This window comes from Dryobates pubescens, chromosome 33 (genome assembly GCF_014839835.1).
Source record: "Dryobates pubescens isolate bDryPub1 chromosome 33, bDryPub1.pri, whole genome shotgun sequence".
Lineage (NCBI taxonomy): Eukaryota > Metazoa > Chordata > Aves > Piciformes > Picidae > Dryobates > Dryobates pubescens.
The window spans coordinates 5096509-5368635 of NC_071644.1; the positions used below are offsets into that span (position 1 = coordinate 5096509).

Below are 272127 nucleotides of genomic sequence, written 5' to 3' on the forward strand. Positions count from 1 at the left end.
CGTGGGCAGTTAGGGGTCTGTCACACTGGAGGACTGGGGTTAATCTCTCATCCGGTTCCATCTCATCCCAACCCCCCTAGTGCTTCCCCTCTATTGAGGGTGAGGCATTTTTGTGGTGCTTCAGTATCCCCATCTCAGGAGGTTGTGAGCTGACCCTCTGTCCCACAATGCAGCACAGGGAGCACCTGCTCACAGAAGAGCATCCCAGCCACTAAAGCAGCCTTGAAAACACTCCTTGTGCTCTGACCCAAGCAGTCCTGCAATGACAGGTATGTCCTCAGGCCCCAAGCCCTTGCACCCAGCCTCTCACTGGTCAGGGGCAAGTCTGCTCTTCTGCACAGATTGATAAAGATCTCTGGTGACTTCTGGGGAAGGGTGAAGGCACCACTGAAGAGGGAGGCAAAGGCAGGCAAACACTCAGGACCCCAATGTGTCCTGCTCCGACTGGAGGGGGAGGGGATGACAACACTGTTGTGCAGCACCTGTGTAGCTGCTGGCCCAGTCATGGCTTTTGCAGCTACAAAACACAAGACTGCTGCAATCTGTGCAGCACAGAGAACTTAAAGGTGGGGAGATGCCAGCTGAGACCAGGATGTAGTCCAGCCAAGAATAAAAGCACTTCTGGGTCCATGCTGATAAACTTTGACAAAGTAGGGCTAACAGCTTGGGCACTGCACAAGCAAATGCAACTACACTGTGTTGAGACCTGCCACCTCCAGAAGCTTGGCCTTTCCCTGCTTACAAGCTCTTCCCTGCTCTCCCTGCGGCTGTCTGGGAACACACACTACAGGACACTGTCCCAGACTCAGCAGGTGAGCCACCCAAACCCTGGCCTGACTCAAGAAGGACTCTGGGCTCCAGAAGGACTAGCCATAAGAATTCATTCTGATAGTAGTTGTTCCAGTGCCAGTCTGTAAGTGTACCAACCTAGCAAAAGGTTCCTTGTGTCTCAACTTTGTCCCTTTCTTCTTTTTTCTTTTAACCAAAAAACACCTAATCATTTTTCTCTAACACCATGCAGGCATCCCCTCCCCCCCTCCATCAGCACTTCAGCTCCAAGGGATCCGTGTTGTTTGTTTTCTCCCTGAGCAGATAAAGGCCTGGAGAAGTTTAGGTTGTTTTTTTTCCTTTTTTTTTTTTTTTTAATTATTTCCCTAAGGAACTGGTGCAGATCAGGTCTGATTTATAAACAAGCAGCTCAGCTGTGTAAATGTGGGGACAGAATGTTCAGATGATGTTTCAAAAGGAAAGGCAAACAAAAAAAAAAAGGCAAGTTGTACAGTATTCTCCTGTAAAGGTTGTTCCTATATATAGAACAAAAGAGAAGCCACCAATGCCAGGGGGACAAGGGGATCACCTGCCTTCTGGACAGCCCTTAGATATGGTTAATTGTGTGCAATTTTGGTTTTTCTCTTCCCCCACCCCCTTTTTTTTTTCTGATTTCTTTCTTTCAGTGTAGTGTTTGTTTGTTTGTAGGCGGTGGCAGGGGCGGGGGGGGAGGGGGAGCCTTATTGCTACAGTTTGAGGCTGACTTCACACTCCCAGCACTGACCGGAGCTGCACGATTCCGAACTCTAACTTGAATTTTGTAGAGATGAAACAAATGAAAAGAAAACAAATGAAATACTGTTATTAGTTTGTAGTTAATTTAATTCTTTGGAGTTCTTTTCCTCTATCAGCTATTTGTGTGGCTTTTATTTTTATAGGAGTTTGTTTGTTTTTGTTTTGTTTGGTATATCCCCTGCCCTCAACCCTGTGTTTTCTAGCAGAACCCAATTCTTGACTGTAATGAAGCTCATGTTCCTAGGGCAGAGTGACAGGATGAGGCCCTGGGATTTCTAGAAGTGGGATGGGGCAAAATGATTTTTACTGTTAAGAGCATTTGCTGCAGGTTCTGTACTTGTACATTTTTTTTTCCCTTATTCAGCTACTTAGATAGGATGGTGATGGGCTCCAAGAGGAATCCTTGGATGTAACACAAGCCACATCTTGCAGAACAGATGTGTTTATTTTGTACCACTGAAATCAACATGATGTGTATTGGTGACTTGTGTGGGAGCAGGACCGAGCCTACTGCTTCTAGCAAGCACCTGCCTGTGAGGTTGTTCATGCTGAGGGCAAGTGGGGTCTGGTTCCAGGGGCCAGGCCCCTGGTTTCCCTTTAACAGAGGCAGGCCTATTCCCTGCTGTTAGGAGCTGGGAACCTGCACCATGATACAGGGATTTTCCCTTTCCCTTTCCATATCTCCCCAACTCCAGTGGCTGAATCACTGCACAACAGTGGGAGAAAGCAGAACTGCAGGGAGAAAAGGAGTACAAAGATCTACCAGTAGCCAAGGCCTGCCTGCTGGGATTGGTGCTGGTGTAAGCCACCATCCCCGGCAGGTGCAGCCACTGCAACTGCAGCAGGATCTGTGCTGGCACAGGGCCCTGTGTCACACATCCTTCATGGCTGAGTGTGCCAGAAGGGCCTGTGTTTACCTATGCACACCATTTTCTCCCCCTAGGCACCCTATTTCTCCCTAACATCTCAGCCTTTCTCCCAAACTTCTATCACCTCTTCTCCAGGAGATGGCACAGGGAAGGAGAGCTCTTTCCCAAGAGGCTACTGCTAACTGCAACATCTGAGCAGGGCCTGACCCCCAGTGAAGGTCAGAGCCCCTCACAAGACAGGGCCACAGTGCAGGCTGGCCCCACCCTACAGCACCTCATACTCAGCCTTCTCCAGGCCCTGCTCCTGTCGGTGTCTGTATTTGCAACAACAGCAAGTCACAAACCCATCTCTTGATTCTGTCATGTTAAGGCTTTAAGTCAGCAGAACCCATAAGGAGAAGCTGTCTACCTGGGCAGGCATTTCAGCCCAGGCTTTAGTGCTTTTCTGACCGAGGCCTCAGCAGCACAAAGAGGTGGTTTGCACTTCCAGCTCTCATATCACTAGGACTGTTCACACAATGCTGTTGAAATACATGCTTCAAAGAATGACCAGAGAAGGAGAGGGAGATTCAGCTGTGGGAGGAGAGGGAGAGAGGAAATGGAACTGATGGAACTGTTCTGTCCGAAACAAGATAAAGCCCAAACAAAACAAAGCTGGAGCTGGACCCTCCTGATTCTGCTACCATTCATTGCTGAAGAGCAAAACAAAAATAACAGAACACCCCCACAACACAAACCCCAAGGAAATGACATAAAACCTATTGACTAGATTGGTCATGCTAGCCACAAACTCAAACTGGATTAAAGTCTGCGTGGAAGGAATTTTGTAAAGAAAAGGAAAAACAAAAAAAAGTTAAAAAAATTTCCAATGTAGCAAAAAAAAAAGAAAAAAAAAACAACAAAAAAAAAAGAAAAAACCCCACAAAAAAACCCCAACTTTAAAAAAACTTTTAAAAAAGACAAAGAGGGAGGATTCTAGCCTTTTGTAATCTCCATATTGCACACTAGGACTATAAGCCATTGCTAGCTCATTTTGAATTTTAAATGTGTAATTTTTTTTGGTTTGTTTTGTTGTTGGTTTTTGGTTTTTTTTGGTTTTCCTTTTTTTTCTTTTTTTTTTTTTTTGGTTCTCTTTTTCTTTCCGTGGGGGAGGGAGGGAGGGAGGGGGAAGGGGCAAAAACTAAATGCTTGAACCACCAATGCTCTTTTTAATGTTTTATAAATATGTATGTGTATATATATAAATATTAAAATAATATGTATGCACATATATATGTGTGTGTGTATATATCTATATGTATATACATATATATAGATATATAGATATATATATAGGTTTTGAGACAAAAAAAAAGAAAAAAAAATGCAGAAAGTGAAAAAAAAAAAAAAAGAAGAAAAAAAAAAAAAGGAAAAGAAAAGAAAAAAAAGAACCCAACACCCTAACCAGGATGGTGTGCTCTGATTTACTTGAATCTGGTCTCTTCAGCACCTGCGTTATTAAGAACTGAATATTTTTCCACTTGAATTTAGTGCTATTAGAAATTTAATATATGTGTTTTATTTATTTGATTTTTTTTTTTTTTGCATGACTGATGCAAGGTTTGACATTTTCACTCAATAAAAACTGGAAAAAAAAAACAACAAAAAACCACCGAAGTTTGAAGTGATCAAGTTGTCTTCTTAATCGAGGAGGAGGTGGGGGTTGCTCTCTTTTAAGAGCTGAAAAGTCATGGGGCGGTTTGGGTCTTCTAGAGCACTGTGGTCCCAGTAATCATAGACTAGAATAGAATAGGAATAGACCAGGAATAGGAATAAAACAGACTAGACCAAGAATAGGAATAGACTAGGCCAAGAATAGACTAGACTAGACCAAGAATAGAATCACCAAAGTTGGAAGAGACCCCAAGTGTCCTGAATGAACCTCAAGATCATCAAGTCCAACCCATCACCACAGACCTCATGACTAAACCATGGCACTAATGCACCTGCTCAGACAACCACTGGTTTTACACTAGTACTAAGGTGGTAAATGCAGTAGGAACAGAGTTCTGCAGATGGAATGTTCTTCACCATGAGAGTGGTGAAGCCCTGGAATGGGTTGTCCAGGGAGGTGGTTGAGGCCCTGTTCCTGGAGGTGTTCCAAGACTAGGCTGGATGAGGCTCTGGCCAGCCTGATCTAGTGTGGGGTGTCTCCCCAGGGGGGGTTGGAACTAGATGATCCCCTCCAACCCTGACTGATACTACAAGCCTTTTAAGCAGCTCTGTAGCTTGATTTGAGGTGGTCATCAGAGCCCCTGACAGAAGTGGTGCTTAAAGCTCCACTAAACTGAGATCTAAAGCTCTGACTGCTCCCATTTTGCTTTTTACCTTCCCACCCTGCCCTGTGAACTCAGGCTGGTGCAGTGGGACTCGTAGTGGAACTGTCCTTGCTATGATAACCAAAGCCCATTAAGTCAACAATGTTTGACTCGCCCTAACACGAGGTGAGGAGCATGAGGGAAACAGCATGCAGAGAAGCGGAGGCTAATAAATCTATCCATCTCCATTACAATGCAATGTTGAAGCCAGACACTTTGACAGAACTCAGCAAGGACAGAGCTGTGTGCCACACATGAAAGGTGTGAAAGCAAGCATTCCTTACCTGGACACCACACAGCTTCTTCCTGCTGCAGAACCTTGTGTGTACCATGGGTGTGCAAAACACAGCAGCTGTCATCTGGGATGAGGAATCCTTTGGGGCAAGAGGGTGTCCTGCCAGCCTTGGTGTGACCCAACACTGCCTTGGTGCAACAGTTCCTGCAGTCCTGAGTGCTGCCTGGAAAGGAAAAGTAGATTAGAGAATGCCACTGCACACAGAAAAGAGCCTGTCCCCACCATTCTCTAGCCAAAACTCAGCCCAGGTCTGGGCACTTCCACACAAGCTTCCCTGCTCTGAAAGAGGCAGATGGAAACAGGCAGTAGATGCCATTTTACGAGGAAGTAAGCACCAAACTAAAACCTCCAAACAAACCACAAAGTGTGCTCACATCACTTCATGTGCTCTAAAGCAATTGCCCTCATGGTATCTGCCAGGTACCAACATGTCCCCCACTACTCAACCCTCAGTGGAGGGCCATCGTACACATAGGAGCTCACAGTCCTTGCACAAAGCAGAACCTAACTGTGCAAGGGTGCTGCCTTTGTGCTGACCCACACGCACTACACCCCACCCACTGGTGAGGCACAGGGATTGCTCACTGACCAGCACACATCCTCCTGCATTCCTTATGGCCTGACCTTAAGAGCTTGGAAATGCAACTGGTTCTGCCCCAGTGGTAGTTATTGGGTGCTGTGTATCCATCCCCACTCACTGAACTGCTCCTAGACACTAGACTGGGTCTGATGCCTGTCCTGCCAAAGTGCTGTTGGGAATGGGGGAAAGAGAAATGGCAAAGTTCTTGACCCCAAGAAAGCAAAGAAAACACCTCCTGTGTAGCACTTCCACTGCCATCGCAAAGCAGTTAGGCTTTTGCACCTCTCTGCCAGTCACCAGAGAATGCAGGAGCAGCAAAGCAGCCCCTGCCATGCCTGCTGCATTGGCAGCAACTGTCTCCTTACTAGCAGAGAGGATTAGACTCCTCTCTCTTTCAAAGCCCCCCTTGTTCTGCTGCAGCTCCCAGCCACCCTGTTTTCAGATGTCATTATCTGAACACACTTCTGATCTGACCTTGGAGCACAGGGGTTTGTTCTCACTGGAGCTCTGCCCACAGCAGACTGGGGATGGGACAGGGAACATGTACCACACAGCTCACTGCTTGAAAGCTTTTGCTGGAACTTGCCTGTATTCTGTGGAACTCTGCACCCACAAAAGGACAACTCAGTCATAGGAGAAGCTGCAAGTTGAAGAAATCAAAGGCTCACCACTGCATTCACTGCAAGCCCTCACAACTGGTCACACCGCAGCTCTGCAGCAGCCCCTGCAGCTGGTGAGCCATGCAAAGCAGCAGACACCCAGTGAGGCTGCTCGCTCTAAGGTCAGGGCACAAACTGGGTAGTGGCTGCTGCTATTACACTTTGATTACATCAAGTGAACCTTTGTAACAGCATTTTTTGGGAGGGCCACATGCCACCAACACTGCCCTGCCTCTTTCACGGAAGATGCAACACCCACTTTTCAGCACACTACCGAGTCTTCTGCAGCACCCACCAACACAGGCACCCACAGCAGCAGTGTCCCTTGGCATCAGCCCAGACACAAACTCAAACAGAGGAGCCCTGCCTTCCTCTCTCCAAACAATCCACAACTTTAAACCAACTGAGGCCGCACAACTACAATCACTTCAAATCCAAACAAGCAATCTTCAAGGTATTATAGGACACAGAATGGGAGACCAGATGGTTCTGCTGTTTCAAACCATCTTGGGTTTTAGATGTCATTAACCAAACAAGCCTTGTCCAGCCTTAGCACCTGGAGACCCATCCTTGCTGGAGCTGTAAGGACAGAAACAGATACCAGCGTTGGCTGACAACAAAGGCAACAGCCTCAGAGAGATGAAGAGCAATCTCTTCATCCAAGTGTCCTCATAGCCAGCCTAGCAAGGGTCCTTTTAGAGACAACTAGGAAAAGAACATTTTGGGTTACACCTCTCCTTATGCCCCAAACTTACAAGGAACAGTTTCTATACTGTGGCAGGCATTCATTTAATTAGCAGGAATGCTTCTTACAAGCTCTTCCCAGCTCCAAGCTGAGCTCCCCTTCAGCCAAGCATAGAAGTTGTGTCATGTAGGGCAGCCAGTGATTGTCTCTGAGCCCACACCATCAGGTGTGCAGGGTTGGCACACATGCCCAGTGAAATGCTCCTCACAGCTTGCTCAGCTCAGGACAGAACGCAGAAGGAAGGTAGGTCTGAAAGCAGGATATTTACTCTGGTAGCACAAAGCCTCCTACACCCAGACAGAAGGGAATTCAGAGCTCAGCTGCTTTTCCTCTGTACCAGCAAGCACCAGTTACGATGCACAGCACTTACTACCTGCAAGGACCAATGCTCAGGCCTCATGAAGGGAGGAACAACCTGGAGACTTGTTAGGGAAATAGGGCTGTTTCTGGATTAGAGACTCACATTTGGAACTGAGCAAGACTTCAGCACAAGAACAGTGGTCAAGTCCCTGAGTGTGAGCATGGTCGTGACACCCATAGGAGTCCAGTTCCATGGGAATCCATAGGACAGGAAAAGGGAACTCCATGCATGCTGCTGCAGCTCTAGAGAAACCTCCTGTTGAGAAAAGAGGGTCTGGTGGAGGGGCAGAACTTCTCTTAGAAGACTACCAAGAGTTATTCTAACACACTCTTCTCCCTGCAGCAGGACAAAAGGCCTGAAGTAGTAATTTTCACAGACATAAAAAGGAAAAAAAACATTCACACAATGGAGTAAAAACCAGAGGTGATTCTGGTACTGTACACATGTGCTCTGGTATGGGAGCTAAGACAGAAACCAGCCACTGACAGATAGCAACTAGCTAACAGAGAATAAATGCCTTGAGACTTCCTGGACAAACTCTTTTCATTGAGTATATGAACACAGAGCAAGAGAGGAGTATTATGACACCAAAGTGCACAAGTGTTTAAATCTAAGACCTTCATTTGACCTCTAATATGTCCAGTTGTGCACAAGCCCTTTCCAAGTAGTAAGGCTCTGAACCAACATTTCTGCTGCATGGTACACCCAGAATTATTGTGTCACAGCTGATTTTTGCATTTGCACTTCTAGGCTGTCACACACAGGCACAAAACTGCATTAACAGGTCTGAAGGTGCTTTTTGAAAACCATTGGAAGCCCTTCTAAAGAAGGAGCTCTTGGGGACAGGGAAGGAGAGGAGAAATAACCAAACATCTCCTCCTCCCTCTCAATCTGCAGAGAAGACTGAAGCTTTCAAACAAGACAATAAAATCTCACATCATCTTCATGGGGAACATGAACTTTAAAGAGTTCTCTGAAAGTCAGGGAGCAACTTGTACCTCTTCCAACCAAAAAGCATGCAGATTGTTGGGAATGTTTTTGGAGTCTCCCATACGCACATACACACGAACAAATAAATCATTTCTGCCTTTCTCTACAAATCAAGGCAGGACTTAGCTGAATATGACCAAACTTGGAGAGAGGCAGAACATGCCTCTCTCTATCTGTAGACAAGGCTTGCACATGCACAGTGCACAGGTTTGCCCAATACTGCTGTGGGGACAAGGATGCACTCCAGTTTCGGTGAGAGCACGCACTAGCATGTGAAGGAATTGCAGGTGTGAGATTTACCACACCTAGCATATTTTATGGCTAGCTATAAAAAGTTAAGGCTAGGCATGATGCTTTTGAGTTCCAGTGTTGCAGACACTGTTATGTGGAAACCCAACACCCATTACAGTAGGAAGCCTCCGCTTTTTGTGTCTTGTCTGCTGTCCTGAATGAACCTCACCAGTACCTGAAAGCTGACAAGGTTACCTGAAGGTAACTAGCTCAGCCAAAGGGGTGAGAGCCAAGAGGGGAGAAAATCCCTGAGCAGCATTTGTACAGTAGGTGTTCATGGCAGCCCTGGGGCAAGATGAGAGCTCACTGAAGCCCCCAACACGCATCTTCTCTTCCAAGGGCCAAGCATTAGCTCAGATGATAGGAACATGGTCCCTCCAGAGGCAGAGCCCTTCACCCTACCCAGGGGAGGCAGCGCGCTCTCAGCCCTAGTCCTGTTCTTGCCCCTGAAGTGCCCCAGACCCATCTGCCTGAGGAGGGGTGGCCATCAGAGGCAGCTTCCCTCCTTCCTTTTGCTCTTTTTTGGCAGGGAAACTCTTAAACAAACAAATGAAGAAACACTGAGGATTTAAGTAAACAGACCAAGATTTATCTGACAGGCAGACTGAGTCTTGCCCTGCCCCCTTCCCTTCCCACAGGGCAGGGTGCTGCCTTGCGCTCTTGCTGTGAAGCCAGCTACCAACATTTGTCCCAAGCCCCTCCTGTCACCAGCAGCCCCTAGTCCTCCTGCGATCCCAGGCCACAGCCAAGCTCTGCCTAAACACTGATGCTCTACAGCCAAGCCATTTGTTCTGTGGTCAAAGCAAGGTAAGCAGCCCCTCAGAGGGCACAAGGTCCTTCCTCCAGTTACCGGGTACTAACCAGCGAGTCACATCTCAGCCAGAGCCAGTCGTGCCCACAAGGTGGAAGGGAAGCAGCTCTGTGCTGTGGTTGGGGGCAGCACTGCATCCATCTGTGTGACCTGCACTCCCGCACCAGTGCAGAGGCAGTTCTGACGCAGCCCCTCTGCACATCTGGGGATGGTCACCCACTGCCAGGGGCACTCACTGCACTGCTCTGCTTCAGACAAATGAGCAGACTCTGCCTGTGGTCTTTATTGTTGTGCAAAAATGGTAAGAAACAGAGTAATAATCTGATGTTCTAGTTTTGGTCAAAACATGCAGCTGCACCTAGCTCCTCCTGGGGAACAGAAGACCCCATGAAGCAAGAGGGAGCCCCAACCTCCATCTCACACCCAAAACTTGTTGGCTGCTACAGTGGAAGCATTGATGCTAGAGCACAGCAATGCAGAGACACAAAACATACAGGTAAGCAGGCAAAGAAGCGTGCAGAGATGAAATCCGCTGTTGGTTCTCCTAAAGGGCAGGAAGCAAAGACCAGTTCTCTACATGGGAAAGCTGGCACAGTTTAGCAGAGTCCTCTGTGCACACATGTATCAGCTGAAACCACTTAAGAAAAGCAAATCTGTTCAAAGAGATGGAAAAATGTCCACCCACGAATTTGCTCTGGTTTAATTAAATCAGTTAAAGAAATTAATTTTAGAGGTGTTACTCTAGCTTCACACAGATAAAACCTCCGTGGTAGGGATAAAGTTGGGAGCAGTCTGTTTCTGAAGTGTTAGAAATAAAAAGGAAAAAGCATTATACATGAGGAGCTGGGCAGGCACGATGGAAGCCTGAAAACCAGGAGCGATGCTGTACAAAACAGACAAGCCAAGCAAAGTGACTGAGAGACAGAAAGCAGGCTGGCAAAGTGACAGCCACAGCAAGGAAAATAGGCCATAAATAAGCTAGCTGCACTTCTAGATCCTCTGAACCAGCCCTACCTAGCCAATCACCTTCTCACCCAAGAGGCACAGTCCTCAAGGAATGTGAACCTTTTACCTACACCAGAAAAAAAATACAATGTCAGATCCCCCACACACCCCTCTTTGGGCACGTTCTCACAGCCAGCATCATCAAACACCTCTTGTTATTGTGCAAATACAGACACACACAGTCCTGAAGAGTTAAATCCTTCAGGAGATGCAGCAAAGAAGGGTTTGGTGGGAAAACAGGGGTGTCCTTCTAAGATACTCCTTATACTGAAAGTAACCCCTGAGCAGTGCTTGCAAAGCATTGGGGGAGATTTTTAGTCTGAAAGACACTTTACAAAAATAAATTGTAATTGAGTTTAATAATCTTCCCCTTTTCAGAAAGGCCTGACAGATGCTGCCTAGTGCTCACTTCTGCCCCATTTCAAATATTTTTACCTTATTTGGATGAAATATATTATTTTTCTAATGAAAGGAGGTTGGTTTTTTTTTCCCTCCTCTCCAAAGAGCTGGTTTTCTCTTCGTCCAGCTGGTGCCTTTATTAGGTCACTGTTTGCTCCCTTTTGGGGATGGGATTGTTTTTTTCCCCTCAGCTGGGAAAGACCATGCCAGCCCCTCAATCTACAAGTGCACAGTTCAGAGCTTCTACTGCGCAGCAAGTGGTGGAGTTGGGCCCTGCCCTTCATCTTCCCTCTTCCCTGATACCCCAAAATCCACCTTGGGTCCATTTCCATAATTTTATTTCATTTTTTGAGAGTGTACACAGCGGCAAGAGCCAGCCTTTGATCAGTGTAATAGGTGCCTGCAGAGGCTGACTCCTGAGAAAGCAGCATAGTCTAGGGATAAAACCATGCAAGGGAAAATGAAGAAAGCTGGAAACTCTCTCCTGTACCCTTAGGTAAATAATTTCCTATGTTTCACTTCCCAGCATCCCTTTATTTATGTCTTCAATCCCTGGAGGCCAAACCCCACTCTTGCTTTGCACTTGCATTCCACCCAATGGTATGAGAGGTCAAGTCCAGGCTGGAAGACTCAGCTCAAGCTTAACATCAGATTTTGCTGTGGAGGGTCACAACCATGGGCTTAGTATAAAGCACCTCACACAGAAGGAACCTTCCAAAACTTCCTTTTGTCAAAGCCCTTGGAAAACACAGGTGCTCCAAAACCTCCTGGGTGTGGAGGGGCTACTCAAGCATGGAGACCTAACTTTAACCCAACAGGTCTGCAACAAAATCACTACTCTGGCACTGCTCTCTAGCCTTTGTTTTCCCCAAGCATCTCACAGGACAGCCTGTGTTTCAGCAGCAGGCACTGAAAATGAAACCAACGAAGTAAACGCAGACTAGGGGTTCCTGCAACCCCCTCTCTGCCGCAGGCAGCAGCCCAGCATATACCATGTGTCCTTCCACCAGTACACACCAGGCCAGACCACCAACCCTCCTAAACCCCAGGCATCCAGCTGCCCCACTGTTGAAAACAAAATCAAGCGAGTACATAGTTATTAAAAAGCACTTACTTGCCAGCAGAACCTGAGCTGCAGAGAGTAAAGGTGAGATCTAAAATGTCTGCCTCCAGGCAGTGTAGCTGGCTGTAGGGTAAAGGTAAGAGTAAGGGCAGGGCAGCTCCTCACCCCAGCTGCACAGCCCCAGCTATCAGGGTATAGTGCTTGCACCTGGGTCAGGGGCTGCAGCCTGGCCCTGCTCCCATCCCAGAGCACAGCTACAGCGGGGGTTGAGCTCTTCCACCAGCTCTTGGGGGTTGGGAGTTTTGTGCCAGCTGTAGGACCTAGCACCAAACCTCGTTCCCAAAGTTGCCTTTTTCTGCAACTCATCTTTGTCACGCCTCTGCATTTACCAGACAATATTTTCTACCATCACATGTGGAAATTGAGGCACATTCATTAGTAAAATACTTTATAACACACCATACAGCAAAGCGGCAAGATCAGAAGGGATCCTGCAAATCCATCCTCCTCCTTCTGACCCCAAACACTGTTAGGTTACATCCCCAACACAATTAGAATGAAAAAATTAAATCTTCTTATTTCTGACAAAATTGCACATAGGACTTAATTGTCATATCTCGGGCTAAGGAAGGTTGGACAAAGATGGTCAGGAATCACCTCAAACATTTCCCACTTAGCCATATGTTCTGAGTTCCCCACCTACCTCCTGCAGCCTCTGAAATGTGAGCTTTTGTATCCTCAAATTACTGGAAAACACCAGCCTGCCACTGTTTCCTCTAGGAGAGAGCCCAGGCTCACAGGCTTTCACTGAAACACACTCAAATGGCAGTGCTCAGAAGAAGCTCCTTTCACCAGCTTTCTACATACTATCAAGGACCTATAGAAACCATGTTATAAACCCACTGAACCCATCAACAGGGTTGATGTTATTCCTCTTCCTGTGTCAAAACAAAGGCTGATTACACAGTAAAACAGTGGGTAACTGCTGCTGTCTTTCTTGTCCTGCAGAATAAAAGGTTCACTACCTGGTCATCATTCAGCTAATATGGTGCTGTTCTCAGTGCTTCCTGGCCAGTGGGCTTAACATTTCCCAGGACATCTGATCAAAGTAGTTTGTTTCTAGAAAAAATAAATACATAAAAATAATTACAAGTTAGCTGTCAGACTACATGGTCATAAGGGGAAAACATTTGCCCTCCAACGGTTGCTATGCTGGAAAGACAAGGAACATCAGGCAGAGGAATAAAACTCTAGATTCAGGACAATACCTGCCGGTAAGAAGGCCTGCTTTCTTCCAAGCTCTCTGCTGGTGGGTTGGATGTCTTCAACAAAGTACACACAGCCCCCATCAGCAGCCAGAGGCCCACAGTTAGATTATTTTTTTTTTTTTGAGCAACAATGGCTATGATGAAGTTTTCTGGGATTCATCAGGCTGGGAAAAAGGAAAAACTGTGACTTACTGAATTGGCAAAGGTTGTAGGAAGCAAGAATGGAGGGAGAGAAAAGGGCAGTTGAAGGAAACTGCCTTTTTACTCTGCACCAGAAATCTTGCGGTTAATGAGTCAACATGGGGGAAAAGGGGGGCAAACTGGACCTGCAGGGGTGTGCTGTAAACCTCGTAAGTCACTCTGTAAGGCACATACCTCAGCAACATATTTTCCACATTTCACCAACTGCTGTTGTCCAGGCACTTTCTATTTTCAAAACCTTCTATGTATATGAAATGTACACAGGCAGGACAATACTTTTTCATCACATCCCTGCGTTCGGTCGTGTTTTCTTTGCCCAGGGATTCTTGGCTTGGAGAAATGAAAAGTGCCATCTCTGAAGAAAAGCCTTTCCTTTTAAACACTTTCAAATTTGCTCTGTTTTAGCTAAACGTGACGTTCTTTGTGAACGTTAAACAGTGGAGAGAGAGACTGGGAGGGAGAGACACACACACACACACACTCACTCACTCCTGGGGAAGATATTCGTCCATTTAAGGAATGAGAAATCATCACATTCAGCAGCAGGTCTAAATACAGTAATATGAAGGTCCCCTTCGCTCCCCCTGAGCAGGCAAATGTCACTCTGTACCAGACACCCAAATACTCAGGAACCAAGTAAATCCCTCATTTTTACTACGGGAGCCAAATACTTCTGCTGAGCCAAGATGGGACTGCAGTAGCAACAAATTACTTGCTGTATGCCATGTCTGTCAATGGCTCCTCTGCTGACATGGGGAGGTTGGACCAGTCATGGGATACAGCACAGCATTCCCTGCTGCAGATAAGACTGAGAGGCTGCAGGCTATCTCACACACTCCCTTCAGAACCTCCTGCTGCTGGGGGTGGAAGGGAGTGGGATGCTGCATTCTGCACCCTGCAGAGCCTCCTGCTGGGAGGAAACAAACCCAAAAGCTGCATTTTCCTGGGTGCTAAATCCACCCCACCCTCTGTGACAGCGGAAGCAGCCTAGCATTATGGTGGTGTTGGAGCTACTTGTATTGGACGTTACGTTGCACTTACCTTGTTTTCTGCAGTGCCTCCTGCTGACACAAACTCATGTTGGAGCAGCCAGAAAATGAATGGCCTTCAGAAAACATTTCACAAGGACTGAACTTCTGAAATAATCCCTTTCCCCACCCTTTCCCACCCTGCAGGCAGATTTCTCCCCAAAGAAGAGGCAGAGTAATCCAGTGAGAGCCTGGTGTTAAATAGTGGTAACTCATATTTATTACAATTATATACAATCATATTTTATAGTTGAAATCTATACATCATCACACAGACGAGCACACTTGCTTGGTGAGGACAGTGAGACTCAGTTGTTACAAGAATTGCTCTGCTAAGAGGCTCTGATGCAGTGAATAATATAATTGGACACCACCATTTTACCAGCTGAGAACACAATGCTGCAAATGAGAGGTTTCAAAATTCACTGGTTTAACTTGTGTATAGCCCCAACGGGGCAAAAGAAAAGGCTGAACTGGGCAAGAAGGGCCAGCGGTTAACCTCAGAGCTGGAACTGTTCTCTCTCTCTTCTCTAAAGATTGCTTTGCCAAGCAGGTGCATGTTAGTGGGTAGGTCTCAGCTGATCATTTAAGATTAGAGTTTTCTCCTCATTTAGGGAGAAAAACAGGTTAAAAACCATTGCAAAGATTCAGGATTAATCAACTATTTCAGTATTTGATATCACCTCATTCATTCAGGGTAGCTATAAATAAAATGCAAGATATCAAGAACTGATTTGAGCTCTTTGTCTTTGGAAGACAAAGGGCAATAACTGGGATAAATGGAGTCAACTTCTTTGAAAGCCTTCTTTTACTCAGCAATCAGCAACAAAGCCACCTGTTTTCATGGACTTTACTTTGGCCATGAAACCCAGACCTGGTCCCTAGCAAGAGGCCACTTTGATAAGTGTAAGTATGTGGGGTGAAAATAGTGTTCTTTGGACCCCACAGAAATGTAGTGTTTTCAGATGCTAGGTAGTTTCAGGAATTTGAGGCTTGACATAAGGCTTGAAAGAGCCAAAACAAAGATCTGGTGAGGAATTTAGGGTTAAAATGTTCTTTTTTTGGCAACAGAATATCAAGTAATTTGAGAAATAAATCAGAGGGTTCTTTTGGGAAACAGAGAACTGGTTTGGGCCTTATGTGGGGATTAAAGGCTTTTGAAACCAAAGAGCTCAGGGCAGACTGGTTTCTGGAATTGGACAGAAGGACTCTAGGAGATGGTGGTTTTGTACGAGGACGTATTCTGTAGCTGTGGTGCATGGTAAGGCGCTTGGTCTTCCAGCCTAGGCAGTGACCCCAGCTCATGGAGAGAAGGTGGGTCTGGGAGGGGAGAAGCCACTGCAACACTGCAAAGCCCTGTGGTGAAACAGGGCCCACCTTGTTCACTGGTAAATCATGACCCTGCTCAAGGTCAGTCATGGGAGAACACTGGACAGGATAGTGGCACTTCTCTCCACAAAATGGGAGAGGCACCAGGGACAGTGCAGGAGGCTAGGGAAGATGTACAGCAGCAGCAGCAGCAGAAGCCAGGGTGCCTTAGTCAATCTCGTTCTCGTTGCTGGCCCCCTCAGGTCTTCGTAGCTTTTCCACTTGCTCATTAATCTGACCATCCCCTCCTCGCCGGTCCTCAGTCTGGACACCCAGACATTCCTCCTCATCCACATGGCTAACATCATCATCCTCATCGTCCTCTTCCTCCTCTTCATTCCTTTTGGTTTCCCTTTTCTCCTCCTCACCCTGCACCTCCATCCGCACTTGACTCTTGACATCAATCACTGCCTTGTTGCCCTCCTCTGTGTTCAGCAGATGGCAGCTGACCTTCGAGCCCTCAGGGCTGTGGTTCTCCTTGACTGGGGATGAGGTGGTGGACTCGTTGCTGACAGGTGAGATGTCACTGCTGCTGTTATGGTTGGTAACAACAGGGTTGGAGGGTGAGCTTGGCTTCACTGGGATCTGCCATGATGGGATCTTAGGAGCTGAAGGGGAAGGAGGGAACTGCCTCCTTGTAGGGAGAAGAAGAGGGGAAGAAAAGGAGAAAGAAAGGGGCTTTTATTAAAAACACTGAGGGGTTATCATTGCAGAGAATGGTATTTGCACTGGGAAAGTCATGCAAAGCAGGACTGAAACTGCAAGTCTCCTTTGCCACAAATGAACAAAATCAAGGCCACTTCACTTCTTCAGACAGAATCTCAAAGTGCTTTACAAGCACCCAGGAACCAAGCTTGCATACAGGGGACACATCCCAGCAGGGCAGTCTGAAGTACTGAAATGATCTGGTTCGGCAAATTTCACAGATTAAGCTAGCACTCAGGAATGCTGCCAGTGGAAGGACATAGGTGTCCCTTTATCAAACAATCACTAATTAATTGGTAAAGAAAGTTCCCACTGAAGCAAGGAGTCAGGCACATGAGGTCCTTGTGACTGAGCCAAGGAATTTCAGCACCTGGCTCTCACCTCCACTGTGATACACAGCTATTGCATCCTGGCTCAGCACAATCCAGAGCCCATCTCTTAGTCCCAGCAAGCACTTTACATGTTTGGGCCAGGTCCTGGCTGCTGCAGACTGGTTCAGTTTCTCTGACTTGAATGGAGCCATACTAGCTTGCATCAGCTCAGAAAGCTGGCTGCTGTCTCCTTCAGCCCTTTCCAGGTGAGCTTTAATGACTTCATAGTGGCAGGCTAATGTCCAGCCTAATAGGAGAAATCCAAGTACCACACAGGGAAATAGAAGTGCAGTGGGAAGCACTGGTGTCCTCAGAAAGTCATCCATCATGGAGAGCACAGAAAAAAAGCATGTCAGATCTAGTGCTCCCCATGTATCCCTGCTTGTGTATGTGAAGGTGGGAGTGTGAACAGGTATTGAATTCAGGCTCTGAAAAGGATGTTGTGTGGCCAGGAGTCCTCGGGCCCCTCAGGTGAGCTGGCTAGTGCCACAGACAAGACGAGAGTAGAAAAAAAGTTGGCAGCTCTCCTACACTGAGCACTCAAACATAGCAGATTACACTTAGACCTAACTAAGAACAGTAGTTGCTCTCACCTCCCTCTTTCTGCTGCTACCAGCCATTTAAGAACTCTGCTGTTCTAACCTCCATCTCCTGTGAGTGCAATAAGCTTATGTCTGCATTATTCAACTAGTATCATAAATGTAATCAACAAATTAAATCTTGAGACTTTCTTGGCTCCAGTATTGCTGCTGCTTCCTCAGTGCCGAAACATTTGCCTCTTTGTTGAAAAAATAAGGAAACCCCAAAGTTTTCTTTTCTCCAGAAAGCCTTAACTTCTCCATTGCTGAAGAGGTGTCATTAAGTAATGCTCCCTCCCCAGCAATGATGCTAGTAGGACCCACCTTATATTAACTCAAAATGTGTCCTTAATCCTCCAAAGTTTGCTACTGTGACTCCTGGGAGGAACAGGAGGTGCACTGAGAATTTTAAAGGATGATAAAGACAGTAACACTTTTCAGACTTCTGAAAAGCCCACTTGTCGAGATCCAGAACATGTCTAGTCCAGTCTTAGACTCATCTTTGCAGTCCATCTCTTAGAAAACAGATGACTTGAGAAGACTTAGTTACATGTAGAAGGAGTGAAAGGATCAGTAGTAAACTCTTAATTAATGTACTTGGAAACAGAATTTCCTCAGTGACTGAGATCTGGTGACTCTTCTTATGATTGTCTCACAGGTTGGGATTTTTGTTACCTCACTGCAGACACCTACTGCACTGGGAGAGGTCTGTACCTGAGCTAGCTAACTGAAAGGAACAGACTCTGCTGAAGTAAGATTCTTTTCAGACTAGTTATGCCCTAACCATGAACTTGTCAGCTGAACCGCATCCAGAAGTGACTCTCTCTGCAACAGAATACAGGTGTAGATGCAGTCAATACCTCAGACTAGGCGAGAGGCACCCTGACCGTGGTGAAGAGCAGAGAAACCCTCTATTGCAAACAAAAAGGAAGAATCTTGGTAATTACCCAAAGCACTCTGTGATCTAAAGCAAGTCTGAAAAGCACTTTGAGACCTGCAAATGGAAAGTGATAGCGGAGTGCAAAGTGGTGTCAGTAAAATAGCAGTAACAGGACATAAAGCCAGCTCCTGTTGGAAATGCCTGAGAGAATCCCAGAAAGCAGCCCTTTCCCCCACACAACAATCAGCTCACGGGTTCCATCCATACCGGTTCAGGAGAAGCCCTTTTAATGAGTAGATCTCAGATTTCAGTTCATTAATATTCTGTGACTCTAGAATCCAGTTGGTAGAAGTTGTGGCCTAGAACATGGAAGACATAAAGATCAAAGTATGAGCTGAGAGATAGTGCACAGATGTCACCGTTTCCTATGTTCTCCTCCCATCTGGTAATCTCAAGCCCTGGGGATATCAAACAAACTCTATCATTTAAAATCTCTCAGATCTAGCAAAACAACTTCCACAGTAAAGAAGGACCTCAACAGATTCCCATGATCATCAGAAATAATACATGTCTCAAGGTGCTAAAACTAGTCAAACATTTGATTTCTGTTTGGGAGACTAATTAATCTTGCATCCAGCATACCATGCACAACCACTGCTGAAGCATCTTAAGGGAACCATTCCTTTTTTGATTAGGAGGAGACCATCATTTGTGAGAATTCATCATGGGACGTTTTCCACAGCATATCATACAGCAAAGTAAACTAAATCATTTGGCACAGACCTAATGAATGAATTCTAGAGATCAACTAGAACTGGGATCCTGAAAGGCAATGGGAATTGCACTGGCTCAGGTCCTTCACTCTTTCCTGTGACTGCACTCAGCTGAAGTACCAGATTCAAATATTCTATATTCATAGGTTTTTGAAAACAACTTGTTCATTTCTCCTAAATCATGAAATAAAGAGTTGATTATCTGCAATCTGGGGCATTTAGAGGTGGGCTGATAATTCTTGATAACTGCAAGAATTTTCCCTACTAGATCTGAAGAATTAGAGCTGTGCTTGAGTTACCAGATGGTATCTTCAAGCAGCAGCTGGACCAGACACTTCCACTTGGATATTTCAAAGCAATGAAGGCAGTTTGGTGGGGGGAAAATGGTAAGTAACCCATGGAAGCCTGGCACAGCTGCTGTCAGCACTGCATCAGAAGTGATATGGGTTATCATCCAAAAATTAGAGTAAAGTAACAACTGAGGAGAACATGCTGTACTTTTGGCCATCTTTGTTTTAATCCTTTTGGCATTTGACAAATGGGAGGAACCGTTTGAAAAGCAGATCACAGCCTGTGGCTACCCCATCCTATCACTCCAGCATCTCCTGTAGTGATGGGCTGAGTGTGGGACCAAGAAACACTCATGCCTAGCACTTCCCATAGTAATTTCTGCTAAATGCCATTAAGAATGAACCCATTTGTGAGCATCATTCCAGAGATACTCCAAATAAATCCCCTGACAAAGGAAGCCAGGACTGGAATAACACAAAGCTCCTCCTCAGCAGTTCCTACAAGATGCAGCCAGAACTGGTTGTTCCTACTATTTCTTTAAACAGACTTCAGCTCATGCTGAGCAACCCTGAACACCTTCACAGCCAGCACTCCTCACAGTGACTTCTGGGCTGTGAACCCAGTGAGCTGGGAGAGGCTCGGGCTGCAGTAGCTGTGATATACACAGATGCGTTCCCCTGGGATTCACACTCCCAGCCCTCAGACAGCAAGAATCCAGGAGCCACTGTTCTGGCTTTCCAAGACCTTGAAAGCTACAGCAGCACATTAACAAGGGAACGATTTCCACTCACTGGCCTGCAAAGGACTCAAATTTCCAAAACACATATGGTGCCAGATGCCTAGGATTTGGAAATAAAATCTGACATCTGGGGCTTTTTAGGCAGTCTCTTTAAAAAACAGTTGTAGAAAATGCAAGCCTTGAATTTTTATGTACGTTCTTTAATTACTTAAAGTCCCTCTTTTTAATTTTTTACAGCATGCCAGTAGGAGTTTGAAAAGCAGATATAAAAACTTACATTACAGCTGAGAAAACACAGCTTTTATTCTTTGGTTTGTGGGGTTGCCCAAGTTTTTCTTTGTACACATGAGGTTTAGATATCATAACAATGTGTGCTACCATTTCAGTGCAGGGGGTAGAGAAGGGGGAGGAAAAACCTCTTCAAAACTCTAAACCACCATGACTCTTATGCCCTTTTTCCTTCTTAAAGCTCAACATGTGGTCTTAATCTTAACACTTAAGACCTGAAAACAGTTTTCCAATTTCCGGACTGGCTCCAGGCCACTGACAGGCCACAGTTCCCAAGGAAAATTGAAGCAGAGTGTTGTGACCATAAACTGGCTTTCATGGTTGGGTTTACAGCTGTGCCACTGAGGGATTCCTACTGTACAGACTGCACACCACATAGTCAGCTGTGGCCCACCAGTTACACACCATCAAAGGGTTTTAGGAGATTAAAGTACAGGCAAGGGGAGAAGACAACTGTCATGCTCTAGGTAAAAGACGGCAAGCATTGTCTAAGGGACTTCACAGGATAAAGAAAATTCTCTCCCTGTACGGAGAACACTGCAAGATGACTTGGCCCTGAATGACCATACCATCACTGGACCCTGAATAACCACAAGTTTGTGAGTGAAAGAAAGACCTCAGCTTCATGCGACTGCTCCAAAATCCATCCCATCTCACTTGTAACCAACACCTACTGGCTCACAGAATGCTTAGGCCAATGGCTGCAATGTATTTTGGAGAAGAGCAGCACTAATTCTCAGGGCCAGAAAGAAAGTGGTTACTTGTAGTTTCACATGTAACAACACAAACTAGTCAGAACTGAAGGTTTTATTGCCAGGCACATGTCAGGAGTCAGGGGAACGGGCCACTGGGAGTCGCTAACGTGGTTGTGATGGGGCCACCTGTCATGAGATGACCAAAGTTACTGAAACAAGAAACCAAATAGTAAGAATGTTCATACTGGTCTGGATCTGAACAAGGTACTTAAATGCAGTACTTCAAATGTGTGCTTGGGTGAATAGGATTAAGTCACTGTTTTGACAAGGTACAAGAAAAATTTCAACATGTAAAATGATATATTACACTCAAATAAAATCTCTGACAACTTTGCCTCTTTTGGTCAGTGGACTACCGGCACAGTTATTGTGCTGTGCAGTGCAGAAGACGACCCTGAGCTAAGAACAGGTCTAAGGCTTCAGACACAGGATGCATACATAGCTGTGTAGCAAAGCCCCCTCAGAAGTTGGATGTACTTCACTGAGTATTCAGTTAATAACCGGTGCTTTCAACATACCACCTATGGAGAAGTCAGATGCAGAGAAACTGTCTGGGGATATGACAGAGCTGAAAGCAGGACAGTGAACCTAAGAAGATGCTATCCCAGTGCCCACAAAAGAAGCCATGCATGTTCCCAAGAAGATGATGATGTTCTCAAGGTGAAGAGTTGGAAGTAGATACCTTAGAAGCAGCCAGTTCTTGGGTAAGCTCCTGGATTTTCTGTTTTTGCTGGGTTAGCAGGTCCTGGACAGCTGCTAAAGTTGTCTGTAACTGAGTCACTGTAAGGGAAAAATCAGGAGAGTGTTAAACGGAGATACATACACATATACACACTCACACATGTCCTTCCTGCTGTCTAGCTACAAAGATGCCTCTATTGCTACTATATTTAATTTATCTACACCCGCCTGCTCACTTTAATCCATATGATTTATCTGCACTACGGGTAATCTACCTGCACTGCATCTAACCTCCAGTATTTCTAGTTTATCTTTCCATTGTATAGATGTCTATAGCCCACAGTATATCCGTCCAAAACCTCTCCCTTCTAATTATATTGGTTTATGATTTGTACATCTCCCTGAACTTACACAATGTTTGTATCATTTATCTACCTTGGGCCTCACACAGGCAAACACTGGGGCTAGCTCCAGTCCTGGAAGAGGCTGAGCTCAGGATTGACCTTAGGATATCATGAGGAATAAAAGATGCTTTTCTTCTCACCCTCCTCTAAAAAGTGTAATTAGCATCCTCCTACTCCCAAACCGTCAGCTCCTTCAACCTCAACACCTTTCAAAGCTTACAGCTGAAATTCAGACTTTTTTTGCATCCCACCAACTGCATATACTTTTCCCCTTTTGTTTCAAGGAAATACCCTGTATTCCCCTTCTATTCCCCAGCAAACACTGGAGAACTGGACTCCAGCCGTAGGAGAACTTTTTCTGCTTTGGTACTTTACCTAAAGCTTCCAGGCAGTAAACAAGCTGATAAAATAAAATTAAAATCTCTATTGGTGTGACAGGTACCAGCTAATCCAGACCATCATTAGGGCATCAGGTAATGAACAGACACCCTATAGAGTCAATAACAGTGAAGGTGGCTAAGGTCAGGGAGGCACAGTAATTACAGACTCTCCTGACCCTTCCTCGGATTTTCAGATGGAAGCTGGGGGGAAAATACCAAAAAAAAGCCCCTGAAAACATCAGAGAAGCAGAAATTAAAAATGAACTTTACAGCCCTCCGAAAGGCTGTCATTTTATTCCCCTTATTAATATTCTGAGGTTGGGAGCCTTTCCGTAAAAACATAATTAATTGAGGCCGCGCCGACAGTAAACAAGCAATTTCAAATTAAACCGAAATGACGGCGGCTTCATTTGCAAATGTGAACAGATTCTCAGAGCAGATAAATGAAGTCACCACATAAAGTGGAGATGGAGGGAAAGAAAAGGGTGGGAGTCTTGGCAGAATGGAGGATACAGGGAGAAAGGCTTTGAGGGGTGAATTGATGGAGTCATTAATCTTTACCTGTCTGTGTCACACTGCCACTCATCTCAGCAATGTTTGACTCAATCCTCTGAAGTTGTTTCCTATCTTCTTTGCCTCCCATGATGAGAGGAAGTAAGTATTTCTGCATGGAATACAGAAACTTTTTAGGAAATATGGATATGCAAAGTGGTCTTTCTAATATACCTGAAGCATCTACAAAGCCCACCACCCAAACCTCAGCCTTTATCACAGAGCTAGTCATTGTTTATCCACACACCTGGCTGAGAAAAGACATTCCCTCTATAGTAGATATTAGAAGAAGCTGCACCAGAGTAGATACGAGTTCTGTGGTTACATTTTTGGGAGTGCAGAAAACGGTTCCTAATTCCATTTAAGGTTTCCTGGGACAGCTCTCAGTTCCAGAGAAACATCCACCACATACAAAGTACAATTTCAGACCTTAAGCTCTTGGATGTGAACACACTGCTATGTTGCAACATCTGGGCTACATCCACAAGGTAAGAAATGCAGGAGTGGGAAGAAGAGTAGAAGGGCCCAGAAAAGGTCAGAGGAAGCACAAGTCAGGGAATGGAAGCTATTATAAAATCTTATGAACCTTGGCAGGGGAAGGTTCGAAGTCCTAGAGGGAAAAGCAGAGATGCTTCACCATCTTGGAACCAATGCGATCATTTGGACACAAGCAGCATCATTGTCTCAGAGTACAGTGCAATAGTAGACATGGAGATACTACCTTGTAGAGCTGGTGGAATCCAAAGGCAATTCCTGTCATTATGATAGCCAAAGCCCCATAATCTCGCCATCTGGAGCCAGGTGGACCTAAGAGGCAAAATCAAGAAATAATCATGATCAGAACTGCAGGTGACAACATTTTCAGGCACCCTTTTCATTAGACACAAGAGCAGTGAATAATGCCAGTTCTGATTTTTCTTAGTAGGCATAGATATACTGGGCAGGAGGTATTAAGATCCCAGTAGTCCCTCACATCCAGTGTGCAGGCTTCTGGCCCTAGAACATTGAAGCCTCTGTTCAGGCCTCTGGCACCGACACCAGCCTTGGACACAGTGTCAAAGTGACACAGATCACAGCGGCAGTAAAAAAGTTCCATCAAGCTGTTTTGCTCCGCTCTTCCCCTGCAGAAGACACTCTGAACTCTACTGCACTTTCCCCAGATCGCTGTCTGCGGTGTTAGAACCAGCTAAGGTTAACTCATTACCTGAATACCAATTGTTCTGCACTACTATAATTTTTGAAAATGGGGACAGAGCCAGAGACCCAGAAGAGTGCAGAAAAAAAAGAATGGAGGAAGTGTTTTGGAAAGAAGAGAAATCTATCAGGGGTTTATGAACACTGTGTCAGCAATTACCAACCATTTCAGTAAGGACGGATCCAGTGTCTTTCAAGCCTGAATCATGAATAGGGACCAAAGCATGCAAACAGCAGAGAGAAAATAGGCAATTAAATATCTACAGAGGAAAAAGTAGATAAAAAGCTTGAGATATTTAACACATAATTTTGCACTGAAGCTTAGAGACTCCACACAGCAAAGCTCCTTCAAGCAGATTCAGAAGGTACCTGTAGTTTTCCACCAGCTTTATCCTTTCACCTCCCCCGCAGTTCCCTTAACAAATCTTGTACTGCCCCCGGTTTTCTTTAATAATACAGAGGATGCAAAGTGATCTTTCCTAAAGTTCAGTGGCAGGATGTGGGCAGAACTGATGAGGTGGAGGCCGGTGTACAGTCTCCAAACAGACAGATCCAAAGCTACATGTGACCTACAACATCTTGGCAATACATTCTATTCTCCAAAGTTTCAATTCAGGCTTTCAAAGGGAGGCTTGGCTGACTGAAATGGCTGCAATCGTCTCCTTTCTGCTTGGCTCAGCTATTGCTGCTTCTCCTGTTGCTGAATCTCCTGTGAGCAATTCATTGCAAGAGTTACTCCTAATCCCAGCCCTCAGGTTCTACAGACAGGTACTGACTCTTCAATACTGACACTCATAGCTTCTTAATATGTTTTAGGACACAGATCCACAGATTATCCACTGACTAAAAATCTGCACAAATTAAAACAGCTCTGTCAGAGCTGGTGAATAGTGTCACCACCAGTATTTTGGGTTGCTGCAGTTGCAGTTTTGGAGCTTAGGCACATGATCAAATTATCATAACTTTTTAATTTAATGAGTTAACACACGTCAGCTAAGCTGCAGTAACTGGCTGTGTACATGTCAGGATTTAAAATGATCTCTGGCTAATCTTGCTGCAAACCCCAGTCATCCATCCCACCTTCTTCCCCTTACTCTGTTCCCACTGTCATTCCTGGTATCTGAAGTCTCTTGGTTGTCCAGTTCCCTGATCTGAACTTCTGACTAAAAATATCCTTTTACAACAATGGGATGAACTGCCAGGCTGAACTGCCTGCTGTAAAGGGTTAATTAATCTCAGAGGGTCTGTGGGTCCAGGGTAGTCCTTGACCGGTTGTCCTTAACCACCTCTCAGCTGCAGTCGTCTCTGAGAAGAAAGCAGACACACCTGTAGGACCCTGTCCACTTTGCCCCTTCACCTCACTCATCTCTTCCCCCATTCCTGTAATGCTTGAGCTAAGAACATTTTATTGCCCCCTGGTTTTCATTATTAATGAAAAGGGACCAGAATGATCTTTCCTAAAGTTCAGAGAGTCTATAAAGACAAGAAGCTGAAATGCCATTTTACTCGTTTTAGAGATGTGTGAAATAATTCTGTCTTGTGGCAAAAAAAAAAATAGTGAGAGGGGTGGAGAGGAACAGTGAGTGAGTGAGGGACGCAGTAAAGGCTCTGCATTGACCACATCAGCTTTACAGCATTAGGAAGAATGTCACAGCTCTGACTAGAATCCACATTCAACCTTCCTCATTCTCTGCAGTAATCCAAAATGCGGAGTGGAGAGAGGGTTAGAAGCTTCTCAGTTACAACCTCAGTGCTCACCTGACTTCTTTTCATAGCCTCAGTTTCCCCACTTGTAAAACCGGAATAAAATTCAGAGACAGTGAAAAAGCACTAACAGCCCAGTTACTCTTCAGTTACTCACTGGTGCAGTAACAAACCATTCTATGGAAGGGACTCTGAAAAGGCAAATGCAAGGGGGACAGCCATTTTCTCCAGCTGTAGGGCTGTGTTTTCTATAAGTATATTCAACGTTCACAGCAGCAACTGTAAATTGCACTTCCAGCATAAACACTATTTTGAAGATCTCCATTCATCTCAGAATTAACTTTCCTGACATCAATTAATTAGGCCTTGTGCATCCACGTAAGGTCAGCCTCACTTACTATCCACATTTAAAACTGATGAAATCAAGGCTGGAAGCAGTGATTTTCCAAGAGCCAACAGCGAACCCATGGAAATGAGTGGGGGAAGAAAAAAAGTTTGGATTCTAGTTACCAAAGTAAGTCTGGATTCTACAGCCTCCCACGTAATGAAGACACAGAGGTGGAAGAAGAAGATCCAAATGGCAAGAAAAAGAGTCACTGGAGCTGATTTTTGCACAACCAATGGAGACCATAGATACCATAGGGAAGAACAGAGACAATACCTGGGTGCACACCTTGCTCAGAAACTCCCCTGAGTTTGCTTGTAATTATAGAGGTTAGAAAGGTAAAAAAAAACAACAAACAAACAAAAACCCAAACTAAATTAATCATCTAAATATTTAAAGTCAGATTTTTGTCCTCACTGCTGGATTAGTGTATTTCATAATGGCAACAGCAGACAGCCCTGTTTTTTTTACTGGGGGTTCATTTTAGAGCATGTTTAAACTAGTCAGATTGAGTGATGCTTCCAGCAACTAATCGCATGTCAAATAAAAGATATTTTATGTAATAAATTACGGCTACAAGTAATTCAAATGTCATTTATCAGTTTTATTATCAGTCAGGCAAAGTCTTGTTTCTCTATATTAATCAAATTCAAGCTTTTTTTAAGCTTTTTTTTAGGCAGTTTTGACACCTCTTGGCAAAAGTACAAACTGGAGAGAAGGAATTACTCCCCCAGAACAGGAGAAAGAAATAGTGGAGATGGTGATGAGCTAAAATAGAGTATCTAGAAACTTAGCTTAATTCTTGTCTCTTCCTCCCAAAAGTTATTACTGTTTCTCTCAAAGCAAATCCAGGAGGAGTTCCATATAAGAACTACGTTATTCTGAAGGTTACAAATAGGCTTCTTCCTCATTACCTTTTCAAGTATAAGAAAGTACTTACATAGGTAACTGCTATTTCCAATAAACCGTCAGAACGTTCAGTAGTACCTACACAAGCAGTTCATTCTGTACAAAAGGAAATATTTAAGTGGCACAGATTATTTCCTGCAACTTTAAAAGTCCGAACAGACTGAGCTGACAGCAGCAGGAGATGAAGCAAGTTAAATCAAAAGGTGTGCACAGGACTTACTGCTCTGGCTCAAAGAGAGGACATCTGCTGGAGTTGCTGGTAAGATCACCAACCCATTTGCTAATAGTGACTCCACTCCTGACAAATAAACTCTTGAGTTGGTTCTGAAGCCATTCTGAACTTCTGTACTTGTAACCCATATTTTTAATGTGATTTTTAAACATGAAGCAGCAACACCTTGTGGGGAGGGCCACAGAGAAATGAGGGTTTTGTAAGTACCCTCCTCAACTGTTTCTCCTTTTTGCTCTGTGGGGGGTTATTCTTTCTTGCTGGTTTTGTGATTTTGTGCAGAGGTGTTAGAACTACTCCAAAAAAATTTAAAAGAACCAAAAATATCAAACACAAAGTGGTTCACAGTGGTTCAAAGTGGTAGACCTAACCTCCAGCTGCTGCTTCACAAGAAACTCAGATGTCTTCTTTGGGAAAGGCAAATACAGCTCATAATTGTTTTAGAAATAAGCTTCCAATATGAATTGTTCCCATCAACAAGTCCACTTACAGATTTAGCAGTCTACCTATCTCATTAGTCCTTTAGATATGCTTTTGAAGTTCAAGCCTTGAAGCATTCCAACTGTAATGTCATGAATGCTCTGTAAGAAGATAAGCGTAACAGATAGACAGAATAAGCAGTATCTGTACATGACAACCCCTGACAAATCTGTGAAAGATAAATTGACATAGCAAACTATCACAGAAACAACTGTCCTGGAGCAGATTTGGACCAATTCAGAAACACTCATCACACAATTAGCACCCAACTGTTGAAATAACTACAGCAAACAAGACACCTTGAGAGAGCTCTGAGCCACTTTCACAGTCTCATCCATCAGCTCTGGAGAAATTCACATATTCTCTTTGCACTTCTGATACCTGAAGAACTTCTCCCTAAGATCTAGTCTAACCCTGCTCTCCCTCAGATTCAAACCATTCCCCCTTGTCCTGTCTCTAGACACCCTCAGGAAAAGTCCCTCTCCAGCCTTCCTGTAGGATCCCTTTGGGTAGCTAGGCAGCTTAAAGGTCCCCTCAGCATCTTCTCTTCGCCAGGGTGAAAAACCCCAGCTCCCTCAGCCTATCCTCAGAGCAGAGGTGCTCTGGCCTTTGGATCATCTTTGTGGCCCTCCTCTGAACTCATTCCAACAGCTGTGTCCTTCTTATGATGGGGAGACCAGAACTAGACACAGTATTTGAGGCTAGGTCTCACAAGACCAGAATATAGGGAAATAATTTTTCCTGACCTTGAGTTACTACTGGGAACATTTTGATGTTTACATATTTGTTAGGATTCTTACCTAGTAAGGAGGAATTGGGAGCTGGTGCTTTGAGGAAGGTCAAAATAGTAAAAGGAAAAAGAAAAAACACCAAAACCCTGGGAGGGTTAACAATGACGACAGTGTTTTCCAGTTTGAATTGCATGCTCCTTTTCTGCCTTACTCATATTAGTGGAACACTATAAAATAAGGGAAGATTAACTCATCCAATATAGAGTTGTGATAAGAGCTGAATAAGCAATGGATAGCTCTAAGAGTGATCTGTCACTGTTTCTTCAGCAAGAGAGCAGATTTTGCTTTTCTGGCATTTTCTGTGAACTACAGCAGACAGGTATTAGCCCGGGAGGCAGAATTCAGTTCTGAAGTTCACCAGCACACCCAGTACAAGTCATAAATATTCCTGTTTGGAGATCAATTCCATCACAAATACTCTGCCAAACCAGAGTATTCAAAAACCTCACAAAGCAATAGCAAAACTGTGCCACAAACACTGCCCTAAGCGGACTGTTACATCAGTTAGTATCTGACCTGGATAGAGCTGTTTAGCATCAGTATCAAAATCCTATTCCTAATACTTGGCAGGTAAGCAAAGTGATTTTCAAACTGCCAGCCACACGTGAGCTGAACAGCTTCTTTTGATGGATTTTTAATGGTGTATACTTTGGTTTTTATTGTTTGGAGCTTAGACACTTTTTTGCGAGGTTTGTTTTAAAATGCAAATCTGTATGTAAATGTGGAGTCTACACAGATCATGGTGGGACTGGAACAATTCTTTGACAGTGCATTTTGCGCACAAAATCACATCCACACGGTCCACACAGCATTTCAGATTAATCAAGATTGAAGAGAGAAACCTTGTTAAAATTAAGGATCTATAGTAACTGCTTGCTATTAGTTGCAACCTGACAGCACTCCTAAAACTCATTCATACTGTTGTGCCAGACCTTAAACTCACACGTCAGAAATCACAGAGTAGAAGTCCTGCAGACCTCACATTCTAGCTTGCTGTTCATGATGAAAATACTCTCTTACAAGTAACTGTTCAAGGCATTAACTGTCAAGAGTTCAAGGACCATATGGATGATGCTCTTACTCGTATGGTTTAACTTTAGCTAGTCCTGTGAGGAACAAGGAGTTGGACTCCGTAATTCTTATGGGTCCCATCCAACTTGAGATATTCCATTCTATGAACTGATCGCTTCCCTGACCAGGTAACAAAGTCCTCTAACTAAAACACAAAGCTTTGTGTTGATGTCCAACAATTTATTGGACAGAGTCCACTGCTGCAATAACTAAAGCTATAACAGGGCTGCACTTTCACAGTACCTTCTATCCAAGAATCTCTCAGCTCTGTAACGTGTTAATGATCAAAATATTGTAAAACCCTACTGATGAAGGGAAGCATGGCAGACATTACGTTTTAGCAGAGAAGACTGAGTGCTACACTGACTAAATGCTTTTTTCAAGTCCTTATAGTGGGTCAGAATCTAATTTGTATTGACTATACACCTTCAGGGCAAGAGGTGTCATAGGCTGGTATGTATGATGTTTGTTTGCAGATAATGATCATTTGTATCTCATTTTCCCTGTGTAATATGATCTTGTCCCAGGGACTGACAACTACGAAGTGCATTCAAGTAACACTTGCTGTATGACTGAGACAAGATGTAGGGCATTAGTTGAATTGGAATCCAAGATCTGGCACAGAAATCTGTGAAATTACTGCAGAAATCACTACAGAAAGCAACAAGACCAGATGTTTTTTAAAGTGTGACTTACTATGCACCACAGGGTGAGAGAGTTGAGGTGGCACCAGCTGTGCAGGAGGACCAGGGGACTGTGGCTCGTCCGTGCTTGTGCCCGACTGCTGGAAAGCCAGGTCAATTTCTTCATCTGTCAGGCCTGGGGGAGCAGAGGAAATGAAATCAGTTTAGCACCTTTACCCACTTGATGCACGCATAATTAAATTCTCAAGCCAGGCAGAACCCTTTCAAGCTGCAAAGAATTTTGGCACTGACTTTGAGCAGTAATGCCTCCCCAATTTTGGATTCACTGGAATGTCTCCTTCTCTCTTTCTCTGTTGCAATTTAACCTTAAGCGACAGAATATTAGCCTCAACGCTGCTTCCAAATGTGGCTCATTCAATTTCCTTAATTTATCCTTGAGTTTATTGCTGCTTTTGAAGTAGTTTTCTATTGCAATTCTCCATTCTTCCCCCGAAAAAAAGATACCATCAACTGCAAATGTGGCTCATTTTAATCTGTAATGGTGTAAAAAAAAAAAAGAGGGGAAAAAACTAACAATAATGCATGAAAACAGACAGGGAAACAAAAAACTAATTATTGGGTTAGACGACTAATTAGTCTAGATCGTTTCCGAAGACGGGAATAATTTGCTTTATTTTATGACAAATGCAGAAATAAAAAGAAAAAATCAGGACTGACTGTGATTAGTATGAATGGGACACAGAATGTAAGGAGGAAATAAAACTATAACAAAACAGATCAAAACAAGGCCAAGCCCAAACTTTCAGCTTAGCATTGCCCCAGCCTACTGCTGCCTGATTAGATTGCCCTAGGGCAGCCTGGATTTTATTTCTTGCAGAGCTGTGGTAACATTGCACACATGGTACATGTTGGTGCAGTCACTCCTGCCATCAGGAAATGCCAGGATGACCATCTGTAATTTGCCACAACATATGGAAAGGATTTGGCCAACAAGGGAGAAAAGCAAAGCAGCTAAAGGTTTCCCGATGACCAGCATCTGTGAAGAAGAAAACACAGTTGGATTAATTTTTCCAACAGGAGAAAACATCCTCTGGAAAAAAAGAATGTAGTATTCAGATGGCAACCATGATGTGGGGCCTAGACAGCTGTGTTGTTCTCCTGCACAGAAGCAGATGGAAAGCCAGTGTCACTGCTATGAGGAATATGTGAAGTGACTCAGGACCTTTTACTGTACATGCAGTGTATATGCACAAACATTTGGGACATGGTTTAATGGCCATGGCGGTGTTGGGTTGACCGTTGGACTTGATGATCTTAGAGGTCTTTTCCAACTAAAACAATTCTATGATTTAGAAAGTTTGGAAGGGAGAATATAGATTTAAGGAAACAGAATTAGAGGAGACAGACCACTTGATTCTCACACAGCTGTTGCAGGGACTGATCACAGTAATGAAAATGGTATGAATATGACAGCAGTGGGAGAAAAATGGGGGAATACTTTCTCTCCATCACTTTCACTCAAGATCTATGGAGTACTGCTGAGAGACAAAATTCCTGAACTGAATCCTTTAAGACACTTTTTAACATTGCAGGGAGACACAATAGAGAAAATGGTCAGGCTTTTGGGCATACTACCTAAGTTTTTTGAATTTTTTTCAGGATCTTAAATGTCACTGCACGCTGGGGTCTAGACACAACAATCTGTAGCACAAACAATATTGCCAGAAATAAATACACAAGTCTACCTCAGAACTGTTACTTAATATCATAAAGTACTGAAACAGTGCTTCTGGTATTCAAATGGCTTTAAAACTATTGAAGAGATCTTTTCCCTGCTCCTGTGAGTACACGAGACACTGTGAGCTCCTGATATTCTTCTTTGCACAGCGTAGCTACTGATGCCCAGCAAAGTGATGTGACTTCTCTAACATAACAGAATATTGTCAGTGTCAGATATCTGAAGTTCCTGAACTCTGGTCCTGCAAGCTGAGAAAATCCCCTCCCTTTACTTGTATTTGATGCATGCCTCAAAGAGTAAGGAGCCAAACCCACACATAATGGTATGGAACAAGACTTGCAGTGAGAATAATAAAAGGCACATGAACACAACTCAGCCTACAGTTCTAGTCAGAGAAGCAGTATTTATGGTGTCTAAACCATGTCCAAAAGCGATGGCCTGATCAAAAAGAAATTGATTTAACTAGCTCCTAATAATCCAATGTAGAAGGCATAAACAGAAGCTAACATTGCAGATCACTAGCAACTATGGCATTTTTTTCAAGACAGACAACATTAGCTGCTGGCTGCAAACGTGGCTCCCACCGGCACAAAGTATTTTGTTCCATGCAAAGATAGTAGAGCTGATAATAGTTAACACTACAAATGTACGGAAGTCATGGAGGATCCTTACCTCATTTACAAGAAGAGCAGGAAACAATGCCTATTGTTTCCTAACCAAACTGCCCCTTCTATTCTCATCCTGTTTGAGACAAAAAACCCTGAAATCCTCTGAAGATAAAATGCTCTTCTAGGATTATTCTGGTCTTGCCAACTAGGGACACTCAAGTATCACGGTTTCTATTAAAACCCTGCTGCACTGTGCAGAAAAAGCTGATGTGAATGACAGAACAACAGGAAACCTTTCGCATTTGAATTCCTGGTTTGAATCCTGTGCAAATGAAAATTGTCATTGCTTTACTGGACTACTACGCTGTCTGTGAAGTGGTCTTGTTCATAGTACTAGAGTGGCATCATACAAAAGAACATCACAACTGCATCCATTCTTAATTATCAGAGAAGACTGGGAGTGCCATCACCTTGGAACGCCTCCATTTTATTCATCTGAACAAAATGTTTTTAAAGCCCTGTCACCTTGGCACCCAAGCATCAAGGGAATAACGTCCCAGAGCTGATTCCTTAAGTGTATATATGAAGTACATCTGCACAGCAACTAGTCATTAGTGGACTCAGAAATACACCTGTCTTCGTGGCTGTCATTTCTCACACACAGTAACAAAAATGTACAAGATACTCAAGATTGTCCTCAGGCAATTAGAACTCACTCATCAAAGTTCCTTTTGGACAGAACTTTATCAGATTCGCCACTTATCACATGTATGCACACAAACTACTCACCGTCGATATATTAGTTACAAGAAAAGTGGGAATTTCTAAAGCAGATCAAAGTGTCATCTGTACCAGTATGTCACCTTACATTATTTTTCTATTACTGCATTATATAAAAGTATCCATGGTCCGCTCATTGCCCTAATGTAGCACAAAGTTGGTAACCCAAAAATAATACCACTGCGGAGATGGTGCCACAAAAACTGGAGCTTTGTGTCTAACATAACTCTTAAATAGGTATGTCAAGAAAATCTCCTCAGTCTAACAGAAGCATTGCTTTAAATCCACTTTCTCAACACTTTGGAAAACAAATATTTTCTTTTTTCTCAAGTTGCAGCAAGATCAACACCATGCAGAATGCAAAAGGTTAAAAGGAACAATAAAGGAAACTGCCAATTGTAAGTGAATTATATTTGGCTTTGAAAGCTGAGCCACGGCTATATTATAAAAGGCATCTCTTTGCGTTGTTTACCATCACCCTGACTAATGCAGACCTTTTTTTTTTGTTTTAAATAATCTCATGCAAATTAGACACACACTTCCTTCCAGTTGATTGCTATCTGCAAGGAATAATCTAACTGCAGAGGGTACTGAGCAAGGACTGAGCTGAGGAGAAGGATGCAAAGAAACTGCCTTCACAACCCTACAGAATGCAAACCTCTTCCCTTCCCCCAACCATCCATTTCATTCCTCTACAGCACCACAGCCATCGCGAAGAATTAGTCGTAATTTTCACAAAGCTTTAAAATTCCCTTTTCAGGCTTCAGGGTGCTGATTTGACTAGTCAAAAACCCACTATTGTTTTGCACTCAAAGATCCTTGCTGACCCTCTTTTGTGATTGTCACTGCTGCTGCTCAGTTTTCAGGGATCACTCAGCCTTCATAAATTATCGTGAAACACAGAATCTGAGCAAGTCAGAGAATAAAATTGGATTGTTAGGAACATCTCTTGGTGCCTGCACCTCGGATATTGCCTAAAAAGCTCCTTTGCCCAAGAACTTTTAGGATCTGACTGTCTGTTTACGCTTTTTTCTAACATCTACTGCCATTTAGTGTAAGAACCTCATGTACACCAAAATACTCTTCCTCTTATGACCAGTCTGAAGTAGAGCAGTATCTAGGAATGCCATATTTTACAGATGAGGAAGAAGTGAGTTGTACAGATATGACAAATGTTGCAAGGTCAGAACTGAATCTCTGACAGTCAGAAAATAAAGCCCAGGAGATGCAAGTCCCAATCCATTGTTTCACCACAAATTCATTTTCTCTAGTTTCTGGATGAAACACAGTAGCAACAACCGTGGTGCAAAGCCCTTGCATGAGCTTAACTAGGTGAGCCACTAAGTCTTCTCCTTCTGTGACACAGGCTCCAACATTTCAGTGACAACCTTTTTCCTCATTCAATCCACTGAGCATATCTTTTTCTTCATTACATTCCTCCTTGCATTGCCCAATCTAATAATTCATACACAATTTTCACAACCTGAAGGCAACATTAGTTTTAGTAAGAAAATTTCTGCTTAGGAAGAAATAAAGAATTCTGCAATGATAAGGAAAGGTGGTGGTAAGAATTAAGTTCCTTTTGTGGATTTCCAAAGCCAGCTTCATTACCACTCTGACAGACCACCCTGGAGCAATCATCACACATAGCCTTCTGCTGGGACAAAAGACAGGGGAGGGCTGAGGGGCAGGGGTGGTATCCATTGCTGTTTCCCCCACACATACAGACACTTTCTATTAAGAAGAAAACAATATAGAACTGGACGACTCGTTAAGCTACAACAAACTGAATGGCTACCCAAAGTTATTGCATGGTATCATATGATTAAAAGGAAGATCTGCTGCTAGAGACCCTGGAACGACACTACACTCCTGTTCCTGGAAGCCACTGAGTCAACTCTGCTCAGAAAGAACATGGCCACATTTTAAAAGAATCATCATAAAAACCTTCTGGGATCTGATCCAGAGTAATGATTCCACCTGTTCAGTCAGTAACATGCAGTGCTGGGTGATTCCATTATCAAATGTTTCTCCTATATCCTACTCTGAGCTTAGCTGAACACATTTCAAAAAGGTCAAAAAGGCAAAGTCTCCTGATAACTTTTCCAGCACACATCTTGGTTCATGAGGCTCAGCCCAACCCAGCATTGTAACAAAACCTAAGGTCTCAGAATCACCACTCCGTTTTTTTTACCCTTCATTTACATTAAGCTGCTATATTTGAGTGTAAACATCCTGCTGCTGCACTTCCAGCTCAAACTTTGTGTAAAGGAACCCAAACATCACAGATAAAATGACTGGTCTCAACTACCAGGCTGGAAAATGCAGAAATAAAAAGTAATTCAGCAAGTTACTCAAAGGGTTTAGAATTCCTAAGCTTTCTTCCTCTATGAGACTGTTAATTATGCGATTGCAATCTTTAAGAATCATTATATACTTTAACCCATCAGGGTGACGAAGCAGCAATCAGAACCGATAGAGGTGCTCTAATCTCAGTGACAGCACCAAACTAAGGAAGGAAAACCTGACTGACAGTACAATGCCAAGAATTGCAGTGAGCCAACCAGAAAGGAAAAGGTTAAAATAAAAAGTATTTTGGCATAAGACATATAAATAAATAAATAAATAAAGCTGGCAGCAGTTTCTCTTCCTGGCCAAGCTTTTTGGAGTCTATAATAAAATGGAGTGTAATGGAGGAGAGGAGGGCAATGTCAGAGGGTGAGGGTTTGGGAGAGAGGTTGTTAAGTATCTCCCTCTCCTCAGCTGTGTTTACTCCATTTACAGGACCCCGGGTGATTGATAGACAGACAAAAGAAAAGCAAGCAGATAGTGACCCCCCTCTGGGAGCATCAGCAAAGGGGATAACTCCTGACATCATCCAGAGCCCCAAACTCTCCTTAACCACTTGTAATTAAAAAGACAGCAAGATACGCAAACCAGAGAAAAAGTAAAAGAGGATTATTTTTTTTTATTTATTATTAACATTTTGTTGGAACAGGAGAGTGCAATAAGGACTCTCAGAGCCGTTAAAAGTCGTCGGGTGACCTGCAGACCCCTATTTCCCAGAGCCTTGTATAAAATTGAATTTTTTAAACATAAATTACACGTAATGACGACACTGTAAAAACTAACAGTAATGGAAAGCTGTGCTGTATTTCATTAGCCTGTATTATTCCGTGCCACCTGATCCAGCCGGGCCTTGTTTATGAGTTAGTGTGTTAGCAGATGCCGATGGAAGCATTTGCTTCGACCTTGCTCTTCTCATTGGGGCATGAAATTACGACGGCAGCACCTTGATATTACAGCCATAAATACAGTAAACTGCAAATTTAAGCCAACGGCTCCTATTGTCTCTGAACATAAAGCTGATCGGTATTTATTTAAAAGGAGAACGAAAAAAAATATTATATATCACCTTGTTTATGGGTCCAGTTTCCCCCCCTTCCCCTAATCTGCCTTATTCACTTGGTTAAATACTAAACAAACAAACTAAATCCTCCCTATTTTCTACTGATTAAATATTCTTATGAAATAAGTATTGTCCTCAGAAAACTGGATCAAAGTATTTTCACTCTGAATAAGAAAGGGCAAAGTGACTTGCTTAGCATGACTTGGAATTAAAAAAAGAGAAATGAGTACTACAACTTTTCTCCACAGTGTTCTATATATGAGAAGTTCAACACATAAAAGGAAAAAGTTCCCTCTGGCCACTCACTCATGTCTGTGTAACACATATGTGTGTGCACACAAGAAAGAGAAATATGTTTCCTTCTAGTAGTTTATTTAAAAGTATCTCCCTTGCTAATACTATTTCAAAACAAGGAGGAAAGATAGAGGAAAAAAATGCAGTAAGATTAATAGAGAGGAGAAAAAAAATGCATGGGATTCCTTCTCAGAGGCAGCAGGGAGAATGCCTCATTCTCCTCTGGGCATTTTGGGCAAATACCCCTGTCCACTGACAATGTGCCCACTACAATTTATTGGGGGAGGGGGGGAATCAAACACAAAGGCAAAAGGACATTGTAATATCACAAAGCATATCACAGCATAAATCACAGCATTGTAAGTCAGTGCAAAGTGTATTTCATTGGTCGATTCAAGGCAGGGAAAATACAGTTTCACTTGTAGTAAGAGAGGTCAGGTCTTCCTATTCCAATGTAAAGTAGCTCTTTGCTTTCATGAAGTATGTTATCTCTATTCCACATAGACAAAAAGTAAGGGAATACCTTAAGTAAGAGCTCCCAGCGCTAAGCTATGTATTTCAAGGGCCAAAGCACTGAGGGAACGAGGAACAGCATGCAGGACAAAGTGGTCTGGAGTTCTGAAATGCTACAGTACTATTAGATGCAGTGCTAGCACAGCCATAACAGGATTTGGATGCCTCAGTTTTGAATTAATCTACAACAAATCTTCAGGTAGCACACAGCTTAATTCAACAGGCTCAATTTTTGCTTCACAGAAAGTTCAAAGTAGAAAAAAGGCAGAGAGAACAACATGACTAAATCAAACAAGACATGTCCAGAAGCCCTCAGTAACCTGAACTACAGAACCGGAAGTTTTATTTCAAAGTTCAGTTAAGTTCTTACACAAGCATATGCAAAAGCATATAGAGAAACACCAGTCTTGGGTACTTTCTTCCAAAGACCTGTCTATTAGAGAATCACTTTAAGAATACCATGATCAGTAATAAAGACAGAAGAAACAAGTCCTTCCATAACATAAATAAAAATCTCTCCTAAAAATGGAGAGAAATGTTAATTTTTCATATCTGTGGGTTTTATTTTCACATCTCTTGCCTTCAGCTTTTTCTTTCTATTACCATACAAGCAGAAGAGCACCTGATAGAAAGTCACCTGTGAGTGGACATTGGTAAAGTCCACCAGTCCACTGCACTAGTGGTGATGAAGAGACAATGGATGTAACTAAGCTGGATGCCAATGTTGGAACACAAGAACACAGGACATCCAATTCAGCCAGTACATGAAGTGAGAGCACTACTTAGAGAACAAAATCCTCTGCATATTTGAAATGATTTCAAATTAACATCTCCTTTGGGGTCTAAAGACTGTGAAGACTATGCCAGGATGCCAATTCCAAGGTAGTTTATCAGGAACAGAACATAACCAAGGCTCTGACATTTGTTCAAAAGAAGCCCATATAGGGCAGAAAATCCAGATAATGGAAGAGACATTACTGTAGTAACCATAGTACTGTCATAAACTGTAACTACAGCTGACAATCTCCTAGAAATAAGACTTTGCATTTGGAGAAAACAAGTATTAGATACACTAAGTGGCTAGGTTTCCAAGCATACCCAACCTGTGATCTGCAAATGCTTGCTTTTATTCCTGCAGAGAAACAAGTCTCATGGTGATGGTTCTTGATGATCTTTACTTGTATTATAATAGTCCTTAGAGACCCCAAAAGGCATTCACCATGCAGGTACTGTGCCAGGTACTGTGCAGAAATGGAGCAGAAGGCAGTCAGACCCAAAGTGTTCAACTGTTTATGTGGAAGAAAGACAGGTTGGAACAAAAACCACTGCACACAGAAATGAAGTCACTTACCCAGAGCAAACACCATCTCTAAGAAATTTCTCTTCTATTAAATTGGGATCGACAACAAAAAACAGTTTATAAAGGTGAAAGGATATTGATTTCTTCTACAAGTTTATTTCCAAAAGTAGAACAGTTTGGTACACAGCACTTCAAAAACCTAGAAACTAAACTTTATTACCCAAACTTACCACACCTTTTAAAACCAGTAGTGCTTCATTTGTGCTTCAGATCCATTTACTTTATGTGAAACAAAAATATTTTGCTAAGGAGTTTATTGAGCAATAGTAACAAAATGACTGGTCTTTGGCTACTCTCTGTTCTGCGATACTATCTCTAGGAGTTTCTAAGGAGAAAGCCAGAGGTTGTCTTAAACTTGGGACTGGCAACATAGGAGATTTGGGGTTGATTTACTATCAGAACTCCAAATTTGAACTGTATTTTCAACAGCTTGAACCAGCACATCACAAGAATTCCAGCACCGAAGTGCTGGAGGATCTACAGTCAACATCTGTAACTCCAACATCCCCTTTGTTACTGCAGGAAGCAATAAGCAATAAGCCTTTCAGTGGCATGGGCTTGAATATGGTCCATAATAGATCTGACATAGCAGCCTGGCCCTAATGTGGAATAACGGGATAAGAATGACTTAGTTATATATAAAAGAATGGGAAAACCTATCCTGATGTACCACCCTCTGTTCCTTCTATTACGGTGGAATTACTGGTTTCCCCAAACACACTAACAAGAGCATCTGGATAGTTTCTACATTAGACAGTCCCTGCCAGGGAGTAGACTCAGCAGACCAAGATTAACTGCAACTTGCCTCAATGTTATTTATTTCCCCTTTTCATTTCAAAACTTTAAACTTTAGAAAGGAACAAAACAAACCCATTAGTCCAGACTTATCACAAGAAAAATCATATAAAGTGTGTATTAAATGAAGTTTTAGTGTTTGAAGAACAGAGGGAACAGAACACTGACTATGCCAGCGCGTCCTGTGCTCCATCAGGAAGTCACTATAAGGAGCATGAAGAGGAGCAGCTACAGCTGAGTGTTCTGAGAAAAAACGAGAAATATACCGAAGTGTGTATGGAAAAATGTATGGAAATGGAAAGAAACCAACAGTGGGTGAGAAGGCATGAACACAGGAGTCTAACACATTTTCTGACAGGTATTTTCTCAGTCTTACAGTCTTTGCTCCTCCAATCTAGTTTCTATAAAGTAGAATCAATGTTAGACACCTAGGAGTCAGGTCCCATTGCATGAAGCAGATAAGCTCAATTAAGAAAAATACCTCTAAATACTATCTATTTGATTATTATGGTACGAATGTTTCAGGTAAATCTGGTTTGCACTTCCCCAAGTAAGACTGAGACGCTAATACACTATTATAAACTGACATGTCAGCAGGTATTCATTGCAGGTTATAAATTGCCCTCGTTCTTTCTTTTGTTTTAGAGAAATTTTTTTACATGCTATTAAAATATTGTTTGCTGAATGCTACTACAAAGCTAGCCACCTGTAAAATTAAAGGCTGATGCTGCCAATAGCAGTGTTGAAATACCTTCTGTTTAAAAGGCAAACCTACTTTGTAATTTTTAACACAACTGTATAAATATTTCCCCACCCACCCTTCACAATTTTGTTGGTTACAACGCGTCCATTTAGACAACAACCATCTATGTCATCACACAGGATGTTAATCTTGGGTGGAGAAGAAAGAAACAATAGCAAATGAACTTTAAAAAAACCCAAGATTACACATTCAAACAGGGTCCTTCGTGATAAAAGAAGAGCAAAGACAAAAGCCATTAGGGAACAAGTCAACAAAATAGCAGAAGTTACAAAAGATCATTTTTCATCTTTTGGTTTGTTTATTGTTTGGGGTTTTTTTTCTCTCCCCGTGTGCCTTCATCAGCTCTTCAGAGTTCTGGAGAAAATTAAAGGAGTCTGGATTAAATGCCCAAAGGACAACTAATGCTAACAATACTAAAAATAACGAGGTTAAGTTGTGGAAAAACTATGGTGACCACACACAGAGAACTGGAGTGGTAAGGTAGAAAAGAAGTTTCATCATTGCTCCCTCAGGACATGCACAGAACATACTAACTGCTCCTAGTTCTCCAGGGTTCCGATTACCATGCCAAACACACCTCCAGAGTTTCCTTATTAGTATCATAAAAAGCCTCCACACATTTGGGTTCTATTCCCAGCCTTGCTATTGACCTTGTGTAGGTCATTTAGCCTCCATCTGCCTCAATTTCTACATCTGTAAACCAAGAATAATATTATACAATATCCCTTGTAAAAGGTTTGGGACTGACACAGTTATCAAACAGAAACTGACACGCTGGAGAATCCATACACACATTGTATGTGTTTGAGCTAGGTAAGGCATTTGCAACAAATCATTTGTTCGAGTAACAAATTTATCCTTTTCTTGTGCGTGCGCTTGTAAATCATCTTTGGAAACACTTCCAGATTTCTAACTTGCACCAAACTACACAAGCACTCAAATTCATGCTTTGCTTTGGCTGGGTGATACAGCAAACGTCTTTTTTCTGGTCCCCTTTCAGCCAAGTGTTGCACTCAAAAATCCAGTCACTAGGGTTAAATTTCAAACTGGAAATACTGAAATATATTTTTGCTTAACACTGAGTCTCACAAAAGTTAAAATGGGAGTGGCTAAACTGAATTCACACAGAAACCAGAGTGAAGATTAAGAAACATTTATGGGCATGTTCCTGCAACATAACACAAGTCAAATCAGTAGGGTGAAGCAGCTGAAAAGCTTGCTACTAATATCCACTTACACTGTCTGAGGATAGCTCTTGGAGTTTCAGGACTAGGAAATAGCTCCTAAACAAAAGATCACCTCACAAATAAAAAAGGAATGGGAAAAAAAAATGGGAAGATATTCCCTTCTAGGCACTACCTAAGAGTATGTCTCCTTTCTGGGGGGCCAAAATCTGTACCACTATACAGGTGTGCCCAAAGAGCTGTTCTCAGAGTTGAGGTCGATGATGAAGGGCCAAGGATACCCTTTGCAGATCTCTCTCTCCACACAATTTTGTACACTGCAGTCTTGCAGCACTGGAATCATGCCAGGCCCAATTAAGAACACTATTGAAGGGGAAGCAACAGTTTGATGTCCTGTTTAAGGGGCAGATCTCTGGGCAACAGTTTCACAGGGATGACAGCCCCACACTCTTGAGTGTGAACTTACCCTTCACAGCCACCAGAGCAGATGAAGCTCACTAGAAGAAGTTTGATTCTTGTCTTCCCCTACTTCCTCCCTGATTTTATTTTTCTGCTAGTTGTGTCTCAGGTGGCCTTAGCGTAAAAAAAAGTTCTCCTTTTCTGATGCAAGCTCTGGGCCCAGGTGAGGCCCTGACTCTGCAGATAAGCTGCCAAGTGGGCAGGGGCAGTTTGTGTTCCTATTGCCAGCGCACGTGCTGGTAAACAGCAACCTCCAGGGTATTCTCAGTAAACAGCCAGCCAGCCCTAGCTTCTAAGATACACACACACGCAAGTACTTGCTTTACCCGACACTGAACTCACACCTCACAAACAAATTATTTAACTACTCTATCCCCCAAGGAAGACAGTGATCATTTCAAATGCAGCTCCCTGCTCATCTCTCACATACACGCAACGGCCTGATAGGTTAAATGCTGCCATTTAATTACAGTAATGGAACCTGCTATTTTTTGGTTCCCTTGAATCCTCTCTCGCTCTCTTTTTTAAACACATACAGAGTCATCTTTTAAACATGTGTTTTAGATTTCCGAGTTTCACAGCTGCATTCTGCTGGTTACTTGAAGAGCAGAAGCAATGATATTTTCTCTGTACCTCTGAGCACCCAGCCTTTAAAATAGTGCATATAAATGAAGAGAGGCTGGGGGAGATGCCGTAAGAAGGGACACAAGTGAACACTGCACAGGTCAATCTGCCCCTTCATTTACTTAGACAGTTTGCACTGATTTTATTGAATGAAACTAGCTTAACCTCTCCCACCCCCCAAAGCAGCTAGGACCTGAAGAGGATAAACATGAAAATGCTTTGACTAATTTTACTGAAAATGCTATAAACAGCAGTACATCACACTGACAGTATGGCACAGTATGATTATTAATTTATTTTTATACACACACACATACAATCAGGAGTCAGAATTATCACAGACCTCACAGTTCTTAATGCATTTGACTCAGATTCTGCATCTAAAATGTGGCTGGCATTTCCTCAGCTTCCCACTGAAACGTGGAGTTTGCAAACTGTCTAGAGAACATAAAGGTCTAACAAAGAAGAGAAAATAAAATCAAAAGTACATTAAACTCATTTTATAATCTTGCCATTCCACAAAAGGTGTCACAAGCTTAGTCAGTTAATATTTCTAGAATACTTTGGCTATGCAAAGCAGTACAGAAATTTGGGATATATGTCAAATCTTCAGCAAGCTGCAAGCACTTTATTCGTCAAGTGAATTCAGGAAAGGGGCTATATGTGGCCAAAGACTCAATGATTTTACAGTTAGTTATTACTGAAGTAGGACATATACCACAGTATTACATGAGTAGTACAATAATTATTTGTGGATTTTACAGTTCATACTGTGTGGCTATCAGAAAAAAATCCAGAAGCAAAACATAAGCACTCCCAAGTCAAAATAAATTCTTACCTATGCTAAGGCCACAACGCTCCCAGAGAAATACCCATATTACACCTGTCCTCAGCTTTATTTGTCCTCTAAATGTGAAAAGCTTATTTATTTGTTCCGTGGCAGTTGGCTCACAATCAGCCAGCCAGCCATGCAGGGATATTGCCCATCTTCATTCTCTGGGACGGATATCCACTGGTGTCTCTTAAGGATGGAAACTTAAAAGGTGAGGCAAGGCAGAGACAAAGACAAATTTAATTTTATCACCATAAAAAGGGACATTTCCACATGGGCAGCAAGGACATGAATATCATGTGTATGCGGGGGCGGGGGGATTATAAACGCATTTTTGGCGAAATTCAATAAAGCTGATTCCACTGCATAAGGTCAGCAATTTACTTTTAAAAAATGATATGATTGCAACTTTTAATATAACCCATGTATTTGCTGCAAGATGCTGGAGAAGATTGTGTAATGTAACCACCCGACCTCTCCACAGGAGCAGAGATCACCCCATTTACCCTTTATTGTCTTGCTAAAAGCAATGCACATTCGCACGGTGTGACAAAGTCAACAGCTTTTACTTCAGAGAGCCTCAGATTTCATTGAGAATGAATTCTCTGCTCTCTTCCTAGGGGAGCAGAGTCTGACCTGGACTAAGTTCCATGATAAGGAATATGAAAGAATGAACCAAAACTGAAATTTCCCTTTTAGCTAAGGAAAGAATGACTGCACTCCAGATTAAAATTAAGAGGGAACAGAGTGTGGCAGAAAAGCAATAGCAGGATGTCATGTTCTCAGGCACACAAGACATGGTTTATAACAGAGTAAAAATGTTGTCTAAGAGAACCTAGAGAATTACCTCATACAGGAACTTATTTTATCTTTCCTAGCAGGAAAGCATCATTAGGTCTGAGATGGATTTCAGCAGAAGAGCAACACAGATTATCCTAATTACACTCCTTGCTTTAGCCCCAAGAGGGAAGGCTGTCTCTTTAGACTTAGAATACCAGGTTCATTCTCAGATCAGACCAGGAACTGAATTCCTTTACTGGGAAAGGAAAGCCTGGGCTGGATGACCATGAAGAGCAAATTCCTTGTATCACGAAAACATTTTTACACAAACATACATAGATTTCTTCAACTGTCTCAAGGTGAAGCTTGCTTCAAAGGTCAAAGCTGCAGGGCTGGATTAGGATTGCACGCAATCTGCCTGAGCCTTGACATTCTGACATTCTAGAGTTTGCAGCTCTCCCCACCCATGCACAGCTGACGGAAGTAAATTCTCACAACCTCCCTGCAAGTGTGGCTTTTACTGCAGCAAATAACCTGAAAAAGTCACACACTGCAGTACCAAGAACTCCAAAACAAGAATGTTGAAGCAGTTGATAAACACAGCTAACATAAACCTCACTAAAACAATAAGGTAAATGTGGTAATTAGCCCCATTTTACAGATGGGCAAGCTGAGAATAACTTGCCCAAACCCAAGCAAGCAGTCAGATCTCAGATCTCTGATGCCTGCTCGTAGACTGTAACTACAAAAGTGACTTTTTTTTTTTTTTTTTTTCATTCTGCATTTACTTTCATTTGAAAATGTGACAAATTCTTAAATTAATAAGTCAGACTCAGGGTCTGGGTCTTTTTTGCCCATCACTAAGTTTAACAGTTTCAGGACACAGGATATAAGTGATTCTTTTAGCATTGTTTTTTTGGAATAGATTTCAACTTGTTCTGCTGTGATCATATTGTTTTTTCAATGCTAACAGGAATGGAAATATTATTTTGACAGTAAAGAAGGCAGATATGATTCAAAACACATTCAGTGAGCAATAAGAGTTAATTTTACAAAGCCATTTTTAACAGCTCTTTTACATTACATACTTACTATCAGATAGCCAAGTGAAGAGACATCATTAGACCCATGACATTCCAATTATTTGTTAAAATTAAGCTTATAACCAATATTTCATAGTGTGCACAACTTCCTGGGAATCAAATTGGTCTGCTCCAATTTATCAATAATTTTCAAGCTACAAAAACACGGCAAAGGTGAACCCGGACTCCTCACCGAAATCATGAGGAATTTCTGTGACCCAATGGGAACAGATGTAGGAGAGTGTTTTATGCAATACACTCTAAATGAATCACCACTCTTATTCTGTGGAGTATAGCTCTAAATGGTTCATGATCAACATAGGTTGAGCCTGAAGTGAGAAAGGAAGAATGTTACCACTAATGTGACTTGTATCTTCTGTTACAGAACAAATGAATAGGCATTTAGAGGACTGAAAATTTGAGTCAATTTCTCAATGGCTTCTTCACATGATTAAACATCACAGGGGTGTATTTCACTTCACACAAACCAAACAAAAAATCACCGAGATTTTCATGGCTTTCTGCCTCACGTCCAGCAACACAGAGTTCAGAACCAGTACAAACAAGCACAAGATGACAAGCTTGTCTCAGCCATCCAGTAAGAGCAATGACATATACTCCTGCTAGTGAAAAGCACTTCTATGACAGAATTCTTCAGTTCCAAATAAAGCTTATCAACAAACTTCTAGGATCTAATTTTTTCATACAGAAGGTGTTTACTCAAAAGCCCCAGAATCTTCTGGCGAGAAGTCATGATTTTGTAACCATTCAAAATCTGCTTTTCCAAATATTTTCAGTGTAATGCTATGCCTTTCTATCAATCTCTTTTATTATCAGTTCCAGTATCACAGTCTCTTGTCTAATCAACTCAGAGTGATATGACAAGTCTACAATATTTCATTTTATTAAAAAGTATGTGCTTTTAAATGTTAATTCCTATTTAACATAAAACCAAATTTCAAACCCGCAGGATTCAAGCTACTTTCCAGATACCATAGAGCTATAAAACCCAACTGTTATAAAACAATGAAATGTACCCCAAGTACAATGTTCTTCTAAACTAACTCACTTGTAGGTATCTATAGCTTCTTTCAAACATACACAGACTTTTCTTAGTCATCTAGCTATTATAAACTTTAAAAGATCGGAGAAAGAAAGGCTTGCCTGCCTTTGTACACTGCATCTCAAGGCTAGTTATGCCTAAACTAACGTTAGGTAGTTTTGTGCCTTCTCATGAGCCACTAGTGACTGGGACAAAAAATGAAAAGATAAGATTTGACCAGATTTCTCCATGTGGGTAGGGACTAGAGATTATTTTTTTTGCAAACTTCCTTCCAAATCGAGGAATGATAGTGAAAGCTTTCTATCAGCTATAAAGATTTTCTTCCAAACCCCCCAAAATAGCCATTTCTGATTCTCCAGGATGCCCTAAGGTTTATCAGTTTATCACACTTTGTTAGCACTACTGCTGCAGTACTGTTTCTTCTTGCCAAAGAAGCCAAAAAAACTTGTAAAGTCCATGACAAGTTCAGATATCACAAAGAGCAGCAAAATTGATGGGGGAAAGGAGTCAGTGTGATGAATAGGCTGGTACGAAACAGCAAGTGACAGATCTGCAGACAGGAGACTGGCAGGGCAGGGAGACATCTCCTTCCCAGCAGATGGATATAGATTCTCAATCATTTTCAGGAAGGGAAAAAAAAAAAAAGACAACTAATACAAAATACAGAACTGTGGAACTTTCTGGATCATGAACATATCTATTATTCTGGATTGTGAGACTTCAGCAGCTGAAATCTCTGTATGTTGATTATCAGCCAATTCAGAGAGGAACTGTTGTGAGTTTGTTAGCAACGAAAGCATTCATACTCTCACTCTTCATTCTTTGGATCCTTAGTAGATTCCTTAGGAGACAACTGGATTTCCCCGTTTAAGCAAGGTTTTATTGACCCAAAGCTTGGATGGGAGGCACCTGAAGAACAAACTGGTTATATGAACAGGTGTAGGACAGTTTTCTTTAACCTAAGCAAACTATTGTACATTAGCTGTCGTTTGAAGTCATGAACAGAGGCCTAAGTATCTTCAGTAATTAAATACCCCACAGTGCTTTTCAAGAATCCTCGTAAATGTTTTAGTCAGTAATTGCATTCTCTATCCCTAAAGCTCTCTCTGCAAGATCACTTATATAAAAGATCTTAATTTTCTCTCCTAAAACCATGTAGCAGCTGCCATCCTCTACTCAGAGGTCAATGTTTTTTGGTGGAAAGCACAGCGAGACCTAGATAACCCCACAGACACCATCAAACATGGTCCATGCAAATAGCTGCAAAGTTTCAGTGCTTATTGGTACGATGTGCTCTGACATCCTCAGATGGAAAACATTGCAAAGACATAGAATGCGCTGACTTCTGTTTAACCTGTACAGTCATTTCAAGCCTACACAAGCTGTTGCTTTATGCTACTTGAACAACTGTTGCTAACTTCTTGAATAATCAGAAAAGTACATCCTCCCTGGTTCTACCTGGGCTTGTGAACTTTCTTTATGTGTTAAGTTGTTCTAGATGTTTCCTCATACACTAAGTATATTTTTGCAATGTCTTTCTGTTATCAGCAGCTGAATTCCAGGTCTCCCTTGTAGCTTTGCAGGTGCAAGTGATGAGGTCTGTGCTGGCACTGGCACAAAACACATGTTAAACAGCTAGAGAACAAGTTACCTGATCTATAAGTACAAAACAGGACAAGTGCTCACTCACACAATCAGTTGTGTACTGAAGTCTTCACTCCTTTTCTTCACCATCTCTTAAATCCATATCCTGTCAGCAAGTCTGAAGAGAAGGACAAGCCTTCCAGCATTCCTTGAAAAGTCCACACTTAAGGCCTAATCACACATTCTTGTATCAAACATGACTATTTCTAGCAAAGCACCAGGTTTGGAGGAATGGAGCAGTTTGGCCTGAACAGAGATTTTAGCAGGTCAGGCTACTAACTATGGGTTTTGTATGAGCTGTCACTGGACTCTGGCTTGTATTGGTTTTCTTCTGAAGGAAAAGCTTTGTAAAAATTGTTTGAGCTTCAGTAAGACATGTTAAAGAACTAATTACCAAGTGAAGCTGAAGGAGAAAATTAATTTTGGAAACACAAGAGGTTACTTTTCTTTTCCTCCCTTTTCTGGAAGTGGGGGAGGAAAGGCAGTTATTTTCATCTTCATGCTGGGGGCAGGAGTTGGGAGCTGTCCAGTCGATAACCTGGCCATCAGAACAAGGTTTGTAATTAAAAGGTCAGTGACCTGGAAAGCTAGGGCCTCACTCTCAGGGCTTCTCAGTAATGACGGCGCTATTAAATTAAGACTGTTATGAAATCAATGCTAAAAAAGCTTTCATGGTAACGAGATTCCATTCAAGGGCATGCAAACTGCCTCATGAAATGGACTTAAATTATAAAAAGTAATAAAAGAGAGCTAAATTGAAATCTGCTAAGAATTTACTTTCTTTAAAGCCCTCCAGCAGTGGGCTGTGGCCCCTTCTCTCAGGTCCCCACTTGGATTTCTTTGTCAAAGGAGAAAAGACAGGCGTTCAACTTCCAAGAATGTTAACTACAGAAAGAGGAACAGAAGTAAGCCAATTTTCGACAGGAGATTCTGGGGCTAACAGCATTTGTTGCCAGGGAATCAGGTGTCTTTGTGCTCTGATTGGGAAGGGGTGTGTACCATTAGTAATTTATTTGTCTCTTCAGAAATCACCATAGCCTGGCATCTGGGCATTGGCAAAACATTCTGGAACTCTGATGCAATGCAGAAACTGTGCAATACCCATAGGAAATTTTGCCTAGTAACTCACTTCCTACCAGCCAAAGTAACAAAACACGTTAGTACGTACCTAAGAGGACAACACCTCCAACAACCTCCAACTCATCTCACCAAGCAAGACAGCCACTGCTTTTGGAAGCACGTAGCCCATTATGTTACATACAGATAAAGAAGACCAACCCAGGCAGCCGATCTTCTGAAGACTGCCCAACCCTCTGGGTGGATGTTTTCCCAATATAACTCAACAATTACACATTGACTTACCCTAATGCACTTCTGTTCTCCCACCACTATAATTTGAGCTCCTTATGCTTCTGTCTGTTCTCACAATCCCACTCTGGAAAGGGCATTACTGTACTAATTTTACAGAGTAAGAGAACAAGCAACTAAGGAAGAAGTTCTTCATCCAAGATTACGTAACAAGACTGTAACCTAGCAATTTTTCCTTTCCCTGCCCCAAAAGGCTAGCATGCTGAAAAATAGAGCTCCACATTTCCAGTGCACTTCCACCCCTTTTCTCTATCTTGCCAGAACTTGCAGATTCAGAGTACGCAAAACTAACAAGCCACGAGTTACTGGATGGGTAACTGAGCAGTGCAGGACATCTGAGGCACAACAGTAAGATGACAGACACATTTCCACAAGGGTTTAAACCCCACATGCTGTCTAATTACTCCCAAGGCGCCGCTGATTCTGTGGCATGTCATCAGCAAAATCAGCGAGTTGGACAAAAAACAAACAGCATATTTTTTTCTTTTCTTTTCTTTCAGATACTCTGAGGGGAAACAGCTGCTTTTCCCTTCATCTGAAGAAGTTCATGATAAAAAGGAGGAAATGTCATAAATTACATGAAATGCCAGCGTAAGCTTCAAAGAAAATGATAAATGATTCTAATAACTTCATGTTTCTCATTAATGCCTCTGTATTTGGGAGTTTAGAAGTGCTTAAGACAACAGAGAAATCTCATCCTACTTTTGAAAGCCCTTTTACAAATCCAGGACACTCTTACTTTCTCATCTTCAACATTATCATCTCACGTTTTAGAGAGAGCAGTTCAGAAAACCCCTGACCTATAAGTAACCAGGTAAACCTACTTTCAGCCCCTGCAATGACTGTTTCACAAGAAACCAAACCAAATCCAGCTGATGATCCTGCAGAAACTTTCCTTTCTCACTGCACAGAAATGTATTGAACAAAATCCAGTTCCTATAATGAATACTAAATAATATTAAAAGGAAACTACTTTTGCTTGGCCATTTTTTTAGGATGAGATGCTTTTTAAAAAGAAGGAAAAAGCGTCTAATACAAGGAACCATCCCTGCAAGTCTCAGAAATGAAATTTCTTAGGCCAGGACTGTAGGGCCTGAAAGTTCACTCACAATTAACACTTCAAATCCAATCCCTGCTGGAGCTGGGGCAACGGAAGGGCAGTATCCCTGTAGGGGTAGAGCACCTTCTCTTTTCCCTCCACATTCACACACAAGCTGATCTAGCACTATCCTCTCCACTGCAAAAGACAAGTATGAACATAGTGTAAAGCTAGTTATGGATATGAAAATCTTCCTCCAACAAACTTCTGGGGTCCATAAAAAATCTACTGCAGTTTCTGCTTGAAGAAACTTGGATCAAAGTAACTGAAAAAATACAAGTGTACCTCTGCATCATTTCCTACAAAGATAATTTTAATAGAGACTCCTGTAACTGTAATGGTTTCAATACACAAAAAAATGGGTTTGACTGGCAGTGAGGACTTCTCTACCAGACAACCTAACTACCTGCAAAATGGACATAAACATTACTGGTGGGATGGCAATGACTGTGTATCAGAGAACAGGGAAACAGCTCTACCAAACCCTGCAATTCCTCATTTACTCAGGGCTAAACTAGTCACAACACCCACAGTTCAGGAATAATTACCTCCATCTGCTAGAGCATGTAGGTACCATGACAGTATGTACCTTCTGCTCTCAAGCACTGAACAGAGGTCATCTTGTAAGCTCAGTGGTCAGATTCCATATGGATATATTTCCAGTGACTGCTGAGTACAGGCACTACTGGACTCTGCTCCTTCCTATCTCCCACTGTTAAGTTTTCAAACAATTAGCACAAAGGGAAGGAGGGATAATTAACAAACAGGAACAAACAAACAGCTCTACCAAACCATTCCCCCTCTCTTTAGTAATTATTAGCCAAGTAATTCATAAGAAGTATTAGTCGGGCCACAGTTTCTCTGTGCCTCCATCTCCCCATCCTTCCTCTTCTCCCAGTCAGGGATTTATTAAAATTAAACAGATTAGATGGAGCTCCTGATACTAAAAACTGTTCAGCAAAGCCTGTGGTGGGGAAGTGCAGAGCAAACACCAGAGACATTTGTCTCTAAATTGCTCTAAATACCTTCTGCAAATGAAATTCTAACCCAGCTGTGTTGAGAGAAAAAATGAGGAATAACTGGTCATTGTCAGCACAGAAGAAGATCAGGCAGTTATAATATTGCACGATATACTGGGGGCTAAGGATCTCTCAGCAACAATAGATTTTGTATCAGGTTACCCCGGGTAATCAGCACAGCTTTTAGGCTCAGCTTTCCCTTGCTTCATTGCTTCAATGATAGAGTTGAAATCCCCAAGCTTTTATGATTAATTACTCCCCATAGGTCCACATATCTCAAGGAAAAACTCAGGGAGCACAGCAGCCAAGAGGCTCCAAATTTTAATGCCATCCTGATGGCAGGGCAAGCAAGATACCTATGTGACTGGAATGTTCTCTAACTGGCACTAGGACAAGCAGTGAGAGGATCACCCTCAGAACGATGTACCCATTAACTGCTTGTCATGACATCATTGTGAAAACGCAAGACTGCCCTCCCCTTCTAGGTCTTTTGCTATTCAAGATGAACAAAGTGGTGCGTATACTTGAACTCTCCATCTCATGATATCAGGTCTCAGGCTTCTCAATATACAGTTCACAACCCCAAAAAGAATAATATACATTTCACAGACTTCCCTACTTTTTCAAAACTCAAGTTCTCCAGCCATAGAATCTGATGTACCCCAAAGTACTTACGACTTCAGAGTATAAGTGGGTCACTCCCCTCTGAAGTTTGTGAGTTTGCATTTTCAGTATGAAAGTGCTTGAAGTGCTCCCTAGCATAAGTAATTAACACCAACATAAGACTGTCATTATTTACATCTTGTGGTAAGGATCTAAGCAATATGGTCCCAGGAGGGTAGCATAATATGGAGTGAACTTCACCTGAAATACACTGTAAGCTGTGGGCTAAAAACTTCAGGGAGAAAACAAAAGAATAAAAGATAGTTTTGCTATAAGTCAGGAAATAAAATAAATTCTCAGGAGGCAATGGCCAAAGTATGTTCCATCTGTCTAAGACGATATAGGATTTGTCAGGATCTGTTCTATCCCTGCTACAGAAAAGGGCTAAACTCAGCCAGTAGTTTACCATTCAGGCTGAAAGTCAGGCTGACCCCAAGCTTAACCTTAACCTGACCTTGTTTACTTTCACCAACTCCTTTGCCCTTCATTCCTCTCTCTAGCTCTCTTAGGATACATTTGACCTTTTCACCTAGAAGCTGGTCATTCTAAAGCCAATGGTACTAAGGCAGGAACTGACCAACCAATCCACAACTCTAGACTGTCCTCATTGCAGAAAAGACAATAGTTAACTCCAAAACACCCAATGTGTCTTTTGTATTCTGCAGTTCCACATCTGGTACCAATATTGCTCTAATTAGTTTGGAAGAAAAAAGACCAATATTTCTTACAAACTTCACATCCCTTTTTTGAGACAGACTGCTTGCTTTGTCCTTAACATCTCATTTTCCATAGCAATACATTTTGGTTTCACATTAACTCAAGCTCCCTCATTATCACTGAGACCACAAACTTAAGAGTCCATACCTTTCTTCTTCAGAAATGCTCTTCTGGATGCGAGAGGACTTTGGCGGACTCGTGGGTTTTGTAAAAACTTCACTGCTGTCACAATCTGATGTGGGAGGATTGGAGAAATAGAAGAGAGAAAAGATCTAAGTTAGGAATAATCAAATTCCTATTTTACATTATAAATTCTGTACTGCAAAATAAGGCATTGCATCCAACACATGGAGATGGTCTGAAGCTGACACTGATCCAACTTTCAGAAATGGTTTAATGCGCATCAGAGTTTGTGGTTCAACTCTAATCAGACAGCACAGTTACGGTATTTTAACCTGGAAGTTTCCCACTAAATTACTCTTGGAGCACTTCGACCTGCACAAAAAAACCCATTAATATTCTTAGAGGTTTCTGTCATTTATATTGTGATCTTCTTACCTAAGTTGGCTCTTCAGGTCGAGGTCAACCTTGAGAAAACACATTTGATGTGCAAGAGCAGGCTTACCTAGTAAAATTGCTTCCTATCTATCTGACTTAAAGCTGCCTGAAAATTCTAAGAGATTAAGACCTTTTCTGCCATCATTCTAATTGACTGGAAACAATAAATAAACCTCAGCTTGTCATGACTGGAAAAGAAGCAACTTCACATGTTTTGGATTACATAACAAAATATCAAAAAAGCCATTTTTCATTCCATAAATGAGTGAATAGTTAAATTTATGTCTCACACTGGCAGAAATCACAGATTACCTTTGTCTAAAGACTGACTTCTACATCCTTCTTTAAGGTGACAGAGCACTGCAAACAATCCACTTACTCAAAGAGAGGGTAAAGCATGGGATAATACTCAATGGGATAGACAATGGCTCCAGCATTTTACTTTTCCATTTAATGCCAATGAAAGGTATTTAACTTTTTTCTTCATATGGTAGGTCCACTTTTGACACACTCCTGCACTGGTGATTCACTTTGCTTTTATACAGACATCTGATTGTGGCATCGAGGGAACAACGTGCCTGAAGTTAACAGCACTCAGGAGATGGACACAGCCATGCAAAGTAGTGGATAAGATTACTTCCCTCCTATGGAGCTAAAAATAACAATGCATGTGCATGGATGAGGTTCTTCTCCCCAAAGAATGGCATAAACCTTCTCCTAAAATAGTGGTATATGCTAGACTTATGTTAGGCAGGTCCTGAAGAGTTTATCTTAAAATACAGTTTGTGGAATTCAGTTCCAAAAAGGTTTTCAAAACTTTTCACAGCAGAAAAAGAAGGGGGTTAAAAAAAAAAATAGCATCACTACCGAAATCAGTAAGTTTCACTTTGTGTTTGAATCAAACCCTTCGAATATGCATTTCTGGTCAGAGAGCAAAGTTCTGATGGGTTTAATGGCACTTTCAATGTACTCCTCAGTGCATTCCATCAATGTTTTTTTGCTTTTAAATTGCATCTCTTATTTCTTTAAATACATTAATCAGGCTAGTGTAGGCAAAACGGATCCATTGGACAATGCAATAAACATGAATTATCATCTATCCAACACGCATAATGGCTTAAAAATACATAATAGCAGGTGTAGTTTAAATGATTAGTTATTACACCTGTGGTGGGTCTGATTCAATTGGGGAAAATCATCTTTAATAGGTTAAAAGGTTTAGATCACCAGGCTTCCCTTAAAGTGGCTGTAGAGAGGGTATGATGGAGTACGCTGTCATTACTAATTCATTTAAGAAAAACATGGGAGATACAGCAAAGAACAGCATAAACGAGCGAATCCAATTTAAACATCAGGTAAAGCAGAAAACACCTTTTAAAGAAGCATGATAAATGAATTTGGGAGAGATGAAATTGACATATTTATTTTAACGGGAATTTGACAAAGTCCCAGCACACTTCCAAGTTGGGAGGATAAAATGAATGGGGTATTTTTAATTCTTTGCCTTTTCTTATTTTCCTTCATTTCTTTCCTTAAGTTTACATTCAGTAATTTTGAGCCATAAAATACTCGAGCAAAATACCCCACATAAAGTACACTTCAGTTTCATTTATGTGCACTTGATCTGTCTCCAGCTGAAACACAGGTGACAGGCAAATCACAGATTTAAACTCTGCTGATATTGCTACACCAGATGCAGAAATATAAAGCGCCCAAACTAATAACCTTAAGGTAATATGCTGAATAAGAAAGATGCCCAAATGAGCAGACCAACAGATATGTGAACATATCAAAACCACTTTCCTTCTAACAATAATTACTTGTTTGTTTCTTCAGAAACTCCTCAACATTCCCTCCCACATTTAGCGAGCTAGGGACATGCACACACAGCCTGCAGAACTAAAATTCTGCAGGCTCTCAGATTTAATTATCAGGTTTTAAGCATTAAAAAAGCCTGTAAGAAATAAGCAATATTTTTCATTGTGCTATTTCAATCACAACCATGTGAACATTTTATTGATTCTAACCTTTATTAAAACTTATTTTTGCCTGGTAAAAATGTAAACACTTCAGTAGTAAATTTCACTCCAAAGTAAACTTCTATTTTATCTCTTCCCTGCATCACTTCCTCCATTACTCAGAGTGGTTTTAATCTTAAAACAAAATAAAATTACAAGCAACAACAAACTTCATTTAAAAAAAAAAAAAAAAGAACCCTGGTCATGTATTCCTCCTCCCAATAAGCCCATGTTTCTCATGTTTGTGCCTGCATTTACCTCTGAACATTCCTCCTACAGGCTGAGCTGAAACCTCCTCATTTATATAATTCATCTTCTATCCACAAGCAACTTATGAAGCAATTTTGGCCATGTCAAAATGCCAATATTTTCAACAAACACACACAAGAACTTTCCTACCTTCTATGGATCATTTTCTTTGCACAAACAAGGGCAACTGCAGTCCATAATTTAAACAACAGAGAAAGGAGGAGGAAGATGAGAAGACTTTGCAGTCCTGTATATAACCAAAAAAACTCAGGCAGCAAATAGCACTCTGACTCAGCTGGTAACATTGTCCCACGCTATTTCTGTGTCATTTGTGACACTTCTCCAAATTTTTATAGTATTAAGACGCTGCCAAATAACACGCATTGTATCACTACTTGGATTCTTAGATTGACAACACACACTGGCCAGCAAACTAGCTTTATTTGGTGGATCAGATACCTATTTCTCTCTCTGAGAGGCAGTGTATTTGGTGTTTAAAAGCAAGTCTATTCCATACACTTGCTGTTGTACCACCACTTCTGCAGTGATATGATACACAAAGACATATTTCTGATTGGGGGGTGGTGGGTGGAATCCTGCAGCAGGTCTTGTCCTACGGTTTGATTTTCTAATTAGAAGGTGAATGTTACTATTCGTGGATTATATTTGCGTCTGGCCAAATTACATAAATTCAGGCCAAATAATCTGCTTCAATGTCAAAGATATAAAATGAAGACAGGAACTTTATTGCAGATATCCTGGGAGTGCAGCAGGCTGCCGAAATTCTGGACCAGAGCACAGCACTTTGACATTATAGCCAAGGTCCCTCATTTCTAATTTACTTCCTTCTTGTGTTAATGGGGAAGGTAAAGCCAGCCTTATTTTTTACCATGCTCAAAGCTGCAGGCTTTGCAGTGAAGCAATCTAAACTACTTTATCAATTAGTAGTATTAAAAAAATAAAGCATGAAATTAGGAAAAAAAAAATAAAGCATGAAAGTAGCAAATACCCACTTTCTACCATTAAAAAAAATAAACCCTAATCAATTATAAAAAATGTAAAAGAAAATCACCTTCATTGATAAACGTTCCAAAGGATTTGGTAACAGAGTCTTATGCGGAAAACAGCATCAAAAGCCACCAGGAGCACAGCCTGTAAGAGCTCTAATAGATTTCCTAATACTGGGAACCCTCTGTAGGTTAATACTAAACAGCATCTGTTGATAGACTGAGACTTTGAGATGACCTGTGATGTAAAGGTTGGGTCTGAATTATACGTTGCAAGGGATGGTATTTTGTCTTTCTGAGTGGATCTGTATCTGTTTAAATGCAACACTTCTTTTCATTAAGCAGAGGCGGCACAGGCCATGAACTATGCACAGACAGTTTACATTACATGTGCGGAAGCAATCAACACTGGCAATATACATGACGTATGTAAAAGAAGTTAGAATTAATTTTTTTCCAGTGTATTAAAAAATAATAATATGGCAGTATCAACAAACACTCAACCTATTTCAGCCAGAGCAGAAGGCCACAGCTATAGGGCAAATGGAACTGATCAATATATTAGCCTAGAGCAACACCCTCTCAGTGTACGGCTGTATGTTCGCAAGGCTCAGAAGATTAAATTGTCTGTGAAAGGTTTCTGCACTCCTACTCTAAAGGAGATACCCAGAATCCTGTTAACAAGCATCAGGCTAAAGCCAACTTACGTTTTAACAAGGGCTGACTTAAAAGCCTGGCACTGCAGTGAACGAGAAAACCCCTTCAAACGGAAATGCTGCATTTTAGTAAGAAATCAGTGCTCTGCCAGGACTACCTTGACAAATATGGTTATCGGTGGCACACGGAAATAGTTGCAAAGCAGCTGTTAATCAGGGAAACACATCATAGAACGCTGATGCTAGCACTCAGGAAAAAATGCAAGGGGCTAATTATGAAGCCATATATCTCACTAAAGAGGCACTGTTCCTTGAGATTCCAGGCAGAGCTCTCTCAGAGCCAGGGTCCTGGGACACTACATACAGAATGTTCCCCAACACAAGCTGCCTTCTTCCAGGACAAATCTTTTCCTAATTCAGTGTTCTGGGCTACATAATTCCTGTGAAATTCATATTTCATAGAAACTGATTGTTATTTCTAAAGGAATTATCTGCAGCTTGGTCAGGAGAAAGGAAACACTTTAAAGCTACTATGAGTTCATTGACATTTTAATGAAACCATATAAAATTTCAGGAATTATTTCTGTTGTGAGAGAACCAGAAACTGACAACATTTAGCAGATCTCAAAGTCATATTGAGAAACGTTTAAAAATGCAGCACCAACAATTAAAAAAAAAAAAAAAAGGCAAACAAAATAAAACCCAAACAAAAACCCTTATGTAAAATAGAGCAAAGGGGGAAAATACATTTTAGAGCAAGATTCATCCAAACCAGAAAGAGAAAAGAACAAAGGTAAGGAAGAAACAAGGTTGAGGCTGTATCTAAGATGAAAAACCCAGAACTAAAAGAATACAGAGCAGTAACCAAAACCCGGTAAACCCAGAAAAAATTCCAAGCGCCCAGAAACTCAGACCACTGAGAGTTCTGTGAATGAAACCGAAGTCAAACATCAGCACCGCAGAAGCGGAGGGGAGGTGAGCACAGAGATCTTTGCCGCGGTCTGTCCCGCGGTGCTGGCTGATGGAGCAGGGCTCCCGAGGGCTCTCGGTCCACGTTTTGGGGCAGGTGCCTCCTTGCAGCGCTCCCCGCATGGCCCTGGGACTTGAGCCGGGCACCGAGCGCGGCCCCACCGGGCACCGAGCGCGGCCCGCCGGGCGGGAGCTGCCCGAGAGCGCGGAGTCACGGTGCCCCCTAGCGGCGCGCGGCGGCAGCCCCCCGCAGCCCCAGCCGGCGGAGCCCAAATTAAGTGTTTTCACTCAGTGGAAATGAAATGTTTTGCAAGATGAAACAGAAAGAAAATTGAGGTTTTAGGTAATTACTAGTTGGCATTTACATATCACAGGCTGGTTCAACACCTATTCATTTTCCTCTTTTATTTTCAATTTTTTAAAATTGCTCATTAAAATGAACACATGACAGGGACGGGGGGAAAAATTACTCTTCCTCTTTTTCCTGAGGACTACAAAATTCAGATCTACTTTAAATACATTTATCTATAATTATCACATACAAAAAAGCCTTCCTTAATTTACATTAATAGGGTGACCAAAAAAAAAAAAAATTTTGATAAAAGCCACAAAAAAGTCCCAGTGGAGCTGTCTTCATGTCATCTTGTTGTGCCTACCCAGTCCCAGTGCCAGCCTCCACGAAGCCAGGACCTCGCCACTCCCTGTGCGTGAGGGAAGGAGCAGAAACGGAGGAGCTGACAAAGCTCCTGTCTGCACTGCTGTCCTGCTCCCAGCCATCCAAGCACCAGTTCAGCTGCTTTCAGAGGCTTTCCTGCCTTTCAACATACTTTCCCCTCAACTCTCCTACTACTCTCACTACAAAGACATGACTCCATACAGTCCCTGTTCCCAGCTTCTTTGTTCCAGGAGCCACTTCACACTTCCTCCAGCTGTTCATAAAGGTGTGACCTTTCCACCCTCTTTACTCACACAGAACCAGTCTTTCCTCACATAACCTCACCATTTCCAGGGATCCTGATCGGCAGCTTCAGTCAGGCTTTCAGGCTCTCTTAGCTCGGTAGCCTCTCCACTCAGATTCCCATTCTTCAGTCAAATAAATATTTCCTATGCAAAGTCCTTAATTTTCCTGTGTCCTTCAGCTTTCTTTAATTTTAACCTTGTGAAAGCCTTATTTAACCCTACAATGTATTCTAGGATACAATTTGTATAAAAAATGCTATATAAAATAAAGTTTTATTGTATCATATGTTAAGGGCATAAAACATCCCTGATAGAAGTGTACAAGAGCTGACATGGTAGACTAATATATTTTAAGGTCTATTGTGTAAATATGTATTTAGGGAATTCTAAAGCATGGTATTATTGACCCAAGTCTCTCTTAAAACACATTGATATATGGAGTAAAAGCCCTTATGAAAAGTAGCAACTTCGTCTGTGTAGTAGTCACCTTTCAAAGTGAAATATCTCTGCCATCTTCAGTTTTTTTCTGATTCGATTTAAAACATAGCAGACATCTTGACAGAATTCCCCCTTTTAAGAGGAATAATATTCCAGTAATACAGGCATAAAACTAAAAAGAACAAAAAACTTATTCACATGCTTTTAAAAGAAATGTGTAAGAACTATTTTTATACAGAGAGAAAATGAGTTATCTCTGTATTTTTTTCATTTAGAAAGAAATACACCTCCGAATGAGACCTTGTAACATCAAGTTTAACACAAACTGTTACAGGGAAGGGATAAATGCTAGAAAATCAGAGGAAACAGAGGAGAAAACAAACTAAATATATGAAACTGATAATGTGTAATGCAGCTACAATAAATTTTAACCAATGAGTAGCATGAACCTTTTTTTCTGGAGTTCAAATGTGAACTTTCTATTGAAAAGATATAATCTCGCTTTCAGAGGAAAAATAAACTCTAAACCACCCCTTTTTGTACTTCTGCCCAAGCTGAAGTTGCAAGCTTCCTATAATCACCAGTACCACCAAAGAAGGTATTGCAGCAAGATGAACAAGGGGGGGAGGACCATGGGGGGAAATAATGCTTGCAATCCAACTGGCAGCAAATTATTTGAAGTTGTGTTTACATAAAAGCAGCAATAACCTCAGTGCTGAATGTACTGGATCATCGGGGAGAGTACATGGACTCGAAGGTCAGTATCGCAGGCAGGAGGTACCCAGCTCCCAAGCGTGGGTGAAGCCAGAGTGCCATGAGAAGGTTAACAAACTGATTCAACAGAACCCAAGAAAGACACCAATGAGAAGGTGAAAGGTCAAAACCTATTAAAGAGAATCTGATGTTTTAACTTTTCAGGACAGTACCCAATTTATACATCTTGCTTCTCCCATCTCACAGCAGGAAGCTTAGGGATCACCGAGGTTTTCTGCTGTTAAATTAATGCAAGTGTCAAGCTGCTGAACTGAATCACTCCAAAGGAATGTAATGACTCAATGTCCAGGATGCTCCCAGCAGCAGAACTCAGATAATTCTGTGGCTCCACAACTAAAACAAATGCATGATACAGCTTCCAGAGGAGCCCTCCAACTACTTACCTTTTTCATTCCTCTCTCCATACTGCCATTACTAAAGAGTATAAATAAAAGAAGTTTTGACAGAAGTGTCTTTTACCCTATTATCTTCACATGCAAAACGTAAAAAACAATGAAGTTGTAATTTGTTACATTTTCATTCTTTTAACTGCAGGGCAGACAAGGACTGCTAGAGGTTCATTCACATGCTAGGGAGCTACAAGATGATGTAAGGATAGGAAGTCCGTGTCAGATCTAACAATTACGCCCGAGTACTTAAAATCACTATTGAGTGGTAGACTCTAGAAGGCTAAATCAATCAAAGAGATGCACCAGAACAGGATCATTGTTCAGAATTACTCAGACTCTTCTAATTCCACAGTCAAGGGACTGGAAAATACCAGTAATAAAATGGCTTAGATTTAGTTCAAGAGGATCGAAAGTAGAACTCATGTGTGGAAGATACTATAAAGATGTTTTAGACTGAAATGACACAAATGGACAGGAAGTATCAGCAAGCCATATTCCTTGAACCTGCTATTTCAAGAATCCCATTTATTAGAATTCTTAATCCACAGGGAAAGCACATTAGAAAATGAGTGTTTTCTTGCAGCAGTGAAACCCCAAACAACTAGAGATGAAGTCAGGGGACTCTGATGGCATTATGATGTGGAAGATCTGAATTACAGAATGGATCACCAGAATCTAACAAACAAAAGGCTTCATGTTGAAAACATTCAAGAAGCTGGAAATTATGACAGGTGCACAATAAATCATGCAAACCACAGCAGTTGGGAAGTCATAGTAAAAGGACTTTAAACACTAGAAGACCTTCATGTAAACTCAGTGTTTTACTTGGAGCTCTCTGAGACAAGAATCGTCCCTTTACTCTGTATTCGCACAGTGCCTAGCGCTGGTCTGCAACTGTCCTCCTAGACATTTATTACAACACAAATAATAATAAAGCCTGAGCAGACCATGCACTTTGTTCCTGCTGTTAATTGTCCCATTAAGGGAAAAACTAAGTAAGGGGCAAGAAATCTGATTGGCCAGAGCTGCCTAGTCTGTGGGGATTGCAAGTGGAATAATTTTATAGATCTGAAAGCAGCTGCGTCCCTTGTCTTTGTCCAGTTTTCAACAGAAGCTACATGACTGAATTTCTCCTTCATATGTAGGAACTTGCATGAGCAGCCTCAAAAGCAACTGAGCTTCCCTATCAACTCTTAAGATGCTTCCTCCACAACAGGAGTGAAACATTATGGGGGCAAACATGAGGAACACTGCCTCTGTAGCTGTCCATACCATAAATATTCTGCGAACAATGGGTCCACTTTATTTTCCCCTGGGGTCAATTTGGCATTTTCATGGATGTTATATTCACTACTGAAAAACCAAAGCATATAGGAGTCAGAACCAATTCTGGATGGTGCCCAACCAATACAGCACTGCACATAACAAAAGAAAACAACAAAAAGAACAACAAAAAAACCCCCACATGTACTGTTTACCAAACTCCTCTCTCTTGAAACACTTGAGTAAGATCCCACCATCCTAAACCGAGTTAAAATGTCCAAGAAAATTAGTTCTACAGAGAATCATACAAAAGCCAGAGTGCTCCTGCCTAGTTTCTACATAAAAATTTGGGTCCAAATCAGAAAGGCCAGCAAAACCAGAGAAAGTTCAAAATGGCACTTGTACTGTTTTTTTTTATTTTCCTTAAACCTTGGCACAGCCAGCAGATGTCAGGGACTATTATAATTATGCTCTTTAGGCACTGAAAAATTAATAAACAATTACTCACTTCAGGAAAAAAAGAAAGCAGCCATTTCCTTGACAAATGCTGCAGAAAGCATCAACAATCTCTCTAAAATCTGGGTCCCTACCACGCCAAGGGACTAACACCAACGGAGGAATGGCAGTCGCTGCTACAGAGAACTAGCACAGCCAGGAGCTTGAGTCTGAAACCTTGCAGTTTTCTCAAGACTACTCCTCATTCATGAGGGCTATAAGGCATTTTTTCATCTTTGTTAAAGTGGATCCAGTCTCTAATGCTGCTTTGGCCCACATACACAGGCTGTTCAATCAATTTCTATTAAGCTACAAAGTCTAAAACTGGGGTGTTTGAAATGCACTGGTTTTAACCCTGCTAGGGCTTCCACACTGCCTTCCTGGATGGGAATTCAGGGGTATCTCTGCAGTGGTAGGAAGTCAGGCTCAGCTTTCCCCATGAGAATGGTGAAAAGTACACTCTCTTCTGAAATAAATAGGCGAGATAGCAAACGTCTGGGACCATGATAAATTCTTATTGAACTTTATTTGCAGCCTAAATCTTGCCTAAAATCTGCCATTCAATTAGTTCTTCCATAAAACACTGGCGAGTTCTATATTAACTTTCTTGAGAATCCAGAGGGAATTCAGGTGCACTTGCACTGAAAGGCTTCCAATTTTCTTTAAAAAATAAAATAAAGTTAAATAAATCCCACATATCCCTTTTTAAGCAGACCCATGCTACTCAGTCCTCTCCCCACCTTAAATCAATGGTAACCCAATTCAAATGCCTTGCAGCTCTGTCTGAGAACTAGTGGAGAGATCAACGCTTTTTATCTTAAGGATTATGGATCGCCACTTGGCTGACTAACATACCCAGCAGCCCATTAGAAATACCACAAAGGGCATGCTGTTTCTCCTTCCACTCCTCAGAATTGAGAAAGCAGCATATAAAACTTCACCCCTTCATGTTGCAGTTCTTAGCCTGCCTGCCTTGTTTCATACTCTAAACATACCAAGATTTATTAACCTTTACAGTAAAAACAAATAAAATAATGATGAAGTAAAAACACAGTGATGTAAGGGCTGCAGCTAGCACCGTTTATCTGTGGAAATCCAATTAGTGCTCAAGTGGCAGAGATACCTGGAAAAGTGCTCACAATCAAATCAAAAAATGATACAAAAACATTAACCTGATGGCTAAAAACTCCACATTTAAACATTTAAAGTAATAAAGGTGCTTTTATTGAGTATTTTCTATATTTCATTAGGTCCCAAATTGACGAGGAGCCCTAGAGATGCATCTCCTGGCCTTTCAGATCCTTAGACCAAGTGCTTGACTTTGTTGTTGTTGTTGTAAAATGAAAAAAAGGAAGGGTATTTCTTCTTGAATGGCAAACTTCTGTCTGCAGTAGCAACTACAGAAGCAATTGCATATGCAGGAAACACTGCAAAGCCCACAAAGATAATCTTAGTTCTCACACATTCATTCTGTGCTCACCATGACCTGAGCAGTTCTTTGATTTACTTTTGCATGGAAGAGTATCTTGATCTACCTCTACTGTTGTGCTCAACCAGAGGTTCTCCTCACAAAACCATCACATTATGTCCCCTGGCTGGGAAAGTGACTGTATTGATGAGACAGTTGCTAGAAAGACAAGTACCCACTGTACACCTTGACAGTCTCAGAAAAGAAGGTAGGAACTGAATAAATAATGAGATTAGTCAAGCCCCTAGCAGTAGGGCCCTCAAATTACGCCTGCCTACAAGACATACAGAAAAAGTACACAGTACAATGTCTGTGCTCTGTCTTTCTGAACACTGCCACTCTGCTGCTTTTTGTCAGCATTAAATTCACTTAAATTTATTAAAAAAGGAATCAGGAGAGACTCAATGTCAATGAAGAGTAAAAATTTTCTACAGCTTTCTAAGACCACAGAAAAAGGGACAATAATACTTCCTAAGTTTGGGAACATCTGACAGAACCCATTGGTTTGCTCAGAGCAAAATGCTGCACTTGGTTCTACTATCAATTTATACATGCTGCTCTTAAGCTTTACGCAGAGGAGTTGAATATACCCATGCAGAACAGACTACACTAAATGGAAAAGAAAATGCACTTAAATTCCATTCCAAGGTGAATTAACTGAGTTAAAAAGAAGCAAACTTCCTTTAACTATACAGAAAGTGCATTTATATTTCAGAAGGAATTTTCTATTTTGTATTTTGTCCATCTATTTTTACAAGTCCAGCCGCCTTTACTACATTTCTAGGGAGAAGATTTTGTGACAGATCACCGTCAGGATTTTTACCTAATGATAATCCTTCACTCTCTCTCTTTTTCTTTCCTTGTAATATGAATCCACTGTTCAGAAATAAATGTAACGATTTAAATAGTTTGGATTGTACAAAATAGTTATTTTGTGGTCTTCCTGTTTCACTGGGCTGCTACTCACCATCATGTGTTCTGAACTGACTGGCCCTATGCGCCGTATCCTCTTTCTACAAAGAATATTCATGAATTAGTTTTCAGATGCCAAGAGTACAACTTGTCTTCAGGGAGCAATTTCTACGTCTCTTTAACTTTTGTGCCGGGTATGTAGCAAATTACAAAGAGGAATGTGGTACCTAGAATTTGCACTGAAATGTAAAATGTTTAAAATAAAAAATTAAGGACAAAACCCTTCTATCAGAAAGATTCAACACAGCAACATTCAGATTCTCCTCCTCTCCATCCCCTTTAATCAACAGGGATGAGTTCTGGGTAAGAATCAGTGGTGAGAGACCTTCTGCTCCTGTCTGGAGTATAAAGAGTCCTGGTTTATTATTCTGCATTTGCATGTGGCAGCAAATGTGTAAATGCTTTAATAATACAAAAATCCCAACAGAGTGGAGGAGGAGGATATGAAAGAAAGAAATACAAGGACATTTACTTTCTTGAGAGCAAGATAGAAAGGAAAAGAGAGAAAGAAGATGACATGATAAGGGACAAAGCAAGCTTTCTGGGGTATATCTGGAAAAAGCTAGAAGAGAAATCATTAGGAAGTCCATAGTGCATCTCCAGTGCTACAGTGTGGATCAATTCATTTAACGCTGCCCTGTACATTTACAGAAAAGTACTTTTGATACAATAAAGGCTCATAAACACACAGAAATTGGGTTAGACCTGTTTCGAATTCCTGCCAAACAATGGTTCAGAAAAATGAAGCTCTATTTTAATTAGCTCGACTCAAGAGTGATTTGATAACAGCAGATGCTGTCTGGATGCTTTCAGCTTGATGGGCTCCACATACATGAACTTAAGAGTGGCTTTGATGCAATTAGATATCTCTCTCTCCTTTAACATGTGTTAGGCTGAACCAATGGCTTGTGTCTATTTAACATCTTGAATCAGAGGATATTGACCCTCTTCCTCATCCTTCTCCATGTATTGTGGAGCTAAAGTGAAAGTGGCTTATTTGGGGCTTACTCCAACTTACACCAACTTAAGCACAGAAAGGAAAGGGCACCAATACACTGCCCAGCACAGAGTATTAAGGTCTTAACATTAGATCTGTTTCTACCACAGACCATATTTCCTGGCAGGCAATTTTTATAGGCTTGGTTAGTCCCAATCAAAAAAAAAAAACACCCTGCTGCTTCAACTGATGTCAATTTCTGTAAAAGAAGGCAGACTCAGTAAGAATTCCAGACATCCCTTTCAGTTTTATGCTCCCAAAAGATACTCCATATGCACACTGTACCAACAGAGAAGTCTCCCATCTACTGTCCACCGTTTTCTTTTAGAGACAACTTCTTCCATTCCTGGAAATATTTGTGTATTAACATCTTTGCCTTTCCAAAGTGATCTACCTGCCTCACTCTACAGCCATAAAGTACAGGCGTTAGCTAAAGGACACTTGCAACATAGGAACTGCTTTAATGCATCAGGGACAAGGCTAATAGGAGGTCTTGATTTGTTAATTATCTGTCAGTTTGTCACAGCTGGGCTGCAAGGAGTGGGTGAGGGGGAATCTTTCTGCTTGGTTCTTTCTCTAAATGCTGAATTAGGCTGTCAAAACCTTCATCCCACCACAAGAGGCTGTGAAAAGAAAAGCCAGACTATCCTTTTCTTCCCCCTTTTCCCAGTAGGTTATGCTGCTTCAGATGTCCCAGCCTCCCACCATGTCTTCAGAAATGTATATGGCATATATAAAATGACCTTCGCACCATCGCACCATGCCCGGTTTAGTCAAGGGACATTAGCAGACCTGAGCATGATAAATCAGAAAGGAAATCCCTGTGCCAGGGGAGCACGCAGGAGGAATTTATTCTGCAAGGAGTCCTAAAGTTGCTACCTGCTTGAATCAGCAATTTCAAAGCAGAATTTTGGAAGTTAGAAAGCTTGGTCCTGTGAGAGCAGACAGATAGACAGACATGGAGTTATAAAGATGCAGAGTAGTGGCAAGATTCCCTTTCTTCTTACACCTCTGCCCCACGTAATCCTCTAAGAGGGGGAAAAGTTCAGGCTGTGAAATGGGATAAGGCATGGAAGACACAGCCAGAAAAGCAGAAAGCAGGCTGTGATACAGCAGTAGAATTTGTTATAAATGCTTATGCCTCTTAAATCCAGCTGAATGTGGCCGTTAAGCCATGAGAGCCTAGGGAGATCCCCACCCACTCCTCTGTTTTCCCTGCAGGCCACGTCCAGAGCATCCCATCACTCAAGTCCTCTCCTCAACAGGCCCTGGATTATGAAAAATCCCCTGCAGGAGCTTCCCACATGCACCAGACACACCCCTTTCCTACCACCAGCGATGCTTCTCCCTTTCAGGTGTGGGAGGCTCAAAATTTATTCCATGTACATAGGGGTACTGCCTGCTTGAGATGGGAAAATTGAGAGTGTTCAGCTCTAGCTTTGTACAGCTGATCAGAAGCTAAACAGTCACTTAAACTGGGAAGATTTACCATAAGCATTCCTCCAGCCCACTGCAACATGAATGAAAAAGGTGTCTGAAGTTAGCTGCCTATTCTACACTTAGGATAGCCATGGTGCACAGACAGGCAGCACACAAATATTCTCTTATAGATTGACAAAACTGGTGCTGTTCACCTTTTGAGCTGGAATCCCTTAGAATTAGTATTTCATTTAGTGTGATCCACCTACCAGTACAGGGCATATCAGCTAGAAGAGCAGAGTAAGAGCTCCAGTGTCCTCACCTTATTATTTAGAGTTGAGCACTAAAACATTTTTGCACAGGCAGTCCTACCTTCCCCAGATGGGGTCTGCTGAGAAATCCACTGGAGACAACATGACTAGGGGACACAGTCTCAAGCTGTGCCAGGGGAGGTTTAGACTCGAGGTGAGGAAAAAGTTCTTCACTGAGCGAGTCATTCGTCATTGGAGTGGGCTGCCCAGGGAGGTGGTGGAGTCACCATCCCTGGAGGTGTTCAAGGGGAGATTGGACATGGCACTTGGTGCCATGGTCTAGTTGTGGGGTCTGTTGGGACAGGTTGGACTTGATGATCCTTGGGGTCTCTTCCAACCTTGGTTATACTGTGATACTACCTTTCATCAGGTAAACTTGGCAACATTTGCAGAGCTTGTCCCTGGAAAATGAAATTTGCTAAAGCACCACTTCTCAAACTCTGACTCCCTTTTGCATTCATCTGTTGTGGTGGCTCATCCCACATTCCTCAGCTGAGATGGCAGCAAGTTCCTTCAGGAAAATGAGAGTTACTGGAATAAATGCTAACTCTTCAAACTAGGAGGAACAGAACTAAGAGCAATTATACTCAGAAAGCTGTTTACTAGCTAGTGACTTTGAAGGCTTTTGCATCCCTGTGGGGGGTTATAACCTAAGTTTGAGAAACACTGCTTTAAGGAATTTAACTATAAAGAGACATAAGCATTGGTGATGACAATGTGATGACATAGCATGCTCCCCACCCCACACCTACATAAGAGTTTAGAAGCAATTTCCCAGCAGGTCCTGGTGGCCTCAGCCCCTTTGCCTTCAAAAGCTCTGCCCCACAGTGATACAGACTCATGGGTGTTGAGATGATACTTGAGATAAAGACCCGGTAATATTGATAATACCACCAGTGCAGCAGTCAGCATTAATTATTCCAAACAAGTATAAGGCAAGGCCTGTGTCTCCTAAAACATCTCTCAATCTTCTGGTCTTTAATAAAATCACCCTCCCAGCCATAGGGTGTAACTGGAATTGTACATACGCATGTGCATGCAAAAACATAAATGCATAAGGAAAGATTCAGGTCCTCATTAAAAAATGGAATAAATAAGAATTCACCAAGGAATTCTGCCAGTCTGATTTCCAGATCTGGTTTTGCTGCATTCTTGCCCAGAGCCTGCAGAGTTCTGGGTGCCTCCCTATCCTTCTCCAGCTGCACAGTCCTCTTCAAATTCAGACTTCTTGCACCTATAATTACTAGGTACCCTGTGCCAGGCTCCTTTAATTAACCAGCCCAACTCTACTCCCTTTGGGATCAGACTAAGCTCTTTTTTATTAGTTCCATCATTAGTTCCATCAGTATCTAGGCCTAAGCAGGATACCTTATACTACTCTGTGAGTGGGGCTGTAGGGTGCTAATGACCTCCAAAGCACCTGCCTGCAGAAGAGGCAAAAGAAGCAAGGCTATGAACCACAGAGAAATGGCATGCAGGGTTGATACAACACTCTTCAAAATTAACTACATCAGCAAAACCAACACAGCTTAAAATCCTCAGGAGAATGCCTTGCATGAGGGGAGCCTTGGTTTGCCAGTTAGGTGCTGCTACAGTGCTGGAAGTGCTTCAATCCAAAGGGCAGAGAGGCAAGAACAGAATAAACCTCTTACCTGTCATTACACCACCTTGCGTCAACCTTGTGATTTTCAGGGCCCCAAGAAAGAGCCAAGCATTCATGGACAGCACTATTTCCCCAAGACTCACATCCTCCAACTGACACTGTCATACCAACAGTTAGCATGAAAACTCAACTGCAGGCTCATGCAGTGCCCTAGAAGAGGAGGATTCCCATTTCATTGTTTGTACTGAAGACTCCATCTTCCTGTGTCCCAGGAGAACTGGTAGATCAGACTCCAGATACTGTCCAAAAGTAGTTCTCTCTACCCTGCACAGTACTGCAGAACCTCTTGAAGGTAATTTCTTTAGCATTTATTGGTATTTTACCTTTGGCCAAGACCCTTTCATTCTCTGAAGCTGTCACCTAATTTCTAGACAAACTGCAGGGGGGGAGGGGGAAGGTCTAAATGCACCCTAGCCTTTCCTGGACCATGAGATACTCTGTATGTGTGTGTTCATGCATGTGGCAGAGAAAGAATGGGATGTGAAAAGCGAAAGAGCTGGCTAATGTCCTGGGATTTTGTAGGACAGGCGGTCACTCTAGTTGCACAGCTTGACTTCCCCAGAGAGTTTTCTCAAGGAGAAACCAGCCATCGATCTTGGGACACACAACTTCCAGGACCGTTCCTTATCTCAGAACAGCTTCTGCCACGAATTCCTGAATGCGCTTTAATGTTTAAATTATTAAATGCATTAATGTATTTACATTATTCAAGTCTTATGTGCATTTTTCTAAGATAATTTATGTATAAGAGTTTGAATGTCCATGACTGTTAATGTCTACAACCCTTCCTGTTCATTATTGATTCTGGAAGGGGGAAAAAAAAGCCAGTGTTTTAATGCCTTATTTTTAATGTATTAAGAGTCTGAATAAGTGCATTCTCTTTTTTCTTTTGTAATTTCATAATTTAAGTAGTGCATTTATTAAACTGACACAGTATGAATTGTGGTGAAGTCTGGCACAGGTCCATGCTGCCAACGCAGCCCAACCGACCATCACGCTACTCTGCAAATCAACTACAAGCTCAGCTCCTCTTACGCCAGCTTTTACTCCCTACCTGGAATCAGAAGGGACAGAGACTACAAAGAAGTATTTTTAAAATACATTTTCATTGCTATTTACATGGCTTTTCTCTGTCATCTCCATTTTGAGACAGCGGAAGTTTTCTTCTGCTATTGAACTGGTTTAATGCAAACCTGTTTTTCCAATGAGCTCTGACACACATACTACAGTTTAAACATTTCTACAGTAGCTTTCAAGTCCAGTAGCTCCAAAGCTCTTCAAAAATCTAAACTAAATATTTTGTTCTTTCTACACCACGGCTGCGCATATCACAAGCCCCAAAATTTGCCCACAGCTTAATGTTCACATGCAAATCATAGACAGGAATCAGGTCACCTCCACTGCTGAACCACAGCCACTTCTAGAGCAGAATGCAGCTGCTATTCGGCAGTAGATGGCCATCCTGCGTGCCAGCTGGGGACAAAAATGCTGTAACAGGCAACAGAAACTACAAAAAAATGCAGGTAGCATAGGAGAGCTACCTCCGCTCGCTCCACCCACATATCAGTGGTGCTGCATGGACATGAACTTTATATATTAATTGTGTGTAAATGCCCTAGATGTTTATAGCAAAAAATGCTACTTTCAAAGTCCAGTTTTTAGTGCCAGACAAATCCACTGCCAGCTGAGTCTACACAGAGCAACAGTGACACCCGATGGCTTTCAGCTTAACCTTCGGACACACATTCCCTGCCAGGAGAACCCAGGGGTTCTGTTTCCTCTGCTGGGATGGCAGCCCCAGCTCAAATCACCTATCAGAGCAACTCATCAAGAAGCTGAACTGCAGAGAGATAAAACTTGCTGTACGTAGGCACTGTATGTAATTATGAGTGTGTGCATAAGTTTCACAGTACATTCTGCATAATTACAGCCCTGCCTGGCACAGTTGCCAGTGCGAGCATGAACACACACGCACACACATAATGTATGCACAATATTGTGCATATGGACTTGGGAAAAGACGGAGAACAGGGAAAGTTGCTGGCTGTTGTTTTAAGAGCTGACTCTGCCATTTCTAAGGTTAAGTTTGTGTTTTTTTGCTACTCATTACCATTCTTTAACTGTTACAATTTATATCAGCATATAATGTTAAATAATTACAGGGAGCGGAGCTCACTCTAGCGAGGATATAAATGCGCTGTGGGATTCTACAGATTTAAACAAATAACACTCACAGCAGGGGGTGAGCAGATGAATTAGCATTAATATCCTGCCTGGGAGATCCCAGTGCAGTGTTATGGCTTAAATACAGATCTTTTCTGTAACAGTCAATATGACAGCTACTAGCAATACAGCCCAGCACATTCACTAGTCAATATAGCAGCTGCAGCTAAGGAATGCCCTTGTAATAATCCATACAGCAGCCAGTTAAAGTAAATAACTTCCCTTTAACAGTCTATATCGCAGCCAACTGCATTAAAACCTTCCCTTTTAAGGTCTATACAATAGTCAGCTAAATGGAAAAATTGGCATCCTTCTTGGCAGCTTCAGAGGAAAGTCAGGCATCAAATGGGCCAGAGACTGAATTCTCCTTTCATCCGTTGGGGAACGAGGAGGGTCCCTTCCATATCGTGCTGGTGGGGAATCCTGCAATGCTGCTATCACAGCTTGCAGTTCAAGTTTCACAAGAAGATGATGTAAGCTTCCAATGCCATCACTTCACTACTTTCTGAAGCAGTTACAATCAATCTTTAAAAAATAAAGACCAAAACCTCTTTCGTTCCTGATCAGCATAACAACTCAGGTAGACCACAGGTGTCCAGAGCAGCAAGCACTTATATCCAGACTCTTCAGAGTAAAGGCAAGATGCTTTTTCTAGCACTTTTACCATTAGAGAGATGCCCTAGTTCAGTGTAAAAGCAGAACCCAAACTTGAACCCTCTGCTTTAAATCAGTAGCTGTTTTTTTACTGTCTAACAAGAAGCAACAGGCTGAGGTAGGCTATGAGTCTACCTCCCTTGGACTACACCACAGCACTTCATTTTGCAATAGCAATTATGAAAGACCATAATATAAATCATGATAGAAATGGTTACAAAGCCTCCAAATCTGAAAACCAAACTGGAGGAAAATCCACAGCCACAACGAATTCTGTCACAGGGCCACTACAGCGAGTGTTTGTACTTAGGGTCAAATTCTGTCCTCACATACAGATTTTATACTGGTGCACCTCTAGCCTTCTGTGATGAAGTGGCTGTAGATTCACACTGTGAATTAACTGACTTGCAAAACAAACCTGTAGAACTTGGACAAATTAAAGCAATGCTTCCTGAGGCAAATTAGAAAGTAAAGCAAAAAAAAAAAACAAACCTCATAAAGCACTTAATACTGAGCTTACAGTTTACAAACTGTTGCACGAGCATAATAAATCTCTACAGAATGAAATGTGTGGATATTCTCATATTTTCCACACTGCTAAGTGATTTTAGGGAGAAGGAATTCTGCCACTAAAACACTGCATTTGCTAGCTTCTTGAGAAAGATGACAACTTTGTTAGAAATTGGAATGATAAACCAGGAATGGCATCTATTTTTTAAAACTCCACAAATGAAAAACATCTGCCTGCTTCCTTTTTAAGAAACTTGTCCCTTTGGGTATATATTAAAAAACATAAACATAAACCAGGGGCCTACAATCCCACCAGATGTTTAGCACCTGGAGCCTTTTCAGATAATTGATCAAGAAAATAAGTATTTTTTTCAGGTAGCAGGGAAAAAAAATTATCTTTAAAATCCTTCACGTTGCCAATGCTTTAATTTGTTTTATCTCAGTTTCTAAGAAAAGATTGCAGCTACAAACACATTCCAGCTTACAGCCTCCCAAATTAAAAATAAATACACACCACCCCTACTCCAGAAGCCATGGTTTGAAGCTTTGACCATATTTTGCAAAATGACAGTTATTAAAAACAACAAACATGCATCACAGTGAGTCATCTGGTTTCCAACTTCTGAGTCAAAAGGGGCTGATTCCACACAAACTGAAACCTGGCTCTCTGACTACTTGCATGTTTAACGATTTGTATCTCTGCACCACAGCTTCAGAACAGGATGTGGAAGAAAAGAATGAAAAGGAGATGGGAGAAAGGGGAGGGGAGGGGAAGAGAAAAAGCACTTCTTTACTGGTCCCAGTGTCACTGCAAATAAAGACCATGTCAAGATTTAAACCATAATAATGGAAAGGCTATAAAGGTCTCTGCTATAATGTTTCCTCTGATATTCCCTTTCATAAATGCTCTCTTTATGTTGCATGCTTTGCAATAATACATGTAATGTTTGTGAACTAGCCCCGCTGGGGAAACTGCATCATATGAGGCCTCACAGAGCACAACATTAGAAGCTAGATAATTCATTCACTAGTTCCTCAACTTCTGTTAGCTGCACCTATCTTCTTCAAGAGAATGCAACAAACATGAGGAGACAAGTAATCTAAAGCAACCTCCAAATATGTCTGGCTGGAAACAGATCTGTTTGTACCAACACATGGACATGCAGTACAGAGTTACTTCTTCCTCCAATGCAACACCTTTCTGGGTAAGACTAAAAAGCCTCTTCCCAGATCCTACATGTAGAAGCAAGAACCCCAAACTCGTTCACAGCTACGCCAATTGGATCGATAGCATCCTGAGCTTCCTCTTGGCAGAGACAGTGAGAACATCAGTGCCAAGAGTATCTGCACAACACAGCCCTGCCAGCACCAGAGCTGTGTCTCCTGATGGCAAGGCATAAACACACACAGGGCCAGTTACACACTAAGCTGTGTGGAGCTCAGCTCTGCCCTCCCATAAGGAATGACCATCAGCAGCCTGAGGCACTTGCATGCCTGGCAAGAGAAGAGAACACCACCCCTGCAAAAACTAAGAGTCAGACTGGAATCCCATGGGACTCTAGTACTAGACTGCCAAATTGACCTGATACCATTGCTTGAAGCATACTGAGTGCTTGGTAGCTGACCATTACAGTGAGAACTAAATCTGTCTTTCCTGGATTGTGGAAACCTGCTGTTGAGAAAGGATTGTCAAAAATATAATGTTGGGGGTTGGGGGGAGCAAGCTCATCTCAGTCTTGACTGTAATTCTCAATCACTGCACAGAAAGTATTTATATCCTGTTGGCAGCATGTGTAACCAATGCGACTCTTCGTGTCAGAGCTGTCAATTATGGCCTTGACTTATGAGGAAAGATTAAATGAGCTAAATATGTAGAGCTTGGCTTAGAGACGAGGATGGGGGTGGGGGAAAAAGAAATGATGTGATAACTGTCTGCAAACATCTGAAGGGTGCAGATGCTTAAGGAGGAAAGGAATCACTTAGGGTGACACACAAAACAAACAGGAGGAGCAAGCTGAAAGGAAGACACAAGAAATTCTCACTATACAGCAGAGAAACTCCATTCCAGCAAGATGCTGTAGAATGGTATCCCAAGGAACACTATCATTCAGGCCATTTGGACACTTGACAAAACACTCGAAAGTTGACCCGAAGCTCTGATCAAAAGTTCTAACAAATAATTTTAAAAGTGGGGCATACTGGGAGTGTGGCTGATGATAGGAAGCTCTTGCTTCTCTCCAGCTGAAAAATCCTTTTACTAAAATCCTAGGTATATTTTCATTGTCACTCTTTCAGAAAGGCTATTGTCAAAGCAGCAGTGGTGTGTTATGGGATGACAACTTGGAAGACAACATGGTCTGCAAAATTATAACAAGAAGAGCTCTGAAAAAATACATACAAAACCAAACCAAGAACCTACCCCAAACTATTAGGATGTTTGGAAGGATCTGCAATGTAAATGAGAGAGGAATACAAGAAATATGAAAAGCAAGGAATGTCTTTTGTCCACTAAGTTGGTTAGGAACTGCAAATCCAAGAATTACCCCACTTCCTAGTTTGGCAAACCATGGTTCAGAAGATGCTGGCATCGTAAGGATTTGACGCAAGCATTCCTGTTGGGAAAAGTTCTTTCAGGTTCATGAATAAGCCATTCTGCCTTTTGTGCCCCATCTTATGTTTTAGCGTGATGGAGATTCAACAAATCCTTTGCTTTGAAGCACAACAAAAATGCCATAGACATTGCAATCTTTTTCTTAAGGCATTATCTCCCAGGTAAAAGTAGGAGGAAGCCAAGTGAAGAAAGTTATCACATGTAGACAGTTATAGTCTTGTAATAATCACTGTCACTAGACTCTTCAATTACAGTAACAATGACATACAGAGTGTCAGGTTATGGGCAAAAAGAGTCCAGCTGCTCAGTAGTATCGGAGGAATTAAGAGTCTCTAGCGACACCTTCCACATCAGGAATTTAGTAATGTGAAGACAAGAGGCACTCCAAAGAACAAGTAAGAAGTTATTTCAAGAAGCTAGAAAGGCTTCACTCCTGTGAAGTTCTTAAGCTGGTCCCTCCTGTCTGTAAGCAGAAAGAACTATGGGCCATTGCTGCCCTCTACAAGTAGTTCGGCACATAGCATATTTTCCACACATGTAGCTGCAATGATACTATTATCTCACCTTGATCCCATAACCCATCATTACCGAAGTGCAGGCTGTGCAGGCACCTCTTTGCCATCACCTGTTTCAAATTACTAGGTACCCTTTGCAGCAGCTGGGCTGCACAAAACAAAGTGCTCCTGATTGTTCCGAGCAGGCAGAGCTGGGCTGCCAGCCCACACACAGCAGCCAGCTGACAGCAAAGCAGGCCATGAGCTGTAAAATACTGCTGGTAGGGGCAGCATGTTTAGACCTTCAAAACATCACGTGAACATAAACAAAAATATTAAATTCATTTATCTCAAGGGAGAAATATCATATTGCTTAAAATTTCCAAATTGTGTTTTCATCCAGTGTCACAAAGCACTTTAGCTTCCATTTCACCCTTTGGTGAGAGATCTGGGATCTTGGGAAATCATACCTAATGTTAAAAGAGATTCTATTCCAGTTCCTAGTACTTTAGTTTCCTTGTAAGTTTTGTAAGGAGCAACTTAAAGTATTACAATTATTTTAAAACCATCTTAAAAGCCTTCTGACTGCTAATGTGGGTTTGTCTGAAAAGCAAAGAAGAATTGTTTCAGAGCTCTACAGATCAGACTGTAAGATGCTAAGTCACTGCAGTGACAGTACCAGAAAATGACTGCACCTCTCCTAGTTGTTATGCTGCCTCACCCACCAGCTCTGAAGTGTTGTTTAACCTACAAGCTCCTAGGGACAGGCAAAGCCATCATTACCTTCTGAACAGTCTGACAGGATCTTAACCTGCTTTGGTCTGTAACCACTGCAAGTTTCTAGCTTTCGTACATTCATGTAACACTACACCAGAAGATAGATCACAAACTGTTATAGTCCATCCTCTTTTAAAACTGGGTTTTAAAGGAATTCCAAGAAAACTTTCACACTGACCTCAGGCAGGCAATTTACCTTGACATGGCAATGTTCCTTTCACTATGCTCAGTAAATAAATTTGCATGTATGCTTTGCACATACTAATATATTTGTCTGAATCAACCCAGTAAAAAGAACTGGCAGATTAAGTGAGTATATTTTGCATGAACAACAGAAATCAGTGAACATGCAGAAGAGACAAAATCAGCCCAAACCCCAATAATCTCAAACTTATCAGAAGGTCAAACATAAGAGAGGTCTGCTTAGTAAATCACAGGATTCTCTCTGCAGCACACCAAAGGCCGTCACACACCTCTGGCTCCCTGTTGCTGGCCCAATAAAACTGAAATCTGCAGAGAGATTGCCCTCCACAACCTGATGGGCACTGGGAATCCACAGCAATACATTCAGGACCTCCCCACACGAGCTGAAGTGTTATCACACCACTAGGGTTACTGCCTGGACTGGAGGTCACAAAGCTGATAGTCTCTCTTTCCCTCCTGCTGACAGTGGTAAATTATCCTAACTAATGTTTCGCTGGGGGCTATAAGTTGGTTACCTACTGACAGTGGCTGTCTGGAAATCCCCTCTGGATAGATTTACTTTTAAAGAATCATTCAGTGTAGGCCAACACCCCGAACAAACCCTTTGTGGCAGACAGAAAATTTGTACAGTAAACAGGTATAAATCTTGTCTTAAAACAATAAAGAGTGGGAAAACTGAAACACTCCAGTCTCTCACATCATTTCTGGTAACAAAAGTCCTTCTGAAAAAAACCAATTTTTTCTACAAATCTAGACTAGGAGATTCGAACTGTAAAGAAATGAAAGGGCAGTGCATGCTATCCCTGGAGTAAGAACCCATTCCAGAAAACAAAGTATGAGTTTTTCAGTGAAAATACTGGTTTTGTCTTAATTTAAACAACAATTTGAGGCAAAGAAGAATCTCAATATTGTCCCATGTAACTATGTGGGGTTTGATGGGGCAGAAAAAGTGACTATTCTCAATCTATGAGAACCACTTTGGAATCCTAAATGAAATTCTTTTTAACCACAGTCTAATTAAGAAATTTAACAAAACAGATGAGGTTTAAGAGGCAACAAAACAGAGAGGATCAAATAATTCTATTGTCTGTGTAAGGGGTTAGGCATTATCAGAACCCTTAAAAATTTGTAAATCAGTTTAACAAAGGATGGGGAAAAGCCATGAGGGCTCCAGCACATCCCAAAAATCTGATTTCTATAGAGGCAGCAGTAATTCTTTTCACCTTGCACATTTCAATAGCCTTCAAAATGTGAACAAAATGTCCATATTTGAGTGTTAACTGCCATCACTGCAACAAGAAATAGAAACAGCACATGCTAAGAATGAAAGAAGTTAAATAATCCTGCATCCTTTGCTCCTCATACCATGATCCAGGGATTTTGTAACTTAGTGAGAAAACAAGAGAGTGTTTGACATTTACAAGAAGTGTTTATATATTTACAACTAGTACTTCGTCCACCCAGCACCAGCAAAAGAGTATTTTGTGGCAGAAAAAAAACCAAACAAACAAACCCCAAACAATAAACAAGCAGCATGTGGAAAAGCCTCATTTATAAACTCTACTTCCTTAGGTTCTTCCTACAACCCAGGCTCATGCAGAAGCTCTCATATGTGTAACCTTCATAGCTGCCATTTAGACTGCAGCAGACTTGGCAGGAAGAAAAGGCCAACAGCAAATATATTCAAATTCAAATATCTCAAACGCATCACAGAATGGTTAAAAAGCTACAAAACACTGCTAGGGAGAGACAAAACAAACTAAAAAGAAAAGCGTTAAACTTCTTCTCATAGTTGCACTAAAGAGAGAAATTAGACCAACAACTCAAAGATTCAAGAAGAGAAGGGAATTGTCTAATGCTTTAATCTCACAGAAAGGTTCCGTCCTGTGCAGTTATTGCTTTTACACATCCCAGGACTTTGCTTTGAGCAGCTGCAGAAAGACAAACATATTCCAATTCCACAAGTGTTCAGAGGATTATCAGAGGTGGCTGCACATACAAGCAGAAAGGGATGCAGCAGTGTTCACTGATAAGCTGGACTCAAGGAGAAGCTGATCTCGCATTGACGATGACAAACGTGGCTGTAAACAGCAGCAGAGCGAGATGCTGACACTCTGCTAACACAAGGTTACACTTCCCACTCTGGAGCTACATGGCAAATTTTAATGGGCCAAGACCGACAGCTAGGGAAATGAGTGTCCGCTCTCAGCTGCACAAATTACAGTCCTCCCCATCCCCCCAACTCATTCTCCACTGTCAGAACTGTAACACAGTGACCTCTTATTAGGGAATATTTTTCAGTTGGGACAGTTTATTGTAAGGACACTGGATAACTCAAGGGATTAATGGGAAGGAGGTGAAGTCCCCTATCTCCAGTATGGTAGCTCAAAACATCAGAAGTGGGTTGAAGAAAGGGCAATTAAGAGTGTGACATGAGTTTGTAGAGCTCCACTCTGAAGGCTTCAGTAAGGTCATAAACCCCAGCAAAGTATGCTCCGAAACCCCAAAATGCAACACACAATCTGATGTGTCAGACTGCATCTTCCACATGATCCTGCAGAACACTGAAATTCTCTTGCAAACAAGTAGAAATTATTGCTTCTGCTCCTGAAGAAAGCAGCAGACTGGGAGGTACAGAGTGCACAAAAGGCAGTGCTACTGAGCACAGAGCAGAAGGTATTTAGCACCTCGAAGGATACAGCGCCCATTACAATCATAAATAGAATACAAAACCAGTTTGAGTCTATAATGACATCTGTTTTAATTCTATTGTTTTCTCATACTTGTGCATAAAACCACTGACATGTTCAAAACAGGTCTCAGTCCCAGGAAGTCATCAACTAAGTGAAAAAAGTTGAGGGGGTACAGAGCAGAATTTGGTCACGACAGCCTTTTCTCCCTCCTTTGGATTCTCTAGGTCTTCAACTGCTTCACACCAGATTTGAAGCCTGAGCACATGCCCCCCCCTTACAGGGCCATTTGCTGGATTCCTGCCATGGTTTGTTCCGGTGTTTCCACAAACATTTTCAAGCCATGGCACCATGTGCCTACAAGTCTGCCTCATGGGCCAGGGTCTGCTGCGTGCATTAGAAGGCAGCCTGCACGATCCTGGCTACAGAGAAGCCACAGTGCTGTGGTGGAAGTCAGGTCATCTGGCTGACAGAACTGAACTGCTCATTTAAATAAGGCTTCTACAGATAGTCAGCTGGAAGCAATAATGACTCCTAAGCAAACGTGACAAAGTCTTCGAGAATTTAATATTAAAACAACAATTAATAAAAAAATAAGGAGAAAAGCTCCACCTTTCAAAGGCTTCTAATTAGCTCACATGCAAGACTCACCATTGTGGAAGTTTACACTGAAGTTCTTCAAATGTATAAATATTTTTATGTGGTAAGAATATACACCCATACAGAAAGATACACAACTGCTGTGTGCTTCTTCCAAGCTGTTCCTCAGTGGCACACAGTGAGAAATTAATTACATCGAAGGTAATGTTAGAATCTGCCTTGAGAAAGAGAATGAACTGTTGACCAGCAGAGGCTGTGGTGACCTGCTGCCTGCTACAACCTTCCTAAGGCAGGATAAGAGGGGAAGCAACCCCCAAACCCAAACCACCAAACCCATCCAAACTACCGAACCACATGAAGTCAATAACAACTTCAGGTCATCTCGTGTACAGATGTGCAGTTAAGGGATGGCACAGTATTACTAGACTAGAGAGATCTTCACTGCAGAGCTTAACAGAATTCAGGGACAGACATTTCATTAAGTGCATTTTATTGACCCTTCCCGGTTCAAAGTCTTTACCTGAACCCCTGTCCTTTAAAAATCAGCTCCTGATTATTGCAGATAAGAGTTACAAGGTAAAAATACTTTCATGTGACCAGTGCCACACTATTAAGAAAAGTACTTCAATCTTCTCACTGCAAACAACTTGTGTTCACTATGATCACTAAATGAAAGCCAGAGAAGAAACTCAGAGATGTATATGTTTAGGACAACACCATGAGCGAAGATTTTTGGCAAGGTTTTGACTGAGTTATAGAGGGCTGAAGAGGAAAGAAAGAAAGAAAAAGAGGTTGTAAAAAAAAAAATATATTGCAGCTCCGGAGAGTGGTGGCTCACTTCCCAGTCTTTTCTTTTCCATTAAAAAAGAAAACAAAACAGGGTTCCCTTAGTTATCCTCATACACCAAAAATCCCAGAGCTCTTTCCAAAATTATTCTAGAGTGAAAATATTGGATCACACACACTGCCAGCTGCCAGACACGTCTAAGCTCACCCTGAGTACATCCGAGTATAAAAACAGCTTGAATGAGGTCTCTGAGCAGCAGCAGAGCATTTTTTATTAGACAGTAGCACTAGGAATATCAGTTTAAATTATGGTGCACAGGTCTTTCTTCTCTTTACTAAATAAGCAGTGATCAAGACCATACATTGCACACATGTAAGACCAGCGGTCCATACTCAGAGACAACTCAGTGGCTGAGCTGACCCATGTCTAACCCCAGAAAGACAGAGGATAAGGTTACAGGTCAGAATTCTGAGGTCAACAGCAGGGCAACATAAGGCAGCGAACACCTCTTTCACAAAGTACCAGCTCCTTGGAAAAGCAAAACAAGAGATGCAAAATGATGCAGCAAAGTGAACAACTCATATAGGCTATAATATCAGCAAGAAATTGTACGTTGCTTCTTAAATAACTTACCAGCGGCTCTCGAGATGCTGCATTTTCAGTTGCAGGGCTGGAGCCAGCCTGTAAAGCAGAAAGACGAGTGAGGTTACACTGCCACCTCATGGACACAAGCAGAAATACCTGTCTGTTAAGGCCACTACTATGAACAGCGTTCAGGCAGACAAGTACTAGTTCCTAGCACTAGGTCTGTGACAAAAAGGTCAGAATCACAGGGGAAAAAAATAGTTCCAGCAGTTCCCATTTCAAACAATAGAACTAATTAATTCACAGAATCTACAGAGCTTGCTTTAGGGAGTCAGTAGTCAACAGCCAGAGAGACTACTGAGAGATGTCATGAAAGAAATGTTCACCCTACATCAAATTCTGAAATACACGGCACAGTGAACAAACACAGCATGAAACTGGGACTCCCTCTGCTCCCTCAGTTGCAACACTTGTCACACTGCATGGTGCAACAGGGCGTTTTCATCATATATGGAGTGAGGATAGCAACTTGCCGGTCTCAAAGGTTCCTGATGAGCACTTGACATCCCCAAAGAACTCTGCAATACTGTAAGAAAGTAAAGCTGCAGAAGCCCCAAGTACTGCTATTGAAGTGGATGCAAAAGGACCTTGCTCTGATTCCATGGCTCCCTTTCTCCTCTCCAGAAGGACGAATCCTGACATTGAGCTTCTCCCATTTTCATGATCCACTAACACACCCTTTTTTTTTCCACACTATTCTTCTAAAGATTTCCAAACCACTATGACTTAACTAACCTCACAAGATGTTAGCAATGCCAGTGCCATCCTCATTTCCCACACATAATTAAGAGATGTAATTTTAGGGCACATGCTGAACAACCTTATCTTGCACGCAGGGCAAGGGTGGTACACAGGAGGAAACTGAAATTACTTGACTGAATAAAGACAGAAAGCCAAAAACTGGACTAGGCTTAAAATTCAGGACCTTCTACCCTTCAGGCTCACCTGCAGTTTTGCTTGTATTCACCTACACATCCAGAACAGACACAACATTTTAGCATAATCTCATGTTTCCATCCTTGGACTTTTCTTCACAGACAAAAAAAAAGCAGTTTCATCTCAGTTGTAATTTGCATATTTCAGCTCTCCCAAGGGAGACACACCTAAGTTTTGCCATAAAATAGACTTATCTTGGTCAACCATCTAGTTGTTTTTTTATCTTAGGAGAGGTGGCACATACTTATTACGTCAACAGTAAAAAAAAGGCATGAACACTCAGAAGAAAAGGATCCTATTCATTGAACATACAAAACCGTGAAGCTTTCAAGTGACAGCAAAGGTCCTTAGAGTGACTTTTTGTCCTCCAACTTTTACATAATTTACCACACCTCCAAAGTATCTGAAGACATTTTTTTTTAACTCAGCTGTAAACTAGGGGAAAAAAATCTCGATACATGCAAGCATTTACCACAAGAGGGCGCCAGAAACTCAAATGTACCGCCGCTTAGCTGCTTCCAGATATGAGCATCACCACCAGAGCCCAGCAGGATCTCACAGCCAGGCAGTGATTCCCTAGAAAGGCTCTTCATGGGTAGTCATCCTCAGTTTTGCTACTCCAGTCTATATCTGAAAAAATTTCAGCCACTAAGACTTCACTTTACATAACCACTGCAAGTATCAGCTTCAACACCACACGGGAAGTCCACCACTAGGTCTGTCTGTGGCAGAGACAATGCAATGTACTTTTCTATCACTGGCTTCCCATTTCTATGTGCACAGAGTATCTGCTTTCAAATTTATTATAGCTGGATGAAAGAAAAGTAATGAATAGTCTCCAGATTCATTCTCTACTCCAAAAATAGGCAAGCATACAAAAACAAACACAAGAATATGGCTTGTATGATTTGTGGGTAAGTTAACTGCACCTGTTTAGGTTGTGGTTAAACTTATTTGGAGCACATGCTCTGCTCTGTTTCTTCAGTCAAGCCCCAGGACTAACACAGGTATCCTGTCATGGCTAATACACTAAAATACTGGGCATGTGCCTCAAACTACAACTGATGAAAGCACATGGCTGATGCAAAACCATCCAGTAAGCCTACTGTTTGGTAAATTTGCCTTTCACAATCTAGGAGGAGATTTGTGCTGGTTAGTCAAGAGTATGAATTTTCTGTCAGTTACTCCTATTTCAGTTTAGTTCAATGAAGTTCCCTACAAACTCAGCCTCTTCAGTCCAAAATAAAAAGAGGTTCACAGTGACTTAGTCAAGTCTGGATGGATTTGAATGATTGCATAAAAGTGTGTTGGTGGCAGACTTTGCTCTGTTTTCTTCCCTGTTGCTGAAACAGACAGACCTTTCATCTGTTGGCTGCAGGAGGGCCTTCTGCAGCCACCTAAAGGTTTTTACAAAATTCCATTGGTATTGCTTACTGAACCACTGGTGAGATAAGAGAGCTGCCAGGGGGTCACTCAGTTCGAGGCAGGTAGCGTTTGCAATGAGGTACAGGTTACTTTGGCTCATATGCAAGCCAGTGCAACTGACTGGAAGCCTACACTGTATACAACCACGGTAATTCCACGTTTCCCCTCTGGCTCCTCCATTCACTTCAGGTCTCACTTTAGAAATATCTTAGGCTTTTAATATGTTTCTTAAGCATGCACTCAAGCCAGCAAACTTACATTTCTCTTTTACTCTACCCATTGAGTTTTTGTACAACATATATCATTGCTTTGCCCTTTGATGGTTCAAGAACCTTCCTCCCTTGCAACTGCAGAAACATTTTGTCTAACTAGTACTCCACCTCATTTCAAAACTCAGCTGACACAGAAACTGCTTCCCTTCTCCCTGGCTGTGGTTTTGCTTAGTTTGGGGTTTTTAGGGGGGGTTTTGGTTGGTTGGGGTTTTTTTTTGTGTTTTATTGAGTCTCATATGCAGATCCTGAGATGAAAACATGCCTAGTGCAGAGGCCTAGCCTGAACACCTCTTCCTCTCAACCCCACATCTGGCTGCTTGATGCAGCTGTCCCGTGCTAGCTCATGCCGCCATACAAAGCAGGATGCGACGCTACAAAACCCACTCACTGGGGACCCGAAGCTCCATTGGTGCCACGGGACAGAGGGGATAAAAGCACTGCTTAGACGCACCGAGCCGCTGAGCAGAGCGTCCTGGCCCTCCCCATAGACAGGGTCACGGCGGCCGTGACGAGGCACCATGGCTCCATCCGGGCAGCAGCCCCTCGCCGCTACTCCAGCGCCAGACTGCCCAGGGGCAGGCAGGAACCGGGGGGAGCGCAACGCGCACATCTAAGAGCCGCTGTCGCAGGCCTTTGCCGCCCCTTTGGGTGCCGGTGTTGTCGTCGGGGCCGCGACACCGACAGGCCCTGCCGTGAGGCGACCCCTCGCGAGTGACCGTTACGACAGGTGTGGAAGCAGCGCGCGGGGGGCCGTTGGCGGCACGCGGGGGGCGGTTGGCGGCGAGGCCGCGCACGCGGGGCTGGGGGCGCGGGCCAGCGCGCGCGCCCCCCACAGCCGGCCGCGGCGGGAGGAGGCGGCGGCGGCGAGGGGGGGGGGGACACACGGGTACCCGGCGGGGGGGCGGGGAGGAGAGGAGTTGCGGAGCTCTCTCCTCGCCCACTATCCCGCAGAGGTGGTGGCGGACCCCTCGCCCCACCCCGCCCAGCCCGTCCCCTGCCACCCTCTGCCCGAGCTGAGCGGCCAGACTGCCGGCCCCGTCTACCTGGCTGGGCTGCTCCGCTTGCTCCGAGGAGGCCATCTTCCCAGGCCTGGCTAATCCATCCCCGCCCAACCGATGGAACGCCCCCACCGCCGTTCCCGCGCCCCGCGCGGTCCCCTACTGGCTCTCGCTGCAGGCAGAATGAATCGAACGCCGGGGCAGCGATGCGGCCCGTGGTGCGAACCCCTACTGCTATGAGCTTACGGCCTTCTGTCGTGCTGGGCCGGGAACCAGCGGCTAGGCTGGCTTGGGGCAGGGCTGGGGACCCTGCGAGGCTCTGTGGGCTGCCTGCCAGAGAAGTTTTCCCTACATGGAAAAGCCGGTTGGGCCCTTGACAAAACCCACACTGGTGTGTGGGTGTGGCTGGGCCATCGTGCACCACCGCTTATGGGTGTCACTGCTGGTTTACTGTTACGGCTCTAAGAAGGCAGCTATGAGGCACAAACAACGGGGTCAAGTTTGCAGGAGATCCCACGAGGAACGCCCTTCGCTTTGGCAGCCCCAGGGCTTTCCACCCTGATGGAGCTGCTCCAGTACGTGCCAAGACGGACTTACTACCTGCCTGGTTTTGAGTTTACATGATGATTTCACAACCGGCACACTTGTCTTTAGAGGAATGTAGACACACTCGTTATTTTTTCAAGTAATTAAATTGCTGCCAAGGCTAAAATAGAGGTTTTCATAGACTTGTTTTATATAGAGTATTTCTTGAACATCCAGGTTCCGCCGTTCAGCTTAGCTTTGAGAAAAAGCGTTCTCAGCGACGCAACCAAACAACGAACGGCGGCAGGGCTGCACACGCACCAGCCCCGCGAGAAGCAAGTTGAAACTGTACCGAAGTGCACCGTATCGTCGGCGATTCTCATTCCTAACCTTAAGCCACGAGGGCGGGACTTCCAGGACTCCGTGTCCCAGCGCGCCCCGCGGCCCGTCCCGGCGAGCACCGCGACCTGTTCCGGCGGGCTCTCCGCTCGCCTCCGAGCGTCGCGGGCGGACGGGGGGTAGCGATGGCGGCGGCGCGGTTGAAGCCGTGCCTGGTGCGGCGGCGGGACGGGCGGCAGCAGTACGGCCTCGCCGCCTCCTGCTTGCGGGAGCTGCGCGACAAGGGTGAGGGGCGGCCGCCCGGGTGTTGCGGTCTCGGAGCGGGGAAGCCAGTGGTTCCCGCTGGGTTGTGGCTGGTCCCCGGTGGGCTCCCTAATGCCGCCGGTTCCAGCCCGCCTTCTCTTTCCAGATGGTGGCGGGTCTGCCGCGGAACAGACCCAGAGAGGTCTCTGGTGACGCTTTGTAATAGGGGAAGGGAAGGAAGGCGGGAAGCGTGTGGCAGCGGTTTCACTGAAATGCGATACGTCAGGGTTTGCATAAAAAATGTTCATTTACGGGGGGAAATCGCTGAGTATGTGCTAAAAACGAGCTGATGTGCAGAGCTGTGTGGAGACAGGTACTGAATTACTAATGGCTGCTTTTATCTTGTGATGGGTATAGCAAAAGGGCAGTGTGTATGTCACTTCTATTACTTCATTTATTATTTCATCAGGTACTTTCTCTCTTCTGCAGCTTGTGGCATTCTATCTATTGATAAGACTGGGGAGCCCATCACCTTAGTACTGGCAGAAGATGGCACTATTGTGGATGATGAAGATTACTTTTTGTGTTTGCCTCCTAATACCAAATTTGTGGCCCTGGCCAAGAATGAGAAATGGTCCAGCAAAAGCTTAGGTATTCTGTGGATGAGGGGCGGGGTGTTTGGAACACACCTGATGAAATGAGGCTGTCTCAGGTGGGTCAGCAATGACCTCTGAAACTGGTGACTCTTGTGTCAGACAGTGGAACAGCCCAGCTCTCAGAGGCTGCAGATGAAGTGGACTGTGGTGCAGAGAAGTGGAAGCAGCTGGCCAGGCAACTGAAGGATGACCTGTCTAATATCATCTTGATGTCTGAAGAAGACCTCCAGGTACAACGGGGAAACCTCCAATTCCTCTTCTTGTCTCTGCCCATCATCCAGTTATCTCAGGAGATGGCAGAGAACAGAATAACTAAACACGATCCCAAGCTTAGTTCAGCTGCTATTTGTCTGTGGTGCTAGAGCCAAATTCTCCTTGAGGGGAAACAAGTGTCTGAGGAGGATGCACTTCATCACTGGCTGCCCCTCACAGTGTGTCTTTCCAGTTCTGGCAGTGGGAGGGTAAAAAGTCAAGATGTGGCCAAATGGTAGCTGTATAATGTGTCCAGAGGCAAAGCTGAGCAGCAGGCCAGATTTATCTGCTCCAGAGTCTGAAGACCTGCTGTCAGTTTTCTCAGCTGATTGAGTATTTGCCTGCTTACCACTTTGCATGTGTTGAGGCATGGTGATAATTGCCTCTTCTTCTCCTGCAATGTCCCAAGTGAGGGTGCTTCCACACTTCCCTGGATGCCTTTTGGCTTCTGGCAAGGAATACAGGCTGTTGGAGTGCCACTGCAACCTCTCATAATGAGGCTGACTTGCTGCGACAAGAAACCTTGTGAAACATGCTGGGTTTCTTGAAGGTGGAGGCTCTGTCACTCAGGAATTTTCCTGTTTCTACTGTCATCTCCACAGTGGAGCCGGTTACTCAGGCTGTCTATTTAACAGGAGCACTCTCATTGCTTTAAGGTGCTTATTGATGTACCATATTCAGACCTGGCAGAAGAACTTGCCCAAAGTCAAACCAAAATCCAGGTATTGCAGGACACCCTGCAGCAGGTGCTGGACAGACGGGAAGAAGAACGTCAGTCAAGACAGCTTCTGGAACTCTACCTGGAGGCCTTGAAAAATGAAGATAGTATCTTAAGCAAAGTAGCAGGTAGGGAGCACTAGGATGCCAGAGAAAGTTTTTCAGAGATGCCTGAGGTAGTTAAATGGAATAAATAAGACAAAGTGAAGGACTGGAGCGAGTCCCTTGTGTGGCAACTCTTAACGTAGTTGAGGTAATGGCTGGTGTAGTGTAAGAATTCCCTGTGTGACACCAGGAGGCTCTCCACTGCTGCATCACATTTCTTAGAATGCCTCAGAGTAGAATACTGGGAGAAGAGCCTAAACCATGTTGTAATCCTTAACATGATTTCTCCAGTTAGGGGATGCACCAAGATAGAATGGGTATTTTTTTTAATCTCTAAACCATCAGAGTAGTCCAGGCCACTTTTCCTGTCCTGTGTTTTGTCACAGGCCATAACAACTCTGCTAATTTTCAGAATCCGAGACTGTACCAAGGAAGGAAATGGATGAGGTTGACACAGGTGCCAGCCATGCAGGCACTTCTGCCAAGACAGCACTCAGTGACCAGATCCTTGCTGCTCTGAAAGAGAAACCTGCTCCAGAGCTGTGCTTGGACAGTCAAGATCTGGAGGTGAGTGAGAAATGATCTAACCTTATCCTGGCAAACCTCTCCTTCTGGAGAGAAAGAGTATAAGGGAAGCTGCCACTGCTTCTGGAGACTCTAATGTCCGTATCTCAGTCTTTTTCTCCTCCTCAGCAATACTATCCTCTGCTCAGAGCCCCTGTAGTAGCCAGTTGACACAATTCCAAGTACTGTAGTCTCTGAAAAGCCACAAAATAATTTTGGTTTTGGTCTCTTCCAAATTGTAGTCAACCAGGGCTTCATCTGTCTTACCAGCAAAGTAGGGTTTTTTTGTATGGAGATGCATCTAACTATGTTTCTTTTATGCATCCTAAATCAAAATACAAATCTTATTTTTATTTAATAATCTGTAAATAAATGCAAGGCTTGGAAGGGAAAGTCTGCTTGAAGTTTAGCCATTAGAAAGCATGTTCTTTCTAACTATGAATTTGCTGCTCTTGCTTTTCCTTGCTGTAGAAACTGTGTTGTGTTCCTTTGAACACCTGAATATAGCTTCCAGCTCTTAAGTATTGGTAGAATATTGAAAATCCAGTAGCCCACTAGATAGGTGGTGAAGTATGGGAACATCTCCAGTCCCAAATTGCCAGTACTGAGTAGGTGTCTTACTGCTGCTCTTATTGTGGGTAGGGGGGTGAATGGTGGAAGAGCAGTAGAAAAGACACTCAGAATAAATCTGTGTTGATACAGTTGGTCTTGAAAGAAGACACAGAAGCCCTGGCCTTGGCACTCAGGTGGGACAAGCACAAAGCTGAAGCTCTGCAGCAAGCCTGTGATCAGGAACTCTCCAAGCGTCTACAACAAGTGCAGACTTTACATTCCCTAAGGAGCACCTCAAAGGTCAAGAAAACACTACCCTGGGGGGACTGGCCTAGTTCAAAACGCAAAAAATAAGTGCTGCTCACAATCTGGGGGGGGTTGCACTAGAATCAATACACGCAAGGTCCATCCTGGGAGCCACAGTTTGCTGGTCATACTGCGGTCTGGCTAGAGACAGATAAAATCTGGACATTGTCCTGAGGCTTAAACTCTTGTGATGATTCCAGTGATGTGTAACCAAAGGGATTCTGACTTTTTGCAGAGTGCTAGAACAATGGTATTGCTAAACACAGCATGTAAGAGTTCAGCTTTGAATACCTGGGTGGGAGCCAGAAGCTTCCATCTGACAATAGTGGATATGGCTTCTGAAACCCCAGGCAGCTTGCTTACTTTGTCCTCCCACCATTTACTGTGTGAAGGATGGAAATCTTCTGGAAGACCCTTTGGGGCACAGTTAATGAATAGGGCAGAGGGGTTTGCTGGCTTCTGTCTGGCCTTAAGCTCCAGCCTGGGATCTAGAAACTTAAATTCCCATGATAATTTTGCCAGTTAAAGTGAATTCAGAGTCCTTTAACTTCAGGGCTTTTTCTGTGTGGAACTGCTGCCTCTTGAGTGTGGTGTAAGCACTAACTTGTAAAACACTGTAAAGGTGGAAATAGTTGCTGTGCAATGCTGTGAAGCAGAAGACTTGTATTTGTCTTGTCTGGATTATGCTCCTGATCACTAGTGGGGTACCATGGCACTTTTGTATTAGCTGGCTCACCTTCAGATTTGTTGAATTCTATTTTTAATCCCCTAGTATCATTAAAACCCTTTTACTGTACTGTTGGACTAGTTCTGATATTCCCAACAGCTGCTATGATTAAAGAATATGTTGCTAAGTTCAGTATTACCTTAAGGATGGAGGAAAAAGAAATTAAATATGGAAACACTTTGTATTTAACCTGTCCAAAGTATTTCGGTAGAGCTCCTGTTCATACTGGTGACGCTGCAGCTGGCACAATCCGTTCTTTTGGGAGAACAGAGGAGGTACATGGGGAAAAAAAACCTGCCTGTGGAATTAATATACTAAACAGTTTAGTGACTCAGAGCAAGTAAACAGAAATACTCAGGGTAACCTCGGATGAAGCTACCCAAAGGGGATGACAGGATGTGGTGGTGAAGCTTGTAGTCAACATTCTGGACAGTCTGTTTTGCTAGGGCAAGTAATTGCTTCTTACAGCACACACTTCTGTTTTGTAACGTTGTAGGCCATGGCAGGTAAAAAGGTTTCCTACTGTTTTGAATAGTTACTTATTACAAGCTTTTTGTGTTCATGACTTTCTGGTCAGCCTCCAAGACCTGGTCGGGAGCCAAACCGTCCCTGTGGCAGTGGTCAGTGAACGGAGTCCTTTGTTTTGCCTGAAGGCGAAATACCCGTGGTGAGCTGAGTAACCCCCTCACCAAATCGGCCTGAGAGGGACAGGCGAGGCCTAAGCAGAACCGCAGCCTCCGCGGGCTCTTTAAACGCCTCAGGAGCGCAGGGATTTGCTATCCCTGTGCACCGGACAAGGCTGGACAGCAGAGGGCGCAGTGAGCCACCTGGGTGTGCTGCGGAAGTTTGACCTGCTGGAGAGCGGTGTAGGGAAAGGGGCCTGGGGGTCCTGATGGACAGAAAGATGACCATGAGCCAGAAATGTGCTCTTGTGGCCAAGAAGGCCAGTGGCTTCCTGAGGTGTATTAGAACCTGCCTGGATGCGTTTCTGTGCGACTTAACGGTGATCCTGCTGTGGCACGGAGGTTGGACTAAGTGATCCTTCGAGGTCTCTTCCAACACCTCACGTTCTGTGATTATGAGCTCTGTGGGCAAAGGTGTGTCAGGGAATCCCTGTAGATCGTTCTCAGCGAGGACCGCTCTGGTCTGACGGGCGGTGGCGGGGCGTCAGTTCCCAAAGTGCTGCTTGCCTGGCGTGGACCCTTTAAGGGGGCGTGGCCCCGGAAGCATCGGCCCATGGGCGGGGGGCGGGGCTGGACGGAAAAGCCAATGGGTTCCCGCCGCCTCTTCCCGCCCCGCCTACGCTGCTGGGGGCCGGCCGGGCGCGCGTCTTAGGCCGAGTCCCGAGAGTCGCCGCCGCCGCCTGCAGCTGACCTCAGAGCCCCGCAGCTCCTTCAGTGCCGTCGCCATGGCTGAGTGAGTGCCGGTGTCCCTCAGCGAGTGGGAGCCTCGGCATAACCTTTGGGGGTGGCGGGCAGCGCCGACACCGGCCCGTGGTGATGTGAGAGCTGGGGATGCCCCCTGCTCACGGGAAGGGCCCTAATGAGCGTTAGCGGGGAGTGGGGAGGCGCACTGGGGAGAGCCAGCAGCGTGTCCCTTGGGCGACTAGGAGGCGGGAGCCTGCGGCCACGGCCGTCTGCCGAGGCTGGTGGAGGGGAAGCGGGTGATGCTGTGCGGTCCCCGCTTTCCTGGATGTCTGATTCCGCGTTGTGACGGGAGGAAGAAGGAGAATGTATGAGGCCCTCGAGTTGATTTATCACCGTTGGAGGTTGTGCGATGGCTGAGGGACCAACGAGGAGACCTGGCCACTTGGCTCAGAAATTTATTGTCAAAATCCAGGAGTAGTCAGCTTCGGAGTCATGGCTATGAAGCAGGAAATTTGTTCCTGACCCGAGGAACAAAGGTAGACAGGTTGGGTCTTTGCAAGCACCCCCCTCACAAGCTGAATTAGGCAGCCCTGAGCAGAGAATCTTGCTTTCCTCTTTTCCTTTGCTCAGCCGCTGTTCAGATGTGGTGCAGCATCTGTAAATATGGAGCTGTGATGGAGCTAGATGCATCAGTGACAGATCAGAGCCACTCACTTTCCCTCCTTGCCTCCTGGTGCAGTGTTTGGCCTAGTTACTTTTCTTACCATCTACTTGTGTAGTTGGGAGGAAGTCTGTGTGACTTGAAACATGCTGTATGTTGGATCTCCACTCTGTCACCTGGACTGACTGAGCCCCAAAGATGTCTTGCTGTAATGTCCTGCAGAATCAATCCAGACTGTGTGCAGCAGTGTTTGGTTGAAAGGTGTGGGTTAGCCTAGCAGCTGGCTGGGTCAGAACTGCCTGACAGAGGGTATGGTGCTAGTGCAAGTTCACTGCTAATCAAACTTAACCTGTCATTTTTGCTCTTCCACATTCCAGAGCTGATATTGCTTTGATTGGGCTGGCTGTGATGGGGCAAAACCTTATTTTGAATATGAATGACCATGGCTTTGTGGTAAGTGAAGGAAAATATTGTTCAAAAAGGCTGACTCAGTAGCACTTGGGACGGGAGCTGAGCATTTTCAGGGTGTTGGTTTGCTTTCCTTGTTTCCTTCTGATGCTCTAATGAGTGGTGTTTCCTCCTTTTAGTTATAACCTAGGCTGCCTGTTGCCAGAGAGGTGCAGTGCATGCCTGTACTCAGCCAGCCACTTGATGTGTTAGTTATGCACCATTTTTCCCTGAAGTTTGCTTTGGGCTTGGCCATTGAGCACAGGTTCTGAAGGCACTTGTAAAGACATGCTGCACTGTGTCTTTAGGGAAGGTCAAGTGGCAGAGCATGTCATGTTGAACCTTGCTTGTGTAATTTGTAGTTTGAGCTAAAGTAACTGTCCTGTTGGCAGCTTTTATTAACATGCCTTCATGCCCCCCCCTGCCCAGGTTTGTGCTTTTAACAGGACAGTTTCCAAAGTGGATGACTTTCTGGCCAATGAGGCCAAGGGAACCAAAGTGATAGGTGCTCACAGCCTGGAAGAGATGGTCTCTAAGTTAAAGAAGCCCCGTCGCATTATCTTGCTGGTGAAAGCTGGAAGTGCAGTGGATGATTTCATCAATAAATTGGTGAGGCAAACATTCTTTCTACCTGTGACTTGCTGTTTTTGCAGAAGTTTCCTCTGGATGATCTCAATCGTTTGTCATTAATAAGGTTTTGAGTGCATGACGTAAACCAAAACACTGATTTCTTTTTGGCAGGTGCCGTTGTTGGAGACTGGAGACATCATAATTGATGGTGGGAATTCTGAGTACAGAGATACCACAGTAAGTCTCATTTCTACCTTGAGTGGATGAATTAAATACACAAGATTCTTTCCCCTCTGATCATCAGAATAGTCCATCAAGAAGATGACATCTCCCCTCTGCTCAGGGTAGGCTAAGCTGAATTATCTCTGCAAAACTAAACCATGGAGCCTACCAAGAAGCAATTTTTGCAGTAGTTAAGGACTGTTCTCTCAATATAAATTTGAAAAAGTTGCCCAGATTATGAAAGAATATTTTTATTGGCAACTTCTAAAGAGTGAAGGCCTTTAGAAAAAAATCTGTCACAATCTTAAAAGAGTTTTCAGGGAGACTTGACTACCTAAGGACATGTATGGATTCATTATCTCCCAATCCTACACAACCACAGGAAAATAAGACAGAACTGCTGTTTTGGCTGTTTTGGTAGTGAAAACAGTGGAGTAATTGTTTGGTTTGGGAAAAAGGAAAAAAAAGAAAGCCTACTTCAGGCTGTAACTGTAGAAGTTATGTTAGCATATCTGGGATGCTTGCATGAAAATACTACATTCAAATTAGTACTTCTGAGTCTTAGAAGGGGTACTGGTATTAGTCTGTCTGCTTTGGCATCCTGATCTTGGGTAAGTGAGGTGGATATGCCAGTGTGAAAAACAGGTACTAGATGTGAATTGATACTCAAGAGAGCTTGCAGCTCCCCTTAGGGATCTCAGTCTGTTCTGCTGTCCCACTCAGAAGGAATTAGTTTCCTTTATAGTTGTCCGTGCTTGCACCTTCACTCTGCAATGAACCCAGCAACTCTACCTTGGGCCTAATCTGCCTCCCCCACATCTTTGCACACAGCATGCATCACCTGACACTTAATGCCAAGCCTTTTCCAGCCTCAGTGCCACTATTTTCTATGCAGTGCTTATAAAGGCTTTGTTTTCTCAGCACATCTCTTTTGCAAGGATCCATGTCAAAGCAACAGGAAGTTTCCTAACATTCACTTTGGTGTATGAAGAAGGTTTCTCTGAGTCATGTCCAAAGTACAATTGAAAATCTGATTTCGGGGCTGAATTGCTAACCCCTGTTTGTAAGGCTCTGGCATTAAAAGAAATTCAATGCTGCTGCTGTGCTCTTTGTTCCAGAGGCGTTGTAAGGAACTACAGGAAAAGGGCATCTTGTTTGTCGGAAGTGGTGTTAGTGGGGGAGAGGAGGGTGCCAGATACGGTCCCTCACTCATGCCAGGAGGAGCCAAAGAAGCCTGGTAAGCGTGAGTTAGTCTATTCTTTTTCAGAATGCTCTGCAACAATCTTCTATTCACATTGACAGCTGAGAGGGGGAAGGAGGGAGGGTGTGGGTGTGGAGAGAACAAGATATGTTGCCATCTCACTTCCTCAAGGCTCAAGATTTCTCAACCTAGCTGAGGTCCTGAGACAGTGCAGAGTTTCTATGGCAGGCAAAACAAAGGCAGGTTTTTCTTCAGGAAATTTCACTGCCAAAAGTTGTACCTACAGAGATCTGAAGGGAGAAATCTGAAGGAGAGAAAGGGCTTTTGCTTTCATTTTGAACAAATACTATTTCTTGATTATGACTTTTCTTTAGGGTTCATACACAGCTGTTAACCATGGCACAGGAAGCAGCAAACATCCCTGCAAGGACACAGATTACAAATGGAAATTTCAGTTCTTATTTGTACTGAATACAGTACAAATTATTTCAGTAATTATTTGTACTGAATATTTTTTGCAGGTTTCTGCCAGTGCTGTCCTGCTGTTTTGTAGTGCTGTTAGTGTAAGGGACTGTACATCACTGCCCATATTTGACTTTATCCCTAGTTGCCCATTCTGTCTGTAAATGCAAAAAGAAAAAGTGTGTCTGGGCTTTACCTGAGCTTTAGGCTCTTTCAAGTCCCTTTGTGTTAGCATTTCATACCAATATCAGCCTGTTCAGATTTGGTGGCACAAAGCCAGAAACAGTACAGCAGTAATCTGCTGTCTGATCATGTTTTTGCTATACACAGCTCAGTAAAGACAGCTTCTATGTGCCATACTTTACCTGAACTTTGGCCTCCACCCTCTTTCACAGCATTTCTAGCCCATGGGGCACCCCTGCTCCTTTCCCAGTGGTTGCTTTAAGTTGCTGCAAACTTGGCAGTCTGTAAGGCTATCCTGTTGGCAAAGAAATTTACTACACTTGGGGAGTCTGGCAATGGCAAAAGCTCCTAATTACCACAATAATGCAGATAATTATATCCTGACTTGCATTCATGGAGTTTCTTCCCTCCTTCCCTTTCCTCCAGATCATGCTGGATTCTTCTTGTGGCTATAAAACAGAATGACATTTTGTTTCAACTCTGCCACTGATCCTCTCTGAGTGTGAGCTTCTGTCCTAACCTGCCTCTATTTTCCCATTTCTAAAGTTGAGAAGATAACATTTGGGCTCCTTTAGGTACATTAAGCTTGTCTGCACAGTGTTGTGTGACATGTTCTGTCCTCATTTCTAGTTCTGGGAGAAACATCCCTTTTGTTTGTCATTGCTGTGTGGTGGGGCTGTCAGTCTGCAGCATGCCCTCACCCCAGGCTGCCTTTTGGTAGGTTAGAGAAGGATGCATCGTACCAATGGATTTTTATTCTTTATTTGTAGTGTTTGTGTCTTCTGCCAATCTGCTGAGGCATATTATTTCTTCCCACAGGCCCCACATCAAGACCATATTTCAAAGCATTGCTGCTAAAGTGGGATGTGGGGAACCTTGTTGTGACTGGGTAAATATTTATTTGATACTGAGCTTTACATGTGGTTAAATTCATGCTTAGGTAGTTTGGTTGCTGAAGCTCATGCCTGCCTGTCCTTAATAAAACCAGTGGTGTTGGTGGGTTGATTTTTCTGGCTGAATGCTTTCAACTCAAATCTGCCATCTCTGGTAACTTACCTCATAGAATGAGAAGACAAAATTATATGGCTTGGTTGTGTGCTGGGGGTACTAACTGGATCTGTGACCCACAGTGTTTTCAGTTAGCACTGGGCTTCCTTTCTTCCCTCAAGCAGAAGGAAGCCACAGGGAGGTAATTCAACATGGGAAATGGTGACAGCACTGTGGCTGATGGCATTTTTTGACGTTCCCTGACAGGTCGGAGATGAGGGTGCTGGACACTTTGTGAAGATGGTGCACAATGGGATTGAATATGGAGACATGCAGTTGATCTGTGAGGCCTATCACCTGATGAAAGATGTGCTGGGCATGCAGCATGATGAGATGTCAAAGGTGATCTCTAGTTTTATGTCTTGCTTTCTTGAGCCAAGGGCAGTGCCCAATATTCCTGCATTTCCAATGAGGTAGGGAGCATCACTCACATGCACCTGAATGTAGAAGCTGTCCAAACTCTCCCATTCTACAGCTTATTTCTCCCAGGAAACACCTTCTTGGGCAGAGATGTGAACTACCTTGTCTGGAAAAAGTTTCCCAGTTGGGTGCTGTGCAGCTCCCAGTCTAGGGTGTGCTCCTTCCAGTGCAGGGCTCCAGCACAGTGGTGCTGAAATCATTGGTAGATGTGGCAGTGTACCAGTAACTGAGACAGCATGACCCCCTTCTGTGTGTATACACGTATCAGTCAATCAGTATGTGTGTATGTATAGTGCATAGGTAGGAAATCAGGGTGTCTGTAATAATACATAGGTGTGTATACACTTTTTGTCTTCTTGCAGGTGTTTCAGGAATGGAATAAGACTGAGCTGGACTCTTTCCTGATTGAAATCACAGCAAATATTCTCAAGTTCAAAGACACTGATGGCAAGTACCTCCTCCCAAAGATTAAGGACAGTGCAGGACAAAAAGGCACAGGAAAGTGGACAGCCATTTCTGCCCTGGAATATGGAGTCCCTGTCACACTCATAGGTAACTGATTCTTTGATCTGGCTTTCTCTTTCCTACCTGTGTGTGTCACAATGTGGTGATGAGATGCTAATAGATAATCTCAGAAATGAGCCCACACTGGGGCTTGGCTCACCAAAGAGCCTCTTCTAGTTGCAACTGATGCAGTCTTTCTGTCCTTGAGAGCTTGTTTTCACCTTGTTTCTCAATGTGGTTAGTCCTGTTACCATGCCTTTGTCTGGGGTATCCTCACAGTGCTGGTGACAGTGCTGGATTTGGTGAGAGAGGAATGTTAAATGCAGTGCTAGAGGTGTCACCCTGGGCTGATGCACCGTTCCTTTCAGTAATCATCCACCTTATCTGCTACTCCAAGTCCCAACACAGCCTTAAAAAACATTTAAGAAAGAAAATAAAGATGGGGCAGGACACCCTCAAAACCTCACTGCTTGATGACTGCTTGATAAGTACTTATCCTTCTGAAGGCCAGAGAGTTATTTTTCAGATCCCTACCCAAGACTTCTGTTTCTGTTTCCAGCATAACTCAGCTAACCCAGCGTCAGAGTAACTAAGGAGACTGTTCCAGGTTAAGGAGCTCAGACATGGTTTTGAGGGCAGTGGCAGGCTGCTGCCCTGTGGTGGTGGCTGCTGTTTTTCCACCACAACAGCTGATTTTGATGTTTCTTTATACACTCTGGGCTGCTGCTGGTTTGTGTTTTGTGACTAAGAAAGCTGCTGCTCCAAAGCCAAACTAAGATGATGGGAATGTATTTAGTAATTGCTTTGAATTATGTCCCTAATTTATCCCTAATTTACCTACTCATTTAACAGTCTTGTTACCTACCTTACATTAACCTGGCCTCTGAATGGACTGGGGACACAAGGGCTGTAACACACCTGCAGTGTTCTGAGACTGCTCTCTCACCATAGGTCCAGTGTAGACTTTCCCATTGAGTAAATAAGATGACTCAACAGATTCTTTGCTCTCAGATTTACTTTAGTCTTCGTACTTTGTCTAGTCCTTTCTCCTTTGCCTTGGCTGGTCAAGCCCTGTTGTATTAGAAGATAAGAAAAACTATCACTGGAGGAGAGTGCAGTTCTAGCTGCTGGAGACACTGGGCTGCATTCCAATGAGATTTTTACAAAACATGTTTTGTCAATGATTTTAGTGTTCTACTGCAGCTATAGTCTTTCAGTTCTAGGCTTGAAACAGTGTTTCTCTCTTGTGCTGTTAATATTCTCCAAGGGTGGAGGAGACACTGCCCGATTAGTCCTGAGCAGTGCCAGGGAGCATTGTTAGGTAAGGACGAGTTGATAGGGAACTGTGCAATAGCCCTTGTGCAAACGCTCTCAGGGCAGTAGCTGTGCATGTGGTTTTACTGCATGGGCATGACTTGCAGACTTGCAAAAGCAGAGTCATGCTGCTCCTGCCTTTTCCTGGTTTTCCCCTACACCACTTCTCCCCAGGGCAGAAGGAAGTTTGTACAGAAATGGAAAGGAGCCAGTTCTGATTTTGATACACTCTGTTAATCCTGCTGCAGGGAGGATCTACCCTCCTGTGAAAACATTGCTCATTCTTCTGGGGTTTTTTTTTTTGGTTGGGTTGGGGGTTTGATTTTTTTTTCTTTGTTACTATTATTTGCTAACTCGTGACTCACTTAAAAGGTGGAAGAGGAGCAGTGTGAAGACTATGATGAACTCAATTGCCCTTTTTCTATCAGACCCTGAAAAATAAACTTCCCCCCCTGCCATTTAAGCATACTGTCTTCAGTTGCAAATAAGCACCACTTAAACCAGCATAATTAGGAATTAACTGAGTCAGATCAAGAGATTGGCATCCAGGCTTTCTTTTTAGGAGCTTGGCTAACTCCTTATCCCTGCTGAATGGCTTTTGGTAACCTGCTTAGTGATGTTATAAAACTTTCTTTTGGGTTTCTGAATACCAGTGCTAGGGGCTCAGCAGGTTTGTATAACTTATTTCCTCTAACTTGCTGATTGACTCTCGATTCTAACTGCTCCTATTTTACGTGCATGTATTTGAAAGCACACCTAGTTAACGTGAGTTGGCATTTATGCAACAGCTTTTTTTCTTCAGAGCATAACAGAATTATCAGTCATGTCTTCAGCCCTGCCTGTCCCTAGACTGCAGTGCAACACTTTCTGTCTTTTGTAGACAGAAAAACATTTTAAAGTCAATCTTTAAGAGCTGGTGGAGGTTTCTGAAGATAAATTCTCATGCGGATGACTTGTGCCTTTTTCTTTCTTAATCATTTGAAAGCTGGACCAGCCAATATTTGGCCAGTGCTGAGTTGGGTCCCTCGGTGCTGTTTCTGATGTAATTAATGTGTACACCTCTCCTCCCAAGTGACCCTTGCACGTTGGTGGCTCATTGGCACAAGCATCTCAGACCCAACTGTCAGATGAACTTCTAATGATCTGCCCTTTCCTACCATACTTTTAGGTGAAGCTGTGTTTGCACGCTGCCTGTCTTCCCTCAAGGATGAGAGAGTACAGGCCAGTAAGCTGCTGGATGGGCCCAAAATGACTCAGTTCAGTGGGAACAAGAAGGCCTTCCTGGAGGACATCCGCAAGGTGAGTCATTGTGCGTGCCAGAGGGCTGTATGAAAGCTGCCTATCAAGGCAGGTTCTGGATGCTGTAAACTGTGGTGAGGAGCTCCTGGGTTTACACTTCCTGACAACTGGTTCCTGCTTTCAGCTATCATTGTATAGTGGTGTCCACAAAGCACAGTGTGACCAATTCCTTACCTGACCAAAGAGTGATGCTGAAGGAATTCAGGTCTAAGCCACAGTGATCAGTGACAATTAACTGGGGTGCAGAGATCATAATTCATGCACAGGAGCTTCGTTTTTCACCTGTTGATACTCCTGTCTTTGTAATGGGGATAATAGCTCTTGATCTCTCTCTCTTGAGACCAACTAGGATATTTTGCTTCTCAAATAGCTGGAATGTGGCTGCTGTACTTGGTCCTGGTGAGATGTGGACTAAAGAGGGCATGTAGATTGTGAAGTTTGTCCTTCAGCTTTGTGGGACTTCATCTGGAATGTGAATTTATTATTTTAATTTTTTGTTAGGCCCTGTATGCTTCCAAGATCATCTCATATGCTCAAGGCTTCATGCTGCTGAGACAAGCTGCCAAAGAATTTGGCTGGACACTGAATTATGGTGGCATTGCACTGATGTGGAGGGGAGGCTGCATCATCAGAAGGTAATTAAGATGAAGAGGTAATTTAGATGCTGAGGGGAGAGGAGCAGACAATTTGGTTTATGCTGTGCTAGACTGACAAGTCCAGAGATTCTTGGAAAATTCATGGAGCTGATCTGCTGATGAGATACTAAGAGGCACCACAGGTTACCAGATGAAGCCAGTTTTCTGGTAGTGTAGCTGCTCCAGGTTGTCATTGTTTTGTTTGCATCTTTCTCAGAGTTTGGAATCTGAGTTTGGCTGAGTCAGATTTTGGCATTGTAAATTTTGGAGTCTGGGCCTTTGAAAGCTGTGACATTTCATTCCTGGTTGACATGTGTTCTGTCTAGTGTGTTCCTGGGGAAAATCAAAGATGCTTTTGATCGAAACCCTGAGCTCCAGAACTTGCTGTTGGATGATTTCTTTAAGTCAGCCATTGAAGACTGTCAGGTGAGTTTCTAAGGAAGGAAGAGCATAAAAGCAGTAGTTTACAGTCTGGACTTTTTCAGCTTCTTTCCCAGTTGTTGCCTTCACAAGTGTATTTAGACTGAAAAATAAAAAGGTAGAGAACATCCTTGAAACCTATTTATACAGCATCCTTAATCCCAAAGATCTGTAAACAATCCTTAAGCTCTTAGGGACAGTGCATGTGTGTCTGGAGACACATAATGTATGGGTGTAGGAATTCATTGTCTAGCCAAACTACTATTAGAAAATTAAGGTTTCCATTTTACTATTACAGAAGAGCCCTAGGCACAAATCTAGCAGTTCAGAACCACCACAATGTCAGGAAAAAATGTCTAGCCTGTGTGAACACTCCCAACGCTGCCCTGTGTCTTGTGCCTACTGTGCACTGCAGTTTCAGCTGTGCAGAATACACAGCTCTGTGCTATTGCCATTGTTTGCAGCAGCACCAAAATGACAGTGTCCCTGACCTGCCCTTCTTTAGACCTGGGTCTGTCCAAACAGTGGCCTGATTTGGATGAAGCTGACAGGCAGAACTAAAACCAGATGATCTGACCAACAAAGAAGTCATCTGTTATTAATAATTCTTTTAACTGAAGCCATTCCATGCAGGTTACTAATTCAGATGTACAGTTGAGGTGAGGATTATCCACGTGTCTGTTTGAAGTATGGTGCTGACCTCTTACGCCCTTGGGTGGGCTTTGTGCTGTGCTTGATTAGAAGTCTTGAAAGTGCCTCAGTGTTTGCTCCGGATGTTCCCCACCGTGTTCATGCTTTGGGGATGCACTGATTACGTTGCTGTGACAGAACAGCATCCTTGCTCGAGGCTGTGGTTTGATTGCTTGTGAAGTATATGTCTGCACTTACTGTCCTGTTTGTTAACTCTGTCTTCCTTGCCATTATTTTGTTCATGTAAAATCAGGAGTCTCCTGCTGCTTTTGCTCAGGTTTGGTCAGTGGATTTTGTATGAGGTGAAACAGCACATGCTCTTGTACTGCAGTAGTTCACATGTCTGCGCATACCTTTTGAGCAAGCACTGATTTGTTTCTTCTCCTCTGCTCCTTTTCCCCTCTCTCAGGACTCATGGCGACGTGTGATCAGTACTGGAGTACAGATTGGCATCCCTATGCCCTGCTTCACTACAGCACTTTCTTTTTATGATGGGTACAGGCATGAAATATTGCCAGCTAACCTGATTCAGGTAGGTGCCTGAGAGAGTGCAGCAAGGAGATACTTGCTTATGGTGAAGGTGACACAGAGCCCTGGAGCATGCTGCCCAGGAAGGTTGTGGAGTCTCCTTCTCTGGAGACTTTCCAAACCTGCATGGCTGTGTTCCTATGTATCACACAGTATCACCAAGGTTGGAAGAGACCTCAAAGATCATCGAGTCCAACCTGTCACCACAGACATCATGACTAGACCTGCCCTAGGTGATCCTGCTTTGGCAGGGGAGTTGGACTCGATGATCTTTGGAGGTCCTTTCCAACTTGTAACATTCTGTGATTTTTGTGATTCTAGTATTTCCGTAGTTAAGTATCAGTAGATGCAACATCTAGTACCCATCTGGCTGTGACTGACATGTCTGTCCTGTCTGTTCCTGCTCTAGGCTCAGCGTGATTACTTTGGTGCACACACGTACGAACTGCTGTCGAAGCCAGGTGTATTTATCCATACCAACTGGACAGGCCATGGGGGAAGTGTGTCCTCCTCTGCCTACAATGTCTAATTGAAATGGTTCTTCTTGAAGCTAAGACACTCTAGATCTTAGATTTTCCTCCTAAAACATCACTTTTTACTGTACTGTGCTAGAACTTGTGTTTGGACACTTTTGTAATAACTTGTGGGTATATTTCTTACATCAGCACATATATATATATATATCATGTAAGAAAGGTAAATAAATTTACTTATAACTGTATTGAGGTGTTTTCTTCCCACTGCTGCTGTCCAAAACTGGCAAAAATGTCTGTGCAGTATTTATCATTTTATGATGATAATATTTTTATTGTGTTATAGTGCATAAACTCATAGGAAGCAAGATAGAGATGACTGCATTTCAGTAACTGCTGGAGAGTGGCAGACAGCAGTCGCTGCATGAGATTCAAGGGAGGTAAAGGCTTTCTTTTAGTTGCCATTTTTTAGCCCTTCTGCCTCCAGCCATTGTTCCCAGTTTTAAGCTCTGATGTAAACTGTTGGTTTAGCTGTGTGTTTGCATTCTCCTCCCCAAATCCCCTCTTCGCATGGGGGCAATAAAAAGTACCTGCAATAGCACACAAAATTGCCCCTCTTTGAGATCCTCTTAATGCAATCTCGCTGCTGTTCACCTTCAGGACTTCTGAAATCTCATCTGCCTGCCCCACCCTCTTTCTTTTCTCGGAACCTCTCAAGGGTTAAATTTTGTGCTGTGCACTGATTTTGAAATTACTTTTTTTGCTCCATTTCTGTGTAGTTACCAATGTAGTAGTTGCTGGGGGACATTTAGATTGGATATTAGGAAAAACAGGCATTGGAACAGGCTGCCGAGGGGGGCAGTGGAGTCACCATGCCTGAAGGCGTTCACAGCACGTATGGAGAGGGCGCTTCAGGACATGGGTTAGTGGCCGTGGTGCTGGGGGGTTGACGGTTGGTCTTTTTCAACCGTTGTGATTCTACGCCTACACCCGGACTGTGCCCAAGGTAGCTGCCTCACAGGGTACCGCCCAAGGAGGTCTGCAGACCCTCCCCGTGCGGGACCTGTGTTTTCCTCGCCGGTAGAGGAGGATCTTCAAACAGCCCATGTGTGGCAGCAGGCGGCAGCCGCGGGGCCCGGCCGCGGCGCTTTCCTCAGGCCGGGCGGGGCTGGGGCTCCGACATGGCGGCGGCGCAGCCCCGCCCCGTGCGCTGGGCGGGAAACCTCCCTGAGGGCCGGGCCGCGGCGGGGCTCGCCATGGGAGCGGCGGACGACGAGGAGCGGCTCCTGCTCACACAGGTACGGCGGGGTTGGTTCCCTCACCTCATGCCCAGGCCCACAGCCCCGGCCCCGCTCCTACCGTGTCGAGGCTGGCCCTCAGCGCCTCCGGGGGAAAGACCCGTCCGGGACAAGATGGAGCCGGGGCCGGGGGCGTGGGGCTCGGAGCGGTAAAGGCGCGGTGCTGCAAGGGGGGCGTTGCGTTCCTTTAAACTGTTGATGACTTACGAGTGATCGATGTCAGTGTGCAGAGAACTGACCTGGCACTGCCTTGGATCCTTCCAGAGGCTGAAGGCTGCGGTGCACTACACGGTTGGCTGCCTGTGTCAGGATGTGGCAGAAGACAAAGGCATGCAGTTCAGCAAGCAAACCATCGCAGCCATTTCGGAGATCACCTTCAGGCAGTGTGGTACACAAGTTTGCATCTCATCCGATTGCTTAGGAGCAATTGCTTTAAAAAAACAGCACTGGAGCTAGGTGTCAGTAGTGCGTTGTGTCTTGCTTACATCTTTACAAGAAATAGTGATTCCGTTTTTCAGACTTGGAAAAAGCATTTAAATCATGTGGAAATACTGCGTGGGCCACCACTCTGTGGTGCAGTAGAGTGGCGCCTAATAACGAGTTAGTTCCAGTCACTTGTAACTGTGGTGGATGACTTGCAGTTACACCTTGTACCAGCTAGAACTGGTATGTATTTCTTCCTAACCAAAGTTAGCGTTTTTAAATGTGTGTCATCTTTGTGTTTTCTCCAGAGACCTTTGCAAAAGACCTCGAAATGTTTGCAAGGTAGGTACCAGAACACTCAATTGTTACAAAGGCTTCAGGTTGTGGGGTTTTTTAACCAGCTCCAATAAGTAGATAATCTTTGAAATAAATCTTGTAACTCGAGATTTAAAAGAGTTTTATTGGCTGATCAAATAATAACTGTGAAGTTAGGAAATAGATATTCACCTGAGCTTCCTGATCTCGGAAGTTCATTTAGGTGGTACAAGCGATTGCTTAGATTAATGACTGTGTGTCATTACCGAATACATTGATGCACAGCAGCAGTGGATGGTTTGGGAGTGACAGATGCTTAGGAGCATGCCTGTGCTTCATCTGCTTGCTCCCAGGGGGTAAGGGAATATTTTAAGTAGTCAAAATTTAATACAGTGACCTGCTGGCAAGGAAGAGGGAATGGAGCAGAGGCACTTCAAGTATAGTTGCTAAATTCTAACTGTTTTTAAACAGGAGGTGTGGGAATTTACACAAATGAATGTGTAAAGTAAGTTTTTGTATATTATAATTTGGTTCACTGTGTCACTGTAAAGCACCTTTAGTTACAGTGTTCTGAACTGTATGGCCTCTTAAACCAGTGCTGGCAAACCCCTTGAGGGGTCTTTTTCTGCTGTTGTTCAGGCATGCAAAGCGGAGCACAGTCACTACAGAGGACGTGAAGCTTTTGGCTAGACGGAGCAACTCTTTGGTGAGCTTCACTGCATTTTGTCTTGCAACACTCTTGGACCGATTGGTTCATTCCTAAGAACATTTGAATAGTGGCTACAGATGCTGAAGCAACTGTGGTTAAGCAATTTCCCTGGCTTGATGGATGGGCACAAGGCAATGATTTTTAATGGGTTTTTTCTTGTTTTGTTCCACTCTGCCTCACTGTGGGAACACAGATCAGATTGCAGCTCCAGCAGCAATGTTCACGTTGCAACAGGGCTGCTGAGGTTCCAAGTACAAAAGAGCACAAACAGATGCATTACAGCATTGTCAGTCTTGCAAGTAAATGATGTTTCTGATTAGTTTATTGTTCTCAGCTAAAGTATATCACCCAGAAGAGTGACGAGCTTGCAGCAAGTACCATGGAGCAAAAGGAAAAGAAGAAAAAGAAGTCCAGTGCAGGTAAAGGAAGGAGAACTTCTGAGGAACAAGGAGCAGCTGTGCCTGAAAGTGAAGATTCCAACATGGCATGATTCTGGCCATTTTCTCCTACTATCCTAGAGGACCAAAGCTCCCCTGTGGGAGAGGCTTCTTACAGGTTAGCAACAGTAATGGTCCTTAGGTGTTCAGGTGAACATGGTTGGGTGGATTGTTCTGGTATAAAAATGAAAGGTCTGTTAGAATCCAGTAAAGCTTACAGCCAAAATGCCTTCATTGCTTACAAAAGGTCTCTTGTTAAAAAGAAAATACTTTAGAGAGAATGTTCTGCTGTAAACTATTTATTTAATCATAATACCTCAGCATGTGCAACTCCCTCCATGCTGCCACTGAATTTCTTCAATAATTGTTTGACTCTTCCTCCTTGCTTCTATTTTTGCTTGGATATTTCAAGTATTTTGGTTTTAAGAGCCATAGCTGTGACTTTTGACTATTAAAACATGTTTTGTGTCATCTTTCACCAGTGACACTGCTGGTCTGCAATCTCTCATTCCATTTCTGATTTTACTCTAGTAACATGATGGTCAGAAATGTCACCATTGCCCTCTGCTGGGTCACCAAAAGCCAGTCTAAAGACTTAAGGTCTTGGCCAAGTGAAATGAGAAGGCTGCATGGGCAGACTGTCAAGCAAGAACGTGCCTGCCAAGGACAGGCTATAGTACACAGGGAGAGAGGGAAGACTTGAACACTGGTTTTTGCTCAGCCCTTGATTCATGAGACCTCTTTCTTCAAGGCTTTGTTTTTTCTTGAAGGATACAGCCTGGGGCAATTCCCAAAAGCTGAGTTTAGAATCATCAGGTTCTCATTTTAGTAAGGTTCATACCTTAAATACTACCCCAAAATAAAGAAGGTACCAAAGTTTTTGATTGCCCTTGAGAACTTCTGGGGGTAGCCTTGCTCCTTGTTTCAAACCCTTCTCATGAAAGGAGAGTGCACTTCCTAGGCTAATCACTCAGCTAAACATGACACAGTGGAGTAAGAGTAATGCTCTGGACTCCTTATATGTGCTCCCTTCTATTCTTGCTCTTTGAGCTATCAAGCAGTAGTGCATAGGGAAAAAAAGGCCCTTTTTAGGCTGTAACTATCCCATATTGATCAAATAAAATCAAGTGCTGCAGTGCAGAAGAAAACAGAAATGGCACAAATCTCTATCTCTGGCCTATACTAATTTGCACATGATGGCCCTTAAATCCTCCCTTTCCCAAACTGTTCTACTCCCAGGGATGAGATCTCTTTGAGAATTCCTCTACTGATTAATGTAGACAACAAACAGAAACTGTCTTCTGGGCAGACCAGTGCTTAGCTTTTTGTTTAGTTTTTTATGCCACCGTACATTACCTGCTTTCTTGAGGCTCAGGAGCCTTTATTTACTTCAGTGGGCCCCAGGGAGATGGAGCAGCTTTTTCCTGGCACTCAAAGACCACTGCCACCTTCCTACAAGAATGATCAGCATGGTCTCTCTGACTCCATCTCAACATTGGCCTGGGAGTCAGGCAGGGCATTAGTTATCCCTAACACAGGGTTGTGAAGTAGATGTGGAAAACCAGGGGAAGGAAGGGGTTTGCCTCTTGTACAGCTTGAGGAGCAGAACTTCCAGTGCCAAGCTGAGCTTAAAAAAAGCAAAAGCATGGCAGCTTTGAGCAGGACTGAAAAACTGCTTTCTATTGGAGAGAGTGGTGATGACAAGCTGAGGCTTTTGCCTTGCTGGCAGCTATTCTGCTCAATGCTTGTGGTTTCACTTGGCAACCAGTGTAATTAGTTTGGAGTGCAATAGAGCATGCTTCAAAACCTGCTAATGCACAGCCAAAGAGGCTGCTCCACAGGATCACAGAATGTTAGGGCTTGGAAGGGACCTCCAGCCTCAAGTCAAATGCCCCTGCCAGAGCCAGACACAATATTCCAGATGTGGCTTCCCCCAGGGCAGCGCAGAGGGGGAGGAGAGCCTTTCTTGACCTACTAATCACAGTCCTCCTAATCCACCACAGGGTGCCATCAATCTTCTTGGCCCCAGGGGCATACTGCTGGCTCTTGGTCATCCTGTTGTCCACCAGGACCTCTAGGTTCTTTTCCCTTATGCTGCTCTCCAACAGGTCAGGCCCCAGCCTGTACTGGTTTGTGGGTTTGCTCTTTCTCACATGCAAGACCCTGCCCTTGCTGGATTTCATTCCATTTCTCCCCACCCAATTCTCCAGCCTGCCCAGGTCTGGCTGAACAGCAGCAGTGTGCTGCGTCAGCCACTCCTCCCAGTTCCGTGTCATCAGCGAACTTGGTGACAGTGCCCTCTGTCTTCATCCAGGCTGCTGCCGAATATATTGAACAGTTCTGGGCTCATATTCCTCAAGAACAGCCAAGACAAATTTCCTTTCACAAAAGCATAAGCTTGTTAGGGACACATACTGAAACCAAGTAATCAAAGCAGGTACTGAAAACCCAAGGGAAGGAGCAGGCATCCTGTCTGCTAATGCACTGGTTGTACCTTTATTGTTTCACCTCGGTCACTAACAGTTCAGTGGTGCAAGGTTACCATACACAGTTAGATATCTGCATTGCACACCTAAGGCTATACAGCAAATGGATCAGAATTAGTACAAATACATGAACTATATTTACATTTTGTATACTCAAGCTCCAAATATCAGATATATTTACAAAATAAAATAAGAAAATGAAACCTGAAATTAATGTACAGTGTTGCTGACACACTCCTTCGCCGGGATGAAATCAGTTTGCAGAGATTTGTTCAAGAAGGCCACTTATACAGCATATACCTTGTGTACAGAGATTGCACAGGGAAATGGGGACCAAAATGAAAACCCAAAGCATGTGTTTCAGTGCAGGAGCAGGTCTGCTGGCCAAACCAAAGGGCCTTCATCAACTGCACATGAAGAATGAACAAGCAGAGTGGAAAATTAAGACTTGATCCTGGGAAGTGCTGATCGTTCAAGACCCCCTCTGCTTCTAGCCCCCAGGTTCAAGGCAAGCAAGAGGTAGTTCAGTACTGCTCAGGATCAGGCCACTAACTTGGCAACACCAAGAACTGAAGACTTAGGACCTCCACACCCTCAGTTTTCTGAAAACACAGCTGAGGCTGTGAATTTAAAACCTGTTCCAATAACATTGGACACAACCATCTGGTTAGTCTTGGACTGGTTTTGATTTTGAATACTTAGAGCGCATAAATGGCCTTCTGAACAAAGGAGAGTCAATCCTGCTCTTGAAGAGCTGATGTTTCTAAACAAGGAAGCACAAAATTAATACATTCCTGCTACATACAGTACAGTTCAGACCACACGTTGGGCTTACTGACCACAATGGAGAGATGCAATGCGCGCGTTGGAGCCCCTTGTTGAAGTACATTCAGCAAACCGTTCCAGAGCAGCATCAGCTTCCTTCTCCAAGCAGCAGGTTCATAGCTGCATCTTCAACACAAACACCTCCCACAGTCTAAACAAACACAAACTAAGGCTGTGCAGGAGTACCAGACAGATGTGTAATGCAGAGGCAGGGTTAGCTGATTGTATAGTACCAGTGGGTGTTACTCCAAAGCTAATCCTCTTTCTTACCTAATGTGCAATTAATTACAGATGTATAAATATACATTACATGAAATTAAATCCCTGTAAATTAGATAACAAGCAGCAAAAAGTGAAGTCTTTGCTTTGAAATACCTTCTTATCAGTAGTAAGGACTATTAGACACTGACCAACAAACCCAAATCTTCTCTCAGTGGTTTGGAAATAATATTCCCCTTCCCTTTTGCATCCACAATACAGGAATCTTTGAAAAGGTACTTAAAGTGCAGCTCCAAAATACAGTAAAGGAGGTCTGATTTAGTTTCAAAATACCCAGAAAGCTCCAACACCAACAAGTTGGCTTCAGTGAACAAAAAAAGATCATTTTCTCCTTCCGTTTAGCAAGGAACATTAAAACCCCCAAACCATAGCAGTTTCACACCACTCCCTCCAAGAAATGCCTGCAGGTTTGCTCCCAGGGCTGTGCTCAGTGGGCTGGCTGGCCCACAGCAGGATCCCCGGTCTACAGCAGCTGAGTCCCAGGAGCTGGCTGACTCCAGGACTTCACCTCCAGGCAGCAGGTAATCAACAGTGGGGTTTAAATGTCCAGGGAAGGCAGCTTAGCACGTTCTTCCCTTCTTGTTGGACTAGATCAAAAAAGCTTTAAAGTGAATGGAATCCAGTTTGGGAGTTTTGTTTGTTGGACTTTGGGTTTGTTTTTCTTTTCTTTCCTTTTTTTTTTTCCTTTGTTATACTCTTAAGGAAAACTTCAGTTGATTTCAGTCCCCAGTTTTAAGTAGGGAAACTGATGTCCCAAAGTAGGCTTCAATAATTGGTGACAGCCCAAAAATAGTAATGCCCATTTGAGCTCCACACAACAAGAACCTATTTTGTCACAGATTATGAAGCTTTAAGAGATACTGATGCTTAAAAACAGCGTTTTACTCTTCTGATGATCTGTTAGCTACACGGACATCAAGTCACTAGAAGTCTTTAGACTGAAGAGTTACATTTATGCAACACAGCTGTAACATTTGCAGCTCTGTATAAAACAAGCATCTGTCTCTTCCTGCTTTTGAAGGAAGATCCCTTAGCCGTGTCTCTCTGCAGTACATCCTCTTAGCTCATTTTCTGGCTTACCCAAAGCAAAGACTTAGCAAACTACTTCTCTTCTATTTAGAAAAAACAAAACAAACAAAAAACCCCACCCAAAACCAAAATGCTCTCAGTGTGTCCCAAAATACCACCACCTAAGTCGCTCCCCTCCTCAGACTGGTTCCATCCTTCCAAACAGTGGTGATGGCAGCAATAACTTAGTGCCTACAATTAACCTAATTCTTGAGATCGGCTTAAATTAGCCTGAGGAGCTCTCTGCAGCACCAGCACACTGGAAGGGCATTATCATCCATTGCATAACAAAGAAACAACATCACTGTAGTAAGAGACATACAATTAATATAAAACCAGAAGAAAAGAACAAAAACCACATTCCTATTACACTCCTGGGTCCCCAGGATGCTCCCTCACTCTGGCTTCCAGTTCTGAAATAAATCTGAGGACCACAGCAGACAGCACAAGCACATGATGTAGCTTGAGCACTAGCTCAGAACATGTAAAGGTATGTCCTAGCGAGGGTCAGACTCCACCTCCCCACTCCTCTGCCAACCATGCTTTCAGGAGGTCTCCCTATGCATTGCACTTCAGTGAAGAATGAAAACCCCACAAAGCTGATGCCAGTCCCATGTCCACTTCTGGCCACAGAATTCCCAGTGTATGGCATGACCTGTCGATGGGGGAGCTGAATCAAAATGACCTTCTTGAGCTGGAGTGTACCTAGATGTGCCTACTGGAATAGTGGACCAAACCCTTTTACCTCTCCTTTGAGAGGTCAGAACCTCAGGATTAAATTCCTGTACGTTCCCTGGGATCACAGCAAGCCCTAGTAGTGCCCAAGGTTAGTTAAGAATAGCACAGCAGGCTGAAACATAGTAAAGGGAAAAAAAACAAGACCCCATCCTCCACAAAAACCTAACTAAGAAAGGTGAGTTCACTTCTCAGAAAGGAAATTCCTTCTGCTTTTCCTTCTTGGGGCAAGGACCAAAACTTTGGCCCCTGTAGGTCAAGAACTACTACCCAGGTGATGTCCAATCATTACACCCCACTGACCAGGACTAGATCTGTCCTCCAGGAAGGATTAATTCTGAAGTTAAAACTAACTAACTAGGGGGTTCTGGCTGCTGAAAATTGTAGCAGGGAAATTAGAAGACATTCAACAGTTATTCCAAAGGAAGTGAAAGTGTCCTGCAGTTCCCTGGAGGACACTGCAAGTGCCAGGTCTAGGAAGTATATTCTAGCCAGAGGATGCTTTCCCCATGAACAGATGGGATCTGAGGATCACAGATAAGGGATGCACGCACAAATCAGGCCTTCCAGAGCAATGCAGTAGAGCAGCCTGTCCTCAGCTACTAATGACAACTCCAAACCTCTTCCGAGAACTCGAGGTCAGGACTGAAAGCAGAACGAGGAGACGCTGCCCTCTTGCGGTGGTCTCCTGAAAGCGCTCCAGGGAACACCCACCCTGTCCTGTCTCGGCTCAATGCTCTCCATTTGTCAAATACGAAGCTGGGCATCTAAAACTTTAGGGATTATACCTAGGATTTCAGCTACGTGACTTACTTTTCCTCACATCAGCACAAGTTCTGTCTCCTCAGCTCAGTTCAGAGGCAGAGGAGTGAGTGTTAATGTTCTGGGAAAGCCACGCACCGTTCACCTGCAACCCCACAGCAAGAGTCTGAAGGCAGATTGTTCTAGCCAGCCCCTCTTGGTTTGTTCCCTCTCTTTTTCCAGCTCATACCTTAGCCTGTTTGACCCTGGCAAAATCAAAACCTTGCATAAAGTCCAAAATCCAGTCTGCCCAGATAGATTTGTCCAATATTAGCTTTCAGCAGTTCAAATTGGAGGCTGGATCCAGAAAGCCTGAGGAGCTGTTGCAGTTCCTGGCTGGGTAATGCCTACATAGAAGAATTTCTCTTTCCCTGGCACTAGAACTTTGCCCTGAGGGAACCAATGACTACTGCCAAGTCACAAACTGACCGAATAACCTGCAGCAGTCCAGACAGACAACAATGGACAGTGGGACAGACACCAAAAGGTCAGTTGGAATGGGAATACAATTGTTATAAGAAAAAATAAAGATTTTTTTTTTCCTTTTCAGAGTCGTGCATAATCACTTTTTTTTTTTTTTTTAAACTTTTTTTTTGGCCTTTTTTTTTTTTTTGCCTTTTTTTTTTTTTTCCTCTTTTTGTTTGGCCACATGCTACTAGTATGATTCTCAGTACAAGTGAAAAGAAACAAAATTGGGTTAGAATACCCAGAAAATGTGCCGAAGGAGCTGGGAAGGTAGGGGATGTTAAGCCACAGGATTACATACAAGAGAAACTGTCAAGAATCACAAAGAGAAAATGAGAGGTAACACTTTATCTACTAGAAGTGAGTTAGGGAGAAGAGACGAGAACATCACATGGACTCAGTACTTCAGCTGGCCCGTGCGTCTGCGAGCCAGTTTTGACCTGCACAAGAAACAAACAAAAGAGAAATGGTTGAATTCTGCTAAGTTCATTTTCGTTCCCTCCCCAGTTTGTCTTTCCAAAAATCCTTTGCCATCATCCCAGCTTACTCCACGTGTTTAGAAAGCAAAACAAATCAAGGGCTGTCATGGGAAAGACTTCTTGCTTCTGCTGTGCCCCTTTAAAGGAGGACAGGGTCTCTTAAGGACTGCACTGTCATTGGTTTTTCATTACTTTTTTAATTGAAAGGAAGAGCTACTGCAGCATAAGATCTCTCCAGCAAGCAGGGGATGTCTGTGATCTGTTTAAGGGAAAGCTTCTAGAGAAGTTCAAAAGAAGGGGAAGGAAATGAGAATTTCTGCTTTAGCTCACAATCCAGAGACTGGAAAGTCAGCCCAGAGCTGCCTGCACAGAGGCAGTGAGGAGCTTTACACATTTATAAACCAGCAACCCAAGGAAAGCTTCCTGTGGCCTCCAAAGGCAGTACTGCATGAAGCACAGCACACATGTTCAAACTGGATACACCTGCTAAGAATGCCACAAGCCAAAGCAACAGGCACTGAAATACAGGGCTTGGTTGATCCTCTTTCCTGTGGCTGCCCACTTCCCTCCCTCCTCCAGTTCACTCATCTTGTCAAGTTCTTCAGAACAAGACTACATTCTGTCACACTCTGCCTCCTTGCTTCTCTCACCACCTTCCTGCTTTGCAGCTCTGCCTGCCCACGAGCCGACTCTTACCGTATTGTGCCAGCAAGGAGTGGGTTGAAGGCATATAACCAATCATTCATGTCCTTGTCGTTGATGGCCTGCAGCAGGACCCCACGATGCTTTGTGCACACACCGAATGTGTTGGGTGTCTGGAACAGTAAGGACAATTTAAAATACCGAAGTCTACAAGCACAGAAGCTGATGCTTGCTTCTCCTCTAAGTCACATTCCTAAACTCCACAAGACCTGAGGGCTCTCATTTACATTTTGCTGGTCATTTCCAGGATTTTACTAGGGGCATCTCCTACAAAATACATTTTAACTCCTGAGTGTGGACTTCAAGAGCTGCTGAGCTGGACCAGTAAAGTTAATTTGTTTCCTGCAAGATGTTTGTGTATGTTGATTTGGTTTGGTTTTTTAAACAAACAAAACACAACCCCCCACAATACCACCCTAATTAAACTCCAAACCCCAAGCACACAGATTGGTGGTACCAACATATGCCCATAAAAGCAAACACAGTGCTAGCAGCAGTCTCTTGCACAACTGTGGTCAGGGTTTCTGTGGTTTTGGACAGACTGGGAGCTCAGTGGGCAGAATCATCAGATGCCAGACATTCTCCAAGGCACAGAAGTGCTCTCCTCAGAGCAGAGATGACACATGGAGTATGGATGCACCACTACCTGTAATGCTCCGGCTCTATGGGTAAATAAACAACAGCTCTCAGACTGACCTTTACCATTGCCTGCTGATCCTCACTGTATTCCACCTGAGCTGTGGATAAGTTTATGATTCCTCTCTCCACAGGATCTTTGTCACTGTTGTAAATAAAAACATAGGGACGGCGAACCACCACAAAGTGCTTGGCCCAGGAGCTGGAGAGTGGCTCCTTGAAGTGGAGGTATCCTTTCTTTGAGACCACAGAGCTGGAAACAGACAAACCAAACCCACAAGTTAACAGCAATACATTTTGCCCTAAACAAGACACCTAATGAGCATCCCTATTAACTGCAAAACACCGTGTCAGACAGTTGGTCCTGAATACATTCTGCCTGCACTAGGATTATGAAGAAGCCCCTCTAGAGCAAGCTGAAATCTGTCTTCAAGAACTATGCAGAACTGACAGAAAGAAGGACCTACAATTTTCTCTACTTCAGCGAGCTTCAGCCATGTTTTGGCTGCTAACAGACATTATATTTAAGTCACACATATCCTGTTCATTAAGCAGATGCAGGGAATGAGTGCTGCAGAGATGAATTATCAACCCAACCGTCATCAATCTTGCCTCCCAGCATACAGGAATCTCCAGTTCTGCTGTCACCTGTCTAATTTACCTTTCTCAAACAAGACAAAGAAACTACAGATCCCACAAAGTCTTTATGACAGCTCAGGAATCCATGATCACACAACAGAGAACTTACCCTGGTCTGATTTCCTCAATATCAGGAACAAGATTTAGGAATTCATTCTTTCCAGCTCTGGCAAGATAGGAAGATTCCACTGCAGGAATTATCTGGAACTGTTCAACTTCATGGCAGGGACTGGAGGCACGAGAATTTGCTTCTGGTGTCCTTTAAAAAAAAGGCAGAGAAGGAAAACTAAATCACAAAAAAGCCAAATAATTGAGACAATGGAATTTCAGTGCATCCACAGCCTAGGCTGTCTTACAAGTTTCATCCTCCAGTCCAGATTTTTTGTATGCCATCTCTTTGGGATCTCTGTACAATATCAAATAGCATTTCCCTTGAATCTGTGCAGCGGAACTTGTAACAACTGCTAGCAAGTTGTTTTCCCACTAGTTCTCCCTTGTTTCTTTTGCCCAACACTCACAACACAGACATCTGTCTTACTGAGATGTAAAATGGACTCGATGCTAAACTGAGAAGACACAAAAAAAGTGCCTTTCACAGAGTAGTTATTCCTTATTTCATGAGAAGTATCTTCTAGAGCTACAGCTAAGAAAGACAAACACAGATTTCTGGCCAAACTGGTCTGTCCTGTGCTGTTGTTAATAGGTCTTTTTAACAGATCTCTGAAAAACACTTGTGGACTGACACACTGAAGAGACTGGTCACTGGAATGACAAGTGTCTGACTGTTCTTTCAGTACAGAGGGAAAACAACAAACCTTCAAAATAAGGAAACAGGGAAAGGTGATTGTGCAGTGTGATTGGACAAGGTAAGACAAGGGGGTTGTACTGAGACATATTTGAAAACAGGGAAAGGGAAGAAAGGGGAGGGGGGGAAGTCAGAAAACATAGCAAAGAGATTTGTGAAGCCCTGAGAAGCAATGTTTTAATAGTGATACTCTCTACTTACTTCTGATCGATCGAATTGCACCTTGAATCCACCAGGGAAGGGCAGGTAGATGAAGGTGTGAGGGTAGCACTGCTGAAGCTCGACACTGATGGGTCCCGCCCGATGGGAGAAATATCTGACAGCTGCCAGGACAATGCAGGCAAAACGTTAGAGAAGGTTCTGAAGCTGCTGCTCAGCCCTGGCTCAGCATGCAGGGGGTCAGGCAATGCAAAGTTGTTTCTATCAGCCAGTGCCCCGCTCAGTAGTCAAGCTTTTGACATAACCATCACAAACCTATCTGGGGGTGAGAACACAGTGGTACTGCTGTAGACACAGCTCCTTACTATTGTCCTACACTTCTGATTGTTCACACCCTGACATGCCCAACAGAATACTGAACTATCCAGCTTGCAACTTGGTGTCCACTGTGCCTACAGTCCCGAGTTTTTAAAATACCCAGTTCCTGCTTCTACACGGAGAAAAGTGTATGTAAGGAAAAGCAGCAGAGCACTTCCAGTCTGCTGATAAGCTAGAAGCTATCCTACAGTTCAAGTTCACACCACTGCCTCCTGGAATAGTCTTTGGAACCTGCTGCTGTACAGCCAAATTATTCCAACAGACTGAAAATAAGCTAATATGAAAAGTTTTGTCTTATCATAATATCAGCAGGGTATTATAGAATCACAGAACTGTTTCAGCTGAAAAAGACCTCTAAGATCATCAAGTCCAACTGTACTACACAGGTACTACGAGTAGGTACTACTGATGAGTGTGTTGTATTGCATCACATACTCACCTTACAGTCACTGATGCTGTTGTACACCTGGTTAAACTCCCGGTTGAAGGTGTGAGTAAGAAGCTGCAGACACTAAGGTTGGGGGGGAAAAAAAAACAAACACCACAAAGAATTTTACACTGAGGTTTACAAGAAAGTATAAACACAAGAGGAAATTTGCCAAGACACAATTGGCAGCTCATCTGAGAAGAATAACCAAACACTAAACTGCTGCCAAAAATCCCCAAGGGGAATAATCAGTTTCTTGGTTAAACTGGGAGGTTTCCTTCACAGAGCTACTAAGAGAGGGGAATATGGTGCAGCCATAGCACAAACCTAGCCACCAGGACTGGCTGGTGAGACTGGATCCTTCACTACAGAGCAAATCAAAATGAAACTCACACAATACTGGACATTCATGATGCTATCTGAGAAGCTCATCACTGATCTTTAATCATCTTTGGCACCTCAGTTTAGAGCCATGATGCTTTTCTGCTGCCATACCTTGGTGGCCAGCTCTTTCTCCCGATCCACCAGGCTCTCTATATCTGCAGAGTCATAGCCACTGCTCTCACTGGGTGTCACAGCACTCTCAAATGTTGTAGTTGACATCTGTGAGGAAATGCTGGTGGAGGTACTGAGGGTTCCACTGCTCAGACTGGGAGACAATGAGTCACTCAGGGACTTGGGGATGCTGTCACCAAGCTTTTCACGGAGCAGGAGGAAATGTCGGGTCTTTTCCACCTAGTAAGCAAAGAAATCAGTGTCAGATACTCCACAATGTTGCCTGGTTGGTTCCATTTAAGGAATCCGTGTGTGTTCTTTTAAGATCTGTACCAGTAAACGTTTTCCCCAGGGAGAGGAGTTTACAGTGGCACCACAAGTTGACTACACTGAGATTCTGAGCCGAAGGTTCTGCTCTGCAGCCAGCCACATACTCCCTGTCTTCTCTTTTTCTTTTTTTTTTGAGAATTTATTTTGAGGTTTTGAGAATTTATTTGAATCTTGACTTGGAGAACAAACTCTCATTTGGGAATCCATTCAGCTCAGAAGGTCTCACAGTAGGTAGACTAAAGGCAGATTCACAAGTACAGCCATGCTTTTTTCTTTCACTTCCCTCAAAGTCTTTACTCACCTCATGCAGCAGCTCCAGTTTCTCCAGCTCCCACTGATGCTCTAGAATGAGGCTGTCACCCCTGGGCCTCCAGCCTGCCAGGTTCTCTTCTCCTCGCACATATGCCACAGAGGTATCTAGGACTTTCCTCCTCCTCCTCTGCATTCCTGAGTAGTAAAACCCAACATAAGGCATGTAAAAACATAGCCACTAAGAAATTTTTAACCAGTTAGCAGTCTGGGGAAAAACCACCCTTCTGCTGGCTGGCAATACACAAAGCAATCATTTCATTGACAGCAATCACGTCTAAACTAGATCTGATTTAGTCCTGCTTTCTGACTTCATTCAGACATTTACTGTCAACCATGATACAATGCAAACCCCTGTTCAGTCTCATTCAGTGCAAGAACTTCAATTCCTAGGTCTTAAAGGGAAAGTATACTGATACTACATGAACTTCATTCCTTCCAAGTTATCAACCCTGCATCAGCAATATCTTCAAAAGACCAAGAGAAAACTCTGTTGTTGCAAACCTAAGTCTCAGCTGTGTTAGTTCTGAGCCATGTATTATCCCCCCAAATCTCTGACTCAGGTACATGCCCAGTTCCCTGTTATACCTGTGTCAGAAAATGCAGTTTTCAGTGAGTCCTGGGTTCACTGATGGTAAATGCAGGCCCAAGTAAAAACTAAGAGCCTGTATAAGTGTTTTATGGAACAGCAATGTTCCATTACTGCTGTGAAACACAGGAACTGCTTCTCATCCAGACAGAAATGTTTACTCCATTCTGCCTATGAAATTTTCTGCAGTGTTTCATTCACAGCATTTTTGTCACCTGCACATGCAGCCACTGCTCACCTGGACTTCCTGTGTCTGCCATTTTGCATAAACTCAGTTCATAGATGCCAGTTACTCGATTGCTGTTCACAAGAAACCAGAGGGGGAAGAAAACCCAACTATTACTTTCAGAAATAAAGTGCATTAGCTTTAGTTTAGTGGTCCCCAAATTAGAAGCTTAAGTACAGTTGTTAGTTAGAATTACATCTGAATTCTAATCTTGAATCAGAATAGCCAGGATAGACTGCAAGATCCCTAACAAGGTCACTTTCCCCATGTTGCCCCTCACCCCCCATTAGCCTCAGAGAGCAGCTGCTGCAGTAAATTCCAGGCCAGGATCAGGATCATCTATGTGCAAGCTTGAGAAATGGATCTCTCTTCCCAACTGTGGAGTCATAAAGCTGGAAAAAGGGTCAGTAAAGAAAGAAGCCATCAGAATTCCACTGAAATAAATACATGAAACAATGTTTAAACTGGATTGGAGAACTACAACAATGCAGACTTTCAGGGAAGAAACAAAGAAAACTAAGTTACATTCTTCCCCTGCCCTCCAAGAGGACAAGCAGATGCTGCCATAAACCATCAGTACCAAACCCGGTAACTGCACTTACGAATCTGGAGACTTGGAGTAGCCACTGCCGAAGAGATTGCGCAGGGATCGCGGTGGGGAGATCTTGGCATCTCGTGAGTAGAAGACCATACAAACATCCTTTGTTATAACAGCAGGCTGGATGCAGTGGTCAAGCTAAGAAGAAAATAATAGTAAATGAGTGGCTGCAGAGCTATACCAAGTTAGAGAGCTGCCCTCTGTCAGTGGCACAGCTTTTTGAAGTTTGTCCTTGTTTGGGCCTTTGGTAAAGGGCTTTCACATGTGGTTCTGTGAGGGACAACTGCCACATTTCTTGATGCATCTTGTAGGTGAAATCATTTGTACTACACAAAACAACAGTGTCTTGCACACAAAGCCAAGAGCTAGGCCAGTGTTTGCAACACCTGTAGTACTTACATAATAATGCCCACTGATTTCAGTGGATTTTCAGATGCAAAGGTAGATAAATGAGATATAGAAAGGTAAAGAGATCAGCAGTTTCATTTCACATTTGTTGCAGGGCAGTAATATCTCGACTTCATGATCTTCACTGTGAATAAATTATCCCACTCTGTTCTCAGAGAATGAATAAAGGCTTTTACTGGCTTCAGGACTCTGAGTCACTTAGTCCGGTATTTGTTTTGAACACAATAAAATACACTCTCTGCTGCCTCAGTCACACCTGGGTCACAAGCTAAAAGGTCTCTTACCTCCAGGTAAGCAGAAAGGGTCATATAGATCTTCTCTCCATACGGTGTCACTCGATTGAGGAGAAGGGAGTTGTGCAAGGAGCTGTCCCAGACTGCTTCAAACCGATAGAAAGTTCTGGAAGAAAGTACAGTACATGCTCAATAGGAAGAGTTCCTCTGCATCCCTCTCCTGGGTCAGTGTAAAGCATCTCCTCCTGCCATCATCCATTATGACTCTAGGTGGCTTAGATGACAAATACCTGAGGCAAGGACCTTCTTTTCTTTCCCAAGATTACTTACTTTTGCCTCAAATTGTGAAGCCTAAGAAACCACTACCTGTTATAAAAGACTCATCTAAACTAGCAAAGATGGAATACAGAGGAGAACAAAAGCTGTCACAACACCACAGGGAAGTCAGCACTGAAGAACAGTGTTCCTAAACAGAGAGAATTCCTCTCTACTGTTTCAGGTGCAGTTCATCCCAGCTGGACCTCCAAAGTGCAGGGGAAGATTCTGTTTTATAAGCAACAAACTCTTTTTTATAAGCAACACTCATTCTACCCCATATTCTAGGGCTAATATATAGCAAGAGAAGAGAGCCTTCTAATATTTAGTCTTACAAAACCAGTAGCTTCCAGCAGTAAATCAGAATGATAGGCAGGGACATGCCCTATAGACAAGTGGTAAGAGATTTCTTTCTAGGTCCCTACTAGCTTCAAGTAAATACTTGCAGAGCTAACAAACTTTTTCTAAGAAGTTTCTTCAGTTTGGTGCATGGAAAAAGTAGCTGAAGGCTCCCACAGTTGATCTGTTCAAGTAAAAAAGTGAGAGACAGCATCATACACAGGACAGCTACATCATCAGATACTCTAAGAGGGGCTTAGAGAAATGAGCTTTCTCCTTTTCCTTTGGAAAGAAGTCCTAGAGCCTTATTGAGGAATACAGCATGCTTTTCTACACTGGTAACAGAAAAAAGAAGGTATTCATTCTTCATTACCTCCATATAATTTCCCTCCCAAATCCCCTCATTGCTGGAGGTCACTGCCCTATTTTGAATCCAGTGACGTGGTGCTGAAGGCATCTGGCGTTATTGTTTTTTAAAACAAGGTGTGTTTCTAAAGAGCTTCTGTGCTAATGCCCAAGGCCAATCCAGAAAAACAGACATTTAAACCAAAGACAAGTGACAGAAAGCAGGGTGGAGGTAGAACAAAGGAATAATAAAACCCAAAGCAAAGAGAAACATGAAACAGCTTGAGAGCAGACTCACCACAAGCAAAAAGTTCTGATACCAATTACAGACAATACATTGAGAGACCATCAACTGTGCAGTCAAGTAATGCAGCTTGAGAATACTGCCAAATACTGTTTGCACTTGAAGGAGCATATTTAGAACTTCTAAATGTTTTCCTTCTACTAAAAATGCTACAGAGCAACACATTCTAGAATTGGCAACTTTTAAAGCACTGCAGTGTAATAATCCTTACCTGAGTTACACCAGGCAAATAGCACAGGTTGTCCTCTAACCCTTTACAAATCTGGGTTGAGTCCCTATGTTTTAATCTTTTATCATGAGAGTAATTTTTTTAAGCCTCTAGCAAGCTCCAGATCTACTCTTTGGCTATTAAAGCCTGGTTCTCCACAGATGGGAAAAAGGCCATGTAGCTAGCCCCTGACCCAGCTCAGCACCATTTGCCAGAGAACACAGGTGTAAGTCTTCCTCAGCAGAGAATTAAAGGGCATTCAGTTAGTAAATGATTTAACATGAACACCAAGTTGAAGTCAAGCACAGCTTCGAGACAGTTACTCTACTGGGTTTTATAAACGTACGAAGTCCTGCCTCTCCAAAGCAGAACTTGCTAGAATGGTTATAGTGGGAGACAAAAAAGCAGAAGCAAGCAAATGTCTTTTGGCATAGCTAATAGCACAAGGAGGGGAATGGAGCACAGAACAAGCGAAGCATGGAAAACAGGAGAAACAGGCACCAACGAGTAGTTAGAACTGATCTCTACGTGGATTTAGTATTAGTGAAAGGTGGTGAACTGGGAGCACTGAAGACTCAAGGTCTTCTCTTTTTCCAAGAGGCAGAACACAGGTAGCAGAGTGCAAACTGTCTCAGATGGTGCAGCCAGCATGCTGGGCTGTGATCCAGTCTGGAAGGTGAGAGAGGAATCCAGTCTGAGCAGCTACTACACATCTTCTTCTCTGCCAACTGGTATACTAAGAAGTAGCAACCACCACATGGTTAAATTTCAGATGCAAATCCAACCTAACAACAGAGGTTGAATGCCAGTCACAGGGCAGTTACTGCTTTTTGCTCAGTGCAATTCTGAGCTGGAATTTCAAGTAACTTAATCATTGAGTCCTTGACTTGGTACTTTAAACATGGCAAGCACTGCAGAGTCAGGCACAGTGAGAAATTCCAAATTGAGTTCTTTGATGAAGAACAAAGGGAGCAAATAACCAGGGCTACAAACAGGGACTGTATTTTGATGGCATATTTTGAGAATCAGAAAGACTGAAGGAAAGAAGCCACCTGTTATGTGTGAAGGGAGATTTACCCTCACAAGTCTCCCACTGAGCTGTACCTGAATAAACCCCTGACACAAAGGAGGGGAAGGAAGAGGTATACTACATCTGGAAGAGCTAAGAGGCGTGCTAACAGAACTCAGTAAAAGCTAAAAGGGAAGTGACAGCAATACAAATGGGACATAAAGCATTCTGTTTTCAAGAATCTTTATGTACAAAGGAAGCAAACAGAAAATACCTAGGCATATCCTTATCAAGAAAGAGCCTGTAAAGACATAGAAAGAGCTTCAGTTAGTGCAGCCAAAAGCAGACCAGAAAAGCAACAGCTGAGAGGAACAGAACAAGTGGACTTAAAAAAAAATAAAAAAGCAAACACCACACCAACCAGAAAAATCTGCAGACAATGAGCAAACCTAAGACATGTCCCTTACCAGGGCTTCAATCTCACTCCACCACCCTGTCCTGCACTCATGCCACAGCTTAAACCTTGGCATTTTGTTAAGAGATGGTCAACAGCTCCGTTCCACGCTCATCCTTCATCCAAGCAGCCTATCTAATGGAAAACCACTGAGCTATGGAGGAATCTCTTGAAATTGCTAGAGAACAGAAAGCAAAGGGCTTCCCAACTGCAAATCCAATAGCATCAGACTGGAAACTAGCAGCACTCTTCTTACATTCCAGTTATACTGATCCATTAATTCACTTGTCAGTGGGAGGCAGGGAACTGCTGAAGCCCTGTCACTGGTGCATTTACTGACACTAGGTGGCAGGAAGACATTCAGTTGGGAGGAGCAGCGTCCAGAATCCACCTTAATATCGCAGTGGTATTTCAAAGTCCAAGCCTCTAATGGAGAAGGAAGAAGCCATTTCAGTGCCTGCAGGGCACCGCCTCCAGCATTCAGCAGCTGCAGCAGAGATGGGCTCCAAACCAACCCCCTCCCCTCCAGAAATGCTCTTCAGAGTTAAATTTCAGAGATATTCCTGCTTTGCACCAGCTAAACAGAGCCAGGGAGTGGTCAAGTGACTCGGCTGATGTCAGAGCAGGGAGAGGCTGTGCTGGTGATGCAGCATTCTGCTTCACTGCCCTTTGTTGCAGACACTGAAGCAAAACAATGTGGAGTCTGACTGATCTTTACAGCAAAGAACCCTAATGAGCCAGAAGCTCTCAGACAGGGGCCCTGCTGTTGCCCAAATGACTGCAGTTATGTGGAACAGACACCCCCTTATTAGAACCAGAGTCAATTTGTGATACATCTGTATAAATCCACAAATTATGAAGTTTAATTTACAAAGCATGGCTCTTGCTTAAATTGTCAGATGCTTGCTCCAGAAACAATACAGGTATGTACACATCCATAAATATATCCCCTGAGTCTGCTCTTGGACTTCAGTGCTACATTACAGCAACACACCTGGATGTCAGTTTATATGTTCTGGGTCAAATTCTGAGACTCCCTTAAGCTGTTCATTTCTATCTTCCCTTTATGTTGCTTACACATGGAAAGTAATGCATGTGAATTATCAAGAAACCCTCCATGTAGAGGGTGGACTTCAGCTTCAGCAAGGATTTATGGTACTGTCCATTCTTTATCTGTATGCCCTGTGCCTGTGGAACATTCCCAGCTTTCCAAACATCTTGTCAATACCTCAGAGGTCAAAGAAACATTAGGTTTCTGCTAGAGTGCTCACTTTGATCACTTACCTATTGGAGCTGTGAGAGGACTTCAGGTATTTTGCAGAGATAATATTCAAAGACAGAATAGCATCCACAGCAGCTTCATCTACTTCTGCTTTATTTCTTATACGCCCTGAAAAGGGTAGGAGAGGGAATCAGTTAAAACTAAACCTGAAACACAGCAGGAATTTGTTTTCCCCAGTACCAGTTCAGGTTAAGTGATTAATCAGCAGCTGCAAGTGGAAATTGCAAAACTTCAGTTTTCCCTCTGGATCTTTTTCCAAATCCACCTCTCACTGCCAATACTCACAAAGATGATAGAATCCACTACAAGGAGAAATTATTATTTGTACTTTGCCTTCCTCACATAGGAACATGGAAAACAAGAGACTCACCAACGACCAGCTCTCGCACATCTTTCCAGTGCAGCTCACTGCCCTTCTCATGGATAATGGTGACTGTGATTCTGCGCTGGATTCCCTGGTAGAGTTCAAAACCAAAACACTGGTGAAGGACTCACACACACACACACAAACATGGTCTATTTTGCACTTACACTGCAAAAATGAAACAAGTGAGGTAATTTAAATGAGTCTGTAACTGGGAACAGGCCATCTCTCTATTTCATGGCCGGCAAGTTCACTTAAAAGGAACATTATATTCTTCTCAGTTCATGCAGAGGTTTTTTAATCTAAAATACTCCTGAAAGTGATGCCATGTCTAAAGAAGATTTGTATGGTTCCAGGGATGTATTAGAGGTGCCCACAAACCCAAGCAAATACTTGGATAACATGTGCTTATATACTTTTATGTTACATTAAAGTCTACACAGGAAAACAAAACGTGTATACATCAAAAGGTTCCAAGGAAACAGCAGCTACTCATGGAGCTATTCTCCTTTGTCACATGTATGTGTTACAAGTCAAAATACAATAAAACTCTGTCATAGCTAGGAAGAAGGTAAAATTGTAGAATAGAAACAAACACCACATCTGAAAAACTCCCCCAGGTGTTGCCCGCATGAGATTTTATTGCTCCAAATACAGCAGGCAGCCTCCAGGGAGAAGGTGCTTTGTGTGCAACTGTTTCAAAAGAAGCTGAAAAGTGTTTGCTTGTACTGTGGATTTGGCAAGGGAATTACAGAAGCTAGAATTATTCTCATTTGAATGGGAAGTGATGAGAACACCAGTAAAACCAGAACTAAGGCTTGTATTGATGTCTTTAGGCAAATGGCTCAAGTATGACCATTATTCCTTAGCTATAAGACCTGTTTCTTTCATTTTAAGAAAGTGAGGAAATGCAAGTCACAGGTAAGCTCTATGAAAAGGAACTGAATTTGAGAGTAGAGAAAAAAATTATATAAACAGTATTTAACTAGGATTATCTTTAGAATCTAGCTGAAGATAAATTATTATTAAGGACTATTACAGGCATTTAAAATGCACTGAGACACGCTCATTTTGTAGATCTGTCTCATAGTCACATCAGTGAGAAAGAACCAAGGAAAGTTAAGTCCATATCATCCTTCTGTGCCCTTGGTAGAGATTCTGGAGAGTACTGAAGGCACAAATCTGGTCCAAAGGTTCCTGCTTTTTAAAAGGCTTTCCTCTTTGATGAGTGGGAGGCATGCTGATAAGCAAACAGCAATGTACTAGGGGCCAAACATTCTCCTCATAGCCCAGAGCTAACAGACTAAGTACAGACTGAAAGATGACTGACCCTACAGCTATCATTAGACAGCTGTGTGGGAAAGGAGAAGACATGGAAGATGCAAAATCCAGTCATTAGCATTCTTACCCACCCCACAGAGATGAGACTGGCTGTTCTACAGCCTTCATTACTACCTGGTGAAGCAGGAACGTCCCCTGACAGGGCAGGCCTCCAGTGTGGTCCACAATAGCAGGAATATACCTGTGTGAGACAGTCATATCAACAGGCAGGAAAGAAACTAGCTCAGGAACTTCACTGTATTCTACTGCCAACAGCCACCTCTCCATTCACTATCTGAAGAAATAAGTGTTTCCACTGACTTTCAGACTGGACCTTTTATTACACCACAGCTTCAGTGCAATGTAGAAGTATCATAGACTGCACTTCCAGTACTTATGGAAAACTCTATGGAACATAATCCCTAAAAATCTGTCAGGGGAAAACCTTCTCTGTAGCAGAGGTGAGCATAAAATAGGGCCTGCTAGATGACTTCTGGAGCATAAAGTGTCTCTAGTGACCCAAAGAATTCAAAAACTCATGGCCCACATGGAAGTTTTTCCAGCACCTGTTCGGCTGGTGTGCCTGGGCTTTCAAAGCGGACAGATTACTTCAAGTGGGAAAGAATGTCATTCTCTCTCTTCAGCCCTTTTAACGGGACAGCAACACCAGCAGAATTATACTCAATCACTACAAACCAGCCAAACCACCACCCAATAACTGATAAACATCAGCCTGGTCTGAACAGATGACAGGATAAAAGATCAAACTCCCAGAAACCACCCTTCTGAAAACAGAAAAGATGAATACTGGGCTTACTCTCCTGTTGGCTCCAACTCGCTGATCTCAAACCAGACCAGGAGGTCGTATTTGCTCACACTCTGGCCCAAGCTGGGTTTGCTCATAGTATTTAGCTTTGTAGCTGGCACTTGAAGAAATTAAAAAAGAAAGAAGAAAAAAAAGAATGGTTTACAAAGACTGAACAAGTAAAGCTCACCCTGGGGCTGACAGGAACCTGTCCTTTCAGTGTTCCTATGCATTCTGTGTACGTTTGCAGATCACATCTTTTTCTATGCCACTTATTTCTCAAAGTGTTGTCTTTTAAATCTAAGTCACGAGATTGTATTAAAGATTTTACGTAAAAATTAACAAAACCAAAGTAGTTTGTAAAAATATGCAGTCTGTCTGGGTCCACAGAAAACGTTTCCTCAAACGTGCATCAGTTACTTTGCAGTTTATCAGTTTGTGATCTACAGTAGCTTTGTAAATCAGTTTGTGATTTACAATAGCTTTGGTCTGTTCACCTGCAATGTTACTCACCCATAAAGTACATTTCCCTTTCCTCATATAAGAAATAATTAAAACAAGAACTTACAACTTCAGTCTTCACTTCTCCATGTTACCAACTACTAGCCTCCTGTATCAGATTAGGTAAAATAACATGACTGTGAAAAGTCTGAACAAGACTTACTCCAGGGCCACAATCCTGCCAAAGCATGTTTCTGGGCTCCTTATGCTTTGGTATTAGTCATTGCTACTGGCCAGATCCTCTCCAATTCCTTCCACACAAATGCAGGGATAAACCACGTTATGAAAATAATGGGCCAGCTGAAATTCCAGCAATAACCTGATGTTCCTATGCACACACACTCACTTGACATCCTGTAGCTGTCATTACATGACTTCTCTTATCTGTTCACTCATTTCATTTTAGCAAATGGGAACACTCTAAAAGCTTAGCTCCTGTGCACTCTAAGAGGTATTTTTGTAACTCTGGAATTGTTTTTCCATTTTTGCTCCTTTCACATATTAAATTCATTGCTTTCATTAATCCAAATAACTACTCTCCCTTCCAGCCTCTCTAAGCCACATGCTTCCCTTGCTCAAGAGTTCTCCTATCTTCACACCTCTATTTATCCCTCAGCTTCTACCATGATTTAATTTCCCATGCATTTATAGGTGTGCTTGTGTAGTCTCTTTTTAAAGAGCAACAGGTGAATTCTGTTTCTTTTTCTGGGGAAAAGGGCAGCCCCCTCAGAGGGCCAGAATTTACAAGAACTGGTTAAGAGCACAACAATGCCATTGTGCTAGGTCAAGAGCTTCAAGGTCATCATTTACTCTTCTCATTACTCAGGGTAGTCACTGTCTTACACCCATCACACCATGTAGCTGCTCATGAACTCATCACAGCGGGACTCAGTGCTGTTGGTAGCAAGAGCATCAAACACACAGGTCACTCAAGTTTATTGCTGAGCAGAGAAACTCAGAAGCCCCAGAAGAGAAAAAAACCCAGGCGACAGATTTAACTAAACTTGAAAGGTGGTTGTAGAAGTTCTCATGGACTTGCTCTGGCACAATTCATAACCAGTGTGTTGTCCTGTGGGTTTTTTAAGTAAAACAGAATGCAAATGTAAGTGAGGAACATGCACTGTTAGTAGCAAAAAAAAAAAAAGATGAGCAGAAAAGGAAACCTATATAGAGCACAGCAGGATGTTTCCTCTACAGCTGGCTGGGTTTTATAAGCAGCATCTCTCACCCCAGTATCACAAAACTATGTACAGAACACACACCCAAAAAAACCCAGAGGGCCAGAAATAGATCCAGTGACACAGAAAAATCTGTGATGCCTAGCACACTGGAGCTTATAGACTCTATATATGGTTCTCTCTAGATCTAAACTTAAGGAGGTGTTGAAGAGGAGACTGGATGAGGCACTTGGTGCCATGGTTTAGTTGATTAGATGGTGTTGGGTGATAGATCTTTTCCAACCTGGTCTATTCTATTCCTATTCTATTCCTATTCTATTCTATTCCATTCTATTCCTATTCTATTCCTATCCTATCCTTCCATGATCATGACCATGGGAGTTTCTAGTCCCAAGAATACCACATGATAAAGCAGAAAGGAATTTTGAAGCACATTTTGGAGCTACTTCTACATCTACCATAGATCAAGTTTGGCTACTAACCATCTCGTTTAGGAGCCCGCTCACTCTGACAACTGGGAACAGGCAGAAAGAGAAAAGGTGGCAGCTGGTCAGCTCCATCCTGGAAAGCAGCCACAGCAGAGGAGGCAAGCACGTTGGCATGCTCGGACAGTGTGTTCAGCACATGCACGTTTACATAGCCAGACATAAGATACCTAATCAACAAAATTTTTCTTTCATGGTCTGCAAAGGGAATGGAACACACACAAAAAAGAAAAAAGGATGGTAGAAAAATGCAGGTGAGAGAAAGTTGGAGAAGGAAGAAATTAAAAGGTGAAATGGAAAAAAAAACCAAACACCAAAGAGCTCAGCATGCATTAATTATTTCAATTAAGCAAAGAAACCCAAGGATGATTACAACAAGAGCGACTCACTAAACAAGAATGTTAGAGAGCAAAAAGATGAAGCTGTTAATGAATAAGCACATTTCCAGTCAAGCGCTCAGTAAGCACATAAAGAGCCAGGTCTCATGGAACATGGTCAACACCTCAGGAATGAAGTTCTACCCTTTAATGAACCAACAAGCACTTCTGCAAGAGGAGGTTGAAAAGAACACAGCAAAAGGAAGGTAGCCAGCAAAGACAGAACCAGTGCCCTTGGCAACATCCACTCCATCACATTTCTTGGTGCCCTGAACAGCTTCAGAAAACATTACAACCTTCGCTTGCAGTAGGAGACACCTGAAGTACAGAACTAGAGAACTGTTCTCACCTGGCTTTGAGAGCGGCATAGGGGGAGGGAAGAATCTTCGGGAAGGTTGTGGAGGGCTACACAGAAAAGCAAAGAGTTAGCAAAATAGAGGCAGCTAAACATAAGAAATATCCAAATACACACAAGTATGTGTACATACAGACACACAGAATACAGTTCCTCCACCTGTTTTTGTCTCTAGAAATATCCTCACAATCCCATGAAGACAGGCAAATATCACCTGTCAGGAAAACTTGTGGACTCAGCACACTTCTCAGACTAACCAACATCTTTTTTCTAACCTAATTAACCCTTGCTGGCAGTAAAAACAAAACAAAACAAAGCAATTTTACCATTTCCAGCTGCTCCACTCCCAACTCTGCACTGAAAATTTATGTAGGTAACAGGCATTTCCCAAAATAACTTAAGGAAAAGGAACAAACCTCAGCTGGCATTTCTTCCTAAAACTAGCACATGCTTCCTCTGCAGCTGGTGCCTGCAGCAGAAGGGCTAACCAGGCCACACAGTCCAGACAACAGCCTCTTCCCTCAGGCTATGAATATGATGACACTAAAGGTCCTTTCCTTGATCCCAAAACTTCAAATGCTCAGCAGCTTTGGCATAAGGTTGGGAGCTTTTGGTTTTCTCCCTAATTTCTCTCTTCTTTTTTCATCCTACCTTTATGCATCAGGCCACCTGCCCTGAGGGAATGCTGCATCTTGGAGCATTTAAAAGGTTTACCCCAAACGCACCGAGATCACTACTGAAGTTCTGAGTTTAATATTTTACCACAACAGGTGAGGTGGATGCAGCTGTATTGGCAAAAGAGCTTTCCATGTTTGAGATGGCAGAACAATTCCATCACTCACTAATGAGACTACACTGAGTAAATAGGTCGCTGCCAGCAACCTCATCCCAGCCCCAGTCAGGAATCCTGCTGGTGAGGGTGTGGCTACATAATGCAGGAGGATGAGAAAGTACAGAGTGAACTGCAGAGCTATCCTGAGAACCATCACAAACAGCCTTCATGCCAGAGTAGTGAACAATACCTGTTGAGATCCTGCCCTTGCAGGTGGAGAGGATGCTGCTGATAATGTCCAAAGACTTCAAACACAATAGGCTTTGTTTTGATGTAGTCCACAAATGATTCCGTCACTTCCACAGCAATCTGTTAGGCAAAGTGTGGGGAAAAAATGAGACATACAACAAGGAAACCTTTTATGTGTGAATTTTAGGAGTCTATTTTTTGTATGGATTAGCACCACTCCCAGCAAAAGCTACTGTATTCCCTTTTTGGTTTAGGCATTCATTCTACTCTTGATTCTGGAGAAAATGAAAGCCTCAGTAGCAGGCATTTTAAAGTAGGAGAAGAGGGGGCTCCACGTAGCCAAAGGATTACACAGTGCATGAAAATAAATAGAATCAGTTCTACTGAGAGCATGAGCACAGCTATCCATAAATATTTTATTTCCTGAATTCTGGACTGCTGTCAGTGCACATCCAGAAAGGAAACAGGGAAGGCAGGAAGCAGCACTGAAACTGAAGAGTTAAAGCTGCCACACAATCGCTCTGTATTTTGTTCTCCCTTGGGAATTACATCATTCACCTGATTACTCCTCCTACGTCTGGTCTTAAAAATTCCCCTTGCCCCACCCTTCCCACACACCTCTCTAGAGTTTCACAAGGAGGACACAAACAACTCCCAGTGCTAAAACAGGCACTTACATTCTGCACATGGTAAAACCCAAGGGGAGTCCCACGACCATTGTTTTTGAGAGGTTCTGTTGAGAAAGCCTCATCATGACGATGTAGAAAGCTTTCAAGGAAAAAGAATTAAAATAACAAAAATAAGCCACCACAGAACAGTTTAATGAAGGTTGTTGTGCTGTGAAGCCAGTACTGAAAGAAACCAAACAATTTATTGTGCTAGAATTTTAGAGGTTCAGTGAATGCCTCAATCTTTGGGACTACAATTCCTGTACTTATTTTGTGTCTTTATTACTCCCACTTTCATCCCCTTTCTTAAGAAACTAATTCCAAAGCACACTTTCACTTGAGAGCTACTGATTTACTCAAGGGTCATACAGCTTTCATTCCAACTGAGCTTATGTATAATCTAACATAGAATTTTTCACATTGAAAGGCACTATCAAGCAAAAACTTAAGATATTTATAATTAGATATTTAAGAGTCCCCTCTGATTCGTAACTCCTTTCTGCAAAACTTTCTTCCTTAACACCACAGCAACACAAAGCAGGTACTGCATGTAACAGGAACTCCAGTGACTGAGAAGGTCTCTCTTTATCAAGCCATTAACTGCCCAATGTAAATAAGGACAAATTCTTACTTGAACTGGCAGAAAATATCTGCGTATTCAGGAAGGATGCCGCTGGCCTGCAGCACTGTCACACGGAAGGTGAACACACTACCCAGTTTCAAGTGATCCCCAATTTCCTCAGTGAATCCTTCCATAGTCATCTTTCCATCCAAAGTGGCTGACTTCAAGTCTTAGGGAGACACAAACACCACACATGAAATCCTTTTTCTTTCTTCTTTTCTTAAAAGACTCCTTCAGGCAACAGTTTATTCCCATCACACTTGGGGTTTGTTTTGAACCCAAATTATTTGGTGATAAACCAAAGATGCAAGCAGCTGGGAACATTTTTTCTACACAGTTCTTCAAATTACTAAGTCCAGCATCCCTCATACACAACCCCTCAGTTGCACCTCTCCCTACCTATCCTATTCTGGAAGGACACTCAGAACCCCTTCCTATCACTGACTGAAACTATTCCTTTCTTACCTAGATCATTAATTCTGTTGATCTCCTCTGGAGGAGTGGTAACATCAGAGTTCTGTCCTTGACCTTCCACAATTCTTAATTCCTCCAGTGACAGTCCAGAACGAGTCATTGCAACTGAAGAAAAATCACTCTGAAAAATTAAATGAAGTGGCATGTAACAGACTCCTGCAGCTTCTGGTTTTGTAATTCCCTTCTTCCCTGCAATGCTTACTCAATAAAACCTAACTCCATGTTAACGATTCTTACTTACCTTATCAAAATATTCATTGTCAAATGAAATTTTAGCGGTGCCGGACTGTCGGATACCAGATCCATAATCTGGAGCTTCTTCATCAGCTACAAATAGGTAAAGAAAAAAAAAATGAGGAGAAGGAAAGCCCCACCAGAGACACCTAAATGGAAATTCTGATTACAGTAGAAACCAGTCCATAAAGCAGGAAAGGCTTGGTTCCAGTCAGATTAAAACAGGTGCTGGAAAACACCCTAGCAGAAATCTGTCCTTCATGAGCTCCAGCATGGGCAAACAATAAGGCAAGCTATGTTCATCAGGAATATATATAACTTCAGAGAATTCTGGAAGTAAAACAACTTTATACTCATCTTGATTATTTATTTACTTCAGATCATTAAACTTGAGGCAAATGAACATACCATAACACAGCAACCCCATATGGGAATGTGAAGTTCCATTGATTTAAACTGCCACCTAAAATTCTGTAGCCATCAGCTAAGCAGTAACACCAGCAAAGCCTCACAAGCATATGCTGTAAGTCTGAAAGGCAGCTCTGTCCCTACAGTCTGTCCATTGAGCCTCCTCCTCTTTGTTGGGAGAAACAACAATGAGACCTGGTTCAAAGCCAGATAGCTTTTCCACAGTTAATGCATGCTTGCAGGAGAGATCCCAAGATTCAGAAAGTGTTTCAAAGCTTCATTCAGGGACCAAATAGTGCCCTGGCCCTGTTTCAAGAGATGTCCCCAGTTCAATTTCTATCAGCTGTGATGCATTCTATTTATTTGTGTGGATGAAGAGAATATTTATATGGAAATATTTGGTTAATGCTCAGGATACCAAACCAAACCAGAAATGAGACTTTTGTACACATCAAAATAGATTTGATTTCACTTGCTGGTTTAGTCCCTGCTAAAGTGATTCAACATCTTCAGAGTCTGAGATTTCATTATACATTCCTATGGAGAGTGAAACTTCCAGGGCTACCATACCTAAACAACACAGAAATGCTGGCAGTTAGCCACTGCTAGAAAGGACATTGGGAAGTATTTGCTCTGACCAGCAGGGACAGGACACGGCTAAGTACCAGCTCACATAGAATCATACAACTGCTCTGGTTAGAAAAGACCTTTAAGATCACAGAAACATTTTGGTTGGACAAGTCCAGTCCAACTCTGTCAAGTCTGGTGCTAAACCATGTCCCTCAGCACCACATCTCTGTGTCTCATCTCATACTCGAGAAGTATGAAAGACTAGCAGCTGACCAGCAGACTGCAGTTAAGCTATGACACAGGTTTGAACTGTCACTGTGCATGAGTGAAGCAGTTACCATCCCCTTCTCTTCTGAAAGGTTGGTAATTTTTGGTGATTAAACAGCATGGTAAAGCAGCCTCAACACATTTTAGTGAGGCAATGAAATGGAAAATTGCTGCTGACTTCTGTTTATACTATGCCGAAAACAGTCTGCTCAGGAATTTCTTCTTGTTATTCAGTTAGCGAACAGAGGAGCAGATTTCTTTGCACTATTTAAAAGGACAGTTTGAGAAGAGCAAACACTTGGTATGTTTAACTTTTTTGCAAGTCCACAAACCTATCTAACTTGCACTTACCCTTGCCCACTGTTTGTACTGGATTCCAGAAAAGAAATAGTCTTTGCTTTAGTTTTAGCTTTAGACCTACTGACACTAGCTAGCCCTTCCACTGTCTAAGAAGTTGCCAGGTATAACCCTCAGCAGTCACCACCATCATGTAAAAATCTTTGTTTCAAGATTTATTTGTGCTTGGTCCATTTGATTCACACCAATTAAAAAAAAGTCAAAAGCAAGTTAACAACAAAGGACAAGTGCTCTCTGCAACACTAAAATCAGTCAGGTTTGAGGATAAGAGAGAATGGTTTGATTTGTTTGCTTGGTTTTTGAAGCTGTAGCTACTCACAGTGCCTCAGAGTATCTCTCAGAGCATCTCACCTGCTATAGCTTGTACTGCCACTCGCAGAAATCCTCGTACTTCTCCTTTCTCACTAACGACAGCTACTCTGTGGATAAGAGGCACTGGGTACAGCAGATTGCTCAGGTATACAAATGCCCTGGAAGGAAGGAAAGAGAACACAAATAGCATTAGGCAATCATCTGCAAAACCAGACTGCAGCATTTGCTTGGCTAATGGGACATTCAAATCTTCAGTCTACTTTACTCCATCTAGGAGACCTGCGCTGTGGTCATGTATCCATATTGTCCACACACGGCTCTGCAGCAGTGTCAAAGCTAAGTGAAGCCATAAAATGCTCTAGAACAGAGTAGTACTGGAGAGACAGGGCTTGAATTAGCGAGTTACAAAACATATGAAGGAGACAATTTAAGATGATGGCTTTAGAGAAGGTAATTTTAGATGCACTACAGTTGTAAATGGAGCTGTTAGCAAGATGGTAGAAGTCTACTAAGGAGCAACTGATTATGAAGGATTGTTTGAGTTTTCCAACCCATGAGTATTGTTTGAAGTGATAGATTAAAAGGGAATTCATCTGCTCTGTTCACACAGCCTCAAATACTTTACTGAGCATATTAACTCTTCAGCACAGATTGACTGAATGTTTTTTCTCCTCTCTGTGTATTTGACATCACTGTAGACAAAATAATCAGAAATCCCCAATAAACCATAAGTCATCTCTTAGGTTTCTTGGAAGATTCACTGAGTGTATGGGTAGTGGAAGACTGACAGCCTTCCCAGCTAAGTATCTTCAGGAGTGTTATGTTTATGTCTAAAAATACAAACCAAACCACAGAACACAACAGTACTCTTGAGCAATCATTTAGAAATTACAGTTTACAATAGGAAAAGTAGCATTTAGGCCCAGTACTGGAATATTGTATTAAAATTCTATACAAACAGGGTCTATTTTGGAACAGTAAGTTAGCAAGTTTTATTGTACACCTTTTAATTCAAAGTTAAGACTAATGCTACCCAGTTATTTCATATTTTTGCAGTGAACTGTACAAGTTCTTAAAACACCACACTTCAGGGTGATTAGCTTGAGCAAAACTACAAATGTTGAGCTGCCTAACAGGTCAGGTAAAGAGTGGCTCTCAACAAGGGGGAAAAAAGGGAAGGCTTTATTTATTAACTGTTTCAGAGTTCAGGAGAGTATTAAGATGCAGAGAATTTAACTAATAGTTTTACCAGTCATTAAAGTGACTAACAAATTACGTAGGTAATTGTAACGATTTTATGCGTATTAAATGATGTATTATATAATATATATATTAAGCACTGGTCATTTGTTTAATTGGACTCCTTTCTTGCAGTCCTTTTTATTAGTCTTTATTACTAAGTATAATTAATTCCTCAAATTTGTAACTGTCACTGTTTAATATTCATAGGGAAAGTCCTGCTTGATGAGAGGACAGAGAGACAAGAAGATGTTCACTGCCTCTGCCTGGGGACATCAGGTCTAGAATCTGTTCTGTGAACACAACAAGACTGATGCAAACTCAACTCCTTGTGACACAGAGCTAAGGACCACAGCTAGAAAAGGTAAGTGTTCCTCCTTGGGTTCACATGCCCGTTCCCAGAATGAATGAATTATCTTGAAATGACAAGGTAGTCAAACAGGTGTCAGTTGTGAACCAAAAAGACAAAAATAATGCTACTAAAAACCAAGGTGGTGACAAATGCAATACAGAAGAGAATGATTAATATGGCTATACAAATAGAAAAAAAAAAAAATTAAGGAAACCATACAACAACAAAGAGAAAACCAAAACAAACTGCAACAGAACACTTGACTAAGATTAGGATCTAATTCCTTTTCAGTCTGCTCCAAAGTGAGGTAAGCACTGATAAAGCAGGGGAAGGGAGAAGAGACCAAATGTAAAGTAATCAGTTTAATTTTTTTTTCCCTAAGAAAACATTTTCATTTTTAGCTTTGCTATTTCAGGTGGTGCTCATCTAAGAAAGGAGCATCCCACCACACAAGAAAACAGTCCCTCACACTGACAAACTGGAATTGTTTGCTTGGACTGGACCGGGGATGGAGCTCAGGAAGGTATGTAGTTATATGCTCAAGATGAAAAGCACACGCAGTTTGAAAACCACATTTCAAGCCAGGGAGAACGGACATTTTTCCCCAACAGAAAGCAATCTAAATAGCCTTGCATTGAGGTGTATACAGGGAGAGACAGCTTCACTAATCCAGAGAGGCAGTCATTACAGAAGGCTTCCTACTTCAAAGCCAAAGTAGTGGAAAGTGAAAGCATTAACTGCATGGACAAATAAAAATGTATTTTTATTTCCATGGTTGAAGTTCTGAAGCTGCTGCTCAACATATGACAGCCAAAGCACTCAGCTTTACTAGCAAGCAGAATTTTTCACACCTCATTAAAGTGACCATCCCAAAAGGAAAAAAAAAATTATTTCTCATTTTAACTTCCTTCCATCCAGCCACCTAGCTCAGAGATCACTGGAATCGTTTTAACTTAGAGAAAGAAAAGCACACAATGCAAAAAGTGTTCAGCTTCCTCTTTGGTGATGAAAATGCTGGATCTCTTCTGTAGAATGGAGAGCAGAAATTGCACATTTACTGTACAGGGAAAAGAGCTGGTTTATGCAGCAGTACTGCCTTCCAGTGCCATTCCATCTCCTTCATCACAAGGCAAAAAACCAAGTTAAGAGTAGAGGAAATCTTAAAGTTATCCTCTTCCTCTCTTCCCACATCTGGGAGGATTCCCACTCCCCAAACACCCATAGGCCAGTGTCCCCCTACACCTTAGCCCAGCAGACTGAAAGAGGGGGAGCTGTATTAGCAGAAAGATTGGTGAGGTAAAATGGCATACTCACAACAAAACTAGAAATGAAATTTAACAAACACAATTGTTTTGAAAAAATCAAAACAAAACCAACAGAACTCAGAATGATGACAGGTATTTTTGAAGTAAGCACATCAAGATTTATACAAAACAGCCCATAGTCCTCTCCCACCGCCCTTAAAAACATAGCAAATGCTTGATATTTGCACCATGAAATAGACTCAGTCTTAAAGACAGCCCAGCATGCCAGAAGAGATGGCTAAAGGGACCAGCTCTTTATTCCTTTTCTTTAATATAGCACAAACAAATGAGAGTCACAGCACTGAGAGAGGGAAAAATACTGCCATGCCCAAGGAGTTGGATAACTGCAGTCAATTCCTCCTCCTCTTCCTCCTCTCCTTCCTGACCCAGAGTCATTATTGCGGAAGATCCCTCCCAGAAATATTTAGAATTATTTTAGTTTAGTTCTTCCCAATCCAGAACCCATAAACCAGTACACAGAGAGAAGTGCTAAGGAGCTTTGGCATTTGTTCTAAACTAAACTGCTCATCACAGTATCTAGATAGCTGGCCATACACTCTGATACTTGTAAGTCACACTGCTCAAAGGAGAATTCTCGTGCTGGAAGACAATGTGGAATCAAAATAGGTTCTACTCAGTGGTGCTAAACAGCCTAATAGCTTTCTGCTGACAGAATCAGCACAATAGGAGAACAGAACAAGAATAGAAACAGAATTGAATAGAAAACCAAGGACTGGGAAACAGTCATTCAGCTGCCTACTCAGAGATAATACAAAGTTTCACTCCTCAATACAGTTTACTAGCCAGGCAGAGCTCCTTAAGGTGTGCAGCTTCAAAGGCTAAGGCTAGAACTCTGAACTGCTGCAGCTCTATACCTCTGTCTATAGAGACAGAGCCCAGTGTTCTTTTTAAGACATGGAAACGGGAAGCTATTTGTGCAAGTGCCAGGAAGCACGATTGTTTTCATTAGACACTATTTGCTCAGCTTGTGTTGTGCTTCCTGAAGAGTTTGTGAAATGAAGATGAATAGCTCAACTTTTTCCCAAGCACTGAAGGTCCTGCTCTGAAAGAGCAGGCACAACAGGAGAACATGCAGGGTATGCCAGCACTTCTCCAAGAAAGCAGTGCCAGCCATCCCAAACAGCACACGTACGCTTTAACTAGCTGACATCGCTTCCAAGCCAATTAAGATGGCTTTCCCAAATGGACTCTCGTGGATCAGATTAATCTGAGAGGATTGCATTTTATACAACAAATTATCAGACATTGCAGAGAAGGCACAAATGCACAGAGATGAAAGAGCACTCATGCAGTTTCTTGCAACTTCAGTAACTCTAATTGTTTCAAGGACTAGATCAAGAAGTTCTGAGTTTTAATGGTAACTTGTAAATAGGTTCACTGAAGACATAGAATCATGTTAGACACTACAGCAAAACTGAGCTAAAAGCTTAATGAGAGACTGACAAACTCAGTCCCTCATTTTTACAAGTAATGCAGTCAAGTTTCCTGCATCTGTGGGAACTGCAAAAAGATCTCATCTTCCTGACCATGAATTCTTCCTTGCTTAGTCACAGCAAAGGATAACATCAAGATCTGGTCCCTTCTTTCTTTGTTCCTCCCTTCCACCAGCCATGGAGCCTTAGCCCCTCTTGTACAACACACGTGGCAACCACCTCCCTTACTGTTTGAACAAGCAGATTCACTGACAGTGATCAAACAAGAATAAAAGCATAACTGAGGGAGTGTGAATAGAAAATGGGAATGAAGTCACTAAATGGAATCTTTCTGTCACAGGTTTCATCTTTGAGCAAAACTATCTGTGAAGGAACAGTGCAAAGTGCTGCATTTTTTAATGCTGCTTGCTGTCCTTAGGGTCTATACCACAGACTAATGTCTGATAATGCCTTAAAGGTATCTAGATTGGCAAAATAGATACTTTAAAATTGATTAAGCAAACTTGTTTCAGAAACTCAAGAACAGTGTCTGGGGGAAGTGCTGATGAACACCTCCAGCCAGTGAATTCTAATGCTGATGACCTTTCCCTGTGTAATACCTGCTACCTAGAGTCATGCATAATCTGTGAAGCCAAATCATCTCTGAGAATATTGTTTTCCTCATCCAGAAAGGGCCATTCTTCTTTCTCATCATGCCATCTTTTCTCTTCAGAAACAAAGGATGTTAGATGAGTTTTCAAAAAGTGACTGAATTGGAGTTAAAGGCTTTGCACCATACTCTGACGACTCTCTTCTACAGAAGAAAATGAGATTCCACAATACTTGGTGATCTTGCAATGGCTAAAGAGAACACTCCAATAAATAACAAATACTGTACACAAGCAAAACCACATTCATTCTATGTCATGACAGTTATCTAGACACAGAATCAGACTTACTCACACTGTCACTGTCTCCATTACTTAGGCTTTCATGGCCTCTGACATGGGAATTTAAAACCTAACATTAAACTGACACTCATTCTCTGGCAATTCCAATTGAGGTACACAGCTGTTTTGGATGGCTTGACAGATACTCTGTGCAGCACAAGGCAAAGCCATTGCAGTCTACAGCAAGAGCTGGTCCCTTTAGGCCATTCTCACAGTAACCTCACCAACCTTCCCACTAAAATGAACCAAGGGGATCGGTCGTAAAACGGGTCGCGCCCATCATTGAAGAGGTCTGATCCCTCCTCAGTTCCCACGTCGGAGCCAGTATCATCCACAAAGGCCTCATCATCAAAGTCCTCCATCTCATCCTGCTGTTCATCAGCCAGTTCAGTGATGTCGGAGTCAGCCGTGGAGAAAGTGGGGGAGGGCGTGCGATCAGCAAGGCGCTCATTGACGCAGCCATGGAATATGGGGGAGCTAGATATCGGTTAACGGAACACCAGTTAACAGAGTGAGGGGAGAGAGGAACGCTTCATCAATAGCCCTCTGCTGCCAGCAGCACAGAGACCACCTGAACAACAAGCAAAGGCTTCAAACCAGCCGGACTGCAATGAAAGGGAAGGGAACCAAGGCAGGAAAAAGAGCATCCTCCAACTGAGCAGAAGGCAAATGAAAAATGGATATAAACACGGCTGAAGGTGAGAGCACATCCATTTAACAGAGCTACAACTCTTAGCTTCAACATGAAGTACTTTTGAAAATAAAGTTACTGTAAAGGTGCAGCTGACAACAGGAAATATTAAGGAATCCCATCAGATATTAGGTATTTCCACAGGGTATGAGCAAACTAATTGAACCATATACATAAGAAAAGCCCTAGGCCATTTCTCACCTCGGTTTCCCATGTTCTTCATATTCTCAACTCTGCTCCAGTGACTTTAGAAAAACTTAGCTAGCCTTTTTTTTTTAAATAAACTTACTACATGCTAAGGGTTCAGTCAATTCAGATTCTACAAGGTTACACCACAACTGGCAACTTTCCAAAGAGCATTTTTTGCCTTTCATTATATTTTAAGCCTATCAGAATCCCCTGCAGACAACACTAGTGACCACACGGTTTAGAACCACAAAGTCAAAGTTCACCCAGAACTGACAGGAGTTAGCAGGGTCCCAGCAGCTGAGACCATTGTCACATACCTTCCCACAAGCTTGAACCAGTGAAAGCGATCATAGAAGGGGTCACTGCCTGTCATTGTGCTTTCACTCTCATCCTGTGTATTGGATGCCATTTCCCCAGCTCTGTCATACATCTCACGCATCAGATCCAACCTCTGCCTGCAGAGAAGGAAGCATTAAAATAAATAATTAATCGAGACTGCACAATAAAAGCAGAGAACACAAAGTGGGGTACACTGCACCTCTGCCAAATTGCACATAGGAAAGGGAGAACATAGAAGTCTGTACCACTTAACTTAGTACTGTGTCATTCTCTGACACATTAAAGATTCTGGGAAAGATTTTATAGGCTAAGCCCAGTAAGCACGAGGCAAGGTCACTGCAGAAGCTTACATAAATCTTGGATTTCATTCAAACTTCTAAATAGTCCTTCACATCTAACTCTGGCATACTTTTTGCTGCGGTTTTTTTGTTTGGTTGTTTCCATCAGATAATTTTGCTGAGTAATTTAGGCCTCCCACTCCAGAAAAGCTGGCATTTTCATTCCTTGGGTAGAATGAAGTTTGTTTGCCAGTAATATTTACATACTTGAGTTTTTCCAAGGACCAGTAATGTGTTGCTCCATTCTTCAGATCCTGGACTTCCACAGCTACCACGGTCCGGGGGAAAGGCCGATTATCCCGGGTCTTCTCCAGCTCAGTCGGCAAAAGCTCTGGTGGAAGTGGTGAGTAGAGGGTGTCTGTCAGCAAGACAAACTGAAACTGCACCTGAATGGAGAAAGAAAAATTACTTTAGTTCTGAGAAGTCAGGAGGAGACAGAGACCTAACACAAGGCCATGTATGAAGCCAGTTTGACTTTCACCTCTGGGAACAGGTTTTTTTGTGTCACGAGGGGTTTTTTTGTCTCAAAATAGCACAAAACGTATTTTTTCAGCTGAGTGCACAAATCTTGCCTTTATTGTCACAGCTAGCAGAGGTCTGGAAAACTACAGACCTGGCACATCCTGCAGCACCCACTTCTCTGGGAAAGATGAATAATCACACAAAGTTAAAAGCAAAAGGAAAAGCAAGGCCTCTGGGGAGACGGACATGTACATGTGTTTAGGATATGGACAGGAAAAGCATAAGGGAAAGGAAAAAGAGGAGAATGTATCAGCCAGATTTGCATGGGATGTGCATTCAGCCAGAAGTCTGAATCAGACTTGTGATTTTCTGAATCTGAGACTTGTGACTTTCTGAATCCTTTTAAAGCCCAAACTACTAAGCAAGAGACATATAACTTTGATGACTACAAGTAACTCTGAGAGTTTGAATCAGGATTAGGCAATCAAAACTGATGCATCAGAAAAGTCAGAAAGCTAATCTGCATGTCCCTACCTTTTTCTTTAACTCTACACTGATCGCATTGGCTTCCTTCAGATACACTGCATTCCCCCACAGTTGGTCCCTCAGTGAAGTAAACTGGTGAAATTTCCACTTCCTGAAAGCCCACTGTGCAAGTTCATATTCATGTCGTGTCCAGGGCACTAGGAAGAACAAAGGAACAGAGACATAAAACACTCTGGACTCTCTATACCATCACATACAGTATCTAATAGTGCTGCTGACTGTCATCAAGTTTGCAACACCTTTTCAGGGAGAAAACCAAAACCTGCATTTTTATCATTCAAACTTCCTCAGCACTAGCAGTGGTGACACAGTGATCAAGTAATAAGATTTAGAACAGGGGAAACAAAACAAATTCTACATTATGATTTTTTAAGTAAGTTAATAATTAAAGCCAAATGCAAAAACAGTGGAATGAAAGCAAGTATAATGGGAACAATAAACTATCTACTGTCCAAAAGTGCAGTTACACAGACATGTCACAGCATGAATCCTAAGAATTCCTAGCAAGGAGAGAAAAAAAAAGAAACTCCAAATGAAAAAAAGGAAACCGAGGCAATAATATTATTTTGGTTTAAGACATCTGACTTCTGTTAGTGCCAAGATGAGACACATTCCTTCAAACTCAAGATCATCAAAGCAAAGCTTGGAGTTAAAGCTAATCTAGATGGTGCATCAACTGAATTTCAGGATGTGTATCTATCATTTATATAGAAGTTACTCCATGAACAGATATTTTAGGCCTTTATAATGTGAAGATTACAGATCAAGACATTTTGAAGCATTTCATAGCTTTCCAAAGCAAGTTTTCTATCTACCTTAAGAGATACTACAGCAACTGTCCCTTTAGGCTTGGCTATATCCAAACCATTTTTAGCCTCAAAACTCACCTTCTTCTTCCTCCTCCTCCTCCTCTGTTGTTTCAGCTGCCAAGGATCGTGTCTCTACCTGCTTCTGTAAGGCCTGAAGCTTACTCTCATAGTCCTGTGGGGAGAGAGGAGATACCGTGTAGGAGGACAGACAAAAGGAAGAACAGTTCAGAGAGACTAACACCTCAGATGGAATGACAGACACAGAGAACAAATACACAGCGACATCTCCATTAATGCTCAGAGGTCACATACCAACATCTATTGGTTTAGTATAATCTGTCCTTGAAAAGAAAGAAGGCAGAAGCCAATACAATTAAGACAGTAGTGTTGTTTGTTAAGATCATCAGATGAATATGCTCACAGTTATCTGCAAGAGGGAAAGGTTGAGGCTATTTTTTTCTGCTAAAGACTGAAGAACCTGCTTGCTGCTTTCAGGAAGGCAGGAAAGAGGCAGAAACAGAGAAAAGTACAGAAATAAATTTAGAAGGGGAGGATTATTCACCTTTGTTTTCTCAAACAGAACAATTAACAGCACCACTCATTTGGTTTTTGACACCAAAACCTCAGTTCAGATTTTAGAAGACAAAAGACATTTTGTTTTCAATTAGATTTTCTTCTTGGGATGTAAGCATCTCTCACATGTGCATTTAATACAGCAGAAGATGAAAAAAAAAATGCCACTGCCCTGGCAAGTGGGCCGAGAAGTCTGTGCAGAGGTTTCCCCCACAAGCAGCACTTCAACAGTACCTTCTGATGTAAGAACGTTTTCTTCCTGTTCAGCATAAACATGCCTTGAAATAAATGCTACTAATGACTCCTTTATTATTTGCTGATGAAACAAATACAAATTCAAGCTGTTTAGAAGAGACACAGTCACTGTACTCCTGGTCTCAGAGCCTACTTCAGTTTTGTAAGATAATCCTTTGGTTTATTTTACATAAATTAAATTGGCTTCTCAAGCTTCTTGACAGGAGAGTTGTAACAAAAATAACTAAGTGCTACAGAGTTCTTGAGAAGAATTCTTGAAGCCTTCTCTCTTCTACAGTTCCAAATCCTAAAAGTCTTCTCCAATGCACCATTTGCACCGATGCATTCTTAAATCTAAGAACTACAGAAGGGAAGCTTTACACTTTCCCCCAGCCTGTTGAAGCATCCCACTGAACAACTACTTTACTTGGCTTTTGTGCAGCAAGTACAGTACTTGACACTGCCACGAAGTGATTGCATCAAATTTAGCACAAGTTCGGTCAGGAAGACCTCTAGCCAGTATCTGGAAAGGACATAAATTTGAAATACATTCCTTTAAGTTGATCTGTAATATTTCCTGGTAGCTGTGACTCTGGAGAGTGCAAAATTGTAAATACCAAGAATTCGATACCCTTGACCTTCAGGCAGAGAAAACTGAACTATTCCAGGTATCTGGCCTTTGTCTGAGGGCTGTGTTTTAACTTTCTAAATTCCTCTTGATATTTTATTTGGCTAAAACACTTCGTCTTCCTCATTTGGTCTGCTCCATTCACTCTAAGATTGCTGCATACTTAGAGCGCAGCAAACCTTAGCCCAGCAGCAAAGGTACTGCAGACAAGACAAACATAAATCCTTCCTTTTGATATTCCTTCTGAAATCCTTAATGATTCATCAATAAACTATTCAAGACTCCGAGGAGTTTCAGACTTATCTGCAGTCCTCACATATCCAGTGTACTCTTCAAAACTTTTTAACATAAAGGCACTCTCTGATCTCTTTCCCCCCACCCATGCAGGTACTATGACACTTGAAACCAAGATAAAACAGGCCAGATTTGAAGCAACAGAAACAAGCTTCTCTTACTTGCAAGAAAGGGCAAAATAATTTATTTTCCTGTTGTCTGAAGCAGATAACCTGAGGATGTTGAATGGCTACATTGTAGAAATGAAAAGCTCTTCAGGTAGTGTTTAAGTGGAATCTTTGACCAGATTCTTTTGGAGAATCTGAAAAACTGCAGAGGGAATCATCAAAAATCAGGAGCATTCCACTGTGAAAACTCTACTTCCAGCATGAAAACCCCAGGCATGTTAAATTCACAGACAAAGGCCTGCTTCTTGTCTTCTCTCTTTTCAGACCTGTGAGCCAAGCATTTAAATACCTAGCAAAATAAATGCTTAACATAAGCACTTTTTATTGACTCCACACTAATAAACATTACTTTTAAAACTAAGTAAAGGAACTGAAGCTTGTTTTCCCATAATGAAAACCAGAACCAGGATCTTTTCCCTAAGCAGAAAGACAGGACTAAAATTGCCTCCAGGAGCTTCATGCAATGGTAGCATTTAAAAATAATTGGCACTGAGCAACAGATGAAGGATGAATTTCAGGTTGATTCACCCAGAAGGTGCACTGACTGCACTGTGAAAGGGGTTGGTTTGGTTTGCTCTGCTCTTCTGAGATATTGGTCAGCTCTCCGAGTAGGTATTTCCAGCTCCAACTAGTGATAACACACACCTAACTGTCAGTACTCATGGAGAGGTGCCTCAACTGGGAAAGAAAACCCCAACAAATAACAACCCTGCATCTAGAAGCTGCCCTGAAGGTCCATGCCCTAGACTCCCTGGAACCCAATGCATTTGTTGTACAGCTTCAAACTGGCTGATATCATTAGCTCCATGAATGTGAAAGGAATGCAGTGTTTATTTTGCCCAGGGGCATGGAAATATCTAAAGCCACAACAATAACAGATTATGTGAAAACAGGGGAAAAAATAAATAAATCATACACTCAGAATAAGCCAAGCTTTTTAAGACCAGGTTGGCCCAGCTTTTCCAGCAGAACACTGTACCATAACAACCCAGATTCCTTGGGTCTACGTGATGTTGGCAAAGGTTCTGTGGTGTGTGTGTGTGTGTCATTCCCTCCGGTATTTGAGGTATAAGAAAGTCAGATTCTTTTGTCTTCAGTGAGCAAATAAACAGAGAACAGCCAGCTCTGGATTTTCTTCCAGATTGTAGATAAACCAGCACACAATACAGTACAATGGGACTGCACTGAAGAGGAGTAGGGCTTGTATCCCTGCGCTATGAAAAGGTTTTTAAATGTATTTAGGGTTTAATTTTAAATAAGGTATGTGGCAATTGACACATGCCTGCATAGGCTGTTTTTAACACCACAGCAGACAAATCAGGGTGGATGGGCTTAGAAGAATCATATTGGGGAACAATTAAAGAAACATTTTTAATTCTGCCAGAACAATGCCAACCCCAAGACAAAAAACAAAATCAGGACAAGCTTGAAATCAAGTTTCATTTCCATTTCACTGAGACAAGTCTGACACTTAAAAGAGTATTTCATAGTTTATTGAAAGAGCACTTGTTACAATACAAACCAGTTCTGCTCTTCACAAGGCAGATGCTTGCTCTTAAGACAATCCAAAACTTGTTTTTTCTTAAACACTAGACAGATCCAAAAATCCCATTTATTTCAAAGGCAGCTCACTGCTTGCTTTATAGTACAAATGGGTACACAGCATAGATTTCTCATGTGGCAGCTCCTGAAGTCATTCAATGGGAAGTATCCAAGTCAGATTTCAACATATAAAAGATAATGAACAGATTTCAACATATAAAGGATATAGGTCAAACAGTGAGGGAGATATTGAAACGAAGCTGAATGTACTGATAAAAATAGCATCCTCCAATTTGACAGATCCCTAAATTCAGACTGCTTGAGAAAGGATGAAGTCAATCAGAGGAGCGTTAGTGGCATGCATTTTCCCCAACCCACCCCCCAAATCCACAGGTCCTCAGTGAGTCCTAGTGGATATTTAAGAAATCAGTAAGGCACAGGTGGATACAAGGCAGCTGTCAAAGCACACAGCACATCAGCACAGAGCAATGGCAATTAAGCTTACTGAAACAGCTCTCCCCTCACGGATGCCATGTTGCCATTAACCTGAAAGCCTTCTCACACCATCTCCTATGGAAGCAGCTGCATTGCTGCTCATTAGCTCCATTCATACAAAACTGGGAGTGAAAGGTGTGTGCTTTTCTGAATAGTGCAAGGAGATCCACAAGTTCTCACACTGCTTCCCTTATCAGACAAGGCACTGTGCTGTAAATAACATTCAGTTCTTAGAGTTGACAGTTTTATAGGACTTTTTCTTTTTTTTTTTCAAGTTTCATTTCTGTGATATCCTCCTAAAAACCAGAAAAATAAAACTAACAAAAACAAACACAAACTGATTCATCTGAGCATACTGGACTCCATTTTGACACCACCTGTTGTTGTTTGGGGTTTTTTTCTGTCAAATCATACAACAGAATAAGCTGGGTTGCTCTCCTAGTGCTGCTCAAAACCAGTGGGGTGAGACAGACTGATGGCAATCTATTGTTCACCATCATCACAGAATGGCTTAGGTTGGAAGGGACCTTAGAGATCATCTACTCCAACCTCCCCACCACTCAGGCATTTACAGGTATTTCTTCTCCTCATATTTTTAAGCTGAAATAAGTTGGCAACAACTTTTTAGCGTCCAGTGTTAAACTATCAAGTAGCAGGAGTTTTTAGTGTCAGTACATACGGCTGCAAGGACTTCAAAATAACTCCATGCTCCATCACATGGTGGTTTCATCAAGGCAGCCACAACCCTCAGCAAAAATACAGCCCAAAAATAAATGCGGTATGGTCTTCTCAAGACCTATTCCATGCAGACCAACTCTGTTTGGCTCATGTGTTCCTACAAAACTGAGAGGATTTTCCCAGGCATGCACTTTTAATAGTCCTAGCCTTTTTGGGAACATGAAAGAACTCATGACTCTTGACATGCACTAAACCAAAGTGCAACGCACTACAAAAACAAGACTCTAAAATAAAGGCACCAGCAAAATATTACTTGCAGGCCAAAACTCATTTTGCAATTCTGATTTGAGCTCAAAGACAGTCTTGCTCATCTACAAGCCTTCTTTTCTTTAGGAATCGAGATATTTTTGGACATGATTTTATTTCCTTCATTCAAGTAGGCCAAAGCATGAGACAAATGCAAGTTACAAAGCCATATTTGGACACAAAATTAAACCTGTCATTAAAGAAAAGTAGTCCCAAGTGATGGGAACAGCTCATTATTTTAGGAGAGTGAGAGAACTGACTTTTGTGTCTCCTGCAACAGAGGCCCAATAGCCTATCTGTAACATGAGTGCAGGGACTTCAGAGTTGACACCTGATTAAGCCTGGTGTAAATGGTGTGTGCCTGCCATTTAGCAAATGTTGCAACCAGCATCTACACCAAGCACAGTTGGGGGCAAAAATGTAGGGCAGGAAACAAAAATCAAGATGAAATGCAAGCTGGAGGCACTTCCTACTCACCTACAGCTATGCTGAAACATGCAAAAAATAACAATTACCAGTAGGATTTATATTTCATCAAAAAAGAAGCAACCTCAAGTAACACAAGGATATTCGTGCAAAGCAGCACAAATTTAACCACACAGATCCACTGCAAAGTGGACCTCTCGTAGCAAATGTGGTATAGTAGCCAATGTTGTTTAGAAAATTGTGTTCAAGTTAAATTTAAAAGCAAAATAAGTCCTCAAAGCTTCAGATTGGCTTACACTTAAGTCCACAGGTTTTCAGAAGTAAGCACAATTTTGTTGTGCACTTTAAGAAGGACAGAGAGAAGAAAGTGTGCAATTAAAATTGGGACTCTCCAAGAAAACCCCAAGCTCATAAAGCCTATTCCTTAGTTATTCTGTAACTAGTTTAAAACGATCTGAAGCAGGGATTGCAAGCATTTGTTGTATGGCAAATCACCTCCTGCAAGTACAGACCTCTTCAGATCAAAACAGACAGCAAAAATTTTAACTTGTATTTTGAGTGTGGAGAGAAGGAAAACTGATCTCTCTCTCTCTCTCTTCTAAGTGACCTTCTCTTTGATTTAAAGAAGTCTTGAGACAGGGGTTTAGTCCAAGACCAGAGGCACTAACGTGAGGTATCACATTAAGATGAAACAGTTCAATTCTCCTATCTTTGAGGAGAATTCAGCCAATTCAAAGTAGTGATCTAGAAATCTTCATTAGAAAAACTATTTCAAGAACATCTCCCAGACTCACGCCCAAGAAAGCTGAAAACATAAAATAAACAGAATTAGCTTTTCAAGGCTTCTTCCTGCACCGGAGTGTTGAAAACAACAACAAGAAATCCTAGTTCCTTTCCACGACCTCTGTATAATAATTACAAACTATTCTATTTAAAGGTACAGTGGGAATTAGAAAAAACTTATTTCCAAAGCATTGCTTCAGCAATATATATATATTCTGACATAAAATTCCATTCAGGCAGATTTAACTGTCACAGCAATTTCATACCAATAATTAATTATGAACTTAAGCAGAAGAGAAAAGACACCTCCTACTCAGGGAGTAGGACTCTTGTGACCCCAATAGCTCTTCTAAATTTCTCTATTTAAAAAAAAGCCACATTTCTTGTCAGCCAACACCTTTTGGTTTATAGATCATTATTATTACTATCAAGAATTTGAGTTAAAAGTTGAAAATACTGCTCTGAAGAGCCAGATGGTCAGTTTCCTTATTGCTAAGAAAAAGGTCACAAGAAACATTCAATGCTATGAACTAAATTCCTCTTTTGATTGTCTACATAAAACACAGGAGGAAGGTAGCGCTTTGTAAGTTCCAGACAATATTTTCAGCATTAGAAAAATACTCCAAGACACACAAAAAACCTGGTAAATGAAGTTCTTCCCTCCACATCCCTCCTTCCAAAAGTCTTCTAGCCTATGAAAAAAGTTCTTAAAATGTTTCAGAATGTTCTTCCAAACCATGTTGTTAAAACTGCAACAAAAGTCACATGCAAAACTGAGCAGGCTGAAGGGCCAGTACCTTGTGTTTGCATCTCCAATTTCTCAAGTTCTACCTGGCCAAACAAAACCCAAGACATTAGCAAAGCCAATCCTGGCTGTTTCTCAATGAGAGGCCAGAATCGCCCCAGCTTCCCTCCTCCCCCAGACTACTCTTGGCCAACAAATCATACTGTTGTTTCTCTGCCCGATTTGAGGTTAGGTGCTGAGAACTGACGCCTCATCCGTGGGGGCGTAACAAACTGGTTACAGTGGTTAAGCCGGTCAGTCTGTTTGGGGTGGGAGCCGGCTGCAGTGCCTTCTGCTCCATTGCTGTGGTTGCAGTAAGGCTGGCGGTGCTGGTGGATGTGGCGTTTCTGCTGGAAAGTCTGTAGGTCTGGATTCTGCTGCCCGCTGTAGGAGTGCAGGGACTCAGAGGAGCCCGAGGTCTGACGCCGCAAGCTTTTTTGAGAGCCATTATTCAGAGAATTGCTTCTCCAGCGCAGCTGAGGTGATGGTGGCTGCTGCTGGCTGCTGGGCTGTGGCTGTGTGTTTAGCTGCTGCCTGTTAATTTGGATATTATCTTGGTTCCTCTGGGGCCCGTATAGGTTCCACAGCTGCTGAGGGTCTTTAGGAGCAGCTCTACTTTCTTTTTCTTTGTTTTCATCTTTGTTCTTATCATCTTCTTTTGGAATTCTAACCTCAATAACCTCATCCTCTGTGATAATGATATGGGTGCCTGGACTCCATGAGTTCCTATGTTTGGGATTGCTTTTGAAAGGGAAGCGGGGCTTGCGATTTTCAGGCGGAATAAAGCGGTGAGGCATATTCTGCCGCCGAAGTTGTTTTGCTATTTCCTGCTGCTGCAGGTTTTTGAATCGAATCTGTTCCTGCCTCATCCAACGTAGTCGCCCACGTCTGAAAGCTGGGTCACCTGCCATGAGCTGAGAAACACGCTCCTCTTTAGCCAGATCATCATTCTCGCTTCTTTTTAAGTCATCTGTGGGCTTCTTATCCACATCCACCAGACCGGCAGAGTTTGGAGACTTAGCATTAGCTGTGGTTGACTGAGCTTTCTCTGGAGACCCTATCAGAGGCAAAACCTTCTCCATTTTTAGCATCTTATTTCTAAGAACTTTTATCTCTTCATCCTTCATGTTGTTCTGTTTCTTCACTTCTTGCAAAATATCTTCCAGTTTATCTATATGCACCTTGAGGTCATCCACATCAGTTATTCCTTTACCATTGGCCATAACATCTTCGATTTTCTCATCTCCGACTCCTACGGTATCCCAGACATCACGAGCCACAGCTCGCCATGATTCACGCTCATTTGGATCTTTTTTCCCATACATGGCACAAAGCTCTTTCATTTTAACAATGGCCAGAGCCTCGATCTCCTGCCTAGTGTGCCTGAAGTCATTGAGTGCTACCTCATAGCATATCTCCTTCACAGCCTGAATCTTTAGGTCTGAGATGGTAACCCATTTGGAGTCCTTGCTAAGGCGTCGACGTTGGGGTATCTGGTACATTTTAATAGGCTCTCGTTTCTTCCCACTGCTGGGGAGGCCACACTTTTTTACAATGGTTTGGAGCTTGCTGGGGGGCAGCTTCTCTCTCAGGGAAGTGATCAGTCTCCAACTCTCCTCACACGATCTCTTGTCCGAATCATCCCCACTATCAGAGTCTGCATCCTTTGGAAAAACAAAAATCAAGAAGTGGCCCCAAAATAACCAAAATTAAAATTGTAAAGAAAATGGAAAAGCTAAACAAGAAGTAGCAGGCAAAGAAAACTAAATCAAAAATCAGAACAGAACAAGTGATAAGGAAGTCCCTGAAGACTGAGTGTTAGGGCATTAAAACGTATCTTCGAGAGTTATGGACTGTCAAAATTGGAGCTCTTCATTAAATTAACATCATATTTTAAAGTTTTGTCATCTCAAAACAGCAGATAATCTAAATTCTTCCCTCCCAGTCCCTTCCAAAAGCTTTAAATAGATCAACTAACACCAAGCTCCTGATTTAAAAAACAATAAAAATACAATCCAAGTATAAACTGCACTTCAGACATGCTACAAAGACATGCAAATCCCCACCACACACATTTGCCTTGGTGAACTGCTGTTGCTTCTTTCAGCAAATCCTCCCCAGGTAGGTGAACACAACAGCCATCAGAGAAGTTGTCATGAGCAGCCAGAGTAAGTCAGGTTAACACTGGTTAGTAACGTTGCACGTGGTTGCAGGGATGCTCAAGTTTAGAATCCACTTCACTACAATAGCAGCCAGAGAAGTGTTAGACGATAAGAAAAAATGAAACAGAAGCAGCCGAGAGGTTCAATGTTAAAAGGACTGTAAGTGCCACTATGACAGGTGAAGACAGTGGTTCATACTCCAAGACTTGCTACAAGCTAAAAGGATATCCAGAATCAGAGTTTCAGAGGTGGGTTGTGGTTTGTTTGGGGGTTTTTCCCCATTTGTCACTTTGTTGCTTAGTTTAAAGAAAAAAACATTAACAATCTTGTCTGTCCGAAGAACGAGATTCAGCAGAATGTAGCAGTAATGTCTTTTAAATTGCTTTTAAATGAATTCTCTATTTGATATCCTGGATTTGTCCTCTTCTCAAACCCTAGAGCCTGGAGCTTCCACACAATTGCTAAGAGTTATGCATGTTTTGCTTCTTCATTACAAGTTTTCCACCTTCTGCTAATGATTTTTACTGAGCAGTGCTTCAGGTTTCCACACACTAGGAAGGTTTGTTCAGGAATACTGCCACCAGAAGTTACATTGCTTACTGCAACCAGGAATTAAGAGTCAGACTACTTTTCTTTAAAGGATTATTAAGGTAAGACATCTCTTTAACAAACAAAAAGTCCTCTGTATTATCATGATCCAAACATCTTCCATAAAACACAGTGGCCAGTCTCTAAGGAACCTCTATCTAACACCCCTATTCTTCACATTGAGAATTGTCAGACACGAGATCTGGAACACGAACAGCCAGTGGCTCTAAACCCAAGTCACTGACTGAAAACCACAGGTTCCTAGGCTTAAGACTTTGGGTAGAAGACTACGAAGAATGAGGACTACAACATGATTTGGTTTGGGAATGATGAAAGGGACTAAAAGAAATACTGGTTCTACCCTATGGTCAGCAAGCTCCACAACCTAAGATTCACGTTGCTTGAGCTTCTTGTAACCTTATGTACTTTTAATATTTAAAAATAGCACTGGAGAATTAAATTCTCCTAGCTCAGGTCAAAATATAAAAGCAAAACACTGGTCTAGAAACCGAACATAAATTCATTGTGAGTTTAACAAAATCTGTGGCCTAAGGAAACAGCATCTAACAAACTGTACATTGCGGTGGGGAAAAAAGGTGCCCTGCAGGAAGACACTCCACAGTCTATACATCTGAGATTATGTCCAGAAAGGCAAAACATGAACTACTCAAACATGAAATCACAAATTCCACAAGATTATTCCGATAGATTACACAATTACCATGTTACCACTTCTGGGTAAAGCATGTCTTGTGTCTGAAAAGCAGGTAAGAGACACTACATGGTCATTGCCCTGGGTACACTCAGAGGTTAACCAGCCCAACTAGCACAGCTAGACACCAACATTCTAATGTCAAGTGGTCACTGCAAAGGCATCATGACCAGGTAAACCAGGAAGGAAATTTTAGCTCTATTTAACACATTTTCACATACAGTTTGTGAAATGGAGAGTGATCATCTCCATTCCCTAGTAATACTAGCAAGGCTAATATAGATTACTGATAAATTTGGGGGGGCAAGAGCTATTATTCATCTTTTTTTTGGTATGGCACATCTAACAAATATCCAAAGTGTTTGCACTTTCAGCACAAAACCAAACCAGTCTGATAAACAGGATTAGCCAGCTTCTTAAATCCAAAATGACACTCCAATTTAGAGCAAGAAGAATAGTATTTACATTTCAATATCAGTCTTACATAGCAGTAAGTTAGAGAACCTGATATTGCAGCACAGAAAATACTTTTAAGGTACACAAGCTGATGTGCATTCCCAGACTTCCCAACCATTATTCAGCTACTGTTACATGAATGCACTAATCCTGTGCATTCCAGACTCTGCATACAGTGACACAGAAATGATGAGATGTGTCAGGTAATTTTGCTGTCATCTGAAATACTCTTATTAAGCATCACATTAAGCAGAATACTGCTTAACAGACCAATGATCTCTCATCCAAGATGATCTCTTGAAAGAAAGGTGTCCTACAGGAGTTACATTGGCAATGCATGTAGGACAGTGTTCCACCTTTATTCACTAATTGAAATCAGCAAAACCAAAACAAGCTGAAAGAAATCAGCAACTGCTTAGCAGCATTGAACAACACACTATCTAAAGAACCGTCCCTTAACCTCAACTATGTGAGTAAACAGTTTCCCTTCACAACACTTCTATAAACACAGCTCTGTTTGAAGCTGCTCCCCAGACAGACAGTTCTCACATCTTTAATTCATACAATAGCTTAGCTTATGCCTGTCAGCTAAAATTTCAGGGAGGGAATTCCATTACTTGCATCTCCTTTGACACATAGCCAAAGCTTACTCCATACTCCTATTTTTATTTTCACACTGAACTGATTTTTGCCATGCTACATTCAGCTACACAAATGCTAACTGTACAGCTGCAGAGATGAAACATGACATCAGTCACACCTTCACCTCCTTTATGAACTAATCATTGCTTTGGTTCAAAGTCTGCAGCCACTCCTTTCCATCCAAAAAATTAGTCCCTTGTGATAAATTATTAGAGATGTATAATATAAATAATAAAAAGATGTAGCTTCTGCCACAGTATTTTGCTCCATCCTGATTTTGGGAGGAGGAGGAGAGCTTTACAGTTTAAAACCCAGCATGCATTTAATCCACAGTTTTCAGTGGTCTCACGCTAATACTACAAACAAGTAAATCATGATTTTGAAATTTTCATTTCAATTCAGGTACAACTGCATTTGTACACTGGCTAAAGACAACCCAAAGCAGTTGAAGCAGAATCAGACAACTCAGGCTTCTTAAAGAAATCTAGATTTCATTCCTTGCTTGCAAAGCTCACAGAGCACTTGAAAACTGCACGCATTTCTATTTGTAATGCACTTCAGAAGGTATTTATGGTGAGAAGACTGAAATCTTTCTGTACCAGACTTAATTCATCAGAATTCCTATTGAAGAAATAGGTGGAATGGTGGGATTCCCATCGTTCTGGAGGAGCTGACATTCCCTTTGCACACTGCTCCCTTGTCATATCCCACTATCAGCAAGTGTACCATTAAGACCCTTACAAGGAACTCCATGCAGGGGGAAGGAGAAGGGTTAAAACATGCACAATGCAGCAACATTTTCAGACATCATTCAAAAAAATAGACCTAGCATATCAATATTCAAGGAATCTCTTTGCCAGCACAAATTAGTATGTTCTGGTGATCCAAGACAAAAACAAAGGCAAACATCCCAAGAAGTCATTGTTTAGACTACTGAAAAGGAACTTCAAAAAACTGAGCATAGAAATGCTCTTATTTCAGGGTAAGTGGCAAGAAATCCAACCTTTCCCAACAAGAACTGATTAAAGCCTCTTCACTGTCAATTAGAATCTCCAAATTAATATGAAGGAGCTCACTCACACTGATAGTAATTCACTGTAGATACAAAGTATTTGAAAGCAAAGAGAGAACTGCATTGTGCAGACAACCCAAGCAGGTTTCCTAAACTTTCAGATAAGCAAGGACAGGAATTACTGTTTGCCAAAGGTATAGTTAATCTGAAGAAAGGACACATACCAGCCTTTGCTGCTCCAACAAGAGATCAGCTTCCTCCTTCTCTTTCTTATACAAAATCTCCATTTCTTGTAATCTGAAGATGAACAAAAGAGCAGAAGTAGTCAGAAAGGTCATTATTTTCACAGTGCTGTTACTCTACACACACAGCTAACTGAGTAAGTTACAGGAGTAAAAGTCATTCCAGTTACAAGGAAATGTTCTTTGTCTATTATAATACTCTGGAAGTGAAACTTCATAGAGATTGCAGTTCAGTCCTTCACCAAAAGGTATAGAGAGTTAGCAGCAGGTGCTTGTGTGTGATTATTAAAGTAACACTGGAAAACTAAAGCAAAATAAAGAGGAAGCTTTCTGAACTTTCACAATAGGTGGCAGAGATGTCAGAATCTGGGTTTAGGTTTTGCAGACACCATCCAAATAATCTACATCCAACTCCACTTTATTTCAGGTAAAAAATATGAGTTGTTACCTTTTTTCCATCTCCTGCTTCATGTCAATGCCCTGCTTCTCCAGAAGCTCCCTCTGAGCAAATGTCCAGTCAACAGGCTCAGAGGGAGTTTCAGCTGATGGTGTTTTCTCTCTTTCTGCTCGCGCTTGCTCTGGATGGTTGAACCTGAAGACATGATTTTTACCCATGATGATACGATTTCCTACAAACAGGAACAGAAGTTGGCTGTTTCAGGTTAGGATTCCAAACCCATTGAAAAACATCACTGAGTGATTCATCCCATTTATCCCGCTGGGTGACAGCAGAAGAAAAGATTGCCCTATAAGGACTTTCTGTATGTATTCAAGTTCACTAGGAGATGACAAAAAAAAAAGAACAAAAGAAAAGAATGTCTGGTCTGTAGAGAACAAGCCACAGCTGGTAAGAAACAGGAGTCCAGTCAGTACCCTTGGTTCATGAAAAAAACCAAACAAAAAACAACCCAAACCACCACAACAAATTCTTACTTGGTACAAATAATCCGGGGGGGGGGGGTGGGGGGGTGGTTTGCTTTATTTTTGGTGTTTGGTTGTTTTTTTTTCACTGTAGAAAAATGAGGGAGGGATGTGGAAAGGATCATAGCTTGAAAGAGATAAGTTAAACCCCCATGATTTAGGGAAGTCACTCCCTCCTCTAATTCTTCCCCCACACGCCTTTCTGAAGGAATGTAGGGGACTGAGTGGGAAATGTAATGAGAGCAAAGAGGAGCTGTTGTACTCCTGCAGAGGGTCATATTTTAGCTTTGCCAGGAAACTGGGAATTTTCCATCAGCAACTGGCAGTCTGTCTGCTCTGTCTCACTGAGACTGCCAAGGGCAATAGGCTTGGGCAAGAATGCATTTGAATAATCTCAGGGTAAGCAGAAGGACAAGCAGGATGCTGTGTGGCAGGGAATATTTAAGTACACTTGCAGCTAGTGCAGCAATGAACGAAAGAAAACAAACTGCTGCCAAGAGAAGAACAGTACCAACTTCTGTTTAAAAGCTACGCCCCAAGAAGTTAGGACTGATGTCCTTTATCAGCACAAAGTGTCCTGCGCATGATGCAAATGTCAGATATGGACAATTCTAAGATGGGAGAGTCTACAGAAAAAACAAAATCCATTCTAGCATTTCTTACCTGAGCGCAGCTGCACAGGCTGCACAACCCTCTTGCCATTCACGTAAGTTTCTGATCGTTCACAAGGCTCCAAAGTAACAATAACTAGGAAGACAACAACATTGACAATGAGACTTCAGAGAAGTGAGCAAACCCTAGAGACCTCTTATTTTCTGCCTATCTACCTACTCACAGCAAAACAAGACAAGTGAATCACTCCTTGATGCCATGCTGGTTTAAAAAGAAATAAAGCCCTATGAGAAAATCAGTACTGCTAATATCTCCACCTATTGCAATGGAAAATATTAGTGCTTTTCCTGTTTTAATTTTTATGTTTATAATGAACCAAGATCAGAACTTAACTCTTGGGCTGACTGCAGCTTGCAATTTGAAGCTATGACCATTTACATTTTATTTTCTTCCCCCATGACTCAAGAAAAAAAATGTTTGTCTCCTCTGGTACTTTCACCCCCCATGACTCTAGAAAACAGAGTCAAAGATGGTTTTGTTGAGGTAAGAGAAACTTTCAAGTACCAGCATTCTCTGGCCAACTACCAAGAGTGGAGAGAAAGATTCAGCAATACTTTAATAGAAGAAGTAGTTTTTTACCATCACCATTGTTGTTCCTCTCACTTCGGAAGATACAATGCTCCTCTTTGATGTGAGCCCCACTCAGTACAATGTCTTGCCTCCGCTCAGCGTCAGCTTGGCCAACCCTGGGTCCAAAAGAAGGTATTTCAAGAGGAAATCAGACACTTTCTACAATTGTGTGAAGGATAAATACCCGGGAAAAAAGCCTAAACTATTAAGGCCATCCTTAAAGTATAAAGGTTTGAACTAGTGCTAACTCTGTGTTACCATGAATTGGAGGATAACAGCTTGACCAAAGAGAAGCTTTCCTCTCTTTTAAAACATGTCATTTAGAGGGAATTGAAATGTTAAACACCTCTGGATTTAATGCATTTCCCTCTTTTGTGCGCTCCCTCTAGCAAAGGAACAGAGAAAGAGAAATAAAAGTGACAAGAACTTCCAGTGGTGTATTTCAGCTGGCACACAGTGATCATCCCTTCCCATCATCACCACCTGCACTTCAACAAAGAAGCAAAAAAGGCTCAGAAAACTCCTGCTGAATAATTTGATGCCACAAGCAGTTTCATCCAGCTTCCAGACATGTAGGCTGGCTGTATTCCTGGAGCATGCAGATCTAGCCATTCCAAATTCAAATATTTGAGCAATTCTAGATACAGATAACTTAAATTTCAATCTTAATGTTTATGAACTGCTTGGTCTGTTTATTACTCTGCATATTTCTGATGTCAGCTAGCTAGGTTTAAGGATTTAACTGATTTCTTCAGCCCTGAGCTGCTCTATTCATCATTCTGTGCTTAATTCTCTCTGAGCTTGATATTCTTTCCAGTAGGTCCAATGCACATTACAGCACCTGTTTGTGGTATCTTTTCCACTTGTTCCCCAGGAATATACAAACTATGCAACCAAATGAGGCTTAGTGCTTCAAAGAAAACAAAACAAAAAAAAAAAAATCACCACTCTTCCTCCAGATGTCTTGACAACAAGGTTTGGAATACTATCTGGTTTAAATTCCCAATCTGGCAATCAAATTTAATCTCGTACACATGAATGCAGAATACATTAACTGTGCAGAGGCATGGATAGCAGTTTATTTAAATAAAGTGAATACTCATCCATATTCCATCTGCTTTTACCAAGTACTATGGCTTTCAGTCCTCCACCCATCAAAATCTCAAAGGCATTTTTAGTAAGTTTTATTACTTCTGCTTTCCTGTATCTTAGAAAGGATACCAGGCCTTCTACTACCCAGGCGTAGTAATGAACACCTTACAAAGCTGAGTGACCACATGCATGACTTCTAAAGCACAAAATCAGCTTAAAGGAAAATGCATTTCTGTACTTTTTTAAATCACCTACAGCAAATCTCATGCTTCATTTGTACCTGCAAGTTGACTAGCTTAAGGCACAATTGTTATTTAAACTCACACTGTCTCCAAGCAAGGGAATTTAAGCAAGGAAAGAAGCAGCAATCCTCACCTAGTAATACCATCTTTGATGTAGTACAGCAGACATTCAGACATGAGTGGATCTTCATTAAGGTTTACAAGATGAGGAGTCTGAAAGAACAAAAAGAGAAGATGATTAAGAACTGAAGACCTACTTTCAGGCTGCTTCCCACAGCAGTGGAGGACGTATAGAGATCCAGTAGTTGTGTGGCACGTATCCAAACTGTTCCAAACTTCTGCAGTACTGAAGAGCATCACAAAGTAACAGCAGAAACACAGCTCAGTCAGATTGCTTTATCTGAAATATCAATCAATAGAGGGCATAAAGGCTCCAGCTGGAGAAAGAAGACTCCATGTAAAGTCTCTGTAAACTTTGGTAAGGGGAGTCCAGCAGCAGATAATGTTGCTTGAGGAAAATGTTGAAACTGATGTGGCAGCAGCTTTGGCTTTTCTGGGGCAATGTAAGCCAGGTGTTTGTTTGGCAAACAGCAGAAGAAATCTAAAACTACTACCATTTTCTGATACAAACAGCTAAGAAGCTCTTCATCTAAAATTCTTCTAAATTTAAATCCACTACAGTTACTAAACCAACCTTCTTTGGTGAAAAAACCCCATTGGAATCAGCAAACAAGTCACAAGGCCTTGGTGTGTAAATCTAGCCAGTGAGATAGCAGTAGGCACAAACACAAAAGAAAAGGTAAAAATGGTTAAACAGAACAAGAAAGGTGATAAAAGAAATAAAACCACTTGCCCCTTAGTTATCCTCGAAGAGAATAGGTTTAGCAAAAGGAAATAAATTTGGCTAGGATTCCTTGGGAACATTGCTTCCATCAACTTATTCTAGCTGCAAAAAAGTTTACTTGAGGGATACCAACAGCACTCAAGATTACAGAAGCTCAAAAATTACAAGATGTTCACAGTGAAATTTGTCTTTAAGAAGTTTGATTGTCAGTTGCCCAATGGAAGACTTAACTATAAAGCAAAAAAACAATACAAGTTTTTCACCCCTAGAAACAAAGGCCACATAAAACACAGCTGAAGATGTCCCATGTCATCATTGCTATTCACTGCATTCAAATCAACACAAGGAGAGAAAGCAAGTTCCAGACACAGCTGCTTTACACCACTATCACTTGTAGCACTTGGACACTCTGAAAATCATGCCGTACCCTAAGCATACATGTTCTAGCATCTGAGTTCATTTACTGCACTAAATCAAAGTCTGAATGGGCAACAGAGCTTTGTAAGAAGTAAAGCTCAACAACTTGTAATTCACTCATCATGAGATCTAGTATTCATCCACAGACTACTATGGCATCAACTTTCTCCTTACAGCATTCCTCAAGCATGAGCTGAAGGATTATCCCTGCTCCCATCTTTGATGACAGCACAAGCAATTAAATAACCATGATCCATTTCAAGAAATTTCCTGCCATCAAAGGCAAAATTGGTAGATGCAGCAATGACTGCACAATTTGCTACCTTCTAATCTGCAAAGTGGGCAAAATCTGCCTTGCAGAGTTCAGTTTAGAGCTCAGCTGGTAAAAGCACAGCGCTGTCCTGTCAGCATTAATTAGATGTATACTGGTACCTCAGAAGTGTCAAGTCTTTATAAAAAGCCCTTCATATTTGCTATCTACATGTTCTAAATTTTCACAAGAACAGCCACAGTTACTAGGAAGAGAACTAATGAAACTGAAGTGCAAGGACAGCAATGAACAGAAGCACACAGGACTAGGTCAGGGGTTCTACTTTTCCTAATAAATCCTATATGGGTAAAAATTAATCTATCTATTACCAAAGGAACTATGCAGCTCAGATGGCATTTATACACAAACCTGATCAGCTGAAAATGCACCAAAAGAGTCATCAAAAAGAGCTGAGGGCCTTTGAGGGAAAATCTAAAAGATGAGGATCCGTAACAGAAAGAAATATAGAGAACACTCAATGGATTAGAATCTTTATTCCAGAACTTCCTGCTGCAGATACCAAGAGCAAACCAGAGTTCTACCAACTCCAGGCCTAACAAACCTGTACTACTTAAGCAAAGGATTAAATGTTTCAACCAGTTCTCCGTCCTGCATTTCCGTACAATGTCTCTAGACAGCTCCCTTTTTAATCTCAGATCAAGCTTGTTACACACTTGGGCATTCAAGTTCCAGGCTAAAATATCCCTCTGTGCTCCTTGTACACAAATTTTTGATACAAGAAAGTACATTCTTCTCCTTATACTTCAGTAATTCTGCTTGAATTGCATAGACTGCTCTTTTACTAAGTTGATCAGTTTATATTTATAGCACTGATTTATGGCCTTTTCCTGCACAGTTCTGCTATTTCCAAATTTAAGAAAAGAGAACTACTGACATGTGCTGAAAGAAATATTCCCCTGCATCCCTTATGTTGAGTGGTTTATTAGATTACATTGCCTTTCTCTGAGGGGGAAAAAGGATTAACAAACCAAGTCAAGAAAGAGCACCTAAACAAGCCATCAAGCTTTTCTGGGTACCTCAAAGAAGAGGGAGTGTACCTGAAGGTCATAGCTACTACAGAAAACGGCAAAATCAAGGCAGCATTTGAGTTGCTGCAAACACTTCTTTCAGCACAGATTCTTCTACAGAAAGCTACAAAGAAGTTCAACCATTTCTTGATATCAGAAGTCTAAGAACTTCTCATGCTGCTGCTATTTCATCACTGTATTAGGCTCAAATATGCTTCCCTACTTTAACAACCAATGGAAGGTAGCACAGGCAATTATTTCTGCAGCATTGCATACTAGGCTGCAACACGTGCATGAGAAAGTGTCCAACTTCATTATCATGAGCAAAAGAATCCTTAGATGTTGAGTGTCTTGATAGGTTCTAACACTGATTTTAAAAAAAAAAGATATTGCAAAAAGAAATTACTCCTAAGGGTCCAAATCTCACTCATGTTCTTCTGTATCTTGCATGAACACAAGCCCTTGTACGAACAGGAGCTCCCCATCACCCTCTCCCCTCAGGATGACCAAACTTTTGGACACGTGATGCAATAGCTATCAATTTTCCCTACCTTTTTAGGTGAGAAGACTCCAAGTGTTCCTCCATCTTCCCGAATGGCAACCCCCATTTCTGCCAACAAAGCCTCCCTGAGAGAAAAGCAAAATATTTTCCATGGTTTAGGCTTTTTAGAAGTAAAGTCTAATGAAAGCCATGTAATTAAATACATTCAATCTTCAGGCAGCCTATCCACTGACCAGACAGCCAGGACTGTCACCACCTCATAACACAACTGGGCAAGCTTTTAAACCTTAGGCCTGCAGACCAGCAAAAATTTGTATTGCAGAGATTCAACAGCAGTTGAGTGCAGTAATGTATCACTCTAATTGTTACTCCAAGACACAATTCAAACTAAAGCTGGAGCTGTTTCGTAACTTTAGGTAATTCCAGTACTGAAAACTTGATCTTTTCTGCTTAACTTTAGGGCCAGATTTTTTGGACTGTAAGAGAATGATGGAAAGGGAAGAAAGAGACCACAACTCCTGTTGCTTCACAGCAGAAGCCAATGTAACAGCTTTAGATGCTACCTGAATTACAAGGGTAACCACCTGAACCATAGGGAACACAGGAAAAAATTCAGCTCTCTCTCAGCACTGCCCTTACTGTTTATATCTAACATAAAGGTCAACAGATTTATCACTAAGCATCATTCTGCTGTTCCATTGCTTTTGAACAGACTAATACTCTCCATTTTCCACACTTCTCCTTTTTTTAGAGACCATCCACATCTACAGCACTTTTGATTCCTGACCTTTCCATCCTAATGGCTTCAGTTTTCCTCAGCTTCTCTTCCCAGGTTTCATTCAGCTCTGCAATGATTTTCTCAGATTCCTGTGTGAAAATGCCAGAAGTTGTTTTACAATTCTCCTCAAAGTTCTTCACATAATACACAAAGCAAGTGAAATTTGTGCTCAGTTCTAGACCTCAAATTAACTTTGGATATAAAAAGCACTCTTAGCACTATCTAAATTCCACATTGTCTTCCTTAATTTTTAAAAGGCTAAATAGCCTTGAGGGAAAACTGAGAAGAGACAACTTCATATCTAACCACAACTTGAACTGCTTCATTCTTTCTTCCTTTTTTTTTTTTTCCCCTTGGGTTTTTTAATCTGATTTACAGACATCATTCATTAACTGGATGCCAAGGAACTGCAGAGACCACACTGCCATTTCCATGGCAACAGTGTGTTTCCAATAGGAAAGGGATATGCAGTGTGTATTCCAGCCCATTCCAATCCCTGTGGCAGTGTCTTATGGACAAGACATAAGAAGGAAGCAAGGATTCAACACAGCCAGCACTCCCCACTCATCCACCCATGGAGATTGGGGGCTTTCATAAAAATTAAGAAATACTTCACTGTAATGCACTTTTGATGCGGTTCAGCTCTATGCAGAACTGGGACAAGGCAGCTATTGTCTGGATGAAGCATGCTATTCTGTGTGCTTCACATTTTAATCTGTGGGGGCTGGGCAAACGTAACAGTGGCAGGATTATTCTTCCTCCTTTTTTTTCAGTTTTGGGGTAATTTGTTTTTTTGAAAGCTGGGGGCATTTGCTAGTCAGACTTTGTCCATACTAGTGCTGACCAGGCCTCCTGAAGTCTGTACTTGCAATCAAATTTTTTGTAATTGCCACTGCACCCCAGGATCTATAAACAAGACTCAAGATTTCCATTTGTACTTCAGTTGTAGCTCCAGGACACAGTTAAACCTAATTAATCCTAACAGCAAAGGCTGTGCATGAACCCAGTTAAATGCCCACCACAGTTAAAATGCCCTTTTTAAGATGCAGGTGGGTTTCAGACAGCTTCCTCCGAGAACAGCAGCATACTGGATACATTTAGGAAGGGAAGCTCTCCCAGGTTTGCTGCTATTTAGCCTTGGAAAAGACCAAAAGAACAGTGGCCTTTGGCTACAGCACTACCTACCTTCAACCGTTCAATCGCCTCTTCTCCTCCAGGTGTTGACATGATTCTTTCCTGTATACTGGACACAGATGTTATGCCCACCTGACTACTGAGAGAGCAGGAGGATGGAGATGCAGTGAGGGACCCCATGGAGGCTGTGGAAAAATTGCCAGGACGTTGATTCTCGGAGGCTAGCAAGTATCTATGTTTATTGTTCTGAAAATCTTTCAAATCTGGGAGAGAGACACACAGACAGAGGGAAGGCAGAAAGATAGGGAAAAGGAAAACAGGAGGAGGGAAGGAAGAGGAAAAAGGAAAGGAAGGAAAGACCAGTGTAAGAGGAAAGCATTTAAGCAGCAACAAGACAAGTTTTGTAATTTTTAGATGGCAGTTTTATTACTTTTAATATTAGCCTCTGTAATGGTTAACTCATCTCTGACCCTGAGGATTATTAGTAAGGACTGCATCATAAACCATTTCAATCAAAAGAGATTGAAAAAATAAATTCACACACTTGCCAAAACTCAAACCATCCTGTTCCTAACTGAATAGTAAACTGAGCACCATGAAGCTCAGACCAGGATTAGATTCAGTTCTTCATGATATTAGCAAACATTTTGGGTTGAAGTCTAAATGGATGCTACCAAAACATTCCTCCAGACTCCGGTAATCTAAAATGATGATTAAATAAATCTTTATTACAGCAGTGGTTCTGCTGCAGAGCACAAGTACAAAGAGCTCCTCCTTCTTAAACTTCACAGGACAGTCTGTGAATCACCTCTCAGTCTGTGAAGAGGAGAACACAAGTTCACAACAACATCATGCTACTGCTTGACTCTCCTTATCTGAAAAATGAACATCTAAGATACTGGACCAGTAAAACATCTCATAAGGCTCTCCTATTTCAGAAGGTGCTTTAAAGCTTTTTGGTCTTAGTCTAGATGAGGAAGGCCTTAAAAATCCCCAAAATTCAATAAGGTAGCTTTTGTAGCCTGAAAACATGAAAAGGCTGAAAGAGATCTTGAAAGACAGGAAGAGGTGCCTAAAATGATTTAAGAATTAATATCCAAAGGCAATTTATTTTTATCTTCCTTAGCTTCTCAGATATGTCTGTAAACCATATCCTTAGAATAATCACACACCAATAAAAAAATAAATCCTCTAACATGGAAATACCAAAACCCTCAACAGCTTGCTTTTAATAATTTGGATAACTTCAAATCCTATTTAATAATCCAAATCCTTTAATATAAGCATCCTTAGGAAAGAAACAGGTCAAATCAGACCCTGCAAGCTATGAAGGAGGGCTTCACACTCCTCAAAATGAGATGCTCACCCAGACATTGCATAGATTTCCATGTCTTCCTACATTTGCTCTACTCTTAGCCTGAACAATTCTGCTATCGTCGGCCTTATGCCCTAGTTCACTCCACATTCAACCTGCTGTTTCAGCCTCATGAAACTGATGATTGCATCGAGTCAGTTTGAAAACCACCATCTGCAAATCCAGGAAGCAGGGGTGGGAGCTTTAACAGGAGAAAAGCAGGTTAAGGAAAGGGAATGCCATCGGGATGCGGAAAGCAGGCATGACAGGGCAGGGAAGATGAAGTCTGGAAAGGCCAGTAGTCACATGCACTCCTGAGATAAAAGAAGTGGCACTTGCAATAGCTTTCACAGCTGCTGTGTCCAGAGAGAACCAAACCCCTCAGAATCATGCACACTTCTCCTGGAGGCTGTGGCTTTCACACGGATGAATATGCACACGCTGGAAGCAGCATCAGAACGTAAGACAAGGCCAGGATGAGTCTTTACACCACCAGTAGCTTTAATTTTAGGAAATTTCAGACAGATCTCCAGTTACTATTGAGTGAGGGTGACAAAGACTGACTCAAAGAGTTTAAAACGTTTACTAACCCAAAATGTACACACAATACAGTTCTCTTGCAACAGACTACAAGTATTTCCCTTTCACAGGAGGAAACAGTAAAACAAGACAAAAGTGCTACTTGCTGACTGGTTTTAACCCTATTAAGCTAATCACCTGCAACTAAATATTTCAGCTCAAATAAGAGATCTATCAGCATAAGATGTCCAACTTTTTAAAAAATACTATACAAAATAGTCTCTTTTTAAAGAGACCAGACAAAATAAATCTCTATCTCCAGGAAGAACTAGTTACATTTAATCCTGAGTTAATCAACTGGCACATTTAAAGCAAATATTTCTGGGAGGAAAAGAGATGTTAAAAGGCCAGGAAGCCATGTGAGCAGAAGCTGTTTCTACTGAGTAACCTGAGATACATTTGAGTAAAAGATTCTCTGCTTCTGAGCCTGAACAATTCACTGTCATGAAAACAGACTAAAGAATTACCACTCTCCTTTCTATATTCTGCCAGAAAGCAAGCAATGAACATATGTTATGTTTTAAACTTTGCACTTTTTTTTTGACTTTCCACTCAATCTAAGAAATGCTGGCTAAGCTAATTTCCATGAACCGCATTGCATTCCACAGCGAGTGTTCTGTCTGGGATTTCCCTGTGAGAAATGCTGGCATGCAAAGCTCAGTTAAAAGCTGACCCAGAGAAAGCAGGTTAAAAAGAGAACCACACAATACACACATTTGCCTCCACTTCCAGAGTATTCATCTCCCATTGGATCAACTGAAAGGAAGCAGGAGGGAAAATACAAGAAGGATCAAAATCGAAGGTTCGCTAGCATGAAGGAAGGGAAGAGAACACTACTTGATGTTCAAAGAAAAAGACACAGTTCTCAGTAACACATTGTTTTTTCAGTTTTGATTTAGACTGCACCAAGCATGAAAACACATGATTTTCATTTGTCTTCTGGCCCCAGTTTCTTGAAACAAATAGGTAAATAAATGTTACATGTCTTTAAGCAGTCGATGTCTAAGTCAGGACTTCTGCATCACAGGCAAATAAGCCCTGACAAATCAGAAACTGGTGCAACACTGACTTCATTATTTTTAAGTCAAAGAATTTTAATCCACTGGAATACATTCTGTGTTTTTATGGGCATCTCCTTCACTAGGAATTAAATCACTGTTCATATTTTAGAATAATGTAGCAGCTAAAATTTTACTTTGCCTTGTTTGGAATGAGGACTAGGAAAGAACCCAGGCACAAGTGTGTTCTGGTGCTTTAAGAGGTTGCTGGCAAAGCAAATCAGCACAATACTGCTCTGCCAACCTAGCTCAAAATCTCAGCCCAATAGAATTCATTATTTATTCACAAGCAGCTGTTTCCCAGCTATTTTGAGATGACAAATGGTTTGTCATTCAGGACATTGTCTAACAGGAATTGGCCATCATTTTATTTTCTGAGCAAGGATAGCACTGAAGCCAGGTATCAACTAGTAATCTTAGCCCTCTAATAAGGAGGAAAAGATGTTTTCTTTTTCAGTGTGAAATCAAGTTTCTATAGCTCAACTATCCTCCATTTACTGGCAGCCAGATAAAAAGCCTTCCATAACTCACCAGGGTAACTCTCGAACATTTTATTATACAAAATAATTTCTCCACTCTGTCTCCATGTTTTTCCTTGAGAGTTTGAAAGTGGCCTGTCAACTCTCCAAACAGTCCTAGGATGGGTTATTTAAGGACAGAAGAGGCCACCATTTCTAAAACCACATTCAAACATGTTTTTATGTGGAATATTACATTTAACTTCCATGTTTTAAACCCCTTGCTCTCACAGGCTCAGCTCTCCCACCTCTGTAAGAAAGACCAACCTCAAGATGGTATTGTCTGTTTAATCCACTTACTGTCAATAATATCTCCCAGCCCCTGGGCACGCAGGAGATCCTTAAGCCTTGTCACCTCCTCCTTCAGCTCACGCACCAGCTTGGCGTTGGGATCTTCATTGATAACAGCATTGCATTTAATCTGTTTTGCACGATCAGCATATCTGGAACCAGACCCAAAGAAGGAAACCTTACAATGCACATATCAGTGCTTATATACAACATGGGAACACAGCAATACAGAAGACATTCAGCTTGCAGCTGTATGTTGGAGGAGAATCCTGAACTGTACTCAAGCATGTATTTGAATTCATGGTTAATGCAGCATATTGCCACAAAAAAAAGACAAGTCCTATTCTAGATGGATTAACAACACATAAAACAGACAATATGTGCCATTTTTGATTTATTCAGTGCTTTCAAGCCTCAGCTTGACTCGTATGCTCAATTTCAGGGACCACATTGGAAAAGAACATATGAACACAAGGAAATCAGTTTAATTTTCTGTGTTAAGAGTGGGCAATAAATCCCTAGCTCCCTATTCATGCAGTTTTCTAGTTTCAAGGTAATTCAACTCTCGCCAATATAGTCTTCCTCCCCACAGATTCTCAGAGTTGAATAACCTGAAGGGTCAAAGGATAAAATGCGGCCATTAGAGCCAACAGCTACTCATATCAATCTCAGATAAAAAGAAAGTACCTTAAAGTGCTCAAAGTTTCATCATAGTTTATGTCTGCTGGACTCAAAGCAGCAACCATTGCAGTTCTGGAGTTACCACCTGTAATGAACGGGCAAGATTTTAGATGAAATCACAGTGCACAATCTAGGCACTAATTACCTACTAAATAGCAGTATTTTCAATAAATTATAAAATTCAACTATATTCTAGATTAGACACCAAAAATCACAGGAGACTTGTTACTTCAACAAAAGGTGGAACACTGACTTAGTTTGACTACTAAATACATTTAATGTCATACTTGATATAAATTTAAGCGAGTTCAAAGCAGTCAGAAAGTGTGGTGAGAATTTCCTTCTGTACTAGCACAGGAGAATCAGCCATACCTAGATTTTCTCGAAGAAGCCATGTTAGTACAGAATCTCTGTACGGTATAAAGTCTGTCTTCTTCTTTTTTTTAGTCTACAAAGAAAGAACACACTACTGAAAACCAGACAGCAGATGAAAAATTGACATTGAACACACAAAAATCACAGTCTAAGTATTGAAAGAATCATGACAACGTACACATATGCTATCTAAACAGAGGGGTGGCCCATCCTTAAAAATATTCTAAGGTTGGAGATAAATTTTGAATTTTAGTACCTTGACTATAATTTACAGTCAGAGGAATTTCTCAAAGATCTGACATAGAAGATCCCTACTGTTGGATTCCAAATTGAATAAAACCTTACACACAGACAAAAAAGACAACATCCACTACTACTCAGACCATCGTACCTTGTTAGTGCAGTTATCCTAAGTTGAAAGCATTAAAGAGGAAGAAGATAGAAGATGAGCTTAACAGAGTTTATAGGGAATTCTCCTATTATCTTGGATCACATTTTCTTTTCTTGAGAAGCCCAATGAATGAGAACTGCTTTCATTAAAAAGAAACCCATAAATCTAAAAAGCACTCAAACATATTCAACCTGTCCAACTTGTTGAGAACTGAATAAAAGGAACAGCAATAATTTACTTGTTATTCTTTTTATTAATAGTACTTGAGTATAACACTAAAATGCAAAGTAATTTTCTAAGCCTGCAAGTTTATGGTTGGATCAACAAATGCTCACTCAGCTCCACTCAGTATGAAGTCCTGCCACTGCATCAATTGCATGGGTATCTCTTACATTTTTAACAACAGAGCTGCAATTATAACATTATTTTTCAAATTCAAATAAAATTACTGCTCAGCAGAACTAAAAGCTTGCTACATGAACTTGTCTTCTACACAGGCTTCTTTAGGCAGAGATTCTTCACAGCTAAATAAACCAATGGCTCAATCTATCAACAAACAAAGTTACTACCACCCTGCATGACATTCTCAGAATATTATCAACCCTGCTCATCTTCCAAAATACACACAACTAGTTTGGCTGAGAATGCTAGGTCAAGAATCATTTTGCTGTACTGCATGCTTTTATTGTCTCTGTTTTGTAGCTCGGGAAAAGTTGTTGCAGGTAAGTCAATGCTGTACTTACCACTTCGGCCAAAGCTGAAATAACTTTGCCCAGAGTTGTGAGAGACTTGTTTATATTTGCTCCTTCCTGAAAAACAGAATCCAGTGTTATATAGTAATTAAAACTTTTTGACCAATAACCTCCACAGACTGAGTCAAGTGTCACATCTATCATCAGGGAGGGGGAAAAAAAAAAAACCTTTAGTTTTGCAACTCTCTCCCAAATTTATAATAGCAGTGCTTTCTTTACTTATTATTTGTCAAGTGAAGACTTCACATGATGCTTGCACACCTGCTTCCCTTTCTTTCAGAACCCCTGTATCAATCAATACCTTTAATCGGGTTCCTTTGGCACCAGTCGAATCAGCGCGCTCGCTCCCAGCAAGATCCACAAGGCTAATCTTGCTGACCTGAAGAGAGAGCACATTACCCTAAGAGTCAGTTCTTGGTAAGCTAGAGTTAGAACAGAGCTTCAAAAGGATTCCATGGCATAAGAAGAGCTCTACTGTCTAAAAAACAAAACAAAATCACCCTAGTGTGCGTAAAACTACACTCCCAAGTTTCCACAAGCAATTAGCTTGAAGCTGTTATCTGAGCTAACACGTGTCAAAGACTCTTACTTAAACCAGAACATAATCCCAGACACCTCTTTTATTAAGCATCACAGTTCTCTACCTAAAAAGGGAGAATGAGGTCTCACATGAAGAAAGCAGAAGAAGCCAAAAGAAATTGAGTTGTACTGCTGCAGACAACACAAGAATCTCAAAGGAAGAGAAACTTGTGTTTCATCCTGACTCTAGGGAGACCAACAATAAAGCTACAGACAGCATGTCACAATGATAATTTCACAGGGCATTCTCATTTGGGGAGGGGATGTCTTCAATACATCATTTTTTTCAGGTAAGTCCACAGTCATCAGTTCAGAAACATGAACATTACCTGTATTTTAGCTACTTTTGCATGCAAAGCCTCTGTTTTTGAATAATAAAAGCCAGAAAACTGTTCCAGTCTGAAGAGTGCACCCCCTTTTAACATGCAAATTCCAAAAAGTGCCCAAGTCTCACTCATCCCAATTCCAATGCCCAATGAAAAGAACTAACGAAGCAAATATTTTGCACTGACAAGCAAAACCACAGAAAGTTCTGGGAACAAGACTGGGGAAGATTAACTTCTTTTATTTCATATACCCTCCCCACAGTACCCAGTCTTTAAGGCCATATTTTTCCCACATCTATATATTGTCTTCCTGCACATGTTCCCCATTTAGAGTTTAGAATTGCAATCAAAGAAAACTCCGTAACAAATAAAAGGGCCCAGTCAAGGCACACAGCAAATTCATACTCAAAAGACAAGAAGAAAACAAAACAAAAGACACAAAAATCCAATTTAATTCTCATCTTATCGTACTGCCAGCAAGATTAAGTCACTGCAGAGATCTGTGAAAACATCTGTGACACACCTTCTCTGTAGAAAGATCAGTCTCTGTGTCATGTTTCTTCTGAGTAAAGACAATTGTAAACACAGCATGGGAGCGGCTGCTGGTTTCATTCATGTTGGTAGCTGCCACAGTCCTAGAATATGAAGAGATATAGACACGTTTTGAAGACAGTAGCCTCTATGCTGCAGCTACAATGACCTGCAGGGCTGAATGCAGTTCATTGCAGAGGAATGAGATCCAGAGGTCGTACAGTTGATGTTCTGTCCTGTAAGACCAAGCCACACTGAAAAACATTAAGAAACCCTTTGATTCTTCACTCCTGAGTTACTCCCATCTTCATCACAGTTTAAACAGAGCTTCCTCAATCCATGTAATCAATAATCTACATTACACTCAGACACCTAAGAGAATGAGCAGCATTTATGTCAGTCTTCCCCACATATTAAATAGAGCCTACAGCTGACATGAAAATAACTACTGATGAACCAGAAACTAAGCTAGAATGGCAGCTTTAGTCCTGACCACTTGAATGAGTGAAGACTGTTCACATATTTATGTATACCAAGACAGTGATACAGTACACAATGAAGGCAGAACTAAGAGCTGCTATGATTATTTACATACTTCATCTCAAGCTCAGTTACAGGCTTTAAATATCCATACAACAAGGTGCAGCACTATTTCACCACACAAATCAGTTCCAGCCTTTTCATAGGACATAGCAGTGCATATTTCAATAACACTCCTCATGTGAGGTGGGTTTTATTAAAAATGCCAATGCATCAAGGAAGGTATTTTACATCTGTTGCTATGTACCACAGATCCCCATAACTGAAATAAAAACATGAAACATGCTGCCATCACTAACCTGGCTTTGTTCCCAGCATCCATGAGGTCTGCAATGTCCGTGTAAGATGTGACTGCTAGCTTGGACAGATCTTCCACATACGGTCCAAGCAAAGGATGCTCTCGCACCCGCAAGTTCCCTTTGTTCTTCGGGTTCAGCAAGTCTCTGACTCTCTCGCAATAAATCTCCATGTAACTCACCTGAAAACAGGAAGTTGCATGTAAAATTTAGTGTTTCTTAAGGTTTCCTTTGCAACCAGGTCTGCAGCATTTCAGAGTGCCAGTGGTAAAACTTCCCCCAGTCCACTACAGGAAAGCTGGAAGCAGGTGATTCAGTTCATTTAACAGCTTGAGACAATGGCAGAAGACAAGAGTCACCAGTCTCATGTGTTAGATCTCCAACATGAGCTGCAGGCAACACATCCATGTATAGATCCCTCAACCATGTCAAAAAATGCTGGTGTTTCATTAAAAATCATAAACTTGAGCTCACAATCATCTTAACAGCTTTAATATGACACAGCAGCCAAGTTGTCTTTCTAATAAGGCAAAAAAGACAAATGGTAGAAGCAGTCTACTCAAAGGAACTGCTCTTGTGCACCTCCAAAGCAAACTTAAAGAGAGGGAAAAATTCATTTCCTTGTGTGCAGAAGCCAATTTTGATTTTAAGATGTACCCACACCCTGCTGCATTCCTGAGTCATCAGCACAATTACTCAAGCTATGGTCACCTTAAATCTGCACCCTTTGAAATAAATTATAAAGCTAAGAATGTTTTTTAATGCATTCTTTAGCTTCTGTTTCTCAAGATGCTAGGTTTATCCTAGTCCAACAGGTACTTAGCAGCTGCAGCAGTCAAGATTCTAAATATTAAAAGAGACAGAAAGTTATTCTCTTGCATTCTGGGAAGAGATTACAGATGTCAGCAGTTTTAGAAACTTAAGAGATTGAAGATCTCTTTTTGTTTAAGAGCAGTTCAGGGTAAAAAATGAACTCTATACCCCAAAGAGATCAGAATACACCATTTATACATTTCCATCACTATTCCTGTCTAGCTGTCTCCCTCCTGTGCTTGTCAGATGTTTGTTTGTTTATTTCCATTGTAAGAGAGACTCTTTTTTTCTCTCTCACAAACAAAAATCTATACTTGGAGAAATAATCAAACCAAAACCAAGTAGTTAAAATAAATTTCTTTTGTATGCACAGCTTAATTTTCTTTTCTCCAAACCAACCTTAGTACCACCCCAGGTAAGATTGCAGGACTAAGCTTCTCTAGGCAAGTCCCATAGTGAAACAGGGCATCAATTCTGACTGTTAACTGACAAGAAACATGAAGCCTTTACTTCAGCAAATAAAAAATACATTAATCTGTAAATGCATCTTTAGTTTTTTCAGTTCATTTCTTTTGAAATTGCTACATATTAATTTTCTGGTGGAGAAAAAGGAGTCTCAGAAAAGTTTTATTTATATTTGCCTCAACCATGAAAAAGAAAAGACACAATTTTTTTTAATAAGCTTTAAAAACAAAAACATCAGCAACAAAACAGCACCCAAGCTCAGTTTGATGTCAGCATAGAAATATTCTTTGGTCCTTCATCATACTCACCTCTACAGAATATGACATTTCTTCATTGCTGTTGTCATTGATTTTCTCAAACAGTTCTTCACATAGCTAGAAAGAGTAAATCCCAGTAAGAAATTTGTCTTTACTGAGTACTAAAAAGTAACTTCTATGACATGTCACTAAATTGGCTTTAGAGAAGGGCTATATCACCACATACAGCCTCACTGAGAGGATATTTAATCTCAATTCTACATGACTAGCATTCAACCTTACTTTACACAGTATATTATTGTTCTGTACTGTAAAATTAGAAAAAGCCTGTAATAAGTGAAATTGGAAGTAAAGGAACAATTAAAGTCCTTAATCCTCTCCTAGTCTCATAAAAACCAGTCTGTTTAGTGTGCTGAAGTTCTAGGATTGAAATCAATAGGCAGGAATGACTTCACATGAAGGATACTCATCAGTAGCCTACTGCCTCAACAGTGCCTGTCTGCCAGTAACTGAAATGAGAAACCTAAAATTAAGATAATACATGAAGAAGAACTGAAGAGTGGGCAAGCCATGGATATGTATTTGGACATTAAAAAGCAGAGAGGAATAAGAATAGAAAGAAGTTTCTGGAACAGATACAAGTCACTGATTATGAAGAACACAAGCAATTTTGAAAGGATGCATGCGGAAGTATTCAGTCAACACATGGTTAAAGCATCATAAAGTTTCACACTAGGGGCTGCCAGACAGGGAATTTTGCCAACACATAAGAATTTAATGTCAACAATCTATATTACTTGGAACAGGATTGTGCTGTACCTTTTGTCTATGTGACAAGAAGAAGAACAGGTTCAGCAAGGTCTCCCTGAACAGACAGATCATTTTGTACCTTTATGAAAAGGCCTCACAGTGAAATTGGAGGGGAATTATCTTGTGTTAAAACTGTAGCAGATAACAGGAGCATTATTAAATCTACAGCATCATTATATTTTGAGGGGGTTTTAGGAGACTGTTTAATTTGTATGTATTCAAGGTTTTGGAAAAACAAATGGGAATATCAAGACTACAAAAAAAAAAAGTGTAGCAGAAAGCTCCTGACACAGATTTTTCAGCTCATTTCACCTGTTACACTGTTATATTACTGTAATAAACCCAGAATGCTTAGGCAGAACAGCACTGTCCTTCAGCACATCAGCTCTCAACATTATTTTCAGCTAATCACCAGAACATTTGTAACTATTTCAGTACATATGCCCACGCTATTAACAGAGAACAACGCTCTGTGTCCTCTACTCACACCTGTGGCACAGAGCCAATGTCTACTGCAAACCTGCAACAGAATGAGGACTCAAGCTGTTCAGAGTATTTGTTTATTAAAACTGAAATCCAACCTCAGGTTTCTATTTTGGGAATGGAGGAACATGCTGTCTTTCAGCAGACTTGGAGAACTATGGACTGAGGAAGGCCTCCGCTTAGAACAAATGCCACATAAGCAATGGCTATAGAATGCCAAATTCATGACGACAGCATAAATTGTTGCCAGCCAAAATGTCTTGTGAGGGTATCTCAGCTTCTTCAAATTTCATGTCAAATGTCAAAAACAAATTTCAGAGGGGGCAAGTATCACAGAGCTGTGCTAAGTTGCTCTTAATATTTTTTTTTCCCCCTCAATGTTATAATAAACTTTCTTTCTTGCCAAGATCCATTATTCAGCTTCTAAGATTTGGGAAACTTGTTTCTGGCATCTTTGTCAGTAATACCACCTTGTGAATTAATGCTGAACACAAAGTGCTTGAGTGTTGTCCCAGCTAAAGTCAAAGGAGGAGATAATAAATCCAGTGAGTAGGACATCTAGTTTTTTGGGGAAGTGGAGAAATAGGATATAGAATAAAAAAAATAAAAATAAAAGGGTGTCCAGCACAATGAAAGCAACACAACAGATGGAACATTGCTTATAAAGCTCTTTTGCCACAGCAGACTTCTTCCACATCAGAAGCAAGCTGTGGATCTCTGTTAACTGTTACTGCAATTTAAGAAGAGCCTATCAGCAAGCATGTGCCTTGAGCAAGCTATCAAATCGAATGCCCTTTCTGGGTTCTGCTCTACCTGGGGGATGATGCCTGCTTGGCTCTCTTCCTGCTTGCCCATCATCGTGTAGGATTTCCCAGCTCCAGTTTGTCCATAGGCAAAAATGCAAACGTTGTAGCCCTCAAAGGCATGCTGCAACATTTCCTTCCCAATATCATTGTAGACACGGCTCTGAGATGCAAAGCAGGGATCTTCAGGCTGAAAAGACATGAGAACAGCATAAACACAGTCTTAGTCTACCATTCAAATAACTGTTGGGGTTTTTTTCCACTTCTAACTTGTGGGTCAGGAAGAAACTAATGTAGCATGTTTTTACACAGAACTTTTTCCCAAGGCCTTACCAGCTGGAGAATGACAATGACAACCCTTTCAGGATTGCTCTATCAATGTTGAGGAAACAAACTGCACAAAGAAACCAAACAGTTCTGTTCTGTGGACACTGCTGGAAAAGTTTTGTGCAAGATCACCAACAAATAAGATTCAGAGTGTTTGGGAGAAGGGAGGTGAGGGAAGAAAATTAGAAGTAGTGTTCAGAGAGTCAATTTTTCTCTCTTGATCACTGAGTTGAGTTCTTGGTAAAATACACTTGAAAAACTTATCATGATTATCTGTGCAGATGCTGTATGCTGAACAAACAAGAAGAGACTGCACAGATAACAGGACAACATACCACTGAAACTTGATTTTGTGGCTTTCATATTGCAAGTGACTTACTCTTGATCTAGCATTCTCTCTCTTCCTGCAATGTTGCTCCTGAAAGCAGGGAAAATTTTTCTGTGCTAACATTCTAATATTGAGCTCAAAGTTTTATCACACCACTTTTTTTCCTTGATGCTGCTTATCTGCTAAATTTTCAGGAATTATGTTTGGAATGTTCCTCTGATTGATCCTGCAAACCACTTGCACAGCTGCTCTGGAGGACTCAGTAAGAGAGATGCACAAATCCAAGTTTTCCATCATGAAAACAATCTTGTTTGCCACAGATTTGCTCAGAAATATTTTTATTTGCAACATCCAAATTACTAAAGCTAATCTTAGAAAATCCATTACCCCTTCTTTCTATAGCTTTTGAGAAAATAAGGCAGGGGAGGGGCAGATGGCAGAACACCACAGTTCTGCCACAGAACAATTACAGGAAGTCAGCAAGACCTTAGCACCAATTCACAGGAGGGTGGGGCAGAGGCGCTAGATTGCTTTTGCAGCTCTTGGAAACACGTATCACTGCTCACTTTTCCAGATATGACACCAGAACCCAAAGCACATCTCTCCTTGAGCTGCAAGAACTTGAGTAGTTTTCACTTGTCTAAGAGCAAAACTAAATTAACTGTGGCTTACAGGCATCCTTAAAATATTTAGAACAGAACACCTGGAGAATATTTTCAGCAGTCGTTCAAATATTTACAACTTGTCACCACACTGCATGAGATTAGCTTTCTGCTCTGCCCCAAACAGGAAAAGACAACATACAATGACAAGCTTTTAACCTGATGAGTATTAAACAGAGACAAAGCAGAAACATTTGACAGAGATGGCATGATCAGAAAATACAGTTAAAGCAAGCCAGACAACAACAAGCCTGAAAACAAAATCATTCTCTTGTGAAAGAACTTACCGATGTGTGGGACCAATAGGAGTAGTCAAAGCTGAAGGACTTTGGTGCTTCCTTAGGATTCTTTGGGTTAATAATACCTACAAGAAAAAAAAATCCAAATTCTTAGCTAACTTGACATTTAGGAGCATAATTAACGAGCTTGCTGACCCTTAACTTAACCTGTGAATCTGAGTACTTGCAGAGCTGCCGCCCCACACGGGAGTAATGAGACTGAAGCAACGGACTCCTAACACAGTATTGCTGTAGGTCTTATTGGAAATAATTCAAAGAAAAAGATTCCTAGAAGGAATGGTTCTGCTAAATTAAATTCTTCTGTTGGACAGAAAGCCAGAAGCAGATCATGCTGGTCCCTTGGCTTTTAGAATGGGACAGGCTTCTAGGAGTTGAGGAGTATTAGCAAGAAGGAAAATCCGAAACACAAAAAGTTGAGGAATCTCTGGTGATTTCACAGCACCACAAGAAGTCTATTTTGAAATACATGTTACACAGCAGAGGAGCTCATTGCAGAAGGATTTTCTTTAAGAAGCTCAGTATTTTCAGGGCATGGAAGGAGACATGAAAAAACCTGGATCCAGAGACCTCAGGGATTATCTGCACAGTGCACTTCAATGTTCTTTCACTTGCACAAAGCCTACAGGCACATTTTTAATAGGACTGACATTAACTGAACCAAGCAAATCACCACAAAAAGTTATTTCTATACACATCCACTGAATCCCACAGTGACCTCCAACCAAATTGTGTGCTTTTTCTCTAATTTATGATGTCCCTGTGAAGATGTTCACACACACACACAAAAAAAGCCAGAATGAAAAAATGCCTGTGTATAGATCCTATGGTACAGCCTTTGTGAGCCCCATCCAAAATGCTGACCTCCTGTTACCTCTGCAGCACTCACAGTCCTTGACTTAATTTTCTTTCCAAGGTACTCATATATAAGAATCTAAGACATTTCAGGTAAGTGAAGCCATGGAACACTTTACAAATACCAGAATAAATGTGCCTTGCAAACCAATCTGTATTCTGTTCATATTAGTACCTCTGCACACTTTATGCTCCTTTACTTAGCTGCTCTAATTCCCTCAATATTTGACCAAACTTGTGCTTTCTCAACACTTACAGCTCTTTCAGATACCTTCAAGAGCTATTGTTTTTGTTCTAGGTGGTTGGTTGGTTGTTTTTTCCCTTTCTCAGCAACAGCTTCCTATAATATTTGCTTGGTGGAGAGAATAATGCAGAGTGGATTCAGCTGTCATTTTAATGGCATACAGAACTCCTGTAGATTCTGTATTCCAAGGAGGATAATTTACAAGAACAGCTCTTGCTGCAGAAGTGACACTCTATTGCTTTCTTCTTTTCAGCTCTACAGTGTTGGAAATACTAAAATTATTATTTCCAGCAGGTGTTATCAACACCATCTGTGTAAGGACAGACTGTAACAAGGCATACTCTTGAGGGTATCAAAATTCGATAAAGCACCTTAGATTTACATGTTCCCATCTGCACCTAAAGCAGCAATCCGCCTTTGGGAGCAACACACTAATTACAGTAAGTGCAAACAAAATCTACACAGAAGAAGCTATCCAAAGGTGGTGACAGTCTTCCTGAGAATGACTTACACCCTGAGAGCAGTTATCCTAAACAAAAGGGTGCTGATTGTTCATGGGTTTGTACTAGTTTAAGCTATGCTTTGGAGATGGGGGCTTCTCCCTTTATTTCTATGATAAATAAAGATTAACACTTTTTACCATTTCAGACATGAACTTAGCATCCCATGGCACCAAAACCTCTGAAAATGTGGTTACAGAATCCCCATTAAAATTCAATCACTCCTCTACAAGATGTTGTATTCCTGAGCAGGGCTGTTGTCCAAAATTACAGTGGGGGAAAAGATCACTGTCTGGATTGCAAATAGCAACAGTTGCTATTCAATTTCTTGTGGCCAACTCCGTTTCACTTGGATGTACCTTGTGCTGACATTCTTGCCTTACAAACACTGACAGACATGCAAGGCAAATGAATAATATGCCTTGCACCAGTATCAAATGACAAAAATGCTTGTGGCTTTGGATAGCAACATGGGCATCAACACATAACAAACTGGTAACCTAAGCAATCTCATACAGCTTCAGTTTCCCTTTACTAGTTTTGACCAAACAGCAGCACATCTACAGCACACACTATTAAGCCAATTCTAAAAAGTAGAGTGAATAAATACCAGATCCCAGAAGACAACTCCCCTGCCCTAAACTTAAAGAAGTTCCCTGCTGTCAGGGCAGTCCAGGCTGCTACAGTTCAACTGCTTCACATTTCCAATTCAGTTAACATTGAAGGTCTAAAAGGTAAGGAAGAAATGCCTTGTATCCACAAGTTCCTACCCCAAAAGCAGTACAAATAAAACCCCATCTCCACTTTAGATCAATGTAACAACCTATAAGAGTGAACGTTATTTTGGGCTACAAGTGCAACAAAAAGTAATTTAACCATTTAAAGCAGGAAAAAAAGCAGCAATAAATAGAACCCATTTCTATGTACTAGAATCCATTCCTATCTTCTGTGCAGCACAATTCTAAGCAGATAGATGAAAAGATGTATTACTGCCAGCATCACCCCTAACAATACACATTCTCTTGCTGAATCTTAACAGCAAATCACTTCAACTCAAACTCCTGATAGAGTTTTTGTGAGAGCACTAGTTAGGGCCTCCATGGGAAGAGCAAGTACCTTTACTCATACACCACATCTGCAACCTTGTCCTGGAAATGGGGAACTCATAGCCTGGCAAACTGTGAAGCTGATCAAGACAAGCAGAAGCTTAGCTGCATCTTTGCTACCTAACACATGTTTAACCACAACCTAAAAATTCTCATTGGTTACTCAAATGTCTCAGCAGTGCACCTTTACTTTAAGGCACTAATGGAATAATAAGAGAGAGCTTTGCCTCTTAGAATCAACAGTGAAATAATAAGTATTCATCAAGGGGGTTTTGCCATTTTTACATTGCAGCTTATAAACAAAAAGGACATTTCTCTTGGCAAAGCTGCACTTGGTCTCTTCCAGGAAATAAGTTAAATTACCTTCTAAGATTCTGTTGTGTCAGAAACACAAAACAGAACAAGTAGCACAAAATTCAGTATTATGCAAAACCGAGTTTGATCTGAATGTACTTCCCATTGTTTCTTTAAAAAGCTAAAAATCTCTAGGAGAAGTCTACCACTTCCAAAAGGAAAGCAGAGAAGCCAAATGTTTAATCAGAACAACAGCTTTTTTCCCCACAGGGCTCACTGTGCATAAAGGCACACTGACCACGTGTGAACAAGAATATTTCTGGCTATGCAACAGGCTCAGCATCTGCAAAGGCACTATGAGCTTGCCCTTACACCTTCACCCTACTTGCTTTGAGCTTAAATTTGATCCAACACATTTGTGAAATGCGAAGTTCAGGCTCCATGATTTATGCAGGTGGTTCCACTCTGTCCCCTTTTTTTGTTTCAAAGCAATTTTTTTACTGTGTTCTTCAACAAACTGTTCTCAGCTCCTTTACACAAAGTTCCATGTCCAGCTCACTGTTTTGAAAATTTTTCAGGATGCATGTTTTTGCAAAGCCTATCTGGAGAAGCATATCTGGAATGGGAGACCAACGTGCAAGAAAGGCAGCTCTGTCAGAGGTTGGGAATGCAGCTGGCTGGCCAAAACCTTCCACTGCAGCAGGAACGGGTCAGAGAAAACCTCCTGGCTGCCAGGAACTCTGCATGCTGTCCCTCACTGCTGTGATGCAGTCACAGCCTTTTGATTCAGCTTCCAGTCCAAGTCTGAAGTCTATTTATTCCCATTCCTGTTTCTCACATAGTCTACATCCTCCATTTTCAGAATCACTGGTTTAACAGAATTCTCAGTCCAACTACAAATGAATCCAGCAGAGCTGACTGCGAAAATATACGATTACAACCTCAACAGATTTCAATCGGACTTTCTCTTTTTTTGAACACCAAGCACCAATTCGGTAGCTACTAGCATCAGCCAAATCTGATGTGGTCTGAATTGAACCAAGTGATCAGGTAAGCAATAATGTGAGATAAGACACCTAAAAGAAGATGGTGAAGCAGCTAAGAAACCAGGAATTCAAACTGAAAAGTTACTGATCTAACTTGAAGGTGTCTACTGCAGGAAGAATCTTCTTTGGAGGGTCAAGCAAGTCCATGAAATCTAGCTACCTTTAAATGAAGCTAATGGATGTTTCTGAAGAAATGAAAATGAAAATACTTCTTACAGAACAGGTAAGCTTTATCTAAAACTTCATACTTCAAATTGGGAAAGGAAAAAAAAAAAGGAATGGTCATGCAGAAATGAGACTGAGTGGGAAACACTGATATCTTTGTACTACGTTATTCAGCAAGCTGTGTTTTCAGCTCAAGAAGGAAACAGAATTAAGAGGAGTACCTCCAGTGTCACCAATACCCACAAAAATGTTAAAAGCTTGTTTGGTTTTGTTTTTTTTAAAACCATGCAAGGCCACAATGAATGGTATTAGTGCATCATGAAATAGGTCATCACCTATCTCCTCTCACCACAGCAGACTCGGGGCATGGTAGGCAAGCTAATGCTTTAATTACAGAGCCTCAGGAAATGAGAAAGGCAATACGGGCAGACTATCACAGCAGGAACACATTAATGGTCTTTTTATCTTACAGAATAAATTTGTTTATCTGCTATTTCAAAGGTCCAATGTGGCAATTAACTCTTCTGTTTGCAAACTGACACTAATGCTTTGTGCTGCAGCTATAATTAGTTGCCACCAGTATGGCACCGCAGCAACTCTGAAAGTTGGAGTTTGCCTAAGCAGCCACTTTCTGAGAAACTCAATCCCTTTTTCAGGCCCCTTGCTTCACCAAGAGCCAACTTCTTAGGTCATGGGGAATCTTCCAGCTTTCCACAAATTAAGGTTTCTGCATTGAACAGAAGCTGGAAAGGATGTTTTCCAATCTCCCAATACATCGCGTTTTCGGTGAAAAGGTTACACGTGTAACTCAAACACAGAAAGGATGAAACAAGTTGAAGATGCTATGGTCCTACTCCAGGGTCTACAAACTCTTCTGGGGATCAACACAGCAACCACAGATTGGATTAATGCCCATCATTTACCTTTGGAAGGGAAGGTTGACATAAAGTCACGGGAATATTCAAGTTTTAAAAATACACTCCATATTACTTTACTTTAGTTGAATTATGAACTTCCAGACATTGATAATGATGTGCTTCACCTTAAAACGTAACATCTACAGCAGTTTTCTACCTTGGCAAGCAAATAGAATAAGTAGAAGCAACTATATGCCATATATTGATACAAAACTCCAATAAAAGAGCACTGTGACAACAGCTACGCAGCACCACCGTTTCATTTGAAGCAGTTTGCCAGCCCAACCTAGAAACACAGCTTGCATTTCAAAAGCTCATTCCCCTTACAGTGAAATAGCAAAGCCATACAGACTTGTGTGAAGCCACCTGAGGAGCTTCTAAGCAGCTGTAATCCATATATTCTCTGGAGCTCAAATCACGTGAGCAATTCTTTATAGCTGTTTAAATTTGGTGGAGAATTTTTTGATGCCTTTAACTACAAACATAGGAATTTCATCTATCACTGACCAAAAAGTAAAGAAACCAACTTCTTTTTTTTAATTTCTTCACACTGAATCATCTAACATTTTGTATCACTGCATAATACCCATGTACTTTAACTACTAGTCCTTGTCCAGCAGAACTATACAATAAGAGCAGTACCACCCAGTAAAACACAAGCAGAAAACAGGAGTATAATCAGTGAGGGAATTTTAGATATGCTGCATCAACAGCAACCAATCAATCTCCAGAAAACATTTGGATTTTACCATGCCCTTACTTAAACAGGCAACTTCATTTCTTGGCATAAGGCACTTCCACAGTCTATCCTACTTGTTCCTTAATTAACATTTTTTGTACCATCCACCATCTGGTTTATCAGCTAGCACAAAAATAACATACACTTTTCAACCTTTCAGATCTGTAAGATCGAATTCCATGCTAGTTTTTCGTTTTAGCAAAACCTGACAGCAAACTTGGAAATACCCCTTTGCTACTGAAACAGCACCCATGTATTTTGGAATATGTATTATTTTGCATTCCTATTGCCATTTTGGACATTTCGATTCTTTTTGCTTTACAATCCAACCCTGATTAGTTGAAACTGAAATTCAAAAAAAGCACACACCTCAAATAACCACTTTATTTAGCACTTAGCAGCAGAGTGTGAAGCACAACAGAGAGCTGAGGTAAAGCTATAGTCTTCCAGGATGCTTTCAGGTCGAAGCTATATTCTCTGACTTCTCACTCCTTCCTAAACAAACACACAAACACATTCCCACTTCCAGCATTCATTTCTGGACTTACATTTCCATTTGCCATTAAAACTAACCATGTAAACACACAGTGGGAAACCTACTAAGAGGAGCAAAAAATAAAAAGTAATCATCAAAAAAAAAAAAGGCAAGCCAACTTTTGCCAAGATCAACCTCTCATTCCATTCCCATCTGCTCAGCTACATAAATATTTTTGCAAGCACAAAGAATGACCAAAACTACCTCTTAACCACTTAAACCTCCTGTCAGATTATGACACTGAATTTGCAGTCCAAGACTAATTTGTCTTCATCCCAGTCAGCGCTGGTCCTCAGCATACCACAAATTCTGCAGGTTAGAAATTATCTGCAGTTCAGTATCTAGGGATACAAGCAGTTCTTTCTCATAAACTCTTGGAACTGAGACAGAGCACAAAGCACACAAGAGCTAAGAACTCAAATTATTCTCTTATCCCTCGTTGCATTTCAAGTCAAGTCAGTGGATTGAACAGCTCCACCTCTGTTGGCAGTCAGAGTCATATGACAGGGCACTCTGCCATGAGACATGCCACATATTAGTCACTGCAGGGTGCTTCAGTGAAGAACTGGCTAACTGCAGTTTGCCCTTCAGATAAACACCAGCAGACAGAATTAACCTGGGCTAAATCCTGGGATTAGCTGCTATACAGTCTGTGCTGAGGGGAAGGAGGCAGGCTGACAGATTAATATTAAAGAAAAAAATAATAATCCATCAGTTGCCAGTTAGAAATAAACCCCAATAATGGTGAAAGCCAGGTATGGAACTGAAACTGAACTTCCATCCTTTGTGCAATACAGCCTGCTTTGTCCTTTACATCTTCCATCCCCATATTGCTACTGCATCTGTCACTGCTGAAGGCACAAAGCCTCCTTTATTTCTATATATGAAATTAAATTAGGTTTCATCTCACGAAAGAGGTTTCACACCAGCCTCTGTATTTCTCCTTGTGGCAGCTGTAACCTACACAACACACACATTCCTACCAAATGCCAACACATCCTGAGATAACAGCTAGTTAAAAAGGCACTCTCCTGTTTTCACTTCTCATTAATCATTGGTGAAGGAATTGAAAATTTCTGCCTAAAAATATGGTAGTTGTCTAGACAGACCTTTGGAAGGAGGAACATTTGGGGAAACAAACACAAATAATGCATTTCTGTGCCTTCTACAAACCCTCTTTGAAGCAGTATAAGCAGCAGTTTTATGATGTCTGAATCATCAATTTAACCATCATAGAAGATCCGGGCCTTTCAGAATGGACTCCACAAGCCCAAATTAATATTAAGTACAGTCTCTTAAAACACAGGGGTCTGGAAAATATATCTGCACCATCTGTAGAGTGGAATGACAACAATGAGAACATGTTCGTTACCCAGAGCAGGGTGGAGCAGGCATTCTTTCTTTGCTGGAACGTGAAACATGTTCCCAAAGCCACGTTTAACATGGGCTTCTTTCCGAGGCATAGGTTGCCATCAGATCTATGGCTATACTGTTTTTGTAAGGCTGACTTTCAGGATTGTTATTATAAGAGATAAATGAAGGGAAATGGACACTTCCAGCTTGTGAAGCAGTGCTTGCTTTTCAAAGCATTGTTTGCATTTTTCAAATCATTAAAAGGGAAGGAAACCAAGTAGAAGCTAAGAACAGCTCATTTGGAATTCAACCGGATTCTCTCCCCACTGAGGAATTTCGGCCCTGTACTGGGAGAAAGGTTGGATGGGGGAGGGAGTTCGGCTCAATAGCACCAGAGCAAGGCAAATGCTTGCTCACAGAAGCTGCTAGAAAGCCGCTCTCATCCTCAGCTGCTCTTACAGATCCAAGTGCTATAAATACCGTCTCTACAGCTGGTGTTCTTGGAGAACAGCATGCCAGCAGGCTTTGCACCAAGCAGTAGCTAGTCAAACCATACTGTTCTACCTATCTGAAATGCTGAGCCAAAGCCACTCCAAAATTTCCACTGTCAGCTGATCACCAGAAAATGTCCTATTGCAGAGGGTGTGTATCAGGTCTATGTATACAGTTGGCTAAGCACTTGGAATTAAGCTCAATTCTTTCCTAACAATTTCTGCTCCAAAGCAGGTAAAACAGTATCTCCTTTCACCCCCGTTTTTCACTTGATTACATGTCCAAGAGCCTATGGCCTTCTCCAAAGGCCATTTTGACCTTCAGACACATGCCAGCACTGCATTAAAAGGTCATCACATAGCACTGGAATCCTGAAGAAACAGTTCTGCCAATCTTGGTATCTTAAAGGATTCGTGTAGTGAAAATATCCAACTCTTATAGTAGTTCCATTGGACTAGTTTCCCATCGAGCAGTTTCTTTACTTTTACTGGCATATGGAACGACAGTTCATTATTTAAGCATTTGATAGCAGTGCCACTGAGCACTAATTCTGAGGGATTTCATACAATTTGCTCACCCTGGACAGAAAACGTTCTGGGTTCATTTGTAAAATGATGCTTCTCTATTACAGTTCTATACTAGCTCCATAAGTTTTTTAAATGTAGTCTGGGAACATCCTAAGCATCCCACGGTCTAGCTCCAGGCCCATTATTTATACCTCTAACATTTAGAAATCATTAAATGTTCATCTTCTCCCACCTCCCTGAAGTCATCTTCCACAACAGATCTTTTTTTTTTTTTTTTCCCCCCCAACAGTGTGCAAATTAACACTTCTCAACTTGCTTTTTTATGCAATCATGAGAAAGGCTTTAAAAGGAAAACCAAGCACCTAAAGAAATTTCCTTCTCAGAAAAAATATTCAAGGCTTGTAAAAAAAAAAAAACACATGTGAACTGGCAGTACTGTAGGGCACTCAGACAGTGAGACAGGCTTACAGATAAGCAACAGAAATCCTTATTCTGGCAATACATGAAGAGCTCTAATGTTCACAAGTGAGGCCTGCTTGTTGTCTGCATTCAGCATTACCTATTACCATTTTAGGGCTCCTGTTCTTAGAATGACTCAGTACCACTAATAAAACCTAAAGAATTACTCCCCAAATTCCACTTCTGGAAGAACTCTTTAAATAGAATTTCAAAACAAAACAAAAAAGTAGTTATTTAGTGAAAACTACAACAAACTCTCTTGCTTGCCTTTTTTTACCTATGTAGCATATGCTGCATAATTCCCATTACTACCTACTTGTATGCTGTGTGCCAGATTAAATAATGACAGTTTCTCACTAGGACTTTTCTCATCAGTAATTTAGACCAAAGATTATTTCCATTATACAAATTCCTTCGTGAAACTATTCAAAGCATGCTTACAGAATCCTACTGCAGCAAAACCCCCTTCTCCTGAAGGCATACACGCACAACTGGGTTGTTTTTCCCTTCAGTGTGTCTCTTCATTAAGAAAACAGTTAAAAGTTAGACCAGAAAGAAAAAGGTCAGCAAGTCATACTTTCTTTCCCCTCTAGGATTAAGCTTTTTTGAAAGAGGTTTTTCAAATATCAGCAATTTTAGTATATTTCAAGATTCGTTGCTTTAGACACATGACATAAATTAGAAGCCTTTTCAGTGAAGTCCTGCTTTCCCATCCGTTTTTATTTTGCTCCAGAACAAATGCATAAAGCAGGACACATCTTCAAAGAAAAACAAAAAAGAAATTAAACAAAAAATCCAGATAGGAAAGGAACTCAAATGAGATGCTTCTCTAATTAACTTTTTAAAATTTACTTATTCAGGTCTAGACTAGAGGTGTAGAAACCTTTAGAGAGAAAACAAACAGAAAAAAAAACATTTTTTTCCTCAAGCTCCACAAACTCAAGAATGCCTGACGAAGTTTTTCTGATGCCAAGGATGCCTGCTTGAGACCCTAACTGCCATATGTCTACAGCAGCAGCTGCGACTATTGTTACTGGCAGATGGGATCACTTCACTCTACCTATTGCCATGAAACATCTCATACCTTAAGCAGTCCACAAAAGAACCTTACACATTACTGAGCCACAGAGACTGCTGCCAAGATAAAATCCAAACAGGTAATTTTCAGTCCTGAGGATCCAGCTATGTTTTTATCTTTTAAGATGATCTAGACTGTGCAGGTGCATTTCTGCATCACTGTGGTTTATGGCAAACCAGAACATACAATAATCTCAGATGAACCAGTTGGAGAACTTTGTTTCACTCTGTACCTGCCACCCACAAGATGCTAAAACCTATTCTCATTCATCTACTGCACAATTAATGTGTCATTAATTGCAGAAGACATATTTCAAGTAGGTTACTTCCTTATTCCCCTGCTTCATTAGCTTAGTTTTCTACATATTTATTTGGCTCTTAAAAAAACCAAGCTGGCTAGACTCTTAGCTAGGGATGATTATCTAAATGTCTTGTGAACCTCTGCTTCATTTTAATGTGGTATTATTTATTTACACAGACAGAATTATCAAATCACTAGCATGCAAAAACTAACTAAAAAGAAAAAAATCCAGAACACACACAACAGCAGGGAAGTCCTCGGGCACAGAACAGTTTATAGTTTCTCATTTCAATAATGCAAGGCAGCAGCCGCCAACCTTGTTTATATTTGTTATATTTCATAACCCAATACAAGAATGAGGACAGGAACTACTGACACACAAAATGCTCGTCTTTCATCCTACGTACTACACAGCAGAAGTTTTTTCCCCACTCACCACAGAAACAGTAACTAATGAAGGGGACAGGCAATAAGCAATTAATACATTGTGGGCGAGATGCAGTTGTGTAAATCATTCAATAAAAAAGCAACAGAACACCCTGAAAAAGCAGGAGTTAAAGACAAAACATACTCAATCAAGACATGCCAACAACCATCATCTAGTCTTGAATTAATCAGAAACTGCTTGAGTTTGATTTAAGCATAATAAACCACCTACCCAGTACAGAAAACATCAAAGCAGATGCATTTATTTGAAACTGAGAAAATTAAAGTTATCTCAGAAGAAGATAAAAAAAGAGACATTTCAGAAATTTCAATCTGTTTCAGTATTAGGTGAGATTTTATCAATCAACCACCACCACCACAATAAGCAGCTTCAAAGTCTACTGATGCCAAGTTTCACTTGAAAACATTCTGTAATAAGCAGAATATTATACAAATAACACATTAGGCAGGGTCAAGCTAACTGATAGTAAGAACTGCTTAGACAAGGGTCTTTCTAAGGAATTAATCAACAACATTAAGCCTCCCAGCCCCCTAACTTTGCTCTCCCATCCCAGGAACCCCAATATAGCTGACTACCCCATGGGCAATGCTGCATACACAGCTACACTGCGCCTAGCCCCAAGAGAGCATGTTGTGCGTAAGACTTAGGGGTGCAGGTTCCTATCTCCTAGTGACCTCTGTACAATGGACACTATAGATCTGCTGTTCAGAGCATAACTCCAAAAGAAATCAAAGGTCAATTAAATCCACTTGCACAGCAGGTGCTTTTGAAAACAAATCTTGTATTTCTTAGCATCCTAAGTGATAATAATAAAACCCAACAATGGTCTTTTCTTACATTATCCCCACTCAGTTACTGTTTCAGCAGGGTTTTTTAATTAGTAATTACTTTGGGAAAGTGTTCTGCATTTCCAAAATAACTTAGGTAGAAGCTTTCAACCCCTCCTGTCTTTAAAAATTCCTCTATTACCTTTTATCCTCCTCTCCCTACTTCTCCCATTTCCACTGAAGAACTTCTAGCAGTATCATTCCAGTGGATACCACCTGCAATTAGACAAGATCTGAGCAGCACAGGCTGCCTGCCAAGATACCAATCCCTTAATGCAGCCAAGTAAATGTGACTTCAGCTGGACTGCAGAACTTCAATTTTGCAACATATATTTTGAAAGCAGTAAGACTGACAATTCTGTTCTTCTGTTGGAAGGATAAGCAAGTCCAAATTACTCACAGACACTTCTCTTAACAATGTAGGTTGAAGACCTTTGTAACAACTCTCCTTTTCTGAGATTAAAACATATATAGAACTGTATTCAGCTACACTGTCAGTTTTCTAAACATTGAGAAATTAAGAGCTTCTGTGGCTTGTAATTAAAGGCCTTGATTTTCTTTGAGGAAATTACATAAAAGCCAGATAGGATAACAAGTTAATTCTACAGGAGACCTCAAGACCACAACAAAATTATACTTGTTTTGCTTCTAAGGCAAAGTTAAACCAAGTAACAAAATTGGGAATAAGCTTTCTAACCCAGAAGGATGTTTTGTTTTTCTGGCAAGCCCACCGCAAATGACCAGCAATCTCAGAAGCTATGAATAGTCAAATTCACACAAAAAAATGATAAACAAAAGCAGCATGTCAGGCAACAACCTTGGTGGCATTCTGACCTCAAGAATATGCTTATTATGGTTGTCAAAAACCACTTCTTTTCTGATCTATTCAATAAAAAAACATTACAGTGAGTACATGTGTGATACACTTTATTCTCTGTAGCTCTACAGTGTTTTCCTTAAAATAATCCCAGGAAAACTTTGCCTCAGTTTCATGATAACACTATAACATAGTCTCTCCCTAGATCAGCCAATACACTTAGAAAACTCAGAATTGGACAAAGTTTAAACTCAGGACCCACAAAGGATTTGTAGAATAGCTTGGCCAACCAACACATTAAGAATTAAAGTTCAAGGAACAGTCAAAATCCCTTCTTAGCTTTCAGACTTCGCACTGCCTCATCAATCCTCTTCATCGCAATAGTCCATTAGGCTTTAATTCCAAGATAAGAGAACTTTAACTGTCTCAGAGTCTTAAAATAGTCACTACCCAACATACCACCAGCCTCTCAGATTTGCCTCCCATCAACTTGATTGGTCCACAAATGAAAAAAATAACCTTCTCAGAGATATGATAGCTAAGCCTTGATCATTTCACCAGCACATTTGAAGGTGTGAAGCAGGAACTCCAAAGGCTAGAATTACCATTCAAGTACCTTTATTTTGAAACTGCTGCATCAGATATGAGAGTCAAACACATTAATGTTACTTTCTGTAGTCAGCTTTTAGCCAACAAGTTCAGATTTTAACAATGAGTTCAATAATGCAACTGTGAGACTGCAAAGACTGAGGGATCATAAAAAATACAGACTTCTTGGCAGAAATAGTAACAGCACTTATGCCCTCAAGTCTAACATGTAGTCTAAAAGCATATCAGAAGAATTTCAGCTTGAAGTTACATGTGTCAGACAACTTTTTTAGGAAGATTCTTTGGAGAAAAGACAGGTTTTTTTCAGGTTTTTTCCCCAGCAAACAGTGTCTTATTGATAGGAAGTGTTTTGCAATCCTCTTCTGTTCAATGAGTAAAATTACTTCTCTATTGTTTTTTCCTGTATTTCTGTTCTAAGGGGGAATTAGAGAGAAAAAAATAACCCACAGATTGTAAGAATGTGTAACTACTGTGGCTGATGATTCCTCTCCCACAGTCTGTAATGGCCTCTGATGACTTAAACCTGACCATCTGTCATATCACCCATCCTGTATCAGAGCCACAGGACTCAAACAGAAGACTACAGATTACAACATTTCCAGAGCACAAAATATATCAAAAGCTGTAAAGAAATTCCCAATTGGATCAATCAGGAAGTACTTCAGTCCTTTTGAAAGCCAATGCAATTTCTTGAAAACATTAAATACCTTTGTAGTGCAGCTCTGTCATTCAGAAATGGAACGAGTGTCTTTTGTCTACACAGACAAATTGCCAGAGGGTCGATGGTTGCCCTTGTTGTTGCACCACAAAAAAGATGTTTTTACAGAATCATGGAGTTCAACAATCTTAAACATCTGAAATTACCACTGCCATGTCATGGCAGCAGCAAGAAAACCTACTGCAGTGGCACCCAGTGATGCCACTGTAGTTCAGAGTTTGGTGGCATCTCCGTAACAAATACCACCTAACGGAGTCTACGTTTCCTCCATTCTGCATTGGTTTGGTCTTGAAAGTTGGCAGGCAATGTTAGGTATGAGCACCTGTCTCTACATGAGATGACTGCTTAACAATCCCACCCTCACTATTTTAAATGGAAAAATTCGAAATCCAGCCCAAAAAAAGTCTGAAGACAAGAATTTATTACACTGAAAAGTAAGCTCTCTTCTGCATGACACTTCTCCTCCAATGAAACCATACAAATTGAATAGAATTTAAGTGACCACAACCATTAAATTCCATTGCAACAGGCTGAACAACCTTGGCAAAACAAAAAAAAGGGAGGAGCCTCCTTTGTATTAACAAGGCTGAGTAAATACTCAACTAATCAACCAGCAAAGTAACTCAGTACTCTCAGAGTGTTTCCTCCTACAGTTACAGACAAGATGACTCTGCTTGATTACCCAATAATGAAAAGCTACCGTAAGAAAAGCACTTTATAGGTATAGCTATTAGTCCACACATGAGCAACAACACTGAAGCAAATGGTATCAACACTACCTTGGCCATAAGCAGCACATAAAAACCAATCAAGAAATGGTACCTCCATATCTAGTTTCCCATAGAAAAGTCTCCTCCTCCAAATGGAACCTAAGAGTCTTCTCCAAATTAGTAAGCAAACAAGAAGGCTGGGGATGGACTTCATACATAGAATACATAGAATAAACCAGGTTGGAAGAGACCTTCAAGATCATCGCGTCCAACCCATCAACCAATCCAACACCGCCCAAACAACTAACCCACAGCACCAAGCACCCCATCAAGTCCCCTCCTAAAAACCTCCAGTGATGGCGACTCCACCACATCCCCAGGCAATCAGGTAGTGACAGGACTAGGGGGAGTGGAATGAAGCTGGAGGTGGGGAGATTCAGGCTGGAGGTGAGGAGGAAGTTCTTCACTGTGAGAGTGGTGAAGCCCTGGAATGGGCTGTCCAGGGAGGTGGTTGAGGCCCCATCCCTGGAGGTGTTTAAGACCAGGCTGGATGAGGCTCTGGTCAGCCTGATCTAGTGTGAGGTGTCCCTGCCCATGGCAGGGGGGTTGGAACTAGATGATCCTTGTGGTCCCTTCCAACCCTGACTGATTCTATGATTCTAAGATGATTTCATGCAGTCTGCTATTTTGCCATTGTTTGGCTATCTAATCTGGAAAGAATAAAACTTGACATTCTTTTGCCCTCAGCTTCCTCACTCAAATAATGCTCTTGAGCAAAGGCACAGACTACAAAACAAGAACACTAAGAACTAAAGCAGGAGACCTAGGAAGGAGCTACACCATAATTCTCATGTGGTGGTTTGCAACTTATCCCCATATCCATCTGTGAAATCTGTGATATTACCACACATTGAAGTCAACAAAGGGGGTTTCACTTTGGCATTCCAATCTTTCTCATCACAAGCAAACACCATAAACAATTGCAATGAAATCAAAATACCTGCGATTTAAACTTTCTAGTCAAATTCAGAGATAATGACAGCCTCAGAATATCCCCCAAAAAAGGGAATTCTAGATGATACAATGTACACAGCATTCAGTTTAGACCAACAACAAAAAAATAAAAGAGGAATAACCAGGAAGGGAGAGGAGCGATAAAGACTCCCTCAGGAGATCAAAATAAACTTACTGGTAGAGTTGCCTTGCATCTGGATGATACATTTGGATTCTTTGCTGGTTTCTCGGGAATTGAAGGGCCGGACCCGCACAGCCACCTTCACTGAAGCCCCCGACATTCTGCTTGCTTGTGGTGCAGTCAACAAATTGAAAGTTAAAGGGCCAAGAATGCTTCAAGTTATCCTTTTTCTGGGGGTTTTCTAAAGAGAAACATAGAATTTAGTTATTTACTAATGCATTATACTTCGTTATTCACAGCCATTGCATTCAAGACATGGACAAAATTAAGGGGGTTCAAAGCTATTTCATAACCTCAATTTCTGCTCTGCAATTTCCTCCCCCTGTGAAAGCTGTCACTTCAAAGCCAGAACTGGATATACACTTAACAACACCTGCACCATGTCTCTCTAGTCAAAAGTTTCTGTCACCTGAATCAGTTCTTTGAAGTGTGCAAACATATTTGTTTTCATTACTTGGTTTTCTTCCCAGAAAGAAGGGATGCCAATACCAAAATGAAGATCTGGTTGCAGCATGTGTTAGGCTTAACCTAGCAAAGATAATTTTAGCAGTAAAGACACAGCTACTTAAATTTCAGCAAGAGCTAGCTACCACATACTACAGAGCTGGGCTCTCTAGCTGTCAACCCTTGCTGCCACAACACATTCACAATATTAAAACCAACATAGGTGTGATGGGCCGTATCACACCAACTTTCACTACACTCAATGTCAAAGAAAAGGGTGCACCCAACCACCTTCAAGAACATTTTGCAGTCCTGGGAAAGTTGTCTTCCCAAAGGAAATAAAAACTTAGTAACTACTTGCATATCTACTGATTAAAGGGCACACTAAGGAAGAAGACGAATCAACAATTGTAGCCTTTAGGGTAGATATTTACTATCTCCAGCAAACGTTCACCAGTAAAATCATCTTCATTATCAAAATACTTATTCAAATCTTACTGCATCCAAATAATGGAGCACTTCAGTTGGTAGGAAACTACTCCTGATACCCACAATCCAAACTCCAAGGTGCCTCTGAGACAATTGGGCAGTTTAACTTAGTGCCATAGAATGCTATCAGTACTGAAGTTAAGCAGACTTGAAAAGCGGACTTGACAAGTGTCAACGAAAAAGTTATCAAGGGTTTGTAAAAAGCTACCACCCCTGGCTAGGAAAGCCTCTGCAGCACAGACTCTCAGAACCAGGAAGACTATACTGAGAAAACATGATTACATGCTTGATTTATCTTTATATTCTAAATACCTGCTACAGCCACTGCTGTGAAAACAGGATTCAGGGCTAGGTGAACCTTTGGTCTGACTCAATGCAATCATTTTTACTTTGAACCTGAGTTAACATGGACACAGCTCTACTATGCACAACTCATCATGCATGGCCCAGAAATCCTGGTATCATCTTTTCTGGTTATCTATACACCACATACCCCAGGAAATGCTAATTGCAGGGTTGCAATCACAGTGCCAGAAAGGTAGAAGAACTACAAGCAGTTTTAAAGCAAATGGATTTCACCTCTAAAGTAAGTTCCAGAGTTGGTAAAAACACTTATAGATGCTTACTTCAAGTTAGAACACATCTTCACACAGTACAAGAAGTTTTTAATAAAACTGCATTACTTCATTAATGCCATCACATGGGGAAGGCAGAAATTAAATTACTCCACAGGGCAGAAGAAGCAATTGAAAGCATTCCTTATTTTAGCTAGCAGCTGAGGTATCTCATCAGACTAGAAGAAGAGGAATGTCTTTAGGAACAAGGCAACTGAATTTCAATGTCAGTGGTATAGCAAACTGGCTGAACTCAGGAGACAGCCACACAAGCAGCTTCAGCAGAGAATTTTAAGAAGTTTCACTAAAAACCTTAAACAGAGGAAGTAAGTAATGGGGTTGAATTCACATAGCCTTTGAAGTTTAATGGAGATTCTGGGTTATTTTAGAGGTCTGCTTTATTCAGTCTTGCTCAGAGTCTACTTTTGCCTACAACAAAGGATCAAACACAAAGCTTCATTATAAACCCCCTCCCTGAGGATCTGCTGTGTAGAATTTCTGGTCTCCCTTACTTAAAATGACCCTTGCATAAGTACCTGTGCCCTCATATGAAAGATAATTGACAAGACTAATCCTGGTACATCCCAGTAGTATTATTCAACTGACCCTGAATATTGCTGCTAGAAAAGAGCAGTGATGATATATGTGCCATGTTGTTTCTGAAATACAATTAAAAAAAACAAAAAAAAAAATCTATCAAGTGCACAAAAAAAATAAAAAGTGAGCTGGTGGAATTTTCAAAGGGTGTAGCACACCACAGAAACTCCACCTGACAGTGACTTGTGGGCCTCATCTTTCTTTCCCCTCCCATCTATCCATATTAATGTGAAAACCATAATTTTGTCAGCTTCCCTCAAGGACGAATGAACAAAGACTCACAGAGAGGATTTCTCTTTTTCAACCAATGTGTTCTTATAATATTGTTTATGAAATGTAGACAGCTTATTTGCCCCTCCTACAGGAGACCCACTTTTTTCCTGATGTTTCCATAGAATACTCATTAAAGTAATTTCTGACAATACTGCATTAATTTCTGCAGATAACTAGTGTATCTAGCAACCTGGCAAAGAGAAGATGGAGTGAAAGAATCATCTACTTTAGTAACAAAATAACTCCAGTACCTCTGAAAAACATATTCACAGTAGAAAAGCACACCACCAGAGACTCTATGTGCACTAGCTAAATGAGTCTTGTTTGAAATACCAGCTGTGGAAAAAAATAAATCTTACAGAACAGGTCACAGAATCACCTACAACAGCATAAAATTTTATCTTCTAGACTTCTGCAATTACCAGCTTTCCCCAACACTAACTTTTAGGCTCATAGAAAGTTAAATGTGGTGTAATTTTAAACACCATTCATTCTCAGCTCTGCTATTTTTCATATCTGAAGTAACCAAATGCCTACTTGCAGTTGCACAACGATTTCAGAAGTTCCAAACACCTTCTTGTTAAGCAAGACTTAATTTTCATTAATAAGAAATTAACCAAAACACACTTCTGGGAAACACAGGAAAATCCATTTAAGTTGTTGGGGTTTTGAGACTTTTCCCCCTTTATCAGCAGCTGGCTGTAACATTTTATAGAGGTACTATTGCCCTCATCATACAGAATGATAAAACGAAGCACAATGAGACAAAGTTGCTCAGCACCACAACTGTTTTTTCAGGGTTCACATTTCCCAGTTGTATCACTTACTACTACAAAACTCTGTCCACAGAGTGGTAAGTAATAGGAATTGTAACTTGCAACAGAGCAAAACAGAAGGTGTGATACAGTCTGTGGCAAAGATTTAGAAGAACAGCCTTTATAATAAAGACACCTTTTTTTTTTAGTGTTCTTTATAGGCTTATACAACTGCCATCCATGCTAGAATGAATCATTCCCTTAATGTCTTGGAAAAAAAACTCTGCTAGTTGTGTATCTTTTAATGCTCCACCCGTCTGAAGGCAACCAGAAGCCACATAAAGAAGGGAACTGCACACTCAAGTCTTTAATGTGATATACCACTGACTCCAAAACAGGTGCAAATAAGATCTTATTTGAATTGTTTAGTGAGCTCCATCAGTACAGATACAAATCCTTCATATTAATTTTACACCTATTTTCAACTATTATTAAAAGATGTCCACCATCCACCCTCTAAGTCACACGGTGAGGTTCGAATACTTTGTGTCATTTAAAAAATAATCCAAAGTATCTGTCTGGTTTCTGTTATTCCAGACAACAAAGATGGTGATGTTGGACAGTCAGCCTTTATGGTCTCAAAGCACTCAAAACTAGATTTGGACCTCCACACGCATCATTAAAATAAACAAGCTGTTCATTAATGTATGGATCCTTGGATGTACCTGAAAGTTCTGGCACATCAATTTTTATGCCACGATGAAACACAGAAAAGACTGTTTTGTTTTGGTGGTTTTTAATAAAGTTACAATAAAGCAGAATAGGGATTTAGAGTCAAATTATTATTTATATATACAGATAAGACCGCAACAAGTTGACATTGGTTACATAAACAATGGTCAGAACCTTTATCTCTACATTCAAACAAAAAAACCCCACCACACATCACAAATGAAGAAGCACCACTTTTATTACCACAGCCAGCTATTGTGTCATATTTGCACAGGTCCATCTATCGGCAAATGTGCAAACTTTTAAACAGAAAAACTGCTGGCAACTTAATCAGCACAACGGCTCTAAAGAAGGAAAATGGACAGGGAGAGAGATTAGTGTATGGAAAATTAGCAAAACAGCTGTTCAGAGCATCAGGGGTTTGTGAACAAGAGGGCCAGGGTGAATCCAATTTTAGGTCCTGCAGTAAGGATCAGGTAGTGATGACAGTCTGACATACCAGCTGAGCTCAGTCACTACCAACTGCTATCTTTGCACTCAGTGAAGATGCCAGATAAAACAGCAGTGCAGAACTTGGCAGCGCACCCAAAATCTCAGCATATAAACATATGGGTGTTTATCAGCACACCAGTGCACTGGATTGTGCAATAACGAAAAGAACTGAGCTCAGAAGAAGCTGAAAAGGAATAGGAATATACCTTGAAGTTCGGTATGAATGTATTTTACAGAAAGAACAGAAACAAATTCACCTTCTGCTTCCGGCAAATTCCAGTTCCTCAATCTTAGCATAATGCCCATTTTTTGCCAATGACCCCAAAACTACCAGGCCTGTCATCCTGCCTTCTGACGCCTGCCTCCTGACTTAGCTCACCGAGGATTGTCAGATCATCATCCCAATATGGCTGCCTCAGTAATTGTGCTGTACTGAATCCAGGGACGGATCCACTCCCTCCAGGTCCACAAAAAACACCCTGGAAACCACAATCCTTTCTCATTCTTGCATCTTCCAGCTGGTTGCGGGACTGCGCCTCCTCCCTCCTCAACAAGCCATTATTCCCTCCACCTCATCTGAGCTAGAAAGGAGAAAAAGGACGGCGAAACGCGGCGATATTTGCGACCCACAGAGCGGGCGGGATTCAGACGAGGAAAAGGATGGGGAAGCGGCCGCACCGCCATGGCTCGGAGTGCCTGGGGTTAAGGGGAAGGAAGCGTCCCAAGGGACAAGTATATGCATCGGGTAGATGCAGGCGAGGAAAGGCCGAGCAGGGCCCCACGCCCTTATGCCGCTGCCCTGACAGCTCCAAGGCACCCTGTCCTGCCAACACTCCCCGTTCCCCCCGCTCCAGTGCCTAGGCCCCATCCCACCCGCGGCGCCCCCTCCACATTCCCCTCCCCACCGAACAGCTGCGTAAACTAGCACCCCCGCCTCCCCCTCCGCATTACGGCATCCACCCCACCCCCGCTCCGAGCCGTTCCCCTGCTCACCTCCCGCCGCTCCCCTACAAACCGCCGCCGGCAGCTGCGGGTCACCAAAGCCGGCCCTCACCTGGGGAACGGGGGGATCCGCAGGACGCGGGCAGAGCGGGACCGCCGGTGCTGTCAGCAGCTGGGGAAGGCGATGGAGCCGGTGAGACAGCGCAGCGCGGGGCGGAGGAGAGAGAAGAGCCCGGCCATCCCCATCACGCTTCGCCGCCTCCACCAAGGGTGGGAGACACCCCCCTCCCTCGCCGCCAGGAAGCGAGCAGGAAAGAAGCGGGAAGGACGAGGGAGGGAAAAAGGGAGGAGAGGAAAGGGGAGGGAAGAAACAGAAAGGCCGCGCCGGGAAGAAGGAGCGCAGCAACGCGCTCCTCACAGCGCCGCTCCCACACTGACAGGATCGCGGGGCTCCGCACCCGAGCCCGCCTCCGCACGGCAAGGAACGCCCGTCCAGCCAATAGCCGAGCGCCATCGCTCCCTCCTCCCTGCAGCCCACCAACCGCCAGGCGCAAAATGGGTGGTGGGCAAGTCTCTCGCCGTGCCAATCGCAGGCTGACACAGCCACGCACCAATCACAGCTGGGGAATGCCCGTCTGCAATGACAATTGCCTCTTCTCCCTCGGAGTCAATCCCTCCGCCGAGTCCCGGCGCCACGGGGAATTGGTTCTTCTCCATCCCCAGCCAATCAGGGTTCGGGACGGGACATGCGTGACGTACCACCGCTCCGCCGCGCTGTGTGCGTGCGCGCCCCCGTGAGGCGGCAGGGCGAGTGGCGTTCTTTGCGCGCTCGACAGCGACGCGCGTCGTTACCACAAACGTGAACAAAAAGTGGGCGCTTGTGGTTAAAAAAAACAACCTTTTAACGTAGGCGGCTAGTCTGCGCTCCCGAGGCGAGGGGCCCGGGAGCGGGTAGGCGCGGCCGCGTGCCGAAAAACGGCGACTGAAGCAGCCAATCCGCCAACTCCCCGCCAGCCTCAGTGGGCTGCAGGAGGATGTCGAGGCCTAAACATGGCAGGTCAGAGCAAAGGGATTCATTTTCCCTTCCCCCCCCGCTTCAAAACATCATCTGAGCAGCCTCTGATTTTCTTGCGGGTTTTTTTTTTGGTTTTTTTTTTTTTTGCTTGGTTTTATTCTGTTTGGTGGGTTTTTGGTTTTGTGGTTGTGTTTTTGGTTTTTTGGGGGTTTTGAGGTTTTGTTTCTGGATGTCATTCTTACGCCAGTGATTGAATTCAACGAGTGGTGTTGGATTAGCTCTTATCAATACTTTCACACGTTCTCACAGTAGAATGTGTTTATGTGGCAATATCGCTGTAAAGTTCCTCCTTTCCATTGTGGTTTCTACTGCTAGAAACAGGCTTAGATATAAGCTCAGAAGCATTGAAGGAAAAAAAAAAAGCCTAAATACATTATGTATTTTCCATATACACTCTAACAAATTGGATTTAAGATGTTAAGAACAGTTGGGACCGGACCCTTCTATTTTCAGATCAAGTTGTATTTTTGTTCAAGGCCCCTGGCTGTTAACTACATTAATCTTTAGTGTGTGTCTTCTGCTCCCCATCAGTTTCAGGTTTTTGGGGAGGAGTTGTTTTCTGTTTGGTTTCCCCCTTGCCACTCTCATCCTGTGTACATATCATCTGCAGTTACACTTCTGAATGCAATGGCCTGACACCATACAGCTGTAAAGAACTGCTGCCATAGAACCATCAAAGCAAAAATAACTGGCTTTCCTATGTCCTAGAAAATATTATTTGAACTTTGGAAGACCTGTTGATGATTTAGTGGCATTTTTGTATGTGATGTAACTGTGGTAACTCCTATCTAGGAGCATGCAGAATTAGGTCAGCTATAATTTCTTAGGGAAAAAAAACCCACCACCACAACTCACAAAACCTGTTTTGAAATCCTCTGCAACCTCACAGGATACTGGGTGTGGGCTGTAGTCCTCCATGGCAATAGACAATGTGATTAATTTTACTTCAGCAAAGGTGGTGTAGTGTCTCTTTGGAACAGTAGATTCCTGCAACTCTGTTCTGAAGTCTAGGTTTGGAGAGTACTCCCAGAGAATAGCTCCAGTATGTTAATTCAGTCAGTTGCTTCTAAAGTGATCAAAAATCTGCTAGAAAAGTTCAGAGAAAATCTCGTTCCATGCTGAGAAAGAAAATGGTGAAGGGCATATGACACATGCTGTACAGCACCTGGGAGATCACTCACTGCAAAGGGAAACAAGAAATAAATTCCTCTTTAAATATCCAAGTATGGAGTTGAAAGGTGGTCAGCAATTAAGGCAGTCCTTAGCTGGCTAGGTGTGATGCCTTTTTTAATTACGGAACCTGGGCTTTTTATCCCATCTTGGAAAGTCAGGTCGTCTTGGATAATTTAGAATTAACTTCTTTAGATGTACTGAAATGTTCTATTTGTGAATCCTGCTTTAAAAAATAGTGTTATTCCCTCATGGGAAAGAGGGACCATTTTTACTCTTTTGAGGTGTTCTAACCCCTATCAAATGCAAATAACTCTGCAAACCAGCAGAAATACATCCAGTTCCCTGAAAGTGGGTGGGTGTTGAAAACATTCATTTTTAATAAAATAATCATGATGAAGGTATCAAGCACAGGAAAAGTGTTCTTAAGCATTATGTTAGAAAAAATTAGAGCATTTCTTGCCTTTATTAGTACAAATCTAGTCGGTCACTCAATTCAATGATGCTCTACCTAAAACTGGGCTAAAATACAGGCAAGAGGGTGGAGGTTTAAGCTGAGCGAGAAGGGAAACAGCTATATTGCAGTGCAGTGTTCCTGGAGATTGCTGGAATCAAGCTGTTGCTGGCTAAAGTAGCATTGTCATCCTGCTATTAACAGCATTAGACTGTCCTTGGTTCCAGCAGGGAACAGTTGACAGAGATGTAAATTGTGCCATTACATAAGTATAAATTGTGATATAACAGAATCAATTGTAGTGAATTGTATTGCTATAGCGTCAGAACTTGCCCGAGGAGCTTCTCTAGTCACAGAGCTAGAGGGCAAGTACAGACCAGCAACAGAACCTTTTAAGTTCCCATTTTCCAAGAAAAGCACATTTTGCAACTTCTATGTAAGCAAGGCAATCCTGGGATGAGCAGGTCACAGCTGTAGACACATGTAAATGTTGACACATGGAAATGTCAGAAGTAATTTATCAATTGATTTCTGTGCTCCCTAATATTAAGTCTCTGTCTTGTAACAAGGTTACAGTTAGATTGGCAAAGGGAAAATGACATAGGAAAAGCCCCACCAAACTGCAGGTGCTATTTAATGAATTAAACTAAATATTGTTACACAGCTGATAATACTGTGTTAAAAATGAATCTACCACAGAAGTGCAAGTTCATCTTTCCTCTGCAGTACTCACATGCCTGCTGTCCGCTCAAAGGCAGGGCTTTGATTCACTTTTGTACCCAAAAGACAGCAATAGGGAGGCATTTTCAGCTGCTCCTATTAAAATACCTTTCAGTACTCTACTCGTGAGTGTTGAGTTTGGAAGAGTATCTGAATTCACACCTTTGAAACACTTGATGCCAGTCCTCCAGCTAAAATTGGTTTAGCCACTTAACATTAGCTTTTGTGTCTTCTGTACAGTGTGGAAACATTTCCAGATAAGTGTATGCCATAATTAGAAAACAGTTCGGTCACGCACTTCGCTATTTATATTCCTCAGGTCAAAATCTGATACGGTGGCAGAATACGTACAGATTCAGATGCTGAAGGGCAGTGTCTTGATGAATAGAAATATTTACCTTTGTATTTCCTCCTGTCAAGGTTGCATCCCAAAGGTCAGAGCTGGATTATATATGACCTAACCAAAATTCCCCTGAAACCCAGTACCAACTGTCCTGTGGCTATGAATAGGGCCAAGAGTCACCCTTGGGAACATTCCTTACCTTGAAGTATTACTGATATGTGACATTTTTCACATAATTTCCTAAAGTTACCTCCAGATCCTACTCAGTGACAGCAAACCTGAACGAAGCCACCCAGCCATTTGTGTTTTTATACTGTCACTGGCACACTTAAAGGAATTCAGGAAACCTTTTGTGCGAGTGTGTATCATTTATTGTAGTTCAAGAGAGTCAGGAATCGAACAGAAGACACAGCCAAAAACAAAGAAAAACAACCTTTTTTTTTCCAGACAATTTTAAAACACTGTGGTTTCAAATCCTTTTTAAAAAGGAAATTCAAGTATTATATGCAGGGGGCAGTAATACAAAAATGTTTGTGAATCATTTTTTTTTTTTTCTTTTTTTTTTTGTAAAAATGTAATTCTACATTTCCTGCACCCTTTCTGCTTTGGTAAGGCCAAGCCATGGATACAAATTGGTACGCAACATAAAAAAAAAATGACCCCTGCCCCAAACTGCAGCCTCCGGGAATAAAAGGCTCTGCTCTCTGTGGACAAGCTCTAATGGCTCAGAACTGTCAGTTAGCATATATCGTATCTGCAGCATTAAAAGAACGGATTTTACTGTTTTAAAAGTCACTGAAGTCCTGGTATTCCCAAGCATCTCAGTCGCTGGGAGCTGTTGGAACATACTTCTGTCTCAAGGCTTTTCAAAAATACCAGAGCATCTAGATCAGCATAAAGAAAAGGGAGACTGCAAAGAATGGAAATTAAAATCCATGTGGGGAAATCTTGTGTTTTGGAAATGATCCTTATGTCTAACACCAATTAAAACGCAAGTATGTATAATATAAAAATACGATTCCAAGGTTAACACTTTGTTGCAGGCACAGTTATCGCACAGAATATGTTCTTGTGAGGGCAGGGGAATGATCTTGATTTTCACAGGGATTTTTTATTTTTTCTTTTTTCTTTTTTTTTTTTTTTGCAATACAAAAGAAAGGAAAAAAAGCCAGCAGTGCAGGTTTGATAGGTGGAAGAGGAAGGAAGGAGGGAAAGAGGAAAAAGTTACTTTAGCAGCAAAATGTCCAAGGTTCTAACCACAAATCAAATTAACGGATGTTTGCGTGTAAAAAATAAGGTTGAAGGGATGCTGCCCTGATCCATTCATCTTTGCTAAAATAATTCAGCTGTAAAAACTCCAAAATGTGACATGTTGAAGGACAGTTTTGTAACATAAGCAACTTCCTAGCTTGTCCTCCGTGTTATTGACCATCATTATCACTTAAATATATGTACAAGAATTAAGCTGCTTTTCTCCTCGTCCACATGCTTCTGGTCACTGGAGCAAGTCAGTGCCAGTGGGCGTGCTAATCCCATCAACAGCTTGCAAAGAGTATCTGCTCCACTATTACCACAACAGCCCACGCCCTGTTCTTCCCATCGGTGGTGGCGTGCACTGCAAGGGAATTTTTAATGGTCAGCATTCTGCTTGTCTCTCATCCAGGCTTGGATTTGCTCTTTAAGTTCTGGCACTAATAGTGGGGAGAAAAAAAAATAGGAAAAAATAATTACTAATTTAGCAGTTTAATTAGTAATACTACTATAAGAAAGCTCCTCATGACCAACAGCAGTTTCTTTTCTAGAGACTTGAGCAGGAATATCTACTACTTCCTGCTCCATCAACGTATTTTCTGCACAGCTTTGAATAAATGAGTTACTCATTTACCTACTGTAATACCATCCTTTAGCCCAGTAGTTAGAAGACAAGGGTGTGGGGCTTTTTCCCAGAAAAAGGGAAAGCAGAAGGAATGACCTTTCTTGTGCAAGTCACCTCTTAGGCCTCAACACTATCTTCTGGAAATACATAGACCAAAGTGCACACAAATGATTTCCCCCCATCCACAGCTCCATTGCTAGCTGTTAAATGGTTACCTGGTTCCAGCATATTTTCTGTCAGTGTCTGACGATTGAAAGGATCAGTGGAAGAATTCAGCAGATGCCTCAAGATGATTGACCTGTCCATAATAGTTCCAGATGGCAGCCTCACAGGATCAGTCATCAGAGTGTCCATAAGTGGATCTGAGGGCACAAGTGTCTCATTAAACTGAAGACAATAGCTCCAAATTTTATCTGCTCACAAAACCACAGTGTGGAACTGATGTTGTGGGGGCCTCAGTCAGGTATACCGCTGAGGTTCAGACAATGGTTAAAATGAGCAACAGACTTCAGCCTTGGTCTTGCTCTCGCCTTTCTGAGTTGGCACTAAGCATTAGCTATTTTCACCCCACTTTCAGAATTGGGGTTTTATTTAATTGTTTTAGTACATGTAAGCAAAACATAGGACTGGACAGTAGAGCCCCAGGGAAAAGCAAAGAAAGATGGACTCTGAGCTTTCTACATTTACTTAACTATTTAATTGAAACAGAACAGAATGCAAGGCTTCAGAAACAATACATAGTTTCTATTAATATGTATTTACATTTAGAATCCAAGTAACAGAACAAAACCCTCTTCTAACAAGTCAGTACGTAGGAAACTCCACTTGCCTCTGAACTCATCGGGAGCATCACTGTAATCAATTTCTGCACGGGCATTCTTGGCAACGATTTCCTCCACTTTCTCTGCCAGCAGCTTGAATTTCTCTATTGCTATGGTTGACTTGATTCCAGCTTTTCTCATCTTTGAGATAACCTCCTCAAAGAGCTCTTTACTGTAGGACCTCTACAAGCAAAGCATAAACAGGCAACTTTGAGTTTTCCTATACTAACATTCCATCAAAAGTCTAAAGATCTTTCAATGCTTTTTTTAAACTTGAGGAGGGAATCAATGAAACCTCAGCTTTACATCAGACAGAAGAGCAGTCTGCAGGTCACATTTCAGCTAGCACCAAAATGTCAACTGGGGTAGACTTAATGGTATTTCATATCACATCACCACTGTAGAAGTGTTCAGGACCATAAAAATGAAGGCAGTATCAACTAATCAAAATTAATAAGACACTTGGAGAGGCTGACTAATTAATTAGGTTTGTTCCTCACGCAAAACATGTGTCTTGCCACTCCTGTCTGTATTGCTGTTCTCACAAGCCTTAGCTGAGCATATAGCATAAAATAAAGTGTTGGGGTTTGGTTTTATTTAATTTTGTAACCTCTCTGATTATATGGAAGGCAGTACTGGGAAAGAACTGGGAAGAACTGCACAGCAACACCGCACAACATTTGGAGAGGCCAAATGTACATCCCATAGTTTCCAACTGAAGCAAGCATTACTTCCATGTGAAAAAGTAAAAGGCAAGGACTTTGGAAAGCTGCTTATGGTCTAAAGAAGCTCACAATGCCACATTTTGATATAAGACTTCTAATAAAAATGGTTATTTACTCTGCAGTGCAAGGTTGAATTAAATGACAAAGCAAAACAAAGTCTCACAGATTCCTGTTTTCCTTGGGGAGTTTAAAATGTCCAGCACAACTCTACTTCTTTCATCTACACTACATTGCACTGAGCAATACCATTCACTACTCAGGACACACAGTGCCCACCCAAACTCCTTTCCAGTCCAAGAGAACAGAACTGTGGCAGCATGCCCAGGGCTTTAGAAATGTTTTTAGATTTCTTCTAATACATGCCAGGATTTCCAAATGGGAGATGGACCAGAGCACTTTAGGCTGTGCCATGATCAGACAATTTCTTGTTTGTTTTGTGGCTTTTTTCAGCCATTAACCAACTGTGCATTTCCTTGGTGTTCCTTTCCTGTCCCAACAGTTTCCAAGATATTTGTCACTCCCCCACACCTTTTTACGATGGCTACTTTGTTAATTAAGCTTTATTCCAGTTTCCACATCAGCAGGCTTCTCTCTTTTTAATCCTTATGTCACTGATGTGCGTTTTGCTGTGGCTAGCATCAATAAATGAATAATGGATAACATTTTCACTTACATATATACTGAACAGCATAAAAACAACACATGCATGTTCCTGATACACCTGCAAACACGCAAGGTCTGTTTCGGAAGTGGTACTGATGCTGTCTGTAATTACCAGGACGTAAATTACAGAGGACAGATCATGAGTTACTCTGATATCTCTGCTTCACTAGACATGCAAATCCAGCTTTGTATAATGCAAACCAGCTTTCACTAGAATGACAAGTAGCTACTGAGAACATTTTTTTCCTCTAGATTCTGACAAGTTTATTTTGTAAGACTCCGGCAGAGAGATGCAATTCAGTAGTGTGACAACTTCACAGAATCAAAGAGGTGAGCAATAGCTTACCAACCTTGAGAACTACCATCCTGCTCTGAAGGCTACCTCGCTGCCTGCACTGCTCCAAAGGGATCTCATGTGCTGCATTTCATCAGTTTATTACACAGTCATTTAATAAAGTGATATAAAAAGGAATACAAATTTACGAGGAGTTAGTCTAGAGAAAGAACCTTGGACTGTTAATTATTTGAGTCTCTTATTCTCAGCCCCAGCTCTGCCTGTTTCATGGGCTGCTGTTGAGGAAGCAGGGAGTCAACATTCTGCATGCTTCAGTTTTCCCACCTACAAAATCAGGACAAAGTACTTTGGATAACTTACAATGATCCTGTAGCTCATAAGCAACTGGTGCTCAGGAAATGTCCTCTGTGTGTGAAGTGCTATAGGTGTTTGTGTCTCTTGCAGATTTGCAAAACAAATTGCAAATACATGATGGAAACTGAGTGGCAGCAGACAAACGAGATGAAGCTCTTGAGCATTTTGCAAAGTCCTGTTTGTCCACAGTGCTTTTGCCCTTGCCCCTCATCTTTCTGGAGCTCACCTGATCATCAGCAATTGCTTTAGCAAAGCGAGCACAGTCTAGCTGCAGATAAATGTCAGTGAGTTGGTCCAACAGCTTCTTTGGTTCAAACCCATACTTCTCAGGGTTTTCAACTTTCAGGTCACGGCATTTGGGGCCACACAGTTGCTGTAAGTTAAAGTTCAACATGGCAGCCAGTCGCGGTCCAAGTTCCTGTAGGACCAAAGTAAAATACATATCACAGCATGAGAGCAATGATGAAGCAAGATTAGCACTAGATTTGCACACAGCAAGATCAGGAATTACTAACTAATGAAACTATCGTGTAGGCTTGCAGGAAGTGTCTTTGCTCTATGCGTGCTTTCCATTAACAAAAATCGAAAGCAAACAGCTTCTGTCTAGAAGGATCAAACCATCTCTGTGGCTCAGCTAATGCTCGTAACATCAAATAATTGCAACAGCAATTGGAATTCAGTGAGCTGAGGAAGAGGAGGAGAATGCAGACTAAGGGCTACCAAACATCTCCAGGTTATTATCCAGCAACAAGAATGTCAGAGAAGCTTGGAGCCAAGTTAAATCTGAGCAGGACTTACAGGTCGGAGAAAAGGCTTTTGAACCTGCTTGGTTAGGATATGGAACATATCAACAGTTTCTGTTGCCAGGGCAAGATATGAACGAGAGACACGCTCGTCCTGAGCTAGCTGCGACTGACGGGCCTGTTGCTGGTCCTGGAAAACAAACATTCAGGTGTTACACATCCACAGATCTTCTACATCATCACCCATCAATAACAGCCATAATGCTAACATGACCTAGACAGATACAAGAGAAGGCAGCAAATTCATGGGATACATGGTTTAAGGCACAGCTCATTTTACTGCCCAGTACTAAAGTCTGCACCCATTTTCCAGAATTCTGCAACACTAAAGATGAATGCAAATGGCATTACAAGACTCCACAGTTAGCGAGTCTGTTTACACCCTGTAACTGCTTCTCACAGCTGCAGAACTGGGTTATGCTTCCTCTCCATCCAAATACCAATACTTCAAAACCAGCTTGAGATCTGAGAGTCAAATGAGGTTCTCTAATTTATGCACCATCAAAACTAACAAACACTCCCCACTGGAACCATCTGTAGATGATGTGATGTAGTGATGTCACTACAGGTTTTACCTTGCTAGCAGGCACAAACTGGAAGAAAGGCTTCAGAAGAGCAAACCAGAGTATGTATTAACAAACAAGACCTTAGAGCTTCTCAAACTGTTCTGTTTCTTTCCCTTTTTTAAATAATCAATAACCTTTTTTCTTTCCTTTTTTTCTTTTTAATAATCAATAACCTTAAAATAGAAATACCTGACACTGGTGGGTCAACACAATTATTGTTTAATCTGGCTACAGTCCAAGCTAAAGGACTCTAATTGTCAGCATCGAATCTACCCAGGATCAATGCATCAACAAAATAAAAGCTTCTATTCCTTGAAATAAATTCAACTGGCGAGCATCTTCCAGAACCTCCTTCAAGAAGGTTAAAGTCTCAGTTTCTCCACTTAGAATCAAGTGCACAGTAATTTACAACTTCATATGATTTCCACTTTGCACCACTCTTTGCCAGCCACAATATAACTATGCAGAATGATGGATTTTGCAGAATGTCATCCAGAGTGACCACGGCCATACTGGCAGCATAAAAAAAAACCATCAAGAACTGCTTCTCAGCAGCAGCCCTTTGGTGTTGCCACTTGTTAAAAAGGGTTTTTTATAGTCTTGTATTTAAAAAAAAAATAAAAATAATTAAAATAAGTAAAGGGCACTTTGAAAAACAGCTCTGTTCACCCTGGGCAGCAGGTCCCATTGTTCTTTATTCTTCATCTCCTCTTGCACTTCATGGATACGTTTTAGGGACTCCAGACTCTCATCCAGCAAGAAAGTTGTGTCATTTATCAGCATGTTGATGTAGCGAACAAACTGCTTCCCAGAGCTGAAAACATTGAAACACAGTTACCACGGCAGAGCAGGTGGGTGTGCAGAGCAGACTGCAACCCCAGCAACACTCCTTCTGCACTCTACTTTTTCAATAACGATCCCATTCCCCAAGCCAAGTTGACTGTGGTGTGCAGAGCTCAGCTTAGGAACACTCCAGTTTCAAATGGCAAGGGGTTGCCATTTGAAATACAACGGAAAGCAGCATCGCCCATTCCCAGTAGTAATGACCTCCTCAGGACACTGCCTGAACAGCTTGCATGACAGTAAGCAGCATGCCACACGATGTCTTACTCACTTGAACTCTTCCATAAATGTACCATGGTGAGCTATATTCTGCCAGAGGCTTTTGAAAATGGTGCTGATGTGGTAGCGGATTGTAAACTTGTCATAGAATTCACTAGTGGCTCCAGTATGTTCGACATCTGCAAAAGACAGATCCCAGAACTGAAACCAAAACCCTTTCCCACTGGGGCTCACTACATGTCTCTCCTCCTGTCTCCAAAACAACGAGTTCAAGCACTAAGCTTTAAGAGATGAAACTCAGCTCCCAGTCAGAAATCTCTGTCTTAATCCCCATTAATGGGCAGCAGCGCTGCCCATTTTCTAACCCACATCTAACCACACAACTTTCTTCTACTCAGCTCCACTCTGCTCTTTGTTCCACTGTCTAAAATGTCACTGATAAGAAAACTCTGGGAACACTGCAAAAATGGTTGTTACTATGGATGCAAAACTCTTCTGAAGCATCCTAATCTACAGGATTTACAAAACTAACATCCAAAAGTTTTAAAATCCTAGTATTTGCTTACAAAGCAAACAGAAGTCCTCATGTTTGGAATCTAAACACCACAAAAATCAACTGTCACATCAAACTATAACGCTTCAGTTGTCACTGCACAGCAGCTTGTCGGAGGAATACAATTCTCAAGGTTCCACCTAATGCCATTTCCCCTGATTCCTGAGAAACAAAGTTTCATTTTTACAAGACCCAAGATCTACCTGGTTGGGGGGTGGGGGTGGTGTTGCTTGTAAAAGGTTACAACGACTAGCAGAGTCTTTTGCTTTGTAAAATTCATTTCTTACAGGATGCTCAGTGAGCTACAAACAAAGCACTTACCTGTGTAAAACTTCATCAAGGAGGGGACTAACAATTTAGTGGAGAGAGGATGATTCTCAATCATTTCAAAGAACTTCTGTGTCCGAGGCTGAACAGCTGGATTTGTCATGAACATCACCTCCACCAGCTTGGCTACTAAGTAAGGATTGCGGATGTAGTTCTGGTTGCACAACATCACAACAAGGAACATGACTATGTCCTGAGTACAGGGCTCATAAAGCACCTGAGGAGCATATCTGAAAACAGGAAGATAAGGAAAACAAAATTAAACCCCCCAGCCCTGTATTATCTACAAATTTATCACAATACATCAAGTAAATTCAGATGACTGATTTTGACCAGCAAAATTCAGTTATTATATAATGATTTCTGATCTTTCCCTTCAGAAATTGCATTGTTAATGTTCCTAAAGATCTTGTTAGCTATTCACTGCAAGCTGAATTTTAGCATGAAACATGTGGCGCACACTACCACATTTGATGTGAAGTAGCACTGTAACAGCACCTCAGGAAGGCAAAAGAAAACATCTCCTAATCGCAAAACACAGCAAGCCTGAATTTGAAGGCACATTTTCAGGAACTAAGTGACCAGCTTCAGAACCCCAGGACTACATCTGAACACTATTTATACCCACCTAAACTGCTAGAACTATACAAATCCAATTTATAGAGTTTCTGGGATAAAATGCGAGGACTGTCTACTTATTAAGCTCCGACTTCTTAAAATTATTCTAGTGATGATTTAACATCCGATGAGATCAAAAGGCATCACTCCAAACCATAAAGAACAGTTTTGAGGGGAAGGAAAAAAAAAATCAGGTTAGGACTCTGGAACTCACCTAAGTTTTAGATCTGCAGCAATGTCAACCAGTGTCAGAAATTCACAACTGTTGTTAAAACCAGAACATTAACTACAAAATAGCTAGGAAATTACCTTCACACCCTACATGTCTGTGCACACCATCTGTTGCAGGGGTAAATAGTACAACAAACTTCCTTTAGATAGAACTTTACTTACTGTACAATAAAAAATAAAAATTCAGCAACATCTTCCACGTAAAACTCTGGCAATGCTGCAAATACCTTCGGAACTTCAGGAGTTAAAGGCAATTTTATGCTGTGGAATAAGAGAGATAACAAACAGGCCAGTAAAATAGGGTTAAGCAGAAAGTGTCATGAGCTCTCTTAGGGCATTCTCCTGTGGGAACACTTTACAAGAGTTCTGAAACTGACTTCAAAAATCAGCATCAGTACTTCAAGTGTACTAAGCACCCCAAGGTTGCTCCCCTCCATAACCGAACCTTACACTATAAAACACAGATTCCATGCAAGGATATCTGTCACTGACACAAAGTAACAACCATGTAAGAATGCAGACACTAAAAAATTATTAAAATTTGAGAACTGCTAAATTGAGTAAACAACCTAACATGATCTGAAATATCTTTGGTACAATTTACAGAGAATTCTGACACTCACTTGGGATAAGCAGGGTCGAGAATGCGAAGCATCAGCTGAATCACCATGCCATAGAAATTCAAGCATCTCCTGAGAAAGTTTTCATCCAGCAAACCAGCATCTGCACAAGCCTTGCACCTCACCAGTTTCTGCAGAATATGCATACAAAAACTGATACAGGGCAAGATGGTATAAAACCAAGGTCAAGCCCATCCAAGCTAATCAATGTATCTGAATTATGGTAATTATACAATGGCCTCTTCTCAAAATGTGCTCTCATTTGAATAAAACAGGACACATAAGCCCTAACAGATCAAGAAAGACACATAATTCAGAGTTGCAGGAACAGTCAATTTCTACTAGGAAGACCTAAGCAGGATAGACCTTTAATAGACAGGACCCCAGCACACTCATCTTTGCAAGAATTCTACACAAGATAAAGAGACTCGAGAGTTCCATCTCAGGTGTGGACTGTGCACACACCACAACTACCCCTGAGCAAATCACAGTCCCTTGGCTTGTTCTCTCTCTCTCCCATAAAAATCTTATTTTCTTCTTTCTGAAGAACACTGCCCAAGTTAATCTTGCTGTTACCGTGAATTTTAAATTCACCATTAATGCTATATTTGTTATAAATTTGAACTCATCATTTTTCAGAAGCATCAATGGGAAGTTGCATTTAAACATCTAAACACAAAGCAAACATACTGACAAAGGTGTTTAGTTGAGAACAGAATCACTTACAAACCTTAAGTTGTGTCTTGCAACGTTTCAGCATCTCTCGGTGCCTGGTGGCCAGAGGAGAATCCTTCCATTGACTTTCATTGTTTTTCAAATCTTCAACAGTCCTGAAAACCACATGCCAGAACTGGTTATTGTGGCAGAGTGGATATCTATTGCCATCTACACGGTGCTGAACCTACTTAGCTGCTAAATAGCAAGAAAACATTGAGATGAATTATCTTTTAGTAGAATGGGCTTCTCACCCATTTGACCTGCCTTATGTAACCAGTATCCTCTAGCCCACTGGTATATCAATTTCTAGTTCGAGCCACAGTCCATCAACATCAAAAACCCACAAGGGCCAAAAGCAGCAGATGACAAAGTAGTTAAAATGATCAAGATGACCCGCACCCAGCAGGTTTTACCCAAACAGTCATTCTGATTTCCATGAAGTGTATAGAAGTTGCCAGCAGGGTGAGAAGGACGTGCCTGGGATGCATGCTAGGGCTTTCAGATGCATGAGGTAATTAACAGCTTCTAACCTGTTGAGCTCCCTGATGGCCCGCAGTCTCCGTATGTACCGACGGCAGCTTGGCAGGATGGAGAGGTGATGGGCATGCAGGGTTAGGAAGAAACATTCCGTTGGGAATTTCGGCTCAGAAAATGGAGACGGGTCCCTGTCTAGAGAACAAACAAGCAAGCAGCACAGGTGAATAAATAAAAACTCAACTGCCTTATCTAGGGGCAAGACCTTCAACTTTCTTTAAAAGAAATAAGAGCAGACAGCATCAAGGAAAAGCTTTCGAGGAATAGGGGAATGATTTGCTGGAATCAAGTACTTCCATGTACCTCCAGTATCAAAACCAGATGGCACAGCAAATGCCTAACATCTCAGTAAAAGTACTCACAAAGTTCAGCAATCCAGGCTGCAACATCCTCCATTGTTGCTTTCACTCTTGTCTCATCTGTTGGGAGGTCAATACGACACCTGGGATGAAATATGTACATAGGATCAACCGTTTCCAGCTTTATCTTCGTACTTAGTTGCTGTAGTACCCATAAGAAGTTGAGCATAAAGCCATCTGTAGATACCAAACGATCATCTGTCTGTGGGATAAGAAAGTAAATAAAGACATAAGCTTAGAAGTACAAGGGTATTTTCTGCTGCTTTAGCAATATCAAACATAAATGAATTCTGCAAGTTCAAGAACAGGGAAAAAGGATGAAGAATGTGAATCTGTGAGGAGACCTCTATGACAATGGGAAGGCCACTTACTAACACATGATCTGCCTCAATGGCTCAAGTCATTGTCAAGAACTTTAAGCATAAAAAGAAGTAGAAAATGACCTAAGAAATTAAAGGGCTTAAAAGTTTTCTCTCAGGAATGGTTTAGACAGCAAAATAGAAGTTTCCAATAGTAGCTGAGCTTCAAGTTTTATCTCAAGTGTGAAGCTTCTGTTACTTCTTGGCTGTAATTTCACAGAAATATTCCTAGTGAAGGTTCCCAACATCTGCTTTTGCAAAGGAGACTTGAAGGTAACAACAATGCAAACTTCATTTGTTCAGGATTCATGCACAGATTTTATCACAGGAAATGTGTGCGATGATTCATTAAACAATGGCAAAATAACATCCCTGCTGTTTCACTGGAACCACAACAGTTCAGATCTCCATTACTCCTTCTACAGAAACGATACAAAAAAAAGCCTAGCACCTCACCAGCTGGGAGATGAGGTTTTTCATCACAGCCAATTCAATGAAGCCTCCATAGGTAGGGTGGGAAGGAAGCACAAAGCTTCAAACATCTAAAATAGAATCCCTATTAATGAAGTGATGTCAGTCCTAAGAGAGGAAATGACATAAACCGATCAAATAGGGGAAAGCAGAATAATTTCAGAAATGGGAAACACTTAAAAAGATATTAGGAGTGATGATGAGGCTTCTTGCCTGTTACAGCAGGCACACAAAATTCTTTTGTCCTCAAGAGCCACCACAGCATGAGCCATCTAGTGCTATCTGTGCTTTGACTAGGGCCATGAACCGCAGGAAGAACATTCCCCAGTATTTACCTGCATTTGTGCCTTCTTCATGTTGGCATTGACAACAGCTGCCATGTAATTGAGAGCTGCTTCTCGAGTTTCACCATTCAGTAAAATACTGTGTAGAATCTTGAACAGCTCTTGCTGAAATTTCAAGTAAACATTCTGTCAGGCTGCACATCATCTCAGTATTTTCCAGATTTCCCTGTATTTTTAAGTTCTACAAATTCCACCAAAAAAAAATAATCACTCCAACTTCTGTTACGCTCTCACTGTCAATTGCCTCTACATACATTAGTTATAGGAACTATATATGGAGAAGAGTAGTACACACACTACTAGAACAGCATATATGTTTTTCCCTCTTCCTTTAACATGAACTATAACCCATGACTAACTCTTCTGATATTTTCTGAATTGGCTTACAGCCTTACAGAAGTATTTTTAGCACTCTAATTTTTCTTGCCTAATGCCCTTCAGCCATATCCTAGCAGATTTGTTATTTATCACAGAAATTAATTTGTGGGGTTTTTCCAGGTTATATTCTTCATCTATGTCACGATCAAAAAACTCCACAGTATTTTGCCTCCCCTCATCCCCTTCCTCTTTTCCCCCCCACCCCCTTAAATCTGAGCACACTTACCCTTGCTAATTCCAGGTAATGTTGCAAAGACTGGCTAACAACCCTGGTGTTTTCAAGAGTGATGGCAGGCCCTGAGAAGTACTTTTCAACTACTTTGTTCTGCAAGTAGAATGAATATTATCAAACATATTGATGAAAAGGGGAAAAAAACCACAACCAAAAGAACCAAAACAAACTCCAAATAAACCTCTACCATGCTACTATCAACATCCTTCTGTACCACTTACATCATCTTCAGCAAAGACAGAGAGACTGAAGAAGGCTCCAAGGTAAGAAAGTCTTTGCAGCTCTCTTCCTGCCCCTGGGCTTAAAGATTTAGGCAACCACAAAGGCAAAGAGACAACCTAGAGAACAGGAGAAATTGCAAGTGAATCAAAGCTGATGCGTCAGCCATACTGCTTCATCCGCACTGTCACCTTTCAGTGTTTGCCCCATACATTTAATTTCCAACATGCACTCATGCTGATAGCTAAATGGAAATTTCTCCCTGTATTTCAGCAATCTACACAACTCTTGTTTGTTCTTGTTTTTGTCAATTCTCAGGGAAAAGGACTCCTTTTACCAGTTTAAAACGTTGTTTCACATAAGATACTACAGTAGCCTTTGTTCAGAATCCTAGAGGACATTAGCGGTATGGATTGTACTGTATCAACAAAGGAGGTGACGTGGTTCTTGTAACTAGAAAAAGATCAAACTGCATGCACTTACCAAACTGCACATGGGGTGTGTTTTCCCAAACTTGATTTCACAAAGTTCACATAGTGCCTATAAATAAATCCCAAGAAAAATTACTTGTGGGTGCAATTCCTACATAACCTGTCTGCAAATAACAGCCTTAACACAGTATAAAGTGTTGAAAGAGTCAAACCTTTTTCCCTTAATTAGTGGAAAAACTTCCTACTCCTACAATGATGAAGAGGTCCAAAAAGAGCTAGAGCACACCCTGCTCCCATTTTAGCTTTTACATCTGTTCCAAGTTGTCACAAGAAAAGCTAAGGTGCCTCACAGGGTAATAAATTATTGCACTTATTTCAAAATTTAGCTGAGCAAATTGTTTGTTCAGAACATAACAATTCCTTTGCTGGACTCCTGAGTTGCCACACAAAAAGTCAGTAACAATAATAAATAGAGTAATTGTTCTATACATACACCAAGGCCTTTGTCTTTTGAATCAGAGTGGAAAAATGTCAGATGTACACAGAAGACAGAAACAAAGAATCCTATCCAAGATCTCTAACTCACTTTCAGCACAGAAAAAAGAAAGCAGTTATAACAGACAACTCTGCAAACATGGTAGACTTTCACATGCCCTGCTTCTCCTGTCCTGTATGCTTTCATGCTTCACTCACACTATAGCTGGTACCTACTACTGCATCCTTTTGTTGCACAGCGTGCCAGCTACATATGATCAGAATGGAGTATGATTTTCAAGTAGTCCTTACTTGTAGCCAACAGCCAAATCTGCGACAGCTCACATTATAATTGGAGGGGAGTGGAATGACAGAGCAGGAAAACACAGAAACAGCAAAGACAGCTGTTTTTGCCAAAGTACCAGAGCTGCTTATTTGTTTTTATGTGCAGCACCTCAGTCCAGACTTCCTGACGTACAAATTAAACCTGAGATGGAGCAGCCTTTCTCAGCATATACTGAAGATTGTAAAATATGAAGGTATTAGCTGACAATGCTAATTCTTGGCTGACAAGTCAAGAATTCAGCTTGCTGTTTTGTGGCCAAGCATGCTTTTTTGGAAAGTCTTTATTGTTTAGTCAACAAAAGCAGTAAGAGAAACAGACCTACAACTGAAGTATGCACTTAAGTCTAAAAATAAACCCAGCTTTGTAGGCAGGGACTACTATGACATTTTCCTCCAGTACAGAGTCACCAATTCAAATAATTATGGGTTTAATGCAATAGATTTTAGCTTCCCAGAGACAAAAGTGAGCCCAACAAACACTGGTATGGATACTGGGTCTTATTTTCCAGATTTAAGCTAGGAGGAGCTTAGCAAGATTTTATGACCATCCACAACACAATAACCAGCATGTATGAAGAAATCCACACATTTGACTAATCTTACACACAACAAAACACAGTATTTGAACAGCCCACTAAACAAACACTGTACAATAAGCTTAAGATATTCTTGGTCTCATACTCCACTAGATCTCGAATAGTCCTTCTCACATCTCATTCCACATTAAGCTTCCAACAGAGTTTAACAGTAATCTACTAACCACAAGAATCCCCAAAATATCAAAGCATATCTTGTATAGAATCTGTGTAAATTATCAGCAAAGATAAAGAAATTACTTCTACAAATGACCAGTTCTTACCATAAGGGGGTATTTAAAATTGTCACTATCAAGGGAGCACTCTTTGGAAGCTACAGCCAGGCCTTGTAAGATGGGAATAAAGATCTGTGAAGACAGAAGTAGATTACTTTATTCACTAGGAAGCAAATGACACTATTGCTGTAGACAGCATGAAATGCCTGCTCGTTCTGCAAACACTTTAAGTTACACAACACAAAACCAATACTCTTTAAATTTCTACCAGTTAAGGTTGAAAGATTATTCTAAGCTAAAACCCAATTTGCTTGACATAATAGAAGTTATGTATTGACTTGAAGCCTGGGCACAATTTATCCATAAAAGCCTCTTTCCAAGCACTTGCATATATTTCTCCTGATCATAATCTAACTTGTTTCCAAACATTTACTTTGCAAACCAAAAAATGGAGATATGTGCACCTAGATTTGGACCCCAAGCTACCAGATACAAGCTGAAGCTGACAAATGGTGATGCAAGCACACTGCCAAACATCAAGCGCTGTTGCATCAAGTTCTGCGTGGGAAAGCACACACATTTCATACAGGATCACTGTAGTGTGTGTAAACATGGATATTATAGACACAAATGAGAGCACAGGGACTGTAGAGAACAACTTGATTGCCCAAATGAGTAACAATTTATTTGCCTGTACACTTGGGGTAACAATAGAGCTTGAATTTTACATGTCGTGTAAGCAAATTGGGTTTGTGCCGGTAAGTTGTAACTGAGGTAAGAATAAATATAATAAACAGCAGTCAAGATTATTATGAAAGAGGAAGTGACAAGTCAGGAACTTATTAATTAAAAGCAATCATACCAAATTAGTAAGTCTCAATCACACAGCTCTGAGAACTACACCCTCACAAAATAAACTTACAGTAATTTTGCAATAATTACCAGGAGGTCCCACTGAATTTTACATTTAAACTATATTGTGTGGTCTCTATGAAGAGACAAAAAGTATTAAGTCATTTTACAGTAAAGAACTATAAAGAGGTGCTTGGCTGCTTCAGCTGGAGCAATAGCTCTCTTCTCCAGGATAGGTGAGCAGTAATACTTGCCATAACCATTTTTGAACGTACTTGAAACTGCTTCAACCTCTAATGTAAGATGTCCAGACAGATATAAACTATTAAATGGTATTTGCACTACACACAAAAATCAGCTGATGCCATTTTATTGTTTCAGAATGGGAGGGATCATGTGCCATCCCAACAGCTCTGTGTCCTTCTTATGCTGGGACACCACAACTGGACACAGTATTTGAGGTAGGGTCTCTCCAGAGCAGAGTGGCAGAACCCCTTCTCTTGCCCAGCTGGCCACACTCCCCTTGATGCAGCCCAGGACGTGATTTTCCTTCTGGGTTGCATGAGGGCACTGCTGGCTCCGGGTGGGCTTCTCAATCAGCACCCCCAAGTCTTTTTCTTCAGAGCTACTCTTGGCCCACTCTGCACCCAGCCTGGATTTTTGCCTGGGATTGGTCTGACCCATATGTAGGACCGCAACAGTACACAGAGGTTAAAATAAGGCCCTAATAAGAATTAGAACCAGTAAATAATGTGTCAGTCTTTTTCACAAAGTGTTGAGTTGAAAATAAGCAAGTTGGGCTTTGTTCAACAGCTTGCTAGCCCCTGAAGGAACAGACACAGGACTATGAGACACAGAATAAACCCCTGGAAATCCACTTTCCTGAATATTGCAAATAGCAGAATCATGTGATATTATTTTTAACCCATGCCTTACCTGTTTGAACACCTCTTCATCCTGATAAGTTGTTCTCACCAGTTCTTGGATGAAGCCAAATGGGAGATTCCTACACAGCATATATGGTACCAGCAAAGACTGCTGCTGCAATGACCTTTATTTGTATAAAAAAAATAGCCAAAACTACTGATTATTTGCAGTAGTATTTGCAAAAGCGTCAGAGGAATCACATCTAAGGATGTGCCAGAAAGCAGATGATCAACATGTAGACACACCTACTCCTCTCAGCAATAACTAACCTTGTCTTCTCAAGTTACTTGTGGAACTGTTACTCTGAAACAGGATGCTGCTGCCAACATCACACTTTTAGTTTAATGAGGCTGAAAGAAAGTAACAGCTTCCGTGTAGTTACTACTTCTCCCTTCTACTCCTCTCCAAGGAAAAAATGCTTTGTAAGCTCAACTAGTGAAGAAACATTTTCTGATGTTTGTTTCTCCAGACTAAGAATGTAACATTAGACTTTTCTGAATTCATACAGTCATTAACTTTTAGCTGCTCCTTAGGATTTCTGAAAAAGTTTGGGGTTGGGTTTTTTTTCCTTATTACACATAAGAAAGTTATTCTAATGTCAGCATTGGTTCATGTAGAGACAAAACTAATCTCAAAGCACAAAGGGTAATTGGTGCAGCTTTAAAGATTATAGAAGTATTGTTTGGAAACACAAATACAAAATGATGCAGATTTTAGTAGGAGTCACATCTCCTATTTTAAAAACCTTTTTTTACTGTTCCAGCTAAAAGGCTGACAGTGAAATTACTGCTGTTGAAACAACTGCACTTGGAATCTCAGCCGTGACTGAGTGTAGAACATCTACACACAGATTTACATCACCAAATCTGTTGTGGTAAACAAGTACTATGCCACCTTAGCAGTTTTTGCTACACATTTTTGTAAGATTGTTTCTCAGATGCAGCTCTACTGGTTACTGACTTGCACAGGAGTAGTGCCCCAACAATCTGCAAGTAAAACAGTTTATGCATGAGGTAAGGCAAAAAACGGCTTCACTCAGATCTCACATTTAAAATGTTCAAAACCTGGTTGATTTTACCCAAACACAATTAGAGAACTCTTAAACTGCTCTCCACAAAATTATCATTGGGAACAATAGTATCCAAAGGTAAAGCAGTCCTAGAATGGTTTGGATTGGAAGGGACCTTAAAGGTCATCTACTTCCAAACCCACAGCCATGGGCAGACACCGCTTACTACAAGACTACAATGAACTGTTCCTCTGGCACATGAATCTACCCTGCTTCAATGACTTCGTTCTTATCTAATCCTTAGAAGGAAAAACAACAAAATAAAAATGAAATCCCAGAAGAGTCTAACTCTGATGGTTACCACCAGCTGTATTTACCTTGGTTGTGTTAAGGATCCCTGTAGCACCAAAGCAGCATGTGAAATGCACTGTGATCGGATGTTGCTCAGTAACTGGCTAACTGTTGGCTGGCTACACATCTGATAAAGACAACTTTATTTTAATGCAAACTAGAAGTATTCAGAGACAGAACAGACAGGAAACATGATAAATATCTTTACCCATGCTGTATGAATGTACTATGCAAACTAAGATTAGCACTACTCCAGCTAAAATCCTTTCATAATACATATAAAAAGACTTTGTTTGTTTTTTATCTCAGAAGCAAAAGCTTAAAGCAGAACAGAGAATGCTGACAGGGAGCTGGTCTCACAAAAGAATGTTTTACATAGAATATATCTAGATAAAATGCAGTAGATCAAAAGGGGAAGGATAGTTTCTAACAGTGCTTATTTTAGTGATGCAAAATGTATAAACAATTCAAGTATGATGAAATAGTAAGAGCCAAAGATTCTATAAATCTATTCCCACAACAAAGCCACCAAGAAGATACTGCCAATTTCCACCAGCCTCCCCCACTAAACAGTAACAGGACTGTCTCTGACTTCACTCATCTGAAATGTACCTTTGGTGCTTTTCTCTCCTCTATTCCAACTCTGTCAAAACACTCAATGAGGTAGTTCAGCATCTCTGTCTCCTTACAGTTCTCAATGGTGAAGTGGTCACTGCAGGAATCGGAAACACTTGAGCTGCCAGAGCCTCCCATACTTCAAAACACACAAAAAGAAGAAACAAAGCATTAGATATGGCTCTTCACTTGTGTACAATCAAGTAATTCATGAGCTCTTGACTTCCTCTGTCAGTTTTCTGATGACTCCATCCCATCATACACATGGATCAATAATTGAGATAATTTCTGTGATCTGTAAAAAGTTCTCCATTTAACAGCTTTTCCCACTATAGAAGTTCAGCTGTACTGTGACATGAATGAAGAATCAATTACCTTATTAAATGACAAAGTTATCTGAAAGACAGGAATAAAGTACATGATTTCATTGGGAATCACAAACGCTTGTTCTTACAGGGCAACACTGAAAATGAGCAGTCTTTAAGTTCTACCTGACATAAAAAATGCTTGAAAGGTCAGGACACCACAACACTTCCACGTCTTGGATGCAACCTTGGCACAGTCTCTACAAATTATTCAAAATGGCAGAGAATGTGCCCATTCTGTAAACACCAAGCAGCCCAGGGAAGGCAAGGTCCTTCCACTGCAAGGAAGAGACCTTAGCTGATAGATACGGCTACAGACAATCACTTCATATACTCTGAAGAAGGAGAATAAACAAAACAGGAGGCAGCATCAAAGCAATTGCTCCTTTTAAAATTTCCACATTGAAGATCAACTAATTTCAACACAGTTAATTTCAATTCCCTTACAGTTTAAAAAAAAAAAAAAAAAAGCCATTTCATTACTTAGCACAGCCTCAGAGAGGGAAAAAGAAATCAGTGCTATTGTAAATACACAAACTAAACCCACAAAACCAAAACCCAGCTTGAGACAAGAGACAAATGAAATACAAATAGTGAGAACAGATCCCACAACTCTCAATCTCAGACTTATCTCAACAGATTTCTTCTCAACATAACAGCTTGGCAAAGCTAATTAAAAGCAGAATCCTCATTTTACAGAAGGGATTTAGGACAAGATGTGTTCACTTCATGTAAATGGAACTGAAGAAAAAAAAATCCAGCAATTAAATCGTGGATGGGCTGCTGCTATTCCTCAAAGAGAACTGTGTATGGGTCAGGGTAGATTTAAATAAAGACCCATCTTACAAGCCTCAGATCATACACTGGAAAATAAGAGTATTTGTTACCTTAAATGTGCCTTTTAAAAGACATGTTTAAAATTAGACTGTAAAATCATTCACATTTTAATAATTGAGCTGTACACATCCATTGTCCAACTAATAAAGCAGGGAAAGGTTATTACTGCTAAGCATCTGGCAGCCCAGCAGGTTAAGAAACCTAAGCTCCAAAAGCAGCAATCTGTTTTTAGAAAGAAAATTTGTTTTCAGTTATTCAATTAAAACTACTCCATGTAAAATGTAGCCCTATTAAACAAGTATTCAGCAACCATGAAATCACACAGACACATTTTCTTTTCTATGGATTCTTTTTAAAGCTCTTGACTTCTTACATTCAGGTTAAAAATTACCCTTTGAAGAACATCAATTTATATTAAAGACCCTACTGCTTCTATAGTTAGTCATTCTGCTAATGACTTCACTGCAGCAGTAACTGAAATTACTCTAATGCAAAGCTCAGACATCCTTCATGCACATACTGAATCCCCTGGTATTTTCAGAATGCAAGTTGTTGCATAATTGTACAGTCACTGTGTTTATAATTTAACTAACATCTTACTGCTGTCTGCAGAACGCCAGGACATAATAGACAAATTAAAGCTCCAGAAGCATAGCAGCCTCAGAAATCCTTACCAAAGGCTTTGTGACTCAATCCGGCACTTGGGTTAGATTGCCAAGAGGATAAAAATTAAACAAAACACTGAGGAAAAATAATCCTGAATTCCACATACACAAAACGCCCTAAATTTGTGTTATCGAGTTTACTCTCCTGAGATCAGACTGAAGAAGAGGAGATACCATTGGAAGGTCTTCCAGTTAACCGTGTGACTTCAGCATTAGTGTCCCAACATACCACAGGAACACTCACAGACAGAAAAGTTAGTGGGGGGTAAAACGATCATCTCCTACCAAGTCTTTTTGAGCAACTCCTGACACCACAAGATACTTCCTAAAAGCCTGACCTGGCTTAGTTGCAAGCAATTAGATTTCCTCTGACTTTAGCTATAGCTAAAAGACTTCAAAGAGGACTGAAAGTCTTGGAGGAACTCTTTTTCTTCCAGTTGCACAACATTCATGTGGTCTTTAAAAAAATCTCATAAAGTCCTTAAAACTTGCCTCATACATCTGCAAATTGTAACTGGCTCTGTTAGGCTACATGGCCAGCTACAGACCATCTCAGATTTACTATCACTTAAATCGAGGGTCTGAATGCTGGTAGGGAATGTTCAGGATACTAACAAGACTACAGAAGTATCATTTTTCAGAATAGTCTCCCTAAAATGTATGGGGTTTATACAAAACATTTATTCCTTCCTCCAGTGTCGGTTAACACTGTATCCGCCAAGGCATTGTAGCATCACTCTGCAAGAGAAAGTAAAACTTTAGATCCTACCCAGCGTTTACCTTTCCAAAAGCTTTTTCCCCAGGGCTCTGCAGGACTTTTTGCACAGCTATCTGGCTAGCTTCCAAACAGAACTCCCTACTACCAGCACATACTTTGTTCTCACGTAGTTTGATGTCACACAAACAAAAGGGCTTTGCTTATACAACTCATGAGTCTGTTTCACGGTAAAATATTCTGCTATTCCCTCTCCATTCTTGGCTGTTCAAACTACATCAGCCTCTACTATTTACCATGTCAAAGGAGCAGATAAAACCTTCAGGTATACTCTCTTTACAGGCTTGAGGAGCCATCCTGTCAAGCAGCAATGAATCTTCAGCAAAGTCATGCTGCTTGCATCAGCTGGCTGCTTGGCACTATCTTTTGCATAATGTTAACCTTTGTCCTCATTTCCCAGTTTTTGATATGAAAACATGCAGATGATGTATCACTGGTTTTAAAATTACAGCCATGGGTGAATAATATTCCTTCTACTCAGACAGCCAACAAGGAGTTCCACTCAAACATTATTTCAGAAACCATGCCCATTAAACCTAAAAGGCAGTATGATTAACATTTACTTTATCTTAGTCATCTCTCCCAAAAAGAGCTGACTAACCAGCACTCATTACACTTGTTTATACACCATCTTAATACCCATCCAGGTCATCTTCTTGGCTTTAGTCACTTCCCAAATTACTTTGAAGAACACTTGACACTACAGAGACTGTTAGTTCCTAAGCACCCAAACATGCAGGTTACATTCTCTTTCTCCAATACCTGGACCCAAACTGGACACAAGAAAAATCATCATCTTCATTTTCTTCATCACTACTGTCCTCAGACACATCAGAAACGGCAAGGAGGAGGGAGAAAGGGTTGTCGTATATACTACCACAACAGAACGAAAAAGCCCATCAGATGGTTTAAGCCAAAAGTAAATGGTAGGTTTGCTTTGCAAGTCTGCCAAAAATCATCTTCTCTAAACATGCAGACAACAGATAACTCTGTGTTAGTAAACCAAAGCTACACTAACATGCTCTATGAGTTATTCACACAAAACATAACACCTTCACAAACCAAACATTCTAGAAGACTTCAAGACCTGATAAAAATGATGGCTGAAGTGGGGAAGTTTGGACATGACCATACAGTAAGGATTACATTTCTAAACTACTAAACTTTAAAGAAATGGTCTCAAATCCTTTCATGCTCATTTCTCCCTCCAGAAGGGACTAGGGAATTGCAGGAGCAGCCAACAGAGGAAATGGAGGAGCACTTGGCCTGGCATACTGGAATAGGCTAATCTGTAATTTAAATCCATGCACTAGGGAATCAAAGCTAACAGGGCACAGCAAGTAACAACTTTCAACACATCAACTAAAGCCCTACTGAGAAAACTCATTTCAAAGCAGGAGGTCTGTTTAGTTTACTATCCAGCAGTAGCAACTGAGCAGAAAGCCACAGTTTAACTGGAATGGATGGGAGAGAATTAAAACTATATGGCTACCTTTAAGGCAATCACATTGCACTTTGAATGCTCACAAAAGCAGGATTTAATATTTTGGCAAAGACAGCTTGTTAGGAAGTCAACATATTAGCACAAACCAAAAATGCAGAAATCAACTCAGGGTAAGTAGGGTGAGCTCAGCACAAATAGAAGTTGCTCCAAACTGCACGATTATGCCACACCCTGCACAGCACACATGAAACACTTGTGAAATACCTAGAAGGAATCCTGTTCAGTAAAGAAGGACGCCTGCGCAAGGCACTGGGTGAAGCAGTAAACAAAGGTGGACCCATTGTTGTGGGTCTCTGTCTGGATGTGATGACTGGCGTGGCTGGAGGGCTCGCAGCCACAGCTGGAGGACTCGGTGAACTAGATGGGATGGAAATATTCAAAGAACGCGGGATGGAAGAAGCTGAAAAGCCTCCAGAATGGGCAACAGTGTATGGCCGGTACCTCGGAGAGGAAGGTTGTGTCCATGAAGGGCTTGTTGCTGTGAGGTGAGAGCTGACAGTATTGGAAGGCACAGATGTAGTGGCAACTGAACTGGCTGGTGGGGTAAGAGATGAACCAGTCATTGGTACATAGCTTGTGAAATTGGTAGTAGGAGCTGGACTAGTCCCATAGAGACTAAACCAGTTACAGGGGAAAAAGAAAACAAAACAAAGCAATAATTTAGGATATGTAGAAACAGGGTGAAAAAGATAAAATGAGCAAGTGAAGTCCTTGCCCTTCTGATGACTCTGCAGCAATAATTCTGCAGCTTACAGACACTACTCCTTCTACTAATTTTGAATAAAATTACAGCACAATCTGCACACTTAAGTTATGAGTCATAGCCTTGACTGATGTAAATTAGGGGTACTTCTCAGAAGGAACCAGCTACATGGCTTTGACCTATGAAATACACTTCTAGCCATGGCAATGTGATGAAAAAAGGCAAACTGCAGAGACATTCAAATGAAAAACAGTAAAGAACTGAAAAACCTATTTATTGTTCTTGGGACATTTCTATGCCTCTATCTCTTCTAGTCTACCAGTCAATATTCAAGTGAAATCAGTATTCAGTTATAATCAGAAGTCACCTGGATAATGAACTGGAGCCAAAGGAGCCCACATTACAGAACATAGGGCTGCTTCCTGGGTTAGAGCCCATGTTTAACATCAGGCTTCTGTCAGGAGATCGGGCAGCTGCAGCAATGGGTTGTGATGTAGCTGTCAAGCTAGCAAAAGGGTTTTCATCCCTCGACTGGGTGGACATCATCAGCACTTCCATCAAAATCTGCCCGATCAAGTCCTTAAAATCTGAAAACACTGTTCAGAAAAAAAGAAGAGAGTTAGTATCCTCACCTGCTGCCTTCACCTACACACTGGTCAGAGATGTAAACATTAACAGAGGACAGGAGTTTACTACTGTGACTTAAGTGCTTCTTTTGGCAAAAACAATAGACTGACATTTCTATTTATAACTAGCCCTCTTCAGTAGGCTCTGCAATTACAGCTACACAAAAATACAATTTTTATGGAAAGTACAAAAGATCACAGATGATGTAATGTTGTTGTTGATTAGTACATTAAACTTTTCTTGCTCATCCTTCTCATTTTCCACACCCTGCTGTTGAGCTGTGTAAGTTATGTCAAAGAAAGCAAAAACACCATGCACAACCCCCACATCACAACTCTGTATTTGGTCATATCTTACAGCTGACACAGAAAATACAGTTAGTTATCAAATAATCAGGAATTCTTATCAAATTAACTCCTAAATGTCTATTGGGATTCAAGCCAGCTCATGAATTTAGTAAAAGGCTCCTGAGAAAAAGTAATTCCAGCAAAACCACAAGATCAGCCCAGTACTTCGACAACAGAAAACATCACCAACACCAGCACAGCAAGTGACTGAAGCTGGAGCTATGACCAGTTGGTCCCATGTTCCTTTTTGGGGATTTCATTTCCTGCTACGTGAAGTTGGGCAAAGACCACATGCAGGTGGCTCTGGCATGGTAGCAAAGAGAAAAAGCTCAAAATAAAGTGTAGGGAACATGGCACTCAGCTGAAACCATCCCTGACAGTAACAGTTCTGCTGCTTACCTTCCTTTGGGTTCTGCTTGAACTGGGCAGAGAGTGAATTCAGGAAGATAACATCTCTATCTCGGTCCTTCCAAGAGACTCTGAAGATCTTACAGACCAGCTGTAAAGCTTGCTCCTCAGACACTTCAGACCCAGCCAGCGGTTCCTTGGTAGAAGGGGATTAAATAAAAACCAAAAAAAAAACCAGTAAGTCAACTTCTTTTCAATTGTATTGATCAAGAGCCAATCAGCTGTGGATCTTTAAACAGCTTGAGACTAACTCTCAGTGGCAGACTTTGTACACTTCAGAAGCAATATTGATATATTGGTCAAAATCTATTTAGAAAAAACCCCTGGAAAGAAACACACACACAAAAAGATGCAGACAAGATGTAGCAGAAACCTACAAATCCAGCAGGAAGTAAATTCCCAAAACACATTCAAAACACATACTAGGAAGGGAAATTTACCCAAGATACCTCTGATGGCTGGTTTAAGTAATGAATTGAGTATTCACATTTTTTTCTTGTGCACAAGTGTTTTAAGAGTTTCTTGTAAAAATGAAAGCACAGGAAGGAGTGAGTTTCCCCAAGTCTTTCCTGTTTTCAAATCTATTTCCTTTCCTACCTCTGTAAAGAAAGCTTTAATATTGACATTTCCAATGCAGATAGCCAAGCATGATCATTTTTTACTAATAAATAAGGACCACGGTGTCTCCTATCCACTTCACTTTATGGTATCTCCAAATGAGTAAGAGAAATTGAACCAAGATTGCAAACTTTTACCTTTCTCTGCTCCCCACCCCTCCTCTTCAAGACTGTCCTTGATTCCAAGCTATTTATTTCACAGCAGCACAATGCAAGCTGTCCAACTGCCTGATTTGCAGCTAGGAATTCACTGGAAGGATTCTCCACCAGGGTAACTGCTCCATGGCTTTCAGCCAGGCTTTTACCAACCGACCTTACTACTGACAGTGCAGGAATAAACAGACACCTAATGAGCACTGCAAGAGTTGTTTTAGATACTTCTCTACATTACACCAACATCCCATTTCTTTATGGCTTTATTTCACGCGGGCCTTAAAATCAATTAACAAAGAGGACAATTTTAGGAGTGAATTCAACCTTTACACTTGCATGCTTTGTTTCACTTTAAAGGGTTCTACCATCTATTCAAACCTTGATAGGTATTCCTTATTTTCTTAGAACATCATTAAGAAAAATCTTATCATATAGCATTACTTTAGCAACCGTAACATTTAAAGCAGTACTCTGTTAGTAGACCTCTAAATGCTACATAATTTAGCTGCAACAGTCTCCAGAAGTGTCTTCAGAAATATTTCTTCAGGCCTACAGCATATTAAAAAAAGAGCTGAGCATTAACAGGTCATTTCATTGTAGGATATATAACAAAAACATTTTCTTCAGAGTTTTCAAATGTTATTCATAAACCAGTTTGAAACAAATCAAAAGGTGGCTTTGATATTGGGACTTTTGAGGGTTTTTTTTTCCCATTCCCACAAATTTTAATGAGGGAAAGCAGTGAAGAACCTGTTCACAGCTGATATCTGAGGTCTGGTTCAAAAGCCAGAGCTCTGCATCACTCCCGATCCAGCCAACATAAACCAAACTAACCTTATCTGTCAGACTCCTTTTCTCTCTGCGATCATTCTCATCAACCTCCATGTTTTCAATTCCTGAATCCACATCTACCTGGGACATACTGTAAATGGAAGTAAGAGAAGCTCATTAACTTGTAGAAAGCCAGAGAGTCCTCTGTAAGATCACAGAATGCACTGGGTTGGAAGGGACCTCTAGAGGTCATCTAGCCCAAACTCCTGCAGTAAGCAGGGACATCCACAACTAGAGCAGGTTGCTCTGATCCCCATAAAACCTGACCTTGAATGTCTCCAGGATGGGGCCTCCACCACCTCCCTGGGCAACCTGTTCCAGAGTCTCACCACCCCCAAAATAAAGAACTTCCCCTCCTAGTGTCCAGATGCTGACTGAAGGATTGTCATGATAATTAGAAGTGGTAGAGGAAAAAAAAATGTAACAAGAACAGCCATTAGCTGTGCATAAACAGCAATTAAAATCACTAGCTGATAAATGCTGCTCACATTACAGTTATTTTGAATACAAGAAACTATTCTGAATTTCTTCAGCAGGCAACACAAACTGCACAGCTGTCACAGCCCACCACTTTTTTAAATAGAGTTGCTGCGTTACCCCCACCAGACACATTTATCACTTAATGTCTAAGATAATGCTTTGTCTTTTATCACTTTAGGTCAGTAATCCCCATTAAAACCAGACTAGAGAAAGCATTACAGTGGTCTAAACAGCATGTCTGTTCTAAGCATCAAACCCTATTGCATTAACAGAGCTGGAAGTGAGAGATGGCAGGACATCTGCCTGTGTAAGTGGGTTTGACAATTAGCATGGAGCAGTATTTGCTAACTCACATGAGCTGGATTTTTTTACCTTTTCTCACAGGAGACACTATCAATATCCATGCTCTGAGACCGAGAGAGAGACTGAGATTGAGTTTCAAGGCTGTTAGATGGAGAACTGCTGAGTGAACTCACTCCTTCGCTGCTCTGGCTTCGGTGGGCTACTCCTAGAGAAAAGGTACCCCAAAAATTACTGCTACAGAGATAAAGCACTTCATAGTTATTAGGTGCAAAAGGAGTGGAAATACTTTTTTCCACCTCTGCTCTTCAGCACTTAGCAATGCACTAGGAAATAAATGTTAATAATATTCACATTTGACCACAGAAAAAAATCACATTTTCTATCTCCCCTTGCAGCACTCACATAGAAATGCTTACCTGAATTTGCATCCATGAAGTGCTCAGATTCACTCCCACAAAAAAAAAAACCCACACAAACAAGCACTCACCACTAGCAAACTGCTCCCTTATAAGATATATCAGGTAGTATACTCTGTACACTACCTTGACTGTCAAAGACACTCTCAAGTCTGTCCTACTAGAACAGGACTTCATGCTGGGTCATTACAATGGACAAAATTAATTTGAGTTCTGATAGTCTTCCCACAAAACCTCCCACAATTTACTGGGAAATGGTCAGCAGTTTTTGTGCAGCACAGGAATAAAATAAGCATCCAAGCAGTCCAAACAACACACTCTAAGTGCATCACCAGCAAATGGAGAGCAATAGAATGGCTTTGGAGCATGGCTGATATCGTATGAACGGGCAGGATACGAACAGAGAGCTTCCGTCTGCAATAAAGACTTCTTCAGGAAAGTGTTGGATACTAGCATGGTAGGAGGAAAGTTACATGCCCAATTCCAAATAATCCAGAAAAATCCTTGAATTCAACAGCAATACAGCTGAATGAGTTCCACAAACATCTACGTGAGGGCTCTTAAGCGTAGTCTATCCCTGAAGGCACTGTTTGAAGTCATGTCTTCAAAAGTAGCAACAACTGTAATCTGTAACTGTAGCTTTATCAATATCAGGTATTTGCATGTCAGTAAACAGAGTCCTTGAAGGAGTAGGACAAAAGCTATTATTCCTCCAGCTGTTTAAAAAGAAAGCATCAGTGAATTGCACTCCGGGTTCTCTTGCCTGCAGTTTACAAGACATTCCCCAAAGGGAATTACGTTTCAAGTGAAAAGTGTAAAACCAGACTGGCAACCTATTTTTAAATTCCAGCACTAGCTGTATTTCATGCTGCTACTGCAAAGTGCAAGCTTGTCCCATGTTTGAGGTGGCAACACATTCTGAAGTTAACAGTGGGGGCAGCAAAACAGAACAGATCAGGACTATGCTCCTTGACACAGGAAGTTTGTTTATGAGCACCCTTCCCCTAGCTGTTCAAGATTTGAAACAACTCCTTACAAAACAGGTACAGAACTGCAGAAGGCAGAAAAACCTCATTTAGAAGCAGTTACTCTGTATTTTAACAGTTAGACTGCAGCACTCACTACCAGGATTTCTCCAGCAAACTGTCCTACCTATCACCTTTTCACAACAAATCCTCCAGAATTCACCTCCATCTGCACTTTGCTGGATCAGGTATACAATAAAAAAAAATACCTGACACACAAAGTTGCAGTTTTCCTTTATAAAAATATAAGTAAATGACATAAAAGGAAACAACAGCATTATGAAGATCACACTCCCATTATGTGTAACTGTCACCCACAGGCTGGGTTTAGGCTCTCCAAAATATTTTCAAAACAGAGATAAAATAACAATCATAGTTTCCATTCAATTGATGTGCAACTCTGACCTCACCACGACATGCAACTTCTCAGAAAACTGGATGCTTACAAGGACACTCTTCTGCTGGGGCTGCTCTCTGTATGTCCAAATAAATTAAAATTCTCTGCAGTCATTTTAACCTGCTGCTCAAAGGAGCTCTTACAAACCACACTGAAGCGGAGTCTTCATTTATGCTAAATACAGCAGACAATCAGTTGGGAAGGTTTTTTCCCTGATCTATTTCCCAGTTTAACCATAGACGACATCCTGGTGTGCAGAAGACAGGCACTCTTAAATAGCTGCAATGAATGGCTTGTAGGAAGCAAACAGTGTATTGGCCCCTAGGTAACTGCTGCTTCTGGTCAATCTACTCTGCAGAATTAGCTACCAAAAGATAAATTCTTAAAACATAAGTCTCTCAGGTCATGGCTTCCTGACCATTTCAAATCGTGATAAACTCAGCTTCCAACACACAAACATTTCTATCTTCAGGTACCTGCTTCCACAGCTCCTGCTCTGTTGACATGATCACTTAAAACAGTTGAATCAGGACCTCATCTATTTTAAAACTGATCATTTATATTTTCTGGATTAGTGTCCACCTGGATTAAGGTGATAAGGCACCTCTCTGCACAGTTGCTAAGGACAGCAGAGGGAGAGGCAGGGAAAAACACTTCTTTCAGCAAGAGTCAGACCTAAGATGAGTTAAAATAGTCATGTAACTACAGGCCTGGTGAACAGTAAATGACCTCTGCACTGCACTTAAAAAAAAGAGTCACCTTTGCTTCTGGGTTGCTGTCTATACTCATGAGGACAATGCACAGTGTTGAATTCCATCTGCAACGAGCTTTTCTCAGGAAGTGCTTCTGATAGCTTTTCTCTGTCCTGCTTTGGGTACAATGCTATGAAATAAGCAGGAAGGAGTCACTTCTAGGGATCTCAGAACAGCACTGTCATAAAATTACAAGATTTAAGCTTGTAAATTACTGTACTTGCCAACAGGAAAAGAATGACATTTCAGAAAACCAATATGTAATCAGATAAAGAATTTTGCATGCTTAGCAAAGAGCACTGCAGAAACTATTTCTACAATTATTAGAAATTGCTTCTAGTACAGTGTGCAGTTTTGGGCATCTCAGTATGAAAAGATCAAATGGTTGGACTCAATCTTGAGGCACTCTTCCAATCTAAATGATTCTGTGATACTAAAAACTTACTTAAAACCATCTTGACACTTGCTCAGAGACTGGTTTTGTGAACCTCTCAGTAACACAACATGCCTTTCAGTTTTCAGATAAATACCACAATACTGGAAAATGTGCTAAATTGGTTTTATTTCCAAGACATCCAACTTCAAATCAGAATTATTTGTTTTAATTCCAAAGTGTCTTATATATAATAATATTGTCTTCACCTCCTTACAAAGCAACCTTCCTAACTTGCCACACTTTCTCTGTTTTCAACACATCTTCTGAAAGAAATATCACTTATAAATACCCTACTTATGTTCACTCCAGTAAATAGTGAAATGGGCAAATTAATAAAGGAGAAAGCAAATACTTTATTTTTACATTGACAGTGCTCAGTCCACAGCCTACTATTTTTAATTGTGCCATATGCTAGAAATCAAAGATCAAAAATGAACTTGGGACCAATTGCTAACAGGTACCTAGAAACCAATCAATAAAAACTGTGTTGCAAGACTGAAAAGGGTTTTTTTCCTGTCACCTTGACAGACTGGCTTTCTTGTCTTTAATGTTCTGTCACATTAAACCATATTACAAACTTCAAGGTTTGGTAATCAGATTTTAAATGCCATTAATTTACTGACACCTGGAAACCAGTTTATTGTTTGTTTGTATTACTATTAATATATTTTATATATTCTTACATTATTAAATGTTATGTATGATGATTTCAACTGGTTTTGCTGCAGCTTCAGCAGGGATCTATCCTGGCACTGCAGATGAAGGAATGCCAAGTGGTATATTATTTATTGTATTATTCTATATTAATTATATGTGCTATTTATCATGTTGCTACAACTGCTTATTACCTGGAAAATGAAAATGGAAAGTACCTTAATTCACCATTTTACAATGTTGCTTTCTGAAAGCTTTCAGCAACAGCAGAAACAGCACCAGAAGTGGTGCTTATGTTCTGAAGATGTGGACTTGCAGAGCTTTCAGCAGACACACAGTAATTTTTGTCACTAACATGCCAACCTACCTGAAGCACCAATTGGAGAGGTAGCTGGGGTCATGCTGTGGACATTTAGGCCTAGACTATGGGATGGCCCCGGAGCTGGTGCCACTACAGGTGGTCCCGGTGGGGTCTCTCTCTGTGGTGACGTCAGTGGAGTACTAGGCTGGGAGGACGGCCCACCCGCCAGCCGAGCAAGGCGCCTTCGACGGATCTGCACAAAGGGAGTAACACAACAGCAAATGGAGAGGTAGGTTCACACATGAACAACCACACACACCCCTCGTGGCTGCCCTTGGGGCCCACCTACAGGGCAGGGGCACTCACTCCTGTGAAACTGGAAACAGAGCAGCTTTACTTGGTGACTTGCTAAATGGAGCTGCAACTCCTCCATTCCATGTGAAAAAAAATAAAATCCTTTTCACCTCTAGATTTTAACTATGTATTTGCTGCCTTGGAAAAGCATTTGGACAGAAGAACGCTGTGCTTGTCCCTTGAATCACAGAATTGTCAGGGTTGGAAGGGACCTCAAGGATCATACAGTTCCAACCTCCCTGCCATGAGCAGGGACACCTCACACTAGATCAGGTTGCTCACAGCCACATCCAGTCTCGCCTTAAAAGCCTCCAAGGATGGGGCCCCCACCACCTCCTTGGGCAGCCTGTTCCAGTGTCTCACCACCCTCATGGGGAAGAACTCTTTCCTAACACCCAATCTGAATCTACCCTTTTCTAGTTTTGATCCATTCCCCCTAGTCCTATCATTACCTGACACCCTAAAAAGTCCCTCCCCAGCTTTCTTGTAGGCCCCCTAAGATACTGGAAGGCCATAATAAGGTCTCCTCAGAGTTTTCTCTTCTTCAGACTGAATAACTCCAACTCTCTCAGCCTGTCTCCGTAGCAGAGGAGCTCCAGCCCTCTGATCATCCTCATGGCTGTTCTCTGGACACATTCCAGCACCTCCAGATCTTTCCTGTAACAGGGGTCCAGAACTGGACACAGTACTCCTACTCCAAGTCAGGTCTCGCTAGAGCGGAGTAGAAGAGAAGAATCACCTCCCTTGACCTGCTAAGCCACCTCCCTTGACGCAGCCCAATATCTGGTTGGCTTTCTGGGCTACACGTGCACACCGGTGGCTCATGATGAGCTTCTTGTCAACCAGTACACCCAAGTCCATTTCTTCAGGGCTACTCTCAAGCCAGTCACTGCCCAGCCTGTATTAGTGCTTGGGATTGCCCTGACCCAGATGCAGGACCTTACACTTGGTCTTGTTGAATCTCATGAGGTTGGCTTGGGCCCATCTCTCCAGCCTGTCAAGGTCCCTCTGGAGGGATGCGTTCCCTCCAGCATGTCAGCCCCACCACAGCTTGCTGCTGAGGGTGCACTCAATGCCACTGTCCATGTCACTGACAAAGATGTTGAACAGGATTGGTCCTAGTACTGATCCATGAGGGACTCCACTTGTCACTGACCGCCACTTGGACACTGTCTGACTGATAGCCACTCTTTGGGTGTGGCTGTCAAGCCAGTTCTTTATCCACTGCATTGTCCATCCATCAAAACCATATTTTACCAGCTGGGAGACCTGGATGCCATGTGGGACAGTGTCAAAGGCTCTGCTCAGGTCCAGGTAAATGATGTCAGTTGCTTGTCCCTTGTCTATTGATGTTGTGACCTTGTCATAGAAGGCCACCAGGTTTGTCAGGCAAGATTTGCCCTTGGTGAAGCTGTGCTGATTGCACCCAATCACCTCATGGCTATTCTTCTGCCTCAGCAGTGCCTCCAGGAGGATCTGCTCCATGATCTTACCAGGCACAGAGGTGAGACTGACTGGCCTACGGTGGTTCTTGTTGAAAATGAGGGTTATGTTTCCCCTTTTCCAGTCGGTGGGCACCTACCCAGACTGACAGGACTTTAGGAATATAACAGAGAGCGGTTTAGCAACCTCATCCCCAATTCCCTCAGTACCCACGGGTGCATCCCATCAGCTCCCATGGACTTGAATCCTTTCAGGTTTGTCAGATGGTCATGAACCTAATCTTCACTCACAATGGGCAGTTCCTCCTTCCAGCCCCGGCCATTATCTTCCACGACTCCAAGAGCATGGCTGGAGCCCCTGCCCGTGAAGACTGAGGTAAAGAAGTCATTGAGAACCTCAGCCTCCTTCGTGTCACTTGCCACCAGTTCACCTATTTTTTTTCTGAGGGGGCCCACACCTTCCCTAAGTCTTCTTTTTACCATGAATATACCTACAGAAATTTTTGCTGTTCCACTTATCTCCCTGGCTAGATTTAATTCTAACTGAGCTTTAGCTTTTCTAACCAGGTCTCTTGCTGCTTGGGCAGCTTTCTTATATAGCCCCCACTCTAGCTGTCCTTTTTTCCCACTCCTCGAGGAGTTTCTTTTTCTGTGACAGCAGTTCCAGGAGCTTCTTGCACATCTCCTAGCCTGCCTTCCTCTTTACTGCTTTCCTCTTTGTCAGTATACTTTGCTCCTGGACATGGAGAAGGTGATCCTTGAACAAGAATGGTTGTGTAAGACACATTTAACATTTACTGATCAGCGATTTCAAAACCTGCAACGCTCCTCCCCATTTATTTTGGCACTTGATAAAACAAACTGCATTAATCTGATAAAAGGGACAATATAAACATGACCTTTGCCTTAATTTCACACCATGATACTAATAAAAACACCAGTGCTTAAAGTTATTAAAGGCAACCACTGTTAACCAAGTTAATGTAAAACACACTAGAAACATACAATTCATCTGCTGGGCAGAAGCATTTTAAGAAGACAGCCAGTAAATTGCATCCTCTTATCACCTAGAGACATTTCAGCACACAGAATTTAAATAACAGTTATTACAGTTACTAATAAGACAGAGAAGCATCTGACTTCAAAATCTGACTTCAGAAAACTGTTATGAACCTATTTAGTAAAATCAGTGGACTGTGTAACACTAATATTATACATCAGAAATAAACAGACAAAATAAACCTCATCATTTATAAGGGTTTCAAGGGAAATTTGAAGCATAAATGAAAAACAGAAAGAAATTAATTATTATCACAGGCTGCCTCAGAGGATATGTTCCTAAAGTTTGCATCTCCAGGCCCAGCAGAAAAAAACAACACAACAAAAACCCCACAAAAATTTGAGGGTGTCCATTCCCTGCAATTCACGTTATTCCTTCTTTTGTACTGTGACACTCAAGCACTGTATACAATCTCAGTTTTCATTTCTGCTCATAATCCTAAAGAACTGCCAAGCAAGTGAAAGAATGAACAAAAGATCTGTGTCAAGTCAATGTCTATCCTACATTACTGCAGTCACTTAATGGCCTGTGAAACCTACTCGAACAGGAAGAAGAGCAGATCAAATTAAATCAGACTTCAAAAACTGTGGGAAAACAGTGTCTGGAACTACATCTCCCTCCATGACAGGTGTCACCACATGAACATGGAAGGCAGCTAGAAAATAAAGTCTAACTGAAGTCTAAAGCTGTGATTATATAGTCTTCACCTCTCTTCACCGAGTGAAACAGGGAGCTTACTACATAAATTGTTTAGCTTTGCCATAAGTAGCAGCTGTACACATTAGGGTCTCCAAAATGTTTGGATTTTAATATGGGGGTTTTTTCCACTTTTCTTACATCTTGATTCCTAGAGAACTATCTCACCCCTCAGAGGCATTACTGAGCAAAGCTCAGCAACATGTCCCCATTTCCATGGTCCCTATTGCTGAATCCTAGTGAAGTGTTCATAGCTAACAAAGCTGTACAAAATGACTATCAGTAAAGCGAGCTAGCTGAATTGAAATAACCAGGTGGCTGAATTGAGGTTTTAAAGGATGTTTCCTTACCATTTGACTAACCTATGAGCGTGGCTTTCAGATGGGAATGCCAGGAATGACAGGGAAGAATGAAGGAAAAAACAGACAGAAATGCACACACAGTCCATACATGCAGAAGTGGCTGAGGGAGAAAGATTAATTATGTAAAAAGGAAGGAAAAGCAATGTGATGTGAAACTTTCACACAACTGTTTATATTCATTCTTGCTAGCTAGCTCCAAATCTGATGTTCAGATATTTGACAAGGAAAAACCATGGTATACATTTATTCCTAAATACAGTGAAACGTTGGTTTGTCAAACAAGGTCATATCCCTCACAAGGTATGATCTGCACAAAACCTCTCTTCATCTCCCAGTTTCCAGCAGATACTTGAGGTCGCTGTACCACTCAGCATTCCTTCATCTACAATGCCAGGCTAGATCCCTGCCAAAATTACAGCCAAAACAGCTGAAATTATCGCTGTTGAAACAAGAGGACACCAAGACAAAATTTCTGCCTTGTATTTGTCACTCTTCATCCCTCAACAATCCACCTTCCTTATGGACCAACCTCCTAGACAGTAACCTGCCCTGCAAATACAATTCTGGAAATGGCACAGACCAAATCAATCTGCACAGACACTGAGATGCCTTTAGGTAAGATAAATGCAGTTTACACGAGACAGCCATTAACAGGAGATTCTTCCCTGCCTCTTTAAGGATGATAGGCAAACTATACTTAGCTTCCTTACTGCTGAACAAATTAACATTAAAATATAAATAAGCTCTGAGTATTTTTTCCACTGAAAGAGCTTTCACAACTGAGGGTACATTCAGCAACTGTTCAAGGAGCAGACTTGATTCTTAACTAACCTGAGCTGTGATTTTCCTCTAGGTTTACATAAAATTATCACAGAAATCTGAAATTTCGTTTGGATATTAGGAAGTTTTAAGTAAGAGAGAACAAAAGGGAAGAAACGGATTCTATGCTAGAAAGGCAAAGGTGGAAGCTGAAAGATAAGCTTCAGAACACAGCATAAAACTGGTTCGCCCATTCTACCCAGTTAATTCCTTCATGCCTTAAGATTACACAGCATCAAGACAAGGGAAGGCAGGCATTGTGTTCAGGGCACAACATGGGGACTCAAAAGATGCAGCTGGTTTGCACAGCACTAGACACAAATGAGGCCCCGACCTGTTGCCTTCACCTAACACAAATAAAGTGAGATTTGTGGGAGTTCAGCGTGACCTGTTCTCATTGCAGACTGGATGACTCTCCAAATTACCCTGAAGAGAGTGGGGTTCTTAGACTATTTTCTCAGGAAAGCTTAGGACACCTCACCGAGCATTGGCAGCAGTGACATACAACAAAAGCTGTTACACATCATTCTATTACCTAACAGTGACAAGCTATTTGGTACTAAGCATTACTCAGGTTATAGCACAAACAATGCTCATCTTCCCTGCAGAGCCCAACTCTGTAATATACAGCTGAAAAGGTTGATTTAAAAAAATAAATCACATCAATTGAATGGAAATAGCACAGAGATTTGTAATTAGTACAGGTTTTGCTGGATACATCTGCACTATGTCTTTGAGTAGTGCCTTTCAGAAATGCATTTTTGATCTTACTGGACTTCTTAAAAGCTGTTAGCTGGACACACTACAAAGCAGAACTAGCACCCTCTTAAAGACAGTTAATTGATAATTTAATTGTGCAGCAGACCAATAAAGATACAAGCAGGAAGACTGGTCCCTCAGGCTCACACACTCCCAGTTGAAAAGCAAGTCTCTATCAACATCTTCTTTAGTGACAACTGGTTAGTGAGACTCCAGAGGAAGATTTTATTCTACCACAACTGTAGAACACTACCTTTTCTTGTACAGATTTGGAAATTTGAATGGATAGTTTTATTTCCCTTGTATTCATTAGAGCATGTTTAATTGATTTAAGAAATGCTCCATTTTAGGGTGATATTGGTCACATGCTATGCTCAGAAACCACTTAACCTCTCAAAAAAATCATGTAAATATTTAAAGATGCTAAGTTCACGTCATTCTTTCCCACTTTATCCCACATTTGCCTTGATTCTCTTCTTTTCTGAGCAGTCCCTATTCTTGTGTGTTATCTTGTGCTGGTTCATGTCTGATCTAGGGTCCACTGCACCAAATAAGAGTAAAGTGGAGCGATGGAGGAAAATTAAAATAGACTTGGCTCTGCTTTTCCAGTGAGGGGCACTTTAACAATAAAAAGCTACAGCATGACTCTCCTAAATTGATATAGGGTTGTCTCAATCAATCACCTAAAGATCATTCAGCTTTGGCCCTAGCTGAACTGTGTTAGAAAGGCATGGAAAAACTTGAGTCACTTCAGACCAACACTTTGCCAGCAAAAGTAGATGAGTCCCTACTGGAGAACTCATTTTCTGCAGCCTCAGTTCCATGATGCAGTGTTTTTGATGATGTCAGGAACTTGCTGAAGCAGTGACACAAACAAGCTTACATAGGTTAAATAATTCTGAAATTAATCATAAAACACCTCATAAGCAGATGCAGTTTAACAATCAGAATAATTGCATGTAAACAAAGTACTCATGGAAAATGCCTATAAAATGAAAGATCCCTTTTCACAGCAGAGATTACATCATCAGCATCCTATCCCACTCCTCTCAACATCAGAATTGTAATAATTTTCTCAATGCTTCCACAGACTGTGAGGACCTTCATCAGGTTAACAGCATGAACTATCTCCTTGCAGTTCCTGTTGCAACATACTGGGATTGCTAAATCATGATATACAACATAGTGAAAAACACCTAGTGTTTTGGGAGATAAACCTGAGTGACAACAGCAGCCACCTTGCTCTACAGTCCCACCATAAGATATGGTACAGAACAAAAATACTTCTTTTGAGTCTCCCTAGAGTATAAGTACAGGGAGCATAGTCCCTGGAGTATAAGTACAGCAATGAATCTATGCTGCAGCTGGTCCAATACAATACTCTTCATGTATATGCAGCACACCACAACATGTTATTTTGAAGGTATGAAGGGAGACACAGAGCTGTACACAATTTGAGCATTACAGTGGAATAGTGGGAAACTCCCTATACCCTTATCAATACCATGACAGAATCCATTTCAGAGTCCTCTAATATACCAGCAAAACCTAGAGAACCTAGCCTGTATTTTAAAAAAGCAAAACGTCACTCTTCAAGAGGAGAAAACAAGAAACTGTTCACATTCTTCAGTCGCAGATGTTTATCTACCACAACATAACACACCTAACTCTTAAGTGAAAGAATAAGAGGTTGAATAAAAAGGAAAGTAAATCAAAGAACCAAGAAAACGAGTGAGCCTGTTACAAAATGTTTCAAGAAGAAATTATATGAAAGACCACACACACATATCTTGCATGGAAGCAAAATTTGAAGTGCTTCACTCTCTTAAAAAGCAAAGTGGGTTTTTTTTAATCACGCACTAGTGATCACGCCTAGCATTGAACACTGAAAGAAGACATCCTCCAGACAAAGACTATCTGGCAGACGGAAACAGAAAACAAACAATTAACCAGAAGAGAAACAATTCAACTCCATCGACCAGCCAGGGGGTCGCAGGTCAGGGGCAGAGCGGATAAAGGAGGCACACGAAGAACATCGAGCACAAACAACGGGCGAAGGCAGAGCGCTGCAGAACGCTCCTTCCCACGCACGGGTTTCACCTTGGGGTCAGAAAAAGGGCCCAGGTAGAGACTGGTGCCCTTTCCTCGCGGGGCCCGGCCGCCCCTGGCGGCGCCTCCCGCTCACCCCCTGAGGCCCCGGGCCCCACAGACTCACCTCATCCGTGCTCAGCTCCTCCATCGCCTTCCTCTTAATGGTGAACGGAGAGAGGGCGCTTTCCTCTGCCCCGCTAAGGGCCAGCTCCGAGGAAGCGCTCTCCTGTCGCCTCTGCCTCTCGGGGCGCCTCACAAGGGCATCTCCGGGGCGGCCGCGCCGCGCCTCGCCCGCCGGCAACTGGCCCCACCGCCGCCGCCGCCCCCGACCCTCTACCCGCAGCTCGTACGCGCCTCAACTGCCGCCGAGGCCCGCCGCAGCCAAGAGGGAGCCGATGCCCGGCCGCTCCAACCTGCCCGAGTCGCTCGGCTTCAGCCCCCGCCCGCACCGCGGCCCCTGCCCCGCGCAGAGATTATTCATCAAAACAAGAGGGCGGCAGCGGCCATCTTGGGGCGGGATCACGTGACCCCGCCCGGCGCCGCGCACAGAGCGGGCATGCCGGGCCCCGCGCCGCGCCGGCCAATGGCAGCGCCGGGAGGCGGGGCCCGGCGCGGGGAGAGGGGCCTGGCGGGAGGGGCGGGGCCCGGCGCCTCGTCGTGGCGGGAGGGGGACGGCCCGCGCGCGCCATGGCAACAGGGGCGGGGCCGGTGCTAAGGGGAGGCGGGAGGCGGGAGGCGCGAGGGACGGGGCGGTGAGGGACGGGGCGGTGAGGGAAGTGGGGCCTGCCTCGATAGGAGGCGCCTCGCCGTTTCCCCGGAGGCGGGAGCAGCCCCTCAGATGTGGACCGAGCTGGATTAGGCCGCTGAAGCCTTCCCGTTTGAACGAGTCCGCACATGCCTTGTTTCGCCAAAGCGTTAGCCCACTTCTCATTGACGAGCAGTTGAGGCAGCACAGGGATGTTGTCTAATTATTACAGGCTGTGTAACATACCGAGGGAAAATGAAGGCACGGAGAGAGAGCTGTGGCTGTTTAACCTGGAGAAGAGACGACTGAGGAGGGATCTCATTAATACTTATCAGTACCTACAGTATGAGGAGAATGGAGCCAGACTCTTCTCAGCGGTGTCTAGTGACAGGACAAGAGGCAAGGGACACAAACGAACACAGGAGGTTCCACATAAAGATAAGGAAAAAAATTTCTTTACTTTGAGAGTGGAAGAGCACTGGAATAGGCTGCCCAAAGAGGTTATGGAGTCCCTGTCTCTGGATGCATTCAAACCCCACCTGGATGCATTCCAGGGGAGGTTGAGATTGGATATTAAGAATGTTTTCTTTACTAAAAATGCGGTCAGGCACTGGAGCAGGCTGCCCAGGCAGATGGTGGAGTCACCATCCCTGGAGGTGTTCAAGAAATGTGTGGACATGACGCTTCAGGACCTGGTTTTGTGGCCATGTTGGTGTTGACAGTTGGACTCGATGATCTTTCCAAACAAAACAGTTCTATGATTCTCTTGTTCACTCCAGGTCATCCTGCTGTAGCAGGGGGGTTGGACTAGGTGTTATTCAGAGGTCCCTTCCAAACCCCACCATGCTGGGGTTTGGGGTGATTCAGTGAGTAGTGGACTTTAGCCTGTCCCAGGTGCAGTTTAAAGCTGAAGTATTTTTTCCTCTTGTGCAAAAATACAAACTTTTCTGCACCAAGTTCTTTCAGTATACCACAAAATGATATTTTTGCACAAGATGCTCATCTTTTCCTTCTCTCACTTTTCCCTCACCCTCAAAATTCTGACAAAGAACAAACTAGACAGGGCCTGTGTTCACTTTGAATTGAACTTTCACTTGCCACTCAGCGTGTTTGATTAGTTACAATTCATGTAGGTGAAAAATAGAAGGATCTTCAGAAGTTACTGTTTTGGAAGAGGAGGGGAAAAAAAAGAGAGAGTTGCATCAGCAGATTTTTGCCCCAGGATGAACAGTCACTAACAATAAGATCTCAGCAGACAGCTATGTGCAGTGCACTGAGTTTGACTTTGCAAGTGAAAGAATCCCATAAAAGGGGGGCAAGAGGATGTTCGTAAGATGGAAGCACACTGGTGTCTTTGAACAAAGGGTAGCATTAAGACATAATAATAATTATAGAAAACACAAAGTGAACAGAACAAGAATGTCTGGTTTAATGTCTTTTGGGGAGATTTTGCCTGCTTCTAGAACATGTGACTGCTTCCTTGCCTTTTTCACCTTGCATTTCAAGATGTTTAATTTGTGTTTTGTGAAAGTATCTGAACTGGTTAATATACAAAGGAAGACAAGCACTTTGTCACTGGAGTAGCTTCATTTATCCTCCAGCAAGTTCCACATCGTAGTACCTGCTTTCAAACCCACAATTTGAAGTTGGAAGGTAGCAACAAGAAAAGCTGTATCAATGGTGATGACCCTTCTATATTTGTAGCAATAAGGACTTTCTAGTACCAGCTTTACTAGGGAATGATTACACATCCAGTCATACAGCTTTCTGAGGTTACATTTCTCATTGGAGTTTTTGCACTAACGCAGTTCTTAAGGTCCTCATTGCCTTTCTGCGTTGCTTCTCAGATCATACTGGAGAGCACAGCTTAAAAACCGTGGAGTTTGAGAGTGTCTGCAGTATTTAACACTTAAAACGCTGTTGTTAGCAGTCTCTGCTGTTTAAGGAAGATGCAACACGTTCCAGAGACGCCATCTAGTGGAGTCGGGAAGCCTCTGTGGCTGTTGCGGTGAGCTGTGATAAAAGTTTGCGGTGTGAATTTGTCGTTTGTGTTAGAATAACAGGGTAACAGTAAATTTATTTTTAAGTAAATGAGGAATACTGAGTTCCAAAAGGGAAAGACTGTCAGGATTAAAAGAATAAACACCAGGCTATTTCCTTCTGATTCCCACATTTTCTTAACTATGTAAAGAATGCTAGTGGGTTTGGGTTTTTTTGTTTGGGGAGTTTATTAGCAAAAAACAGATCTTTAACACTGGTAACAGCAGACTTATTTCCTGAGCCAGAGATGTCAGACCACTTAGATTAATAAGTACAAGGAATCAGTTCTTGTCTGTACAGCCAGCACTGGAGAGGAGGCTGTCCAGTCTCCCACATGTAGCGCTGTCTCCATGTAGGAACAAGTACACAGTCAGGCTCTCTTGAAGACCTGTTTACATACTTGATTCTCACAACGAAGCTCCTACAAAAAACCAAGCAAGTGTATAGATTTATACAGCAAAGAAGCAGCTCCTAAACATGAACATAGATCCTACTGACCACCAGTCTGCTGCCAAGCTAGTAAGTTATGCTTAACACTCTGAATTTAACTGTACATAACAGTGAAACAATGAAATTGTTTCAGCTTGAATAAAACCAAAGCAGGATGTGCTCTCTATTTACTTCCCATTACAAATACTACAGAGCTAGAAGATGTGCACACCATGACCATATTATAAACCTTGTTTGTCATAGATAGAATTAGTAGAAATGCAAAGTAATCACCAGGTGGAGGTCATCCCCTTCAAGCCAGTGTGTCCAGCCCCTGTTCTTCTTCTCACCAGTCTGGACACAGACGAGTTTGTCATTTTGCCAGGTAACTAGGCTCTGTGGGAGAGGAAACAAAAGTGCTTCTGTATGTCTTTGTCTCAGTTCTGATGACATTGTTCTTTCCTGGATCAAAGAAGGCCTGAATACTACTCTTGAGGGGAAAACTGAAACTTCTCTGCATCTCAGGCTCCTGCTTCTGCATTGCATTACAAACAGTGCTCTTGAAACTTTCATCTCAACTAGCTGGATTGATCATAGCATCTTACTTTTGATCACAGCCTCTTCATTTTATTCACTCTTACCTTGCATTTTCTGTTATCCAGGCCTTTATTATCTTCATCAAATTCTTCTCCAACTTTGAACTCAAGCAAATAATCTCTGAATGTGCTAGTGGTATGGATATAAAATGAATCCCCATCTTGCTTGATCACTTTCTGAGGTTTCAGCATTTTTGCTATCTTGCGTGTTGCAAAGTCAATACCTTGGACAGGAGACAAAAAGGTCAGAGTATTTATCAGCAGCCAAGAGTTAGCCTTATTACTACTAGAAGCATTTCTTAGATAGCTTGACCTTACTGCTATGCAAGGTTTTGTTGTTTGGGGGGGGGTGTTGTTTTTTGTTTAAAGCTGTATGTAACACAGATCAAATAATGTTCTTGAACATTTTACTCTTTGGAAACCAGCTTATTCAATTGTTGCACAATTCCTGTGCAAGATTTCTACACCTTTAGGTCAGAAGAGTCCTTGTAGGAGTCAGGGAGAGTTGGTTTCCCACATGCAGACACCCCAAGCTTGGTCTCAGCCTTGTCCCTGCTTAGCTAGAGGGAAGAGTTGATTCCTGTTCTCATCCTTCAACAGAGGAAAGGTATCAAGCATATTAACAAAAGAAATCTGCCAACACCCTATACATTAAATAAATCAAAATGAAGAGCAGTCCTAAATTTAATTACCTGGGACATCACACTTGTCAAAAGGTTTCCTGGTCATCCCTATCATTCAGGCAACTGAACTACATTGCATCCCAATAGCATTCCCAGAGTTAGGTTTTTGGGAAGGTAGATGGGAAAAATTAAGCTGAATATCAATTAATTTAGTTGGTTTCATCATCTAGATTCAATCTCTTTGACAGGGTGTGTTCAGCTACCATGCATTGGGCCACATGGCTCATCATGCAGGCTGTGTCTGAAGTGGAACTTCCTTCTTGTACGCACTACAGAAGTGCTAGAATCTGTCAGACATCTTTTTACATGATTTACCAATTTATTTTAGCATAGAGGGGCTTGAATTTAGTACTGGCAACAGCCACACCCATTAATCCTTCGTATGGACTGCTATCACAGTCTGTAATAAGCTTTGTACCGGAAAGCTAATAAACCAAGAACTTCTTTAATTCCCCATTAAAGCACCATTAATCTTTCTCTCTAAAAGATCTGAGCAAGGTAAGAGGTTAGCTTCAAGCACTCCAGAAAAGGGACAATCAGAGAGACTTATCAACAAGTTACAGTATTCCAAGAAGCATTGCAAGTTGTTTAATGATAAGTGACACTATGCTAAATTCCTGCCTGCAAGTGGCAAATACACAAGTACTTTTTTTTGTTATTTGTTACCCAAGACATAAATTCTGCAAGTTTATGCTCAAAACCAAGAGAAATTGACTTAACAGGGCAAACTCCTTCCTGTCTTCAAGAACTACATGGGGGAAAAGAAAAAGTTACTCTTAACAAATATTAGGCTGAGGAAGTCCTAAAAGCTGTAATGACACTTGGGTGTCAGGCTACCTACAGTAAAGCTAATGCTGTCTATTAATCCATACACAAAGATTTAACATGGTTTTTTCATATCAAAAAAGCTTTAGCAATACCTGGAGTTTAGAACAACTCAGACTTCAAATTCAGGAGGACCCTTATGGGGGAAGGGAGGAAGGTCAGCATCAGGTATTTTCACCTACCTAAAGCCACCATGTATCCTTCAAAGTTGTCATTGCTGACAAGATTCCAGGTTCCACTGAAATCCACAGGCATTGTGAGACTGGAGAAGGAAGATGCAGCCAGCCTCTGAGCAAAAATCAAAAATTAAACAGAAGTTTTCCAGTCAGGCTTTATATAAGGCAGACTGTGGGTGGAATTACACCCTAGAGCCCTTTTGATGGAGGGGAAGGGTCCTAATTGCTGGACCAATAGGTGAGAGGGTATTTGTAGAACAGCTCCAGCGGCGTTGGAGGGAAAAGTTCACAGTTTCTGCAATCTTGTTGTGGAGCAAATGTTAATAGCTCAAGAGTCAAAATGTAAACTGAAAACTGGCTTATAGTGTTTGTGTCCATCTAGTGTACTTGAAAGGCAATCATGGACAGATTTTGTCATTGCTAATATTCCCTGCATGATTAGATCTGTGGTTTTGTGGTCTGAAATCTAGGTCTTGTTGAAAAGTTGACACCACCCCCGGGGTAAATACCTGCTGTATCTGAGCAGACAGGATTGACTTTCAAAACTGTGGGCAATATTGTATCAGCAACACCTATGACACAGTAGCAGAGATAAGTGTTCTGTCTTCTGGGGTAATGTCTGGAGTGAATAGTAGGCAGCATTGTTGTCTTGTGGTTAGAAAAGTAAAGGACAAATCTTTTCTGTGTCTGTTACTCTCTGATGTGACTCTCAACACTGTGTCACAGTCTGCCTCCTGCTCTGGTTAATGCTGTGAGTTCTATTCTAGATAAACAAACACACATATACAAAATTCTTTATTTTCTCAGATGCCTTACCTGAAAGCCTAACAGTTACACATGAGACAGCAGATCCAGAGGCCTGAGCTCTGCTCCCAGTTGTGCAGCTCTGTATTGATCAGTTTTCCTAGATAGGAAAGAGGATGAATACCTGGAAACCCCCAAAGTGATGCACAAGGGAAGACTAAACTGTTGCTAGCATAGCAAAAAGGGAATCTCTTATTCCGAATTTTGAATGAGGAAACTCACCTATGCCTACTGCATTTATCTGTTTACTGACTTGGGTTAGGCTGAATAAAAAGATGACATTTTGAGGAGAAAATTAAGTTTCCCTGAACTTTAGCTACATTTTTGAAGGTGACTGTTTGACCTACATGACTCACAGAATCATGCGAGTAGGAAATGAGGACGTCAAAGCTTGTTTCCTCTTCACAGAAGAATATTGTTCTCTAACCTATAAGAAACCAGGAATGGCACAGAGAAATGCAAATTAATGTTTCCCCTGGACTCAAATAGTAACATTTCACCCATAATTTGTTACTATGAGGTTGTGGTAGTAAAGCACTGTTGTAGTGCTACTGGGTCTTCCAAGAAAAGAGAACGCAGTACTTGAGTAAGGCCTGTGTAGAAGCCTGGATATAACTGAACATTAAGATTATGCAGTTCTGCTTTCTGTAAATCAGTACTTCAGCTCAAATGAAGACATGTAAGGGGTACTAGGGTTACTATTCCAAGGCTCAGCCGAAGAATTGCTTATAGAGCTCTTTGTAAAAATCACTGAACAGTTATTTCTGTTCTAGCTCAGCCCAGGACACCTGGCCACACCCTGTAAGGCTTTGTTTCTTTCTCTCTTTAAAATTCCCAGTTTTCTTTCTGTGGAATTATTTTTAAATTATTATTTCCATCTTAATTGCTGTGCATCATTGAGCATCTAACACATTCCATTAATGATGTGGCCTCATTACAGAAGCTGCTGTTGCAGTACCTGTCAAATATTTTGAGTCTCAATCCTACGTGTGGTGGAAGAGCACCGTGTTCTCTTAACAGAGCAGAACCACGTGCAGTGATGCAAAAATAAAGCTTCACTTTTGTTTGTAGAATATCTGTGCATGCATTATGACTCTAAAGAAGTTCAGTGAGCTGCATTTTTAACAAACCCTACATTTTCAAGGCTACAGATTCTCTTTTAGATCTAATCTACTCATGGAAGTGATACCTGTCTAACAGTTTTGACTACAGCACACTGCTGACTGTGATGCTGATAGGGATAACTGATTGCAACAGCAGGTTGTCAGTGTTGTAACAGACAGGTTTATGGATCCCACTTGTAAAACAAAAGAACCACGTTCATCAGTCAGAGCAACATTTGCACACTGTTCTGTTCTGTATAGACATAACTGTACTGACACCATTCTACCTGCTTAAAAACCATGCAGTCATCAGTCATCACATTTGGTTAATAATGGGGGTTACTAAAATCAGCATATTGCATGCAGTTTGTTTTATTGAAAGACCCATCACACATAACTACAGCAAAACCCAGTGAAATAGAACCACTCAAAGATCAAAACTTTATAGAACATCCTATTGAATTTGCAGTTTCTCTAAAATTACACAAGTGCACCGACATACCCCAGCATCATTTACTGGAAGAATAAACCCAGACTTAAAGTGCAGTTTTATTCTGAAAAGTGACCATACAAACAGGGTGCTTTCCCATTAGAAAAATCTTCTCTGTTTACTCAGCACGCTGGCTGACTTGAGTACTGAAGATAAGTCTGTCTTGCCCTCTGTTCCTGTCAGTCATAAAGACAGACAGCAAAAGAGGAAAGTAGATCTTGTTCTTTCCTACACATCATCAAGAATAGTTATCTTCAATCAGGTTTGGCTGTTTGACTGCTGAAGTGTCATGGGAGGCATAATTTATCCTTTACTATATTGATGATAAACAAACCCAGCCTCATTATGAGGGCAGCATAAACTGGCCTGAGCTCTAGGAGTGAAACGGCAGACCAAGCACATGATGCAGGAGCCACCAAGAAAAGAATCTAAGAATCCATGATGCTTCTTTCTGTCACAATGCATCTACAGATGCACTTCTGAGCTGTGACTCAATTTTACTACACTGATTTCCTGGCCACCTTTGCAGGCTGGAGCCAGTAGAACAGGTGTTATAATGTATGGAAACTGCAGAATTTCATGTGGGGCTCCAAGTTTGTATGCCTAGCGGTAGCTTCAGTGTGGGTTATAGGTTTTTCTAACAGCGTCTTGACTCCCCTGCTGGATTATATATATGAGATGTGCAGATGCTAGGGCCCTCTGCGATGTTCTGTGTTTGGCTTCTGTGCTCCAGACTCCCCCTAAGCTGCTAGGGAAGCCTCAGCTCTTTGGGGATCCCCTGCCCAGGGAAGGAGGATGATGCTTTGTGACAGTTATGATCCTGGAATATGTCCCTGGTTGTAGACTTGCCCAAGAGCATCTAGGCTCAAGTCTCACATTGTGCTGGAGTTGTTGGTCTGAAAAATGAGAAGAAAGTCTTCTTGTGGAGATCTTACTAAAAAGCTGTTGACCCCTAAGGTCACTTGGAAACCTTGACATTTTCAATAAGGCACAGAATCCAAACAAAAATGGGATGATAGTCAATAAAGGGAGGTAGAATTCCATCCCCATGACATTCACAGTGCCTCTCTAGTTTACATTCACCTGATACAGACAATATACAGTTAGATTCAAAACAAGATTTCTAGCAAACAAAACCATTTTACTTACAGTCTTAATACCCCACCACTTCTCCTCTCACAGAAAACAGTTCTGGCTATATACATTTAGCTCAGAAGTAAAAGATCATTTATTGTTTGAAATAAAGGGACAACTGTCTGAGAATCCCTGCAACGACACCATTATTCATTTCTATCCTATAAATTATTTGCTATAAACCAGTTTTGGAAGTAGGGCTGTCCTTCCATGAGAAACAGTGCTGAGCTCTGGAAACACAAATGGAGAGGTAAAGCACAAAGCACTTCTGGGAGCTAATCGCACAACAGCAGACAAATAGGCTGGATGTTTGCAAGGCAGGCAGCTCAAAGCATGGTCTATCTAGCACCACTTCAGCTAGGAGTACATTTTTCCCTTCCAGGATAGAGCTAAATAATTTCTTTGAGGTGCAGCACATGTTGATAATTTTGGAAGAAGTCCTGTCTATAGTTTCACCATCAGTAAATGGTACATTCTGAAATGAAATAGCTTTGTCTGTTAAGACAGTAAAAGTTATTAAGAACATTTTTGTTCTTTTATAAATAGCAGCCAGTGTTAAAACTAATCAGAACATTCAGTTGCTTTCTTTGTTAATTGGTACTTCTCCTATTAAAGTATGGTTCTTATCCTTAGTTCACAGCACTGTGACAAAGTGCTTAAACATAAAAATCATATTCTTGAATTTAAAAAGACTCTGCAGGTCCACTTACTGAGTGCACCAAACCTCACCAGCAACTACATGTGTACTAAAGCCACAGAATTAGCCCACTATTTAATTTAAAAAGAAAACAAACAAACTAAAAACCCACCAACCCCACAAACCCATATTTTCCTGTGCTGGACTGTGGGGTTTTTTTCACAGCAGAAATAAAATTTGGTGTATAGTGCCTGTTAATTCTTGGATTCACTTGCCTGTTTCTGTAAGGGAGCCAAGACAACCCCAGCATTCCTGTCTTCACTCTCTGGGCTATATAGATTATGTTTTTCTATGTATGCCTGAACTACATCAGGCACTAGGTAACGAATGCTCTGGCCCCTCCGCAGTGCTCTCCTAATCTTGGTGGAGGAAATGTCATTTGTGATCCACTCTTCCACAAGGTGAATATTATTCTTATGTCTCCACAAAATGTCAGATTCATAGATGAATTTCTGAACGCTGTTTCCAGCCCTGCTGATGCACACAAGGCCATGGTTTTCCACAATTTCTGTGATGTCCTCCAACTTCCACAGATTTGGGATCCCAAAAGATTCCAGCATGTCACTTCCACAAAGCAGTTTAACCTGTGGGACACCTTAAATAGAAAAATAAGTGAGATATAGGGATTGTTTAGACCACCTGATTTTAGCTAACCTGATGGGGACATTTAATTTCTATGCATCTTTAGTTAGGAAGAGACAATGGAATGAATAACGAGATTCAGAGTATGCAATTTAGAACTAGTAGCCTCAGTACAGGAAAAAGGTCATGGGAGTCCCTTCACTCCAAAAGACTGGAAAATAAACTCCAATGTACTTGTTTAGCCTTGGGATCAATCAATCACTGTGAGGATCAAAATAAAAGAAAATACAGAAAAGATTCCAGAATAGTGAAGTATGAAAGGATACTGCAAAGCTGCTAAAACTTCATTTGACATTCTGCAGTTAAAGAAGAACAGCTAGCTTTACAGGACAGGAGGCAGATGGGATTATGTATAAGGAAAGAAAATACAACCATAAAAGCCCCCAGAAATATAGACTGTGTGACCTGACTGCAGAGGACTCTCTACCCTATTGTGTTTTATAGGGAACCTAGAGAAGCATGTGGATAGAAACCACCCTCAAGTAATGGAGGCAAACTAGAGAGTGCTACAGATCAGCTGCTTGCAGTAATGTCACAGGGTGGGAGGAATGTAGTAAAACATCTGTCAAGATAGAATGGAAAAGCCTGCCTGATGCTCTGGGCCCTTTCTTTGATTATAACTAACTTAAAAGATTTATCAATTGAACAGTGGAGTTTGGAAATGTTCAAGGGAAGAAGTCAAGTTTTGATAATATACAGGATTAAGATGATCATTGTGCAAGGCTGTTCAAATTCTTCATGAATACTTATAATTTTATACATAAATGTGTGCATGGTAAGCTAAAGAGTTAAAGATCTAAAAGCAATAACCAAAACAAATGCTACCCTAAAATCACAAAGCCTGTTGTATGAAGTTTGAAATTACCGTTTCAAATGCTCCCATAACCAGGTATTTTGGGATTTAATCCTGTCTGTCCTTTCTTCAGCAGCTTACAATATTATCCAAAATTCCCAGCTTTAACTACAGTTCAAAGTTCTGGAGGTAAAATAGACATGTCAGGCCTTTTCCAGTTCAGATTTCATGTCCTATATATTCTACCGTTACACTCATCTTTTTACTAAGTCTGCTGCTTTGTGATGTGGGATCTCGGTGAAATCAGAACCAAGAACTAGCACCCACAAAATTACTCATCAGCACAATTCCCCTGAAATAACAAGTATTGCTAAGCATTTAATTTGCAAACAGACTCAACTTTTTACGTCTGGACTCTGGTTTTTCTTTTTAACAGGATCATGCCTGTTTGGTTCCTGTTTCCTCTTCCGTCCTGGCTTTGTTAAAGGTACAGCATTCTGCAGACTATTACTGGGATCAGAAGGTAAAAGCTTTTGATGATGGTACCTGCAAAACAGACATATTTTACATATATTAAAGATGTAGGGGAATATAGGGAAGAGTCTAGCCTACTAAATAATCTAGCACTGCTTCCTCCTGCAGGGCTTTCACAGATGAACCATCCCAGAACAGCTCTGCTGGAGCAGGGGCTTGTGAGAGCTGGGTCAGAAGATGGTCAAAGTGCAAAGATTTCAAAGCAACACTTACAAGGTTGGTTCATTTCTTTTTAAGTAAAAATTCGTTCTAAAAATCCTCATGATGCAGCAGTGGCTGGAGGAATAGAAAATGTAAAGCTTAAAGTAAGTGTTCTTTTAGACAGTTCTCATACCGACCTTAAATATAGAATCATAGAATTGTCAGGGTTGGAAGGGACCTCAAGGATCATCTAGTTCCAACCACCCTGCCATGGGCAGGGAATATGCAAGTAGACAGCACAACACAATGAGAATCAAATGAGGAAAGCTTGTGTAACATGTCCCTACCTTATTCTAGTCTTTCCTCACAAGTACCTTTTCAGCACATTTATGGCTGCAATCTTTGATTTGCAGTGCTAATATAAATGGTACTTCTGATTCAGTGAGGCTGCTCGCTGGGGGTTAACCTGCTATTATTCTAACTTGTTAGAGCTATCCTTGTTAGAGCTATAGGTACTTGAGACTTTTTAGGATTTGCCTGAGGAATACCTTAAAACTTTTAGTGTTTCCAACCACTCGCTCTGGCTGCTTTCCCAATCATCCACTTCCACCCAGTCTGAGTTTTTTGTAGCTAGTTTTGCCATAGCTACTCGGTGATTTGCACTGATCAGACCTTTCTTCTTATAGGCATCACCTACTGGTGAAATGATTCCTTTGATTACTTTGTATTTTCCTGTGGAAAAAAACAGATCACACAAGAACATGACAAGTGGTTGAGCAGATGTTGCTTCCACTGTATTGTATTCAAACTCTTACATAACCATTATTCACTGCAATCTCTAAGAAGAGCAGTGCCAGCTCTGATAGCCAGCCCAGTGGAAAAGTACGGCACACTTCTGACACCATGCAAGGCAGCTCAGCTAAAGATTTAGTAAGAAATATCAGAAAGATATATTTCTGTTAAGAAATACTATAAAACTCGTGCTTTAGCTCATTAGATTTAGTACTAAGCAACACATATATGACTGTCCTCTCACATATTTGCCCTACATGATTTTCTATGACACATACAAGCTTATTAGTTTCAATATCTAATTAGTATTTCTAAATATAACTGTCACTGTCAAACAGACATTCACAGCCACAAAATATTCAGCTTACCATTTAGGTATCTAGTTATCAGAGCTGTTCTGGATGATATAAATTATCATCCTACCTGTTTCATTGAAGTAGTCTTTAGCCAGCTCAAATAACCTTAGATGCATGTTGGTGATGGGATTGAAGGAGCCACAGGCCAGCAGTACTACCTCAGTCTTCTTGTCATCTTCCATGGCCATTCCTTGCAGCTACAGATCCAAAGGGAGGATGCTGGTGCTAGTTACCAGCCACTGCAAGGGAAGACCAAATTGAAAAACAGTTAGGCAGAAGATTTCAAGGTCAGATTGAAGTCTGTTTTCCTTCCATCGATATTCGGCCTGCGATTGTTCATGTGAGTCTGCATTATACAGTTTTCAAGAGATTAAAACAACCACCTGTAGTTCCTTCTGGTTATCCCTGGATGAAAACAACCATCTGCATGGTGCTGCAGAAGGTAAGTGGCAGGTGTAATGGGCAGATGATAGAAGAATGATGAATCTTAGAAGTTTAGAAAAAGCTGAAACTAAATACCGGATTTCACTCCCTGCTTCTTTAAAGTACAACAGTACTGTTCCATTTTTGAACTTCATCTGCTTAAGAATTGGTGAAAATAAGGAAATTTCACTACTTCTTAATTTCTCCTCATACAACACGGATTTTTGCCTCTCTATTCTTTTCTTTCATGAGAATATTCTGGTTTGCTGAAATGGTTTCTCCTTGAACAAATGAAAACCAGAATATGCTACAGGCCATTCTCCTGCATTTGCTGTTTGTGAGATGTCCCAGACATCTGTGTTGAGCACTGAATAGTCTGCCATTGTTTCTACAGCAACATCACTGCCTACAAAAATCCCACAAGGTCACCCTCACATTCTGTCTCCTTTACAAAGAAGCTGAGTGATGTTCTCAGCTGCCATAGTGGTGAGATATCATCACAGCTAAAGCTTGTGACAGCTACAATGGACAAACATCAAATAGCCCTGGAATAAAAGGAAGTCTTGCAAGGCTTTGCATTTGGCAACTTTTCTGTGCTTTCAAGAGTTTCACAAACTTTAAAAATATTCATTATTACTGCAGAGTTGTTCAGCATTTGAAGGGTTTGGTGCTACTTGCAATGCAGTCTTCACAGGAGCATCAGCTAAAGGAGTTACTATGGGAACAGGCAAGGAAAGGAGTTAGACTTGCCTTTGTAATGCATAAAGCCCTACTTTCCACAGAAAGTGACTCATTGCAAACTTGAAAAGGGTTCATTTTCCCCTTTAAAGAAAAAAAAAGGCAAAGACAAAATAGAGAAGATTGAAAATATTTAGTGTCTTTTCTGGGGGTATTATTTTCTCACTGCTAATTTTACAGTCTTGAGAAACAGGTAATTATTGCATCAGAAACTCACCTTGTAGCACTTCATATCTGCCTAGAAAATGAGAATATGATTTATTAGCTTGCACATACGCTCAGTCTCCTAATCTGGAATGACATCCTCTCTCTAGGACTGTTTTTTTGCAGACAGCAGCTTCATGGTTTATGAAAAGGGAAGGAAATTACAAAGAGGTATCATCCCATGATTGCCTTCAGTTATGTCATCCTTATAACCAGCACAGGACTATCAGATCTGGGATCTGGTTTGTATAAAATAACCTTTATACACTCTAACTTTCTGGGGAAAGCTATGCAATTTGTTCATCCCAGAAGAGAAAAAGAAGAGTAGGTTCCAGTGATGATAGATACCCAGCCACTGCCTGAGCTGTACCATGAACTGTCTACTCTCACTGTATAATAACATCAGGAGCTTTGATTAATTATGTATTACTTGGCACTGCTTGACACGATTCTGATCATTGCAGGTTGACCACAAGATCCAAAACAGCAGCCCAGCTCCTGCTATGCAGGGATGAGAGATCTGCATGCAGGTCTGTGTTTAGTTTCACAAAAGAGAGAACAGTGTTAAAATAATGTTATGCCAAATACTAAATGAAATACAGACTCAAGATGGGGAAATTAAGCAAAAGGGTCTGCAGTCAGATTTTCCTTTAATTGTAGGACATCCTGGATGATTTTTCCTTCTTAAAGAAAAGTGAGGTGCCCTGTGATGTAGTCATTTTCATGTATGCTTATACACAATATCAGTATGCTTATACATAATCTTACCAACATTTAGCATGCACTCTTGCAGTCCTGCTCGTGATTAGCTGGATTGGACATGTGTTTGCTCAAAACCCCATCAGAGTATGGGTGCAGTGGGTTTTGGGATGGTTCTGAAAACCAACTGTTAGCTTCTCTGGGTAAGCAGGCAGTTAGCAGTGTGCTTTAGTCCACCTAATTTACATTTCGGAGGTAAATATTTATTCATCACGCTTTTCTGTCTGTAGAACATAAACACCATTAAATACTGGGGTCACGGCGCGCTGGCGGATGCTAGCAGCTCCCTCACAAGCAGCACTTCAGTTCCTGGTCGTTTCAGCACCTCCTCCCCACAGCTCCGCTCCGCCGGAGGCCTGCAAATGGCTACGGCCCCGAGGACTCAGGGCGCAGCTCAGGTCCCAGCCCCGCGGCTCTGCGGCCGCTGCGGCCGCCACGGCTCCCACCGGCGGCCCCGCTGCCCCCGCCCCGCCTCGAGCCGGCCGCGCCTCCCGCCGCCCGCGCTTACCGCCCGGGGCCGCGCCGCCAGCTCCTTGCACAGGGCCCGCACTGGGCGGCGCGGCCGTGCCGCGCTCTCATTGGCCCGGGCGCGCCGGAAGCGGCGCCTAACGGACGCGGCCCGCTCCCCGTTCCCTTCGGCTCTCGTTGCGGCTTCTGTTGCCGCTCCCACCCGGCCGCGGCCTGCCCCAGGTGAGGCGGCGGCCGCAGGCCCGGCGGCGGGCAGGGCTGAGGCGGGCGGAGAGGGCGGTCACGGCTTCCTTCCTGTGCAGGCGACCCTGCCTGCAGGAGTGCGGCTGGCGCGGACTCACCTCCGTGAAGTGCGGGAGTCAAGGAGGAAGAGCCAGGCTGGAGCTTGGCCTCGGGATTAGGCAGGACCCGGATAGTGCCCAAGTTCTTTCTCGGTTCTCTTACACCTAACTCTGCTGTTCGCTCTCCTCTCTCGCACCTTTCTAGCAGAGAGGGTCACCTTTCCTTGTCTCTGTTCCGGCTGCTGGAGCCGGTGGCGTTGGTGCAAACCTCAGAATTGTCGGTCAGAGGTTGTGGTGCTGGTTTGATAGCCTGGGGTATCCCATTGATGCTGCCCACGGCCAGATGTCGACTCCTGTTTGGTACCCGAAGAAGCACTATTGTCCTCTAGAATGTTCACGTTTTCTACAGGCAACGCTTCTGTCTGAAGCTCTTGCAGGCCTTAGACACTTGCATCCGGGTTGTTCTGTGTATTAGCATATCTGCCATTGCTTATCTAGGTTGAAGCTATTTAATGCTTTCCCAAGGAGTCCCTTGGAAGAGTAGAATCTGTTTCATATAGAGGAGCCTCAGTATTTTGCTATTGCCACTTGGTTTCAAGCTTGTTTGTGTTGTAGCAGTTTCAGTCACTACCCTGGTAAGCTGCCTCTTGCTACAAAGATAACATTCCTGTAGAGCCAGCTTATCATTTCTGTATTTCCGCTGCAAGGAGCTCCCAGTGTTTTGATTAGACATTCTGTGATTCTGGTTTGGTTGTTTGCTTTTTGGTTTTGTTTTTTCTTCTGATGGAGCATTTAAAAATCAGCTTTAATTTGTTCATACACAACAATAAAATATTCTTTTTCCTAGGAGTGTCATGTAACAAATTAAAATTTTCATCTGAACACAGAAAATGGCTTCAAGAGGAGCAACGGAGACCAGTAAACTGAAACAAAACTTGGAAGAGCAGTTGGACAGATTAATGCAGCAGCTTCAAGATCTGGAGGAATGCAGGTAACAGATGCTTTATTGTTATAGGGGAATATTTTTCTTAGGTGGCTGGCAGAATAAAGTGGTGCCTTTCAAAAGCCTTGTGACTTGTTTGGTTTATTTTGTGTTTTGCTATGGCTTTATTTATTTTTAGGATGCTTGCATTGGGTAACAAAAATGTGGTTTGTTGTATCCTTTCTAGAGAGGAGCTAGATGCAGATGAGTATGAAGAAACCAAAAGAGAAACTCTGGAACAGCTGAATGAGATCAATGACTCCCTGAAGAAGATTATGTCTGGAGATATGACTTTGGTGGATGAGCTCAGTGCGATGCAACTGGTAAGGATGATGTGTTACTAAAAGTAGTTCATGTTCTGCTTGCACTCACTGAAACAGAAAATAGATATAGATGGTTCATTACAGTTTTTAAACAGGTATGTGTGAAACCTAGATCTATGTAGCTAATGTTTTTATTACTTAATATATATGCACATATAAAATCTTGGTTAAACCTCTCATTTTCAAAAGGAACAAAAGTGTTGCAGAATTAGAAGTGTAACACTGCAGAAAAAAAGGTGTGAGAAATTGCAGGGACTAAGGATATCAGAACCCTAACATTAGAAAATAAAATGCTACAACAAAATGATTGTAAAAGGCATGAGAGACAATCCAGGACAATACATACCACAAGAATGAAGTTTGTGCCTGTTTGCTGTAAAGCATGAAGTTAGCATTTCTTGTTCTCTTAATGGATTTCAGATTCCTATCGCCCTAAATGAAAGGGATGTAGGAGTGACTGCAACTTTTAAGTTCTTTTAGCGAATTGATCTTATTTTATGCTGACCTCTAAACTTTTGATGTATTTTCTGTCTTTTCAAATGCTTAATTAGAGAGTGATTTGTTCCTTCTGAGCCCTGCGTTTTAAGGCTTTGTATCCAGAGAGACCATAATTTGTCCAGACATAAGTGGTGAGATTTAATCATAATAGTTTTGGTGGTCCATAGGGGATTTTGAATAACAGTAGGAGATTTGCCTCATCATTTACATTCTGCTTACCCTTAGAAGAGCTGTAATCATCACTATGGGCATTAAAACTGCTAAAGATAGCATAGCACTTCCACTTGTGATATGCTAATATCAGGAAGATGTTGAAAATTATTACAAATCAAGGCCTGGACTGTAATGAAAAGTTGCATGGCTCCTTCTCAGTGTGGCTGCACTAATTAGTGGATTTTTGAAGCCCAGCATAAAGGTCATATTTTTTTTTTATCTCACTTCCATAGTTACGCCGGAAAAAAGAAAAGCTGTCTGTATCAAAGGATGCAGAGGACACTAATGATGCTTTGCAGCCTTCATTAATCTTGTCATGCAGCTGTAACTTGTGACTGCTGTTAATTCTGGTCTTTTCTTGCTCTTTTCCTTCTAGGCAATACAAGCAGCCATCAGCCAAGCATTTAAAACTCCAGAAGTAATTAGAATGTTTGCAAAGAAACAACCAAGGCAACTGAGGACAAGGTTGGCAGAGGTGAAGTTTCTGTTTCACTGTTCAAAAATTGTTTGAGCTAGAATTATTGAAATGTGTAATGATCTCCAGGAGAGCTGCAAGTGCATTAGAAAACAGCATCATAAAGAGATACAGCAAATACTGAAAGAGAACATCTCTCTTTCACATGTGTTTGGAGCTGGTGGGGGCAAGAATATATATTTCTTGAATTACCTCCTGTCTTGCTGCTTCAAAAAATGTGATTAACAGTGAACTGAGTCTAACTGCAAAAATCTGGAGACACTTAAGCTGTAGTTGTACTGAGGGGCTGGAGAGTGCACTTAGTGTTTCAGAGATGTGGAGTGAACTTGAGAGCTAGATAAAGTGGAATGAAATGCGATGTATCGGTGACATGTGAGTCCAGAATTTTGAATCTGTGAGTCTCTGACAGAGCAGCTCAAGTTTGGAGAAGTCCAGGATGATAAGGTTCCATGCAATGAGTATTTGCAGAATGTCCAGCAAAACTTCACAATCATCTCTTAAATTATAGGTAGCTCTGCTCCTTCCTTCTGTGGGCACCATACTTACTGATGATGTATTTAGGCTGTTGCATCTCTCATGCTGTTTTGTTGAGTGAAACTAATGGGAAGCTTACATATGGTGACTTTGGTTTCTCCTGGTGTACAGATGGACCGAGACTTAATGGTTGGGAAATTGGGACGAGACCTCTACACACAGCAGAAGGTGGAAATCCTGACTGCTCTCAGGAAGCTTGGTGAGAAGGTAAGGTGGTGTCCCTTATACAAGGCTCTTCTACTTCAAAATGAGCAGTCTGGTACAAACTGATATTTTCAGGTGCTCCAAAACAAGTCTTACTGTCCAGCTAGCACTTGTCCACTTGGCAGCAGCTATTCAAGTCTACTTACATACATTGAGCTTTATTTACTTTTGTGTTGGCAGTATCTACCTCTTGATACAAGATAGATTGGAGAGAGAGCTACCTTCCAATACCTGAAGAGATCCTACAGGATGGCTGGAGAGGGACTTTTCATAAGGGTGTCTAGCAACAGAACAGCAGGGAATGGTTTGAAGCTGAGGGAGAGTAGGTTTAGACTGGATCTTAGGAAGAAGTTTTTCAGTACGAGAGTGGTGAGACTGTGGAACAGGTTGCCCAGAGAGGTTGTGGAATGCCCCCTCTCTGGAGGTGTTCAAGGCCAGACTAGATGAGGCCCTCAGCAGCTGAGCCTGGTTGAGAGGCGTCCCTGCCTGTAGCGGGGAGGTTGAAGTAGATGATCTCTAAGGTTCCTTCCAACCAAAGTCACTGTATGATTCCAAGTGATAAAACGTTTCCCCAGTGAGTACACGGGCGGTAGAACAATCCCCGGGTTTTACCACTAGAGGGAGGAAGAGAAGTTATTTCTTCTGTTGGTGTACGCAGGAAATGGGTTGCTGTGTATCTCCATACCTATTCTTTCTGAGGAAATAAGGGTATATAATGGAAAAGATCAAGTGCAGTACTTAAAGGAGCTGCATTCCAAGTAGGTGATATTAGCAAATGCTTTCCTTCAGAATATGTTTATTGCTTGACTGTCAGAGAAAAAACTAGTTTGGAAATAGGTTAAAAGGCAAGTTAAGATTGTGAACTGAATGTGTGACAATATCTGATCCTCCTGGCATGACTTCTTGTATCACTTTACACGAGCCACTTCATCACACTGATATAATCTCTTTATTAAATGATCAGTAACCTAATTTGGAGAGGACTTGCTAGGATAGTGGGTTCAGATGTGTTCTAAATGTGAAAAATGATGGGAAATGTTACATGTGTGTCTGTACATGTTACATGTTTGTCTGCAGAAGATGAAGTAGTTAGATGCTGACAAGGCACAGCAGAGGCAGGTAACTAATACCTCTTTCCTCATTCCAGCACCTGAATGAGGTGCTGTACCTGATTTCTGTATTTTTAATAAACTGACACAAAACCTGTGGTGAATTTGACACACTTATGCTTTGCTTTAATGAGAGATATCCAAGGCTCCTTAAATGAGGCAAGTTTTAACTTGGAATATCTGAACCTTCCAAATGTAGGTTACTACTTCATTACTGTAAATATTTTATGGGCATCTGTCATGAGGCATCAGAGCATCTAAGTAAAAGCAAAATGCACATGTGCAAATGCCACTTAGAAAGCAGAGAACCATTTCTAGGTCACTGACTCTTGGCGTGGTCCAAGCTGGTAGTGACTGCATATTTTTACTTTCCTCAGTAGATGATATCAAGTGAGCTTCAGTCTTGGCTCATTGTGTTGACCACATGACCAAAAAAGATTGGGTTTTGGTGCAGAGGTCCAGAGTGAACTTTTCATCACAAATTATCACTGGAGCTCAGCTTGATGGTGCATGTAGGGGCATGTGTGCTACTGTATCTACTATCCTTGGGCTGGCAGGCATCTCATTGAGGTAAAATTCAGTGGCAGGGGTGAGTAATTTGCATTTCTGCTTTGGCTTTTAGTATGCCGCTTAAAAACTGCAGACTGCCAGTTGGCTGTAGCCTGTCTTAGTTCATGTAAGTGTGCATGTAAATGATGGAAGTTAGAATGGTGGGAATATGCACAGTTAAGGTACCAAGTTCACAGGTTGGTTTGTTTTTTATGTAGCTTACCCCAGATGATGAGACATTCTTGTCAGCAAATGCTGGTGCAGCCCTGAGCCAGTTTGAGAGAGTCTCCACTGACCTTGGTAAGTTTGCGTTGTCATAACTTAAAATTTCTTTGCCTCATTTAACACTGATTTATAGAAATACCTGTGATTCCCCTGTGAAACAGAAAATAGGAGCAAAAGGTGGTTGCCATTCAGTTTTGATGTACATTTTCCTGTTTTATTAACAATGAAATTCCTGATGCACCATCCACAAGGAAGAAATAGTGCAGCAAGTAAATCCAGGGCCAAATATCCATAAAATGCCAAGTGTTGCCCGTAATGCTGAAGGGATAAATGTCTTGTCTCAAGCAGAGATAGTGTTCTTACAGTTAAAAAGATCTCTTTTGCATCATTGACTCTCTTCAGGAGAGCTTTTTCCTCTGCTCAATGCAGAGAATTTGGCAGTTATTGGCACACTGTCAAAATACAGCTTTAAAGCACTCTTCTTGCCATCGTTGTCATAACTAATTACAGTGGGAAGACCAACAGTTCAGTTATACTGTGCATAAAATAAGCACAACAGTTCATCCCAGCGTTACTTAGAATTGTGATGAAAGAACTGTGAATGGCAGGAACGTGTCAGACTAGGTCAGCGTACAAGTAAACTGTCTCTGTGACCTACCTTTCAATACTCCTCTGTTTGAGAGTGTCAGCAAGGTTAGAATCTTGTTGTTCAAGAGGGTGCTTTGTTAGGGTTGACCTTGGCTGGCCTCCAGGTAACCACCAAGACACTCTCTTTCCCCTACTCATCAGGACAGGGGGAGAAAATGAAATAAACTCATGGATCAAGATAAAGGCAGCTTAATAAGGAAAAGTAAAGGCTGTGCACAGAATGAAAGGAAAAGAAAAAGACTTGTTCTCTTCCTCCTGTCAGCAGCCACTTTGTGGGAAGTAGGTCCTCAGTATCCTGTGGTTTGAACTAGATGATCTTTAAGGTCCTTTCTAACCCCAAACATTCTGTGATTCTATGTGTAGCAGTTCCTTTGGAAGACAAATACCCTAATAACAAATCTCTCCCCACCTCCTTCCTCCTGGCTTTTCTTGCTGAGCAAGGTGTTGTATGGTATGGACCCTCCCTCTATTCAGCTTGGGTCAGCTGTCCTGGCCGAGTCCCCTCCCAAGCTTCGTCCCACCCTGAGCCTGCTGTCCTTTGGGAGGCAGACAGCCTGGATCCTGTGCCAGCACTGCTCAGCAGCAGCCAGACATTGGTGTGCCACCAGCACCTTTCTAGCCACACATAGAAAGCACAGCAGGATGAGAGCTACTGTGGGGAATCTTTTAACTCCATCCCAGGCAGACCCAATACAGTATGGTTGGTGTCAGACCTGTCAAGCCAGTTTGTCTCCTGTTTGGCTGGGTTTTTTAAATTAGCTCAAGTGTTCTACTTTTCAAATGTAGGTTTGATTTCTTTTGATCTCAGATGTTTTTGCATGATTTAAATTGTACATAAGGAAATTCATGATTTCTACTAATACTTACTGAAAATGTTTTTTCCTCTCATAGGATCAGGAGACAAAGTCTTTGCTCTAGCAAGTTTTGAAGTAGAAAAGGCAAAACACTGAAGAGGTGCGTGAGGCTTGTGTCTCTCCAGTTATCAGCAGCATTGGAATTCTGTCATATTGCATTTGGGTGTTCTGTTTTTAACGTTGGAAAAAAGCAGGGCAAAGCAAAACACAAATCCTAAACCTCTTGGGTTCTTAACCAGAAGATATGAAGCAAACAGCCTTAAGTGCACTTTGGAACCCTGGTGTCTGTAACCCTTAGTAATGTAAGCTCTGAGGCTGAACACTAAGTGGGTACTCTAAAAACAAAAGCATGGTCTGACTGTCTTTGGAAAGAATCAGCTGTTTTCAACTTTTCTGAGTGTCTATTTCTCTAACTATTAAACCATAATCTTTTTGCATGTGGTTGGAGTAAGCAGATCCTTCTGTGGAACAGTCCTAACGAGTGGTTTTTGGGGTGATTCTGCACATTGCTTTCAAGTTGTCTTAAACTTTGTCTGGACTCACATACTAAGTAGTTTGTATGGGGAATAGGTTGAAGCTCTGAAAAACTGACATAGCTAATTTGAAATGCCATCTTTCTACAAACTTATTTGCAGAAGAACCCAGATGAGACTGGATGCTCATCATTGGCCCTTAGCTGCTTGTTTGCTGTGCAGATGAACAAGCATCATTGTGTCCTAGCCTAGGCTGACAAACAATGGAAGTCCTGTAGAGAAGCTTCTGGAGTAATTTAACTTTGTGTATTGAAATGACAGGGAATGGCTAGGAAATGGCAATGAGAAGCCCTTTGTGTGACTTTTCTAGTTTGGGGTATTAAAACTACATGCTACCATTATTTCCTGGTATTGCTGGGATAGCATGAAATAGCTTGCAAGCAGAAACAAGTTTTAAAAGGGTAGGGGGGGAAGCTCTCATTACATATTCAATGCAAGTGTTGCTCAGTCTATTTATCAGATGGTGGAGCTGCTGAGAGAGGAGGGCTTGTGCCTTCACAAAGAAGTTAGGCTCTTGAATAATTTTCAGGGTGTTGTAAGATTTAAAATCACATATTGTTGAATTTTTATCTCCCCGTCTGAAGGAACTACTTGGGATATGTGTTTAACTTCCAAATTAACTGGGGATTTTTTTGGTGAGATCCATGTTAGGGATCTTTTTCTTAAACTGCTGCCTGTTTCACACTTTAATTCAGTACTTGTTAGCATTTTGTGTTAGCTGACTGGAAGCCTGTATTCCACTGAGAGTTTTTTCAGCTTAAGACGTGCATTTCAAGTCTGCTCTACCCTTGGTAAATATTCAGATGCTGACCTAATGATACTGGTAACCAAAAAGAAAAAAGACATTTATTGTTTGAATTTTATACCTGTTACTCTTCTTATTCTAAAGGAAAGTATACAGCTTCTAGCTGTAAAAACAAACAACAAAAAAAGGGGGCAAAAAACCACCACGCAAAAAGTACTTAATGCAAAAAAAACAGTTATTTCTCTCTGTTTCTGTGCAAGGAGAGTTCAAACAGAAGACAGTTTTGGATCCTTTAGACTATATGTTTTAACAGGGAGTTAGTGCTTCCTTTCTTTGGGGAGCTTCAGAGGTGGAGAAAGTGTTAGCAAAATCTCATTGGCCAAGGGAGTGTTTGGCTGTGTGTGGTGATGTGCTATTGTTATCTGGCACCCCTTAGAGAAGTGTGACTTGCCAGTTCCCCTTCCCATAAGATGGGGCAGGAATGTATTGTGAGAAGAAAGCTGCCATTTTGTTGCTTTAACTCTGCATATTATCTGGGTTTTATCTAGGTGATAACTTTTCCTTAAATGAGAGCAAAGTGCAATAACCAAATGCAACAGAGGTTGATGCTTATGCAACAAATGATATTAAAAAGAGGTGGAACAGAGATCTCTACCTGTATTGCTAGAGTGCTAGGTGTATATGCAGGACAACTGGATTTTGTGCTAGTTTTAGTGATTGGGTGTATTTTGATGTCTTATTTAAGTTTGAAGCATGCTTATGATCTGTCAAATGTGATAGATGCTTTCACAGTCTGTTCCTGGAAAGATAAGGATGGTGATATTCCTGGAAAGATCAGAATTCCCAGGGAATAAGTGATCTTGTTTCCATCTTGTTAGTGCTTTGAACTATAAAAATTAAGAAATGTGCTAAAAGGATGATACTGAGATTCTTTTAGTAATGGTTTATAAAGCAACTTTTAAACCCAAATGTTGGGGGGATTTAGTTCCAGTTTATGGTGGAAGAGAATGGCTGTTCTGGCAACAGTGGAGTTGACCCTGCCTTTGTCAGCAAAGAAGGTGGCCCACTGCTTCAAGGAATCGTGTGTTTAATGGAGCAGAACTTCTGTGTTTTACATATCACATATATGTCTTAGGATTTTATAGCTAGGCTTGAGCTTCAGTGAGAGCTGCTGGTAAATTGAGTAGACTGTGGATACTCTCTTGCTATGTTAATCTCTGTGTCACTTAGAGACTAAGTGGGTAGCATAGTCTCTAAACTTAAAATTCATGTGATCAGTCATTTAGATCGCACTTATGGGGCATAAATACCTTATAAATAAGGAAATCTAATTGTAAAGTAGGACTGGAGTAGGGTCAAGCAGGAAATATGTGGTTTAGAATGTCTTTTGATTTAATAGGTTTTCCTTTGGAAATGTAGTTTTTTAGAACTGAAAGGACAGACAGTATAGACAGTGTCATTGATGTCTTTCACTGATGGAACTTTGTTCTGCTTTCTTTTTACTTCGATGAGGTCTTTTCTGTCCATTATATCAGAACTGTTTTCCTGTCTGGGCCAGTGTTATGTTCTCTGACAAAGGCTGTGATTGCAGCTTAATAGCTGAGAGCAGCTTATTAAAAGGCATTATTAGACAGTCTAAAATTATTGAAAACAAAACAGTCCGTGGGGACTGTAGCTGCCTTCTTTTCCTTTCTGCTCATTACTGGTGCTAAGTAACTCTTCTCCCCCCCCACACCCCCCAACCTGCTTGCAGCATTAGTATGTAAATTAAATCTCTTGGTGCTCCCACAGATCTCAGTAAGTTTACAGTATAATGATATGGAAATCTTTTGCCTTGTAGTTTGAGAGGTGTATGTTTCCAGGAGAAACTCTTGTTTTGTTGATTTGCAACTATTTCAGGATTCTTTCAAAGTTTCTGTACTGCAGGCAGTTGTACAACTCCTATTAAACTGATCCTTGACTGAATTTATTTTTAACGTTGTGCTCCTTCTGCTTTTGAAAAGCTTTCTCATGGTTTAGATGGACAAAGGTGTGATTGAGATCAGTGATCAGTGTTACTGCAAGGTTCAGTATGCCAGGCCAGGACTCCCTTCCCAACACTGCAAAGGATCGGAAGGCATAGCTCTGACCCAGAGGCTGGGTATGTCCTGCAGAATGCCCTGACTATCAGTGCCATTTAAAGAGGAAGCTATTGCCTATATGAAGCTATTCATCTGTTGACCCCAGTAAATAGTTGTTTAAGTCACCTGCTTGAAGTGGTTAGATTAATTTCAGAGGTGTGGTAAGTTAATTGGTATGCTGTGCTAAGTACTTTGCCAGATAATCCTGGGACGTACCTCCACTGCAATCTCAAATGTTTCTGCAGGGGCTAGAAAGAAGTCCACAATCTCTTTATTATAATGCAGTTATTTGCTCAAATAAAAACTGGTAACAAAAGAACAACTGCTAAATGAAAGCACGGGTTTGTTGTTTAACATACAAGCTTGTTTGAGTTGCACCCAGGCTCAGCTGTAGAGCCAGGCAGATCACTTATTTTCAACACCTCTTTCTCTCCTGGAGTAAAATACAGGATTATGAGACTTGAATATCGAGTGCTGTGAAGTTGTTATTGATCATACATGCCTTTGAAGAATAAAAGTCCTTTGTTTTTTGTTTATCCTTTTTTTACTTCTGAAATAAGAATGGTAGAGTACAGTCACTTTAAAAACATCAGCAAAGTTGCCCAGAGTTCTTTTTGGCCATATATAACCCCTTTTTTTAATCTTCTTTCTCTATAAGGTGAGTCTAGTGATTGTACTGATCTAAAAGAAAGAGTGTTAGAGAAAATTGAAGCTTCAAATGCTCTGTCTCTCTTTCTTCTGTCTTTGTCTCTTTGTATTATTTCCTTTCTTTGATCTTGAATGGCAAAGTAGCAAGTTGTCTTTGTCTTAAAGCAAAAAGACAAGATTTCTTAAGAGATCCTTTAGTTCATCATGTTACCTTGCCTGTTAAAATCAAGTTCATTTTGATGGAGAATTCTATTGTCTCATTAGTGGCTGAAATGGTAGGCAAATTGAAATAGAACCATTTGGTTTTGTTCCCAGTATGGCCATTTCCTTCCTATAGAAGGACAAATACAATTTTCACACTGTAAAGAAATAAAAGCCAGCCTGCAGGCATCTTTTAGCTCCTACATTTCCATTATTTTTAAATTATCCTCACTGAGTTCTGGGGAAGTCTTTTCTATTAGGGCAGTAAACTCTTCTTTCAAATCTGTCTGCTTAGCTACCTACAAGGGAGGAACAGAAGTGCTCATGTTGGGGAGGTTTTCTTTAGGACTCATGGAAAATGTGACACCTTGTCTTGGAATGAGGTTGCATAGGTTTTAACTTTTATAGGGAGGGGATAGAATTACTGAGGTTGCCCAAGATTGCTCTCCCTTCACTTTTAAATACTCGAGCTTCCCACCTCAGTCACACAGGAGATGCTGGTGTTGAGAGCATCTGAAAAGGTGGCCTAAAGTTTCTGGCACTACTTACTCTGAAACATTTTTTCTTCTTGTTAGTCTGTAAGGTAAGGTTTTAAAAGAGGAAATATAGCCATAAGGATAGTGGACATAGGTGTAGGTAAGGCACTACTGTGCCACACACTGAAATATCTACTGTAATCTAACACTCTAATTATTTAATAGCAGATTTATTTTTAAAGCAATTTCTGATCCGGATATCTCTTTGTACCTCGGTATTGTAATGATAATGTTTAGGATCTTGTTTTCAACATACCTCCAGAAGTAGGTCAGTAACGATGGCAGATGTTCTGAAAGCCATTAGGCAGAACCACCTGCAGATCCTGCAGACAGAGAAGTGTTAATGTCTGGGTGAACAGCTCTTCTTTGGAGTGTCCAGTTAATAGCCTTGAGAGCTGGAGATTAAAATGAAGTTCTTTAATGTTGTCATAAAAGAGTGTGCTTTGCAGCTTTGTAAATCCCAAATTTAACCTGGGAACACTTCTGTTTTTGAATAAAATATGCAGCTGAGAAGGTTTCTTACTGTATTAACAAAAAAAGAAAAAGACATAGTCATTGCTACTTTTTTTTTTTTAATGCTAAAGGCCTTTTTTGTCCATCTCTTAAGTACCTCTGCATACCTCCACACTGTGTGGTCTGCAGAAATATTAGGGGGGTTGGACAAGATGACCTTTGAGGGTCCCTTCCAATGCAATACAATGCATGAATCAGTGAACTAAGGCAGCTGAACTATTTCTTTAATTTTCTGGTATATGCTCTCCAGTCTTCACCAGTTGTGCTTGCCACTGGTCATGGACATTTCAACTGATTGTTGTGAACCTCCATCATTTATTATAGTGTCCCAAAGACTTGATTGGTTGAACTGTGTTTAATTTTCAGCAACACTGCACTCTTCTGCATCAGAGCATGATTTGGATGGATTGGAATTGTCAGACTAAGTCTGAAATACAAAACATTATCAAAAGAAAAAGAGATCTCAGACTCAAAACAATTCCCTCATTGGGTACCATACACATCTTTGAGAGAAGCAGGAGATTTCATCATTGTTGTGTGTGGTTAAATCAGGTGGATAATGAAGGCATAGCTTGTGTGTACAGATGCTGCTGGGAGCTCTTAATGAGAGGGAGATGCCAACAAATACAGAGGGACTCAGATGCTGGAAGCAGCTGTACTGTGAAGGAATCCTAAATGAATCTCAGAACTGATTAAGAATGGGAGATTAGAGAAGGACAGAGTAAATTTGTGGATTCAGGGAAGGTTTCAAGATGTTTTGACTTACTAGAACAATCAATGGTCTCATCAAACAGAAGAAATTAGAAGCTGTTGAAAAGAAAAATTCATTTAATCTGTTAGATTTTATTTATTTTTTTACAAAATAATACCCAAGCTTTATTCAGTACTTGTAAAAGTGTTAGAAAGACAACCTTTAGATAATTAAACTAACATTCCCCTGCTGATGCCACACTGTATTCTTCCCATTTTGTGCTGGGGACAAGTAGAGTGGTGATTGGTAAGATAATAGGTTTGATCAAGTGCAGTGCCCTTCTGTCTTATCCTTACTTTGTGAATGTTGGTACATTCCCATCAGGCATGAACCATTTTTTACTAAATCTGTTACAGAACTGGAAGCTGAGAGATCTCTTAAGAATCCATCGTGGCTTAGGATGATACAAGTGATAATTATAGTGTCAAGATGTCACCTTGCTTGCTAGTGAAACATCTTGGTAAGCTTGATGGTAAGAGAGTAAGGTGAGGCAGAAGATGATTTAGACTCAGTTAAGCAAATAAATCTAAACTTCTCCAGGGGCAGAGGAAGCCTTATAGTTATCTCTGTCTGCTAAATCCCTTTCTAAATAAAGGCAGGATGCTAAATTGATGCTATGTGATGTTATCGGTAGGAAAATTCATACTATTGCAAAGATGCAAATGATGGCTTAATTATATGCTCCTGCTAGCATGAGATGCTTTCAGATCTTCTCCTTAGACTCATGTACAGTGCTAATTAGCAGTAATCCAGCTGGAGGATCCCAGAGCAAGGCTTCTGCACATTTTTTTTTAAGCTTATGCTGGAGCTCTTACATTCTTTTCTTAAATAATTAATAATCATTACTGCCTGCTGTGTGGTAGGGATGTGCTAGTGATCTCAGATCCCAGCATATTTGCACCATTCCTGTTCCTGTC

At 41.8% G+C, this 272127-nt stretch overlaps 8 protein-coding genes across 35 annotated transcripts; 3 read left to right on the top strand and 5 right to left on the bottom strand.

Moving 5' to 3' along the window:
* Positions 1-14684: 14684 nt before the first annotated feature.
* On the bottom strand, positions 14685-86042 carry PEX14 (peroxisomal biogenesis factor 14; the record flags this gene model as incomplete). The annotated part of the gene is made up of 9 exons (XM_054175688.1): positions 14685-16487; positions 18655-18746; positions 21916-22013; positions 23260-23362; positions 23972-24057; positions 30710-30832; positions 53599-53683; positions 82241-82288; positions 85929-86042. Coding segments are annotated over 9 exons (1215 nt in total), but the record flags the coding sequence as incomplete, so codon positions are not given.
* Positions 86043-86917: 875 nt separating this feature from the next.
* DFFA (DNA fragmentation factor subunit alpha) lies at positions 86918-91063 on the top strand. The gene is made up of 6 exons (XM_009906839.2): positions 86918-87032; positions 87480-87641; positions 87746-87876; positions 88555-88744; positions 89133-89287; positions 89987-91063. The coding sequence occupies exons 1-6, from the start codon at positions 86933-86935 to the stop codon at positions 90188-90190; spliced, it is 942 nt and encodes a 313-aa protein (XP_009905141.1). The 5' UTR covers positions 86918-86932; the 3' UTR covers positions 90191-91063.
* Positions 91064-92161: 1098 nt separating this feature from the next.
* Positions 92162-106977, top strand: LOC104305853 (6-phosphogluconate dehydrogenase, decarboxylating). Its single transcript, XM_054175689.1, has 18 exons — positions 92162-92285; positions 93275-93350; positions 93774-93953; positions 94086-94151; positions 95255-95373; positions 96802-96871; positions 97237-97371; positions 97812-98001; positions 100436-100566; positions 101068-101201; positions 101528-101627; positions 102721-102843; positions 103249-103365; positions 104323-104610; positions 104875-104998; positions 105342-105375; positions 105988-106054; positions 106392-106977. Exons 1-18 carry the CDS (start codon positions 92278-92280, stop codon positions 106545-106547), a joined length of 2118 nt encoding a protein of 705 aa, XP_054031664.1. The 5' UTR covers positions 92162-92277; the 3' UTR covers positions 106548-106977.
* A 6319-nt stretch (positions 106978-113296) lies between these two features.
* On the bottom strand, positions 113297-200290 carry KIF1B (kinesin family member 1B). 25 transcript variants are annotated; one of them, XM_054175656.1, is made up of 53 exons: positions 199926-200285; positions 194470-194656; positions 178533-178609; positions 176939-177118; positions 174884-174949; positions 173301-173479; positions 172454-172565; positions 171327-171404; positions 171017-171082; positions 170274-170291; positions 169880-169955; positions 169514-169592; positions 168836-168978; positions 167674-167715; positions 165078-165211; positions 163902-163981; positions 163164-163239; positions 161954-162016; positions 160708-160770; positions 160147-160226; positions 158689-158795; positions 158101-158184; positions 156965-157145; positions 156499-156571; positions 143871-143964; positions 142972-143120; positions 142183-142361; positions 141616-141753; positions 140647-140895; positions 135180-135298; positions 133234-133319; positions 132984-133113; positions 132528-132687; positions 131906-131996; positions 131230-131348; positions 130202-130257; positions 129473-129673; positions 127324-127432; positions 126642-126708; positions 125193-125277; positions 124825-124930; positions 123361-123387; positions 120618-120732; positions 119930-120063; positions 119340-119401; positions 118505-118650; positions 117874-118113; positions 117391-117462; positions 116616-116737; positions 115719-115868; positions 115031-115223; positions 114329-114447; positions 113297-113593 (listed from the first exon to the last, which is right to left on the bottom strand). In XM_054175656.1, exons 2-53 carry the CDS (start codon positions 194573-194575, stop codon positions 113551-113553), a joined length of 5724 nt encoding a protein of 1907 aa, XP_054031631.1. In that variant the 5' UTR covers positions 194576-194656; positions 199926-200285; the 3' UTR covers positions 113297-113550. The 25 variants fall into 25 exon arrangements, with proteins under 25 accessions (XP_054031631.1, XP_054031627.1, XP_054031628.1 ...); XM_054175652.1 differs by having other exon boundaries at positions 165078-165289; XM_054175653.1 differs by lacking the exon at positions 170274-170291 and having other exon boundaries at positions 165078-165289.
* A 3228-nt stretch (positions 200291-203518) lies between these two features.
* UBE4B (ubiquitination factor E4B) lies at positions 203519-243212 on the bottom strand. Of its 2 annotated transcripts, XM_054175944.1 has the most exons (29): positions 242821-243212; positions 235180-235366; positions 231202-231337; positions 230353-230440; positions 228740-228884; positions 227734-227962; positions 226868-227278; positions 225922-226032; positions 222515-222656; positions 221929-222029; positions 220552-220666; positions 218812-218895; positions 217186-217242; positions 216705-216821; positions 216478-216576; positions 215865-215978; positions 214703-214901; positions 214337-214475; positions 213820-213919; positions 213093-213220; positions 212632-212730; positions 211615-211850; positions 210793-210919; positions 210348-210492; positions 209108-209242; positions 208536-208727; positions 206281-206455; positions 205667-205813; positions 203519-205266 (listed from the first exon to the last, which is right to left on the bottom strand). In XM_054175944.1, the coding sequence occupies exons 1-29, from the start codon at positions 242842-242844 to the stop codon at positions 205205-205207; spliced, it is 4044 nt and encodes a 1347-aa protein (XP_054031919.1). In that variant the 5' UTR covers positions 242845-243212; the 3' UTR covers positions 203519-205204. The 2 variants fall into 2 exon arrangements, with proteins under 2 accessions (XP_054031919.1, XP_054031920.1); XM_054175945.1 differs by lacking the exons at positions 225922-226032; positions 226868-227278 and having other exon boundaries at positions 203528-205266; positions 242821-243210.
* Positions 243213-245816: 2604 nt separating this feature from the next.
* Positions 245817-248269, bottom strand: RBP7 (retinol binding protein 7). Its single transcript, XM_009906767.2, has 4 exons — positions 248197-248269; positions 246552-246730; positions 246205-246306; positions 245817-245902 (listed from the first exon to the last, which is right to left on the bottom strand). Exons 1-4 carry the CDS (start codon positions 248267-248269, stop codon positions 245852-245854), a joined length of 405 nt encoding a protein of 134 aa, XP_009905069.1. The 3' UTR covers positions 245817-245851.
* Positions 248270-250453: 2184 nt separating this feature from the next.
* On the bottom strand, positions 250454-258363 carry NMNAT1 (nicotinamide nucleotide adenylyltransferase 1). Of its 3 annotated transcripts, none has more exons than XM_054175702.1 (5): positions 258309-258363; positions 255744-255915; positions 255077-255260; positions 254254-254399; positions 250454-253013 (listed from the first exon to the last, which is right to left on the bottom strand). In XM_054175702.1, the coding sequence occupies exons 2-5, from the start codon at positions 255862-255864 to the stop codon at positions 252613-252615; spliced, it is 852 nt and encodes a 283-aa protein (XP_054031677.1). In that variant the 5' UTR covers positions 255865-255915; positions 258309-258363; the 3' UTR covers positions 250454-252612. The 3 variants fall into 3 exon arrangements, with proteins under 3 accessions (XP_054031677.1, XP_054031680.1, XP_054031678.1); XM_054175705.1 differs by lacking the exon at positions 258309-258363 and adding an exon at positions 257810-257820; XM_054175703.1 differs by lacking the exon at positions 258309-258363 and adding an exon at positions 257055-257072.
* A 20-nt stretch (positions 258364-258383) lies between these two features.
* Positions 258384-270125, top strand: LZIC (leucine zipper and CTNNBIP1 domain containing). The gene is made up of 7 exons (XM_054175706.1): positions 258384-258490; positions 259397-259540; positions 259719-259854; positions 260942-261040; positions 261686-261781; positions 263655-263736; positions 265201-270125. Exons 2-7 carry the CDS (start codon positions 259440-259442, stop codon positions 265257-265259), a joined length of 573 nt encoding a protein of 190 aa, XP_054031681.1. The 5' UTR covers positions 258384-258490; positions 259397-259439; the 3' UTR covers positions 265260-270125.
* The last annotated feature ends 2002 nt before the right edge of the window (positions 270126-272127 follow it).

Excerpts from the sequence above, each read along its gene's own strand:
- UBE4B (XM_054175944.1), bottom strand. The coding sequence starts at position 242,844 with ATGGAGGAGCTGAGCACGGATGAG. Across the intron at positions 227,963-228,739 it reads CAAGCAGAACCCAAAGGAAG|TGTTTTCAGATTTTAAGGAC; the intron begins GTAAGCAGCAGA and ends TTTTCTGAACAG. Across the intron at positions 220,667-221,928 it reads GGATCCTTAACACAACCAAG|GTCATTGCAGCAGCAGTCTT; the intron begins GTAAATACAGCT and ends ATACAAATAAAG.
- NMNAT1 (XM_054175702.1), bottom strand. The coding sequence starts at position 255,864 with ATGGCCATGGAAGATGACAAGAAGACTGAGGTAGTACTGCTGGCCTGT. Across the intron at positions 255,261-255,743 it reads AGACTACTTCAATGAAACAG|GAAAATACAAAGTAATCAAA; the intron begins GTAGGATGATAA and ends TTTTTTCCACAG. Across the intron at positions 254,400-255,076 it reads GAAACACTAAAAGTTTTAAG|GTACCATCATCAAAAGCTTT; the intron begins GTATTCCTCAGG and ends TCTGTTTTGCAG.
- LZIC (XM_054175706.1), top strand. The coding sequence starts at position 259,440 with ATGGCTTCAAGAGGAGCAACGGAGACCAGTAAACTGAAACAAAACTTG. Across the intron at positions 259,541-259,718 it reads CAAGATCTGGAGGAATGCAG|AGAGGAGCTAGATGCAGATG; the intron begins GTAACAGATGCT and ends TATCCTTTCTAG. Across the intron at positions 263,737-265,200 it reads GAGAGTCTCCACTGACCTTG|GATCAGGAGACAAAGTCTTT; the intron begins GTAAGTTTGCGT and ends TTCCTCTCATAG.
- KIF1B (XM_054175652.1), bottom strand. The coding sequence starts at position 194,575 with ATGTCGGGGGCTTCAGTGAAGGTGGCTGTGCGGGTCCGGCCCTTCAAT. Across the intron at positions 171,405-172,453 it reads CTGATCTTTCTACAGAGAAG|GTCAGCAAGATTAGCCTTGT; the intron begins GTGTGTCACAGA and ends CTCTCTCTTCAG. Across the intron at positions 132,688-132,983 it reads CAACAGAATTAATGATCTAG|ACTTGAAGTCAGCCACTTTG; the intron begins GTAAGAAAGGAA and ends TGTCTCCCTAAG.
- LOC104305853 (XM_054175689.1), top strand. Across the intron at positions 98,002-100,435 it reads AGTCCCTGTCACACTCATAG|GTGAAGCTGTGTTTGCACGC; the intron begins GTAACTGATTCT and ends CCATACTTTTAG. Across the intron at positions 103,366-104,322 it reads CCTCCTCTGCCTACAATGTC|CTGCCTCACAGGGTACCGCC; the intron begins TAATTGAAATGG and ends TGCCCAAGGTAG.
- RBP7 (XM_009906767.2), bottom strand. The coding sequence starts at position 248,269 with ATGCCTGTGGATTTCAGTGGAACCTGGAATCTTGTCAGCAATGACAAC. Across the intron at positions 246,731-248,196 it reads AGGATACATGGTGGCTTTAG|GTATTGACTTTGCAACACGC; the intron begins GTAGGTGAAAAT and ends CTCCTGTCCAAG. Across the intron at positions 246,307-246,551 it reads TGGATAACAGAAAATGCAAG|AGCCTAGTTACCTGGCAAAA; the intron begins GTAAGAGTGAAT and ends CCTCTCCCACAG.
- DFFA (XM_009906839.2), top strand. The coding sequence starts at position 86,933 with ATGGCGGCGGCGCGGTTGAAGCCGTGCCTGGTGCGGCGGCGGGACGGG. Across the intron at positions 87,033-87,479 it reads GCGGGAGCTGCGCGACAAGG|CTTGTGGCATTCTATCTATT; the intron begins GTGAGGGGCGGC and ends TCTCTTCTGCAG. Across the intron at positions 88,745-89,132 it reads TATCTTAAGCAAAGTAGCAG|AATCCGAGACTGTACCAAGG; the intron begins GTAGGGAGCACT and ends GCTAATTTTCAG.